The 243,793-nt window shown below is 44.9% G+C and overlaps 1 protein-coding gene and 1 long non-coding RNA gene across 5 annotated transcripts; both read right to left on the reverse strand.

Moving 5' to 3' along the window:
* Positions 1 to 13,167: 13,167 nt before the first annotated feature.
* On the reverse strand, positions 13,168 to 109,178 carry LOC135397289 (uncharacterized). 4 transcript variants are annotated; one of them, XM_064628747.1, is made up of 6 exons: positions 108,762 to 109,178; positions 100,219 to 100,287; positions 99,949 to 100,018; positions 66,455 to 66,754; positions 61,724 to 62,118; positions 13,168 to 13,699 (listed from the first exon to the last, which is right to left on the reverse strand). In XM_064628747.1, the coding sequence occupies exons 2-6, from the start codon at positions 100,237 to 100,239 to the stop codon at positions 13,679 to 13,681; spliced, it is 807 nt and encodes a 268-aa protein (XP_064484817.1). In that variant the 5' UTR covers positions 100,240 to 100,287; positions 108,762 to 109,178; the 3' UTR covers positions 13,168 to 13,678. The 4 variants fall into 4 exon arrangements, with proteins under 4 accessions (XP_064484817.1, XP_064484818.1, XP_064484816.1 ...); XM_064628748.1 differs by lacking the exon at positions 108,762 to 109,178 and adding an exon at positions 107,727 to 107,745; XM_064628746.1 differs by lacking the exon at positions 100,219 to 100,287.
* Positions 109,179 to 120,340: 11,162 nt separating this feature from the next.
* LOC135397290 (uncharacterized) lies at positions 120,341 to 242,818 on the reverse strand. Its single transcript, XR_010423628.1, has 3 exons — positions 242,755 to 242,818; positions 167,095 to 167,159; positions 120,341 to 120,448 (listed from the first exon to the last, which is right to left on the reverse strand). It is a non-coding gene; the product is annotated as an uncharacterized LOC135397290 (long non-coding RNA).
* Between the last annotated feature and the right edge of the window lie 975 nt (positions 242,819 to 243,793).

Genomic DNA, 243,793 nt, shown 5'->3' on the forward strand with positions numbered 1-243,793 from the left:
GTTCCGTGCTGAGTGGCGTGGTAATGAAAGTCGTACACTGGCCTCAATTTATATTCGCAGTTAGATGCGGCCGTAATTTGGTTATAGCTGTGATGGGCAAAGTTCTACTCAAAGTACCTGGAACCATTCGCGCTTGGAGTAAGAGTACGAAGCACATATTTCCTGTTGCATTCAGGAGACAATTTGCGAAGTTCAGTGACTATTTGGAGAACTGGGGAGTAAATTTCGGGACTAGGGGACTATAATGGGGAGTAAATGCAACCTAGGGGACTATAGAAGCTGCAATTACTCCGCCTTTCACTCCTTTTTTTAGATTGTGCGTGTGTTTGCCAAAGCTAAATTCTACTCTGACGTAACACGTCAAAAGCGAAGTAACCCCACGCACAACAAAACTTCGCAACTTCCCAGCTGTCTAATTCATCCGCTCCCCTCCAGCCATAAAAAGACGATACGGCCGTTAGTCGAACCACCATACTTCGCCTGGCATCGTGCCAGAAATAATAGCGGCCGCCTATTTTATGAGCCTGGCGCATATATAATATATGTACTATCTTTCTATGTGCACTCCAAAGCCTCCGTCGCAGCGACAGTGTGAGAGTTCGCCGAGTTGTTATTTTAGAGTGGCTCCACATGTTGCGGATTGGCAACGGTTCGTTGAGCCTTCTCTCGTTCTTTCTCGTGAAATACGAGATGTCATGGCCTCAGACGAGAGAAATGCTAGGGGGGGCTTAGTTTTCCGAAAGACGCGTAAGAGATTCGTGCTTTCGTCAGCAGTTAATTAATAATTCGAGGTTTCCATATCGCTAGGGATGTTAGTATCACGAGTGACACCAGGATGTTCGTTCCGTGCCCACCTGAGGGTTATCCCGCCATCGGCAAAAGCGCGTTTCGGGGTACCGATAACAGGGAAACTGTGCCGATGGAGGTTTTATTCGGAAGACGTCGCTCGCTGGCACGTCGAGAAGACGTCGCTACTAGAGCAGCAGAGTCCCTACAGCAGACTTGCGAAACGCACGTCCCGACCCTCATCGCATTCTCCGCTCATTTGGTATTCCTAAGTTCTTGCATTGTGCGGATTGGATTTATACGATATTCTCGTAATTTTCGAGTTTTCTTAAATGGGAGGACATCGATATTCCCGGTTGCGAAATCCCCGATCTCGAAATTCACGTTTTTGAAAAAAAAAAAAAGAAAGAAAAGGAAAATCAAGGAGAATGCTCGATTGCTTCGGAAGACGATATGCCGTGTTTAGAAACACGACGTCACTATTGAACCAATCAAATTCACGGGTTTTTGATGTCTGTCCAAGTAGTTTTAGCGAACGAAAGTCACATTTTTTAGCCGCCGTTTGGCTTAGCAGGGCGGACACGACGGAGCAGCATGTTGTGGTGAGTTTATTATTCGGTTAGTCCAAGTTCAATGTGTGCATTTTTAGTCCGATATGACATTTATTTACGATAGTTTATTTTGCAACTGGGATTTCGATCACTTTATTTTGAGGTACATTTTCCTATTAAATAGCATATGACAGCGAAGGGATCAGCTGCCGTGTGAGCTGTACTCTACACTGTAAACTTTTTCACACCTTTAAAGGTGTGCGCCATGCACATTAAACCTGGTTGCCTAACATTGTACCTCCAGGTTGATATTTTACAAAATTCAAAAACCATTACAAAAGATGAGGTGTCAGTTCAAATCTTGCTCTCATTATGTCTTGGATATAGTAGATACGGGCTAATGCACATATGCATCGCTAGCGATAATCGAGCACATGCAAGTGTCTACAGTACTGTTCAACAATGTTGAGACTTGAAAGACTGAATTTTTGGAGGGCAGACAGCATGCGCGTAAAGAAAATTAGTGCTAAACCGTACTCCATTATGATGTTACCAAAATTACACCCAAAAGGGCGTGCGCCATGCACATTATTACACCTTTAAAGGTGTGAAAGCGTTTACAGTGTACATATAGGGTGTTTACAGATTTTTAAAAAAAACTGTGTGATACCATTTTTGCGAGCGGGTCCTCATACCGCCTGGCAGACGTGCTGTGGGAAAGACCACGTATCTACTGGACGAGTAATTACCTTAAGTTTTTAATTAGTTGTTTTCGCAAAAATGCGAGACAGCAAACTTGGAGGTAACAAAACATTATTCGAATCCTCTCTCTTTCTCAAAAACCCTGAAACGGGCACGTATATTGAGATACAAATCGCCAAAATTTTGTATATGCAAATGAGGCGAAAAAGCTCTACTTTCACAGCTTTTTTAAAAAAATATCTAACTGATTGGAAATTTAAAAAAAAACACCCTGTGTAAGTGTACAGAGTATGTAAACAAACTTGGTTATTGGCAGAAAGAAAAGGTTAATGAGCATCCAGTGTCTAGCAGCCTCATCACCGAGATTATGAATCGTGGATGGTACTCGAGCACCGACTACTGAGAAATTAACAAAAATTAAAAAAGTAAAGCAAATAAAAGTAAATAAAAGCTTCAGTGCGATCGCCTTCCACGCCAAGTGTTAGAGATGACACGGCTTCGAATCCTGGTACAGGCTCTGCGCTAGCTGCGGGTGCTTTCCCTGGGTTTTCCTGAGACGCTGTTGGGCACGGTTTGCAGCAACTTAGTTTTTTTTTTTTCAGTAACTATACAGTTACTAAAAAAAGTAACTATAGATGAAGCGACAAGTCACTCGCTATTGCAACGAAAAACGGTAACTAACTGACTAAATACCTAGCATCTATACACTCACGAGTAACTTTGTTACCCGCCCAGATTGACACCAGAACCCTTTCAAGTACTTGTGTCTTCTACAGTTTAAAGCAGTCGTCGCAAGCAGCCCACAGTGCCAGTAGGAGAATGAACTAAGGGGGTGGGGGTGGGGGTATATCTTTATTAAGAAAAAAGAATGGAAAGGTTAGCCAGGCAAAGAGCCGGCTTGCTATTCCGAATAAACTAAGCATCACCTCTGTTCCTATACGTTCCACGCCGCTTAACCTCTAGCTGCCAGCTGCATTATTTTATGGCTGCCGATGATTTCACGATTTTATTTTTTACTTTGACTCTTTTTTTTTTTTTCGAACGACCCGGACAGCTGTTGCTGCCACAAGTGTCGTGACAGTACCCGCTGAACGCAACCATGCGTGAGCTCACAAAAGTGACACATTCGTCAGTTTTATTAAGCCTTTTCTATCGCTTAAATAGAATCGTGCCCCTGAAGGTGTTTAAAATCGTCAAGCTTTCTTTGCTGAGAACTGGCCCTTCGTATAAAACCTCCCTAATGACAGCAGCGTGTCTGGCAAGTGTCCAGGGAACAGTACAGAAAATAGTTATTATTCGACCTTGCCGATCAAAGTGGAGTGGTCGCTGAATCGCTCGCCAGATCAATCGTCACGTTTATGATCGATCTTAATAATTGAATATCGATCTTATCGATGCGCGCACACTTACAAGCAACTGCGTAGGATACCGGTTCGAATAAGTTATGCACGTATTTTTCATCCTCCTATCGACTTTGAAATGCATTACTAGGAAGGTTATAATAAGCAACATGCGCACGTTGTGAGATTTCCGCTGATGTTTCTCCAGCTGTCCGCCTGTATATACACGTTTGTTTAGTGGGGTGGGCCTCGATATTCCCGGTTGCGAAATCCCCGGTCTCGAAATTCACGTTCTCGAAACAAGGAAAATCAACGAGAATGCTATAGATTTTTTGTATATTTATAGATCTATATGTGTATAGATTTATAGATTTATTTATAGATAGGTAGATAGATAGATGTTTATAGATCGTTTTGTATATACTAATTGTGGCCGCGAGACTACGTTTTGGTGGGTGCGTGTGTTACGACGCGTTTCTGTTTTCTATATTTTTATATTTTATTTGTATTTCCCTTTTTTTTTTTTTTTTGAGTTGCAGAATTGATCGGGTGCCGAATTCAATTTCTGCATTCATTTAAATTTACTTGTCAACTTATCTTGTCAACTTATAGTCGGATAACATTTATTTATAGTAGTTTATTTTGAAACGGGAATTTCGATCACGTTACTTCGAAGTACACCTCTTTCGCGGTGTCAACTTAAGATTAAAGGAAAGTGGTTCCCCGTTCTTGCAAGAGAACTCTCACCGAGATCAAAGGAAATTACTAGCACACGCATAGAATTACAAAGTGTACTCTAGGACACTTGAAAGTTCACCCTCACTACTGCTTTCCTCCCCCTTACCCCTTTCTTTCGTGAATTTTGATTCATTCATTTATGGTGGCCTGTCACGTGACCCCCTTCCTTATCTCCCTCAATGATCCCACGATCTAACGTATCGTGACAAGTGTACCTTGAATAACGTTATCTGCAGCACCACAACAGTGGGATGTACTGCTCGCGACACGGTTGGTCTGAAATCGCCTGTCAGTAGTTCTGCAGCCCATATTTCCCTGATTGTCATCGAAAATGTTGTTTCAATATTGTATTTAAAGGTGGGCCATACGCTGCACGTGTTTCTTACTTGAAATAAATGACCTTGCAACACCCGAAGATTTGAGAAGGGATAAGCCACGGGGTGCTGATTTCGGACAACCGTGTCGCAAGTAGTACCTTGGGGTACTCTTTCCACGTGAAGAAGTTTGTATTTCTAATCCTGGAATATAATGCACTTCTAGGAAGAAAAAAAGAAAAGAAAAAACTGCTGACCTCTCCAACCAACATCGAACGAAGATGGAACAACCTATTTCACTCTCTCTCATCTCAACATCCATGGTGCCTCGGGCTTCTCTCCAGCCACACATACATCAACAAGCTGTAAGGAGCTGTGCTTTGATGCGGCCGAACTGACGACAGCTCCTCCAGACACTGTCCAGGGTGCCGGAAAAAGCCAGCCGCGAATAAACACAGAGCCGTACACAGGTTCAAAACATCCGGCCTTGTTGACGAAAACATTCCCTCCCTTTCGCATATACGTCACACTTCGTTCTACAGACTATGGACAGGGTTCGGAGTCACATCTAGAAACTCTGATATCTAAGAAAAAAACTTCGAGAAAAAAAAAAAAGCCTGTACGATAACATTCCTGAAAGATTCCTGTTTGGTATTGTAAGTGCACGAAATCTACTTTCTTAATATCTGTAGTCTTACCGTTATGTAACGAGCTAATTATTGTTTGGGTAACGGCAGACTTGTGCGCGTTACTCTAAAATAGTAATTGATTACCGTTACCGTTCTTCTTCTAGCAAAAGTAATTGATTACCGTTACAAATTACTCGACTCAAAATGTAACTGAGTAACGAGTATAACAGTAACGCGTTACTCGGGCCGTTACTTTCAATTCATGCAAAAATTTCAGCCTCTGTGTGCTTCGAAAAAAAAAAAAAAGTATATATATATATATATATATATATATAAGAAAAACCCCAACTCCTAAGTGATTGGGACAGCTGAAACAGCGCGAAAGACTTGCGCGTGAGAAGTAGCAATAATATTTTTTCCCGCTTACTACAGTAGAATAGCAAAACAAAAGCACAGGAAATTTGCCACAGAGCATTGTTATTTTGACACTCTACTTCAAAAGTAATTGATTCCTCAATATTGCAATTCAATTACTTGAAAAATTACTGGCTCAAAAACGTAATTGATTACTCGAAACATTATTCAAGAAAGTAATTGATTACAGGTAACGCAATCACTTGTAACGCGTTACGTACAAGTCTGGGTAACGGTGAGGATAAAGAAGCTTAAATGAGATAAATATATTCCTCTATCGCGTGTGTCGTCCACTAAGCAGGGTGGATACAGCATTCAACCCCTTGGTGATAAGCTCCCAAGTCGATCGTGCTGGACACTGGAAGGTGGTGGGTTCGAATCCACCCAACGACTGTGCATGCTCAGGTTTCCCTGAGTTTTCCGGTAAACGTTCAAGACAGTTCCCCTTGAAGTCGGCCCAGGACGCATATTAACCCGTTCTGTCTCCAAACCCCTTCTTGCAGTCTATCTGTTCACGGCCGAATGCCGCTTACAGACAGAGTTGCTTCGCGGCGCTAACGCAAAAACAGAAATAAGGCATACGCCCGTAGTTATACTGGCAGGACAACCGCCGCCGGTCGATTAGGAAGTCTCTATCTTTAAAATATAAAAGATTCTGCGAGACCCAGACAACTACTCTAAGTACCTAACTCGGTCTTAACAATCATAATAATAATAATAATAAAAAGAGATACAACACCCATAAAGCGATACTTTGAGCGGCGTATTTTAATCATCCCTACTACCTGCCCAAAGAAGAGGGAGAACTTCTCAATAAAATGGGAACTTCCAAGCGCGCAGTCGTCCTACGTGCGCTCGTAAAATGGGATATTAATACCAATAAAGCGGAGAGAGCGGCTGAAAAAAATATCACAGTCTGGCAACCCATTGCAGATGGACGCTTCGCGGGACGGCCTCAAATCATCCTGGCTGAAACGCAATTTGGCGACGCCTTCAGATATATGGACGGCTAGAAACGCACCGCCTACTTAAGTAAGGGGACATTGTTTTAAGCTTTTTAGAAAAATATATTTTAAAACGGGCAGTTCGCTCTCCAAGCGTCAATTCTGAGACATTTGTTTCCACGAATAGCGATTCCCTAATTCACCGAATTCCCGCATTACGTTTCGCCGACGTGACCAATACAATTTATTATGAACGTTGGAAATCACTGGAAGCGCACGGAGAGACGTATGCAATACGTCCGTTTGACGACATTGTGACGGCAAGAGGGCGTTCCCTTGGTCCCATTCTCATGTGACCTCATCTATGCGAGCGACTGGCTTCTTCGGTCAGTCCTGCCCAGACTTGTGCGTAACGCGTTACTAGTAATTGCGTTACTTGTAATCAATTACTTTTTTGAGTAATTTTTCGAGTAATCAGTTACTTTACTGTGAAAGTAATTTTTTCGAGTAATCAATTACATTTTAGAGTAATCGATTACTCAGTAATTGATTACTTTTCCGGCAGAGATTAACTTATTTTTCAGGTGTTCTGCCCCAAGTCAAGCCCCTCGTGCCGTCAGCCTTTGTTGGATCGTTCTACTATAGCAAGTCCAGGTCATTGTACTAACGTCCTGGAATTTCAGGGTCTGTCTCCATGATCTCTTCCTACACCAGTATGGTGGTACCTGGAGGTTTAGAGGTTTAGTGAGTCATGGGGAGGTTCCAGGCAATGTTCTTCCACAATCGGGTCAACGTCTTCCCGGGCGATAAATACAGTAGACGTACAGATCTACCTGTCCTAAGCGTTTTTGTTTTTCGTGTTATTTCAGCTGTTCCGCTATTTAACCTTTCTTTCTTTCCTTTCTTTTTTATTCTTTTTTTCTGGGGCACACAAAGACAGGTATAATTTGTGTGAATGCAGAGTAACGACCGGAGTAACGCGTTACTTTTTTACTCGTTACTCAATTACATTTGGAGTCGAGTAATTGGTAACGGTAATCAATTACTTTTTGCGTAGAAGTAACGGTAACGGTAATCAATTACTTTTTTCGAGTAACGGGCACAAGTCTGGACTCCTGCCGCAGAATTCTTGTGACCCGGCGCCGAGAATACGGACGCTGACAAGTGACCACCTTGACGAAAGGTCACGTGACGTAATGAGGAGGTTCTTCCTCTTGCACCTCTCCCCTTTGGTGCGGGCCTGCTGTGGGCTCCCACGACAAGATACGCAGAACTCTGAAAATACGTCGATTTCGGGCGAAAAAAGAGAGAGACATAGCCGACATAGCCTCGTCTTCCAGCTTCTGATCACGTTGAACAATTCAGACGCTCGGTTAACGATGCCTCAATTGTTATCCTACAGTCAAACTTTAGTTCAGAAGGAAGCCAAGGACAACGCGAATCCCATTTAATCAACAAATTCAAACTCAGCAATTAGCGGAGACCAGGGTGTGCTTTTAATGATAGGCAAAATGAGAACTTAGATCGTACAGTTTCTCAATTTTTTTTCTTTATTTCCAGATGTGCCACTGTGCTCCCCAACCGCTACACGCAATTATCCAGATAAGACAGCGGAAACCAAAAGCAGGATATTAGTTGTGTCTAGGTCATCCAGATAAGACAGCGGAAACCAAACGCAGGATGGTAGTTGTGACTAGATAAGATTCCACAACTGTTACGTGTTGTACCCTCAGTCTCTCAAACACATTTCGACCTCATCAACCTTCAAAAGCCCCTGCATCCGTTTGTCAACCATTTCAGCCCCCTTCCCCCGCAACATCAATACGCTCAAAATTTGTAATTATATGGTGTAATAAACAAACAGATTGAAAAATGTGTGTGGTAATTGAAAAGCCCTATGTTACTTTTGTTACTTCCCAACTCTTGCTGCCCTCGGCCCATTTGTTTTTACTCACTATTGCGCCCATATGTGTTGTTATGCGAAGTGTAATGATTGTACGACCTAAAACGTGCAAAAGCACGATATGTTCGCAGTGTATCAGGTGTTTTATAGTGCGCCGTGGATACTGGATATTAACAGACTAAAAAGTTCAATGAGTCGAAAGAGATATCGTGACGTGAATTGAACGCTAGTATGAGCCGTTGATGCAGGCTTACCTCGTAACGAAGGTCGACTCGATAGGGCTTCCGACTCTCCTTGGTATATCATTGAGCTGTTCACCAGTTCATTTTGGTTGTTGCCGAACATTAGTTCTCAGAAACACCAACGAGACACACGACACAATACAAATTTGAAACCAGTGGGTACTCCAGCCAAGGGAGACAGACGCAGAGACGCAGACGACACTTCCATCGCGCTACAAACAGACGCAGACGACAGTGCCACTCTAACGCAGACGACACAAACCTGCGCTTGCATACTCATCTGCTTTGAAATCTTTGCCTTTCCGGCCAAATAATTTGATTCTGAAATCCTCTGTGCACGGAAGATATGTTGCCACGGCATGGGGGGTGTCCTGTAACTATGTCTCGGCTTGGCTACCATGACTTCTCCCAATTTAATCGGAGCCACTACGCTGCGTTTTCTCGATCAACAACACTGGTTTTGGCCTCGGCGAGTGTGAAATATCGTTGTCTCCAGAGAGTACGTTCGCCAAAAATGGCTTTGAAGGTAGGCACAAAATCATATTATTTAAACACAGGATACTACATGAGCTAACCTCACTGAACCAGCCAGACGAGACTTCAGCTTAAACCTTTAAGTGTTTAGATCGCTTCGTTAGCTTTTTCGTTTTTTTGGATACGTACCTGCTGCTCACGAGTAAAGATGAACAACCTTCAACAGCCCTATGCTTTCCCTAAAAGTAGCTTGGCTTCCTTTCTTGAAGCAATAAAAAAAAGAAGAAATCGTCTTCTTGATAAATCTACATGCACTTTAGCGAGAAACAACATAAAGCCTGTCCCATAGCGAAGACAATAGCAAAAATGACATCAATGCTGCTCTCAGAGTTTTTTAATAAAAATTCTGTGAAGGCTAAAAAAAAAAAAAAAACCCTGTATAATCTATATACGCATTAGGTTTTCTACTATGGTCCTGTAACCGCAGTTGGCACTGAGGCTTTCTTTGCCTTAATTCATTCGGTTAACTCCTAGAGCAAAGCAGGAATATGAGGGAACACACAAGGACATGTACTGGAACTGCTTCAGAATGAGCCTTGCCCACAGCCACCTGGTGAAATACTTGATGACAGTAGAACATGCAGTGTGATTATATTTTGTGTCTGTCAGTCTACTGTGTGAGCCATAGAACTCATGATAGATGATAGCACATGAGGGGTACAATGGCACTAACGTGATACACAAGTTATCCGAATTTCTCCTACAGTATCCATGTGCCTCTTTTTAATCAATTATTTTTTCAATTATTTTTACTTTTATTCGTTCTTACAATCTTTCTCACTTATCATAGTAAAAGGCCACCCCTTGTTGCACAGGCACTTTCACCTCAACTAGAGTTGGGCGGTGTTACACTAATGTTTGCTAGAAACTCTGACTGGAACTCAGAGGGTGCGGGCTGGAATCCTACTGGTAGTCACTTTCCATCAACCGCCACCCTTTAATAATCGAAATATGCAACTGGGCGTTGTGAAGCGTAAGTGTTGTACTCATCCTGTGTTTCGTTTCTACGATGCTAAATAATGCCTGCTCAATACTAGACGTACCATGAGCCACGGCCCGCAATCACGTCTACACTTTTCGTCGCCCCAGTACGCATACCAACCCCCCTGTTCCCCACTCCTTCCTGCTGTCCTCTCTCCACCTGTCCACATCTCTACGTCACTCACAGCCACAGCTGCTTCCTGGCGCTAACACGTAATAATAACCTTTCGCAACAGCGTTCGCCTACTGATCCTAAATCCACGAATCAGCCCCTGCCTCCTTTTTAGCAACCGTACCTACAAGCCATTCGTGACTGTCTGAAATCGTGTGGAACAAGTATGTAGTTAAAGCAGACGACACTGGACTTCGTGACCTAGTAGCGAACGGGAGATAGTCGGCACCAAACTGTCATTTAGCAGTTAGTGTTACCGACCATAACCTCGTTGCAGGTCGTGCACCCTACCGATGCGACTCACTGACACCACCAGCACCACCACCAGGGGCACACGAGAGAGACACGCTTCCAGACAAAGAGAGCCCATGAAAGACACAACTCACAATTTCTTGCTCTGACATTTAATGCCTCACAAAAGAATGGGAGGAAGGGGGAGCGGTGGTTGGTGACGCAATACATGGGGATGATCCCATATATATACTGAAATATAGTACATGTCTCTTCATGTATATATAGTCATTCATTTATATCATAGACAAAATGGTAGTCTCACATCACCTCGAGAAATTGTGCTTGGTAGCGGCTTTTTTTTTTTTTTTTCTTCGCCTCCCACTTCTCAATCGTGTACTTTTTTTTTTCCTCAAAGCAAAACCCACAAGAGGTGTATTTTTTTTTGTTACACCTCTTCCTCTTATCTTTCTCACATTTTCAAAAAAAGAAAACGAAGAAACAGTTCATTTCCTTCTGACTACAAGCACAGAGCTCTGAACGTCAACCCTCATTCGTCGAATCGCCGCGCTGGCAGCGAATTGAAAGAAAAGAAAAAAAAAAAGGAAAAAACTATCATCCTTGCCTGGCTCTATGGACAAGGAATTGCAAAAATCTGTCCTGAGATGTTAAAGGCAACATAAAATATGTGGTTAAGCACTTCGTCGTGGCGGCACCTTACACAACCGAGTGTATTTTTTTTTCTTCCGTTGAAAGGCCAAAAAACGCATCACTGTGTGACAAGTCATGCAAAGTCGAAGAACGGAAATATATTCCTACAAAGGTGGTGCGAATAGTCAAGGTCGTGACTACAAATTGCGCATTTTTCTATCTAACGTAGAATTCTAATTCGGCGGTAAGCATTGAGAAGAAATTGTTGCGGCTTATTTTTTTTACGGGACAGCTTAAGGTGCGTATACGTGTGTGTATTTGAAGGTTGGCAACATACCAAGGCTGAAGTATGTACTGAAAAGAAGCTGCTTGTTTTTTTTTAAATTTCTGCAAGACCCTTTTGAAGAGTTTTTTTTTTCTTTGTAACCTTTCGCCATCATGCATTAGACTGTACGAGAAACCTTAACAAACTGCTGCTGCACTGTAACCAGCAGCGTTCCATTTCCTGTGGGATACAAGATCCAACTGAAACATTTGAGTTCGTAGTCAAGGTTCAGACTATGTGCGCACCACCCAAATTTGCTACACACCTTTTCTAAAGCTATCTCGAGACAGGCAGCAACTATGCCACAAACCGAAAGACGAGTGTCGGGACTATACGCTCCGGAATATCGAAGCAGAGCACAGAGGCACATGACGGGGGGACTTTCGGGGGACTTTGGGGAAGAGGGTCGTGTGTCAACTTTCAACAAAAGCTGTGAGGCTTCTTTTTTTTTTTTCTTCTTCTTCTTGTTATTTTCTACGGGACGTTCGAGGACGCCGTCGTATCGTGCCGAGGCGGGAGAGTCGATGGAAGATGTTCCGCACAATTTAGTTAAGACACTGTCTGCACTCCGTAGATCCGCGCGACGGCATTCGATGAAGAGTCGGCGAGTGCAGCTGAAGGGACGCCCCTTGTCAACATCGAGAGTGTGGTGATGTTGGCGTAGTTTAGTGGTAGCAGAGGGAGCTATGTGCTCAGCAATCGGAAAGTCACGGGTCCCATATCCGCAAGCGACACTCGTCGACTTTTCTTCTAGGGTCACTGCTTGTGCATTGGCGAGGCTTAAACGGTGAATTCTTTTTCTTCCAATTGTAGATTTCAGCCTTTGTAATTTACGTTTGTGTGCGCAGGGTCTTGCTTGCAAATACGAGACTCTGAAGGAGGTTTAGGAGGGGGTGGCAGGAGGCACCAACTTTTACCAGGATTTTTTTTTTTTGTCGCAATTACAGAAACGTTCTGAAAACAGAGGGGCTTCCACCTGCCCGTGCAGATTGTTATTTTCGTTTTGCGCGACTAATACAGCTTTATGGGGAAACATTTCTGCAGATATTCTACAGAATTCCACTTCCTTAGCTTCGTAGCCAGACCTTTTTCCATTTCAAGCCTTTAGAAATCCTAAATTTAGAAATTTTAGAAGTTCTTTCTAAAAATAACACACGACACAATTATCTTGGCTACAGCCTCCCTAGATTTCCACACGACAGAACCCTACGTCATTGGGGGACGTTCCCCCTCTTCCCCGGGAGTTCTCCTGGTCTTTAAAAATGTGTTACGAAATTTCGTCCCTCAATGACAACGACGACTCTCCAGCCTCGGTGCAGCACGACGACCACAACAACATCCACGGACCGCCGACGCAGCATTTCATCTCCTCCCCGTGATTCAAAGCCATTCTCTTCCTAGCCACCAAGATATCACCAGCAGACGCTCAACGTTGCCAAAAGAAAGAGCGCACTTCAGGCGGCGCAAAATTCAGCAGCGCATTTTTTTTTTTTAGCACAAGTAGCAGCAGCAGCAGCACAACGACTGTACATGCGCCTCGCGGCTTTAAGTGGTCGAAGGGTGCTGTCCCACCAGAATGTCTTCCTTTTTCAACCCTACAACAGTTTGTCTTTTTTTGTTTTGTTTTTTTTCCTGCTGCACATGGAGTTCGCAGCACGTTTTACTTCTTTTTTTTTTTTCGTTTACACTTCCTCACACTCTTAATCACCCTCTCACCTTTTTTTTTTTTATCGTGTGTGGACCTTTCGTTGCAACAAAAAAAAATAAAAATAAAGAAAAATTCAAAAAAAATTAAAAACACACATATGGCTCCGTTCCTTCCTCACTCCGGAAAACCGTACACGCACGAAAGGAAAAAAAAAAAAAGGAAAAACGTATGGGGGGGGGGGGGGGGTAGAGGCAGGGAGGGAAGTCTGTGAAAACAGGAACAGCAACAGTTTTCACTTTGTTTATGTCCATAGTAAAAAACTGTCCTAGAGTTTTGTATTTCAAGTCCACCAACACCACATCCACTTCTTTGCTGGTTGCTCTCACGTAAAGCTGAGGCTCCTGCCTTCTTCTTCTTCAATACAGCGACATGCACACACACACACACAGGTTACACCATAGACACATCCTTCGCAACTTCTTTTTTTTTTGTCTTGTTTTTTTTCTTCTTTGTTGTTTCGTTCCTTCTCTCACTTGAGTTAGCATCAACTTCTTCTCATCTGGTTGTAGTGGCTCACAACAGTTTCACCCTGATCTGGAAATAGAGGAGGAGAGAGAGAAGGAAAAAAAAATCAGTGACTGGAAGTGTACGACTGAGTCGCAGGGACAGTCTGTTCAGCAGTGCGGAGGAATATGAGAGGATATTGAGACTCGGAATTTGTAGGTGTCAAACAGATTTAAACCTCAAGATTCAGAAAATGAGCAAACACTGACAAGGCCAAATCCACAGTCCCGCACTCCTTCCTGCTGTCCATCTGTCGACATGTGTATGTCGCCCATAGACACAAGTTGCTTCGCGGCGCTAACGCTGACGTCATCAACGCTCTAGTAACACACTCTAATTATGCGTACTTTATTCGAATCCATATGAATTCTGCGGTGTCGGATATTATGGGCCTTCAGCCCCAGGGTACACTTTACAAGGCCCATGAAGATTTTCTCTCTCTCTCTTGTTTCTTTTCTTCGTTAGGCGCGAGCCCGTCACGGCTACAATGCCATGCTCAGTCCCTAACTCAGTGTTTCCCACTTCCCAGTGCGTCACCTGAGCAATGTGCACCGCGCCAGCAAAATTGCTGCTATCATCCATAGGATTGCCACCTTTCGTAGCGAAAAATACCGGCTGAGGGAGAGGAGGTGGAATAGAGGGAAAGGAGGAAATGTTCGCGGGAAAGGGAAAGTGGGTGAGGGGCGTAGAGTATACAGAGAGAGAGAAAGAGGAAACCAGTGTACTCGCTCAAGGCAACAATGATAATAATAATGAATAACTAAGAAAACGACTGTTGACTACGGAGTTGGGTCTGCGCTCCAGATTTATGCAAGCTGTAGTGGAATGTTCAAAGGAAAACCCTGTAAAAGCCCCTATGAAAGGTGTTGAGCCACAAATACCGGCAAAAGGCTGCCGGTATCATCTAACTACCGGCAACCGGCAGAGCGAGCAAATAACCGGCCGTGCCGGTATAATACCGGCCTGGTGGCAACCCTAATCATCCACCGAGGGTACCCCCACCGAGGGTACCTCCACCACACGCGTCTTTCGCGCCCTCTTTGGATGGCTAGAGGTGAAAATAACAAAGGCACGCTGGACGGCAGCTGCTGGACACTTGAACCTTCTCTCCCGTCACGCGAGGCACAAAATTAATTGTCACGCTTCCGAGCAGAAATCTCCCTCTCCGTGGGAATCGGGCTCTGTGTCCGCTTGACCGCCCCCCCGTGTGTGTCTACCCGGTCGACGCGCCCCACCGAACTGCCTTTTCTGCACTCATTATTATCATTAAGGCTACGCAGAAAACTGTTATTATCCCCGCATGCCTGCCTGCCTGCCAGCCTCCCTTCTTACGTTCACTGTCACACTCGGTTACTGTCACTGGCCGTGAACGAGAAACGCAGTAACGGGGATCACTGAGTAACGTGTCCGCTCACCGATCGCAAAGGTAGCGGGTTCGTGCCCGATCGGGGACGCCAGCAACGAGGTACACTCTAAGAAAAAAAAGGCGTAATTTTACTCCTTTTGGGGAGTAATTGCATTGCCACAAAAAATAGTCCCTTTCGGGAGTAAATGCACGGGAGTAAATGAATGTCACAGAGTGAAGACCGCATTTCACGCGATGTTGTAAGAGTCCCAGGTACATAATTGGTGCGCATGCATGAAGATACTTTGAAGCAAACCGTCAACCGTGATATATCGAGTGATATAAAATCTTGCGCCATACTAGGGCACAATTTGCGAAGAAAGATGCGCTAACTGTTTCTTACTCTGTGTGGCTGGAAAATTGCTACGTTGTGTGAGTTATACAGCCTTATGTCGTTCAAATTGACCAAGGGCACATATTTACGTAGACTTCTGCATTCAGGAGACCATTCGCGAAGTTTAGGGACAATTTGCAGCCGTGGGGAGTAAACGTCGGGACTAAATGTTGGGTTAGGGGACTAAAATGCGGAGTAATTGCAGACTAGGGGAGTAGAAGCTGCAATTACTCCCCGTTTTACTCCTTTTTTTCTTAGAGTGTAGCACGGTTACGAACCGCCCGATCTCCGTAGAGAAGCGTAACTAAATGGGTGTCGTGTTGCTGAGATTATTCCTAGAATTATTCCGCTTTTTAGAAAAGGGGCTGTCCGAAAAAAAAAAAAAAAAATACGGATTCGCCACCTAATGTAGACGTTAGTCCCCTTCCTGCATCGATTATGTCGCTTCGAAGCGCAATAGAAACGTAATAAGTACGGCAAACACTAGTCGTTCCTTCGTAAGAAATTAACGGGCAAAAATGGGAAAAGTCTAGCACTCGTATGTGAATAAGGTAAGTATTTAAAGAGATTGAAACATTCAAATAATTTATTTTACTAAAAAAAAAATAAAAACAAGTCCGTCCGAAAGCTTCTTTTTGAGTAAAATAAATTATTTGAATGTTTCAATCACTTTAAATACTTATCTTCGTACGAAATAACATCTAGCGAGACGCCCATTAAACTTTATTTACGGGCCTAAAAATTAGTGCTTTCCCCGGTCTTTTCCGTTTCTCCCACGACGAGCACTGTTGCCAGTGAGGACTTCTTTTTTTTTTTTTTTCCTTTTCTTCATTGATTATACCCCGGCCCAGCGCTGTTGTACTTTGTCATTACTGGAACGACCAGTTCGACCGGAGTGCTTAAGCACACACTGGAATGTCCGCTGAATTTGTTTTTTTTTTGTTTTTTTTTTTATCCCCATATACGTAAGGTAAAGGTCCAGTGTGAATGAGAGCGAACGACAGAAAGACAAATATCTGAAACAGGGTTGTTAGAAACTGTTTCGCATAAAAAGGGTTTGTAACGTACTGATTAAAGAACGCCGCCATTTTTTGTTCCAGCTGCTGAAGCGGTGACCCAAGCAGCACAATGTACTGAAAGTCGAGTGCAATAGGGGTGGACGGTATGTGTCTTATCAGTGTTCTTTAGTTTCAGGAGTCTGTTCAAGGCCTTCCACCTACCCGTCCACCCCTATTGCAGTCGACTTTCAGTACATTTTGCTGCTTGGGGACCTGCGTACTTTTTTTCTTTTAATTTCGTGTTTCCGCCGCGAAGCAAATGTGGTTACGAGCGGCGTACCTCGGCACTTCTGTGCTCTACAAACTTTTAATTGATGTTGTAACTCCGCGAAATAATGCGATGGTGCAGGGACTAATCCTAAAGCTACAATAAAATGCGCAAACAAGTTCGAAGGCTCAAACCACGATGACTAATGAAGGACGGATAAGCAGGCACAGTTAAGCACGAAGCAGTCTGGCGACGAAGAAAAGCTGGCGTTCATAGCGTGGGTGAGGTTGCATGATACACTTATGTGACGGTCAGAATTTTCGAAGGATGTTCGCGTATTTTTTATATATATATATAACTTGAAAAGTTGGAGTTGGATCGGATGGCTATGTCATTATAGTTGAAATAAATGGGAGACAGAAAACGAAAGAAAGAGCTAAAGCTCTTTCGTCCCGAAGAAGGCGGAGCTTCCGCGGTAACGTAGACGTCATCCCTAACTTTTATAATTTTTAAGTTTTAATAAGCCCCCTTTTTTTTGTTACTTCCCCTACTTTCGTCTCCTGTCTCCCATTTATTTCAACTATATATATATATATATATACATCTTTATATATATATATATATATATCTTTTTGTCCTGACGAAGACAGTGCCACAGTCGAAACGTCGACCATTCTTTTTTTAATCTATGTGTTAAATTGCCCATTAAATAAATTAGTTTTTGTTAACGTTCCTGTAATCTGTAGTCCAAGTCTTATTATTTCACTTTTATTCAACTTCGTAGCCGTCTGATATATTAACCTATTTGTTATATATATATATATATATATATATATTCTGTCACGTGATACGTTATGCATACATACTTTTTCCAGCGGCTTTCGTCCACCCACGCAATACTCGATTAAGGGAGTATTAAAAAAGTACAAGTAATACAATGTATATCGTGCAGAATGCATTCTCCTAACAGAAACAGCTCCAGCAAACGAACAGCTTGGAGGAAAGAAAAAGAGTCCATCGTTCTTTATATCCCCGAGCCCGAAAACTCTTTCTATACAGTGATAGTGAATGAAAAGTACACCTACACGAGGCAAAAATTACAACCCCCTCATTAACGACAGCACGGACAGGCAATAAATTAAGCCGGAACATTAAGTCAACAAAATATAAATGCAGCGAAAGCCCTCCTGACAGCAAAATCACTTTCAACCGTGCAGCGAATTCAAACCACGTTCGCCGGCTTTGCATCAAACAGTGCACTATACGATATAACGCAAAGTCTGACGCCCCTGGGGGCACACCCCTGATGATGACACGCCCCTTTTCCGTGACTGCTCCGTAATGGCCGCACGGAACGTCAAGGTCACCTGACGCGGAACGGTCGCAAACGATACGGTCGTTTAAGAAACGTGCTTCTCAGGGGTCACCAGCTGTGCTCACCAAAGGGGTGAGAGGGAAGGTGCCTTTTCCTTTAATTTTTTTTAAATATTTATATTCGGTGTTAGCGCCGCGAAGCAACTCTGGCTATGAGCGGCGTAGAGACGCGGACAGGTGGAGAGAGGGCAGCAATAAAGGAGCGGTGGACAGGGGGGGTTAGCATGCGTCTTGGGTAGGATTCGAACCCACCAGCTCGAAAATCTTCAGCACGACCCTGGCTACCAGAAACGAGCGGACTTACAAATTTCTTAAATTTAGAAATTACTTCGAAAGTTGTTGCATTCGTGAGTGACCCGTGTCTTCAGAATGCATAATCCTGGTGCCAGAAAGAAAGAAAAACTCTTTGTAATTTTTTTTACAGAAATACTACGCAAACTGATTTTTATTTTTTTGTCGCGTGTTGGTTGGTTATTCCCGAGCGAATTGCTTCCCGTGTGGTGACGTGCCGTTCCGGAAGGATTTTGCATTTTTGCATCCTGATGCAGACTTCGCAGCGTGCCGATATTTACAACCCGGACCTCCACCTCTACGAAGAAGGCACGGAGAAAGGGTGTCGCTCTCCAGCCTCAAACCTAGCCCAGATTTCTCGCTCGCCACGCCGGACGTGAATGCAGTACAGGCCTGCTGAGCATGGCCAACCTCTCTTCACCTCCCGTGAAGAGAGCCAACTCCTTAAACAAACAAACAAACAAACAATTTCTGCGCCGCAATCCGACGTATAAACAAATCCCCCGTCGCAGGCGAAGTCTACAAAACACGCTACGCACGCACGCACGCAGAGATGCATGGGTACAGCGGCTTCCAAAACCGGTCTGAAGACAAAGGCAGGTTCTCCTTGAACCAGAGAATGCTGAAAAACTTTATAAACACACACACACAACCTGGAGTCACCCGTGCGCGGCGACGCGGAAAGTATTCACGCCTGTGACACGTGCGATAGTACTTGGGAAACACCGGAAGAGATTCTTCCCCTCTCCCCCTACACTCTAAACCTTCAAAATCACACCTCCTTGGAATACAAGCAGATAAGGGAATGGGTTAGTGACTGAGTTACAACTACTTTTTTCAAAATGTAACTGCTTACAGCTACAGTCGCCACGTTAAAATAACTTGATTACTTTACAGTTACCTTCAAGAAAAACACGTTTTGTACAACGTCTAAGACGTTGACGTCTCTAAAAAAAACTTTTTTTTTTCACTTGTGCTCTCCTAGAATAGTAATGTTATAGCATGTTATAAACAGGATTTTCCACGGCAGCTGCAACAGGTCAAAAATGATCTACAACAGACGTTTCGAAACCTATACCGGTTCCAACCCCAGAGCGAAAAGAAATCTGGACGCGTCATTTCCCTCAAGACTGGGACACCCTCGACTCAGAAAGTGTAATATAATGGCATAGTATGATAGGGACGCTAATTGTGCCAAATGTAACGCAGTCGTATTTTGAACCCGCGGTGTGCAAATGGTGAAATAAAATTTTGCCAGAAGGCAAAGAAAACGAATTGTCGCATAGATTGTCGTACAGGCTTCTGCTGCTTTTTGGCGTACCACCTTGTTTTGTGTTTGACACAAACAGAAATAAATGAAATGAAAATGATTAGTTTACTATCACTAGAAAACTAAAACAGGATTAGTACTGTTGCGAACCTACGGATTTGGTAACGAGGCCGATCCCCAACACCCTGGGCAGGAACGTAGGCAGACACAAGGAGCACAACGAAACAAAAGTCGGTAAAATGGCTGGCAAAAAACGGATGGCAGGCGGACGAGTGAACGAAGGACAAGATGGCTGGGCAAATGAGTTCGCATAGCAGGACATAACAGTACGAACTGTAATACTTTTTTTTTTTTTCAATAAATGTTCGTGCGCAAACTTAGGGAAATTTTTTAAAAATAATTTATTATAGTTACGTATACATCCCTACTACATGCAGCAAAACGTTAAAACATGGGCATATGTGTACACTACCGTGCGCCGTACGACATATAGATGTCACACGGACATTGACACGATCACGTGTGCAAGTTACGTTTCCCACTGAAGAGTTATGCCCAGGAGTAATGAAATACTCAAGAACACCTTTAATAGTGGTTTATACGAAATTGCACAGGCAGGATTCGAACTCAGGACCTACAGGCTCGAAGTCAACAACACTATCCACAGTGCCACGAGAACACACACGTCAGCCCTCCGCACCGAGCAAACTTATAATATTTAGGCAACGAATAGTTTGCACGCAGCACTACTCTACCAATACATTGACCGTTGAGGTCATACAACAAACACCGCGACGCGACTGTTCGGAAAGGCTTAACTATCCAATAGGACTGTGTGTTGCCACCAATGGTGGAATATATACATAATTACACGTGCGGTATAAGTAAAATAACCAAAACGAAAATGTAGAAAAAAAGCAAGAAAATTCACTGCAAAAGAACGTTATCCGTACCCTACCACGGCCCTTGCCCTACTTTCTCTAGTAGCAGACGACGGAAAAGACGCGATCTCCAATAGTTGCAGTATCGCACGAGAGATGGCGCCACAGATGAAATCGCGCTCCGCTCTGGGGGAGCGCATGGTTTCGACTTCATCGCTTCCGGGTTTCGACTGAGCAAAAAACGAGAAGAAAGGGAGCAGAGGAGAAATGTAAACACACGAAGACGAAAGCAACCTTCCTCCGCTCCGTCGAATCGGATTCTTGCTTCTTTTCCAGATGCTAGTTTTATATCCCACACGCTTTCGTGTTCGCTTTACTGCTTCTGCCCTTTGCCGTTTTGCTGCGGTACTTCGCTTATTTGGTATCGCCATTAACAGTAATAAAGAAACAATAAAAAGCGTCCGTGTGAACAGCAACTGAATTTTTAATTAGACTGCGGCAGGAATATTTTCTTTTCCGGCAACCTCGGATACCTGTCGGCGCCCTTGAATTGATAAAAGAGCATACGTGGTGGAAGTGGAACACGATTTTAGTTGATAATCTCATTACGATGTTATTTTGACCGCATTATTGTATTTGGCCCTGCATTCTATTTCATACCGTAGCATTATAGAATCACTAACTATTTCAATCATTTAAACCGTTACAAGCCTTGCACTCAGATACCCCACTACGTAAAAAAAAGTTAAAATTTTAAAAAGTATTAAATCTGCAAAAGAAATATCGGTTTGATCATCTATTTGGAAGGAGGACCCACTTGTAACGTTGCACGGTTGCAAGAGAACTTGCGACAAAGTAATAATGGTAAAGAATATTCTACGAAACATCTTGTTGTACACACTGAATGATATAAAAATTACATCCATCATCAGGTAAGGTGTGACGGAGACAAAACAATTTTTTTATCCAAGTTTCGAAAATCGCCTTCCTGCCTATTCTAAATAAACGCACAAAGATGCGATACAATGCCCATCCTACCTACAACATAAAGGGCTATCAAGACAACAGAAACATACGTAAATCAAAGAGTGAAGAACACTGCATTTACACTACTCACACCCCTTGTACACCCTTTTTACCCTACTTGTACCCTTCATTTGCACTGCCTTGAATGACGGTGGAGCATTTCTAATGGCGTACGGAGTTACTTTCTGAATACTAACCAATTACTTTCCGAATACTAACTTGGCATTTGGATTAAAATACACTTCGACTGGATGAACACTGGATACAAATTGATAACCTGCACTCCATCAGCTTCAAAAAATAGGCGAGATAAACAGCGATATTGTCACACGCGAAGTGATAAGCTTTATCAGACTCCCTCAAATACAAATCCTGCTTTCTCCTAACACACTGATAAGCCAAGGCAGGGGAAACAGCCTTACGACTCTACTCATGTCAGTCGTGTTGGGAAACAACAAGAAAGAAAAAAAAAAGAGAGAGAGACCCGGAAGTGAAAGGAAAATGGAATCCTTCACCTGCCCTGTGATCGCATAGTAGCTTCCGCAAACATCGTCGTCATCATCAATCCCACCCAAATCTCATCAGCGGGAGACAAATTAATCAACTGCCACCAACTGATGCGCTGTCGACGGTAATGGATTTAAAAGTTGCACCCAGCGTCTTTGGATAAACATAGTCAACAGTAATTCTCGTGGCGTAAGCAGAGTTGAAGATCGACGCGGACGCCGCCTTGCGTCAACAGCGGCGATTAATGACCGATGTATTGATTGGAGTACGTAGATATAACGTAGGAGAGTTGCTTGTTACGAAAGTCACTTTCTCAGAAGATAGTGCTCCAAACCATATCGAAAATTGATGGCTAAAGCTATAGGAGATCGTGCTACAGAAAATGCTGATTAAAAGCTTAGAAAAATGAGTTGCCGCATAAGAGACACGCTGCAACATCCATTATCATACGCGCACGCATTAATTGTGATAAAAGCCGCTGGTGACAAGGCTCTTCAGCAATTTTGACTTTGATGCTGTACTGTGCTATAAATAGCGTCCTAGCAAAAACAGCACAAAGTTAACACTTCCGTTCGAGATACTTTTCCACAAAAGACCCGGAGAAACAAACTTTGCCCCATTCAGCAGAATCCCAGGAAGAACCCTTTTGTGACACATTTCAAAAAACCGCCTTCGGCTAGGCTACAAACAAAGTATCCCTCCATTTTAAGATCCGTCTTTCCTGCCTCAGTGAAGTCGCGACGCTCTAGTAAACATCGTCACAAACACTATACGCTGTGTTTGTGTCGGTCGCACAAACACACCTCAAAAGGGTAAGAAAAAGTTTGCGCTTCAACACCTTTCAAAAGACGACAGTTCTTCAAAAGGACGCGTCTTATCCGTCCAGCACAACATCGCCTTGTGTGTCAACCTTCCTCTACCACAGATACCTTACTATCTCACAAGCTAAAAGCACAAATATCTGCTAGTCAATCTTGTTTCGAGAAACAAAAAGGTCTCGCTAAGCCTAGCTCGACAAATGAAGCGATGTATTCTCGCGAGCTTCGAAATCAACTGTCCATAAAAGAGATCTCTTTTGTGTTTCCTCCCTTTTTTCCCTGTCCATTATTTTCATTTCCCCTCTTTTGAACAAGGCCCAACAGAAAAGAATCCACCGCACAACGAAAGCAGACGACGGTATAAACGCTAAGCCCTGAAAAGGGAGAGATACGAAACTATAACATGTTCGAACGCCGAAACAGAGAGGGCGCCTCGCTCAAAGACGAAGTTTCAAACGCCATTTGTCAAAGTCGAAGTTGAAGCTTGTTTTCATTGGCTCGCTTCGCGTTTGCTGGTCTTATTCGGTATTTTTCCTTCTTTCTTTTTCTCTTTTTACGGTCGAAGCATCTTCGTCGGAGTTTTAGAAGGCTTCACTCCGCACGGTGAAAAAACAAAGTTAAAAACGTTGAAACATAATCGCGAAGCAATCGACAGAAAATCGAAACTTAGCAGAAGACAACCGTGGCAGCAGACGACACGAGCACCAGACGACAAGAAGCGGGTTTCATATCTGTTTCTTTCGCAGCGTGCTGCATTACCGACGTTATGCACAGCTCGAACGAGCTCCAAACACGGCTTTTTATCGATAGCCGGCCGCTTCGCGAAATTACACTCCTCTCCCTCGCTTAGTAGCGTTCGATAATATGAAATTTGGATAGGAGTATGAAGTATGCATAAAAAATCTCTACTGCTCCTCGTAGCTTTCTTGCAGTTTCGCTGGATCAGGATCGTTGCAAGCGTGCAATCGTTGCTAGGCTCGTCACTTTGCATTTCTCCACAGTTGTGAAAATAATGTAAGCAGTTTTATAAATGGTGAATACCCCAACCGACAAAAAAAAAAAAAAAATCAAACCAGGCTATATTTTGGTCCTACAATCTCTCCAGCAATGTGTTCTTCATGCGAGTGTTGGGAGGTCTCGCATTTAAATATTTACATCACTACGACAAACCTCGTAAGGGGATTCTTTCTTATCTTATGAAACAATAGAAGAGGTGCTAACTGCGAGGACGTGAAAGGGGCCAAGCGGAAGCGGTGAACGGTTGGAATATATGCTTTATCTCAAGCAGATTACAAATCTCTCAAGAAGCGAATCAGCTATCTTACATGCTGTCCCCCTTTCTCTGTTTACTTTCCAGCGCGGACATATCTATTGTATATCTTTTTTTCTTTCTTTTTTTTTTTTTCTACATAGGGGTGGTCCTAGAGGCAAAAAAGCTCCACAGGAGTTTATATGTCTTGGCAATTTTATCTCTTTGCAAATTTCTCGGCACGGCACGTTTGGTCTGGCACATGCTGCCGCCGTACGCGACGATATATATATATATATATATATTATTCCGAGTTAGCACCTCGAAGCAACTGCGGCTATGAGCGCCGTACAGATGTGGACAGATGAAGAGAGGACAGCAGGAAGGAGTGGGGGACAGGACGTACGCCGTGAAAAGGGAGTTTTAGTCGTAACGTACGTATAGCCACTCTTCGTACGGAAAGAGATAGCGGGTGTACACGCCGCATGCACCGAACATGGCGTTCAGTTTAGCTTGTGCGCAGTATGAACAAGCTTTTACTTTGCGTGCGCTACAGCTCCAAACTCTGTTCTCTAAATTTCCACAGCCGACACGTACGTAACATTTCAGCAACGAAAAGGGACACCACGCCCTGATGTACTTTTTTTTTTGTGTGTGTGTGTAAACAAGACCCCACCTCCGTCGTCTCGCGCAACCACTCTTCAAAAGTACTTGCAGATTCTTACACAACCTTCCGGAGTTGACGCAAAAACCTTCCAAAGCGCAGTGATCAGCCATGTGTATCGCATCGCCAGGGTGTAACCGGCGAGCCCAAGAATGACAGCCCGCAAGGCCGACGATGAATCTCTAATCGGGAACGGAGCACGCAACGGGTCGGGACAAGAAATAACGGCACTGGTCGTTTTCGTGCAGCGTAGCGTGGCGTAGTGTGCCGGTGTGGGTTCAGACGTGGGGGTAAAACCGAACGGTATGTTGAACACTAGTGGTTTACAGCAGCGCGTGAATGGTATTTGCTTTCTGCTCACTTAGTTATTCGTAGAAACAGAATACTCAATACGTCAAGAAAACATATAGGAAGGCACTCAGAAAACGAGGTACAGTCAAACTCTTTTACAACGAAACTCAGGGGACAGCAAAAAAAATTCGCAGTAAAGGTTTTTTCGTTAAAAAGGATGTCTCTTATTGGACCTATAGGCTCCGGCGGGACCGCAAAAAAAAAAAAATTTGCTGTAGTGGTATTTTCGTTAAAAAGGTGTTCGCTATAAAGGAGTTTGACTGTAGTACTCGTTACGTGAAAAAAAAAAAAAGTACTTGGCTCACATTAAAAGGGAACTGGTTCATCGGTAAAAGGAACTTGGTAAACAGAAAGTACTTAATAAACAGAAAAATGAAAGGCTTCCCAATCTAAAGGCAATGTGCACACAAAACTCACCTTCAACAGTACGCAAGGACCTTGAGAAGACAAAAAAAAACAAGAAAAAAAAAAGATCCTCATCATTCTCCGCATAATTGCTGGGCACCCATCAAGACAACCCAGTAATCACACAGTCAGAAATAGGGTCCGTGTGCTACATACGCCCACATTTAGAGGATACGCAGAATGGCAACCTTGGTCTTGGCGGTTTTAATTCGAGCGATATGAGCGATCGCGTACTCGAGAGGGACCAAATTGATGGGCATGTTTTTTATTGACGCTTTTCGCCCAGGGGTGCAACTGGTGATGGCAATCAACGGGTGGCCGAGTACTATTGGCTCCGGGTCGATAGAGTCAAATATTCTATGGTGTCCGGAGAGCACAGGAGAGACAAAACACGTGACAGGAACACGGAACTCTGTTTTTATTGGGTGCGAACCAGATCATAATGAACCGGTGCGGTTATTTATGGCAAATATCGAAGGAATTACTATATTCCAACGGTTTTCAACGCTATCCCTGGACACTTGCTCCACGAAACCTCAAAACGCAGTGCAAGTAAATTAATTAAGAAATGGCCGTTCTACAAAAAAATGACCTTTGCATAATGTAAGTGTTGTATTTATAGGAACATCTGTTGAATGATATACTGTTCTACTGTACATAGAATTCCGATGCGTTTACATTAGTATGCTTCTTCAACTTGTTGTGTTTAGTCCGTGTGGTATGTAATGCTTTTTTTGTGTGTGTTTTGTTTATTATCTTCTATGTAAGTACATATAGATTGATGGCAACATAGCCACACTCTGCCAATGGTAAGGACGGCCCACACGCCATAAGGCATAGACCATCCTGTTGTAGACTTATGTATTCGTGCATGAAATAAATTTTTATTATTTACGAAATAATATGTGCCGTTCTCTCCAGTGACATATGAACTAAAAAAAAAGAAAAAAAGAAAGAAAGAGTCGCAACCTGGTACCCTGAAATTGGTCACCGTGCACTTTACCTGGGAACGGCGCATGTTGTCGTCAATAAAGTTTCCTACAACAACTGCATTCCAACAGCACAGAAACTTCGGCACATGTCAAATAACTCCCCGTGTTAGCTAATGTTAGTTCGCAGAACTACCGCAGTGTGCGCCAGGACAAGTTCCATGAACATGCGACTACATTAAACAAACCCTGAGGTGCACGGTCAAAATTGATCTACGGAACGACCGTTGTGGTGTCGCTTATGGCCGGAGTATTACCGTCGTGACTGCTACTTCGAGAAGTAAATGGTCACGTTTCCTCGCGCAAAGTAATCGGGGACAACTGCTCAGCCCGTCATGATGATACGGGCATCCATCTCAGTCGTATCACGTTTTCGAAAGCAGTAATTGGCACTTACTCCTCAAATAGGTACGTTCCCCGTACGTACAGCCTTTTCACGAACCTATCCTTTGGATGGCACGAGGAAAAATTCGCTACTTCCTCGAGAAAGTGCTATCTGGATCAACCGATCTAGATCGACTGTGTCAGCATGCACAGATTGAGGATAAACGCTCTGCTTTTCGCGTGCATCGTTACAAGGCGCTCGCATCTGCCGCGTTTTCCGCGTACAACGCGGAAACGAGGGAAGCCCTTCCTCGTCGTTCGCCGCGTCACAAATACGTCACGGCGCCCTTGGAATTTTCCTTTCTTTGCAGGCCGCTGACAATAATCGAAGTAACCGGAAACGGAAGTGCACATCTGACGCGATTGTTGCGCCACGTGGTGGTATGCGGGTGTTTCAGTGCGGTAAACAAGTTGTTTCGATTCATTCGATATATGGGGACGTGTGCACAGAAATTCCGTTCCAACGGAAAGAATACTAGGTTGCTTTCGTCTGGTCTATCGACGGGATTTTTCGATATCCGGGGTAAAAATCGGGTGTGTCTTATCTGCTTAGAGGGAGAGTTTAGAGCTGGCGACTGATTTTTTTTTTTTAGGTTAGAGATGTATTCCACAGTAAGCTACTGTTGACGAACGCTGTTCGTATACCCACTGTTGCTCCGCATTGTTAAAACGAAATCAAAATAAATGTTGAACCCACAGCTGTGCAACGAAAAAAAAAAAAAAGAAGCCGACCACTTGTGCTTCGCGGTAGCAAACTCCGAATGACCAATCCAGCGGAATTGCCATCGTCATCTCCACATGTACAAAATGGAAAGCAAGTTGCCCGTTACAGATATCGCTCGCAACAAACCAATCTGTTTGCCTCACCGAATCTCGTTCGCTAATTCGTACACACGGTTTCTCTTTGGATCGCTGCTAATTCGCTGTCGTTTCCGATTCGCATATCTTTTTTTTTTCTTTCCTCGTTTTTTCTACCGTCGTCGGTTGTCTGTTTGCGTTACATAATTTGGGCCGGGATAAATGAAACCTTCGCGAACAAACGTAGATTTCTGGTTTCAGTTAAATGATTGCTCCTATTTCTTTCTTGTGTGTGTGCGCGCGCCAATTATACATTAGGTCCTGCCGAAGGGACTTCTGGGATAGGATATGCGATGCGCCAACGGAAATGATGTTTGCGTTCGAGCGGAGATGTTTTGTGTATTTTGAACGACAATTTATTGTGGCGCATCGTTAATATCGGACTGTGTGGGGGTGCGGGCGTAATTATATTACTTTATATTATACTTGTTTTCGTAGAGGGTCTCGTCGAAGCGGAACGGTTGCATGTTATTCTCTAGCAGTGTTCTTCCCAAGAACAGGGTTGCACTCGGTTGCAATATCAGGGGGTGAAAGAAAGGACATGCAGAACGTTCTCATGTGGAACATCTGATCTGCGTGGGCACGCTCGCTTTTCATTTACGTTCTTTTTTTTTTTTTTTTGCGAATATTCGTCCAAACGACGTTTGATACTGTGCTACTTCCGAGTACGACTCCGCGCGCACATTTGAGACGCACAAGATACAAAACCACACATTACGTAACATCGTGTTTCTGCGGGCATAGTAGTAATAATAAAAAAGCGACGCTTCCTGAAACCGGAAGTCAAATCACGCTCACATCTTCCGCCTGCACTGAGGAAGCACGCTAGACATATAGGACTAATCTCTGTCTTGGTTCGCGCTTGATACTGCATGCGTGAGTCAATATTTTTTTTCAGTCCGATATACAGTATTCGGTACACAGACACTGCCACAAACAGAGGCTGTGGGTGCGACTCGCACCACCGGCTGTGCTGCATGAGATTTTTTTTTTCTTGTGACTTTCCAGGCGAATGCCGGCAGTGTTGGCCCCTGAAGTCGGCCCAGGACGCATATTAACTCCCCTCCCATATGTACCATGACCTCTCCACTTCTGCACGTCGCTCATAACCGTAGTGCTGACTTTCTCCCTTTTTTTAGTCAGTGTCAGCGACGCAAATTTGCGAAACAAAATATAATAGTGTCCCGAAAGAAAGAAAGAAAGAAAAAAAAAACAGTTTTGGCACAAACAAAGAATAAAGCGGCTGTCGTGTCGTAGTCTAAGTATACAATATTTTGCCACGCACCGAGTGCGTGTTAAGACGTTGCGAAAGTCAACGGGTAGGTGCTACCCGACACTTCCGCGTTGCGCAAGACATCCACTGCTCACATCCATCAGGCGCTTTACATACACTTGCATGAGAGTTCTCCACTCCTCGTATTTCGCCAGCCCAGGGTCGTAATTTAAAACACGAGTAGTTCATAAATGTAGCTCTTTCGGTTACAGTACATAACGAGCAGCGAGTAGCGATTAATCTCTCGTGGGAAATTATAACTTGTCAACAGTTACTACGTTCGGTGAAATTGTGCGCGAAATGTAACTGATTAAATTACGGTTACAGCTGAGCACATCGTTATAGTGACAGTTACTTTTACAATAACGTTTCTTTCTTTTTTAGTGTAGGCAGTTACGTTACAATTATGAATTTGGAGAAACCCGGTTACTTCAGTTGCGTTTCACCCTAAGGGGTTGAGGACCGAGCAAATGTAACTCTCAATGCAAAACCTTACATTAGCACTAGCACTGGCCTCCCGCCAATACACGACCTACTTGTTACACTGATGCGGTAGCATTACTTTTTTGCTTTGGGTCAAATACAACTGAAGTAAGCGAGTTTTTCCAACTTACTAACTGTAGCATAACTGGTTAACCAAATGAAGAAAAAAGAAACGTTACTGTAAGAGTAATTCATTCACTATAACTTGCAGTTTTTTGCACTGGGCCTCCCACATTGTACTTGCTACGATGTGAAATAAAGTTTCAATTCAATTCAATAACTATGTACCCAGCTGTAACTGTGACTTACGTTTTTTAGGTAACACAATATGGCTGCGTTTTAACTATAGCGAAAGTGACGAAAAATACCGGCGAAATTTCGACAATAATCGAGCACATTAGCACCGTGCTCCACGTATACAGAGTTTGTGCACTTGTCAGTAGTTGGTGCGTCAGCGGTAGTTCTTTAAATAGGATAGCGATAGTTCTTTAAATAGGCAACCGGAAAACCCGAGACGGAACAATAAGATACAAAACGTTAATGAACACCTGATTCACGTTCACGTATGAGGGGCAACCCGTTTCGTTCCGGCACGTGCAATTGTTTGTTTGGAACAACAGCTTCCATAGTAGATGGAGACTGCCACGACGATTGTCTGTTTACGGACGAAAAAAATAAAAATAAATAACATGTAGATGAAGGCGATAGGCGGATAATATACGACATCGTTTTACATCTCCATTAGAATGCGAGGAAGTATTGTAAGGGATGATGCTGTTGGAGGTGTCCGGTCGTTAGGGGCTTAAATTGCTCCAACAGCGGAAGCGATTAAAAATGAGAGAGTCGCTGAAGCCCCCCCCCCCCTCTCGCGTATTTTAACTTTATATCCCTCCCCCCCCACCCAAAAAAAAAAAAACGAAAAACGCATCGCAAGAATATTCCCTACACGTAACCCACACGAGGCCTAATAGACCTTTTTAGAAAAGCCAGCGCCACCTGTGGCACGCAAGGCCTCATGGGAACTTAGAGCGTCTTACAGCATTACGAGGCGTCAAACAACGACAACATTCCCGGTGTGCGCAGCAGCAGCGTCAGCCGGGGCACACCATAACCATCTTTGGGGTGCACCGTCACCTAGGCAGCTGCTGTTCATGGGCACCATAAAAATACCAATAAATAATAATAATAATAATAATAACCGAAGCAGACGACGGAGCAGTGTCCCTCAAAGTTCCCATGCTGCTTTGCGCCTCGCGATATCTTTTTAAAATCGTCTAAAGCATGAACGTCCGTTCCATAATTGACGTATGTACGCCTACAAGTACAATTTGGTGGTTAAATATATTATTAGCCGCACTTATTATCAAGGCACGGGAGTTAGTCTTCACTTTTTGTTTCAACGTAGATGAATAAAGAGAGGACAGTAGGAAGGTGTGGAAGACAAGGGAGGGGGGTTCCAGGGAAATCCAGGGAAAACCTGAACTCCTCCAGAAGCCGGCCCCCAAAATCGGCCGCATTACTCCCTCATTTATTTCTATCGTCTTTTATGTATGCACAGCCACAGCTGCCTCGCGGTTTCATAGGGCGCGTTTACATGGATACGACACAAGCGTACGGGCCAGCGGATGCGTCACAGTCTACATGGATGCGCATCGAGTCAAGGGCGCGAAGGCTGCGCCACGCCGTGCCATTTTTGGAAAGTTAGAGGGCCACTTCCACGAATAGTGACGTTTCCCCCTATTCCGCAACCGAAAACGTCGAAAACGTAGCGTCTACGTTGAAACTCCCTCGTGGCGCCATTTTGTCACCTCGACTGGCAGCAGCAGACGACGCAACTGACCCGCAGCGAACCGCACCCCCTTTCCATAATCCCCTCCTCTTCCCTTGCGCATCTTGTGCTTATATGTAGAGAGTGACTTTTTCGGGTTAAACCCGATTTCACCCGGTTATTCTCCCCCCCCCCCTCCCCCGAACTGACAATTCGGGTTAAACCCCGAATTTTTCTCCCCGAAGTCCAGGCAATATGAAATCCTCAAGTGACGTTTTTCCACTGAAGACGAACAAAGGTCGCCACGTGGAACACATGTAGGAATGGGTCACTTACTTTCCCAGCAATACACCCATGTGGGTCAACACTGTCTATCCCAGCAATACACCCATGTGGGTCAACACTGTCTATGCCTTAGGGGATTACCGCTGGAAGGCCACGATCCCGCAAAAAAAAAAAAAAAGAGAGAGATTAGGAAATAATTTAGTAGACAAGAGGAAAAACAAAACACCCGAAGGCACAATTATCGCCCGATTTCTCTCCGAATTACAGATTTAAAAAAAAAATAGCGGCCGATTTTTACCCCCCGAATCTGAGAAAGGCATTTAACCGAAAAAAAGTCACTCCCTAGTTACAGTGAACCCTCGTTATTATGACCATGGTCGTTCCCGAAAATTTTGGTCATAATGCGGAATTGTCATATTAACGGGGGTGATTTAGAGGGGTTTCACAGCATTGTTCCCCAAGAGTATGGTCGTAAAGCGCGTATGTCCGATTATCGGGGGTCATATTAACGAGGGTTTACTGTATATGCAATAACTAAATGTGCATCCACTGTCTCGATCCACCCCTGTTGTTTAGTGGATTGAACGCAACACGCTCTCCTTGCGAATCTACCCGTTTCCACGGGCGGATTCGATTCCACAACTGGATTCGATACACTTGCGTCGTGTTAATGCAAACGCGGTCCGTCTTCCTCACCCGTTGTCAGCCTATTGAGCACGACCGATAGCGTCATTCCATTCTCTCGTCGGTAGATAATCTACACACATACTAGACCTGAGTACCTGGTAGTAGAAAGAAAACGCGAACAATAGCGTCGCCGATGCACCTGTCATGTATTGTCTTCGTCGTCCCGACTGTTTTTTTTTCCCGATTCAACGGAACCTATATTGACCGGTAAGTCACACGTGCGGATCGGTACGGACCCCTTTTTTTATCTGGACTAGAAAAATATTAGCGACCACCATCAGACGAACCAATCGAAGCAGAACCCTCGTGCACATGATCGATAATTCATTCGTGTATAGAGGATCAGGAGAGGAGGTTTCTCCCTCCCACATATATACATGGTGCGCGTTTTTGTCGTTTTCTTTTAACCCTTTTCAGATTTTTAAAACAGCTGTGAGAGCAGCATTGATGCCATTTCCGCGGGCGGGTTATGCGCCCGAGTAGCACAACATCTTGGTCCAATATCTGACCTATATTGAACCAATATTGGCAATGTGGGTCCAATATTGAACCAAAATAGGCAATGTCAGCCCAATATTGAACCAACATCGGCCCAATATTGGCAATGTCAGCCGAATATTGGACCAAGATTTAACCAATATTGAACCAAGGCTGAACCAACGTTGGTCCAGTATTGCCAAGATGTTCTGCTGCTCGGGCGGCCACATGCTGTGGGAAAGCGCAAGTACGGCGACTGGACGAGTAATTACCTACAATTCAAATTTTATGTTTTCAAGAAAATCCGAGGCGACAGAATTGGAGCAAAACATTATTTAAATAAGCGCAGCAGAGTGGACGAACTGCAGCATGAACACTCTTCGTCAACGAATCTTCGCTCCTTCTAGCACAAGGGCCCACATCAACGTTTCCGGTTTCATTCGCACTTCCAATATACACACCACGTACGTACTTATAAAAGTTAGCGAAAACAAACCTAGCGCACAGCGCTGTCGTGCAAGCAGAGTTTGACCTTGATTTTCCCGGTGGAAGTCGCAGCGTCGCACTGCGACTGCAATCGCGTTGAGTCCTTCTGACGACGGCGCTGAACTTGTCCGTAAACCCTTTGAGTACTCCTAATGAACTCAACTGTATTCTTGTCTTCAACGAAAAAAGAAAGAAGAAAGAAAAGAAACACTATCTAAAAAAAAATGGCGGCAAGACGTTTCCTTTCCAGATGCTGTTGGAGAAAGGAAACAAAATGAAAAACCCCTGCCGCCTCCGAGCCAATTTTCCGAGCGGCTGAAATTCGCATCCGTCCGCAGATATGTGTGTAGCTTCTTTATAAGGGTGTGCTGAAAACGCCTTTCCCGTCTTTTATTTATTTTTTTCTTTCTTCTTCTCATCCTTTTTTGTTCGAAGAAGGAATCCTGGTCGGAAAACAAAAGATGAAGCCATCTATGAAAGGCGAGACGGATGTTTCGGAAACAAAAGGAGATCCCGTTTTCGCCGAGTTTAGAATTTCGCTAGCGAAAGTGCAAAATGCGGAATCACACAGATTCCTATCTCTCTCTCAAGGCCCTGAAACGAGAGAGCCCCGCTTTTAAAGCTTTCCTTTCGCCAGGATAGAAAGGCAAGGACGACATGCGCATATTTTGGGCCGAAACGAATTCGCCGGCACGCTGGCGAAAACTCGCGCGAAATTATTACGCCCGGAACTTTTCCTGACCGATGGAACTCTTTCTTTTTTTAAAGGAACGCGTTGGTCGAGTGTTCGTGAAAACAGTCTACTATTTTTGCGCATAAGACGGAACAAAGATAGTGAGGTCGATGTCATAATAATAGAGTTTTAGTACATCGCACGCTATCACCTTTGCGTACGTAAGGGATAGTGTTGATGGTTCTTGCGCAGGCCCATAACAGAAAGAGAGCTTCGCGCAGTGCGCATAGCCACCAACGCTATATGTTACGTACGCTATCGCCTTTGCGTACGATGTACTAAAACTCTCTAATAAAAAAGGAGAAAGATAGAAGAAAATTAAAAAAAGAAGAGAAAAATGTATCGAGGGGCGGTGGAAAGTGACAGACGAACACAAAGGAGGTGTGTGGTTCGATACCCGCCAATGTCTGTTTTTTTTTTGTTTGTTTTTCGACGACTGCCATGTTTCGGTTGCAATGTTTCAACTACAAAGTACTGTACTTTTTTTAGACCCTTCAGCGTGTAAAAGAGCGCCCTTTGTAAATGCTGTAAAAGTAGTAATCCTCGCGAATATTGCGGTCGTCATTTTAACGAGAAGTTGAAGACCCGTCATATACTGGGAGCTACGAGAGGAAAGTACAGAAGAACTAATTTGCAGCGAGTGTGGGTCAACAAGACGAACTAACACACCGCATCGATGAAGAGATAAGTTAAAACGAGAGCTGATTGAGGTCACGTTTATTCATATCAATCGTGGGGTGGGGTTTGGACACACGGTGAAAACACACCTTATCGGAATCCGCGCAAAGTTCGAAGGGGCTCCGTTCCCCATACAAACCGATTCCGGGAAAGGGATGTTCATGTTTCATTTATTGTGCGTATCATTGAATTTTCAAGGTGTCATGCAGTCTTCAGTTTTCTCGTGTGTTAGGTTTCAATAGCGCCATCTGTGGCACGCGACTGCTCATGGGAACTTAGAGCTTCTCAGAGCATTACGAGACAGCCAGGGGGCGGAGGTAGAAGAAGAACAACAACATTCCCGGTGTGCGCAGCTGCAGCGACAGCCGTGATAAACCATAACCGAAGCGGACGACGAAGCAGTATCCCTCAAAGTTCCTATGCTGCTTTGCGCCGCGCGCATCGTTTCAAAATCGTCCCATTATCCGCTGAATGGAATTTCTTGTACTGCTTTCTACTGCCGCGGTATACCATGAGAGTACGGAGGTACAGGGGACACCGAGTATGGCAGTAGTATCCAGGGGCACTGAGACCCTTGCTGAAAAAAAAAAAACAAAAAAAAACGTGCGGGCTGCGTCAACCACCGTCCTAGTGCATTCATGCATTCGTGATATCCAAAGTATTCTATATATAAAAAAAGGCGCTACAAAGGAATTCCTCCACAGAGTAACGCATAAAAAAAAGCGAACAAGATTTTTTTTTGTCTCCGTTAACGCACACGCATAGTTTCCATCACACGAGATCGATCACCCTCATCCACCGAACAAAAATATATGAAAAAAAAAAGAGAAAAGGGGAGATGGATATTAAGTGCAACTAAATCGATGAAGAAATGGAAAAGTAGGCTACGCATGCATCAAACAGGAGTGCAGAAGTTTTCCTGAAATGTAGCATTCATGCATGCATGCATAGATACATACACAGCGAAAGAGAAACGCTATGTCTCTCTCGTTTCCTTCATTTCCAAAGATGTATAGCGGATAATGACGCATCTTTCCATCACGCGCGTTTTAACATTATTAAAAGTAAACGGGAAGAGCGTTTCAATCGTTGCTACATTGTATTTTTTTTTTTCTCGCGAGTTTGTGCGTGTCTTCTCCTCCTTCCTTCTGTTTTAACTGCTAACAAAAATGTGATGCAGAAATTTAAAAGAAAATACGACTACAAGTGGAGTGAAAAGAGAAAAAACATTGAATAAGAAGAGTTCCCCGTTTTCTCTTTTTTAGCAGCTGAACAGTTTAGTATGTGTGTTTACAAATAAGCCTTCCCTTCAATAGTAGTGCTCAATACATGTGCAATGTGAACTAGCTGTGAAAGAGAGGCGAAAAACTGCGCGCACACTGTGTGCAACTAAAATGCATGCCCCCCCCCCCCCACACACACACACAGAGAGAGAGAGAGAGAGAGAAGAAATAGTAATCTGCGTTAGAGGTTAGACGCGTGCTCGAAGTCCTTCTAGATTAAAATTAATGAAATTACAGCGACTGAATTGGCGCGTGCAAGCATTTGGCGAGATATACGCGAGATTTCACGAGACAGATAAAAAGTACATACACGGCTTTCGGAGGCGAAGATGCAGAGCGGGTAATAGTGGTTATGCTGGCAAGGCCCTTTCGAAAGCCAAGAGGCACTATCTTCGATCCGCCGATTTCCGTGGAATTCGCGTATACACAGACAAACAGCGCGGAGAGTGTTATTCCAAAACAGTACCTGGTACAGCAGATCGCACCGTATCTGGACGTAGCGGATGATAGTAAATGCCTTGGCAACCTACGCAAAGACGGCCTTCTGCGCGGTTTCAAACATCGATGGAGGAATTTCGCGAGCGCGTGTTTTCATTTTATGGTCCGACTCGCGTTAAGCTGTGTTGAACTGCAAGCATTCGCTGTGCGGCAGTCGACACGCGAATAAGGCACCCTTTCGTCGAGTTTCAGGGAAGAGGGAGACACAGGATTCTGCTCCTATGTTCCGTAGTATGCGTATTTTCCCAACGGTCTGATTCCTGCGATTCAGGATGATGACAAGGATGCGAGCCATTTAAAGAGACCGCTGTGGGTAGCTTTTTCTTGTGTTTGAGGCACGCGGAGATGTTTGTACTGAGAAGAGAAATTTCGACGGAAGATGAACAGTGTCTGTGAAAGACATTTGCTGAAATGGTAAGCGAAAGTGGTCGTCCTGCAAGTCAGGAACCCGCGTTTCCTTCCTCATACAAGAGGAAACCCATGGCGGTTTACTTCGATTAAACATGATGAAACCGTTGTGCTGCCGTCATCTACTGTATCTGTATACTGTGCTAGCTCGGGCATACCGCTGGAACGACTGGTGGTGATGATGGTGATGGTGGTGGTGGTGGTGGTGGTGGTGGTGGTGATGATGATGACTGGTGTTTTTACGGCGCATGAGCAACTTAGGCCATAGAAGTGTATTCAACTGGGAGCTACATCTATCGCCATACACAAAACCGGCGGAGAATCATCGTTTTTCAGAAACATAAATTTATATATAAAAATGAAAGTTAGCAAACAGTTTCGATTTTACGGTTGCAAAAGCATGGCATACCGTATACTTTAGCCGCCCGTCATGAGCCTGGGTAGCGGACATAAAAGCGATTGAGGATTGTTTGGAGATCAGATAAAACTGAAGTTTCACCTCCAATCCGTGCCTTGATTGCTCGACACAACGAATACCGGAAGTGATAGCCAGTGACGTCACGGCGACAGGACATGAGACTCTTGTAAGTAATTGGCTGCGGAACTATTAAAAATCCTTGCAAGGTTAGTTCTAGCGCGATTTTTTTTTTTTCACACAAGCGGACGTTCCTCGCCGCTGGTTACGTTAGCGTTGACGTTAACGTTGACTGGTGACGTTACGTTAGCGTTCATTACGTTGAGTGTTGAGTATGCATGACGTCTACGCCCCCATAAAAGCACACGTGAACCGTACATTCGTGTAGATGTCGCATGGCATCCTGTTTGAATAGGGGGGTGTCCTCTTTGTGACGTCATAACATGTTTATTTATAAACTAACCTCCGCTGCGAACAGCTAATGAGCCAAAATAGACAATGGTAAATGAATTAGGAATGACGTCAATACTGTGTCTGCGCGGAAGTACCGTTTGTCATTGACAGCGTCGCCTACTATAGTCCATTCAGTACGGGTCTTTTTTTTGTCAGACAGCCAGGTTCAGCAGCTGGCCGGGTATTTATGTCGATGGATTACGCTAAGAGCTGGAAATGGAAAGTAAAAGACAGTATAAACGAGATACAGATAATAAAGTATGGGAAGTAATAGAAAACGCCCGTTTACTGAGGGTTAAACTATTTAAACGGGTGTTAACGAGAAGTTAACGACAATGTCATGGCTACTTTACGGCGGATGCAGAGATTTAGTGTTGATAAACAGCATTGATAACGCAGATAGATAGCATAAATAGACAGTAGCGTATACCGTGGATCAGGACAGACGATAGATAGTACATGTATATTAGTCCCTCACAAAAAAGAGGAGGAAACTAACAAAAATTAAGGACGTCTCTAATAATTGAGGAAGAATGCAGTATTAATTATGAAAGCCGACGCTGCCGCGGAGGCTCCACTTTCTTCGGGAAAAAGACAGCTATACGATACGAAAAGATACGATAAAGCAAGTTATCAGGCAGTTTTAGCACACCGTTTGTAGGGTTATCGTGCCTATCGGAGCCAATCGCTGTCGTGCGTGACTCAGACTCTCGTCCACTGATTGGTTCGCGTTGATAAGGCTCGAGGCAAGCCACGCTATCAACGGTTTCCTAAAACCCTCTATATCAAATCCAAGCTTAGCAATGTGATGTGTCGCCTGCTTCAAAGAAACACTGCGATTGGCTTATCACGTTTGCTTATCGTGAACACTTCCCAAGCAGCACAATGTACTGAAAGTCGAGTGCAATAGGGGTGGACGGTATGTGTATTATCAATGTTATTTAGTTTCAGGAGTCTGTTCAAGGCCTTCCGCCTACCCCTATTGCACTCGACTTTCAGTACATTTTGCTGCTTGGGTTTCCGATGTACTAAAGCTCGCTAATAACTCGTTTTACTACACCAGAATGTATTCACGACAAGAGTTCCGAAAACACGATAAGCCTATCGCCCTGTTTCTGTGGAGCGGGTGACGTCACATTGCTAATCTTGGATTTGATAACTTGCTTCATCGTATCGTTTTCGTAGCGTTCTTCCGATGCACTAAAACACCCTAATGCGACGGTGCCGGGTGATGCAATGCACGGGTCTTCTGGCAAGGTTCTACTGTTCCAGAATCGGGTGCACAAAGTGACGTGCAAAACCTTCTCGACCAAGAGGCGTCCGTGCACTGTGAAAGATGTTGAGTGATGAGGTGTAAAACTACGCAGCATGTTCGGACTAAATACTCATTTCCCACCTTCTCCGAGAAGGTTGAATGAGAGTAAAAATACAACCCCCCCACCCCACGAACTGGCTCTACCGAAAATAGTTGGCGCGGAGAAAGAAAAAAAAGTTTCTAAAGTGCGTGGTCATCGCGACGAGAGTGAAAATACAGAAATGAAAGTGCAATAAATTTAGAGGGGTTCTGGCACTTCGTCCCACGTGGCAGGCGCATCGGCCCGTCAGGCAGCCTCCGTCACCTGCTTACAACCAATAGGAACGGCCGAGGCTCTCTCACAGCTGACGTCATTATGACCATGTCACACCGAGACATGGGAGGTACCCGGGTTCGAACCTCGGTGCCGGTTGTGCTGTCTGGGAGTTTTTGCTGTGTTTTACTCGGACTCTTTCAGACATATATGTCGGCACAGTTCACTTAGAAGCCGGCCCAAGACGTACATTCCCCAGGGCGTCAGCTGTAACGTTGCTCACCTCTGTGAGGCTATTTTACCTTCAATACTCTGGCGTACAGTACAATGTCTGCATGATGCACGTGAGCCACGCATATCACAATCCACAATCACAATCCCTTGGGGTACGTCAGCGTAAAACCCAAGCGTACTACCGTATTTTCCGGTTGATAACGAGCGCACTATACAGTAAAAAAAAAGTGCTCCGAAGAGGTCCCGCGCGTTATACACGGAAATATTTTCCTGCAGAGCTCCTTTTGAGGTCGGTGAAGTCACTAACCATGGAAGAAGAAAGCCAGCTTCGCGACATTACCCTCGCAGTACAGTAGCAACACCATACCAACGCTTCAATACAGACCCTCATTCGGAACTCCTAGAAAACAACTAGCCCCTTCCATAAATCCCTGCACTACACGATGACCGCGGAAACATAAGACGCGCTCCAGAACGTGGGGGCAACATTGAACAGACGTGCGAGGAGGAAAAGGCTTCTCGCGAAACCCAGCAGGAGACTCCGCAAGAGCCTTGGCCCACAAACGCAAGGGCTCCCCACAGATAGCTGCCTGCCGCCTATACTACTATCAGGCTCGCTGCATGCGCTCTCACCGTTATTGGGAAACTCTTTCGCCAAATGTGCTAATGCATTCTGTGCGCCGAAATGACCGCCCCACCAGGAATGGTAGTTAGTATAGGAGGTCAAACACAAGAAGTGTGTTAAGGTTTCCGTTGTTGACTTTGAAAATATGGTTTCGCGGCACGGTGATACGTCGAAGGGAAGGGAAGCACTTCAAAGTTCAAGGTCCTTAGTGGCGTTTATTAGAGCAAGTGCTGTAAATGAAAAAGAGCAACAACAATAACCGTTACGAAAACGCTCAACACGATACTATGAGACAACGTAAGAGCTACAGTTACAGCGGTATGTCTCCGCCGCCGAATGATGTAGTCACAGTGAGCGATTCAGAGAGAGAGAGAGAGAGAAAGAAAAGATGACATCCCTTAAGAGGTTATGCATGCTCGTCACACTTAAGAAGTAGTTGAACACAAGCTCTTTCTCGCCATAACGTTTAAGATTTAATATAAAATAAATAAAATAAAAGTAAATTTTAATTTTTTAGAATATATTAATTAGTACCGGCACGACCCCTGGCACGTGCTAGCCGCGTCCCGCTCCGTTTGTCAAATATTGCTAAGTGACTATTTATCACTCATAACGAGCTGAGTCTATACGTCTGTCACTTCCCAGACACTTCCACTGTTTCCAATTGAAAGAATTAAAGAAAACAAAGTTTCGCAAGAAGAACAGGATGCTTTCCAGACGGTGGCTTTCGAAACAGCTAAGCGTGCAAAGTAATAACACGTAATGAGTCGAGGGGCAGGGCGAAAACAATTTTTTTTTTCTTCTCGTTTGTCGTAACGATAATAAACGCTGTGGATGATAGAAAAGTAATGAATAATAACGAGACTTGTCCGGTCCATTTGTTTCCATGATTTATGAGGGAGGATGGAAGGTTATTAAAAGCGTGGAAGGTTTGGAACGGTTCTTCTGTTGCTCAGGCAGATTCCTCGTCTTTGGCACCCTGGATCAGAGAGTCGAACCGAAGCGGAACCGGAACCGAAACCGAAAACCGGAATTAACCGTAATTTTTAGCTGGAAGTGAACCGGAAATGAACAGTAATTACTAGCGCCATCTTGGAGCCGAACCGGCTAATCGAACCGACATATGTGAACTCCGGAGCTGCACCGGAATCGAACCTTTATGGCCGAACCGGAACCCCAAACCAACCGAAAAGCGTTTGGGTTCGACGCTCTGGCCTGAATACTAGCTCCTATGTAGGGTGAAGTCACCCTTTGTAGAAGCGAATGCCGCCATGTTGACGCCCACGCTTACCATGCATGAATGCTGTGTATCGATTTCACCAACTTTTTCAAACCTTCTCTGCTACGCATTTACTCAACTCTAAAATGTCGCGTCTAAACTCTAAAAGCTATACGCGTAGCTACGCGTACAGCTTCACTTTTTTTAGCGGATCGGAAGCTGTGCGTGGGAGTCAAGATGGCGGAAATTCGTAGCAGACGACGCGGTTGTCTTCACCCTATGCAGAGGGAGCTAGTATTTAGGCACGCTACCTCGTCTCGTGCGCCTCGTCTGCACAACCAGCGCCACCTATAGACAAAGAAAGCCTGATCGCTTAAACAACGTCACGTGACAATTAAGAGTCCGCCGACAACGACTGTGCTTCGGCGGCGGTATCCATGGAGACTAGCCGACACCAGCCGTACGCGCAGCCACAGGTAGCCACAGCAAGCCTGTGCTTGAGACAGTCTGAGGCGATTGGCTGATGCAGACGACACCCCTACTTTATGTGTCTACGCAGTGAAGGAGTGAGAGGAGACATTAAGCAGATCTTCTACATCTATAGGTGGCGCGGGCGTAGCTGCTATGAAGAAAAGTTGCAGAAGGGCGATCAGTAATCCGAAAGCGAAGCCGGAAGTCAAGACAAGACATGGGAACCGTGCTTGTTTGCTGTCACGTTGTGTTGTCAGCGGTATCTTGCGTAGATATTCATTCACAATTAACGGGGTGTTAAAAGATAGTAAATTCCAGAGCGGTAATATAGTTCTGTTCGAAAGCAAGTTCCGACTGTCAGATTTAAAAAAAAATATAGTGGTCACAATAGACAAGCAGGGAAATGCTCAATACTTGCACGAAACCGCTGGTCGGCTCCGACTCGTTCGTCATTTAATCCCACGTTAGCACCGCGAAGCAAATGTGGTCATAAGCCGCGTAGAAATGTACGCAAATGGGAAAGGGGGAAAGAGGTGCAAAACAGAGGGGGGTTAATATCGGAGTAATGGCCAGACTTCTGGGGTGTGTCAAGATCCTTTCGGACAGTCTTCCGAAAAACAATGGGGTAAATCGTCGGACCGAAGCGCCGCCGATGGGGTTCGATCCCGTTACCTGAACGCGTATAGCACGAACTGGATTCAGTAGATTCGCGCTGATGTTGCATTATCTAAACAGACTCCTTTGAATGATGCACAGAATTCGACCGAAGCTTACGGTCAAAAAATCCCCAGAGCTACTTCAAGAGTTCTACTACGGACGTAGAAAATGTTACAAAGAAACTCCCAGGAGGCCCATCCATAACTGAGGAAAAAGAAGAGGGGGAGGGAAAACCGGCCATTACTCTAGCCAGTCCGCTCTCAAAGACGTGCTCTATCGCTTTAATCTGTCTCCAGGAAACAGCCCGGCCGTCAAATTATTTATTTACAAAATCTTGCTAGGCGATCCAAGAAAATTTCTCTCTGAAGTACACTCCTATCCTTCGCTGCAGCATCAACGCAGTCTTAAAGCCTTAGGCGAGTAGTATACCGTGTTTTCTCGAATTTAGACTGCGGCCGTACCCGAAAGAAAGTAGAGGTACTGTTCGTTGTAAGGTTCTCGAGAAATAACGATGGAGCTTCGTGCTTTCTTTTTGCGCTTTTTTTTTCTTACAAAAGAAAAAGTACAAGATAATGCAACAGTCCACTCGACAGTTATCAAAACTTTGAACGTCATACGTATAACAAAAAAGTTTGATATTTGAAAAAGAGCGCGCGTTTCGTGTACTTTAAAATAATTGTACAGCGATATTCACTGGCCATACTATACGATAGTTTTGACACGAGTGTTTTTGAGCCACGTATGTGTGTGTGTGCATTTGATAGTTCGACAGTTGATAATTCGATAGTTTATATAGTCTGATTGTTGATAATTTGATTGTTCAGCAAATCGATGTTTTTTTTGTTTTGTTTTTTTTCCTTCTCATACATATCCAGCATCAGGCTTGCTACTACTACCACTAAGCGACACGGAACAACAGAAATAAACTCTTAAGCTTTCGAATCCGCGATCCAGACATCCATCAAAAGCCAATCAACATGCGTTGCCCCCGCCCACCAATAAAAAAAAAAGAAAAGAGGAAAAGACATCGAGACACACACACACACAAAAAAAAAAATCTCGGTAAGGCAGTCACCTCATGACCTTCAACCTCGAAAAAAAACTGACAAAAAGAAAACATGAAGACACAGCAGGGTAAATTAGAAAAAAAAAAACTGGCCAGGACCAGCATGCGCACCTGGGCCGAAGAAGCGGTGGCTGAATAAAATATGTGACTGCTACGAAGAGGACTATAAAATTCCACCTTTACTAGCACGCACTGTATAAGCAAATTAGGGCAGTCGCCCTCCTCCCGAACAACGCTAGGGCTTCGGGGAAACATTTCCGAATCAATAGAGGCAATAATATTGCGGGGCATGCAATTCCTTTATGCCATGCGGGGCAACAAAGCACCATCTCCGGGACTGGCTCGGAGTCGATAAAACTGAATATTTCATGTTGGCATATACACGACGGCGAAGAAGACCGTTACTTGCGCGTGACGGAAAATGGCTACGGGTCGTCATTAGTGGCACGGCACTGCACCAGTTGCTCCATCGGGTGTTTTGCAGAGACGCGTGCATTGAAAGCGATCATTCGGGACTTTACACCGCGAGGCAGCTATGACCCACGGCGTGTTTTTCTGCACCCGAGAGTTTTTCTTACGTGCGCTTCAAATATGGTCGAAACTTGCGCCTAGGACGCATTTACAGTCTTTCTCTTATAGCAGAAATAAATTGTACAAAATTTTTCTCGATTATAAAATTCGGTGCATTTTTTTTTTAGTTGAGGGGTTAATATGTTTAAATCCGTCTGTAAGATACTAAGTTACTCCCAACGACATTTAAGTATTTGGAGCAGAGTATAGTTCAGTCATGCAAAACGCGTATACACGCATTGCGGGTGTACGATAAGCATAGACGACAGTAAACAATAACGATAGAACTCACGAGGCATTATCAGAGCTCTACGACCACGATAGTGCCAGAAAAGAAAAGAAAAAAAAGGAAAAAAAGGAAAAGAAAGAACTGGCCACAACGTAAAGGGGACGCCACCAACGGCTGGATCGCATCCAGACAGGTTTCCGACAGATAGAGGTTGCGCAAACATCCGATGATCGTCGCCCTCGCTGAAGCCCACGCTGTAGAGAACCTTCTTCCCCCCCCCCCCCCCTTAGCAAACACCTCGTAGATTTTACGCAGCCCCCCCTCCCACCGCGTGAGGACGAAAAATAAAGGACATCGTGTATCGTTGCTTCGAGTCAAGGTTTGTTTTGTCGGCCAACCTTGGGCAACGATACGAGGAGGTTCGCCTAATACACAATCAACTTCCTTACCTCTGCGAGTGTTTATGATCATGTACCATCGCTGGTGTGTACGAACGAGGAACGACTTGCATATGCGCGCGTATCTGCGTTGATGCGGCCTATTTACGTAGCACGCGTTATACGCAAGCACTATGCGCCAGTTTCACGATCAAGCGTCCCTTTTGAAATTACGACACAACCCTCTTTCTCTAACGTTATAGCTAGCGTTACTGGAATTCACCTTACGTAACTAGGTAACGTTATGGACAAAGAATTGACGGCTAACTTCGAGTTTAAGGGACGCTTGATCTTGGCTTAAAAGTTTAAATCGGCGTTGGTGAAAACCTATGAGAGCCTGAGCTAGTGCACAACGGACGGCCGCCACGACAGGAAGTTGTCAAAACGTGTTCCACGTCTCCACTCTTGCCAGACCGAATAACAACCGGAAATGTTTTATTTTTTTTTTAACACCTGGAGCCAAATTACTTTCCTTCACACATTACCTAGAGCGCCTTCGTCATCAGTTGTGTCGCGCGGGTTAATCACATACGACCTCTTCAAAAAGGGCCACACAAAAAAAAAAACTCACAGCCCGAGTAATTTACTCCTATCGCCGCCACTATCTTAGAGGAGCAGAGATAAAAACCGATCCCGCATCAATAACCCGACTTAATAATCAGTCTCAAAAATCATGCCGGGCAAAAAAAAAAAAAAAAAAACGACGGCATTCGCAGGATCACATAAACCCCTGCACGCAATAACCGATAGATTGGGGAGCAGCAGGGAGGAGATTAATTCAGGGTCCCCCCCCCCCCCCCCCCAAGCCCATACCCAAACAAGCCTTAACCTTCAGGGCAGACCCTTGCATGAATACTAAGTACGGGAAGCCTCGACCAACGTAATCGCTTCCTCCTCTGCTTCGGGCAGCGATAAGTGGACGCGATAAAAAGTAAAGATGACGGTAGTTAAGTAAACGCTTAGTCATACACGGTCAGCACGCAAGAAATGGGTGAGCTTCAACTTGCCCATAATCGGAAAACGGGATCACCGGCTGCCGCGAGAGTTCCACATCCCGCTCATCCGAGCTGCAGCGCCGAGGCCACGCTATAGGGCTGTTGCACTGTAGTTTGCACAGCGCCATTTCTGGCCCAAGCGGCCACGGATCCAAACAGTAAGGAGTTTCATCGGCGGGTTTTGCATGGTGTTTCAAACGGTATGGTGCCAAGGAAAGCTACAAAACCTGTACGAAATCCACAGAAAAAGCGGTGCTTCATGAAAACTGCGAACAACTCGGGACCGTGTATTTGAAAGTGCCGCGTCGTCTGCTAAACTAGGGAGTGTTGCATAATTTGGGGCGCTGATGTTCCTGCTCACTTGCGCCACCTGGCTCAGAGCAACAGGTCTATAAAGACAGAGGTGCTGGGTTCGAATCCTACCGCAAGGCTGCGCTGAAGTTTTCACCGTTTTTTTTTTTGTTGTTGTTGCGCGTCAAATGTAAAAAAAATTGAAGAGTCAAAAATCGAGAGTGTCATCGCCGCCAATCACCCGTCATCGCTTGTGCTGTCTGAGGTTTTCCCTGGCTTTTCCGAATACTTTCTACAGGTTTTCCCGGTGACTTTAATCCGAGTGCCATCGGAATTAATCCACGTGCCATGCAAACTTTATGGGGCATGGATTAATTTAGCTGGAGCTCGGATTAAAATCGCCGAAAAAACCTGTAGACGAATGTCGGCACAGTTCCCCCTGAAGTCGGCCCAGGACGCATACTAACCCCCCTGTCCCCCCCAATCCTTCCTGCTGTCCTCTCTCCATCTGTCAACGTCTGCGCGCCGCTCATAGCCCCAATTGCTTCGCGGCGCTAACTCGGAACATTAAAAAATAATAATAATATAGGGAGCAGGCTTCCAGAGACCATAGGAGAGCTAATCAAACGGGGGAAAACGAAAAAAAGAAAAGAACACGGGAAAGAGGGCCTCCATGTTGTTAAGCCTATACCCAAGATTGCTCAGCCGTAGTCGGTCAAACCTCCCTCGTCCCCTCCCCAACCGTCGCGCCACCTTTTTTTTTTTTTCTTGTCAGTAATTTTCCAGCCTGGAAGCCATACATCACAGCGAAGAGAATGTCAGCAATGAGCGATTAACTTATCAAGTGTGAAGGCATTAATAACGGGTTATCGCACGAGCCTAGCCAGCCTTTTTTTTTTTTTTTTCACCGCTGTCGTTTAACTTGACGGTTGAAGCTCCATATGGCGCAGAGGCAGATAGTCAGTCGTTAAGTACCGGTGACGTCATTAACAGTGCCCGCGTGAGGTCACCGTTTCTTCTTCGTTTTTTTTCAACGGTCTGACGCAAAAACAGTAACGGCCTGGCAAAAAAAAAAAAAAAAGAAGACGCAAGCGAGAGTGACGAGGCCATTATCCGCAGCTCGTAACGTTTTCTTTTTCGTTTTTTTGTTTTCTTCGTTAGTACCGCACAGTATCAAGGTGACAAAATGGGCAGTCAATGGACGTTGAGGCCAGGTCAAAAGCCAACGGAGACCTAACATGAAGCAATCGAAGCATGGGACACGCAGAACTTAACGTGGAACTCGTCCTTCAGAACGTTTCATCACATGGAAAACAATGCGCCTTTCCCAGTCCAAAGAACGTTCTTGACGACAAATCAAAATCAAGCAAAAAAGAAAAGAAAAAGCTCGAAGGAAACTTAAAAAAAAATAAAAATAAACTGACACTTAATCGCAAGATATCCAACATATAGGTTCTTCGACATTGCGCACGTCACCAATAAGCGCGATAAAACTTCGCCCAGATCCTCTTTTATCCCCCCCCCCCTCCCCCAACCCCACCTTCTAGTTCCGGATCGATGCCCGGAAGTATCCCCTCTCTCACATCGTTGCCTAGCAACCAGAGCAGCAGTACTGCACAGGAAGGGGAGGAACGACGAGCGGGAAGGGATGACACACACACACACACAAAGAACCCCCTCTCCCCCCACCCCCATCCAAAATTTCTCGGAACCGAAGTTCGCAAAGCGGCACGCATTTCGAGGAAAAAATACGCGTCCAGGACCGCTTCACCGCACGACATAGGAGGAATATGTAAAAAAATAAAAAATTAAAAAGAGGAGAAATTAAAAGAAATAATTTTGAATAGAACGGAAATCAAAGGTCTATTTCCTTTCCTCGTCCCCGAATTCGTAGCGGAGAGCACCAGAGAACGATTTATTAAATTGTAAGAACGTTCGGGCGGACGGTGATGCGAGAGAGAAATAGAAGGAGAGGGGGAGTGACAGGACTTTGCATGGATAAAAGTTTGACAGAATATGAATAAGAGAGAGAGAGAGAAAAAGGAGGAGAGCTAGAGAGGGAGAAATGGGCTCTGCAACTGTTCCAGTCAGATAACACAGAATGATTGAATGCTGCAAAGAGAAGGTATATGCTGCGGGGAAAAATTTTTTGTTCCCCCTTATTTTTGGCTCGTGTCGGATTCGGATTCCGTTGGATTCGACAGAAACAGTGTTTATCGCGGGAGGACTGAGCGAAATTAAGGCGTGGACGGCAGAGAACAATGAAATATGGTGGTGGTGGGGGGGGGGGGGTTATTGTTCGTCCTGGGCAGACTTCTGGGGGAGCTGCGAGTGGCTATTTGTCTGGAAAGAAAACCTCCACACAGTACAGTCGGCTGGTGGCATTCCATCTCACCGCCTCTAGTCTTCACTATAGTCATGGGCAAGTAACTTTAAAAAAATCAACGACGCAACCGTTACAGCTGGCTGGTGCGAATAGTAATTAAACTAAGTTACAGTGAGTGAGCGTTTTCTGGAAACGTATCCGGTTCTGATACGATACTGACATGTTCTTTTATTCATGCATACATAGATGAAATCACGTAGGACACGAAGAGGTCCCATAGTTAGAATCTAGTCTACTAGGAAACCATTAGAAACAAGGTTACAGCTACAATTGCCAAGTGGAGGTAACTTGGCAAGTTAGTTGCGTTACGGTTGCCTAAAACGGAAACGCCTAAAGTAAATGCCTAAATGCCTAAAAAGTAAATGCAACCCTCGATTGTAACTAATTGTAACTACTAGGAAACCATTAGAAACAAGGTTACAGCTACAATTGCCAAGTGGAGGTAACTTGGCATGTTAGTTGTGTTACGGTTGCCTAAAACGGAAACGCCTAAAGTAAATGCCTAAAAAGTAAATGCAACCCTCGATTGTAACTAATTACAGTTAACTTAGTTCCTATCTAAAACCGGTAACTGGTATGTCACACCTTGAAAGCCATATACCGTTTCTGGTAACAGCTGACTTGTCCATCGACCGCATCTTGGTCTCTGCAGCCCTCTTTGACATCGGTGTGTAGACCACGCCAATATCGCAATCCATATCAGATCGATATCACGTGTCCTACAGCGCCTCTTTAAAATGCTTCTCAATCACTTCTAAATCGATGAGAGCAAGGAGGACGTCCGTCAAAGCAGGACGGGCAGTCCTGGTGTAAGGTCACATAGCGGGAAGTGTTTGCTGGGGATACTCGGCACGATGACGTAGAGACAAGACGAAGCTCCGTAATATCAGCAAAGTGTACAGGAATGCAGCCAAGTGCGGCAGCCTTCGATGAAGTTTTCGATAGCTCTCGACGCAAGGTTCCCGATTTACCTCGTTTCGTGGGATGACTTCGTAGGCGACTATACAGCCTAATAAGGATTGATCGTCCAACCAAGGTCGAGACGGATGTTCAAACGAAGGTCAAGATGAGGTAGTCCCTCCTGATAAGCAGACAAGGCTGAAATGTGACAAGGCTACAGACGTTGGGTGCTGACAGGTTTCCACTCAAGCGTGGCACTTAAGAAAAAAAAGGCAATAATTGGTACTCTTCGTTGTTGCTTGTATGACAGTTGCCACTTAACTGAAACGTCACCGAAAAGGTTAGCCAGCTGTGGGACTCGAACCCCATATCTTCTGGATTACCGGTCCAGGGATTACCGGTCCAGCTAACACACCTCAGAACATCAATTGTCTCTTGTTCATCCGTTATCATCTTGGTGCAACCGTGGCCGTATATGCATGCCGTATACTAGCGGTCAATTCCAATACAGAGCGTTTACATGGAGCAATGGTCAGAGTCACAAACGCATGCTACAGAACTGGAAGCTCTCATAATCAGTCCTGGAGTAATATACTTCCGATCGGCCAACTACATTCCTTATAGTATATAGAGTAGCACGATTATATAGGTCGCATATAGGGGTACAAGCTTCAGGTCGGCAATCTAACCTCTGATGAAAGATGAAAGTTATGGAAAAGGTTAGCCAGCTGCAGGACTCGAACCCACACCTTCTGGATTGCCGGTCCAGGGCTCTACCAATTGAGTTAAGGCTAACACGCCTTTTCAGCGACTTCCAGGGTGCGTCATCTCAGCCTCAGAACATCAGTTCTTTCATGTAATCTAACTTCTAAAAAACTGCAACATGCTAAGCAGTAAAGACACGCTCCTTTTTTCCTTATTATAGACTCTGAAGAACGCATCGCAAACAGACTTTTACACGAACGTTTCTCCGTGTTTTTGACGGAGCCAAAACGGACCCATTGGAACCCACGGGGTCCGAATGCCCTCAGGTTCCGTTTTTGACGCAAACGGACGACAAACACGATCGTGCGGAAACGGGCCTTACACGAAGTATCAAATCCATTTGTCAAAAAGACAGTCACACCACGCTGCATATGAGTATCCGAAGCGCGCGCGAACCAGCCAGCTTGTATCCCGTAATTTGCATATTCATGCAGGGCCCGTATAAATATTCATCCGGACGCATATTTCTCAACAGAGTATATACACACAAGAAATCCCCGGTTCCCATGCAGAGACAAACTTGCTTCCCAAACTAATTCCGTCTACGACGAAATGCTCGAGTTGTACGAAAGCACTTTGTACCAGCCTATTCAGAAAATGACAAGTTCCAGTGCATTTCTCCCGTCGGGGTTACTTAAGCCTCTCTGCGAGGTCGCTAAGCCTGCACTGTCATTTGCCCGTAATCCTCCACCCTGTGAAGCAGACCCTATATACGAGGCAACCCGCTTACCGGAGAGGAGACAGTTAGATGACGTTGTTAGGGCGGAGTTTTAATTCCGCAGTGGCACGGACCGCGCAGCGACAGTGGTCGCGTGCGGAAAAAATGCGTCCTGGGCAGACTTCAGAGGGAACTGCGTCCACATCCGTCACACGCACAACTTCCGACAGCACAGCGCGTGATAAGATGCCAGGTTTCCCGCCTATACCATGAGTTTGGAGGTAATCCCCTGGCAACGTTGTTATAACTGTCGGACATAGATACAGTGAACCCTCGTTAATATGACCCCCGATAATCTGACATACGCGCTTTACGACCATACTCCTGGGGAACAATGCAGTGAAACCTCTGCAAATCCCCCCCGTTAATATGACAATTCCGCCTTATGACCAAAATTTTCGGCAACGACCATGGTCATAATAATGAGGGTTCACTGTATACAGTTCCGGCTATGTACACAAACACGTGCAGATCGAAACGAAATGCTGCGAAGATGATGCCTCGTATATTTTCGTATAGGGTTTATTCGCACGTCCCATCCGCAGGAGACCGCCACTGTCGCTAGCAGATTTGCCGCGCCACAATGTAGGTCCTCAAGTTTTGAGTATCCAAGCCTTCACCCACATCGCATTCGCCGTACATTTGACGTTTCAAAGTTACCCTACTGTGCTGTGTGGGTACTACTTGTACCACAATCCAAGCAATTTCCATGTTTTCTACGTTAATAGTCATCTAAATAGCACGTGGCAGCAAACGAAAACCGAAACGAAACTTCGAGGGACCTTCATGAAGGCGGCGATTTCGCCTTTTCGAAGCTAGTGCCCTCTGGAGGGGTGACGTCAGTGAGTAAACTCTATAGCCTACATTACATCTATATACAGTCAAACTCCTTTACAACGAAACTCAGGGGACAGCAAAAAACATTTGCAGTAAAGGTATTTTCGTTAAAAAGGATGTCCATTATTGGACCTATAGGGCTCCAGCGGGACCGCAAAAAAATTTGCTGTAGTGGTATTTTCGTTAAAAAGGTGTTCGCTATAAAGGAGTTTGACTGTACATACTTTACATACAAACTCATTTATAACTAAATGAATACATTTTATACCAGATAATTATGACATAGCCCAAGAAGAAGAAAAAAGTGAAATTAATTACCTCGCGTAAGCTTAAAAAAAAAAAAGTCACTTCCGCACCGTTCATAAAAGCCAGGACGTAACTGGGCCTTCGTTCTCGGAAAACACTGACGCTACAGGTTTTTTTTCGGCCGCTATACGAGAAACACGTACCGAGAACAATTTCCTATTTAAGCCGCTTAAGTTGTTCGCCACTATACGATGAAACATCACTCGGGCCTCGACATCAACAACAAAACGTGGACCATCGAGCTGACAGCACGAAGGAAGGAGATATCTACTACGCGGGGAAGAGGGAACATAAATCATTCCCCCAACGACCCAGAAATCATGCGAAGAATAAAGAGACAAGGAGGTGCGCACGGGAAGAGAAGTTTCTGCAACTCGTAAACTGCTTTTCGACGATACAAACAAGCATGTCCTTCTGCCATTTTGACGAAACGTGGCGCCGAATGAGGAATAAGATATTCAAGGAGAGTTTGAGGATGGGATGTCCTAAGGCCGCGTTCCCACATACCAACCCTGTAGCTCCACCCGCAAACAACTTTACGCCAATCGGGGGGGTGTGAGTTCGAATCCACCTGACGGTGCGTTTTTCTTCAACTGCCATTATTCGAACCCAAATCAATTTATTTCGCCAAAAGATCATCACTTATCTTTAAAAAAATGCTGCCTATTCCTGTTTGTGTGGTGTTTGTTAGAAAAAAAAGAAAGAAAGATGGACACATCAGGCAGTACGGCAAAGAACTAAATCACATGACGCCATCGGGAGTCACGTAGCAAAGCTCCTCCTCTCGTTGATTGGCTAGAACACCGCCAACTCTCCGAAGCTTTCGGCGGGTGACCGATTCGGAGCAACTCGAATTGTTCGTGGTGGTGTCGGCCGAGTCGGACCAACTGCAAAAGTTGGTCATAGTTGGTGGATAAAGTTGGAAAGTGTAGACGCAGCCTAACCCCTTTGGGGCTCCAAAGAAATAAGACGTTGTCACCGCGCATGCTGAGAACCCGGATGTTTTGCGTAATGCCGAGCGAGTTTTAAAGGTTTTAAACTCTCTAAACACGGAGTTTTAGAATAGAGGGCGCAATTTTAGCGCACCCCAATAAATGGGGTGTGCGGCGAACGCAAACGAAGGCAACGCGAGACAGTTTTAGAACAGGGTTTCACAAATTGCAGCCCAAGACGCAAGCACCTGGCGCTTGCGGCACCATCAAGTGGTAGTCAGCGTCCATTTTCGTGTACGAGGTTAAAATAGAAATTCAGGGCCTCATCTTGTACTTGTTATCTCGTAACGCGCGATATATACTATGGTGGTGGTGGTGGTGGTGGTGATGGTGGTGGTGGTGGTGGTGGTGGTGGTGCCTCTAGGCAAAACCAGGCCAACGAATCGTGCAAGTAATTCCCGAACGTTCTTCGATGCCTCAACGCGGAGAGAAGAGTTTTCATTCTACCCAACGTGGCGATCATCATCCAGCCACGAAAGATGTGAAGCGTCATCAGCGTTCCCAAAGGGTTCTTTTCACGTACCCTTTCTTTCCCTCCAAGCATTAGCGATGCCTTCGAGCGTACGTATGACTGCACTTCATACACACACACACACACAAAAAAAAAAAAAAAAAAACTGCCGTGGAAAGCCAGTTTTCACGAACGCATTGTCGTCGTCTTGAAGGCAAACTTCCATATGTCGCAAAATTTCGTAGCGTTATGGATGCGGTGGAATTTTGAACTCGAGCTTTTTCAAGTTTGGACATTCCCGTGCGGGACTAAGGACTAGTAAGGACTAATAGCGGGACTAATGAGGAACGAAGCAAAGTGTACGGTTTGCCAAGATAAAGTACCTTATTTTGTCCGCACGGTAGGCGCCGGAGCTAAAAAAAAAATAGTGTAAAAAATTTCCAGCTTCCAGATTTGTTCCAGCAAATTTCGAATAAAAAACCGTTCGTTCCTGTTCGTTCCGTTCGTTCCGATTCCAACTCCGTATCGTTTGTCACCCAATCAGATATCAGCAATGAACGGATATCAGCAATGGGACGTCGCCACCCCAAAGGAATCGGCCGATTGACTTACCACGTTTTCGGAAACGTTACCGTGAAACTTCTACGTTCTCCTAAAACTCGCTATTAAGGAGTTTTCGGCAATCGTAAGCGCTCTCCGACTCCGTATCGCTGTCAGTTCATCAGATATCAGCAACGTGACGTCAGCCACTCTGACATTACGCCTGCATGACGTCACGTTGCTGATATCTGACGAACTGACAGCGATACGGAGGGCCCTTACGATTCCCGAAAACTCCCTAATAGCGAGTTTTAGGAGAACGTAGAAGTTTCACGGTAACGTTTCCGAAAACGTTCGACGAAGGCATACCTTGAGCATGAGGGAACGATAACACACGAAGAAGTAGACAAGACGAGGCTCAAATGTCTACTTCTTCGTGTGTTATCGTTCCCTCAAGCTCAAGGTATGCCTTCGTCGAACCTTCACCAGCTCGCTTGCCTGCTCACCCTTATTTCACGGAAAACGTGATAGGTCAATCGCCCGATTCCTTTGGGTTGGTGACGTCCCATCGCTGATATCTGATTGGCTGACGGTGATACGGAGCCGGAATCGAAGGGCGCGCTTACGATTCTCCAAAACTCCCTATCGTCAATACCCTATTCCGCCATTTTCTTTAGCTGACGGGGATCTTCGGGGCTTTGCGATTACCTCTGGGAAGCATATCTACTATAGAAGTGATACAACAGAACTGCATATTATACTTGGGTGGAACTGCAAGTCGCAACAAAGTTTGGGCTACTACGAAACTAAGCAAGTGTGTCGTATATACGCGAGGCTTGGCCACTGGAAACGTTAAAGGGGCACTAAAATGCAAAAACAACTTGCTCTCAAACGAACGTCCGTGTTTCAATTAGTGTAATGCAAGCAAAACTAGTTCACACAGCGCTACCGTTTAGAAGAAAAACGCAATGAAAACAAAGCCGTCCTTTGCGGCAACGAATGGGATCCACAGATTGCAAGATGCAAAGATTGGCGGCATCCAATGAGACAGCAGGAGAAGCGCGCGCTTACCTATCGTACCTATCGTGGCCGTGTGGATTTGGAACGGGTCCGATCGTAGTGTTCCGTATATGCGCGCCATAATGCGTAAAAACTTATTTTTCAATACCCCTTCACTGAGCTGTAGCCTACAGCGGTTCTCGCGAATGTTCCGCTGACAACATTTATCTTCGTATTCTTCGGACAGCGACGCCAGTTCGTTTCACAACGCCCACTATGTTTTCCACCGGCGCTATCTGCATGGCGTGGCACGCGCGTGCACGCGCAGCATGAACTAAAAGCACCGATGGACGAGCTGAAACGACGTCCACTGCTCAGCGCCGAAGCAAGAAAGAGCCCGGTAGAATTTCTACTATAGTTCCGTAACGGAATCAAAGTTTTGAATTATGATAACAAGTTCGAAATTAACATGGCGTGTAACGTAATCTGAAGTAAACTTGTTTTTGCATTTTAGTGCCCCTTTAAGATGCCCTCTCAGCGTTCTTTAATTTCCACTGCTTTTTTTTCTTTTTTTACAAAGAACTGGACCAAGTTTCAATTACACAAAATTTTAGCGCATACTGTAGAAGTGGTTTTTTTCCGCGTGGAAAATATTTTCGCGTTTTCGACCAGACCTGCTTTGACGATTAATTCGCGAGAACTTAAATTCGCGACACAGGTTTCCGGGAGTGCTTTGCTCTTGCATATCGTGCCGCCGTCAATACTCGGGCATATTTTGGCACGTACTAAGACATCCGTTGTTCACGTGTATTGCGGCATTCTGGGTCTATTCCTTTCTTCTCCTGACAGCGATGGGAGGAAAGGCCCTGTAGGAGGCCATAGTACTGGTCGTGTGCAGGTCAGCCAGTTCATTTTAGCAGTTCTTATTAATTATCACTTTCGGCACTGAACAGTTCGGTTGAGATGTGGTACTATCATAAGATCTGGTTTTGATAATGCGGGGAAAGGCATGTTCCGGCTTCGTGGTATAGTGCAAAGCGTTTATAGGAGTAACAAAAGCATGATGAATTTTCTTTTCTTTGCATCTTGCCTGATGGGATAAGACAATCTTCTGCGCTTGCTTAAACTGCCTACGCTGCATGGAATAGAGGGGTCAGGTAGTCACGGTATAGCGTCGAACTCCGAACGCTTTTCACCCTCATATGACCAGAGTTATTCGCGGGAACTTAAATTCGCGACTTTGGAGGTGTGCGCGAAAAACGCGAAAAATAATTCCGCGCGAAAAAAACCGCTTCTACAGTAATACATCATTCAATGTATAACTCGGCTTCCAAACACACGTTTTATCTCTGCGAACCCTGTATATATTAAAACCAGCTTCCTTTATGCTCGGGCTTGCACCTGACCGTTCTTCTGACGCGACTTCTGGGAGCAATATATGCACACAGGGGGACTCAAGAGCCAAGCACTCTAATCCATTATGTAGTAGGAAAGGGAAACAAATAAACCACTCCCGAGTCGATCACGGGATCTACTTAGCAATCTCAGCACCTTCCAGGCTCCCTAAAGGGCCCTCGTTAGACCAGCGTTCCTTCCAGAGTGTTCCAGAGTAAAGAGACCCCCTAGAGAGACGTGCCCTTTGTATGCAAAGCCGCACAGATTGGCCAGAGCGCCGCAGACTTTAGGAGGATAGGTGCTATGCTGGAGAGAGCGCGTTACAGTGGGAAAGAGAGTGCGTAAGATACGGAGGATGAGAGAGAGAGTGAAAGAGAACTCGGGAATAACAGCAGGAATGAATGGAAGGAGGTTAACGGGAGGGTCAAGTACGCGAGGCAATAAATACAGTCAACCCTCGATTTATGAACACCCTCGGTTCCCCGAAAAACCGTTCATAAATCGAGGGATTCATAAATGGAAAATTCCGTTAACTGAGTACTATCGAGCAAATGGAACAGTATTTCCGAGTTGATATTGTGTTTATAATGCCATATATTGTGTAATTTTGCTTTTGACCATGCCTTCTGCTGTATCAATCTCACATAGAACAGACGTTAGCGCGTTCACACTGTTTATTATGCAATACTAAATTGTTTCATTGGAGAGGAGAGATGTAACCCGGAAAACCCGTTTGTTGTTCGGATTTGGAGGGGTTAAGAACCGATGGTGCAATACCTGGAAAACGTTTTGTCCGTTCAGGCGTCATTAATAAGACCACGGAATAATCCCTTTGAAGGTTTCTGTTGACCGTGGAACGACCCGTTCATGAGGGCAAAAACGCTGGGCAACTCCTAGTTGGTTCCCAGAAATTCCGTTCATTATTCGAATATCGAGGTTCATAAAACGAGGTAAAAATGAATGGAAAAAGTTTGGTTCCCTGTGCTCGTGTTCATAAAACGAGGGAATTCATAAATCGAAGGTTCATAAATCGAGGGTTGACTGTACACAGTTAGCAACAGTGAGCGAGCGCATATTCAAATACGCTTCATCCCATAAATATAAATAAACGCGCGTGTCTTACGCGACCTGTTCGACGCCTATACGAGTCGACCCTTTAAAGCAGAACGATTCAACTCCGAACGGTTCCGACGCATTCCATTTAAATACCGCTGCCTAGTTCTCCTCCCACACAAAACAAGACGACACGAGCGAACATTCCAATTCTCGCATTGCGCAACGCTCCCGAACGAAATGACCCCGGAGGAATGCACCTCGAGTTCTTATACTACGCAGACAAAAAAGCGCCATGGTTCGAACCCGGAAGAATAGAAAGAACAGAAACCTTCGCTTTCCCGTGCATTAGGGCCATTTGCCGCTGGTGCAACTTTGAGGCCCCCCCTCTGTTACTCCTTATATAGAACCCGGGATGGAAGGTCTAGGAAAGGAAGACGGGGAACCGAGAAAAGAAGCCAAAAAAAAAAAAAGAGAGGAGGGCGATACGGAAGCGAAAATCCAGCGTCGGAACCGGAAATCAAGCCCATTTGCCACATTCACCAAAGCGTGGCGCGCCTGCTCTTAGTAATATAAGGAAAACACATTGTGTCCCTTTCCCGAGGGTCTGTAGGATGCGGACATTCTGTCAATGAATGAGATGCCGGGGATGAAGCGCGTGATGACTGATTGCTAGGGAGTGGGGGGGCGGAGGAGGAGAGGGGAGTAGGAACGCGGTTAGGGAGAGAGGGATGTGATGGAAGAGGAGGAAGAGCGGTTGGAACGCGGATAGGAAGAGAGGGAGAAGGAGCGATGCGAGGGAATGACTGTCAGGTACGTGAGGGTTGATGGGTTTTGATGTAAAAGCGATACATGCGGACAAATGTGACGAAGCGTTCCCGTCTTCGTCCTGCGTTCGCAACAGCGACGCGGACGAGAATGGATAGGGAAGGGAAGTGAGGAAAAATGAAAGGAGGATAAGTATGCGTTCTTGCAGATCGCAACGCAAGCATTTTCTTTCGTACGTTTCGAACACGTCCTGCAAAATTTCATAGTTGTTCTTAAAGTTTCGCGTTAGCACTACGACGCGACTGTTGCTATAAGCGGTGCACAGATGGGAAAAAAGGACAGCATCCTGTGCAGACTTGAAAAACAACTGCGTCGACACGTATCCTGAATGTGTGCCAGGAAACCCATGAAAAACCTTCATGGCACAGTATAAATATTTGGTGCTGGGATCACTCTACCCCTTACCCTCAACTGGCGAATGTCCTCTACGTGACCTCTACCTCTCCGCCTTCAGCGTGGCGTTGGAGTCACCGCAACTGGCGAATGCTCGACAACGCTACAAATTTAACTTCGATGTCACAAAATTTGCGTCGATACCAGCTATAAAGTTCTCCGGATAGAACGCCCATATCTACTTCGTACTACATGTATCCATCATCCCTATCCATTCCCCTATATGCGTATAGCACCGGTATATCCCTCTCACATAATGCGAGTCAGACAGCACCCTGCAAATGGGAAACTCGTGTACACACGGATAACAACCACCCTTCTCAACAGTACACGACGTCGCTGTACTAGACACTTCGTCAGACTCACGCGATGTAGGCGACGACTTTTAAAAAGCTCTCCCGAGGGGTTTTAAATTTCGCGTCGTCAAAGGACTCGTCCAAATACACGTGGTGGCCACCTGCTCCCGACCCCCCCCCCCCCCCCCTCAAGTCCTTAAACGCCTGCGTTGAATACAAACAGTGCGTTCAAACGAGTCCTGCGGGCGGAGACTTCAAAAGAAAGTTGAAGGAAGTTTATGACGCCGGGGAGCAGTATTTTAAACAGCTCTGGCTAGTTCAACTTATGTTTCTGGATATTTTCAAAGGCAATTTTCTCCTCACAGCTTCCTTTTATTTTTCCATTTTCAGGATATTCGAAGAGACCTTCGAAGAAAACATTCACTGACAGTCTTAAAAGTTAGAGAGGTGATTTAGTCTTCACTGGCTGTATAGAACGGGAGAGGAGGTTCAGCGACGGATCAAAACGACAAGAAAATGAGTGCGCCACGAAACTGCTCTCTGTAGTCATAAAAGTTTTCAAAAACTGCTGAAGGCTTGTTTACTTTTTGTTGCCCGATTTGCTCGCATTTTCTCTCCTCAGTCATCTTAGTGAATAATTAAATTGATTGGTCAATAACCAACATTAAAGAAGATGCATCACACCGCGAAACATTGAGTTGTCCTGTTCGTGTCCTCTTTTCGTGCGCTTTCTCATCCTGGAGGAAATGTTCTCGTCAGCTTCAGGGAAAGACACCCGACCGTCGAAACCGAACTTCTTTTAGATACAATCCTGGCGTCTCTCAGTGCCTTTACCCCTCATCACAGCCCTCCCCCTCACCATAACTCTCCGGAGTTATCTCTCCCACGCAAACCGGAACGTTCTTTTATATAAATGACCACACAAAACTTCCTCCCGCCGTAGAACAGGCGCGCGCGCGCGCGGTTATCGGCGACCCATCTGGTCTCCCTTCGACCGTGGAGAAAACCGCGCGCGGCACACTAGCGAGCGGGGCCTAGACAAGCACGCAGCAGCAGCAGCAGCAGCAGCGGCGGCGCCAGGCGTCTCAAATCGCCGAGAATTCCGGTTCCGAGTACGAGCAGCTCTCAATTTCGTAGCGGTCATTTCGAGGTTAAAAACACGGTGGCCGCTTAGAATATCTCGCCACGGGGAGGTCAATTATCTCGGTCGTCTGCTAACGCTTCCTGTCGTCTGCAACTATATTTCCCGTTCCTTTGTTCGAGTTTCATTTTATTTTATTTATTTTTTTTTCCTTATCACTATTTTTCTCAAGCTGTTGCATCACGATTAACATTTTGCTATTGGGAAAGCTATCTCACATGGCGTCTTTCCCACGAGCATCTCATCTCGATGCAAAATGGCGACCTTCAAAGACACGGCCTACTGGACCTGCAAATATATGGCGCAGCTAAGTACCGAATACCGCATTCTCTTTTTATTAATGACGAGCGGTTTTATCGATTTTGTCAATTTCCAGACCACGTTTCGGGTTTCTTTTTTGTTCTTTCATGTTTATTTCTGCAATTAAAAAAAAACGTTATTCTGCACACACACAAAAAAAAAGAAAAGGAAACGCAGGATTGAGTACTATGTCTGGAAAAACACCAAAATCTCTAAAAGATTATTTCAGCCACTATTCAATAACGTCTACCTCACGAAATGTCCTCAAAATTCGTTCTTTTAACTTTCTGAAGCTCGGCGCCGCAAAAATAGCGTGTTTTATTCATTTTTCCAGCGCGCTATTTTGCCGGGCTGAGTTTCAGAACGTTCAAGAAAAGAACGAAGTTTGAAGAAATCTCGTGAGGTAGACGTTATTGAAAAGTCGCTAAAATAATCTGTTGCACAGTCGGTAACGCGTTGGGGCTCGCTGAGCTCAAGGTCGCGGGTTGAAACCCGGCCGAGGACGGTAGCGACGTTGGGGAGGTACACATTGTTTTCAGTACCGTGTGTTGTTCCATCACACGTCAAAAGAACCCACCCATATGGTCCAAATTAACCGCAGTCCTACCCTGCGGCACGTGCAGAATGTCACCACACAAATAGGCTGACTGACTTTACGCATACATCTACTCCTAGGCGATACTTACAATCTGGCGTGAATTCTGGCTACAACGACGTCGTCTATAACGAAGGCATCGGTTATTACGACGATCGCTATATAGCATGTTACTTGTAGGAACACGGCGGTTGGAGGTCGCTAACCTCGTGGTAACGCGTATCCCGCGTAGAGATGCGACGCCCCGGAAAAAAAAAACAAAAATGTTTGGGGAAAAAACAGTTTTTTTTCCTCTTCTCCAGAAAAATAGCTCAAAATTTCCACGCGACAAAATTCAAAAATGTAAATTTTCGTGCCTTCGCTGCGTTCCAACCCACCAACAGTGCCTTAGGTGCCTCTAAACCGCCAACAACCACCAACTTAGAGCTCCGTCTGGCTGCTCTAAGCGATCGCCATCGCGTTCACATAATGTCGTAGTTCTTTTCGGAGTGGGTGGGTTGTTCCAATTACCTATCGCTGAGTAAACAGCAGTATCATGCGATGCTCTGATCTGCATTTGTGCCTAGAGGGTGAACACTACTAAAGTCTCTAGCTCATTGTATGCTGTGGCTTGGCCGGCAATGCTTCGACTCAGCAGTAACCGCGTTTGTTTCTATTTTTGCGGAAAAAAACCAGAAAAAAACGAGTTTTTTCGAGCGATTCAAAATTTCCGGAAATTTTGCATTTCTAATCCCGCGACTTCACTGGATCTGCTCGCGTTTCAAGTCAAGCGGTGAACTGAAAGTGTCGTCGTCCTACCTGCTGCATCTTCTCGAAATCGAGGCAGGGCCGAGGCACAGGACCGCCGTCCCCAAGGGAGAAGACGGCAAACGACGAGGCTCCGCTGCGGGGACCCCCGTTGAAATCCTGCCGGTGCCGCTTACGAGGACTCACGGAACACACCTCAAAGGCGGGCAGGTGGGCAGCGTGGAAAACTTTCAGCGGCGGAGAACCGTTGTGCGGCCGGTGAACGTGCAACGGCGGTGAGGCTCGGAATTCCACGGGGGCCGCGTACACAGATAGCGCGGCAGCCGCTGCGGCCGCCGTCGAACATGCGGTCGACCGTCGAGTCAGGTCACGAACTTCTTCATCGTCCGACGACGTCGCGTCGCCGTCGCAGTGGGCGCCATCAGACCGGCTGCGGCGCAGGGAACCTGCGTCAACAGACAAGGGGGAAAACGATACTTACAATCTGGCCTGAATTCTGGTTATAACGACGTCGTCTATAACGAAGGTATCGGTTATTACGACGATCGCTATATAGCATGTTTCTTGTAGGAACACGAGTCGAAATGAAATCTGTATTGTCGTTATAAGCAGAATTCATAAGGGGAGAACGATACTTACAATCTAGCGTGAATTCTGGTTATAACAACGTCGTCTATAACGAAGGTATCGGTTATTACGACGTTCGTTATATTGCACTGTTACTTGTAGGAACACGAGCCGAAATGAAATCTGCATTGCAGCGACACCCACTATAAAGAATTGACATTTGTATCGAAATCGCTTATAATGGCATGGCTGGATTCTACAACGATCCGTCACTGTTCAAGCGTTAATTGGTGCATATTAAAAAAAAAAAAACACTGTAGCTACAACACTTTTCACCTTTGTCTCCCATTGTCACTTTTTATGCACGAGTTACCGCGAAGTACCGCCTTTCTTAGATTTGTGCGAAGTAAATTCAATCCAATCACTTTTGGCACGAAATGCAAATCTACCAAAAGCGTAAAATACACGAGGAGGTGATATTAGAGAAGAAAAAAAAAACTGCCTACTTAATATATAACCAATATATCAACAACAAGATAAAAGCGCTCAATTAAGAGAAGAATGGGATAATAGACGGCACACATCAAACCCTTGACGCATCTTACAATGCAGAACATGTGTTTCCTCATGGTAAATTCAAGGATGACTCATGTCGATATGGCCTGAAGCACACAAATAACGTAATATTGAACTGAATGATGACTAATCATGAGCGTAACTATACCATAATGAATTCCTCATGTTCCCCAGCGGACAATAACTTTTCAATCACACGTAATCCATCTCTGCTGGACAGCACAATCCTACATGCTTCTAGAGTAGCATGAGAAGTCTGTTCGTTAACATCAAACATTTTGCTCAACAATTTACGGACGTCTAAGCGCCTTGCCAGACGGATTTCCTGTGAACCTCACCGATGCAGAAACAGCTGCACGTCTATCACAAAGGGGTTCCACTATGCTGGGAGCAACGTTCCGAAATGTGTAACAATGACACCTTGTAATGCCGAACAGGTTGACGCACGTGTGTAACCTTACGATGTACACCTGCCACTGCGGCACATGCTAGTTGGAGGCACAATGTACACATACGTACAATATCGTCTAAAATGAAATTGTACTCCAGCGTAATTTACTCTAGACCCGATGCAGCTGTTCTCAAGGCTGAACTTGTTCAAAGAGACATCCATTTTAATGCAATTTTTTCCGGGTATCAAACTCTGGGATAACATTTCTGCATTTAACGACGGCTTCCACATTTTCTGTCGAAGCTCAAGGCAATTGGTAATTGCGTATCGTGTGTGCCATGCACTACGAAATGCATGTGTAGATTAATGTCATTTCTCACTCGACGCGAGACCGAATAAAATATGCTAGCGTGAGTGGCGCTCGGTGTGAATTTCGCTTTAGAAAAAGAAGAGGGGAAACTAAGAGAATTTGTGACAATTTCATGCGCGTCTGAAATGTTAGGTGTTCAATGAGATTGAAAATCAACATCCTATTTTAGCTTAAGTATTTTCAGCACATTTCACAGAGATTACAGAAAAACAGTGCTCACATATAAATTACCACGGTACAGTAGCGTTGTATCAATACTGCATGTTTGTAAAAAAATAAGAACGTAAAAATATCCACACACTTCCCTGTACACTCAAAGCCTTGCAGTGCAAACTGATGGAGACGACTTCGTATTTTACTGCACAATATTACGGCTACATTGCACGTCAAGAAGGTGATAAATGAACAGCTTATAAAAAATCCAGGGTGTACAGCAACAAAAGGTTAAAAAGGGTAAGGTACCACGCTGTGTTGTAGTCCATGATAATGTATTGCATTAAAATGTTGGGTTTGAACGCTTTTACAGCAACGAAACTTCACAAAAGCTGACTGAGTCGTGAAGCTACTATAGTGCAAGAACAAGATACCTCTTTTCTAAAACTCTCTGTCATGTTTACGCTCTGCTATCAGAAGGTCAGATATCCCCCATTGCTCTGTGTTTTTTTGCACACTTGTTGACTACGCTTGACTGCTCGTACTAAAATTGGACTACAACAACGCCCACTATCGGGTTTAACGAGGTGGTAAAAAAAAAAAAAACTTTTACGACCCGCCTGGCTTTATGCATGAGATGCTCCATTCTCATGCACTGTAATTGCGTAGTTGTAAAGTCCCAGCTTTCGAGAAGGTGTTACCTTGTAGCTAAGAGGCAACTCATGCATATTGCAAGGGCACCTAAGTGCTTTGGTAGCGACAACGTTTTCCGCGTGTGAATGCATTTTTGTTAATGAAAAAATGGCTAGGAAGCAAGCGAGCTGGTGAAGATGATGCATTTTTGTTGTCCAGGTGCGAACCCTACAATTTTGCGGGCCCCAATGTTTTCGGGAATCAGACGCGGGGCACACATTTGTGGCCACTAAATTTAGCACGCTAATCTCGATGCTAAAACTGAGTGACTTGGTTGGCTGACTTCACGGTAACTGCCCATACTTGGAGCTCCTAGCTTTCCGCGAATCCACGAAATTTCGCGGAACTGTCCACGTCTCGCGGAACGAGCTGTCTCCCTCGCGATCGTCCGTTTTCCGCGGAATGTTCGACGTCTTACAAAATTACGTAAGGATTTCAATGGATCTGCGGCGTCTCCACGGGTAAAACCCGATCAGTCGCAACAGCGATTCCTGACGCCACTGATAATGCTGGCCCTTCAGCAGCTGAACGCGCTGTGACGAAAGGAAATTTAACGACGGCGGCAACGCCCGGAGAGAGATCGACAGAGTTGAGGCTAGTTTCCTTTGCGCACTGAAAACTTACGAAAGGCTGGAGAAGCATGGGATGAGTCGGCATTGCAATCTTGAGAGAATGCTGCACTTTTTTTTTTTTTTTTTTTGCTCGTTTCCTCTTGCCCGTGGAATGCTGCGGATTTGTAAATCCCGCTTCGGGGGACAGTAAATTTTCCACCGCAGAAAGCTGGGGGTTTTACCCAACATTGCATTTGCTAAAAGCGACACTGCACGTGTGTGTGCTGTCAAGCAGCTCAAATGCTCTCTGCCACTGCCATCCCATAATCGGGTCACCCATATAACCCGATTCCAGCATATTCTTCTTCGTATCAAGTCCTGCTTGAAACTTAGGGGCTCTAAAGGAAAATAGAGGTTTTAAGGGTTTAAGAGAAATTTGAGGGCTTCACAGTATTGCTATGCTGAAAGTGTAATGATGTAGGACATTACGTTTCAATCGTATACGTTTCGGTCTTCTGCTGATTTGCTTGTTACTCTACTACGAACCCAAGGTTGCCATATCTAACAAAATATAGTATAGACAGCCTCTAGCTTACGTTTACTCACATCTGTGCTCCACACAAACGTACGGCTGCAGAGGAAGAAGGAGAGCACAGAGAAAAAAACATCTCTACGGATATGGCTACGGCTATGGCTACGGCTACTGAGGATGCGGATATACCTTGGCTGCGGGTTGTTTGCATGCAGATGAAACGCAGGTGCTAACGGTTAACTGAACATCCAGTCAAAGTATTAATGTGCCATTTTATAAGTTGAGCCACTGCTCACCCTGACGCACTGCTCAAAATGCTGCGTAGATGCTAACCAAGACATTAGCACTGAAATTTGAAACTTAAATGTGCTGCGCCACTTCATCCCATGTTATAATGGATAAACCTAAAAGACTGGCGTGTATTAACGTGCTCCCTTCCTCCCAAGTTTCATGGCCAAGGTGGTAATATATGCGTTAAAAAATTGGCACAATGAATATCGAAGCTAATCTGGACGTGATGTGACGGCAAGCACCTCCCCCAGTGAGACAGCATTGGGAGAGGTCATGTGCTTACGAGAGCCAATAGGAATGGCCCTCGCTGCTCCGACTTCAAAGCTGGACACTGATGTTTGTTCAAGTGTTTGGTACTACAACACCAGCTACAACACATAGAAAAATAATTCCTTTTTGTAATGATACCCCAAGCACACAACATCTTGGCCCAACGTTGGACCAATACTGGCAATACCGGCCCAATCTTGGTCCGATATTCCGCCAGTATTACCAGTATTGGCCCAATTTTTGACCAATATTGGTAATACCAGCTCAATACTGGTCCAATATTGGGCCAGTATTGGTCCGATATTTTGCCAAGATGTTGTGCTGCTTGGGTACGTACCTCAAATATCGAAGTCTCACCATTGCTCTAATAGCAAAATAAGAAACTGACCTCTCGCTCTACGTTGGTTGGCCTGTGACCATTTCCGCTTCTCAGCGGAACCCGCCCTGTTGTTGATCACCTCCAGTTCCTCTTCTGAACTGTGGTGATCGCAGTTGTGGTCGCTGTCACTGGGCAATGCTGAATCAAGCGTGGCCGGACTGTCAGCAACGACCCGCACCTCTTTGTGGGGGGCCAGCAAACCCCCCTGCTGCGCCCCCACCTGGTGGGGGTGGTTGTGGTGGCCGCCGTGCCGGCCCTTCCCATGATGCCTTGTGCCTCCGTCTTCCAGCTGTATACTGTGTTCCATGTCTGAAAGGACAAACAGACAACATTATGTCATTAGCGCCCCGCACGGTTCGAGGAATTGCAACAGTGGACCTTAATGACTGCAAAGCGGCCTAAAAGACAGAAAGAAAGTTTGGCAGCTGCAAAGATGCTTATGCAGCTTTAATGTCTTGCCCGGGACGTTTCACTCTGCCTCATTAGTAAACCAATCTCACGTTACTCTCTTCCTCGCCATCTGTCTTCATTCTTTGTAATGCGAGAGAACGCAAGATTTTTCGGTTGCAATCGGCAGTACAAGTACGCCTTACAAAGAAATAGATCTATCCGTATTAATCAAGCTACACAGCGATTGAGGTGTTACGATTATTTGCTGTGTGCAAGCTGTTAATGCGAGGACCTCCAAAGCATAACAAGCAATACGAGACATTCGAAGGAAAAATGGTGTAATAAATAGAGCTACCTTTCTAGCAAAAAAACTAGATTACCATATAGAAAGCCTTATCTTCAATATGCCTAAAACTATATCGGGCCTACAATGACAGTTTGTCGTACATTTGAGAGTTTTAAGATGTACATTTGCAGTATGATTTCACTATAATATCTGCATTCAGACTTTGTCCATTTTTGTTCGTTCTATTATACTCACATTAACACAATGTATGACTATGTACATCACCACTTGGGCTCAAGCTGTTAGTGCACACAGAAAATAAATACCACACTGTTTGACCGCGGCAATCAGTATCGCCTCGTCTCTAATACATATTCTGACTAACATATTCGTAGCACAGACAAAAAACCTCACTACCTGCTTGAATGTTAACCGTTAACAAGCAACAAAGAAATAGCTTGTGTGCTTTAAAAAAAAAATGTCTCACAAAGGCACAGTACCGTACTGTTCAACACCAGTGATCAATATTAGTTCATCTCCACTACTTCATTTAACGCAGCAAAGATAACGGTTGGGATGGAAAACCTCATTACCTAACATACATAGTAAGTCATTCTCAAACATATAGAGATGACAAAATATTACTGCTTTTTTTTTTCTTACACCCCCCCTCCCTTCCTGACCCTCCACGCACACATACACTAGCATTTCGCGGAATGAAATTGAGCCACAAGCAGCCCGGCTGCTACAGCAGCGCTAATAAACCCCGGGTCACTGAACTCGAAGCGCGGGAAGTTGTGAGCGGCCGCGAACGTGGATTTCGGGGAACCCGCTTTCGTTGTTAGTTAGGCGGCTGTCGTCATCGTTGGATGCGGAGATTATCCCCCCCCTCTCCCCTCCTCCTTCCTCGGGATAGAGCGCGGTGCTGTTAGGGGGGGGGGGGGGAGGGTATGCCAGTATTCTGCTCCGTTACGCAATTCCTGGGAAGGTCGGTAATTGACGGCAAAGTAGGCGACTTGGCTGTCCGGAACAAAGGATGGCAGCGACATTCTCGTCGTGAAAGATAAGCTCGGGAGGGCAGAGACACTTTAGGAGCAATTGAACGAAAATTAGCCCTGCTCGTATATACGTTGCGTATGCAGAGTGCTCTAGTACTTTACGTCGGAGAAGAGTAAAGGGAATGCATGCACTATACCGTGTCTACCTTCCGTACGACTCTCTTCGTTGCTTGGGAGAGGAGTACACTTCGGGACAATTTTTGCACGTCAGATCAGCCCACTAATCTAAAAGACATCTGTTGGGCGCGTGACGCCTCCGAGTCACAACGTAGTGCCGGAAACACTCGTCGGAGACCTCGTATACTTGGAGGAGCATATTTGCACGCTTTTAAAGCAAACACGTAAAATATTCGCGTCTACAAACTTCGGCTGATGTCTTTTGCACCTGTTTCCCCCATTTCCGTGTATGTGAAATGAATATATATATAAAAAAAACTAATCAAATCAAGTCAAAACAAAACATGTGAATCTGCTTCTACCACTGCCTGCTGCAGCCATCTTGTCATATGCCCCGCCCTCAATGCGCGGACTACATTCTCTGGTGGCGGAGATACACCTATGTAACTGTAGCTCTTATGTTGCCTCCGAGCATAGTTAGTACTTTAGATTTACCTGTGCACTGTAACTCGGTTCAATCGCCTCTACCAATTTTGGGCACCTGACATTACCCCACTGCGCACTGCGGCATGCCCTGGATGCTCAGATATCAGGATATCGTGACAGAAAGTACTTTTACGTTAGCTCAGTTCTTTGGCTCTTGGGTTATCCATTCCCCGAGTGACCTTTTGTCAGTCAGTTTGTCTTCACAGTCGCAGCACCCTTTCAGCGACTTCTCTGCTCTACGTAATTACCTTCATTATCATGCAGCTCCGAGTGCTATGGAGTAACCGTATAATCAGTGTTGATGGAGCGTACACTTGTATGTTTCCAATACAATTCAATGAAAGCTTGTACCCGTACCGTGCCGTTACTGCGACCACTACCCTGGTATGTTAAACCTATATATTAATAAACTACGTATTCGGCTTCGAAAAACCAATAACTGACACGAGCTCGCCTTTCAAATTACTACCTGTAATAAGACAGCCATCATCACTGATAGAAATCGTGCGCGTATCAGACGACCGCCATACAGGTTCGGCTCCTTTTATCTTGCAACTTTAAACGTGGCAGCACCGCAAAGTAACAGTGGCTACAAGCACACCGATGGAAAAGAGGATAGCAGAAGGAATTGGGCACAGAGGGGTTAGTATGCATACTGCGGACCGACTTCATACGGGGGGGGGAGGGGGGGCGTACATCCGTTTAAAAAGTGCGCCGGAAAACCCATGGAATACTAGACACGGCACAGCAGGTGGTAGGATTCGACCCTGATACTTCGCGCCCTTTAGCATGTAGCAGGTTTTTTTTCTCAAACGCTTTAAGGCAAACGTCGGAATAGCTCCCTACGAAGTCGACCCAGGACCAAGGATGGGCAGTATTTAAATACATTGTAATTAAAATACTATTTCAAATATAAATACATGCATTTATATTTTGTACTTAAATACAGACTCGAAAAATATATTTATAATTATACTTAAATACCAATTTTCGGGTATTTATTCTTCAAAATACTTTGTAAATACTCCTAGATACAGTATATACTGACTCATATCTTAAAGTTGCCCTGCATTTGACCTTTTGGCAAGAAGGGAGAGTTTGCGCTACCATGCGGATGCGACAAACCATTTTAGATGGCAAGTTTTTCACTGTTGTTGCGGACAACGTCGCGACTAGCCAAATACCGTGTTGTACGAAGCATCTTCCTCAAATTTAATACAAGCATTTGTTCTAACAAATATAATAACCTAACAAATAAATGTTATTGTTCGTTGCTGATTTGTTATGATTATCGTTATTTCTGTAATTCCAGATGACATTTTCCTCAAAGTATTTATGGTAGTAGTTATGGTATTTAAATACTGTATTTATATTTTGTATTTATATTTAAATACTCAGAAAATGTATTTATGCCCATCCCTGCCCAGGACGCACAACTTCTCCGAGCAGCGTGCCACTGCACAGCGGGCAGACAGCCACTTTAAGGCGATGCCGTACGCTGGTGCTGCGGCACCTTACCTTTGCAGGAGCCTCAAGTGGACTTTAACTACGTCACACTTATACACAGCTTATGCCGCACGCGGAAATCCGACGGCAAGAACCGCTCCACACCGTTACTACAGCCGTTACATTCCCATACATCGTGGCCAGACTGTGCACAGCTGCATTGAACGCGCCTCTGAGCTTACCGATAATTCCGGCTTCGGAATAAGAACGCATCTTCCTTCTAATGAAGCCCTCTGCACGCTTCAACGCTCCGCAGCGCGGAAAAGATACGAGAGTTCGAACTCGACCGTTGCAGGCTTATTAGGGACCGCAAATTTAGTTCCAAATTGCGCGGCGCTCAAACGAAAAAAAAAAAAGAAAAGAAAACCAGAAGAAGAGCGCATGAATGGCAGATTTCGGTTATGACCGTTCAGTTTAAGTTAAAAGGAGATGACGGCGTTTGTGGGGTTTCTTGTTTTGAAAGCAGGAATGGCACTAACTACCGTAAAACCCTTTTAATTTCGCGACACTAATTTTTCGCGAATCGGGCGCAGGGCACCCATTCGCGGTTATACTAGATTTCGCGGACTCTAGATGCTAAAGTTCGTGGCTCCGTTGCCTCACATTGTGATACGCGTTAATTTCTCTTTACTATATTTAATGAAAAAACGAAATGTTATACGGTTAGGAGACGTATCTACGTTTAATTTATGTGGTATATTGCGCACACTTGCGCTGTAAAGTAGTCCAAATGCTTACTAGCAACCAAGGTTGAAAATACAATTTCCGATTGTACCGCTATTTTGGAAGTGTTTAATTAAATTTCGCGAATTTTTCAATTCGCGAAAATTATGCGCGCGTGAACAATAAGGGTTTTTACAGTATATGGTGCTTTTTTTTAATTCCGTGCTAGCGCCGCGAAGCAACTGCGGCTGTGAGCGGCGTAGAGACGTGGACAGATGGAGAGAGGACGGCAGAAAGAAGAAGGGGACACGGGGCTTAGTGCACTTCCTGGGCCGACTTCAGAGGGAACTGCGCCGACATATACGTCCGGAAAGTCTGCCGGAAAAACAAATCTGGAAGCCGAAAACTGGCACGACTTTTAAGCGCTCATCAATCGTTCACGAAAGCCTTCGGTGTACGCCCTTCCTGCGGTGGCTTCTGCGGAGCGGAAAAATATCGTACTTTCGTAACGTATTTTCGCTGAAAACCTATCTTTCTCGGTTTCAGCAACGCAAGCAAAATGAAACGTTCGCAACGGAGAAAAAAAAGAAAACAGAAAGAGAACGATTTCCATGTTCTGTCCGTTGAAAACGTGCGTGCTCCCTTATCTGTTACGTCAATCACCGAAACAGAAGCTACAGAACGGATCTTTATCGTCCGTGCGATCTTCCCGGCAGAAAACGTGAAATCGTTTCGCAGTTGAAGGTTCAATCGTTTGTACAAATATCATTAACCCACACTTATCGTGCTCGTTAGAGACGGCAGAGGGCATCGGAATCGTTGGAGTAAAGTGCACGAATGTGAGTGACATTTCCACAAAATTACCATTAGTAGAGTTCATCCGGAACGGAGCCAGTAAATTAGCCCAAACTCGAGAAACGGGCTATTACTGCGTGCTATTACTTCGGTACATTGTGTTTCATCATCAGACAGTTTGCAGAGTCATCAACGCGGGTGGTGGTATTCGTAATTGTGCGCTGGATGACGATTATGGAAAGTTCCGGTAGGTGGAGTTGGTTGGTGGAAATGAAGCGATCTTGCCTCTGATGGGAAATTCAAATGCGCGTGTGTTCGAGACCAATTGCTAGTGCCGTCTCATCAACGGTCGTCCCTCAATCGAAATACGTAGTTTTGGGCTTCAAAGCAGGTGGGTGCAGTTGTTTATCGCTGTTGACAGTTAATAACGCTAATAATTACGATTTTATTTTTGCCGAGGCGCCCGTAAACAACCCCAGTGTCTGGGAAATTGTTACGCTCGGCGTTCTACGCAGATTTAAAAACGAACCAATCTAATCGTGTCAGCATTGAAAGATATCGGAGTTTCCAAGTTCACGCCCGATCTCCACGAAAAAAAAAAAAGAAGATGACGACGAAAATAGACAGGAGGATATTTATCGGGGAAAACGCTCGGAATGTACCGTATTTTCACGCGTATTATCCGCGGCTTATGCGAGATTTTTTGTTTTCACGGACGCTCTGCGGCTTATGCGCGGGTGCGGCTTATCTGATGACTATCTTTCCCTGGTATTTTCCCAATACCCTGGATGAAACGAAAGGGCAGACAGTGCGTCATGTTTTTCGAAACAGGACCGCCCTGCCAGTGCACGAACAATACCGAACAGGGACGAGTCCATATTCGAGTGGTCTGACCTTCCGGATACATTCCCCCACGCAGCTTTAACAAAAGGGGTGACAGTGAATCATGTCTTCTGGAACATGTCTTAGTGAGCCGCTCTGTAATATTTCTGATGTTAGCCTTTTTTCTGTCGAATAAATGATACCCGTTTTCATAGCGATAAAGTCTCTATTGATTTCGTATGTGCATCACTGGTTTAGCGCACAAAGCAGTCGCGTCGTATTATCCGCGGCTTATCTGCAAAAAAATTTTCAAAATGTATCTAAAAACGAGTCCTGCGGCTTATCTGCGGTGCGGCTAATACGCGTGAAAATACGGTAGTAGGAATCACAAATGCGACTGTTTCTCTCTGATGATAATTATCCAAATTTTGTTGCAATCAGACGAAAGGGGGCTGCTAGTCGTTTTTTTCTTTTTTTTTTCTTTCTTTCACGAAAGATCCAAGTTAAAACGAGATCAAACCGAAAACGAGACGGCGTGCGCTATGTACCCCAATGACAGGAAAAAACTTCCTCTAAAAAATGCCGCGTTTGTGACTCGACACACACGCCACGCACTGGTTAAAAATTACCACTTCCATCTTTGTCTCTCTACTGCCATTCTAATCACAGAGAAGAAAACTTCCTCGTGGTCTTTCCGCAGTGCTTAGCACGCGACGGCAACGCTGCAATGGTCATGCACCGAGTAATGCAAACAATGCACTGCTGAAACGCTATCGAGAGCACCGCACATTAAATGGACATAGGAAGGGGCTTATCCGACAGTGTCCTCCGTGATGCATGACCGAGGCCACGCGATCTTGCATAAGCAGTACCCGTGCACTGGCTTGATACGGTTAGATTTGCTTCAGTGGTCTAGCGAGACAGGCTGCAGCACCGAGGTCATGCTGAAGACGCTAAAGAAAAAAAAAAGTTAAGCCTTCCTTGGCTTTGCAGTTGCAGAATATATACGCTCTGCTAACCCTATAGGAGCAGGCACGCAACACCTCATTGTATGCCACCGGGTGAGGTGACGACGCATGAAATACAGGAGTTCGGATACCGTTCCGATTATCGTTGTATAGTGCAGAGAAAGTTACACTGGCTCGGGCGGGCGGGCGTGTTACGCTGGTCGTATCGGTACAACGTGCGTCGACTTTTCCGCACTGAACCCACACCGGTATAGTACACTGCGCAGTACGAAAAAAAAAAAAAAAAAAACAAAAAAACAGGGAATTCGCCATTGGAGTCAGCACGCTAAAGAATTAACCTCCTCTCCCTCTCGTTCAATCGCTATTCGCAGACGACGGTGCTTCATCTCCATGGCTACGACCGCCGAAAGCTCGTTCGTGATTAGCTACCGCCGTTGAAAACACGATCCCGATTGGCTGACTCTCAGTTGTTACGTCATGTCGACGAGTAAGCAGGCTTTCGCTATCTAGGTGGAGCTGCGTCAAACCCCCACTAATGCAGACGACAGGCAACTCCGATGCGCCTGCTACTGCAGCGCCATCTCATGCACATGGCATGAACACAAAACCACCTTCGAAATGAAATGTTATCACGTGACTTTTTCTACCCCCCTCATGCATGACGCAAAAACTCTCCAATCCAGAACAACCATACCGTGTCCATTACGATAGGAAAGCAATATTTCGCTCATCACTAAAACACGAAACAGCGAATCCAGGACGGGATGAAACGAAATCCCCCAAAATGTCCATTCGTCATCATTATCTCACGCATTAATCACGACACATGCGCCCCCCCCCCCCTTCTTTTTAGTCATCAACGGAGTAATGAGGGAAGCGCTTAACGTAGCAGACGACAGTTTGCGTCTCTCTCTCTCTCTCTCTTCTGTCCGTTTTTATTCCCGTTGAAACTCATTACGAACGAGAGCATACGGGAAGCAGCTGCAGTTGAAAATGGAACGCTTTTTCGTCGAACCGAGGTACAGAGCTAATGGGCGATGACACGAGGATAGTTCGGAGTTCGGGGTCCGGAACTGAAATATACATTGTCACAGTTAGGTTTCGAAGAAAGGGGGGCGCTTTAGGCGTGACGAATAGCCGGGTGTATTCGGCTTTGAGGAGCGACCGCGTTTAAAGCGCTGGCGTTCATTTCGCGAAGATGGGAATTTTGCAGAGCGCTGAGGCACTTCAGGCACCTGAGGCATGGTAGAGTGGATATCATACAAGCTTCAGACCTTTCTTTTTTTTTTTTTAGTTTTTTTTTTTTTTTTGTCACCCGTTGGTACCGCAAAATAACTGTGGCTATGGGCTGTGTTCACACGTTGACGGAAGACAACAGGAATGAGTGGAAGAGATGGGGAAGTCAGTATGCGTCCTGCGGGCAGAGTTCACGGGGGATTACAGCGACATTCTTCCGGAAATACTGCAGGGAAAAGCGTAGCAGGAGGTGGGATTCGAACGAGCTACCTGACGGTACTTAGCGTGACCGTGGAGTGCACGTTGTGTACCTGCCATGTCGGCTACAAAACAGTCACCCCCCTTTGTTACCTCGCCACCCACAGAGAGGTGATAACATCGCATTACATACATACGTCACACGGTATCTCCCCGCTCAATCTCCGACAAGGTAAGACCCCCTGTTCCCAAAGTCACTGCTTTTGGAAGCGATCGCCTCATTAGCCAACTGCTACGATGCCCTCTTCCGATTGGCGGAAAGGACCACACATAGTGCCGAGGCGATAGTCATCTGTATAGTCGCTCGAGGGGTTCCGGAAGTAGAGACGTTTCCTCATTACGATGTGAAAGACATTAGAGTTGTGAGTGTGTGTGTACAGTCGGCGCGTTGTCGCTGATCTGAAAGGCCTCTCCGTAAATACACACTGGTGATAATTGATAGCAAGCGTGTTGTTTGCTACGGTGTTCTTGTGCGTGAACTACGGAAAAGAACCAAGGGGTACTTCAAATGGCCAATCGGATGTTAAAAAAAGAATAGATAGTGGTATTTATCCGCTTTGTCCTGTTTGGGCGCCCAGTATGTAGACATAGAAGCTCTGGCAAAGATTCAACGAACCCGAGTATTCATATACATAGTCTCAATTATTAAGTACTTGCTGGTCCTATTTGGCGATTTGTTTTTAGGATTGTACAATACGTAACACACAAAAACAGAGCATGCTGTTATTTTATTGTTCGTACCTAAGATAGGAATCCATTACGCCGCAAGGTCGGCTACTAGCGGTAGAAGCGAACTTTTCTTTGTTGTTCACAGACTTCTCGATGAAGAAAGTCTACATCACCCGCTAGTAATAACGTTCCTCGAGCAATTCGAAGCAGAAACTACGTCATACGGCGTTCACAACGTTAAGAAACCCTTAACGTAAAAACGAGAACCTATCAACGACTAGCCTTGGACGTAACGTCCATTCGCTATCCATTCTTTACAACTTGTTGTCTGAGATACACCACAAAAACAACTCCAGACAGAGAGAGAAAGCACCTTGGGATCGACCCTCGGCAGTTACGGGCGCAATACTGATAAGAAATTTCCTTATCGTTTACGGGCGTATCGCCTGGACATATTCCAAGAGTAACCAGTGTCTGAGGCAAGTCCTCCAGTTGAGCATGATTCATTGCGGAAATGTTATCCCGGGATACGTGCGGGAGAGTGTACGATGCCGGCTACATCGCATTAACTGATAGGGGGACGGGCAAGCTCCGCGTTGTTGAATCGGATTTATCGGCGGATTACATTACAGCGATCGCGGAAGATTAGGCAACGATGAAATGTTTTAAAAGATCGCTACACTTGGACACTAGAGATATATTAGCAGGGGGGGGGGGGGGGGGGTATTTGACGCTGATATAAACAATTTTGAAATTAAACGTTGAAAAATAAATCTAAAAATTCAACTTCCCAAATAACCTTATAAATATAAATCGTGTAAGTAGCAACGCGCTCGAAACAAACTCTGAAAAATAACTTTCGCAAAATGCAACGCGTCGAAATAAATCTTTCGAAATCTATCCTCTCAAATTGGTGGACAGCGAAGCTTTCTATACGTCCACGTCGTGACGACGCCCACTTCTGTGTGGCCAGCAACGGGGAGCCGATCCTGCCATCACCCCCACCCCCACCCCCACGTCAGAAAATAGTACTCTTCAGTCTTGGAATGAGCATTCATCTGAGAACGACAATTTCGCTCTACTGGAAGTGGGTTTGTGTGCACATTCTCCGCGACTACATACTTCGTATATACAGGGTGTTTGCTCTAAAGCGAGCAATAAAAGAGAAACAGGTGCTACTAGTGAAGCAGTATCCGTTTCTTACTCATGTAGCAGAAAACTACCACTTGCGTTTCTTTTATCGCTCGCTTTACACATAACTTCTAGACACGTTAGAGCAAACACCCTGTATATTTGTATTTCTACTCTAACGGAGAACAGCAAAGAAGCGGACGGATTCGAAGCGTCAGCTAGCTTGAACCCACGTGCACCTGTCCATGCATCCACCACTTCCACTTGCCATGGCTACACTACGTAGGCAGTGTAGGGAGAAAACAAGGGAACGAACAAAGGAACGTACAACCCTTCCAGCGTATATAAGAATGGCATTGTTCCACTAGCTCAACTCAGGAATGTGCGTATTATTCTTGTATTCATAGGCGTCGTCGTCTAACTCTCAAGCTGGATTCTTCGATTTCCTCAACTATTATCGGAAGAAACATAATTAAGGAACAGATGCGAGTAGAGAACGTCAACATTGTGGATTTCTTTGAACAGAATAGTGTTGCCCATAGACAAGGTGTCCGCCCGTTTCACAGAACGCCATTTCGTCGAAACATCATTTCATCGAACGCCATTTCGCCGTAACGTCATTTCGTCGAAACGTCATTTCATCGACGCCTGACCAACGTTACGGCAGGGGAGCCTTTTACGTATTTGACACGTTGGGGAGACTGACCAAGGTTAGGTCAGGAGAGCCTTTTACGTATTTCACACATAGCCGCAAGAAAAAGCGGCGACTACCGATTCGATGAAATGTCACGGAACCCATAGACAAACGTACGGCAGAGTTCCCCGGTAGGCCTAACTAGGATCTATTTTGACAGTGCGGATTTCAAGAGCGTGGATTCTTAAAAGGGTTATTTCAGCAGACAGATATTGATGGGGGAAATTTTAGGCGGGGATTTTGTAATGGTTTTATTTTTAAGCGTTCATTTCAGCACACACCCTTAGCTGGTCCCGGATCACAAGTCAGATCCGGATCCGACGCGATTCCTGAAACTTGCAGTCAACAAGAAATCCACGAAAAAAAGCCAATGAGTGCCAGTTCCAGGGGTTGAAACTGGACACACCTGATTTACCGCTCAGGAATGCTACCTTTACAGCACATTACTGGTAGCAGGTACATTGGGATGCCTGCTACAAGGTACAGTGCCGGCTAAAAGTTTACGGAAGACGCTCCAGCGCATTCCTTCCTCAGTGTGACGCGCAAGCAGCGAATGGTATACCGTACGGACTCGCAAACACGTGACTGGGTTACCTGTTGTGTTTGTCCATAGATGGAGCTCGCCTCGGCTCGTTTGCCTATATCCGAACTTGGAGCCGTCCGCTACCGAATATTATCACAACCATTGTGGATTCGAATCACGATTCAAATAGCCTTTAGGAATAGCTGCTCGTACATGTAGTGGAGGTGGAGTGCATTCTCACATCGCCGTATTAGCCGTCGCAGATCTGGATCAGACGCGAATCTACAAACCCACAGCAGTCCGCTACACTCTTAAAAAAAAAGGGGGGGGGGGGGGAGTACTTTAACTCCTTTCCTTGCCACATATATCACTCCCTTCCGGATAGTACAATTACTTTCAAAAAGGGAGTCTCCTAAAAAGGTTACGCTCTAACCCCCTACTGGAGAGTAATATTCCTCTCCGACAGGGAGTAATGGAGTAATGTTACTCTCTTGAGGGAGTGAGGAGGCTCCTTTGTTGAGAGTAACTGTACTCTCCAAAAAGGGAGTTATGTATGTGGCAAGAAAAAGGAGTTAAAGTACACCCCTTTTTTAAGAGTTGATTGATTGATTGATTGATTATGTGTTTAAAGAGTGTACCGAACGTTTAGAGAGACTAGTACGGATCCGAAACAAAAACGCCCAGACGCCAATGAAAATGTCTGTCAATCTGATCCGGATTCCAATCGTGCAAGTAATGATTACGTACGCGTACCCGACATCACCGCGAGCATGGGTATATGTAAACACACGACCAACATTTTAACGATAAAAAAAAAAAACGTCAATATGTCAACACAAATCGACGCCGTGTTGCTCGCACAAACGCAACCTCCTATTTGTCTCAGTCGTCTCGTCGACCTCCTTTTCAGCTAATTGACGTTTCCCCAACAGCTCTCTCGCGCGTCAGGTTGAGATATTAATAGAAAGTCGATAATTAAACGTTCTAAAGTATTTTTAATATATATAAATACGGCCCATTAAAGTCGCGTTAAAGATAAAAAGTCACCCTGCAGTCAGTTTGGATCAATAAGGGCACGGAAGCGCATTTCGCAAATTCTAAAGTCGCCACGTCATTTCTTCTTTATGGCTGCCCTCTTTTATGAGAAAGACATTTAGGATAAATGCGTTTTCTCCTTTCTTTTCTTTCTTAAGTCTTCCCCAATTCCATTTCATCGGGACGGCCGGCACAAAATGAATTACTCCAACAACTAACAAAAAGACGCCCTTATACTTTTCATCTCTTAGATTGTAATACAGATCGAAAGCCAGATTGAAAAAAAAAAAGTAAGATACGGTTGAAGGACTCGTGCGTTCCTTCGGGTGTTTCGAGTACGAACGAACTGACACAACAGTATCGTGTCAATGTCAGATGAATGTCGTATTTGGGAGTACAGGACGAATATTAGAAACCCGTTTGTCCAGCACCGGCTTTCTTGGAATAATAGCGGAGCATTTAATGGGGCACCCAGGCGCTTTGCGCCCCCAATGAAATTGAGGGTCGTGTCTATAGTCTCAATCTTTTTTTCGAGCCGCACGCTACCGCAGGGTGAGGGCGCACGTTGTTTTTCTAACAAATATATTTATTTATATTTAATTTATATTCTAACAATATTTGGGAGCAATACGTGTATTTTTTAATGAAATCAATTTCGTAAACAAACTGACTATTCCACGGCTACCTAGCGCTTGCACGGAGCATGCATGCCCCTTGCGCTTGCATGATCCGTGCGAGCATCCATGCGAGCACAAGGCGTATGGCGGAAGCAAACTTTTCTCAAAGTTTAGACGGGTTCTCAACCATTGGAGAATTCCCCCTGGAGGTGGAATTTGGTAAGGGTGTAGCTCGAAATCAAGTGGAATCCCCGCTGCAAAATAAACTACTGGAAATAAACGTTATTTGACTACAAAGTGCACAGTCGCGTGCGGGAAACTGCCAACAGTGGACTGAGACTAACCTGGATTGAAAAATGCGAACACCAAACTTGGGCTAACCTAATAATAACCTGACCAAGCCCCCGCTAATAAACTATCTAACCAAATTACCCTGCTAAGCCTAACGGCCGCTAAAATGTGGCTTTCGTTCGCTAAAACGACTTAGACAGACATCGAAAACCAGTGAATTTAGGTGGTTAAATGGTGATACCGTGTTTTTAAAAACGGCATATACATCTTACATCTTGTTTTTCCTTGTTTCAAGAACGGGAAACCGTGTGTACCCTGGTGTGTTCCAACCTACGATAGAGAACCGACCACTACCGATACGATACGATACGAACTATCATTATGATAAAACACTGAAGCACGTTGTCTCGCACACAGTACAGAAGAGTTGCGAGTATTTCTTATCTCCATTCCATTCTACAAGTGCTCGAAACCCGCAGCTATCGATGCAGATAATTCTTGGCTTTAGGTGGCGGCAGTTATCGATAACCTCGTTTGATAATATCCTGTAAAGAATGGGAGGTTTTAGTGGTTTTACCAGGAAGGCTCCGCAACCAACCATCTTTAGCGACGCGACAAAGAGGGCGAAATATTTGCTGACAGCGCCCTCTTGGGGTGAGATGGATTTTAAACTTATCGGTCGATAAGCGTATCTGCTGAAAACTCTAAAATGTAAATGCACTGAGAGAGAAGACGCTTTGGATTCACCGTAATGTGCAGACATGCGTAAGCATGACGGAGGATAATGTCGACCATCGACTGATATTTACCGACTCAAACGCAAATGATCAAAAAAGCAACGTTTATGAACAGAAACTACTGTCTTGTCCTGAGATAGAAGGACGCAAGAAAATAGGAGAATAAAAAAGAACGGCGTAGAATAAATACTGAAAACAAGATCGAAGAACAAACAAAATCCGTGCAAATTCATAACGACAGATCACCGACATTCAACTTCCGTTCGCGGTTCAGAACACCGATCATTTTAAACGAACGAACTGCTGATGTCAACACCAGTCGAAATGGGGGAGAAAATCAATCAATCAATTCGTTTCGATATAAACACGAATCAGTCCCATTGGTGAGTTGAACAAAATATCTCCCGATATGCATTACAAAGGAAGTTGCGAAAAAGAAACGGTCGGAACCTCGACGGAGAGCGCTTACGGGAACAGGACAGCGGGCAGAACCGTTACGGTACATCTGGCGCCATCTTTCGTCAAAAATAGTAAAAAGTGGACGAAGTCTCCCCGAGCACTGTAACGATGTTTTCGACACGCAGTAATAAACGTGGTATTCGTGAATATTCCGCCGATGAGTTATTACAGGTTATGTCCACAATGCAAGAAAAAAAAAAAAGAATACTGCCGAGCAGTTACAGGTTCTTGGCCTCCTAGATTGCAATTACACCCCCATTTTAGTCCCTTGAATCGCAAAATTACACCCGAGCACTGCAAATGGTTCCTAAACTTTGCGTGGGCCTCGGTGCATTTAGGGCCGAAATGGATCAACGGTTGTGCATTAAATGCATCTGGTCCTCCCAATGACTACAACTCATCATTTTATTCCTAAAGAGTGTAGATTTTGCAAAATAAATTTTGTAGAAAAAGAGATAAAGTTTGTAAAATTTATCTATTCGATAGCCTGAGCCCTCAGTATACTCTCACGTCACAATTTTCGTCCCAATTGCACTCAGTTTTTTTTTTTCTTTTTGAGAAAATTCAAATTCAAAATTACAGGCAACACGGTGTCGAAGTTGCCACCAACTGCGCATCGCTCGTCAAGTACGGCGGCAAAACTACATTGCATGCGCATAACACTGTGCCTAAAACAAAAGAAGTCGGCTACGTAGCCGTCAGGAGCAGCAAGCCAGTCGGGAACATAGATCACTACTGCTTGACAAATTGGCGATTATTTCTTACCACAATGTCGACCCGAACAGTTTTACCGCAATTTTACTAGCAAATTAAAAGTATTTAGCTTTCCTCCTCACAAAAACAACTATATATATTTCGAGATTATGAATGGGGAGTTTCATCGCCAAGGGCGATACTCTACCCCATTGCTGGTGGTGATACGAGGAATGAAATGGTGAGCCCCCTAAGAATCGAGGTCCTATGGTGTCCAAGAAGGTCAAAGGAGCGTTGGTGGGCTGGCTCTGGCCAGGGATACTTGCCACATGCATAACTTGTGCTGGGTTCACAAACAACAAGCTGTTAACACTTTAAAAACGATTTTTAAAAAAACTGGTGCAAGGAGACAACAAAAAGGACAAAAACGAGACGACACAAGCCACCAGTTGTGTTGTCCACTTGCGCTGTTTTTTTTTTAAATCCTTTTTAGAATGGACCACCAACCCCGCCCGAATTTTAACTCGATTTCAAGCTGTTAAAAACTACGCGGGCAACGTAACGCGTCTGTCTGTGTGCTTAAAGTGCTGCTGGTGCTGAGTATACACAGAATGCCGATCCTGTCGGCCATGTTTCAGCCTCATTTGGGCAACTCAAGGAGAAGGCCCTCCCAGAGTTCAGGTGATGAGGACGGGGAGGGGAGGGGGGTGGGGTGCTCGCGCGAGTAGAGTAATCCGTAGGAGAAAAGCGCGCGCGCGCTGTGTCGCCCCCATCTCTCGCAACCGAACGTGCGGGGTTCTGTTCAATCGGCACCCGAAAGCTCTGTACAAACACCCGACGAACTTCCCCCGATATGATTAACACAGAAAAAGAAATAAAAAATTACCTTGGGCAACCTACTCTTCCTCGCTACGCGTAGTTTGCTTTGCATAACATTTCATATTCAAGCTCACCGCCAGAAGAAAAAAAAAAATATATATATAGAGAACAGTAAGCGTCCACATATCGCCTTGCAGCGTCCCCTGCTGTTTAATTCAGAAGCCAATCGAACTTCCCGGAAAAAAGAGAGGAGGCTGAAAATACGGACAAAAACTTGGGCGCAAGGTCATGATTAGAGTTCCTCAAAAGAGCTACCGCCTTCATGTCCGCAATCGTGGAATAAATTTTGGCAACAGTGTATAACGTCCTTGGTACAATAAAAGTTTGTTTTGACTTTTACGTAGTATTTATGCGTTCTCTAAATGTTAAAAAACGTATTAGTTCCAGGAAAAACTCGAGCAACGCGGAAGGGATTAGAATTGGTTGTGATTAAAATTCGGAACAGCACGTCCGAAAGCGAGAATCTAGATTTCCAGGGAAGTGAAGGTGGCAGCTGTTGATTTCGAAAAAGCCAGCCGGATTATCACGGTGTATACTGCATGCCAGGCACGGTACAATGAGAGTACACGGCCACGTGTGTTGGTTCGTTTAATCACGCCTCCGCTGTGTAAAACATATACCAAGCAATAAGAAAGAAAGAAAGAAAGAAAGAAAGAAAAAAAGAAAGAAAGAAAAAAAGAAAAAAAGAAAAAAAGAAAGAAAGAAAGAAAGAAAGAAAGAAAGAAAGAAAGAAAGAAAGAAAGCGATAAAATATGAGGTCACTGCTGGTCGGACGTGACTCAAAAATCAAGATGCGATTTTACAGTCAGATTGTACGATACGTTATCTCGATACGGTTCGTACAAGGTAAGTATGCGCGATTTCATTGTAGTCTTTAAAGCGATAAATCTCACATCGGTGTGATAGGCTTCCAGTAAGGAAATAACGGAGATAATAAAAATAATGGAACGGAACGAATAGCGGAAATAATAAAAAAAAACGGAGAAACTGTGGCACGAATTTAAGGGAATATGTTATCCGACAGAACGCGTTAGAGGTTAAGTACAGCTCCGGTCAGCCCTGATAACAACACTGAAAAAAATCTCATTTTCGAGCCTGATAACACTCACCCAGGGTGCACTGCGAGAATGTTAAATGAACGAAATCCTCGCGTCAAACTAGCCGAATAATTTTGTTAAAATAAGATTATGGCCCCAAAGGTTGCTGTAATCGCGCTCGAGAACGACACCATTTTTTTGCGGTGTTATAATTAAGGTTGACAGGAGCTGTACATTATACTTCCGTCGATGTAACCCCCATGGCATGCCTCCTGTAGGTATAGGTGCATATAGGTAGGTATATGGTGGGACAAACATCGTACGGGTTAGACGCCTTTCGGTAAAACGAACGCCCCAATATAACGAAGCTTCGAACACAGAAAAGACGAACGCGGAATTGAAAGCCATATATCACGCAGTAAACCTTGAAAACGAAACGCACTCAGCCGCAGCCAGCTCCCTCATATATAAAACCCGGGACGGCATTAAGGTCAAAAACAACCACCCCTTCTCGTCTGTATGTATATTCTTTGCTGAGCGAGACAAAAAAAAAAAGAAGAAAAAAAAAGCGAAGAGGCGGGGATGATAGCGGAAGTCCGTCAGAGCTCGAAACGAGGGCTTCACACTCGTTATTTTCTCTATGCCACGAAGGGCGAATAAGAACACAATAGCTCTTGGTATATAGTTGCGTTGCTGCTGGACGTTTCACCAGCGTGACATTAAAGCCAGAATGAATCATAGAAGTCTGCCTCTTTTTTTTTTTTTTTCCTCTCAAAATCTGCATGCATAAACCCTTCTGTTTTTGTTCTTTAATGACAGACACCTCGCAGCTGTCCGCCCCTTTTTGTGTTTGTCTCATTTCTTTACTTTTTTTTTTTTCTGTAAAATTGTAATACGGCAGCCAACCGCTGCGCACCGCTTTGGTCGCCGCTTCCGCGTTTTCCGTAATGGACGGGCTTGTGTCAATGTTGTCAACAGTTACGCTCCCGAGGCGTTCTTTGAGGGATGAAAAGACATTAATGATTGTCCCCCTCCTCTTATACTGCGGCTTTTGAGAAAAAAAGTGGATTCAAATAATAAAAAACGAAATAAATAATTTAAATAATGTGGTCGTGTCTTTCTTGCGCGACCGAAATTCTGATACTCCCTGTTTCTTTATAAATTCATTTTGCGGAGGGACGAAACACGTCAGAAGAAGGGGAAAAAAAGAAAAAGGAAAAAAAAAGAAACCCTATACACTGATAGTTAAGTCGGGTATTCGAACTGGTGTCCCTGGCCTGATGCACATTCGCCTTTAGTTCTCTCCTCTCTCTGCGGCCTTGCATAGGGTCCAAAAGCGTCGCTGAGGCGTCCGCCTTATACCGCTGCACGCGGGCATTTCAATTATCATTGAGGGCAATGGCCATTAGACATTTCCAGCACCGCTGACGCTGTATCGCTGCTACCGGAGCAGATTCAATTCATGTTCCTTGACAGCTTCGCACGCAACACGCCGAATGGCACTATACTAGACAAAAGAAGGAGTCTGTAGTAACGGAAAATGTATGGTAAAAAAAGAGATATATATATATATATATATATAGTTGGGGTAAAAGGTCAAACGGCCACAAAGTGTTACAGAAGTTAAAAAAAAAAAAAGACGCGGAAACAGATTTTAGGGAAGTTACAAACACTAGTTTATTACATAGGGAGACGTTAAAAAGTATAATGGGCAAGGGGTCGACGTTTCGACAGTGGCACTGTCTTCGTCGACGAAGACAGTGCCATGCACTGTCGAAACGTCGACCCCTTGGCCATTTTACTTTTTAACGTCTCCCTGTGTAATAAACTAGTGTTTGTAACTTCCCTAAAATCTGTTTTCGCGTCTTTTTTGATCTTACATATATATATAGATATATAATGCAGGGGGAAAAAAAGCCATTAAAAAACAAGTAGATGATGCTAGACGTGTTTGTTTGTTTGATACTAGACGTTTTGTAGTATCACCTACTTGTTTTTTTAATGTTTTTTTTTCTGCATTATAATTCACTGGCTTGCACTGTGGCATTGAGGAGTGCTCGGTCACTCTCCCAGGTGTAGATCGCGCGCTGAGTGACCCCTGGTTTGCCAATTCCGAACGATGCGCAGCTACCCAGAGCTGACGAGCCGCAAACACGGCGAAACACGTGTCCTCTGGTGCTGTCGCGTCGTTCCATGAGTGTGTGTTTCTCGGCGTGCAGCCGTAGAAGCCATATTAATCTGTAATTTTGAATTTCAAACACGTCTAGTGTCATTTACTTGTCCCTCATATATATATATATATATACTGCAATTTCTATAGGGTTTCAATTGTTCATTATACTAGCTTATTGCGCATTCTTGTACGATCGTGCTACGTGTCTAGAGTAGAAAAATAGCTCTGCGAATACAAGCCATGTGCAACGACCGTAACAACTGTTGACTTTTATTTTTATTTGTTGACTTTTCAAATCCCTTCTTGGAAGTTTAATGTGCGCGTTTATTTAGTTGCTCGCTGATGGTCACGAATCTGCCAGACAGAGTTTTCGAGGGCTCTTGACAGTATTTCGGGAACCTACATCCATGGCTCCCACTGAATTTTGGAACAAAAAATGCGAGGGCATTTCAAGGACCTTTTAAGGCTCAGCCATCATTTTGTCTGGGATGTAAAACGCAGTTTTGGACCAGCGCTCGAATATTTCGCGCAAAATATTTATAAGCTACAGGTATCACATGAGAGAATATACGGGGACTGTCCAATAGTGATCCGTTCACAAAAATGATGGGCAACACCTGAATGTTAAAGATCACAGGACAGAAAGGAAAAGGGATTAATAAATCGGAGGGTGCCGTTAATTTTTTTGCTGCTGACACCGACTGCAAAGAGTGTTAAGCACTGTAGTTTCCAAACTATGATTGCACTAGCAGCTGCGTGAGAACAAGAAGGAAAAAAAATTGCAAAAACCGTCGTTTTCAAAGACGGCGAAAATTCCAGGGTTGAAAATTCCACCTTGAAAATTGCATTTTCAAATTCCAGGCTATTCGAGGGTTTCAAGGACCAGCGGGAATCACGTACATCGAGTCAAGGACCATCATCAGAGTCGAGAGCAATTCAAAGCGATCGTGCGTTCAATTACCATTCAGGTCGAGAATGACTCAAAACGACGAACTTCAAAGATGAGTAAACAGCAGCGAGTGCGCCGTCCAAACAAACTAAAGATATCCCCAGTGGAGGATACGCGAAAAACAGCTTTCACAACCAAACTGCGGTCTCGCCCTACCGCCCTACTCGAGTGCGACAGTTGAAGAGATGGCGAGGAGGTTGTGAAAACATCGTTTACCCAACGGCTCGGGAGGAAGGAAAATATATAAAGGAGCGAAAAAAAGAAAGAAAAAAAAGCGTTGCTCAACAGGAGGCGACCCAGTTAATGGTTGCACCAGAAACCCTGGACAACATGCACACCCTTCTTTCCAGCTGGGAGATCTTTTTTGGCTATTTAAATCGGAGAGCCGTCCACCGGTTTTTCTCTCTCTCTCTCGTTCCCCAAATGCAATTGCTTCCTTTCAGTGCTTTCGTGCGGCAACGACATTTCGACAACGTGTTTCTTTTTTTTTTTTTTTCTATCTCTCTCGCGCGCGCCGTTCGTTGTGACTGTCGTGTTATGGAAGGTATACGGGAGATGCACAATTTACTCCGGCATAAACGTCGTAGACGTTCAAAATTGTTCCATTTCTGTCGACTAAGTGCTTTATTTTCCTCTCTCTCTCTTCTTATCGACCGTGTCTGTCACATGATCTCACACAGGGACCCGATATCATCAAATGACAATTCCTCGAGACTGTAGAGGTTGCACCCAATGTCGAAATTTCAAACATGCAAAATCGCTTAGACCCCCCGCCCCCCTCCGCAGAAGTGTCACATATCGCACTCTTCCCTCAAATCATATAACGGCGACACACACACACACACACTCTCAGTAAAATATCTACAGCGAAACGCACCTAATAATATTCTCCACAAACCGCGGCGCAATCCTGTATCCCCCTCCCCCCCCCCTCTTCCCCAAGACTCCTCCCCCGTATAACACACCCTCACTCTCGTTTAACGTAACCCCAGCGTAACTAGCGTCGACCGACTCACCCCGGTCGAGCCAGCAGAGAGCTATGAGGCGGCGGCCGCTCCACCGGCGTGACTCATCCTGGTCCGTGCAAAGCATTTGGCCACAGGAGAGAAGCTTCCCTAGACCGCGAACTTCCTCAACGGCAGCAGACTATCTGACGACGGAGCTGCACAAAAGGTCGACACACCGACGCCGCCAGCGCCGCCTCTCGGTCGCCTCGCGCATTACGCACGCGCGCCGGTTCACGGCTACACCTCGCTTTTTGTCTTTCGCGGTCACCGCTATAATCGACGCTTTGTCAACGTTTGAGGGAGAACGATGTATTCGTGTATGAAAGGAGATCGGTGGAAGTAGAGTAGATGTTCAAAACCCTGTCAAACAGAAAACACGCAAATTTGTTTGTTTGTTAATAGCAAATATATGATGTGAAAGAGCTCGTGCAGACCCGTAGCAAGAGATAAACTCATGTTCTGAGGCTGGAACGACTTAGAAGGGACAGATACAAACAACAGCCCGTAGCAAATTTTGTTTTAAAATATTTTTGAGCAAAAATTACGCCCAAGTGAAACATCGTGTATCGGAAATTACGCCCAAGTGAATCGGATATTCAAAAGATGCCGGACAACACATTTTCCATATACCGCTACAGGGAAAATCCGGACGAATTTCTTAACATTTTGTGATTATTGTGATACAAGATAATAAAAAAAATCCGTGTGAGACGGTGATCCATTCTAAAAACGATAGAACCCTCAGTGCAGGGGGAAAGCGAACACGAGACAAAAAATAGACGAAACAAGCACTGAAGCATAGAATAAAGTCTCGGTTGGCAGTTTAGTGCTTGATTTTGGTCTGGTTTTTGTCTTGTGTTCGTTTTTCTCCTGCGCTGAGGGTTTTATCGTTTTATTTTAAATATACCGTAATTGTTGTCGCATTACTCAATGCCCGAGTAAGATACGTACCTGCCAACAAAGAAAAAAAAATGACACCGGATTCCTCCTTCAGTCTTTTCCTTTATTTATTTATTTATTTATTTTTTTATTTTTTTCGTAGGAGCATGCCCCAGCTACCGCAACGAAGCAATACCCCGACAAGGCGACAACAAATCAATACCAAACCTAAACACAGTAGACTTCAGCCGCAAACCCAAATGAACCAGCATTCTTCCAGCTTTCGTCTTGAATGAATCAAACTCAATGAAGCCCGTATATCTACCATTCAATCGATGCGCAAAGGTACAAAATATCGAACTTCCCTGTAGTGACCCTTTCGTGTATAGAAATCGATCGGACCCGTCTAGACGTTCGTACCGATCCATGCATTCTTCATATTCTGAAAATCGCCGCAACGTCGTCAAACTACACTGTCACGGTAGACCCCACGGTACGTCTATTTCGGGTAAAGCCAGGTTGCACCGGATATCTATCTCATGAAGCGATATTCGTCAGGTTCGAATAAGAAGAAATAAGGGTGAGCAGGCAAGCGAGCTGGTGAAGGTTCGACGAAGGCATACCTTGAGCTTGAGGGAACGATAACACACGAAGAAGTAGACAAGACGAGGCTCAATTTGAGGCTCTATTTGAGCCTCGTCTTGTCTACTTCGTGTGTTATCGTTCCCTCAAGCTCAAGGTATGCCTTCGTCGAATAAGAACACGATTTTCGTCAAATGACAATTCAAATTCATAAACCAAATTCACAAGAGGCACACACAAGCACTATACAGAGAGTCTGCTACACAAGTGGATTTCCTATACGCTTAGAACACGTCCAACTCTCGCTGCGTAGTGTTACCGTTCTACATAGTTCTCATAGTCGGGTACACACGGTATGTATACACGGTTACTGCAGCGGGGTCTAGTACGTACTAGTCCGAAGTCTTGTCTCCAATCTAACGCGAAAGCAACACCCGAAACCATAGGTAACACCGGATCAGCAAGAGTAATAAAAGAAGGCATGTGCCCGAAAGCGGGAGTACCACGAAATAAAGTGATCGAAATCCCCTTTGCAAAATAAACTACTGCAAATGAATGCTGTCCGACTATAAAATGCACAGCAGCGCGCGGGAAGCTGCCAACGGTGAACCTAGACTAGCCTGGACATGGAATGCAAACACCGAGCTTGAACTAACCTAATAATAAACTAACCAACGTGCCGCTCCGTCGTGTCCGCCACGCTAAGCCTAACGGCCGCTAAAATGTGGCTTTCGTTCGCTAAAACGACTTGGACAGACATCGAAAACCCGTGAATTTGATTGGTTAAATAGCGATGTCGTGTTTTCAATACACGGCATATCATCTTACGAGGTAATCGAGCATTCTCCTAGATTTTCTTTGTTTCGGGAACGTGAATTTCGAGATCATGGATTTCGAAAGCATCTCTATAGCTAACATCCCGATGTCACATCGTACTGTATACATGCCACGCAGACAGTGAGAACATAACAAGACAGGATTGCTAGCAAACAATTTGTGAGGAGATATTAAATCACATACATCATCAACAACACGTACGGAGAACAGCTAAGAACGTTGATTACGACGACCAGCTCTGCGTATAGTGTAAGCGTTATTGTTTCCGCTTACGTCAGAAGGTCATTTAACAATGCGAAAGTCCAACCAAAAAAAAAAAATGGCGGAAGCTGTTGAAAAGCACTCATGTTTAAGTATCTGCACAGTGCGGACAAAGGATGCATAAACTCGCCTGCAGGGTAAACAGCATCCAGGAACAAAGGTGCTATCTTATCGCCGTCTAACCTAAACATGTCCGATATTACACTATCCCGCAAGAATCGACTCTTTTTAATAGGCTGCGCAAAAAACTGAATATGCATTAGGAGAGTGTACAGCTGCGCAAGTAAAGCGAACAACCATAACATAAAATGATATAAACATTTTGAGAACAATATGAACACTGCAACTGTGAACGATTCAATGTTGCTCTATACGATGCTCTGCACAGCACCGTTGCATAACCGTTGCTTTTTATCGTTCAGAATGTCCAGCTACCCGTCAATATATTTAATACAATTGTATATATTTCAAAATAGAAAAACTGGAAATCCTGCACATTTTACACAACTGCCATTAAACACCAAATATTACGCAAAAGAAACTACAGAAAATAATATGTCGATCTAGATGGAATATCTCCTTATGCTTCGGATAACTAATTAATCAGGACTGCGGATTGAAATCCGCAATCCGATCCGGTCTATTGCGGTCCGATTTCCAGCCTTTAGGGATGCCTTACTATGTTCTCTTCAAACTGATTTTCTTTAATAATTTTGTACATTCTTAAAAATTCTCATTTGGTACGCTCCCTCTGTTGCTTGCTGTTCAAATTGTGTTCATAATAGGAGGTCCTGAAACTGGTTTTTAACTAGTTTTTAATTGATGCGTATACGAAGAGGGGAGTCAAGTCCTGTAGATCACATAAACAAAATACAGAAGCCGACACTGAAGATTTTTGTTTAAGTTTAATTTGTACAAGCTTTCGCGTGGAGGTCCACGCTTCCTCAGGTAGGACCTCCATCTGTATATTAAATGTATGCATATTATTTGGTCAACAATAAACTCTATTTGATTGATTGATTGAAAATCCGAATGAGGATACAGCAACTTTGTGGCACGGTACATCTCTTCGTACGAAACAGATAATTAACAAACGCTACACTTTCGCTGCGCTTCCAGAAATCATCGATTAGCAAATCACACAAGCACCGTCTCGATCTAATCAAACCGGCACGTTCGACGACACCCTTATCAAACACGCAATAATGCGGGAGCGCTACAAAGGGAGCGCATATTTTGCGCACCACAATAGGTGACCCTCAGCTGGGCATACACCCGTTCCAAGGCCTCTCTGTGGTTTTTCATCGGAAAAAGTTCGCATGTGACGGGGTCCAAGTATAAATCACGGATTGAACACGAAAGTTCGCGGAAAGCAAGCGCAGCGATCTCTGCTCATACCCAGCTGTTCCAATAGAGTACTCTGCACAATGTACACTGTTTTCAGAAGAGCACGCGTACATGGGGAAGAGGTGGCTCGACCCTTCTCTCTTACCCTGACCATGTGTCGTTATCAAAAGAAAATGACGACGATAATTCGCGACTTTAGTGGTCGGTCTGTGGATTAATTATGCCCACCATATAGGGCTGTTTAACGGCCGCTGAGACCTGGGGACCGTGTTTAGCCCGTTTGCCTGGACTCTAAAAACCAGGGTTCGCCGAATGGACCCAGTTTAAAAAAACCCACCCGGGTTTTTTTGAGTCCACCCGGGCTGAAAAACCCAATAAAGCCCACACGCGGGTGAAATACAGAAACGAAGGAAAAAAAAGAAAAGAAGGAAAAGGGACGACTGCTTCGGAGATTCCTTTACCGTAAATTCTACACCGGCAAACAATTATTTCTTCCAGAAACATGAAAAATAGGTGGAGAACGGATGTTGCGTGTCATATGCAGCAGTTCGAAAAAAAAAATCCCAGCACCCGAAAAACCCACCCGAAAAACCCGAAAAAACCCACTGGGGCGGGCTTTTTTAAAAAAAACCCGGGTTTTTCCGAACCCTGCTAAAACGGACCTTCACCGCATAACACGGTCCCGACCAAAGATCATTCCAAAAGGAAGTCGTTCTCCGTCTCGACTCGTTGGAAATCGCAGGCGTACACCTTTTTGTGACAATCTGCATGGATGTCAATGGTCTCTCCGGAAATCCGGAATGATAAAGGCACTACCGTGCGAAATGCTCGGTGCTTAACGTGTTTAATATGTCTTCAGGGTGGAGTACGACGCAGGGCAAGTGAGTTACAACACCGTAGGATATGAAAGTCTACGTGACATGCACCCTGACTGCACATAAAGGGAAACAAACAAATAAAAAGCATTAATCTCACTCGTGTATACAATCGATAAATCAGACCGGCTGGACAAAACTACAAGGTGAGTTTTCAATGCCTACGCAATCACGATTTATTTAGTGGTACGTTAAGGACTCCCATAGGGAGTACAGTGAACCCTCGTTATTATGACCATGGTCGTTCCCGAAAATGTTGGTCATAATGCGGAATTGTCATATTAACGGGGGGGGGGATTTGCAGAGGTTTCACCGCATTGTTCCCCACAGGAGTATGGTCGTATAGCGCGTATGTCAGATTATCGGGGGTCATATTAACGAGGGTTCACTGTAATACATAACGGAATGGAACTCGTTCATCAACAATCATCCTCACACCGTAAACAAGACGCTGTCCTTGCCCGTTTTTTTTTTTTTTTTTCTCTCTCTTTTGACGGGGCTCGTGCGACGTTTTTTGTTCGTGACGATTGCATATACAGGCACCGAAACGTCCAACTCCTAATTCTGCTTCCTCATGTTATGATTATGGCGGATGATTTATCGATATACGGGAACCAGTCTCCTGGCTTTGCGAGAAAAAGCCCCCTCCGTATGTAGTACACATGAAACAACACTGACAGAAGTAAGAGCGGGGCGAAACAACACGTGTTTGCGATCTCACGGCAAAAGGAATCGTGCGTTTCGAGCCAGCCTTCAAAGACGAGACCGCTTTCCAATCAATCACCCGCGGCCACGATATCCCGCGCGTCATGGTTAGGCCACGGATCTCCTTTTTATTCTCTCTCAAGTTCTGGCGTGTGTCGGATGCGCAAGAAAGGTGTGTTCGTGCGGAAGACGCACCAAACTCTTTGTTTAAAAAAAAGACAAAAAAAAAAACCATGAAGAATAAGAAACATGTTGCGAAGCGAGCGTGCGAAATCGAAGACTGATCGGCGTGTTTTTTTTTTTCGAGATTTCCTTTTTATAGAGACTATGTTGAGCGTGTTGCTCCACCTGAGGGACGGACGGTATATGACTCTGCATTCACGCAAACGTGTGCTTTCGGGAATATTGAATGAGTGTACGGATGCGGAGTAGTCGGTATAGATTCGTAGTAAATATGCGGCACAGGAACGCGGACAACACAATGAAGACGGGACTGCTATTCTCATTCAGTATATTTCCTGCGCGTAGCAGTCATGTCGTCCTGTCTTCATTCTGTGTCTGCGTTCCTGCGCTGCATGTTCACTATTAATCTTTCAGGAATATTACTACGAAGGTTTAATAACTCTCTAGTAAGAGAAGTTCGAGCATTTGTTAATAAATATTACTATTATAGACTTATTATATTATTAGGTTATTATCGGGGTTATTAGGTTCCAAGATTGACTCCCTGGATCCTAGACAAAAATAAATAACTACGTATATCTCGTGATGCCTCTCCACACTTTTGTTAGCCATGGCTACCTCACATTTGACTGCCTGTAAATATTCTCCTTACTTTTTTTCACATTAGTTAACGTTAGTCAGTGACGCGATAAAATGATTCGGTAACAATAACGCCTTTTAGTGAAGCACAGTTAAGCGTTCGAGTCAAGTTAAAAGCCGTTGATCTCTGTTCAAATGTTAATCGGCGTTGGTGAAATTGGGTTCAAGTTCATCGTATACTAGCTGCGCGACTTAGGACGTTCCGCGAACGACGTTAAGCGACGTTAACAGACGAACCGACCGCTGCAGCGTCGATTATGGCCGTATATAGCTGTTCCGCGTCATGAGACCACATAATATCATTGCCACTTACCCCTTTAACAACTGGTATTGTCACTCTTCCGAACTACAGAAAAATAAGTGCCCGTCAACATTGTTAAATATTATCGAGTTAGCTAACGTAGCGTTAAAACAAGAGGAGGAAAATCGACGAGAAAAGGGTAGGGGAAGTCCACCCCGCCAGCCATGCGTGTAAAAAAGAAAGAGAAAAAAACACGGACGCGTCTAAGCTTTTTTTTTTTTTTACAGCCACATCACGTTCATAACTACCCAAGGTTGCCCGCTGAAGCACCAATATACGCGTCATTTGCATCCTGTAAAAGCAACGTCGTAAACAAAAATATAGCGTATAGAGAGGCCTTGGAAATACCTTCTACCAGCAGACTCTGCCCCACATAAATTATGGAGGCTAGAGTCATGCGCAAACCAGCCTTCCTTCAGCGTCTAGACGTGTTTTCGTGCGTTTACACGTACATAGTATCTCGCACACGTTTTGGCAGCCAATAGTGTGCGGGTAAACGAAGGTAGTGATTTATCCCGAACCGCAATCATGACGGTGAGGGGGGTGGTCATTATTACACTAATGTTGTAACAGATTTACGTCGCGTTGCAGACATATATACAGCAGGAAAGAAAGGGACGGGGTGTCGCCAAACATTCGGGGGCGTTAGGTGGCGGGGGGGGGGGGGGGGTAGATAAATTAGTGAACGGTCCTTCGCTATTCGCGCTGACGTTAAGTGAACGCGTGTCAAGTTAACGACCGAGCTTTCCTTCTTTTCAGCGGCCTGAGGGTGTCAAAAAATAAAGGAATGCGTTATCGTTCCCCTTTTTCTCTTTGTCTGAACGACAAACTCTCCCCCTCCCCCCATCCCAGACTGTCAAACACACGGTTGCCAGACCTTTCTACAGCCCAAAATCAAACGCTTCCGCCATAACCCCCCCGATACACGAACGCATCATCATCCATCAACAACAGCAACAAACGAACGGCATCAACAACAACAAACAACACACGGAATTCCATCCTGTCGTGGCCCCCCCTTACTTCGTTGCATGAGCCAATCCAAAAACGTGTTTATCGCGGACAATTGGACGCTGCTTGCTTCCCCCCCCCTCCCTATCGCATTTCGCAAAACGGTAACGAATTAGGCTTAATCGCAGACCCCCCTCTACCCTGTACACAAAAGCGACAGGGAGTGAGAAAGCAAGAAAAACAAAGAGTGGATGCAGAAAGCTCTAAGGTTGGTGGGATCCGACGACTTCCGGTCAGCGAGTCAATTACGTTATGGCGGCGGCCCCTTCCCCTCTATTTCACGAGGAAACGGGGGCTTCGCGGTCCTAATTGGAAATTAATTCAAGTAGATTCGGAACAATGTTGCCACGTTATCACATTTTGGACGAAACAGAACAGCGTGCCGTTCCGATATCCAGACGGGAAACCCTCCCGGACTGACTGGACGCAGTCACTTTCACTGGCCTGGCAGTTGATGATGATTCGATTTTTAGTAGCGCGCTTTATTCGCGAGGGAATGACAACAACAACAACGTGAGGAAGAGTGCGTGATTTTTCGTCGGAACGTGAGGCAGCAGTCATAGCAGACGACAGTCATAGCAGACGACAGCCCATGCACACGCATAAAACGGTACTCATTCCTGTTCGCAGACGACAGAGCCAGCGGGTGAAATTTAATTTCCTTCGCGGGATGGCGCAAATGCTTTGCATTCTACACTGTGTTTCAGGAGCAAATAAGGTTCATAATAGACACAAACACGCAGGCACGCAAGGGCTTACACCACATAAGGCCCCCCCTCCCCACCAAAAAGAAAGAAGACCGACAAGGAAAAAAAAAGACTTCGCAGGAGATTGCAATTTTCCACTCTGCCTTCCGTATCAATTCAAGGATGCGCAAACCAAAAGAATCCCGCATGGTTGCTGCTCGGTCGACCCACTCGCATTTTTTCGCAAGCCCTCCCCTGATTACTTTTTTTTTCTTCGTTCCTAATCTAGGCCAGGAATCGGCGCAACCATAGACGTCGACGCATTGCCCTTGCACGTGTGAACGTGATCTCCATACGTTGTCGACGGAAAGTAAAGAATCTTCCTCCTGCGTCGGATTTACTGCGTGCTGTGTACACCAATACCGCGTTCGCTTTCGCGGCTATCGCTGAGCTGCGAAAAACCAGGCCATCGCACATTCGACTCGGGTTCCGCTTCTTTTCTTTTCTTTTTTTTTTTTTTTTGACAATACTAAGTGTACATGTTTCGCGACGACGAAACACTCGGCTTATGGCTCGGTGTCCATCATCCAACGCTTTGTCTGTTGCGAATAGCCAGTTGTTCGCGATAACAGTTCCGACACAATGTAACCCAAGCGCGCTGTTTCTTTGAAGCGGATGACGTGACATTGCTAAACCTAAAACGTGGAGTATTCGCGGGGACATTGCACCAGCATTGTTCCTATCGGCTATCCGCCAGTCTCCCAAGCAGCACAATGTACTGAAAGTCGAGTGCAATAGGGGTGGACGGTATGTGTCTTATCAGTGTTCTGTACTTTCATGAATCTGTTCAAGGCCTTTCACCTACCCGTCCACTCCTATTGCACTCGACTTCCAGTGCATATTGCTGCTTGGGCTATTTCGAACGATCAGTGATAACTCGTAGCAGGCGAATCACAATCGCGAACCTGTCCTCAGTACCGCTTTCTATCCGAAACTTCGCATTTTTTTTAAAGCAATACGCTGCGAATTTAACAGTTCGTTATAGCCGTATTCGAGCATTGCGACGGCCCTTCCAGACAAGCAGATGAGCATAAAAGCACGCAAGGACACGCGGGTCAATGACGAGCGTTTACCCTCCTCTTTTGCAACGACGTTTGTACAGCGATGACATCCCAGAGCTATACGCGAGCTGCACAGAAATGTTGTATTGCGTACAATTTGCATGCAAGTTCGAGCATTACAGATTTGAAGCCAGCGACACTGTAACATTATTCCAAAGCCTACGTGCCTGGTGGTACCACATTCCCCGCATACAGCGAATTGCTACCGTTTTCCCCGTCTGGGGGCAGCACGGGAAACCAGATTCCATTTCGTGACAGGATGATGTTCAGCAATCATAACAATGCACGGAGATTCCCCGGATTTTTGGATGGTACGTCACAAATGAGCTAGGAGCTTGTCTAAGAGATATTTCGTAATAACGTCCGGGAGCCAATATGGGACAGGTTCGCCCCCCCCCCCCCCCCCCCCACTGGTCGCGTTCCTGCGGTAGCGCGGGAAAGTGCTCCGTGACGTGTACTGCAAAAGTACTCCACACCGAGAAGTTTCTTTCATAGTTCGTTCTCTGAACCAAGAGCCCTAAAACCCAACAAGCGTTCGTTACCTAGAGATCAAACAAGCCCTATAGACGAAACGATACAGCACGTCAAAAACCGCATCGTTATTCCAAATTCTACAGTGCCTGCAAGAAAGCCCGTGAGTCAATCCAAAAGACAGGTTACGCAAGCTGGTGGATCCGCATTAGCACCCGATCGCCTTCTTGCGCGAAACGCAACACAACTCAAATCCCGTTATCGATAATACAAAAAGGCGGTACGAACGAGCAGCCAGCAGGTTAAGTCGATATCAACCAGGCACCGGCGGCCCTTTAGTCTTGGGGGAATAAACTACTCGTACGCAAAATCCATTCATTCAATGTAGATTCTCCAACGCTGTCGACAAAAGGAATTTCGCAGTGAAATATAGAAAAGCGCGCACGACTAAATGAGCTCTCCGACCACGTGAGTTGCGACGTCCCTGAATATCTGACCAACCACCACCTCGGACCTACTGACACAGGCTCACAAGGGCAACGGGCCGTCCGTATCTTTGTAGTAAGACGTTTGGCAAAGAACTCTGTTTCGATCCTGCGCGGAAATTGTTTGTTGCTTTTTTTTTCCCCTCATGTCGTTTCTTTTTCTAAGCAAGGGAGAGGAGGAACAGAACAGAAAAATTCCGAGTTCACGCTTCCGTTAGAATGCATTCTGCACTAAAGAGATGGGTGGGGGCTTCCGCGGTCAATGTGACGACCACAGTGGGCCTGGACTGCACTGGTTCGGGCGACCGTGAACACTCAAACGACTACTGCCGGTCAACACAATGGACACTTTTTTTCATTCTCTTTTTCACCGGGCGACATCTAGCAGAGAGAGAGAGAGAGGAAAAAAAAAACTAAACAAAGTAGGCCGAACAAAAGGGTTTTTTGCTCGAGATAGAAGGTCAACGTCAAAATGACTCATTTGCTCAAAGGCGGTTCGCAAGTACGTTTCCAGGCTATGTAATGGTCAGGGCAGTGGCGGATCCAGGATTTTTCTGAGGGGGCGTCCTGCCTTGGACAGCATGCTATTACACCATCAAGGTCAATTGAAACTCTATGTAACGACCGAAATTTAGGGGGGGGGGGGGTCACGACATTCGCCCCCCACCCCTAAAGCCGCCCCTGGGTCTGTGTGTGCACAAGGCAGCGTGCGTGTACATATGGAATAGCGACACCCTTGCATTTAAAAAGAGGTGTCACGAAAAATTATGAATATATTCTTATTTACTAAAGGGCAAAAAGTGACTGGTATGGGTATATTAGCCACACCAATAACTTGCTCCCAAAATGTGAATAGGAAAAAAAAAAAAAAAATTGAGGCTATCACACGCGTATATACGGTAATATCTGCAGAATCATGTTGACATCAAAGGGGTGGTGACACGTGGTCACAAATTATGCAGGATGAATGTGAAAGACTGCCATACGTGCATCCGTGTGGGCCTGCATTCAAACTTGCGCAATAAAGCATCTATCACAATTGTGCATAAATATTGGTGGACGAACGAATGAATTATGTTGAAATTAGAATAATACGGCTAAAACAAGCTGATGAATGACCTAGAATGTTAAAGTCAATCCTCCCCCCCCCCCTAAACGATCCCTCAAACCGATTAATAACTGTACAAAATGTACACACGTTCAAAGGGAGTAGCGGATGCAGCGCTACCATTTCACCTCCGCTAGCCGACTGAACATGGTAACACCGTCATACCGGGGCATTCATTTTATTTTTATTTATTTATTTATTTAGGAAATACTGAAGACACCGTTGGAGTCCGAGCAGAAGTGGTCTCTGACATTACACCGAAAGGAATGCAAACGAGTATCTATCACAACAAGCAATTCCGAAGTTATCACATAATGCAAAAATTCAATAGCAAAAATTTAATTAAAAATTCAATGCAAAAATTTAATAGCACAAATTAAATTAAAAATTCAATGCAAAAATTCAATAACAAAAAATTAAATTAAAAATTAAATGCAAAAATTCAATAGCGTGTTTCAAGGCCTAAGCGGCGAAGCAATGTTTTAGATACTTGGCTTCCAACGTAAACAGCAACATTTACAACAAAAACTTACATTTCTGTAACTCCTCAATCTCCGCACTTTCATCGTCAGATTCTGTTCCGGAATCGTGGTCATCGTCAGTCTGTAACAACAAGGACAACAGTAGGCAGAAATGTTACAATTTGAATTACAATTTTACAGCTGACCACAAAAATTGCACAGTTATAAAGAATACTTTCCAAACCAACCATTCGCTCTCCCCCACATCGCACAAATTGTACCCGCATGCATGCAGAGAGCAAATCAATCAATCAATCAATCAACTAAAAAGGGAAGGGGTACCTGCTTCAAGGAGTCTGTCATGACTACACGAGATCTACCATAGCCGAGTCATAGCTGCGAATATGGAAGCTGGAAAACATGCAATGCCCAGTGAGCTCAAAAGGAGTCATGCACACATTCTTTGCTGCATACACAAGCATACATATCAATCACTTCTTTCTCTCAATCATCTCACGTCAATCAACTAACTGCTATGAGAGAAAGGTCACGCAACACTGAGCGGAAGTAAGGTGGCATGTTTGACATCCTGAAGCCTGCACCACAACACAACCTGCACTGTATCATGCCCATTATACCTGGCACCGACTCAGGAATGAAATTACAGGGATAATAACTTGCAACACAGTGCATACATAGAAGGCACATGTTCACCTTTACCAAACCACTTCATTGTCCCCCCAGATTGCTGTCTCAGTTAATAAAAAGTACCGCTAGGCAGGCATTAAGGTGTAAACGAAAATCGTGTGCATGTACTGACCCGTCAATTGTACTGTTGCTATCAAGAAAGCAAGCGCTAACCAAATTACCTGCCACACTGGCGCAATGTGCCTCATGGTACAAGCGCAATATATATCTTACAAATTCAATTTGGCGTCACATGGAAGGAGAAAGCATTCAAACTAAGCCGCCTAGTGTCTTATGCCCACAGTCTCTCGAGAACCAATCATGGAAAGCAAATTCCCAGAAGTTGTAATGGAACACCAGATCACAAAAAACTGGCTGTATTCAAAATCAAAAGCAGGGTTGGGAAGGGTATGTTTGTTTTGTTGGCAAAGTGACGTCAATACCTAGAAGGTAACCAGTGGTGTACTACATCATCATAGTCCAGATCTTACAGGCGCAGAGAAAATAAACACGTCTGTGCATCTCATAAGCACATATTTGCGGGGAAGTATTAACACTCATGCTTACATGAAATGACTACACATAGCACACACTTCGCCGAAAACACTGCACGCCCCTCCTTTTTTTTTTATCACAGTAATATAATAATATTTATTTCACACCCGGGGTGTGAGATGAGGCCACGACAAAAAAGCCAAAGGCTTGACGAGGCACTGGATCCCCTACAGCTCAAGTAACGATGCAAGTAATATATAGCAAAATTGTAACTAACTGTAATATAAATAAATAATAAATAAAATTATTGTACAGTCAAACTCCTTTATAGCAAACACCTTTTTAACGAAAATGCCACTACAGCAAATTTTTTTGCGGTCCCGCTGGAGCCCTGTATGTCCAATAATGGACATCCTTTTTAATGAAAATACCTTTACTGCAATTTTTTTTTTTTTTGTTGTTGTCCCCTGAGTTTTGTTGTAAAGGAGTTTGACTGTAATTTAAATAACATTGTAATATAATATAACGAAACAACCTCCTCCAAGCTAACCCCATTCCTTCGTGAATACTATTAACACTTTCGTGACCTAATGCGTAAAATATCTGTGTTGTTTCAAACTGACGTGAAGTCACAAATTCGTTGCAGTCAACTCAACAGTGACCGTTTGGCATCTCAAGACGCTGGCGAGTTTCCAATATAAATTGCGAACATGGCTTGTTCTGTTGAGAAGCCAACGCTAGCACATAGGGGGGCTACAAGTCGTGCCATTAGGCACGACCAAAACAAACGCATACACATGCATGGGCAACGCATGCAAATGCTTCACGCACGTGCGGCCACCACCGCACATACGTCAAGGGATGCCACTCGTGAGTGATAACCGAGGAAAATCACTCCCACGACGTACGAATCGCCAACAGGAAAAGAAATGTCCCTGCGTTTCTCTTTCCCGTAAGGCCTGTGTATCCATTATTGCAGATGCTATTTTTGGGTCTTTCACGCAACACAGCCAAGAAGTAGAGCCTATTTACGCGGAGGATTTTGACAGAGATTTCTTTTTTTTCTGCTGAGGAAGATGACGTTGGGAAGTGAGAATATGTTTGTCTGCGCCGTGGTGTGTTCCACTCCTGAACAAGACACACGTCCCAAACGCCGGATGCAGACACCCGTCTTTCTTACCAGATTTGGCGATTTTCGTGGCGGTGCCGACGACAGCGTGGGGCACAAACCTTATACGTTTAACTCCGGGTAAGCTCAGATTTTGTGACTAAGACGATATTTAGCGCGATGCATTTTCGTGTTTGTGCAACAGAAATCTGACAACTAAACAAAGATGTAATCAAGAATCTAGAATTATGCGCAGGCAAGTATGCTCGAGTATTGTACTACACAATCCGCAGTAAAGATAAAAGTTTCTGGCCACTAGCGCAGTCAAAAATATGCACTTGTACGGTGAAGACAATGTGTACCAACACGTAGCATTCGATAGATGCTGAACACAATTAAGAAGCAGCGAAATAGCTCCAACTACTGGATATCTCACTGGCAGCTCTGTCGTACACTGCTACTATACACAAACAAAAATTTAAGAGAGAATTTAGATTTATGCCCAATGCGGTACTCATGGAGACTACATATATACACAGTTTGCAGCCGTGTGACCAAATAGCTTACAACTTCAAAATATCAAATTTTAAAACGCATCAAGCTCATGTCAGAGTACGGAACCAATCATAATAATTTATGCCAAGCCAAGCCGCAAGACCACTACGATGCGTGCCAAGACCTGAGCACACTGCACATCAGGTCATTGGCGTCATCGGACGTTTTCAATTAATATGCAAACATTGCTTCGGTATTGACACATTAATAATAAACACCCCACATTCTAGCAAACACTTCAGGCGGTGCCTGCTAAAGTTGAAGAAAGAAAACTACGTTACCTTCCGAAGTTCATGCGAGAAATGTATGCAGCGAAACAAGTTTGACGAGAAGCTGCTACAGTTGCATCTTTTGCACAGTTGAGAATAAATGCTCGAAACAATGACAGCAAAATATGATCCATCAATATCTTGGACCTGTACAACTAGCAGGTGTAAGCCGCAGTGCAACAACACATTGTCTGATGAGGTAGCAGACCCATGAAACACAATGTGATTGTGCAAGACAGAGAAACTGCAGAGGTCGATGAACTCACAAGAAAGTGCAGGGATATGCAGCTCACTTTGAGGTTCGGGGATACAGCATGACTCATCCCCCTTTGATTTTTTTTCCTTTTTTCTCCTTGCATTATCACCTCGAAACAGCTGCAGCTACAGGATGGGGCTGATCACTTTAAATGGGATAGCTAAACTTTTTGGCATTGCAACTGGTTTCACTTACCATTTTCTTGGGCGTAAGGTTACGATGCTTTAAAAGTAGTTCACCAAAGTACGCCTTACAGCAACACTTTAAAGTGCACGATTGTGAAAGGTTGACAAATGATTACGAAGACAATGGCCATGTTATTTCATGCCTGTGATGCGGTAGTTGGTAATCATAGTGATCAATGCAGCAAGCAATGAGAACAGAAAGATAAGGTGGACAGGACAGATTGCTGCAGGACGCAGGCAGCAATCTGTCCCGTCTACCTTGTCTTTGTCGCCATCGCTTGCTGCACTGGTCATGTTAGTCAGTAGTTAGTCTCCATGCTCATGCTCAACAAAGTAGCCCGTGTGTGTCTTATGTTTCCTCCCGTGGTTGTTGTTTTCGCGCTCTTTGTTTCCTGTCTTCAACAAAGTAGTTGGCAGAAGGTATACAGTCTCTTACTGTAAACAAAAAAACTGTAACACTAGTCGAATAAAGCTATCATTATTATTACTATTATTGCGTAAGAGTTCTCTTATTACACTCATGCAAACCCTTCAAACGTAATCTGAAATAAATTCACAACCAAACTGAGAGCAACGCAGGATCTTGTTTTACTCTCTCTCCTATACGGTTTACGCCGCTGTTTATTTTGCAAGGAATGGAAATTTTCAGGCTAACATTCACAGACAAGCCACACCACCAGTCTCAACGAAATTACACCACAAGGATCCCACACATGCAGTCAGAATAGCACCATAATAGAGCACCACAAAGACAAACCTTGCAAATATCACACAAACCAATCGTTAGTTTGAACTAAGGCATCAGACCCCCCCCCCCCCCCCCTTGAAGACTAAGAAAAAAAAAATGCTATCATCGTGAAGGATGCCAGGAACGTAACAGGACACACCACACAGTTTCCTTCAACCAACCTGTCGGACCGCTTTCATTCTCTTTATATCGTACGGAGCACATGCACTGACCACTTCAGAGCCTGGTAAGTGGTGACCAAGGGTAGAGCATAAAAAGTGCATAGCCTCAGTTCTAAGATGTGCTCAAACACTGTAAGAAGTAGGGATACAGGTTGCAATTACGGGCGATTTTGGTGTAATGGTGATGTCAGAACAATAATTTCCTTTCTTTTTATTCATTCAGCTCTCACTAAATACACAACATTACATAGGCGGACCCGCCTAAGCCCCAAAGGCTTGTGGGCCGAGGGGCAATTAGTATTATTATTATTAATTAATAATTAGCTAATTAATAAAATTAACAATTAATATTAATTATTATTATTATTAATAATAATAACAATAATAATTTTAGTTTTGTTTAGGTGCCCCAAAACAACCACTAGGGTCTTCGTATTGGTGCACCACGAAGTGTAACTTTGAAGCAACCGAAAGAGCGATTGGACAGGACGTGAGAGAGAGTGTGCAAGACATTGTTGGTGTTACGGAGACTGCCATGTTTTGTGCACCACGGGGCATTCCTTGTGGACATGTAATGTATCTCTTAGAACAAATATTAGGTTGTGAGTGAGTTGGCTCATGACGGCATGGAAAACGAAAGCGATGCACAGTGTGTGTGCCGTATCTCTCCTGCTACTGCCCATGGAAAAAGTCCGCAGTTCTGAAATGCAGGTGTTCCACAAATACTGCCGCCCGGAGAGTCGAGGTCACCTTACACAGGTCTACATAAGTACATTTTTAACTGGTTAGTTTTTCCACATTAGTAGGTTACCCTGACAAGATCACAGGATTGGTGCTGGTGGTGATGATTTGGTGCTTACTAATGCAGGATCTGCACTGAGGACAGGTGGTGAGTTCAAAAAGATAGAACTTTGATGACCAAGATGAAAATGGGAGGTTTACTAAGATAAAATAATTGAATTCCTCAATACCCCCCACCCATAAATGGCCAGCATCACAAAAACACCACTACACATTCAAAAGGGTATGCATGGGATGGGGCTAATCACCCTGCAAGAGAGCTGGGTGAAGTGGTAAATTTTTTTTTAAGCTGATGTCTGATGTAATAGGCACATGTTATGGAAGGTAAGGGTGCGACGCAAATGACCTAAACAAAATACTAAGGTATACAGTTAGGGTTGCCACCAGGCCGGTATTATACCGGCACGGCCGGTTATTTGCTCGCTCTGCCGGTTGCCGGTAGTTAGATGATACCGGCAGCCTTTTGCCGGTATTTGTGGCTCAACACCTTTCATAGGGGCTTTTACGGGGTTTTCCTTTGAACATTCCACTACAGCTTGCATAAATCTGGAGCGCAGACCCAACTCCGTAGTCAACAGTCGTTTTCTTAGTTATTCATTATTATTATCATTGTTGTCTTGAGCGAGTACACTGGTTTCCTCTTTCTCTCTCTCTGTATACTCTCCGCCCCTCACCCACTTTCTCATGATGAAAGATGAAAGTCACTGAAAAGGTTAGCCAGCTGTAGGGATCGAACCCACATCTTCTGGATTGCCGTTGTTGTTCCAGCCTCAGAACATCAGTTTATCACTTTCTCATTCCCGCGAACATTTCCTCCTTTCCCTCTATTCCACCTCCTCTCCCTCAGCCGGTATTTTTCGCTACGAAAGGTGGCAACCCTATATACAGTGAACCCTCGTTATTATGACCATGGTCGTTCCCGAAAATTTTGGTCATAATGTGGAATTGTCATATTAACGGGGGGGATTTGCAGAGGTTTCACTGCATTGTTCCCCAGGAGTATGGTCGTAAACCGCGTATGTCAGATTATCGGGGGTCATATTAACGAGGGTTCACTGTACCTGGAATACGAGTTAGCACACGTACAACGTCCTGCTACCGAAACAATCTGAATGGACGAAACTGAGCTGTTTACAAGCTCCAATGACATTCCCACACACTTTTCACACAGTGTTGAATCCAAAAATAGCATTCCTTCATTGCCACCATACCCGTCAATTACAGCATCCATTCTCCTGACACAGCTGCAAGAAGAGAGTCCAGGCTTTTCCCCCCTCGAGATGCTAACAAAATTAAAAATAACACAAAGACCTTCTTCTTCTTCTCTGCATATCTAAAAGGTCTGCGGAGCTTGGCTCGCGTCCAAGTGCACACTGTGTGATAGATTCCACGTGCAGAGCTTAGGAGCAGAGAATGATAGCAAAATAAACTCCCATAGGTCTGCAGCTGTACGCTCGGAGGGGTTCACTCTGCGAGGCTTCCAGCAAACACAAGTAAACAGGGCATGGTGCCTGGTCAGAGCAGGAGGAGGCTGTGCTATGGATTCATAGAGCAGAATGCTGCTCGGTGGAGTTGCTTTCGGGACTTAAAACAGCTCCGTTGTGCGACCAGCCGTGTCGGTGTTGTGCCGCTTCACGATTTATGAAACGAGGGAGGCAATGAAAGAACATGAAAGAGCTGATGTTCTGAGGCTGGAACAACATAGAAGGGACAAATACGTACAAAGCCTCAATTCGCCTAAGAAATTAACGATGAAAGATGAAAGTCAATGAAAAGGCAAGTTTGCGACGTGCCACACTTATCGGAGAATGTTCGTGTGATGTTTCCCCATCCACGAGAGTGGTGAATAAAGTTTATTGTTATTATTATTATGTGCAGCGAATGACAGCGCAAAAAAATGAAAAGAGAGAGAGAGAGAACAGATTATATACGAGATAACTTGGGAAAAGTCTACAGGTCCGCGATCAATTTGGTTGCATTTTAATGAAAGGGCATGCTGAAACAGTAAACCAATATCACAGACGAAAAAACATGGTAGGTGGGCGAAGGTCTTCCTGTCCATTTCACTAAACTCCACCTTATTTTTTTTGTCAGCTGCGCAACAGTGACAGCTACGCCAGATACTCGGTAAACTGCAGCAGTGTCGAGTCAACTGTCTCGAGTGCAAATGCAAAACTCACAACACAACAAAGTATAAACAACGAGCAACACAGGGGACAATACCGCGTGCGCTGCACACCCACACCACGCAAAGCTTCACGCAATCGAAAGATATACACAATTAAAGCGCATACTGTCCTCACAGTTCGACTTAACAGCTGATTACCAACAAAAAAGAAAAACTAAACGCAAAATCCCATATCGACCTAAATCGCCATCTGGTTTCTGAATATCCACAACTGCTAAAAAATAAATAAATACATAAATAAAACATACACAATATCTATTCCTGAACACGACGCCAACTGCGCAAGGCCCAAACTGATAATGAGAAAACCACCTCAACGAAAATCAATAGAAGATCAGAAGCTCAAATGAACAAAAAAAATATCAATGCTATCAATAAATCAATGCTAACTAATTACCATAACTGAGTAGTACTCCGACCCGTAGCTCAAATCCAGCAAGGTCTTGACGTTCAGGGAGAGCATGTCTCTCGTACGCACACACGAACTCCGGGGTCCAAACTCCGGTGGGCCCAACCCACCTTCACAGTGTGGTGACTCGAGCTCAACTGAATCGACGAAGGGGATGCTAGAGTGTTATGAGACCCGCAAAAGGCTGGCCAAGTGGTCGGCGCCCTGACGAAGGGGGCGCCTTCACGCAAGGTACTGGTTCTACCCGGTCTCCGTGGAGTTTTCCGGGCGAAATGGGACAATTTCGCACGATATGACACCACGAAATAGTGTCAACTACATAGATTCGGTTTCTGTAACGTTAACTATATGGGAGAGGGCAGAGATCGTACGTGAAAATTTGCAAGCTATGCACCACTGCCACATCGACGCCATGGCTGGTCAAAGCTCGAAAACAAAGGAATATGGACTTGACAACAGATTTTACTGAGGCAATGCATGAGAAAGACAACCATAAGGCAGCACTGATATTGAGATTCCGTGTACAAGCATCAAGTACGGGAGGTAAAGGTGTAAAACTAGCAGATGATGACAACGTAACCGCCGCACACAAAGGAATCTAACAACAGCCCGTACAGTGCGATCGGCTCCTAACAAAGGAAGGCAACTCTCATCAAAGGTAGACACAACGCACATCTTTCACATTCACACTCGATCGCCGCGAAATAAGAGCGGAATTTCGCCAAATAACAGTGAAAATTGGCTCCCACCCACAAACGACCAAGTCATTTTAAAATAGACTCCGTACGCATATTCGGAGCGCCGGTGATCATGTGATCTAGATTACAAATCGAAGCTTATTCCTTCTGCTAACGCAAAACGTCGAAAACACAGGTCTAGCTTCGAGTCGTACCCAGTTGTGCGATACAAATCGTACCTGTCAGCCATGATAGCCAGCCACCTTAGTCGACCGGTTAGGCCTAGCCACTGCGGAGCCGGCGTCAACAGAGGTAGCTGCGCGTTTTGCAAATATTCGGGGCTCACCTTTGTGTGAAATGCACTGGTGCCATTCAGTTCCGGTGTCCGAAGCTTATGCGTCAGATAACTGAGCATTTCAAGCCGGCGTGTACGAAGCAGGCGCTGAGGGCACAGGAAACTTATTCGCCGGTGCAGTGCAGAAGAGAAATTGACAGCAGACGACAGAGATGAAAACCCTCGACAACAACCACTCTCAGACCACAACACTAGATCACGTGTGCTGAAATTCCACAAGATCACTGAAGAGTTGCGTTCCAGCGAGGAATTATTCACCAAGTACTCAGACAAAGGAAGCCAAAAAGCTTTTGATCCGCCGCCTATGAGAACTCCATACTTTTGTCATCCCTAGTCGCGTACTCCACTGCATTTGCGCACATCGCTTCAATATCAGCTGAAGCCGGTTCGACCAGTCCTACTCTCGCTCCGGGGGAGGCCATCTACCAGCGGCGCATCAAACAGCGCACTACCGCGGAATTTTCAAAAAGTATTCGCGTAATTTTTAAACTAGAATACTATTTAACATGCAAGATATTACTTGAAGCGAAAATGCTGGTATTTTACGAATAACTATTCCTACGTAAACACGTACGGCTAGTGCCGGTATTCTGCACAGACCCCTTCGCCTTCAAAGTGGTTGAGCCTCCTCCGATTGGATTGGAAGAGAGCTCGTGACGTCAGACGCTGTTCAGTGCCTCTGCGGTGAGCTGGGTGAGCGCAAATGAAACGTCCAGTCGGTTGGAGTGTTTCGTTTAGCTCGTCTAGGAAATCGAGCGCTCCCTCTCCCGTTACTAGTGATCAATGACAATTTTTCTCGCCGTCTCAGCTCTCTTCGCTTACGTGCTCAGAGTGCCGCAAGAGAAGAAATTATTTTGTGTTCGTTATTTATCGCTGTCTCGCTAGCTGCAGGGGAAATTTGATCGGCTGGTGTGCATTCGCTTTGTATCTCTGCGTGTATCCTTGGACTGCAGATAACTGCTTATCGTGCGGACCTATTTCTGCGTCTTTTTCTTTTCTTTTTTTCTCTCTCTCTCTCTCGCGTGTGTGTGTGTACTGCACTCGAACGCTGTCTGCGTTGTTCTTCCGATTTTTATTTTCTCTTCACGACCACCAAAAACAGGATAGCATAACTTATAAATTGCTCATTGAAGGCATATAACTGGTCGGCCAAAATATTTTTCGGTTTCATCAGGGAACGGTACATTGTTGCCCTATCCGTACGGGATAAGTAGCCCCCGATTTCTTGTTTGCTTTCACCAGCTGTCAACGAACTTTGCGGGATAAATGCCGATGCCAGCAAGATAACTGAATGTTCAGTATTCCCAAGATGAAAAAAATATGTTTATTTTTATGACAGTTGGCGCGATCTTAGTTAACGATGTCAATCGCTTCTTTGCAGACATTTTTAAACTTATGCCGCTGACGACATCGTATTTGTGGAAGCACTCTGAAAAATACAAAAATGCGTATGTATGATACATTTTTAAAATGAAATTTAATGTCGCACCATGGCGAAGGCTCAGCAGCAATAGCGACAACGCACAAAAGTGTGCTGAGTGAACCTTACTAGAGGTGTTAAACGCAGTAAAAGGCACAAGAGAGACAGACAGACGAGAAGACCACAAACCACACCTGCGTCAACACAGTACTGCACACAACACAAACGCAGTAGTGTAGTGTGGTCTTCTTGCCTCTCTGTCCCGTGTGCCTTTTGCTGCGTTTAACACCTCTAGTATGACATACCAACTACCCCGCTTCAAAACCCTAGTAGATGCCATACCTCCGAACATGGTGAACACCCGTTCAAAACGTATTCAAGAGTACGAAGTCTATTTAGTCTTGTTTTGGCGTCTCGAAACGTCCCTCGTCGATTTCTAGTACGCATAGTCACTGCATGTGTGACTCCGAAGAATTGTCTGCTAGTAGAAAGCAACGCAGACGACCCACTGCTGTTGCAGACGATAATGACAGAACACGATCCGACATTGCGACTCAAACAACGGAAATTGGCTGCCATTATTTATTAGATGTACTTTCATTTTGTTTTTAGAGGTGTGTCCTCTTTGTGTCACACGTTCGGCATTGTGCTGTTACGCATAATCGTCTGCGGAGCATCACACCGAACGCATCACTTAGCAGACGACACTGCTTTCGGCCGGCTCGCCCCCTGAGCAGACGATTTGACGACGTTGCCGAAGAGGGGGAAAATGGTCAGCAGAAGAAAGCAGGTTCTTCTGCAGGTTGCTCCTGGGCTGTTGTCAGTGGCGTAGGCAGAGGGGTGGAGGGGTTTAACCCCTCGAAACCGTACCTTGGTAGTGCATTTGCTCGCCTTCCCCCTTTTCATGCATGGAGAGTCGGACAGAGTGCCTGATATTACGTTAAAACGCATCTTTTTACGGGATTTGCATGTTCACCTCCACGAATTTTCATTACTCCAGGTAACGTCTTTTAAGACGAGTCCGTTACTTCGCATGGATATATACGTATTTACTAATAGCACCACTGCCTCTGCGACTCGGAACACATTCCAAACCTAAATATGTCTATATCTGATTCACATCGTGTGGATCAGACTTTGAGAAACACTGGCCATTGCCTTAGTACAACTGAATGCAATAAGGTGAGGGTGTTTTTCATAGCATAGAAAATCAATCAATCAATCATAGTATATATAAAGTAATTCTGCACTGCGTGTAGTACGCGTCAATTTACTATGTTTTGCGTGTTTGGTATTGTTTTCATTTTTGCTCATGCGAGGAAAAATTTATTTTTCCGTCTCCGTCTCTCTATGTGTGTGAACGACAGATCGGCATTATTTTGCAGACAACACCCCGTTGACCCATCTGCCAAACTAAAAAAGACAATCCTCTGCACTTTAATTATTCGCTTTGATCGACACGTAGTACACACACACACACACACGTATTTTCCTTCGATAGACAGCGTTCAAAAACATGTACTATACTACAAAAAACAATCACCGTCATTCCACCGCGGCTGACAGCCTTCGCTGGCCATCAACGATGAGTGTGACGTGAGCGTTAGCCAAAAGGAGAAGGAAGTATAAGAAGAAAGTTGTTGCGAAAGCAAAGTTAGATGGCCCCCCTCCTAAAAAAAGCTTTTAAAACATAACATAAAAATGAGTTCCAGGCCAACGAGAAACGTGACCGACTGGACCGGTTTCATATTTGCGCACCTTGTGCCTGGTGTGTGTGTGTGTGTGCCTCTTGAACACGCCCAAGATGCAAGCACAGAGGTCATAGCAGTGAAATTCTGACACTAAGCTTCCCTTTGCAGTATTTTCTGCTTCTGCTTTTGTTCAGTTTCTGTTTTTGGGTTTTTATGCCCTTCCTCTATGTGTGCAGCCTCCCTTGTAGTGCAAGGTCATTGAGGTAACAGTGAGTGAGAGAGAGAGAGAGAGAGAGAGAGCTTCGGAAGGATCTGTTGAGTCAAACAGGTCTGCAAACGTTAAAAGGAGAGACACAGGCCAAACAGCCGTGGAGTGAAGTGGCCATAGTGTCTGCTCGTTGGTGGTTAGCTTCAAGGTGGACTCTGGGAGGTGGTGGTTTCGAACCCAACCACAGTCTGCGTTGTCCGAGCTTTCTCCGTAGGTCCTGGCTTAAAAGAAGCAAAAGACAAGGACAAGAGTACAGTCACCGTGTATTCACACGAGCGACATTCCCCGAAGAAGCGGAAGATGCGGAAAACGTCATAGTTTTCTGAGCGCGAGCGCTAAACGTCCAGTGTTCACGTACACTGCTAACCGTGGGCAATATCCTGCGACACAGCAAGTGTCGTCTGCTAAGTGACGACACTTAGCAGACGACACCGTCAGCGTCTTTCCTGTCGTCTGTTACGGAATATCTTGTGGCTGTGTCTGCTAAGCGTCGTCTGCTAAGCGTCGTCTGCTAAGTGCGCAGTACGCCACTCCCGATATTCCGCACCGTGTGAATACTCAACATAACACGGGACGGAACTTCGTCTCCGTGATCAGTGTTTTCGCTTTTTCTTCCACCGGAATATTCCGTGAGCATGGCGCTCGTGTGAATACACAGTGATCAGTATGACACGAACGCGAACTGTGTTCTTGAACCCGAGAACACGTCCTTGAGAATGAGGAAGACAGCACAGACGACACAGAAGCACAAACTTATAAATTTCCGTACTGTGTAATTTGCTCCTCTTACGTTAGGAAACGTACCAACACACATCGCGTGATTTTCCCTGGGCTTTCTGGCAGACTATCCAGATTATAACACGTTCGCCTTGATGTCCGCGCAGGACGCATATTCATACCCTATCTCATTACTGCTGCGCTCTCTCCATCGGTCCGTGTCTGTACACCGCTTATAGCCGCAGTTGCTTCGCGGTGCTAACGCGGAAATAAATAAAAATGTACATCGAAATTAATAGACACGCGCAAAGACATGCTGCTACAGCGTTCTGAAACCCTGGTCAGCCAGCCACTGGCTACAAACGCGTAAAAATATTCTGTGAACTAATATCTCTAATAACTCTTATGTAAATAATAACTAACTAAATAAATAACCAATAACTCTTACGTGAACTAATAACGCTGCGGACTTCACTATGCAGGTTATCGCAAAATTTGGCAGAAGCAGAATTGGTTACTACCTAATTAACCCGAAAAAAAAAACGTGACCATAAAAAATTTGTGAAACCAGCCATGAATGACGGTGACGCTGCGGTATGAACAATTGAATGGCGAAAATCTTGGATTGCTGGTGACGTTTATCTTTGACACCAGGCTACAGCACCGTACAAAGAGTACAGTACAATGAACAGGGCGACAAACCGTTGTGAAGCAGCCATCGCGCCCCGCATCCTGTCTTCATCCCAATGCGATCGAGAAACCCTGTTCCACTTCATAAAGCATCTGCTATTTTGGGTTGAGAAAGACGGACGACCAGTATGAATAATAAAGAGTCTACGGGTCTTTCTGTCACGCGTCTGTATAATCCCGGCGTGTCATTTGGCGAACCGGAACCGACACGAACACGTGACCGAGACAATAGGCAAGCAGACGGGCAGAGCTTCTTAATAGTCGTCTGCTATAAATATGAGACGGCCACCGCATGCGGGCGGTGGCGCTGTTTGCATAATGAGCGCCCGCTCCATGAATGAGTGAGGGTGATGACTTTTGTTCAAGAGTTGGAACGGGTCCGCAGGGGTAGCGAGACAACGGCGAGTTTATTGGCGAAGGAAAACCCTGCAGGGTTTTCCTTCCTTAAAAAAAGGACTCTTCCACTCTCAAAAAAAAAAAAAAAAAAGAAAGGTTTTCTTTCACTTCTTTTTCTTGCCACATATATCACTCCCTTTTGGAGAGTACAATTACTCTCAATAAGGGGTCTCCTCACACCCACAAGGGAGTAACATTACTCCCTTACTCTCTACCGGAGAGTAATATTGCTCTGCAGCAGGGAGTCACGCTCTAACTCCTTTTCAGAGACTCCTTTTTCAGAGAAATTTTACTCTCCAAAAGGGAGTGATATATGTGGAAGGAGTTAAAATGCACTCTTTTTTTAAGAGTGTGCGGCTGCGTTACCATCCACAGTGAGATTTTGCGGACGAGGGTTTCCGGTCCCGCTAAGGTTGCAGGTTCGAACCCGATTGAGAAAGATGGCAACGTCATGTCGGTGGTTATTATTTTTTTTTTTTCAAATTCCGTGTTAGCGCCGCGAAGCAACTGCGGCTATGAGCGGCGTACAGACATGGACAGATGAAGAGAGGACAGCAGGTACGAGAGAGAGTGACAGGGTTGGTTAGTATATGCGTCCTGGGCCGACTTCAAGGGGAATTGTGCCGACATTCGTCTGGGAAGTGTGCCGGAAAACCTAGGGAAAACCCCAGGCAGCACAGCCGTGCGATGGGATTCGAACCCGCCTCACTTCTCTGCATTGGAAAGGTGTCATCCTAACCACTACCCTGCGTGGTGGCATATGGTACCAGTTGCCTATGGCAGGTTGGTGTCGTTCATGATCATGTAATCATTATCTATCACGCGTTTTTTTTTTTTACATACTAGAGGTACTAGGTGCCCCCATTTTATCGCGCTCCCAAAAGTGAACACCAGATCACTTGTATTTGTAAGTTGCGATCACTTTTCCCATTGGGTTAAATATCTTAACGAAAAATATGATTGCTACACATAATCCCGTTGATAACATAACCCGGGTTCGAATCCCGGAGCCTGGTGTGCTGTCTGGGTTTTTTTTTTCCTGGGTTTTCCTGAGACGCTTTCGGACATATGTCGGCACAGTTCCCTTAGAAGTCGGCCCAGGACGCACATTCCTTCAGGGCGTCAGTCGTGACGTTGCCCACCTCTGTGTGGCCGACAACGGCGCGACTTGTGCCCGTTACTCGAAAAAAGTAATTGGTTACCGGTACCGTTACTTCTGCGGAAAAAGTAACTGATTACCGTTACCAATTACTCGACTCCAAATGTAATTGAGTAACGAGTAGAAAAGCAACGCGTTACTCCAGTCGTTACTCTGCATTCACGCAAATTATAACCGTCTGTCTGTGCCTCAGAAAAAAAGAAAAGAAAAAAGGTTCAACAGTGGAACAGCTGAAATAAGAACAAAACCAAAAACGCCTATAGGACAAGGAGATCTGTACGTGTACTGTATTTATCGCCCGGGAAGACGTTGACCCGATTGTGGAAGAGCATTGCGTGGAACTTCCCTATGACTCACTAAACCTCCATAAACCTCCAGAGCTTCAGGTACCATCACACTGGTGTAGGAAGAGATTAGGGAGAGAGACCCTGAAATTCCAGAACGTCATTACAATGACCTCCGCTTACTATAGTAGAACAGCCCAACAAAGGCTGACGGCACCAGGGGCTTGACTTGGCGCAGAACATCTGAAAGATAAGCTAATCTCTGCCGGAAAAATAATCAATTACTGAGAAAAGTAAATGATTACAAGTAACGCAATTACTAGTAACGCGTTACGCACAAGTCTGGCCAATACCAAGGCTGTGGCTGTTCTTGGGCACGTTAATAAAGGTATTAGCATTATTATTACTAATAATGATATTATGATATTATTACTATTGTTATTATTGTGAGATCTGAGGGAGAGTGCGAAGACGCCTCTTTCGCAGCACACCTTCCCCCTTCAGTGATCAATAACGTCCAAACGCGGAATCGGCACATGACTTTATTCGGTGTTTTCAGGAACAAATCACTGCATCATCAACGCGATTATTCTAAAAGTAGGAGAATCGTTTCACAGCCCCTTTAAAGAGTGCGTACTAGGATTTTAAAATTACCGTAGAACAGCAGACAGACAGGTTATGGCGTATTTTAAGAGCTTGCTGCTTGTAAACCCAGCACAATAAGTTATATACATGCGGCAGTGAAAGCTAAATAGCTTCAATTTGCGAGTAAAATTGCGGTAAAACGGCTCGGGGCGACGTCTGGTGGAAAACAACCCCCAATTTGTCAAGCAACAGTGATCTATGTTCCCGACTGGCTCGTTGCTGTCATGATGACTACATAGCCGACACGTAGCCGACTTCTTTTGCTTTAGACCCAGTGTTATGCGCATGCAATGTAGTTTTCCCGCCATACTGCTTTATAGTGTCACGTCATCCGAGCTATATACTGCCTCGCCGCGTTCCTCTCTCATAGTCTCTACAATATATAGTGTCACAATAAGCTGGCGACGCAAAGGCCCGATCAGTCAATTCCTATTTATCTATACGCACGTAAAGATCGCATATATAGAACTCAATGACGAGGTTATGCCATCGGCACCCCTCATCCACCGCATTAATATCGGAGAGCGGCAAAGATCTACTATTTGTGCTCCTCTGCCATGTTTGCTGCTGCTTTCTACTTTGCGTGTCACTCGGGCGAGCCAACCGGGTGCAACGAGCAGTCCAGAAGAGGCTGGCCATCGATCGCTAAGAATGTATTTCTCGCTGACCGCTTCCCCTCCTTCCATATCACACGCAGCGGCTCCTTCTCTCTTGCTTATTTTTTTCGCAGGAGTCGTTGAAAGCACTGGCGTCGTATTGGGGGAGGGGGGGATTTGGTCCGGGATGTTATTAATAGCAACCGAAGGAGAAAGGATAATATCTTTTATATAGCTTCGTAACTTGGGTTTGGTAATAAGGGTGAGTTGCATAGATCGTGTATGTTGTGCGTGTATTGATGGGTATATACTTGTATTCACATTCCCCCTCTCTTTCAATAACGTTCTTTTTTGTAAATATTGCAGTGGCAGGGACCGGAAGCACCCCCTCCCCCCCCTCCCCTTTCCTCTCCCCGTGACGCAACGCAGATGTGAACGTAACCGTTTGAGGTCAGCAGCGACGGCAGCCTCTTCCAATCCCATTTCCGCACTCTTTCCACGCTCACCACAATGAACCAACTATATACCAGCATCTTTCTCGACCTGCTCCCGCTCCAGTGACGAAGGAAACTACCGCTGTGGGGCGCTGGGGTAATGACTCGAGCGCGTTCCTTCGAAGCCAGGTTGTTTATGGGGCCGCTAATGCCAATCGCCTGAAAGTCCTGCATACGGCGGTCATTGTGGCGTCAACTGACAAAAAAAAAATAAAAAATAAAGCGCGAGACAGAGAGAAAGGAAAAAAAAAACTGTAAAGTTTGGAATTCCGACAACGGCATCCGCCAACTCGTCTGCTATAGTAAATTACGGGAGGATGGGTATTTTAAAGGGGACGGTGGTAAACCAGCGTCGTCTGCTAGAAAATAAGATGCCGAGCAAGTCTTACAAAGCTGCAACACCTTCGTTTTACACGTTGCAAAACTGTAAAAAAAAATAACTAGACAAAATAACTAAAATTAAGCGAGCCAGGCAAAGTCACGAAACAAGCCGACAAACAGGGACTGGACGGTCTTGTCAAAACAGTAATTATTTCATGTAACTTCGAGCAACAACGTACGTAAATAACGCCCAAAAATTAGGTCATAACATTGTAAAAAACAAAAACGAGCCAAACATGAAATGAAAGCAGAAACAGACCAAGCAGACGACACACTCGAACGCAGACGACACTGTTGGGCGGCGTCGCCTCTTATAGCAAATACGAAGTTCCCAAGCAGATGGCAAAGATGCCATCGTCCCATATAGCAGCAGGGGTTGCGTCATGCAGCTTACGTGTGACCAACGGCACGGTGCCAGGTGAAAGTGGCGTGTGCACTTCACATGGCAGATAACGCGGAAATGGTCGTCTGCTTTCCGGGTTGCGATGTCAGTGGACTCTCGCTTGCGGAACAGACGACCGTTAGATTACGCCGCGCCTGTTGCGAAACTGGCCGGTTTGTAGGACTATTTTTTTCCGCGGCGTTTCGTGATCTGTGAGATTAATGAGGGGACATTAAAGGGACGCTCGCACCATTCGCAGTCCATTTTGAAACTGTGGTGTCATTTTATTCCTCGTTGACCCTTGATCACGCTATCGAAAATCCCACGCGAAATAGTGGTGAAACCGCTTGCTGCTAGTTTGACTGCTATTCGATGAAATACATGACAGGAGCAGACGCAGGATGTTGAGAGGACGCCGGAATTCACTCTCTGGAAAAAGACGAAAACGTCATCCCCTACACCACCAATCAGAGGAAAGGAAAGGGCCGTGCGGGCGTCCGGACGACGCCTTTCTCCCTTTCTTCTCTGAGCGCGGCCCTCTATCGGCGTGTTGCGAATGCACAGGGACGCATGGACACTCAAAACAGTTGAGGAACGCCACATTTAAAGCACAATAAATAGAATAAGACATTGCGACTGACAGCCAGCAGATACCCGATGTTAATGACGTCAAAACGATTGGTCCGACGGTATCTATAAACGCATCGCTGAAAAGCTACTTTCAGGCTTGAGCTTCGGAGTCATTCGTGGAAGAAATACAAAATACCCTGTTTGCCTTGCTGTAAACGCACGCGCTATCCAAGTCTCCGCGGAGAGGCTTGACTGTGAGCCACAGAAGCCCAAAATGTCCTTCAGCACAAAATACGCAGAAAAATCCGTCTCCGCCGCTGCGGAGAAGGTTTCCTCCGTGGAATATGTATGGCATATGTACAAAAAGTTCTCTTTTTAAAAGCACCAAGAAAAGGCTCTCGTTAAAAAGGAATGTTGTACTAAGTTCAAAGCTCCCCCCCCCCCCCCGAGTATTATACCGTGGGGGGCTTTGAGGGGCTTCTTTTTCATTCGGTATAAGGTTTCTACTGCAGACAAGACTTCGTCGTTAGTGAAAGATTTCTTCCCCTGTCGTCTTCTGAGTTCAAAGGTCTAAGATGTTCTATTTCTTTCCTTTTTATTCCCTGATGAACTCATTGAATTTCATATCGTCTGCTAAGATGCGCGTGCGCGTTAATTTCGGTTTTCGAAAGACGAGTGCATCGTCTTTATTCTTTCTTGCGGCTATGGACACGAGGCATGTCACCCGATATATGCAGTAATTTATTGGCGTCAAGGAACAGTCTGGAGTTGTCCAATGATTGATTTTGAAACTATAGGGTTGAAGTCGACTTTAAATTACTGCACCAACACAGCGTCGTAGCTTTCCGGGAAACTAAAAGAAAAATGAATTGCATGTTCACGTCCGCTTTCGGGTTTCTCTGACGTAACTTAGTAGTGTTGTACGTAACGCCATTACCGTAACCGATACCTTTTCCTTATCGAAGTGTGGATCGCGGTACCTTTTTAGAACGGTCGAGCGCAAATGGGGACAAGGACTGGCAGAGCTATAGGGACCGTTGTATCGCGCAGTACCAACAGGTCCAAAGAATTACTCTCTCGAGGTATACTTTTTTTTTTAATCGGTAACGGAAAAGTACTTCTCCTACAAATTTATAGTAACGCGATCTCCGTATATCGTTACCGATACTTTTGCAATGTCCCCGCCCTTGCTTCACCCGTCATATTCCTTACCTTTATTCAATGTCACTGTCCCGCCTACACTCTAAGAAAAAAAGGAGTACTTTTACTCCTTTTGGGGAGTAATTGCATTGCCACAAAAAATAGTCCCTTTCGGGAGTAAATGCACGGGAGTAAATGAATGTCACAGAGTGAAGACCGCATTTCACGCGCTGTCGTAAGAGTCCCAGGTACATAATTGGTGCGCATGCATGAAAATACTTTGAAGCAAACCGTCAACCGTGATATATCGAGTGATATAAAATCTTGCGCCATACTAGGGCACAATTTGCGAAGAAAGATGCGCTAACTGTTTCTTACTCTGTGTGGCTGGAAAATTGCAACGTTGTCTGAGTTATACAACCTTATGCCCTTCAAATTGACCAAGGGCACATATTTATGGTGACTGTTGCATTCAGGAGACCATTCGTGAAGTTTAGTGACAATTTGCAGCCCTGGGGAGTAAACGTCGGGACTAAATGTTGAGTTAGGGGAGTAAAATGGGGAGTAATTGCAGACTAGGGGAGTAGAAGCTGCAATTACTCCCCGTTTTACTCCTTTTTTTCTTAGAGTGTAGTGCGGGCAGTGAGGAAGATAGCTTTCCAAACGTTCGCGTTGTCTTCAAAGAAATGAACACAGCAGTTCCCTCTAGTGGTTCAGCGGAACGCCAGTGTCCGTGCAGACATACTTACAAGAACATGCATACAGCGCCGGTGTCGACGTGTGTGGTGGTCGTCGTCGTCGTCGTGGTGGGGAGTTGCCCCCACACGTAGACACCATGCTCTGACCTGCAATCAGAGGGTGTGGGTTTCAATCCCACTGCTGCTGCCTTTTTCTTCAAACTGTGATCATTCAAATCAATGCCACTGGGCGTTGTCAGGGGGGGGGGGGGGGATTTATTGGCAGAAAAAAAGAAAAAGGAAAAAGAAGCGTTGTGAGGCTCGTATTGTGTTTGTCCATCTTTGTTTAATTGCCTCGTGGCGATGACGATGATGATGATGGTGATAGGAGAAAAAAAATATTGAGATGTGAACCCGCTCATTGCGGGACAAGCTACTCCAGGTCTAGTAAAGAAAAAACAAAAAGAAAAAAAAAAAACGTCTGAAAAGACGAGAGCGCTACTATGCTCTTGCCTCGTCCACAACAACGTATTCAGCTGTTTCTGCATGATAGTTTTATTCACATTTGCGTCTATCCAATCCAAGCTACATTTTTCGCGTTGGTGCCCACGAACAAAAGCGTGTTCGTCATAATGGCGCACAAAGAAGACCGGGAAGAAAAAAAAAAGAAAACACAGAGGTGCCTAGTAAACAGCACCCGACTTTGAAAGCATATTGCACCAGAAAAAGCTTCATCTTTGTACGATGAAAGATGAAAGTCACTGAAAAGGTTAGCCAGCTGTAGGACTCGAACCCACATCTTCTGGATTGCCAAATCCTAGAGCTGGCTAACCTTTTCAGTGACTTCCATCGTTCATCGTTAATTTCTTAGGCAAATTGAGGCCTTGTACGTATTTGTCCCTTCTATGTTGTTCCAGCCTCAGAACATCAGTTCTTCCATCTTCATCTTCGTACTTACACACTGTAAACTGAAAAACACCCTTATGGGTGTAAATCGCGTGTCCTATAATTGACTCCTCTTTTTACACCGTATGGTCTGGAACACCCTTTTTAGAGGGTGTATCCCGTGTAAAACGCCCTTTGAAAGGGTGCTTTTCCTTGAAAATGCCGTCTTTTGCACCCTTTATACACCTTTTTAGGAGGGTGTTTAACGATCTTACACCCTCCTAAAAGGGTGTTTAAAGGGTGCAAAAGAGGGCATTTTCAAAGAAAAGCGCCCTTTCCAGGGGTGACTTACACGGAATACACCCTCTAAAAAGGGTGTTCCAGACCATGTACGGTGTAAAAAGAGGTGTCAGTTATAGGACAAGCCATTTACACCCATAAGGGTGTTTTCCAGTTTACAGTGCAGTATTTTTTAATGGCTCTCACCTTACTCCGTTCTCGGCACGTGGCGCGCAAATTAGAAATAATAAGCTCTTACAAAACGCTTCCGTCTTGCGAGTTGATACCAGCAAGAAAAAAGCGCAAAGTTCTAAAAACAGTTTTCTGTCCTGCTCTCAGGGTTTCGAATGACGCCCCATGTGGTGGCATTAAAGCGCACATAGCCCGCTATTAAAGAAAAACGACGAGACTAAAACAAACACATATCCACGAAGAACCTTCATGCGGAGCAAACATGCCCTTAGCACCAGGGTATGAACCGACTGGCAGACAGTCAGTAACCCGACACCTCGAATGCTCCCCCCTCCCCGATGTCAGTACAAGGCTAACATCAACCGTTCCACCCAGATCCATTTCATCTGAAACACATAAACACACTTCAGGAGGACATATCCGACCTGCTTCAAACCTCCCCTCCCCCGAGAACTGTCTGGAAGAGGAGGTAGTCCTCATCTTTTGGGGCTGAGAGCGTTTCGATAGATGCTTCTAGATACCTCCCCCCCCCCCTCAATCCAGTCGTTCTTTGTACACTTGACGTTTTTGCTGCAATGGTTCATATTACTAATTGGATTTTTTTTTATTAGTTTATAAGATGGGGATAGAAGAAAGAGAATGGGAAAGGGAAAAAAAAAGTTGTTAATTTTAGAACGTGACTGACGACGTTCGGAGGATGGGGCGTACGCCATCTGGTTGCAGGGTCGGCGGTTGAAAGTGATAGCGGCTGGAGGGGTAGTTTTTTTATTTTTATTTTTTAATGGGCTTTTGTTGGAGCTAAAACCGTTTTCATTGAGCAGACAGTGTGAGACGACAGTTCTAAGATTACGTGTCGCTCCACATATCGTCTTCTCAACAAATTAGAATAAATTAGAATGGTGCAAGCGAGCTGGTGTATACTGTAGTATAAGAGGTGATATTTCCTTGGTGTTTGAGGAACACACAGGAAGATCAAGACAACACAAGACTCAAGCCAGCAATGAAGCTTTAGTGCAAAAGGGGTATTAAGAAGTTCCTTTTTGGTGAAACGTATGAGATGGGATGAGATCTTGCGGAATACATTCCAGTTCGAACAATGTGTCTTTTTTTCTACTCGCAAGTTATTCGCTGCGGAGCCCTGCTGAGGCCAACTTTCATCTGGGCATGATGACCATGAAGCACCCTCCCCCGACCCCTCCCGGAACCACTCTCTAGAGACTGCATAGTAGCCAGAAAAAGAAAGAAAAAAAAAGAAAGAAAGAAAGACATTGAATTCAAACATGTGCACTCCATTTTTAACTGTATGCACAGATGAGAGGTAATTTATTCTGAAAACAGACTGTCTGTGCTTCAAAGAAATATTCCAACTGAAAAAAAAAAGTAAGTGAAGTGAACAGCAAAAAGTTCATTTCAAACTCTGCAGTGAAAATTCTCTGACAATTAGCTTTGTTACCCAACCTTATGAGGTGCCGGGGCCCCTGAGGTCCGGCATCCCATCTGAGGAAAGCGCCCGAGGCGGCTGCTCCTCTCACCTCAGAACGGCTATGGTTTGCTGCATCGTAGCAGTTTCAACTTTCAAGAAGGTCTTTTAAGGAACTTTCAACTTTCAGGCAGAACCTTTCAGGGTCTGTAGACGCTATCTTGCAGGTTCATTTTTGGCGGGTTATGTGCGTTATAAACCGCTATGTGGCCTTGGTGGTTCGTTATAAGTGTCGTATGTCATTTCCATTATGAGTGGATCATGGTACCACCGTTATAAGCGAGGTACCCACGTCATAAACTGTTTAATTAATTTTTTTTATTTATTGTGGTCATGAACAACAATGACGGTCTGGAGGCTTTGGGGGTTCCGTTGTAATTGCGTTGCTTCGTCTATAACAAAACGGGATTGTCATGATCGTTATAAGCGGGCTACGTAAGTTATAAGCTGTTATGCGGCCAGACTGCACAGTAAATCTACATTTATGTATAGACTAGGTTTCCAGGCAGTAATGCGTTCACTTTATACCAATAATTATACCTTTATTTCTATTCCATTTCATTTCTATATTTAGACAACTTCATACCGAACATTTCAAATACTTTCCGACTTTTGACCACTTTCTCCAAATTGTGTCCCCTTCGACAGCCCAAATCTATGTCGCGTATCTCGGAAAAGTACCAAGCTTGCAAAAAAAAACTGTTCGGAGCAACACGTCAAAGTGCATACGGAAAACATTCAAACTAACAACTTCCCGAAACGAAAAAAAAGAAATAAGAAAGAGCTTTTCTAAAAAAGAAACCACGAGTCCATACACCTGGCACAGTTTCATCATCACTCTCGAAACACTTTTTTTTTTCTTCTTCCTCTTCTTCTTCTGTGCCAATAATTGGCTCGCGCGAAAAACAAGCTCGCGTTACTCAGATGCCACTCGGCTGCTTTTGCGCATGCGCCGTGTCGCGCGCACAGCCACCATTTGCGCACGCAGGGAAAGGAAGGAAAATATTTTTCTCGTTTCGTGCTGGCTTCTCTCGCAAAAGAAGTGTTTATTATTATTGGTCGTTTATGGTACACCTCTCCGAGAGAACGCGTGCGGGCAGGCAGGCAGGCGCTCTGTCGACACAGGCGGAACGAAGTCCTGCAAAACAGACGTCATCGATAGGAACAAAAATGCCTGCTCTCAAAGCATTCTGTGCATTACGTCAGCGACAAAAAGCGGCTGCGGGTAAGATTTTCAGCGGGCGTTAAAGTAATCTGGCAACAACAACAACAACTAGATAATGATGATGATGATGATGATGATGATGATATAGGGTCACCGTGGCGTCCCTTATGGTCGCAGTTGTCTTTCGATGTAGCCCATTTATTTATTTGTTACGCTGCAACAGAGTTGTACACGTTACTCGAAAAAAGTAATTGATTACAATTACTGTTACTACTGCGCGAAAAGGAATTATTTACCGTTACAAATTACTTCATCCAAAATGTAATACGTTACCGATTAAAAATGTAACGCGTTACTTTTAAATTGTGGGCCATAGCAAAGCCAACAAGCCTGCAGTGAATGCAACCATGCAGCTCTTGTTGCAAATTCTAATATGAGACACCAGCATACATGATAAGTGAATTTCACAAATACATTTGAAAGCAACGTACAAAACACATACACGCGTTTGTTACAGATTTATATACAGATTTAAAACAACATCGAAACATCCGCTTGATTTTGTTACTATTGTTATGTTCAGCCAGCACAATTTATCAATACAGTCACCTATTTTACCGTTGCTCCAATTATGTCGCGGTTGTAAGGGATTATCATATCCCAAGCAGCACAATGTACTGAAAGTCGAGTGCAATAGGGGTGGACGGGGAGGTGGAAGGTCTTGAACAGACCATTGGTAAGACGCACCCCTATTGCACTCGACTTTCAGTACATTGTGCTGCTTGGGATTACTGTGGTGTGCATGGAACACGTGTGGACTAGAGACGGCCGTCACAGTGACCTCTGCGTCATTGCTTCAGTCGAACTCGCGGTGGAACAGAACAGATTGGCTTGCTGAAAAAGGTTGCCATTGTTGACAGAAGGTTAAAAAGGTAATCGATTACTCAGTAATTGATTACCGAAAATTGTAATCAGATTACTTGGAAAATTATTTGCTCACAAAATTAATTGATTACGTTAAAAATTACTGAAAAAGTAATTGATTACTAGTAACGCAATTCTAGTAACGCGTTACGTCCAACTCTGCGCTGCAACAACAGCAGCGACGAAACCGAGACAGAAAAGGCAAAGTAATTGCCTGACAAGGTCCTGAACTCCGTAACAACACACAATGAGTTAAACGCACTAAAAACACAAACACATATAAACATGTAGTAAAAATAAAATAAAAAGTACAGCCACTAGCTGAGGGGAAAACAAGGGCCAGTTTTGTTTTTCAAGCACTTTTATTTCATTTTTTGTTAAGTGCCGTTGCTTTCAACGCAGTTTCAGAGATACTGTAATAGGAAGGAATGAGGTAATGCAAACTCCGGGCACCATAGTCACTTCTTAGTAAAGGAACTACTAAATGTCCCGTAAATCTACAAAAGCTACAGTCATACAGAGTTAACGCTCGAGCTAGAGGATATTTAATGAGCGAATTTAGGTGATTGGTCATCTAATTATGCAATCTAATTTTTTCGACTAACCGATATGTGTAGATCTACTTCGCTTGAAAACACGACGGTCCGCGTCAGTATTCTCATTTTTTTCCTCACATTTTCCAGACCATTTTTCCCAGACCCAGTCATGAATGGGATCATTCTTTTTCCAGCGGCAACAACTTATGCCAGTTAGGATCGGACGTTGTGCCCCATGCCACATACACAAGCCACGAATCATCAACATCAGCAACAACGGTCGCGGAACATTCCAGATAAGCCACCACTTCAGAGCCAAAAAACATAGTTCAACGGTACTACGATCCGCGAAACCACATAGACAAACTTTTTCTGGAGTTATATAGAACATATCTGTTACAACCCCCTCATCGCAATTCATCATCATTAATTTATCTGTTATTGTTGTTACAACCAAAGTTAGCGCCATAGCGCAATTTGGCTATGAGCGGTGTATATAGGCGTGAACAGATAAACAGATGACATCAAAAAAAGAGTGCGATAGTATAGGCGGTAGATCTGTTTCTAAAACCTGAAGGAAAACCCAGCGGAAAAACCTCAGTAAGGACAACCAGCGGCAGGATTTCATTCCTGCCACCTTCACGGCTTTCTGCGTAACCTTGAAACTGCCGTGCCGCTTGGAGCACTGTAGTCGCATGATCTCTTATACGAAGTATTTCGATAAAATTCCCATCCAATTACTTGTAATTGAATTTTACTTCGTCTCTGTCGCGACATCAGCATGCGCCGCTTCAGCTTTTCGTCCTGTGAAGCTTCAGAGTCGCAGGTTCCAGATGAACGTCGTGAATTTTGCTGGAGCAGTTTACGTTCACGTATAGGTTGGTTGGTGGCATATTATTGCCGAGCATTCTGCCTGGCGGTGTGGCAGTATATCTTGTTCAAGGATGATCGTGCGTCCCGGGCCGACTTCGCAGGGGCCGACATTCGTTTGACTCCTTTGCTTCGGTCACACACGCCTGTGAAGCCGGATGTTCGTGTGCAGCTTATTTTACTTGTTTATAGCGAAAACTGCGAGGGTTTGCTCTGCGAAGCTTTGCGTATACAGCATCGGCATTACTATATACGACGTTGTAGCTATATGTTTCGCTTCGAGGGTGGCTGCTCTGGCGCGGTTCACATTGAAAAGACAGGGGGGAAAATATGGGGTCTTGGTGGCAATGGTTCTCCTGATGTCAAGTACGCGGCGCTCGTGCATTTCGTGTGTCCTTGTCTTCTCCAGAGCTAACGCCATGAGTTATTATAACCGAAACTAACTTGCTCGCATCCACAGAGGCACGTCCAGTACCTTTACAGACACATATCCGCTTCATATATGTTAGGAAAGATGCCGCACTTTTCCATTTTTTTAAAACCGGCGAGTGACCGTAACAGACGACAACCGAGCACACAGGCGCGATCTGACGTCTGCTATCGTTCGCAGACGACAAATTCTCGAGGGCGCCACTGGCAGATCGCCAAGTGCGTTTCTGCTTGAATTTGTTGAATTTGACTTCCACGAGCATTACTTTGACCGACGGTACATCGCTGGTTTTTGCGTCCACATATCGCCTTTGAAAAAGAAAAAAAAAAAAAAGGAGGGAGGGAGGATATGTAGAGTTAAAATACGCGGGGAGGTTGGTCACAGCTACGAGGACCTGCTACACCGCCTTCGAAAGGAAACACCGGCTCTGTTGCAAAACACATGCGGCAAAGAGGGCGAAATAACTTAGCAGACGACAGACCCCGTCCCGTTTTCAATCTGCCCAATATATCTTAGACCGACAGTGGGGCGATATATAGGGCCATGTCGGCGAAAACAAGTAGACGACACCGAAAAAAAAAAGAAAGAAAAAAGGAAGCAGGATCGTCTGTTTTCTTTTCGGCAAAAGGGGATCTTTTTGTATGCCCGAAGAAAAGTTGAAAGTCAGAAAAACAGGTAGCGTAATGTAAGGAGTGCTTCTTGCCGCTTCGGTGACAGATATACGACAGAGGCACATCCGGATTTCTGCTTTTATCCTCCCGTTTCTGTTTTTGTTGACGTTGCTCGCGGGGCTCTGACGTGTGTGTATGTGTGTGCGCATATACTTTGGAACTGCGGTGCGGCACGACGGCGCTGTTGTATATACTATCTATATTTAAATATTGATTCTCGCAGCTTTGACGACTGTCAGCTGCGCCGTAGCAGAGGGTATCAGGTTCCGACGTTCTCTTTATTTTGCAAGTTTTCGTCACACTAATTTTGTGTCACGTTACACGGAGTGAAGCCTACGTGGTTTGACATAAGCGCTCAAACTGAGTTCAACGGCAGGAAGGCGTTTCACGTTACTTGTCTGGACGTCTCTTGGCGCACCTACAACACCGGGAATTTCTTGGAATCCTGTACAGTCGGGAACTGTACTCCCGTTTGAATACGAAGTTGATTGATTGATTGATTTTAAAAGAAAAAAAATGGAGATGGTAGTCTCGAGCCACCTTCCTGTGTATTAGCAGGCTTCTTTCCCTTGTATGTTCGCCACCAAATTACGGGGTTCGAAGCCATCAGTGATTTATTCTCCAGAACCCCCCCCCCACCTACACTCCCCAGGGATATTCCTAGGCTTTTCGACTCGGGGGTGGGGGGGGGGGGACACCGACATTTGCAGCTTTTCTTTCTGGCTTTTTTTTACCTTTTTGATAGGCAATTTGGGGGGTGTTACAAGGTATTGGGGGTGCCTTAGGGGGTGCTGGGAAATCCCCCCCAAATTTTGGGGGACACTCCCTGACTTTCTGTCCTGGGCACCCCCTACAGGGGGACCTGTGTAATTTCTGCTTTAGATGCATGTCGGCAATGATATGTAAGGCGGCTACAATGTCACAATGTAACTCTGGATAAACCATTGGAAGCCATGCAAAATGTGCATATATTATACCTTGACAGGGCGGTTCAGGTATACGAAGAAAGAGAATCTGTTTATGATTATGCAAATGAAACAACGTACCAACGTACCGCTTTCCAATTTATTCAATTTCGACCGCAATGCAGTGGTCCTGTTGTATATTGGATGCTTCTTCATCCCAGTATCACACCGATTCACATCGACCATCATATTTAGGGGCCCAATAATATCGATCGAAATGATTGATACTGGACCAGTCATCTGGATCAGAGAAGCAATCGTTTCGATTGCTTCTTAAACCATCATCGTCATTATTGTTTACCCGCAACGAGCAAAAGTAACTTCATCTGAATAGCCATCCCAGGATAAACAGCGCGCACAAATGAAATGGAAAAGAGAGACGGCCCTGAGCTTTACTCTGACACCTCGTTTATCTTCATTTTTATCATGCAATACGCACCCCTCATACAGGTATTTTTATCTCGTGACACGTGACTTGGACTTGAAACCGTATATGCGGGGAGGAGGGGGGAATCTATTTATTTTGCAGGAAAAGCAGTATATGAGGTACAAGCGTACTATGATACATATGTATAGTACGCGGGTAACGGTGTTACATACGAACACAACAGTGCAGTACAGTGAACCCTCGTTAATATGACCCCCGATAATCTGACATACGCGCTATACGACCATACTCCTGGGGAACAATGCGGTGAAACCTCTGCAAATCCCCCCCGTTAATATGACAATTCCGCATTATGACCAACATTTTCGGGAACGACCATGGTCATAATAACGAGGGTTCACTGTAAAACTATAAGAGGCGAAACAGCAGGGATTGAAGGCACACACGTTCGCATTTCAAAATATTTTCCGTGCAATTAAGCTATTAGCACCGCGACGCATCTGTGGCTATTTAGCTGTTTACAGAGGTGAACTGACGGAGGCGGCACAGCAAGTAGCTGCGGGGAAACAGCTGGGCCAAAACGAAATCATAAAAATACATTTAATTCATTTTTATTGAATATTTAAAAATAAAAGATCAAAAAATAAAACTGCGAGCTGCATTTCTTCATTCGTATTGTCTCCGAGGCAGCGAGGCATGCGAGCTTTCACGGTGTTTATGTCTTTACAGTTACAGCGTATAATATCGGGTTATTCTTTGTTTTTGTTCGTGTCCTTCCTGTTTGTATTCGTTTTAATTTTTTTTTCTCTCTCCATAATGCAACGATTGTAAAGTAATAGTATTCTCATCTTGTCCGAGTTCAATGTCTTTCGAATCTAACTGTCGTGGGTACGGCGACCCGTTTCCTGTGGGAAATTGTAGCCGCTTCCCCTTCCTCCGCATGTTCATATCGCCGAGTTCGTTAAACTTTCTCCTCAAAGCTGCTGCTGCTGCTATCGCAATAACAACCAAAGTCACATTGTTTCTAAAAAGCTCGGAACTTATAAAGAGCTCCCTCCACACTGAAAAGCCGGGCGCTATATCCGCGGATCTAAGCGGATATCCGCAGAATACTTCCTGATAATTTTATGGCAGCAGCTTCGGATGCGGATGGGAAGAAGAGCTCATCCGTGCGGTGTGTGTGTGTGGGGGGGGGATATATATTTATTAGACGAAAGAAGAAAAAAAACGGGAGAAAGGTCAGCCAAACTGGACGTCGGCTTGCTATTCCGCAAAAAAATAAATAAAATAACTAAACAAAGAAAGCGAAAGGATTAGGAAATAAAGGACAAACTAACAAACGGTGAAATCAGGATGAGATAGATTAAAAACAAAGATGACGAAAAAAAAGATGACCAACAAACGCTGAAAGAATAATGATGATGATGATGATGATATTCCTACATACGTGCATATCCAGTTCCTGCATTAGTCATCACATGTCATATATGTCATAAGTTACTTGGATCCGACTTGGCCTTAGTCCCCATCATTACGCACAGACATAAACAAACATCTCACGCCCCTTTTGTCCTGGCCAATCTCCCTTAGTGGCTCACGGCCATTATCTCATTGGTAGAAGAAGAAGAAGAATGATGAGATGGATTACAGAATATGACTTTAAAAGGACAGCGTGGGGTTAATGCGTTGAGGGTGAGAGTGAGGCACGACTGGAGTTCACGGGCTGTTCACCAGACCTGTATCGCTCAAGAAAGTCAAAACCGCAGGGCTTTACCCGCTGATGTTCGCAGTGTTCGACTGCACAGAAAGAGAACTATACAGTCTGCTCTGTGCCCACACGCAGGGCGTTTTCGTATTATACATCTTTCGACGAAATGCATTTTTTTTTCTTTTTTGTCACGTGAGGCGATATGATGTCTTTATTAAGAAACGAGAGATAAAGATTACTCACTATTAAAAGGCAGGCTGGCTGTACCTCAAAACAAGCGAATGCAGTCTCTATTGTAGTTGAAAATCGTTCGTCACTCGCTGTTCAGTTCGACTTCGACTATACACGGAGGAAAACGTCCCCAGCCGTTTAACCGTTACAGAATTCGCCGTGTGAGGGGTGGAAGAGAGAGAGAGAGAAAGAGAGAGAGGGGATTAAAGGAACAAATAAATAAACGAAGGAAGAGCAGAAGTTCGTTTCGGACGACCCCTGTTTTGCGACAAGACGTTTCTTCGAAGAGCATTATTTTCCGAAGGCGTCGTCGGGAGACTTTCTTTCATTTTTTTTTTTTAATTTTTGATTAATATTATTTTGTTGTTGCTTAAGTCGTTATTTCCTGGACGGACAGGGTTGTGATGCTTCTGCCTCCACTGTCTGGTCTAACAACACATATGGACTGTTTAAGATTAAAAAAAAAAAAAAAGAGAGTAATTAGTCCAAATTTTGACCGGCCTCGGTGGGCCTCAGTGGACTCGTAACGTGTCCGTCGTGCGTTCTGCATGGCCACTCCGAGGACACCAGCAACTTTTGAGCTCATACGCGTAATCTCCGCGATTTATTTATCTATTTATTTGTTAGTGTCCACAAACGGAAATAATCCTCATGAGCGGTGTCCTCATCCTCATCCTAATCTTTAAACGAGAGAAAGAAAGAAAATAAGCGTAACGAGTAACAGATAACGCTATGGACGACACATACGCGTGCATATATAACATTTAAAATTCACGAAGTCGTCTCGTGACGTGTTGTCGATTATCCCTGATGTCTCCGACTAACGACACTCCTAAGAAACCTTTTTCTTCTACTTTTTTTTTTTTTTTCGCAAAGAGAATCCACTACGATGTGCACATGATGCTTCAAAGCCAGTGAGAGCAAACGCAAACAAGAAGATACTTCTCTGGTTTCGAGCAACTCGCATCCGTGTCGAGATCCACGCTTCAACTTCTCGTCCACCTTCCTTCCCGTGTGGCGCACTCTCGAAACGCTCGACGATCGCACAAAAGCGATGCTGCGCCAACTCAGATATTGGACACCGGCGCCGCGGTGACGTCACGGCCACCGAAGAAGGAAGGGATGGACTTGGGAGGTAAAATGTCGGACAGAACATTAGACTCAACACAGCAGTGATGACGACGTTTGCAGCCAAACATGCATGCACAAGCGCGTCGAATGACGTGGTTCAAATGGTGAGGTATGTATCTTCGGCCAAAATATGCATTTTAACTGCAAAAAAAGTAGCACCCTGACTTAGATTCGAAACTAGCATCTGACACACACACACACACACAAATTCAGGAAAGGCATTTAACCCGAAAGAGTCAGAATCTAAATATACATACACGTATGCGCCGGTTTAAAAGCTATCTTATCTTGTCTGTGTACGGAAATGCGCATGTTGTAATCAATGCAAATAAAGACGAACTTAGTCGGAAAAAAAAATTGAGGGCAGCAAGAATAGGGCATGCAGCAGATAGACTAAGTGATTCATGATCGAAAAGCCATTTGCGCGAACAATTTATTTCACAAATTAATCTTGCATAGTGCAGATAATTGCAGGCTAGTACCCACATAGTTTGGAGATGTTCAGGCTGCGTCGATGATGTAACATCAAATGTGCTTCGCACAGTTTATTGTTGCACTCAAATAATATTTACGTGAGACACGAATACAGAACTCCTTTATAGTGCGCAGGTGACACGTCATAGGAGTTCGGAGAGAAATCGGGTTTAACCCGAACCGGTCCCGAACTGATTCGGGAGGAATCCGGTTTAATTCGAAAAAGTCAGACCCTACAAACATTGTAGGATCGTAAACAAAGTAGGCCCCACGGTTGTTGCGAAACTGAAGGCACATAAAACGAAACTAAATCTGCGACGGGAGAAAAACGAGAGACAGAGAACGTGAAAGTGAGAAGGAGAGGCAAAAGTGGGATTCGTGCATCTCGAAGGCCGGTTGTTTTTCTGCCTCGCAAGCATCGGTCGATGGCAGGGAAGAAGGCGGTGGAAGAGCCGTTATTTATAGGGGTGACACCTATGGGACACGAACGCTACTCTGGGGAATTGTTTGTGAGACGCCAAACAACCCTCCTCGCCCTCTAAAAAAACTTCTGCCACCAAAGGGGCGAGCAAAAAAAAAAGTACATACATTTACTCTTCTTCTTTGAGTCGTTTTTTTTTTTTTCTTTATCAGCTGGTCCGCGTACACTGCTGCTGCGGGGCACTTTCAACAATATGATAAAAGTTTTCTTTGCTCGTTTTCACCGGGTGCCAAAACGGCATGAGAAAAAATCGGTTTTGTCCCAAGTGACGACAAAATTAAATTTTACGGGATATTCTGTACTTTCTTACTTGTTTTTTCTGTTCTTTATTTCTTTTTGATTGCTCGGAATTACGTAGGTCAGACGGAGAGGTTCTTAGGTGCTTAGAGATAAATATATTTTTTTATCTGTTTTTGACAGCTTTTTTTTTATTTCCGTGTTAGCGCCACGAAGCAACTGTGGCTATGAGCGACGTAGAGACGAGGACAGGTGGGGAGAGTACAGAAGGAACGAGCGGGGGGGGGGGGGCAGGGAGGGATATATTTATTATAAAAAAAGGAGGAAAAGGTTAGCCTGCGCAGGGGGTTAGTGTGCGTCCTGGACCGACTTCATGGGTACTGTGCAGACATTCGTTTGGAAAGTCTGACACAAACTGACAGCTTTCTGCGCTCACTTCCTTTGCATGATGAATATTTGTGAATAAATAAGTACATAAATATAATAATAATAATAATAATAATAATAATAATAATAATAATAATAATAATAATAATAATTATTATTATTATTATTATTATTATTATTATTATTATTATTATTATTATTATTATTATTATTATGTGTTAGCACCGGGAAGCAACTGGTGCATCTTTGTGGTGATGGACAGAAGGGGTTGTGTCCTGGGCCGACTTCGGGGGACGCGGCGCCAACATTCGGCAAAAAAAAAAAAAAAAACTGCCAGAATCCCCGGGAAGACAACAGACAGCTGAGGCGGTGGTGGGAACCGATCCCGAAACCTCCCAGTCTTCGGTATGACCTCGGAACCCAGCACGTCCCACGAGCAGCCCTGTCCAGACACTTACGGTGCTAAAATGCCCCGCGTAATCATACGGGGTTGGAGACGAGAGCGTATGTTTACCGCAGATGATACACACCGCTAGATAACACTTGCCAGTTCTCTCCCAGTCAGTGACCGCTCAGATAAAACTGCTACACAAAGTTACGCGCACACACGGCGGCGGTTGAACGCCGTATAACATGCACGACAAGCTGGCAGCAGACGAACAAGAAACAGCAGACGAACGCGTGCGCGGATGAGGCTCCACCTGCGGTACACCTGTTTGGCAGGTCCTCCTGTCTCCCAAAGACGACTCAGGTTACATTAAAACGAGAAATGTGCTTTTTGTTTTCGTCTTGTTGCCTGTTCCGCATTTTCAGGTTTGGCTTCTGCTGCATAGCTTGTTTTTTTGTTTTTTTTCGTGTCAGAGGTCGCGGAGAGTTTAGCAGACGACGCGAAGGGTTTAGCAGACGACGTTGCACGGTGGCTCGTTCTAACGCGTGTATTACGTACGGGGATGCCGGTTACCGCATTGCGTTGGCTCAGCTCGTCTGCTACGATGCGGGCGTTCGCATTAATTTGCAGATGGCTCGATGGAGGGGAAGTATGCTATTAAGGCACCGCAATTATTGTAGCAGTGGAAATTGAATGGACTTCTCAGGAACTGAGGAGAAAGCCCCTGTTGCGTAATTTGCTGTAATAGAATTCGGATAACTGTAACTAACGAAATTATGAATCGTTAGAAGTCGTGTTCAAGGTGATGCGAGAGGGGATATATTTCGTGTCCTTCGGGTGCGTATGCGTTCGCATATTCAAATCGTGTTCACTATTCAGTATGCGAAATCTCTGACCAGCAATCTAAGGTTGCGGGTTTATGTCCTACTGGTTTTTCGTCGATTGCCGTTCCTTAGTTGACGCAATTCATGTTAGAATTTTGTTGAAGAATCAACGTAATACAACATATATTGGGACATGTTCAGAAACTAGCTGAGAAGCTAAGGAACAGACGAATCAATAATACATAGCCTTGGGACAGAGACGTTTTGCAGGACTGGCGTTTTGTATTGGTAAAATGCACTGGCTTAACAAATGGTAAGAAGATGGTTGAAATTGCAACATTTTAATCTTCATCCTTGTCAAGCCAGCGTGTAAAACAAAAATAGAATGTAAAAACGGAGGGACGGTCCGTCCATTGTTGCTTTCTATTTTTGTTTAACGCACTAGTTTGACAAGGAAGAAGGTTAAAATGTTGCACTTTCAACCATCTTCAGACAGACAGACAGACAGACAGATTAAAAAATGCTGAAGAGCTCCGCGAGGTTCTGGGAGTAGAATTTATATTGGTGATTTTCGTAATGTTAATTTTGTCACTGAGTTTATGAATGTGACCGGTAAAAGTTGCAGCACTATAGTTGACAGTGAAGAACCTCTCGTAGTCGACGTTCACGGCCGTTGCTTGGTGATCGAACGCGTTTGACAGCGTTGGGGGGAAATCGGCGGAGGAGCCGTGGGAAGGTTGCTCTGGAGACTTTATGGCTCCATGCTCTCGGACACGTCGGACACGTAACGCCAAAACGTTGTTACATTAAATGAAGTATGAACTACGTAAACGACCGGAAAGACGTAATTCTACTTTAAAGAAAGAGCTTACATAAATGAAGCCTGCAATGTCTGGCAACCAACTATAACACCCGCAAAAGCCTCTCAAGACTGCATCCAAACTCTCCTTAAAGTGGGACTCCGCAACAAAATCACCTGAACGATTGTGTCATAGCAGTGACCCTTGGGGTGTCAGGAACATACATACGGAATATCGCGTTCCCAAAGTGCGCAGATTTTATTCCAACGAATTATTACGAAGTGAGCGCTTCGCCTCCGTGAAGCAAGAGGGCGCTGGAAGCAACACTGCCGACGTCATCCTGCATGAAAGAGTGCAAGCTTCGTAGCAGACGACAATGCTGGGTGACGTCACAGTATCTTCCTCCGGACGAACCGCTGTGCGCTTTGCACGTTGGTTTCGGTTTGGTATTGTTACGCTCCTACACTGTAGCAGAAAAGTGTACGTGTAACACGATATGCGCGAGTTTTCGTGGAAGACGTTTCGGCACCGGGACGGGCTGCAGATGGCCCTCAGTTCCACGAAGGTGTCGCCTTTCCTTGTTTTGGGGGACCCGTCCGAGAGACATTATTCGCTCCAAGACACTGCCACAGTTTCTCGCACCCAACAAAGGATTCGGGGAATGCTTCCTCATGCCGACCGAAGAGATATAAGCGGAGACCAGAGTGACCCAGGCGTCTTTCTCTCACCCCACGATGAGCAGGCTGGACGGATCGCCGACAGTTTCTCTGTATCATCCAACTCTTGTACTTATGTAAATAGTAAACTTCATTTGCTTGTACCCTGAATTGGCTCATGGTCCTTTCATTGGTGTGTTGCTACGCTACCAGAGACGACACACGCAACAGTATTGTCATCGGTTACGAATTAATTACTCGCACAAAATGAATGCGAATGCTATATTCGGTATCGAGGGAGCGGTTCGTGTTCGGTATGATGCTCACCTAATGTTTTCCTTTTCTTTTCTTTTTTTTCGAATCCTTGCGAAGTCTCCCTTTAAATACAATCTACATTTTCTGTCCTCGCCCCATACATGCACGCTTTACCAGGCCCTCAGCATGCAGGGTAGAAAGGAGAATCGTTCGATGTGTCTCTTGCAACAAAAGGTGTGATCGAAGCGTGCAAATTTACTCAGTCTGCTTTTATAAACACGCAGCTCAGGTCGATAAAGAGCGGGAACGCGTTCGGTATCATATAATTTTCATGGCCACTCAACGTTAAGAGCGCAGGAAAGAAACGAAGCTAGTCCAACACTTTCACCAGCCACGAGCAACAACAAGGAGAGGTTGTCGTAAATGAGCGTTTATGACGTCATCCCCTTCATTATCCTTTTATCCCACCCGCGAGAAGATTGGATGTGTTGTCCGCTTTGCGTGTTAAGAGAAAATAGGCAGACCTGCGACACCGAAGAAATGGTTATGCTGGGAAGCGTGGAATTCACAGGTAGAAGGAAGGTATATATGCTGGACCACCGCGGGTGTATTGACCCGATATTTTCGGTCGATCTGAGCGGGGATTTTATTAGTATGTCGGGGATTCGCGGAAGAGGGTTTTAATTTGTTTTCTTGGGGGGCGGGTAGGGTAGTATCGTTTACGGGTGAAATTTGAAGTATCAAAATCGTATAACACTATATATTAAGGTGTAGTTCGGGGTCGAGCGAAGTGTTCCATTCGGGTATTACAGAGCTGCAGAAAACACTTTTTTTTAAAGCTCTGTGCAAGACCGCACCTACAGCTCTGTATATGAAAAGAAAGAAAAAAGAAAGAAAGAAAAATGAACAATTTGTGTTGTGTACGGTCTTCGTGGTCTTCAGTCGTTATGCAGAAAGAGTTCTAGTGAATTGTCTACTTTTTCTGAACTGAGGTGGTTCGCGAACGCTTCGGCCGATTCCCAATCAGAGGATTAAATTCAGACCTATTAGGTCACCGGTAGGTTAGGTATTAGGTGACCTATTAGGTCACGGGTAATTTCGTGCGGAAGTGACGTCAGTGTCCCAGCTTCCGTGTCAAGCGCCTCACAGGTTCCCATAGGCAAGGTGCTTTGTTATCGCTGCGTGTTTAAAATTGGTTTCCGAGTCGCTTCTAAAGCAGTATGGGTGGCTGTTGTGAAGGGCTGACTATTCCCTTAGTGTGCGACGGTAATGCTGCGTACTTCTCCTACATGTGAATGTATGGAAGAATATGAAACCCACAACGTCCAAAACGAATTTTTGACATTTTGATTTTGATACTTTTTTTTTTAATTTTCGGCACGCGTGAAATTTGCTTGTCGCAGCCGTTATATACTGAATGTTACATTACGTGCGTGCTTACCGTCGGTAAATTAGTTTATGTACGCACACAGAAAAACACAGTCCATTTGTCAGGTTCTACCTCCTCCACAGCATCTACCTCCAGCATCTACACCTACCTCCAGCACAGCACCCATGGCGTGCGTCGTCTGCTAGTTTAGACACGGAAGTCGACCCTTTTCCCATGATTCTTAGAAAGTACCGGTCACCTATTCGGTGAGAGAAAAAATACGGACGCAAATTCATAAAAGTTATCTGACAACGCGGTACACTGTCGTGGTATAAGCTGGCCTTGGTGGTTCTGTTCATATACCGTGTATGGATTACGGACTGGACCACAGCATACGTATATAACCGGAGCCAACGCTACACCGCCTGCCTGCAGAATTCTGAATGCTATAGCAACGTGAACGATCACTCTGTGTCAGTTGCATCGTCGTTTCGAAGGCACCGACCTGCACAGCAGAGGGCGCATTTTGAAATGTGCGCTCCCTCGGGGACAATGTAAAATGCATGAGTTGAGGGGGAGATGCAATTAAGTTGATCGCCGGTTGTAACGTGCTATATCCGACCATCAAAGTGTGTGCATCAGTTGGAGCAGATTGGGTGCACACACCCCAGGGGACTGGATTTCCTTTCTTTTCTTTTTTTTTTTTTTTCCTGGTGGTGCTTTTGTTTCGAAAGCGAAAGATGCTTGCATGGCTGACCCTCGCGTGACGCTAAGTTGAAGGATTGGAGAAGTGCGGGCAATGTACTGCAGCGTCAGATCCGGTGCGAGTTGAAAGTAACAAAAGAAGTGAAGTTCACTGTATGTGTAATGGTAAGGAACGTCTGCACTGCGGACGCAACCTGTTTCCGTAGGTGTGTACTGATCGTTTGTGACGCAATATATGATCGTTCGTCGCAACATGATGAAAATCCTTTAAATCAGAAATGGAATCTTTGAAATGATGGGATTCAGAGAATTGATACGGAAAATGTTTAGGAATAGATTTCCTATGGGAAATGTATGCTGGTTTTTGAAGTGATTCGCCGGTTTTTTGACGCTCCACATCAGCTAGAAGTAGTAAGATATTACGGAGCAAATATTAGTAACATCTAAATATACTCTAGCGAAAGTATAAGCTAGCACTAAGTGCCAGTAACACATAAAGGTAAGTAAGATAATGGTCAACTTTAATTTTTGTTGTTTTTAGTGACAGGTGACAATTCAGCACCACGCTATGTTGCCTTATCTTTCGTTACGTGTTTACTTTCTACTAGTCACTCATAAAGATCGAATAAAAGAAAGTAATTCACAGTACTTTTAGTGACATCACATTTGGTCACATTTCTCGTACTACCTCGCTCATTTCACTGTTATAGTAATATATAGTGCTTTCATTGACAGCCCCGTCATAGTCGCATTTTTTTCCGGCCACACAGCAACAGTGACAATACTATATTTTATGACCTAGTCAAGAGCAAGTTCTGCGCGATGATGAGTGTGTGATGATGTTATGTTGATGCTACAATAAGCGACCGGCCTTCCTTTAAAGCTTCCTGTGTATATAAGAAAAAGAAAGCTAAAAGAGGTACTTGGACTTTGTCAGTGCACGCTCGCTCTTCCAGTTCACTTTTCTGTTGTGTTTGGAAAAAAGTACATAAAAAATGGAGGCTTCGGAATGATTGCGAATATGAAGTTGACACGCAATTCTCATGCGTTTTTTTTTTTTCTTTTTTGTGCCTCGAGTGGAAGAACTTCTCCATACTCGTGACAGTTGGGGGGCAGTAGGTCGAGAAAATTGCCATCTTTTTGGGAGATTACAGAGCAGATAATATGGTGTATTTCGTTTGTTTGTTTTTTTTATTCATCCACGATGCCGCGTACCTCTTTGTAATAAACATTTTCTGTTCCGTGTCGGCATTGCGAAGCAACTGTTGCTGTGAGGGATGTTGCACCAGTGGAACATAAGGACAAGACTATAATAGTCCGACAAAGACAAAAATAGTCCGAAGTTTTGTACGCAAAATGCTGGAAAACTGCCTCTTGCACCTCACTATCGTTTTGAAACCTCCGTCCTCTGAGATCCCTCTTTAGCAGGAAAGAGAGGGAGACGGCGAGAGGAGGGGGTGGTGTAACATGCGCGCCTTGGGCTGACTTCAGACGGAACAGCGCGATATTGCGTACGGAAAATGTGCAGAAAACAATGCGAAAACGTCAGACACAGTGCTGCACTCCTACACAGTCCTACACTCCATATATCATCGTCATCATGTATTTCTCTCTCTCTCTCTTACACTGTTGCTTTTGGTGCCAAGTTCTGTGGTGATGTTTTCATTCATCCCGTTTCAAAGTGCATAGATATGCGTTATAGTTTCCCTGTGGTGGTGGTGGTGGTGGTGGTGGTGATAGGGCTTGCCGTTGTCGGCCTCACGTATGTGGGCAACGTCACGACTCACGCCCTGGGGGAATGTGCGTCCTGGGCCGACTTCTAAGGGAACTGTGCCGACATATGTCTGAAAGCGTCTGAGGAAAACCCAGGAAAAACCCCAGACAGCACAGCCGGCACCGGGATTCGAACCCGGGTACCTCCCAGTCTCGACGTGACATGGTTTCCCTGTCTTTTCTGAATAACGGGTCCTGGGGTAGCCAGTCCCGAGTGGCTCGGGACTAACATCTCTTTTTTTTTTTCTTTTACAAATCAATCCATCAGTGGAAGATGTCGGACACCACAGCCCGTGGTGAGATTGGAATCCTTCACCTCCGGGACTTCGTCGTGACCTTTGAGCTAAGATTCCGTTCCCAGCGAACAGTGCTGATAGTCCTTCCTCCCCCTCTCCTTCCGTAGACGTTTGTAAACCGCTCATATTGCATGAGTTGCTTCGAGGTGCTACATGTATAGCAACAATATAAAAGAAAAAAAGTCTTTACGTGATTCACTCGTTGTATATGAAAACGGTTGTGTAGGGGCAAAAATCACTTTGCATATTTTACGCGCGGAACATTTTTCAGTCGCTTCGTATATTCAAGCAGTTGAAGCAAAGACTCAAAACAGCGTCGTCAAGAAAGAGAAGGAAGGAAGGAAGGAAAGAATATGGAAAATCCGTTCAGAGAAACGTTTTTCCGTAAAATCACCACAGACGGGCCCTACTATTTTGATCCCTCTTTTTTTTTTCCTTTTTTCTTTTTAAACATAGTTTCTTTTCAACATGCGGGAAACGTACAATATTAAAACATGTCACGCTTGAAAGATGATCATGCAAAAACATCATTTGCGCCTCTTGCGCTCCCATTCCGCGGTTTTCGCCGCTGCATGCCTCTCGTCTTTGCCTGCTCCGTCTTTTCCACATCCTCATTTCCCTTCAACTTCTTCTTCTTTCTTTCTTTCTTTTTTTTTTTCTGTATTGCATCGCGTGTTCGTGGAAACCATCCCGAGGAATTATTTCATTTTTTAAAACCGTCTTCTCGAAAGAAACGCCTCGCTTAGGTTGCGTAAGCGCATCGCGCGTATCGTTAGTGCAGTACAGACAACCAGAGCGTCGAACCGAACCGGAATCGAAACCGAAAACCGGAATTAACCGTAATTTTTTAGCTGAAACTGAACCGGAGAAATAAATACATTTTTTATGCAACTAAGAGAACCCGTATCATTTTTAGGTGCTACCTCTAACTTTGTAGCATATTAAAACCTCGAACCGGTTCTGAACCGGTTTACAGCCTCTGAACCAGTTAATCAAACCGATACATATATGAACCTCGGAGCTGAACCTTTAAGGACGAAACCGAAACAAACGGAAAAACGTTTCGGTTCGACGCTCTGCAGACAACCAGCCGCGCCACGTCACACCGATATATATACCACGTGATTGGGAAAGGGTGGCAAAACAAGCGCACACGTGGGTGTTGCCGTCGTGCAACTTGTGGTCGTTTTCGCGTTTCGTGAGGTGAGGTCAGAGTAGTATCTGCCTCGCACATGAAGTTTTCCTTCGTATCTCCTTCGCCCAATGGCATCCATCGTCAGAAACAACCATCAAAACAACGCATGTGCTCGGTGGCTGCCAACGCACGCGCCGTATTTGTTTTGTTTTGGCAACGACGAGTCGCGGCATCTGGCGGACATCTCGTCAAACACAAGCGGTGACGTAGAGCAAACAGCCAGGCGTCTGGGTTAGATTAGATACGCGCAAAAATATTCGCGGCTTTATCATCCAGATGCAAAAGGAAAGTGAAACTGATAAGTTGTGTACACATTTCCAAGCGATTCGGAAGTGCGGTCCTGCTTGGTCAGGTGGCATGAGATAATCATGAAGATATAAGGAGCAGCACCGAATGGTAGTTTTTACCCAGGCAGCACAATGTACTGAAAGTCGAGTGCAATGAGGGTGGACGGTATGTGTGTTATCAATGTTCTGTAGTTTCATATGGGTCTGTTCAAGGCCCTCCAGCTACCCGTCCACCCCCGTTGCACTCGACTTTCAGTACATTGTGCTGCTTAGGTATAGTCTGTTGGAAATTGAAATTATAGAAAATTGTACACGTGATATTCGATGTTAGAAACTTTGTATCTGACACTATCGATAGCAGTGTTCTGCCTCGACTTTAAAAATCGTAACTCAGTAGTAGTAGTAAAGGTAACTTACGGTTTCAAATCTACTAAGCAATCAAGCCTCCGCATCCCAAGACGGTGCTCAACGGCATTTATATCTGTCGCAGATCCTCGTCGTGATAACACAAACTTACGTCATCGTGAATCCGAAACCAGATCCGATCATCCAGTTCGTCTCTCTTGTGACGAGGCTCTGCTGGATGAAGTTTTGCATATGTACCACGACCTACTAGATTATCCCTATGGGGAGCCCGTCCGCACGATCCACTAGGGGCGCTCGCTACTCGTCGGCCCGCGCGACATCTACATCATGATTGGACAATGGAAATTTGAATTTTGAACGCGCAGAAGCGGACGTACGACTACCCTAGCAGACGACAGCAACAGCTCCCATGAAAACGCGTAGAATGATGATGATAATCAACTTTAGAATGAAACACCTTCCGTTGGACATCCACCGCTTGTACAAAAATACTAAGGTAAGCAGAAGCACAAACTTATTGCAGAAATTGTGGAAGCAATAACCGGGCCGATAGGTAGCGCCATCGCTAGCCTCCAGTGCGGCGCTGGGAAGGGGTGCCTATGACATGGTCGCTACAATGTAGTAGGCCGTGATATGTACACGTAGCCTATACATTCAAAAACAGCTCCAGACTGTCGCTGTACACGGCTGTGCGGACAACTGCGAAGCCAAAACCAGACAACTAGTGGTGACGTCACGTAGCTGTCAGCCGCACTTTCCCGTGCCGTCCTCCCAAATGCCTTCCTCCTGACCCTCGCCCAAACTAGTCAGACTAAAATTTTGTATGCTTGAGCGCGCTGCTCACTTCAGTCCGGTTGACAAGGTTGCCTCCGTCCAAGCTAACAACCAACCTGACAACCAGGTACAGTTCCTTTATTGCCGTGCACCGAGCACGGAGATAACGTACGAAAAGGTGGTACAAGCTGTCATCCTTTTGTTCTTGCGGGCAAAAAGAGGCCCAGACCACCATTCACCTGTCAATGCATCACCGGGTGAAACGTTTCCCAATGTACTCCAGCTACACTATACAGCCTAACTCCTATGTACGATAAAAGAGAAAAAGAAAAACATCTGGTTTTTCTGCTTAGCCAATGCAGGAATAAGTCGGCAACAGGTCTGCATTTCAACGACTGTAGTAGATTGATTGTGGGGATTGTCGAGCTTGTTATTAACGTTTGTGGACATGGGACTAAGGTTTTCTAGGAGGACTATGCACAAAAAAATTAATTTATTTACACCCTTCGGGTATAAACGACTTGTCCTGTGTATATGGTACAAACATTTTAGTGTAGTTTTCACATCATGCAGAAGAGAGATTATAAAAACACTCTTCTAAATGGCGTTGACTTTGAGTTTGAATATATATTTAAAAAAAAAATCGCGTATTCTGCGTACCAAATGGTACATTTTCGTTTGCAATGGTACATTCTACACAACACACCATTTCAGAGGATGTACTCTGCTTGAAACACTGTTCCAGATGAGTTTTTCGTAACACTTTTCCAACGTTGCTGTTACCTTTCAGATAAGTCAACGGAATGATAAGAAATTGTGTTTAAATGCGCACACACGCCCCCTTTACACGTTGAACATAGTAAAAAATTACTGTAAAGTGGAATGATTTTTAGGGTTGGTGAATATATTATAATGACTCACATGGGATCGGTGATATGCTAATACGGTTAATAGGACCTATCCTTATGATTAGCGGATAAAAAAACATAGTATGAACAGAATTTTCTCGTTTTTACCATCATCATCGTCATTACCAATTTAGTAATAGAATTTATTACGGATATTTCTAAATTTGTTTTCGTGATTCATAATTGGCAACAGTCGATTCAGCGTCAGCGTCGATAATGAGAATTGGCATTCATAATTGCGATTCGTGGACTCGTTATCAGAATCCGTAAGCAGAATTTTGCACAGTTCGGTTAACTGTGATGTATTATCAGAACTTTTCGGATTTCAAGGTGGTGTCCGGAGGAAAAACGCAGTTGAACTGAAGGTACGATCGGAATGGTGGGTGCCTGAAATCCATGTACCCGGAATATTTCGTTTAGAAACAGTCTCAAACGTTAGAAAACGAATTTAATCGGATTCTGCAGCCGGCTGCGTGCTCCCGGCTGAATTCAGGCAACACTGTGCGGACCGACGTCACTGGAGTCCGTTATGGAGTCCGTCACAAAATGCGGTCTTCCGACTCGCAATCTGCAGCTGAACAGTCGCTAGAAACATCTGCGTTCATGCTTTCGGTGGTATCGGATCGTAACCACCCTGGCGACGCCGTGAACTGAAGAAGCGAAGCGGGGAAAGGTCGTTTCAACCGAAAGCTGACAGTTGGTTTCGAATTCGATGTTTTTGATGTTTTATGAAAAAACGAACGAATTTTGCGACACGTTTTTGGTGTTTTGTTCTTTTAAGACATCTCCAAGTAGATATCACATTAACTTAAGAATTCCGGATTCCTCGCGGACGCCACCTTTAACCTTAGAACGTAGGGGCAGGATTAGCAGATTTACAGTTTATACTGTATTTGTTATTTCGGCCCAAGCAACTTTTCTCAGATTCGAAAGGTTCTCAAGAACCATAAGTTATTATTTTAAGCGTAAATCGTGACCAAAACTACTGATCCCAAGGTTGTGGGTTCAAACTAGGCCGAGGACGCCAGCGCAACTTTGTCAGACGGCTGCAAGTTACCGACGCAAGTCTTCCACGCGAAACGTGAAAAGTACCGTTCAGCAGGCGTAGGTTAACGTAGGTTAACGTTACGGCGTAGGTTAACAGCTTCTTGCTTGTAAACCCATCACAACAAGTTATACATGTGACAAGGGACGCTAAATATTTTCAATAGGCGATTTCAGATATTGCCCTTGTGCTCCGCAAGGGGGCCCTCCGTCGCCCAAGTCACGCGCATCGCGCAATGCGTTGTGGGAAATGGTTTGCATTCGTGCTCGTCTGCCTGTTGCTTGAAGGTGCGGGAGGTGAAGGAGAGAGAAAACCGAAACCGTTTGCGCTCTTCTTCTTCTCTCGGACTCATGAAAACTAAATCCCAAGGTGCAGCGGGGCTTTCGCAACACGGCGCTCTCTGGTGGGCCATCCATGCAATTTCTGAAATGGTCTATTTGCAAGTAAAATTACGGTAAAACGGTTCGGGGCGACGTCTGGTGGGAAATAATCCCAAATTCGTCGAGCAACAGTGATCTATGTTCCCGGCTGGCTAGCGGCTCATGATGACTACGTGGCCGACACGCAGCCGACTTCTCTTGTTTTAGACGCAGTATTACGCGCATGCAATGTAGTTTTGCCGCTGTACTTGTCGAGCAATGCGCCGTTTTTTTGGCGCCTTCGACACAGTGTTGCCCGTAATTTTGAATTCTACAATAAAATAAAAAAAAAACTGTGACGCAATAGTACTGAGGGCTCAGGCAATCGAAGAGATAAAATTTTCTGAGATTGCGGCTCTAGCGCTTTACAGTACCTTTAAATACGGCGTGTTACGTGCCGAGATTCCCTCAGGTACGTTGGCGAACTTAATCCAGGCCCCTTGCGTCGTTCAAGATCCTAGTTGAATCCTAGTTCAATCCTAGTTGTCCGGCGACGTTTAGACACGAATGATCCTTATCGAGAGACGAAATTGCGTGTTGCTTACGTAGCCCTTTGAGGAAGAGGGGGAGGTCAATTAAAAAGAGAAGCACGGGACAGATGCCGCGACGACTTCCAACCGTCAACTTCTGCGCGCTAACTTTCCCCACCATCCGAGTAAGAGCCTGAAATCACCCAATCAACGTCCGTACCAATCGTTCGTATTTAACCTCCTCTCCGTATAGGGGGGAAGCTCTTCCTAAGTGGAACGCAATCCACTAATGTTCTGCTGCACCCGGGCGACCACAGGGGAATCCCCTTTTTTTGATGCGTCCGCAGCTCGCTAAAGAGATTTGGCCGACTGTCTAAGTGGCCGCATGGTAGCGCCACTGCAGCAGACGCGGCCCGTGATGGAAGTAGATAGCCTTAATTCTTTTAATTGGAGCGAAGCTTTCCAGAATGTTCCAGTCTTATTTTCCTTTACATCACTCACGTCCTTTCTGCGTCGCGTTGGACGTTCTCGGGATCCCCGCTGTATTTTGACGGGACAATTACCACTGCAAAATTAATAACTCTTCTCTACCGTTGTAGGTAGCTGCGAGGACCACTACTGTTTTTGTTTTTATTATTCCTCGTTAGCACCGCGAAGCAAATGTGGCTATGAGCGGATCAGCTATGTGGCTATGGCTATGTGGCTGTGGCTATGGCTATGAAGCAAATGTGGCTATGGCTATGGACAGACGGGAAAGGGGATAGCAGGAAAGAGCGGGAGGCAGGGGATTCGTACGAGTCCTTGGGGGAATTGCGCAGACATTCGTCGGAAAGGCTGTCGTGAAACCTTAAGAGAACCTACAGAAAGCATAGCCGGTGGTAGGATTCGAACCCGCAACCTCCCGGTCTTGAGCACAGCGAGCGGACGCTTCGATCCTCTCGGCCATGTCCCGCTGATTTGTTGTTGAATGTGTACGTATTTATTCTGCAAAGACTGTGTGCACTATATACCTGCTCGGGTGCAGTCTCAGTACTAAAGCTCGTTAATAAAGCTAGATGCTCCTAACTGTATAATTTTCATTTCGAAATCCATTTGGGTAAGGCCCTTCCGGAAAAAGGCCTTCTATGCTATACGCCCAGTTTCTCGTTGACACGTTTTAGTATACGGCCAGTTATACGACGAAAATGCGGTATGTATTACTAATCAAGCCTTTACGGCTTAGGCGGGCCTTACAGCGGGTAATGTGTGGATAAAAATAAAGAGAGAAAGAAATATAACCACATTTTATCATACACGGACTAGTTTGGAGCCCAAAGTGGTCAAGGCGCAGAGAACGGCCTTGTTTTCATCGCCGCCGGGCAACATGCTTAACAACCAGATGATGATGTAGCTATCCATAGATGGGATCACCTTATTATGCAAATGTGCCAAACATTCACCAGCGCCGACACGATCACAACGACTGACGATAATGCATCGTTGTACGTGTAGCCCATAGACTGCAATTTGTCGATCTATAATGTGATAGCGTGGGGAGGTTCGCACGGCGTGGCACTCATCTCGCGGGTGTAATTGCCGCAGTGGACGCGGACGATTGCAGATGCAATATGATGCGATGCGATGCGATGCAATGCAATGCGGTGTGATGAGAGTCATTGCGAGATTATGAGCCAGCGTGAAATGTGACGACGTTCCGACTGCAATGGATGCGTTTCATTTGCGACACATTATAAAGTGACGCGATGCCTTGCGGTGTCATGCGATACTATGCGATACGGTAAAATGCATACGTTGTGAGAAAAGGTGGAGGATGCAACGCAACGATGTGTCGATTGTCGCAATGGGTGCATGGCATTTAGCGACGAGCTGCAAAGCGATGCGAGGCTACGCAATACGGTGTCATGTGATGCATTGCGAGATTATGCGGAGGGTGCAATGTGACGATGCTCCGGTTGCCGCAATGGATGCATAGAAGCGTACTAGTAGCTTTAAAGTCTTGCATGACCCGCGGGTATCCCGCACTTTCGTGTGGGTGCGGATTCCGACTTTCACACCCGCACCATTTGCCAAAAACAAAAATTGAAAAGATTTAATTGGTCGCCCAAGTTTCGTAATGGAACTCGGGTTGCGGGTCAAACAATTCCGACCCGCGCAGGACTCTAGTAGTGACTAAGGAAGTCGCATACGTCAGCAGGATACGAACACACACACACTTCAAACAGCTGGGCCCTTTTCATCAACAGCCGTTCTTTACTGGACGCCTAGCACTTGCGATACAATACGATGCGATACGATGCAATACAATACGATGCGATACGATGCGATACGATGCCATGCCACGCGATCCAAGGCAATACCATATGGTACGCGATGAAATTGAGATGTTACGTATAAAACACGACAAGGTGGGGAAGAGAAAAGTACTGAATGCACGTGAGGCTTCATATCTGGATTGATTCTGGTTCATTCATGTATGAACGACCGCGTAAATGATTTCTGTGTGTGTGTGTGTGTGTGTGTGTGTGTTAAATTCCGCGTTAGCAAAGTAAAGGAACTGTGGCTATATCAGCGGTGAACACACACTGTTCATGGAGTGACGGAGAGGGAACAGCAGGAGCGAGTAAGACACAGGGGGATTAGTATGCGTCCCGGGCAAACTTCTTTTTTGAACTGTGCCGAAATCTGGCCGGCAACTCTGCCGGAAAACCGAGGGAAAACATCCGGACAGTGGAGCCGGAAGTGAGATTCGACCCCGCCACCTCCCACTTTTTAACGTGGCCTTGGAGGCATGCAGACAACCAACGAGTGGGCGCTGTATCCTCTGGGCCAGGATCACGGCTGCCACTGAATTTTTGAATAAAAATTCAAAGGTCTTTCAAGGACCTTTTAAGGCACAGTTTATGACCAGGGCTTCAATATTTAAGAAAACTACAATTTATAAGCTTCAGGTATCACGTGAGAGAATACGCGAGGACTGCACAATAGTGATCCATCCACAAATTATGTGACCGACGATTGAACGTTAAAAATCTTAGAACAGAAAGGAAAATTGATTTATATATAGCGGACGGCGCCGTTAATTTGCTGCCGACTCCTACTGCAAAGACTCGTGTGGCTCCTGACTCCGGATAAGCGAAATTTTCACTGTCACCTCCATAAGAACAAGAAAAACATGCAAAAACAAGGATTTTCAAGGATTGTGGAAAATTTCAGGGTTACGTAGGCATTGAAAATGGCCTTTTCAAGATCCAGGATCTTCAATGGCTTCAAGGACCAGTGGTAACCACGCAGGATGCTGGGCTATGCATGTGTCGATATTAGAGAAAAGCTCCAGGGCTAAAAACTCAGCACGCATATCGACAAAGTGCAAGTAGGTGCAGGGCGTGCTACTTTGCTAGAAACGTGATGAAAAAAAAAAAAAAAGCAACAACATAAATCAACGAAGAGGAGAACGGAGTCCGTGTCCATGCACCTCTTCTGCGCTTTCTTCATCGTACGTAAATAAATATCCGACTCTTTCCGATATCCGATTCAAACAACGTATTTCTTTGGAACCCGAAGGCGCAGCGAAACGCCGCAACGGAAACCAGTTGGTTCCCGTGCAGTCCAAACGGTTGAATGCTCCTCACTCTAAACACGAACTTACGGGTCATAAACAGAGACAGCCACACGGGAGGGTAGAGGTCGCCACCACATCTGGCTGGCTGCCTCTTCTTCAACACATTCAACCCACAACGATAAAAAATGCCGAAAAAATAAGCGCCGTAAACTTGCACGTGCTACTTGGGAGTGTTCTTGCGAGAGGGTGTACAGGGAGACTCCCTCCCCCCACATACATACCCCTCTACCATACCCCCATTATTTTCTTTCGTGCTGGGTGGCGAAGATCTGTAAAGAAGAGGACATCCCCTTCTTAAAATGCGTGCGTCATCGAGCCAAAAGTTGGCTCTTTTTCTTCCATGTGCGGGCAACAATGGGAGATGCAGATATAGCGACGTGCAGAAATGCGAAGCGATGCTAGTCAAGAATAGAGGTGGAGGGGGAAGATGATTTGATGCGGGCGGTTGAGCTTCAAGGAGGCTGATTTTGTGATAAAGAAGTCTTCACGTTTTTCTTCTAGAATTTAAAGAGAGGATTCGTTATGTTTGCCATGGGCTGCGTGTTCAGTGTGTATTTGACGATGAAAGAAGTCATGCGTCATACTTTCATGATGATGATGATGATGGCTGGAAGTTTCTCCTCAGACGATAAACCCGGTGAGGACTGCAGTACACTGCCCTGTATCGTGGTGTGCCGACATTTCGACGCTACTTTAAGAACCCTGCAGTGCGCAAAATTAATTCGCGACTAACCACTGTGGAGCGGTTCATGATCGCAGTTGCCTCGCGACGTAAACACAAAATTATTTTTATATTACCATTAAATATTGTTGTATTGTTGTTGTATTAAATATTTATTTATTTATTTATTGTTATTATCAAATAACAACAAAGAGACAAAGAAGGATTAACTCATGCTGAAGATGTAATATTCATAAAAAAATAAATGTATGCAGTTATTTTATTTATTTATTTATTATCTGCAGTTATTCTCTCTCTCTCTCTCTTTTTAAAGTTGTGAGAGCAACATATATGCCGTTTTCGCAGCTGAGTTAATAGGCTCTCCAGGAGGGTATCTAATGATGATTAATTACCTATAATTTATTAACCCTTTAATTAGGGGCTCTCGGACAAAAGTGAGATAGCACAATGGGAGGCAATCGTATTTGGAAACAATTCTTTCTATTTTGTTTTAAATCCTGCAGCGAGCACGTACGTTCAAATATTCATTGCCGATTTTTGGTATATAAATCGAAACCGAGACTGCGCGCCTCAGGAGCCCATGACCTTCGCCGTAGGAGGCTTGTCTGGGCCGCAAAGCGGTTGCTCAGCCCCAGCAGATCAGAATCTACTCCAATCATCTCCGTCGCTCCAAAACACGTGGCCTCATGACGTGGGATGGAGGCTGCCCTCCCTACGCTCCTGATCTACGTGGTTTCGGTTTCGATTCATTTTCGTAACAAAATTCGGCGATGGATTTCTCAACGTACGACCTCGTTTCATGATTTTTTTTAAAACAGAAACGAGGATCATCGCCTGTTCTGCTGTCTCACTTTCGCCTGGGAGACCCTGATTAAAGAGTTAATTATAGGTAATTAGTCATCTTGTACTTACATTCTCTATTGCAGGCGATGTTGACTGAGCTAGACCATATAGTTCACGATCAGATCCACGATTGTGCGTGGTCCCGATTTGTATTTGTATTTTTATTTTTTTCCCTTTCATCTGCGTAAATTAATAACTAAAAGCAAAAACAAAAAGAGAACTGCCCGCCAGAGAAGTTTTCCAAACATCTTCAAGCGGGACGCAAAAATTGTAAAACAGAAATCAACCAAAGTCGTCGGGCTCTAATACCAATCTTTTCGCCTTAGGATGCAGACAGTTTCTGAATGAATTACGTATGCCCAATCAAAGATAGCATGATCCACAATCGAAGCTTAAATGGCGCTCACATTTACGGGGATTATTTAAACTGTGGTTTACATTATGCCTTCACATATCCTACTCAATATCATACTCCGAAATCATGTATATGTTCACGTTTTGGCAAATCCCGTCAAATCTGGCATGCAGCACCGTTTCGCGACACCTCACCATGGGGTGTTAAAGCTAGCAGACGACAATCTCTGGCGGAACGTTCCAGAGCGCTGCAGATCATCATGATGGGACACTACCCTGCTGGTCGCCTGTGCATAAACGCCTCCAGGGTCTGATGCAAAAGAAAAAGGGGGCGCTTTGTGCCTGTCTATAAATACCAGTTAGGCATGCTGGGAAGAAAAAAAAGTGTAGAAGGAAAGCAGAAGAGAGAAAAAACGCGCGTTGGATGCAATCTAAGCGCGGTGGTTGACGCGTTGTATGGGGAAAAATCCGCAGGGGGTCGCTAGTGAGGCTGTCACCGGGGCTTCTGCTGCATGCGTAGTTTCGTCTGCTTTGTATTTTTGGTCGTCTGCAACGCGGAAAGATGCCGAAAATTGAAAATAAAGCCTAAAACAAGTAAGAAGAGAGAGACGAAATTGTGGATTCACGCGGTTTTTTGCGCCGCAAGCGATTTTATTAGGTTATCCCGCGGTTGACGATTTTTATTTTTAACTTTTTTTTTCCCCCTCGATGTCGAGGTTGAATGCAAAATAGTTGGTCGAGGGACGAGGAGGTTTATGGCAACGTCTTTCGTTTTCTATTTTTTTTTTTTCGTGGTTCGCGGAGAATTTAATAAAGGCCTTGGCGTCTGTTTGACAATATTAAGTTTCAGTAGATGTGCCTCTGCCTCTAGTGCTCCTGCGAGGGGAAAAAAAAAATTTCCGGAAATAAAATTTGTGACACAAAGCGAGAAAGGAAGAGAGATTTCGTGACATTCTTGACAGCTCATTATTTGAATCGGAAACCGCACAATCTAACCGACGCAATCTTCGTGACGCCGCATTGTGGGTTCTTCGGTGTGCGTAGCATCTATACGTACTTGCGTCCAAAGTATAGAATATGTTTCAAGGAGAAGGTACAAAAATGTATTAAAGATGAGCTTAGCAACGCTAATACCGTCACGCTAGCGGTAACAACAATAGGAAGGGACAATATAATTCTTTCACGAGAAATTTTATATGTATGTCCATTTTGGAAAGTACTCCCCCCCCACCCCCCCACCCCACCCTCCTCTTGGAATGGATCGGACAATGGATAACACAATGGATTTTTCTATAGAGAACGAATAGCGGCAAATGCGCGTGCTTTCCCATTCCATGCTGGCACAGCGAAGCGACAGTGGCTGTATGCGGCATGGACAAATAGCTACGGGAAGTAGTGGGGGATACTGGTGTTAGCGCGCTTCCTGGGCCGACTTCACCTTGAACTGCGCAGACATCCGCCTGGAAACTATGCAGGTGATCCCACGGAAAACATCAGGCAGCACAGTCGCGGCGGTGGGACTCGCTCCCCCCACCTAGTATTTTGCTTGGCCGTGAAGTCACAACCAACAAGCGAATGCTGCGTCAACACGGCCACCCTGCTGCTGATTGAAGCAGACGACGCAATTCTCCTCCTAAAAAAGTCTGCAGCGTATCTCCATCTAAAGACACACTGAGTCTGCAATACATACATGTCATCATCGACTACACACGTCAGCACATGTCTGAATAGGATATGTCGACGGCCAAACACTTATATTGTGCCTTCACCACAAACAGGAAGGAACTCTGACAAAAAGAAGCAGCCACGCACGCATCGACATTACGCAAACATGGCGCCTCCCATTGACGACGAGGCGTCAACTCGCTTCCAAGCAGACACCGAGATGAAACCCGAAGCGGCTTCCCAATGGCCATCTAGCAAAGATGATATCCTTTCAGCTGTCAAACAGACTGACATATCAAACGCCAAGTTAGCGCCGGGAGAAGCCATTTTACTCCGCATAGGAAAACAGACCTTCTTTTCCTCCTATACACGAACTTATAACCTCCGAAACTTTTTGTTACCTCTATTTTTCAACGGCACATAGCAAAAAAGACATTTCGCTTCGCTGTAGATATATTACGAATGCCTTTCATATAACAGTCGCCGCGGAATACGTGTATGTGCCCTTTTGACTGTGAGACGTGGAAGAAGACATTTCAGCCGTATTGAAATGTGCGATTATGAGGGGAGGAGGAAGGAACGCCATTTCGCGATGACGATAGCGATGCGGCCGTGTCAGTAAAGTGTCAACCGATGACTCTCTCTCTCTCTCTCTTTTATTATTATTACAGCGAACTGTCCGATGGAGAGAGATTTCATGCTAATGGTATGCAGAATGTACCCATATATATAGTGTTCGCCGTCCAGCTTTATGTAAAGATGAGTTCTTGAGATGCGTTCGTTAAGAGGGAAATGATGTTTCGGGAGTAGGGTTGTCACTCATGTAGGATTTCGCTTGGAAGCACATTTCCAGTTCCCTGTGGGGGAGAGTCTTCAAAAACGAGTGAGTTTCGAACTAGAAGTGAAATGTTTTCGCGATGGTATCGTCTGTGGCAGCCGAGTATGACGGTATAGAATAGCTGGGTTAAACTATACGACCTGACACTATCAGAAGTTATAGCCTTATACGTTCGGTTTCCGGACGCATGCATGTTGGAAAGACTCCGTAAAAATTATTTTTCAGGAGCTACAGAATTACAATTATGTGCTCATAAAAGGAATTAAATGACTGTTTCAATTCAAATGCCACAGTTGTCACTTTCTTGCGGTTAGATAGTACTCTGAAAAGTAAGTGAGTTACACTGAGATACATTCGTTTCAATATATAATTTTGACGTGTAACTTTTTTTTTTCCCTGGGAACGCAGCACAAATACGAAAATATTTATTGAAAGGGAAAATGGAATTACTACTTGGAGTACGGTGACTAGAAATCTAACATAAGATGCATGAACTGTTATTGCGAAAGCGTCACAGAAATTTGGTAAATGCCTTAAAAGTGCTCCCCTAAAACTTTGGAAAAACAAAAAAACAAAAACAAAAAAGAGGCTTGTTTTAATACGCCAAGATATAAAATGAGGCTGAATCCCAAATCGCAAGCAAAGTAACTCTGAAAGTAGGTTCTAGTGCATTACAAAATTGTTTGCAAAAGATAGCTGCAGTTACAATTACATAATAGCGAATGTAATCCCGAAAGCAATTAGTTACAGAAATTGCATTTGACTATATATGGTAGCTGGGTTGCTTGTAACTCAAAGCTTACTCTCAAGGCTGTCTTCACCTTTCTGGATACCATAGGGCTTATTGGCCGACTAATATTGATGTTCACAATTAGTATATTCCGCTTGCTGTTGCTGCACTAAATCAGGGGGATGCGCCCTCGTCAAACAGCATGATGCTGTTTTTTGGCCACCCCTATGTAACTCTGACTTGTATTGAAATAAAGATGAATTGAATTGAAATTGAATTCCATCCTTATTGTGAAGGGGCTCATTATCTCATTCCCAACATCACCACCAGCAATGGGGTTGAGTATCGCCCCCTGGCGATGACATTCCCCATTCATCATCTCGCAATAAAGTTGTTGTTGTTGTAACTAACTACCTTACAGGCCTGAGTGTTGGACACACGTTCACGTATATCTTATTAGGCACCACTCTCGATCGTAACAGTAACCTCGGATAAAATACCTCCCTCGAAAACGTTCTGTACGGCGATCCCGAGATCTAACCGAACCCAGCACCAGAAGCACGTACGCCGTGACCTCAATCCGATACATACAACACTTCCAACTGCGAGGACAAAGTACGACCTCATCGCTCTTCGCAGCATCAACACTTGGAACTCAAACGGGCATAGACAAAACACAGAACCTATCTATCAACATCGCGTATAAAAATATATTGAGAAGAAACACGCGTTCCGTCTGAACCGGGCGACCTTCGAAGACCTATTCAACGGAACTTCCTCCAACCAGCACGTGCATAATGCAAAAAAAAAAAAAAAAAAAAAAATGATGGTGAACATATAATAATAAAAAAAAATAAAAAAAACGTCGACCGCACACTGGTAAAATATTCACGTGCACCTTTTAGACCCAACACAACAAGCTCACGAAGGAAAAGTGATGGCACGTCGGACGGGCCAAACGCGCACGTGACTTTGAATATGCCGCCCCCTAGGAGGGAACGGAGGCGAAGCCAGGTCGCTTTTGTGACAACGAAGCGCTTTTTTTTTTTTTTTCACCCCCACCCCCGTCCTCCCGAGCTTTTGTGGCAAGCCGATGTGGCAGAACCTTTGGCGGTAATAAAAGCGTATGGTGTAGACAATGGGGGAGAGAATGTTCCGGGAAGCTGACAGAAGATCCAACATGGTCGCACATTACGTGAAAGAGCGGAGGGGATGCCAGATAAAGGAAGCAACGACGTCATTTTTTTTTTTTATCTCTCCCTTCTAGCGAGTTTATGTACAGGATAATATGGAAGCAGTTGGATGTCTTTTAAGATAAGAGACAACTTTCCCAGTTTCTTTTTTATGTAGGGTACTTCCACTGCCCCGGGGGCTAGATCATTTTTTTTTATTTCTTGCTTCCTCTTTGCCACGTTTTTCAGCGGCAGAGTATAGCTTTGTTATTCACGTTTTTTTTTTAAGCCACCGAAGGTAGTTGAATATCTCGGAGTAGATAGAGCGTGGCATCGGTGCTCTGAAGGCGTTATCAAAATGTAACTCATTTACAGTTACCAAGTTAAAAGAACTTAGTCGTCTTGCAGTTACCGTTTGAGAAACGAAAGTCGGGTAAATCCAGCTCTCAGAGAGCACTTTTCAGCAAAGCACACAGTTTCAGCATTCGTACTGTCCAACCGCAATTACACGACATGCTTGTTATAAACTTTAGCACTATTTATTTATTTATTTATTTATTAGTTTCACGTGCCCGCCAACAGCGTGAGCCTACATAGAGGTGCATGGAAAGAAGATTAACTTACAAAACGATAAAAAGTTACAAAGAGGATAAAAATAAAGTAAAATTAGCATAAAAATGTCCACACTAGTGTTCTCAATGTCATTAAAGCAACACTGCATGCGCGCCAAAGGAGAAGACGGGTGACAAAAACGTGGATAAAAAGTACGATGAACTCTACAATGTCTAGATGGCGCATGAAAATCGACACTGGCTAACAATAAAGGAGCATCTATTTTACCATGCACGACATTGAACAAGAAAGTCATATCCCGAATATAACGACGTTGCTTCAATGATGTCATCTTAAGCTTCGCAAGGAGGTGATTGTATTCATAAAACCATTTTCTTTGTGAGTGATTTTCAGGCTATAGTTGTTCTTTCGTGAGCAAACGTCCAACGCTTCAGTCCGAACTGATCTCTTCCCACAGTAAAAGGATTTTCAACGTGACCGCTGGAGCATTCCCGCTATAATAACATTCTGCAGAACGACAAAAACGACGTTTGGAAAGTGATGTGTGTGGAAAGTATGGCACTACCCGAGTGACTTAATGGCAATTACATTTTGGAGCTACTTTTAAAGCGACTGTCGCACCCGTCCAGGTCGATTCCAAAACTATTGTGCCGTTTTACTTCTCGTTCATCACAGACAATAACGCCGAAAACCCGACACGAATTAGTGGAATAGTTTCTGTGCAATGGACACTCGCATCGTATCCTAGCGGCTGTCCAGCGGAACACGATCGGCGTGCGCCAAAGCACAGCCGGCGCCATATTGACGCCATCTATTGAATATGTGTGGAACCCTCTTCGGCGCCGTCAAGAGCATGCGCAAGAGCATGTGCAGAAGCGTCGTGAAAAAGGTCCATTTGATGTAATGCATGGAAACAGCAGAAGACGGATGTTGAGAGTATGCCGGAGTTCTCTCTCTGGAAATCAGAGAAAACGCCACTCGGACAAGGCCAATCAGCAAGCGCCCTTTGGCACGGACAAGACCAATGAGGGAGCTCAGGGAGGGCAGGGAGCGTCGGCAGGTCGCGAAGAGTCTGTGATTGGCTTGTGGAATGTCACTTCTGGGTTAGCGTGGAACGTGTTCGTATACAGCCAGGAGCGTGCGTAACACCGCGTTCCACGCGACATGGTCGCTTCAGAATAGACCTCTACCCGAGAAACGTCATCATGACGTTGGTAGATAGTCTGAAACCGAAACAAACCGGAAGGGGAGGGCTGGGTTCCACGAAATGGCACTCGTTCGCTGCCTCCTACTGAAATAAAAGTAGGACCGAAGGTCGCGTCCCTTTCAAGGGACCATCGTAATCCCCTCAAGACCGTGGCTTTCGGGCGCGACCTTATTCACCCCGTTGCTTCGAGCGTAGTTCAACTCTACCAAATTGGTGGCGCTGTCGAACACTATGACGTCATTTGTTTACAAAGTGAGAGGTATATTTCCACTGGTAAGCGAAAGGCGGGGTATTTACCGTTAACTTGGTTAGAGCCTGTAGTTGCATTTTTCAGCCACCTCCAACCAAGTCAAAGTTCACGTTTAACTCTTCTTGTCGCCACTGACTGCGTTAATCATTCACAGTCACAACTTATAGTTTAACAACACTCCCTGTTGGTGCATATCGAGTTACAGGAGGGTTAGAGGACACAACGGGAGTAGAGTAGACAGGATAAGTGCTACTGGCACCCTCTCCCTGAGCGGCGCAGGACGTCACTACAGGAGGATACACATACAGACTAAACAACTAGCCCAGATATACAACCAGTATACCTAAAGGCTGGGGTTCGTCGTCACACAGGTAGACCGAGATATCACTGCCACAAACCTTTTCCAATATTTTTGATGCGGCATACAGTAACAATTTCTCTCGCTGTCACGTCTGTGTTTCTACGCAATAACTTTCACATTTGGTGTGTGCCAAATAAATCAGTTGTCAGTACTCCTAACTCTGTCTCTATCATCCCCATCAGTTACGACGCACTCGCGTGTGTGATATCTCATTGGCGTGTGTCGTGTGTGTGTGTGCGAGTGTGTATATGGCTCATCTTTTTCATCGTTATTCCACCCATATTTTAACCCACATGCACTGAGGTATGGTACCGCAATTGTTGCGGTGAATAAATCTCACCCCATCATCATTCATGTAGTTGTTGTTGTTTTTGTTCTGTCCATATTCGCCTACCGCTCACCCTCCTGTAACACAACTTATACTCGTAGCTTAGTTACACTCAGACTTGTACGTAACGCGTTACAAGTAATGGCGTTACTTGTAATTAATTACTTTTTGAGTAACTTTTCGAGTAATTCGATGACAATTTTGAGTAACTAATTACTTTTGAAGTAGAGTCTGACTCAAAATAACAATGCGCTGTGACAAATTTCCTGCGTCATTATTGGGCTACCCTATACTGTAGTAAGCGGAAACAATATTATTGCTACGTCTCACGCGCGACGCTGTTTCAGGTGTCCAATCCACTTGGGAGCTGATTTACTTTGTTTTCTTTTTTTTTCTTTCAAACACACAGGAGCGGAAATTTTTGCATGAATTGAAAGTAACGGTCCGAGTAATTTGTAACGGTAATCAATTACTTTTCCTAGAAGAGTAACGGTAACCAATTACTTTTTGCGAGTAACGGGTACAAGTCTGGTTACATTGCCCACGACTACGTTATCTCGACCACCGAGTCCTATATACCAGGTCGTCTATAGCTTTCTGCCACAAAAACCCAACATGCACCTTTGGCTCCAACCGTTGTAGCTTTTCACTGCCCTCAACTGACTGGCCAGTGCAACCGGTACGTACCGCATAATAAGCCCTTCCTCCGTGCGCTATAGCGTGCACTGCCTCTACCCTGTACAAGTGGATGTTATGAATGAGTCCCGCTCGGTGAGGCGGTTAGGAAAAGCCCATCAACCCTTCGTGGCCAGCTTTCATCAGCGCCACTTTAGCAAGAACAATAGATGAAAAGTAGCCTCATAAATTAAAACGTCCAGCCATCCTTTCACAATGCAAACAAGCCACGCTAACGACGCTAGCGACCCACCGCGGACGAGCCAGTCATCTTTCAGAGCAAACACGCGATCGGACCACTACTGCCGTTATTATTATTATTATTATTATTATTAAGGAAGCAGATTGCAAAGTATAATGCCGCAATATTGCGAGTAGTCGTGCTCTTCGCCTCTGCAGATTGTAGCGGAGGCTGTTTTTGACGAAAGTTGATGCGATCGACGCTGTTTGCTCGTCGTGCACGACGTGGAGAGGGGAGCAGAAATTGTTGTTTATCTGGATGTTTTCTCGGGGCTTTATTTTTATCGTAGAACATTAGGGCTCGGTAACAAATGTCTTATACCCCTGTCACACGGGCATTTTCGATCCTGCTCGACCGGACCTGCTTGAACCCAATGCAGATCGGATGGTGCTACACGGCCGCTTCCAAGCAGGATCGAACTTTGATCCTGCTTGACTCAAGACAGTTCCCATAACAGGATTGAGAATTTCAAGACGGCTCGACGGACGCCATTTGCATCCTCGACCCCGGTGAACTGTCATAACTTAAGACGGACATGCGCGCGAAGCTACAAATGATGCTTACAACGGTATACGATAAATTACCACTAATATCGCTGTTATATAGGAAACGCGAAATTAATGAATTCCGTTTATTCATTTGCACAGGTCAACCATTCAATGCGCATTGAAAGTGGCCGTGTAGAAGCGTCAAAACTCGATCGTACTCGGGAAGTTCGATGCAGATCGGATTCGAGAAGGATCGAAATGCCCGTGTGACAAGGGTATTATACCGGCTCCCGTGGTATAGTGGTTAGGGTGATCGCTTTCCACGCCGAGACTGGGAGGTGACACGGGTTCGAATCCTGTCGCCGTCTGCGGTTTTCCCTGGGTTTTCCGAAGTCTTTCCGGACGAACGTCGGCACTCCTCACGTGAACAGTTGTGCATATCGCACGCGGAAGCAAGCAATCTTCTTTTCCCTTGATCTTTCGAACGTTGATACGCTGCTCAGATGTTTACTGGATGACCAGTTATATGGAATGTTACGTTATCGTCAGCCACGAGTATTTATCCCAATGGGAAGAGCGACTTTGGCAGTCCACCCCTGTTGTGTCGTCGCGGGGAACGAGGCTATAAGGAGTGCACGGAGGCTAGTGGTCCGAGGGTAACGCGACAAGGTCTATGGGGGGTTTACTCACTGACGTCACCCCTCCAGGTGGCGCTAGTTTCGGAAAGGCGAAATCGCAGCCATGATGCAGGTCCCTCCAACTTTAGTTCCGGTTTTCATTCACTGGGATATGCTATTTAGAAGGTTGTTAACGTTGAAGCTATGGGAGTAGACCTCTCCCTGTTTGTTAACAAATGACGTCATAGTGTTCGACAGCGCCACCAATTTGGTAGAGTTGAACTACGACCGAAGCTAGAGGGCGAACAAAGGTCGCGCCCGAAAGCCACGGTCTTGAGGGGATTACAATGGTCCCAGAAAGGGACGCGACCTTCGGTCCTACTTTTATTTGAATAGGAGGCAGCGAACAAGTGACCATGGGGTGGAACCCAGCCCTTCCTTCCGATTTGTTTCGGTTTCAGTCTGTCTACTCAGTAGGGTAGAGGCCTATTACTTGGATTGTGCTACAAATAATATTCACACAGTACAGCAACTTTGAAGCACCAAATGTACGGTGAATGCAATGTGGGTGGACAGTCAAAACCTGAGGACCTACATTATGGCGGCAAATCTGCTAGCGACAGTGGCGCTCTCCTGCGGATGACGTCATGTGAATAACGGTTAACTATTTTTTAAACTAAATGCCTATAGCCAACCACAAAGTGTTCAAGCCATTATTTCCCATAATGCCTCCGCAACGTGTTTTAGTTTCTTTTAAAGACAGAGAACGCCCAGCGAGGAAAAGAAAGAACGCGTCAGTGGCGCCTTCTTGCGGGCTACCGCTTAATCGCACTCTCACACGACGTAGCCTATACCTTCCGCAAAAAAAGCAACTGGCTCGTACAAAAACAATCTCCCATTTCTCACGCACATCCAGTCTCTGTGACAGGTCCACCTCCCTCCGTGCCTTTCATTTTTGTGGGTTTATCTTCCCCACGTTCCATTTATTTATTTTTGCTCACATAAAATGATGATGACGATGCAGTTACAGCTCCGACTTCCCGCCGTGAAAAATCTTTATCCTGTCGCTGCCGGACAAAAACGTTCGTTTAAACAACAATAAAACTGGTGTCCAAACAAAGATGGCGTGCAAGTCGTCCCCTCACCTGGTCATCAGTCAAAAGCTCGTCTTTCTCTCGGCCTTATCACCATCAGAGAGCTTGAATGATGGAAGGGATGCAGGGATTACAGATGGCCTTCCGCTTTGTAAGGCGTGCATTGTCTGCAGGGAGCTTCATTACTTTCTGATGGAAGGGGGACAGGACAGAGGAAAGCCCGGTTCCAGCTACCCTCTCCAGGTGGGGGTAAGCCGCTGCGTAAGATGATTTTTGTGCATTACGACGGCTAAGGGTCAGCTCATTGTCTCTGATGAGTTCTTGTTCGTCTTCTAATTGAAGAAAGATGAGTGGGCTGTCTCCTCGGGGTATATACGAGGGCGTGCTGAAACGTTCTTGGCCCGACTAGCTTCCATCCAGATATACGAACGCGGTCTCGTCATCCTAGATACAAAGGGCGAGACGAAGAAGAGAAATGGACCATTCCCATATTCGAGTCGCCCCTGGCGGCGGAATGTCGAACGTCGTGTCTTCCCCCCACCCCACCCCCCAAACGTAGTGACGCTTTTCGGACTAGCACGTTGCGTGGTAAAGTAGCAAGAGAAGATTGGAAGAAAAATGCGGAAGGAGTGAAAGCGCATTGTACTCATTACCAGTACAAAGAGTTGTCAAATGTAGACCTCAAACGTCCGCGTAACGTTGAAACCGATTATCTCCCCCCAATGAACATGACCCAGCCAGCACAATGTACTGAAAGTCGAGTGCAATGGGTGTGGACGGTATGTGTGTCATCAATGTTCTGTAGTTTCATGGGGCTGTTCAAGGCTTTCCACCTACCCGTCCACCCCCGTTGCACTCGACTTTCAGTACATTGTGCTGCTTGGGGACAGTCGCCCTCAGGTGGGTCCATAGTGATGTTTTCCACTCAAAGATGGCGGACGCAAGGGCTGGGCATGCGCATACGCGTTGTCGGAAATGGTCCACTGTAGGTTTGCAACGCGAAGCGTCCATTTTTGCTCGGGCTATCAACAGAACCATGTCTACTACAAGCGTGAAATTTTCAAAGTTATAACTTCGGGTTGTCATGAAGTTCCTCTTCATGCAGAAGAAAACTCGACTGGTACGTATACTATACTGTCTGTCTGTGTAGCAAGTTCGACAACACCGTTATTCAGCTGAAGGACTGTTTGTCCTCGATGGTGTCAAGAGAGCTCAAATAAATGTTCTGTGGTGATATATTTTTGTGGTTTCGTAGTGCAAACACTGTTGTATAATACTGCAGGAGCACGTCACGCACACACTACACGCACATCAGGTACCTATCAGAAATTCAGTGCCCAATTTTCAACAGAAACACGTCATAAATTCAATAGAAACTGTCAAGAAACACATTATAAACTCTACAGTAACTATCAAGAAACACGTCAGAAACTCAACAGAAATGTACTCATCAGATACTAATCAAAAACGCGGTGGCCAATTTTAAACAGAAATACACCAGAAACTCATTAAAAAAGTCATCAGAAATTCGGATGAGTGTGATGTCAAAAGTCAATTACTTTTCTTTAGAAACTCATTAAGATTTTTTGTAAGGGACTATAGTATAATGGAACTGCTCCAGGGGGCGGTGGGGATGAGGTGTTTTTAGCCGGTTTCGATCAGCCAGGAAAAGTGACTATGCGCGGTAACGCTAGTCCAGGTTGTGTCACTAGTTTTTCTCGCGATGACCGAGGGGAGGGGGGGGGGGGCGGTGTCGGGACTGTTCCGAGCCCTCGTACAGGTATCAAATTGCGTGTTTTTAGCAGAAGTTCGCATAGCTTGCGGTCATGTTATTTTGGTGTCTAACTTTTTGAAAAAAAAATGTCTTAAATATTTCTCATTTCGGTTCATTCGCGACACAGAATTCAAAGGACATTCGTACAAGTGCAATTTGCTGACTTTAGGCCTTGTTACTTCCAAAAAAATCCCCCTGTCACCCTGCTACAGTATATCCGAAAACTCCGAGGGAAATCTGTAAGTGCATGATGCAAACATTAAGTGACGAGTTCCCATCATACTCAACCATGAAGAAGTGACGCGACAACTTTCAGTCTGGGGATTTTGACGCCGAAGACGCCGGGAGATCATGAAGACCTCCGATGATGTCAAACACCCGGAATTGTTTATTGTATCCATGACCTCATTTTGGCAGCTTGACGAATATCGGCTGAAACACTTCCCGATAGCTTGGCTCAGGCATATCTAGGGACCGCATTTGGGTTTCTAATTCATGAAGAGCTTGGTATGCGGAACATGTCAGCCGAGTGGGTGCCGAAATCTTTGAATGACGATGAGAAGCAACGCCGAATGGATGCCTCCAGGTGGATTTTGAAACATAGTTAGCGTTCTAGAAACACCCTTCTTGAGCGGCTTGTTACAGTTGATAAAACATGACTGCATCACTGTGATCCTGAGAAACAACCCTTTAATAAAAGTATACCCCCCCCCCCCCCCCCCCCCCCGAGATAATACAACAGTCCAAGACAATGACGGCACTCGGGTTTTCCGAGGCTGAAAAAATTCAAGACTCAACAATCAGCGGGAAACGTCATGGCTACGATTTTCTGTTGCGAAGAAGGTGTTTGGATGGACTGACCATATACCCAGAAGGGCGAAACAGTTAATGCAGCATATTACTGTAGTTTGCCCTGCCGGTTGAAGGAGGCTTCGAAAGAAAAACGGCGCGGGAAGCCATGGAAAGGCGTTCTCCTGTTGCAGGACAATGTACCGGATCACAAAGCGGGCAAGACAATGCAGGTTCTGCAGGACTTGCGATTTGAATGCACTGAACATCCGCCGTACTCGCCGGATCCTACCCCATCGGACTGCTGTTTTGTTTTCGAACCCGAAAAAAAAAAGTTCGAAAGGAAAGGGAGTATCCGAGGTCTCAGAGGGTGATATAGGAGCAACCGAAGCATATTTATTTATTTATTTACTTATATATGTGTCTACTAACAGCCGAAAGCGTTACCAGTAGTACACATTTCGAAGAGTAGGCGTTGAAATTTTTTTCTTTTTATTTATTTATTTTTTCACGAACGTTATGTGCAAAGAAGAGCGTTGTACTTCGAGGTGAATATCTCGAATTTTAATGAAGGCTTATGATTCTAGAATGATTTCTTCCTTGTCGCGTCGAGAACTTTTCAGCACCCCCTCGTACGAGGACGTGCAGCATAAACCCGGCGTGATTGGCAAAACCGCCACGTAGCGACTTGCGATGAAGACATTCCTATATTTCGACGCTACGGCAGGCGTGTGTGTTCCGTGTTCATGTTCATTACTACAACGCATAGTGTTGTACAACGACAGTATAGGGTCCGTTGCAATGTATCAGGTGCACATACTTTGCAGGAGACCCCGCTGGTTACAACGCGTTTGCGCTTCTCAGAAACAAAACAAACAAACAGTTAACAGTAACGGTTAACGAACAGTAAAACAAACGGCTCGTTGACCACGTATCGAGTGTTGATCGAAAAAGCCTCCCTATCAATAAAGAAATGGCAACACGAGTTGACCCGTGCACGGGCTGAGATCGGGACCACAAAGCCCAAAACGGTCAGGTTGCGAGAGCACTCAAGCGGCCGCCAAGACCAAGTATCATCTTGCGCTGAATGGTTTCTTGCGAGTCAAGGCTTCGGCATAATATAAAAAAACAAAGGTGCAAGCTAATTGAGAAGTCTTTGACACAAAGCGTCCTTGATGCTAAGCTCCCTTTTTGATGCATCACCTTCCTTCTTCTACCGTTCTTAATTATACGACTGATAAAAAAAGTACGAACCATAGCACCTCGGCTAGTTTTTTTCTTTTTATATATATATGAGCAATTAATTTTTATATTACTTTCCGTATGCATAGCAAGCTTGACCGTAAGCTTAGAGGAAAAAAGACCGCCTCCCTGTTTCGATAATTAAGTGGGCAGGAACCCGGCTCCACGCGCTTTTGTAGCTGGAGAAAATTTCACGCCATCATCGGCGTGAGGCAGGTATTGCCTGACCTCGTAATTCGGTCACTTCAAAGAAGCTGATGATAATTTGAGGGAACAGCAACATTCGAGAGCACGAGAGGAGAGCAGAGCAGGCGGGGATTCGCTGCGATATCGGCAGGTAGGGGCGATACCGCTACCTTGCTGGTGTCGATGACACGCCGGCCGATGTTCGGAGTTTATAGTTCTTTTCCGTAGTTATTCTGTACATTCACCGGCAGATCACTTGTGCCGCGATGGTACGATATTGTTGGGTTCCCCAATAGAGTCACCTAGCTCCACCTACTGCAGTGAACGCAGAATAAACGTGTAAAAGCAGACGACGCGAGGAAGCTATCCACACTACGGCATAGTTCATCGTTTCTCCGCAGCGCGCAGACACTGTTCGATCTCGGAGCGAATACTAATCGTGGAAATGAAATGCTATGCGTGAATGAAGATGAATGAAGGGGGGAGAGGAGGTCGAAACAAAAGGGTGAAATGTTTTGGAGGGATTAGGAGACATCCTAACATTTTATGCACACTCTGATCGCTCAGGTTTTTGCACTGCACTAAAGAGACGTCTGTACGCCTTTTTTCTGGCACTGCCACAAGAGGGCGTAAGTCCCGTGCTCTCCTCAAATCAGAGGCGATAGCTGCATCATTCGGCGCAATGACTAGCAGAGAGCGTGTTTTGCTGTGGGTTACAAAGGCCTGTATTCATCTGCATAGAGGAAAGAAAACTTCCTGTTCTGTTCAAAATAAAACAAAATGTTACTGACTGTTCATTTTTTTTAATGTTCAAACGGTATTATAATCTAACGTTATAATAACAAAATAACAATATTGTCCTGTGCAACCTCTCCAACTGTACTGGCTTTGTAACTATTACAATAAAGAATGTCAAAAATGTTGAATATTTTTTGTTCGTGAGTTGCTAGAGGAAGATCTAATATGATGTGGCATTAACATGCACACAAGCATGACGACGACGACACAAAACCAGTATGAATAACACTATATACAGTTCAGTATGAATAGGACTATGTATGTTCGTGAGTTTACGACTAATGGATTTCGTGTTTTGAACTCTACTTTGTGAGATTCTCTTACCATTTCAAGCCGTGCCTCCGCTGCTTTGAAAATTCACTTCCCTTTGTGGATGTGCCATATCAATACTGTAATAAAAAACAAACCCACACGTTATCATGATGTTCTGCCGCATTCAAAAAGATAAGGGAAATACGTGCCATATTAACAGGAGAGCATTTTTGACTGTTTGATGCATTCTATCACCAGAAAATGTTTATGCTCTTTCAGTCAGGTTAACAGAATATATACAAAACAAAGAATGACCGTACTCTATGTGCTGTTGGTTAGTCTGCACGTTTGTATGAGTATGCAGTTATTTGGCTTTTACTCTGTCAGTTCAGTGATAAATGATTAGATTTTTTCTTACTTTGTTAGATCCCTGGTTAATGTGATAGTTTCGTTTTCATACTTTTTTTTAGTGAGTCGATCGCGTTCATTATTTTTCGTCGATAGGGGTCACAAGTTATCTCGACGAAACATCTCTACCAACACGTACACAAGCTACATAACACTGATAAAAAGCACGCGCAAAAACTTCGACAGAGATAACAACTGACAGCAAGGCCTAACCATCTGTACGTCGTACTCACCTCCAAACAAATTGTCCCGTACAAAAATTTCCCACACACGCCCGTCCCCTTCGCACTATTACAAACCCCCACTAAACACGCCCTCTCCTCCCCCAATCCTTGTCACGTGACGTAAGGGAGGGGGCTTTGGCTCTTCCGACAGTGATAAACGACCTCCCGTTCGGAAACGACCTCTTCTTCGGCTGTTCGACAAAAGGAAGGGGAGCTAAAACCCTCTCTGATTTATGAAGAGACTGCTCCGATCCGGCAGCGGGGCCCCTTTAAAATCAATCCTCTTTTTTTTTTCTTTTATCTTATCTCCCGATATTACATTAAAGGCAACAACTGGGACGCGGAAGGATTGCGTTTAACGGAGCGAGGATACGTCCCACGAGACGTTGCGTTGAAGGCATGCTGGCTCACTGGAAACACCTCTTGTAACCTCTTAATTCAGAGTTAATGAAGAAGCGCTGCTTCCTGGTGTCCGCGTTTTTTTTTTTTTTTTTTTTTTTTATCACACAGCACAAGCCCACGTTGCAAGACAACTTAGTCCGTATTCCTCTGTTCAGGAGCAGAGCCGAGACCTGTACACACGCATGGTCTGAAACATAACGTTTTCAGTCTCCGACGCTCAACAAACACATCCAAGGTCAGACGTCGCCACACGCTAATTCCGTTCTTATTCTTTTTTTCGTGCTTCGTTTCGTCTCGTCCTTTCGTGTCCCCTGCACTGGGCTTTTATCGCTTTTAAAATATTCTTTTTTGCCAGTCTTTGCCGTTTGCTTGTCATATTAAAGCAAACACAAAGCTAGTTTGGCCCTCTGTACCATTCTGTGCCGTCCATATGCGGATTGCTTCTTCATAGGGATTCAGAGTTTTCCCGCATGCACTCCCCCACCCTATGCACTCATTTCTCTGCCTCGTGCTACTATGTTTTCTGCGTTCGAAACGTATTCTTCACTCTCAACGACACATTATTTTTCCGTCCGACGAAAGAGCTAACGCAACTATACGTCGAGGCTGTTTCACGCCAAAATATAGACTTGCATTTTCACTATTATTTCTAGGTATATACGAGTACAATGGGTCAAATTACTACCCATGGTTGTCTCGCGTCGTACTAAAGCCACTAATTATTAATGTTAATCGAATTATACTATCCACGTTTACCCAACGCTGTCCAAATGGCACGTTTTTTTCCATCCCGTGTTATTTGTGAAGTTTGTCAAAATAAAGACAATACCATAGGATACTTGTCGTTGAGTGACAGACAGTGATGGCCAGTAGTTAACTACATGTAGTTAAACTACTAGTTAAACTACCAGACTGTAGTTAAAAAGTAGTTATCAACTACTTGCAGAAATGTAGTGGCAACTACTAGTTAAACTACTATTTTAAGTAGTTAACTACAGTAGTTAGGTTACTGAAGGCGCGAACTACTTCCGATTTGGCCGCAAGCTTTACGGCACGATTGTGCTTCCGACTTTTACCTTGAGCTACTTGTTTGATGAGAACGGTGTCGTGCATGTGTACTAAATCTTCACTTTTAATGCTTGTCCAGCAGTGTTGCGGATTTAACGAGTCAAATCGGATTTAAATCAAATTCATGTTTTTCGGAACACCGCAAATCAAATCCAAATCAAGTCTGGATTTAAACTTGAGGCGACAAATATCATTTTAAATTCGGATTTGTTTTTGGTGTGCTAAATCAAATCCGGTTTTAAATCAGGATTCATCAAATCCGTCAACGAATCCGGGGGCTAAAGTTCCCGAAATAACTGTAGCATGCAGCTGACCATGTCTACAAGATACAGTTACTGAATGCATTCGCTGGATAATACCCGTGACATGGTATAAACACATAAATCTCACCTGCAGCGAAGAGTATCAACAGCCAACATAGCGATGCGAAGGTTGACACTGACATTTTATTTATTTTCACGTGGATATCGGAGTAACATATTTGTCAAATACGCTTACTCGGCACATAAGATAAAGCCAACTGCCGGGAATTATGTTGTGTTAAATGTGACGGCTGCGTGCTGCACACCGCAGTTGTGTTATAACAAACGCAGTAGTGCATCCGCCCAACACGCGTAAGCAGTCTTATTCTCTCAAGTTCTTGTTTAGAAAGACCAGCTGCTCCAATGTAGCTTGGTGCAGCCTGTTTCTTTTCGCGGTCTTGATCAGGCTGGCTGCAGAGAGCACTCGTATGACTGCTCCAGAACTTGCAGGTACTGCAAATACATGTTTCGCTACTTCCGAAAGCAGCGGGTAGCGGGCCACTGCGGACATCCAATAGCAGAGAGGGGAAACAACATCATCCTTTACTGTACACTCGCTTAAATAGAGGATTTCGTCGTTCGTTTTTGCGGTAAGAGTTCTGCGGTGGCACCGAGTTGACCATAAGCAAGCCTCTATGAAAAAGGGCAACCAACATTCACATTCCTGTTCCTGGACACAATGACCTCATACGACTGGTTCTCATGTGGACATTTCGGGACTTATTTTAGCAATCTCTGGGACACCAGAACGCGACATCAGTCGCAGTTCAGAGCCAATAAAACAGGCAAAATACGTGTATGGTAGTCCTTTTCTCGAACGTACATTGTTTGAGCTCAGTGGACCAGTGGTGCGCTTTCTCCAATGCGTTCCATTTCTGAGAAATTATAGAAAGCTGTGATACTGTTGTGAATTAGACATCGAACTGCCCATGTGATTATATGTGAGAGTATTGCATGACGTACCTTTAGTGCTCGGAAGGGAAGATGGCTATATGCCTTAGAGGTGGTCTGTCTGACAGACAAACCACCTCTTAAACTTGAAGCAGTCTACAAACAGTATCCGTAGATTGCTTCACGCAATCAAAAAATCGTGGCATTTCTTTTTAAACGAAACACAACTTTTAGCGGGACATTGGGAACCGAGATGGCGGGATGCAAGGCAAGCCATCTCAAATCCAAACACTTTTTAGACCTTCTCCTCATTAAGAGTTGCATTGCATCATGTGCAAACATATGTGAAATGCAATTCAGTCAAATCTCTTGTAAAAACGTAATTACAGAGACGGCCTCAGATACGACTGACAAAGAATCTGCCCGCCCTTCAACGTCAAATTTCGTAGCAGTCAAAATCCAACCATTTCCCTTCAGAAGCTTGACCAAATACACATCCAATTCCGTCGAAAAAAAAAAAAAAAAAAAAACGTGATTCAATCCAAATCCAAATCATCTGCCAAAATTGTGATTCAATCCAAATCCAAATCATCTGTCAAAAATGTGATTCAATCCAAATCCAAATCGTCGTCATATTTTCCCCGTAAACCAAATCCCAAATCAAATCCACGAGCCCTTTGATGGATTTAAATCAAATCCCCGGATTTAAATCCGCAACACCGTTGTCCAGTGAAGCCTCATTTGCTGTGAAATAATTATGCAACTCAGTTTATCGCGGAAGCACAGAAAGAATCCCGCCGCAAGCTTTGTATTTCACGGTCGTAGCAGTGGCTTGAGCTAAAGTTTATCATTGCTTGTGATTTATATTTAGGAGTCCAAGAACACTACAAGGGATTGGTGTTGATGGACAACGTTAAGTAGTTATAGGTGTAGTTAAACTACATTGAAGTAGTTAAAGAAGTAGTTTTAACTACTCCCCTGAAAAGTAGTTGAACTACTAGTTAAACTACTCCATCACGAAGTAGTTAGTAGTTATAGTTAAACTACTGTAGAAGTAGTTAGCGGCCATCACTGGTGACAGACAATGTGAATTGAAACTGCGCACCCTAGCGGAGTCGTTTCGATGAGCGTATAGTGTAGACAAAGTATTCGAAACGCAGTATACGAACCATAGCCGCATGATGTTGTTAATTATGGATGTCCCGCTGGCTGTGGATTCGTCGAGTGCAATCTATTGTGAGTTGTCTCTATGAATGTCAGAAGGGAAGTTCAGTTAGATTGATGGTGGCTGTACTGGGGGGCGGAACTCGTATATCTAGTTGTAAAAAAGGACATAGGCAATTGTGTTCTAGCTTCTGAGTACGCGTCGGATTTCCGTTCTGCTTAAATGGTTTACGTGTACATTCGAGGAATAAAAATCGGATGCTCTCTGCTTAATTTGGAAACCGGGACGGTATTGGCAACTACTTATTCATTCAGGTGTCATATAGGGCAGAAGTAAAAAGTGGTCTGTCATCAACAGTGCATTAGATAGCACGAGTAAAGGCACATGTGGAAAATATTTCGCGCGTGTTCTCTTTTGCACGTTATACTGCGAGTTACACGCAGTGCTTTCAAGGTTTCGTAGAACCACCGCTACGCCCCTATAGGGCGTTAGTAGTGGGTCCGAGGTATTATTCGACCCCCCCCCCCCCCCCACCGCGCAAGAAAAATTTTAATTTGGGCATTCAAAAGTGTTAAAGAGTGCATTCGGGCCTCATCTATAGACATAGTCCAATTCTGTTAGTTTTTTTTCCCCTTTCGGGTACACTAGTCCCGGATTTTACTCTTGTGTTTTGCGTACCTGGCAGTCCTTTTTATCGTTCTGACTCTTAGTTCGGTAGCTACAAGTTAATGCACTTAGAGTACGTACATCGTATTTCTTGTATACTAGGACTGGAGAAGTTAAAACATCAGCGTAGGCGGATGACATCGTTTTATTTCTAAGGGACGGCAACCGCGTAACACACACGTTCGAGATTTTTCAGCAGTACCGGAAGCTGTCACGAGCCCATAGATATAGTTCATGTTCGGTCATGTTCGGTAATGTTATGCACATTTCGTGAACAAGTGAAATAAATATTCTATTCAGTATTGGGTGTGGGACTTCTACCTAAAATTCCTCTCTCCCTCCCTCATGGTCGTGGTGTTGTCGTGACGTCTGAATGCTTAGCCAATCACGGCACCCAGTGCCAACGCTCCCCACGTGTGCATTTTCTAGCGGAGCGGTCACGTGGGTCGTCGTCTCTTATTTTATTGGAGGCTCTGCAAGCGCTTTCATCCTCTTTTTTTTTTTTTCATCTTTTTTTGCGCGGCCTTTTACCTCCTGCTGTGGCGGATATAGTAAGAATATAGCGGAGATTTTTGATGCTGAGCTTGAGCTGCTTTAACTGCATTAATTACCAGCGCGTTCCTCATAGCGTGTGGTATAAATAATGCAGTCTAGCTAGCTTCTTTTCAGTTGGCGTTCTCAAACTGCCAGATGACACACTTCGAATGGAACAAATAGGCTAAATTGAGGTCATTGTAAGGCGAGGATCACAACGTACAATTGCAGCCTAATTTGTCATCCAAATGTGATTCAGATCCTCGTATTTATGGTCGTAACTCAGAAGCCAATTTGTGAAGTCGAAGCGAAAGTCGTAAACGTCAGGAACCAGTTCGGTGGATTCTGTTACCCGTAACAGAAGTTTGCGTCGTCAAACCTGCGTAAATGGAATGATGGATCTTTTATGTTTTTGTACGCGTACCATAGTTGCGTTGTAGAGGCTACGACGATGTCTTCTGACATCTCGCTATTGTGAGCTTGCAGGCGTAGTCGCTTATTGATAGCACGATTGAGACGTGACGCTCGAAGGTTCACTTTATGGTGGAAGACCTGAGATATAGAGATAATAAATTTGCAGAAGAAAACATTCGGTACACAGGGAAAATATGTAGAAAAAAAACCATAAGTATATTGGGCTGATATTGCTCGATGCGTTGATGTAATGCTAATACGGGGAAAGTCGGCGACAGTTCGTTTCCTTTTTTTTTTTCAGCAGTTAGTGCGCATTTACTTTCCGTTTTAGTAATTGTAATAATTGAGAACCCAAAAAGTCGCAGTAAAATACATAAGATGATAAATATATAATAATATAAAATATAAAGATGATTAGGAATTTATTGACGAAAAATTTGCGATTCTGTAATCACCACAGAAACTGAAATAATACATAAAGTATACTCTTGGAAGTACTCTACAGAAGATAAGAAAATTTATCAGATTCGGAAGCCAGAGATTTGCAGGTTGCCAGACATTATGTACACTCTGTAGCAGATGGTTCAGATCAAAATTCATCAATTTTTTTCGATGCACCCGTTAACTCGTTCTGACACTTATTTGCCAGTCTGTTGTGTTCAGTATTTTAGATTTAGTCGTTTAAAACACGTTCTAAGTGATCAGAACTTTCTTTGAGAATTTTCTTTCTTTGATATGAGGAGCGGCCTCTCATTGGTTTCCTCAAAGAACCTCCCGTGACGATTGATTTTATTTTTTTTTATTCCGTGTTAGCGGCCGCGAAACAACTGAGGCTATGAGCGGCGCACAGATGTGGACAGATGGAGAGAGTACAGCAGGAAAGGGGGGCAAGGGGTTAGTATGCGTCCTGGGCCGACTTCAGGGGGAACTGTGCCGACATTCGTCTGGAAAGTCTTCGGAAAATCCAAGGGAAAACCTAAGACAGCACAGCCGGTGGTAGGATTCGAACCCAACACCTCCCAGTGTCCAGCAAGACCTTGGTTACCGCCAAGAGCGGGACCATGTCACTGGTCCCTCCATGATTGAGCAAAGTGTCTGAGGAGAGAAACATTTGAGCACTTCGATGCCTCTCTAACGCTTATTGGGATCGTGTATAGCATTTTCCACGAGGTTTTCCTTTTTTTCATTTCCATTTTTAAACCAAACAGGGAGCAACACGCATTATACATACCTATACAGTCAAACTCCTTTACAACGAAGCTCAGGGGACAGCAAAAGAAATTCGCAGTAAAGGTATTTTCGTTAAAAAGGATGTCCATTATCGGACCTATTGGCTCCAGCGGGACCGCAAAAAAAAAAAAAAAAATTGTTGTAGTGGTATTTTCGTTAAAAAGGTGTTCGCTATAAAGGAGTTTGACTGTATACTCATAGCTGCGGCTTCATAAAATCTGCTACACGTGTCTCATTAGCATACATGACAAACGGTTCTTTCGTGCGCGTCCGCTGGGATCGCTCGTATCCCACGTACAAGCGAAATCGGCCGACTGCATGCTGTGATATACTGTCTCACAAACGCGTGCGTACGTCCTTGGACAGCTACTGCGCAGAGACATAAAAATGGACGCTATATTTGATCGAATTTGCGTGATTGAAACGATAATTCGAGTGGGTCTACCCTTTGACATTATATTATGATCCTACTAACTGTCTTCCATTGCTCCTTTTTTTTATTTCCTCAAACTCTTCAATGTTCAATAGACGCGGCGTGGCACCAGCGGCATGGCCGAGTGGGCTAAGGCGTCCGCTCGTTGGTGATAACCAAGGTCGTGCTGTAGACTGGGAGGTGATAGGTTCGAATCCTACCACCGGCTGTGCTGTCTGAGGTTTTCCCTGGGTTTTCCGAAGACTTTCCAGACGAATGTCGGCACAGTTCCCCCTGAAGTCGGCCCAGGACGCATACTAACCCCCCTGTTTCCCACTCCTTCCTGCTATCCTCTCTCCGTCTGTCCACATCTGTACGTCGCTCATAGCCACAGTTGCTTCGCGGCGCTAACACCCAATCAAAAAAAAAAAAGACCCGGCGTGGCAACGCTGGAAGTATTAAAGAAATGATGCTGCACATAATCCCCTGCACACTAAGCGGCACCGCTAAGCAGGTCGTTGAAATAGCCATCGCCGAATAGATCTCTACAGTCTTGGGTAAGTTACTTCTAAAAAGTAACTGAGTTGCAGTTATAGTTACTTTCTTGGTCAAGTAACTAGTTATAGTTACAGTGCCTGAGGGAAAGTAACTTAGTTACATTACAGTTACTTTTATAAAAATGACCACGAGAGGGTGATACAATCGTTAAAAACATACATTTATTTACATTTACTTATGTGCGATAAAAGTATTATTGCACGTAACCAGAAGCTGTATAAGTCAATATGTGGCTCTCCCACAGGGAAAAATACGACATGTGTACGTGCGTAAACAAGGATCGACATTTATTCGAGTTACTAGTCACATTTTGCAGTTACATTCACAGAAAAAGTAACTAGTTACAGTTAAAAGCAACTTTTCTGGAAATGTAACTAGTTACTGTAACTAGTTAACCCCCAAAGTAACTAGCTACAGTTACAAGTTAAAAGTAAATTAGTTACTACCCAAGTCTGGATCTCTACCCGAGCAACGTCATCATGACGTTGGTAGACAAACCGAAATCAAAACAGATCGGAAGGAAAAGGGCTGGGTTCCACGAATGGGCGCTTGTTCGCTGCCTCTTATTGAAAGAAAAGTAGGACCGAAGGTCGCGTCCCTTTCAGGGACCATCGTAATCCCTTCAAGACTGTGGCTTTCTTGCGCGACCTTGTTCGCGAGCGTATCTAGTTCAAGTCTACCAAATCGGTGGCGCTGTGGAACACCATGACGTCATTTGTTTACAAACAGGGAGAGGTCTATTTTGAAATGAAACGAAACCGAAACCGCGGCGACCGGGAGCACTATAGCCCTCATTCCACGTCAGAGGACCACGTGCTTTGCAGCGACGGAGATGATTGGAGTAGATTCTGATCTGCAGAAAAACCGCCTTCCGGCCCAGATAAGCCTCCGTCGGTGAAGATGATCTGCTCCTAAGGCGCGCTGTTTTGGTTTCGTCTCATTTGCATAAGCGAATTTCGGCGATCGATATTTCACGGCGCGCGCGCTCGTTTTCAACGGGGATCGTCTCCCGTATTTGCTGTCTCGCTTTTGAAATAAATTCGCAAATTAAATAGTTAATTAATGCATTTTAGGTAATTGGTTCACTTTGCAGTTACACAATCTTTTCGAGAGGATGTCAGCCTGGCCGTATAACTCAACTGTAAAAACGAGTTTGAGTTTGAATGTAAAAATATAGAAGAAATTGAACTGCACTTCACTTCACGAATTCTGCTACTTCCGTAAACGACATCTTCAACATTTATGCTGCTCTGGTAGCTTTTTTATAAAAATTCTGTAGAAGATTAAAAACAACAACAACAACGCCCTGTACATATTATACTGCGTAGTTCTACAATACCTGAGCTTTTATCCTCTATCCCGAATTATCTAGTCCCTTGGGCCTAACCATATGGAGCTTGAGTCCCAATCCTATAAACATTTAGTCCTACAGTCCTGTACCCCTTTGCTCCTGCTCCCGTTGTCCTTCTGTCGTACTCCTAATAAGTTAATCCTATAGTCCTACAAGCCATGCATGGAAAGAGAACCTACTAGTTAACCACGCCTCGCAGATTCGTATCTTGTGACCTTTGAACCAAATTCTCCGGCCGCCATAAAAACCTGCGAGTAATCCGGGTATTTCTGGTATCGGCCTTCGCGGAACACAGCCAGGAAAGCGAGCGAAGAAACCCAATCCGGTCTTCGATTTCATTTCCCACACGGGTGCTCTATGTCCAGACTTGCCGTGACCAAACGTAATTTCATCGGGTGAGGTTACAACCGTAGAGGAATAATAGCGGGAAGGCGAGGCATGAATCTGGTCAACCAGAAAGTCAACAGACCGTAACGGTTACAGTAACGAAGAAAACATTCCTGTCCGTAATTTAGCGCGAATCGATTGATTGATGATAACGGTCGGTAGATTGTATAGCTGCTTCGCTGCGAAATAGATCGATGCTCTATTCGGAGACTGTGTTTCCGTGGAAGCATTGTCTGAATAAAAATATGTCCGATATATACATATGTAGAGTTTTTCACATCGACCGCCAATGTGGATGCTGAGCATCCGCTTGTTCGAGGTCACGTTGAAGACCGAGAGGTAGTGCGTTCGAATCCTACACTGTAAACTGAAAAACACCCTTATGGGTGTAAATGGCTTGTCCTATAACTGACACCTCTTTTTATACCATATGGTCTTAGAACACCCTTTTCAGAGGGTGTATTCTGTGTAAGACACCCTTTGAAAGGGTGCTTTTCCTTAAAAATGCCTTCTTTTGCACCCTTTAAACACCCTTTTAGGAGGGTGTTTAACGACTTTACACCCTCCTAAAAGGGTGTTTAAAGGGTGCAAAAGATAGCATTTTCAAGGAAAAGCACCCTTTCAAAGGGTGTCTTACACAGAATACACCCTCTGAAAAGGGTGTTCTAAGACCATATGGTGTAAAAAGAGGTGTCAGTTATAGGACAAGCCATTTACACCCATAAGGGTGTTTTTCAGTTTACAGTGTACGAACCGTCCGCTGAGCTGTGTCCCGTGTTACTCGGGTTTTCCGGCAGGTGTTCCAAACGGATGACGGCGTAATACAAAAGTTCAGAAAATCCCAGAGTGCTTAGCGTCGCTTTGAACTGTGGGAGTTTACTAATACGAAAGAAACGGACGGCATCCAAACTGTTCCGATTTCTCCCCTACCGGTGCATTGTCCACGACGTGTCAAGGTCAGCGAAAGCGAAATGTGAAGGATTCTTCTTCGTTCCCCCGCTCAGCAAGCGCCCAGGATGCAATGCGTGCAAAAAGAGCACTGGGATTTTCTGGACTCGCCTATTCCATCCAAGAAGTCGCCCCAGGACGCACACTAACCGCATCCGTCTTCCCACGTCTTCTTGCTGTGCCCTCTCCCATCTCTCCGCGTTACCATACAGCCACAGTTCGCCACACTGCGGCCGGTCTCCAAAACCGAGATTAAAGCAGACGACAATCTAGAAAGGTGACTGCGATCGAAGGGCAGGCATACATCGATACGTCATAAACCATGCATGTCCAACAGCGTCTCTCGGGTCGATTTCCATTCGGCGTTCAGCCGCTGACGGTATCAGACACAGCACCAGCAACAGCACCAAAGGACACGTCCCATTCCATGACGGATGACATCGCAGATGCGCTACGTGCGTTGTGTGTAGGGGGCGCCGCGAGCAAAATGACGGAGGTTGTTTGACGAGGTTACAACTGTAAGCATGTAATACTATCCCGTATCACAGTTTCGGATGGCAACGAGGCGTGTTGGTTACGGACAGGTTGAGCGACGGTTCTGTTATGATCAGCTGGGCACGGCCGGACATAACTTGAAGAAATGTCGCGTTCTTTGGCTTTTGTGTTTACGGGTTCTATTTTGCAATCGGGGCAAAAGGTATAGCAACATGGAGCTGTAAAATAGGGCAAAATTTGTCGATATCGTGTGCGAAACAGCATATTTTCGGGCAGCCCAGAAAAAAAAAAGAAAAATATCGCAAAATTAACGCGAATCCTTCGCGCTATTTCAGCAACAGCCGTCGGGTCCACCTGGGACATTACCCGGTTGCGTCTGCGGAGAGGAAAGAATCCGCACGTCTGCGCATGCGCTGTGGATAGCGCTGGAGTTATAGGGAAGCGCCGTGGGATGCGGCTGTTTTCGCACGCGCACATTATGCGCGGATTCTTTTTATGATATTCGTTCCGTTTCTTTTTCATTTCGGCATTACGACCATTGTTTTTACGAACGCAATTGCGAAATTTGCTCAGTTAAGGTCACTTTTTGTTTTGTCACCATAAGAATCGTTTGTAAAGGAACGGGAGTTACAAGCGGTTGGACAATACAGCAAGGATGCAACGTTTCCTCGCGCCTTCCAGAATGATTCTACTCAAAAACACTTCCAAAGATGGCACGCTGCACGGTTGCATTTGCACGGTGAAGAACGTCACTCTGCGACTAGTAGAACTAATGTGACATTATTTTCCAATGAAGAAGTCGGCCCAGGACGCATACTAGCCCCCTCTCCCTCTGTCCACATCTGTACGCCGCTCGTAGCCACAGCTGTTTCGCGGCGCTAACACGCAATCAAACAACCGACATTACAACGTGAGACTGTGTCGCCCTCTGTGAGGCGCGCGGAAGCACTTTAGCGCCACAGGCTTATCCCAACGACGCAACGTCAGAGCCGTTTATAGGGAGAGTTTGGCCATTCTGTGATCTTTTGCCGCCTCGTGGGTGGAGCCTATTTTGACGTCAGAGTCGTCGTTGCGCCGCCCAAAAAGCCTGAATCCAAGCAGAATCCGCTTATCAGCCATCTAGTGCGCGCCATATTGATGCTGTCCGTCAGCTTTGTTGTCGCAATGAATGCAATCTACAGGAATAACCGGCTTATGACCCACAGCCGCCTGTGATAAGGGGGGCTTTGTTGCCAAGCTGAAAGAGTTCAAGGACGAAAGGCTTTCGAAGGACAATGTACGCACGTGTCTTCCCGCTTTGCTTTGTAAACAACGATCAGCATCAATATGGCGTCGGCAACCGGCTGACAACGAGACAACAATAGAGCATGGCGAGGGAGGTGGCTTAGCCGTGACGTCGCATGACGCGCGTCAAGTTAGGCTCCTCCTAATGGCCAAACTCTCCCTATAAATGGCTCTGCGCAACGTGACCCTGAGGCGCCCTCTGTGAGGTGAAGGCGGAAGCGCTGTACCGGATGCTTCAGACACTCTTCTTGGCCGTCTCCAGAATCTCCCCCCATTTACAACTCCACTTCACAGCCATCGTTGTAAAAAAAAAAAAAAAAAGAGAGAAGAAGAAAAGTGTGCATTTTGCATTTCAGGAGGGCACTCTCCACTGTCTGTGCTGGTGGCTGAATTTGAACTTTAGCAATTTGTTCGTTTTCGGGGATTTTAGGGTTTTCCCTTACGTGGTGACGATAATGGAAATCGGCGGCTCACCGCCAACAACTTCGTGGCATATGAGCGAACCCTCGTGTGGGCAAAATTATTCCGGGACCCAACCATGCTTTGCGTCGCTCACCGTGTATTCACACGCGCGACATTCCCCCCAGAATACTCCAGCGGAAGATGCGAAAAACGTCATAGCTTTCTGTTGTCACGTGAGCGCTCAACGTCGTGTCTTCACGTACACTGCTGACCTTGGGGAATATATCATTCGACACGGCCACAAGATATTCCGTAGCAGACGACAGGAAAACACGCCGACGGTGTCGTCTGCTAAGTGTGTAGTACGCCACACCCGATATCCCCCGCCGTGTGAATGCTCAACATAACACTGGACGGAACTTCGACTCTGTGAGCAGTGTTTTCGCTTTTTCTTCCACTAGAATATTCCGTGAGGATGTCGCTGGTGTGAATACACGGCCATGATCCTAGTTGCCTTCAGAAGAAGAAGAAAAAAGAAGAAACTGTAGTTGGTATCATTTCTCCTTCCCAGTATAGCGTGGACTCCCTGCATGCCAAAGGCTAATTTCCTCCGCACCATATTCGGCGCACACACGAGACCACCTGAACATTTCCTCTCGCGTGCGCCACAGAGCGGACGAAAAGCAAACCTCATCTTTCCCCCGTGACAAAAGAAGCGTATCGAAACCCGCCCATTTTACAACTTTATTCGCAGTACACACACACACCCATATGCAACGTGCACGCATATAGAAGCTCGTGCTACCTGCAACCATCTCTCACCGACCCCATTAAGACTGAAACAAACAAACATAGAAATGACTCTACTGACGTCGTAATGGATGTCTTCCGTGACACGATTGAAACTCTCACGCAGAGAATCAAAAATCACCCGCAACAACAACAGCGGATTCGTCGCCTCTGACTCGCAACCGAAGATGCGGATCCAACAAAAAGGCCCTCTTCTTCTTTCACGAGCGAATACCGCTTTTTGATTTTTCGGCCAAAGCAACAGCACTTGATGAATCGTTGCACGTCAAGCTTTGCTGTTCCTGTGCGAGTTTCATGTTGTTTAGAGGTGTGGTTTTTTTTTTTTTTTCAGCGAGGTTAGTCTCGACTCGGTGCGTTCTACGGAAACGTAGGTGTTATTTTTTTTATTAGATTTTAGATTTTTGTTTGGATGTGACACGGAACAAGCTAGGAGCCTCTCTCCCGTTTTGATTCGTTGATTGCTTTGTGTTTTGTTCGCGTGTACATCGTGTGGATTGGTGCGTGCGGTTTGTTGGTGAAGCAAATTTAGCCTAGCTCGCTGTTGACGCCAATGATTACGGGATGCGAAAAGCGTTACCCTCCGCAAAAGTTCATTTCAAGGAAATTTACCGGAAGTGCGTCAAAGCAAATTACCTGAAGCACTTTTAAGTGCTGGCACCTTCGGTACACGCAGCTAAGACTATAATTTTATGGACCTGAAGGCCCGTAAAATTAAGTAATTATCATTATTATTACCCGCTACATATTACCTTCGCAACTTGTAAACGAAGTATAGGGAAGGTAATACACCTTGATCATGTCCCGTCCGGTGCGCCTGTGTCAACAGCGCCAGACTCGCGGGGAAGAACTGTACTATTGGCGCGATGATCTTTTCTGCGAGCAGTGCGCCAACCCAACGTCAGCCCCCCACACACACACCTGACCACGCCACGTGACCATGCGTACACCAGGCATGAAGCGGTCCGGAGCCAAATTCAGCGGTGCGTGAATAAAAGAAGACACGCGACATGAGAGCATTTTTGGTGAGCGCGTTTCTCGATAGGAATAACCATTTTTAGCAAAATAAAAAATTAAAAAAATTCATGGCGTGTTCTGGAAATGTCACAGTCCCTTTAACTTGCACCATACCATGCCCATGAAGATGGCAGGGGCCTTCGGCCACGTTCGAAACCGTCCTTTATTTTTTCGCTTTGTTTTCTTTTTACTTATCACAAACATAGGAGCGAATGCGTCGCCATCTGCGAACGGGCTGGGTGCACCAGTTCATAAAGTACTATTAGGTTACGGATACTGTTCCTAAGGTTACGGGATCGAACCCGACTAAAGACGCAGGCAACCTGGTGGCGACTTGCTAAGATTTCCAACGCAGGGAAAAGAACCTTCCGGGTGGGGGCAGAAAAAAAACCCAGCGACCGACTGCTGTGTCGCCACTTATGATCCTAGCTGTCTCGCGGCGTAAAACTCTCAACCATCGAAGCCATAGTGTAACTGATTGCAGTGCTCTTCGTTTGTCCACGTCTGTACATAGGGTTGCCAGATTTCTTACTGTCGTGGTGCTGAAATTTGGGCATTTGGGCGACTCGGCTATTTTCTGGCTACTTTTGTGGATACTTCTCCGCGCTACATTTCAGACTCCTGTGCTATCCTAAATCGGAGTAGTTTTCATCGTGCACCACATAATGCCGAATTACGTACAGTGCGTCCATTCCTGTTTGCCTTGATGGATCTGTCACCTCACAGTCAGTACGATGTCCTTCTGACTGTTTTGTTGGGGTGTTGGGAGTTTTCGCTATCGTTTAGAGTTCTTCATTCCATATGATATGATGCCTGCGCACCACTGGCTACAAGAGAAAATGGCTACTTTCTCATGTCGTGTTGGTAACTTTTCAGGATTTTTACTTGGCAAACCCTGTCTGTACTAATATCCTGAATTCTTTCGCGGTACTAGCGCAGAATAAAAAAAAGAGCTGTCGCAACTTCATCGACACACGTGCGCGTTCAACGACCAACGGGGGTTTCACGGAAGGCAAACAAGCATGATCCCAACACAATGACAGCCAATCACAAGAGTCACACGTGTGAACAATACTTGGCTACCTCCTGACGGCTGTTATGCGTCTGAGTAATGTCCTCTCTCCCGTTGACGGGCGATCCCCGTTTGTTACTTGTCTAACTCCACTCCACGTGGCGAACGCGGAACGTCATGCATTAGCCAAGAATTCCCAGATGTTATTTCTGCCCCGGGGTCTTCTTTGTCTTCTCCTCCAGAAAGGGCTGCAAGAATGCCGTAACGGAGGTGGACATCCTTAGTCACCATTGACTTATTTTTACGTATAGAATAAATGCGTCACGTCGAGACTGGGAGGTACCCGGGTTCGAATCCTGGTGCCGGCTGTGCTGTCTGGGGTTTTTCCTGGGTTTTCCTCAGACGCTTTCAGACATATGTCGGCACAGTTCCCTTAGAAGTCGGCCCAGGACGCACATTCCCCCAGGGCGTGAGTCGTGACGTTGCCCACATACGTGAGGCCGACAACGGCAAGCCCTATCACCACCACCACCACCACCACCACCACGGCTGTTACCATTATACTGGAGGATGGTACTGTCCTGCTTGTCGCTCTGAAGGTTAAAAGTACACCGGCTATCATTATGTAGATTTATACTATCATGACTATACCACTCTGCAAGTTCGGTTTGTTCGAATTAATTATCCCAATTTATTATCCCAGTTGTCTCCACTGTTCGAATTATCCAAACTATCGCTCCGCAGGCTTACTCTACCCTGACTGTCATTCGGTCGGACCTAATTTCTTAGACTATCACATGGCAGGCTCTGGCTACTCAGACTACAGCACCGTCGGTTGGGGTTACTCTGACCTCCACTCTGGACTATCAAGACAATCACTCCGCAGCGGGTTCGAATTACCCAAACTACCATTCTGTTGCTCTAGGCTGTCCCGTCTATCCTCATTCTGCGGGACTACTCGGACTGTCATCCTGCCAACACACAGCCCTAACCACTCTTCTGCATGTTAGGCCAACCTCGACTATCATTGAACAGGTTCGGAACAAGGAACAGCTTATCGTCAAAATTAAATTACACCAGTACGCGTGATTTGGCCATTATTAATAATAACCATGTGGTTGTGTGCAACCTATATTAGCACCTACGGGTGCCAGTAGTATTATTCGAGAGTTTTCGTGCATCGAACGCCATGGCTTACATACGGGATAGCGCAGTGGTTATGCGCACTGCGCGAAGCTCTCATGTTTTGCGCGTGCGCAGAACCATCAACGCTATCCCTTAAGTACGCAAAGGTGATAGCGTATGATACACTAAAACTCTCGAATAAACAAATAAATATGCCCCTCCGCTATTAATAATAACTATGGTCGTGTCTAACCTAAGAACTGCGCCTTTAAACCCCGCCCACCGCTTGTTCCTATTGGCTGCAATGGCTAGCCGCGTCACTCTACGTCGCGACAAGTAGTGCGCTGAAACTATCGCAGCATGTCGCCTCTCAGCCACTCCCAATCATTATGATTATGACTATTATTATGACTATGATTACTATTATCGAAGCCCTATAGGCGGCACCTGGTGGCGCTGCAGGATTGACGCACTTATGTCTCCTTTTCTCTTTGTTTGTTTTTTTTTGCTTTTTTTCCTTTCAATTCAACTAATAAGTAATAATACACATTTAACCTGTTTCCTGTACATGTCATAAAGTTTTTTTTTTTTTTAATTTCGTTTTCCTCTGCACGAAAATAGCCCGTATTAACTTCGCATTAACCCCCTTCATATACGCCGGTCAAGAATGCGAGCCACTTGCAGTATGCTGCCATCCATCGGTGGTAAAACGCACCCAGGATACTCCCATCTCCCGCCTTGCAGAGCCAACTTCAGGGGGAATTCTGACGACAGCTGTCTGGCATGTCTGCCGAAAAGCCCAGAGGAAAACCTCAGACAGTATACGCAGCTTCGCCAACCCAAACCATGACATTGGAACTACCAGCAAAGAGCAGATATTGTATCCATTCAGCCAAAAAACGTATTAACCCCTCTCCCACTCCTTCCTTCTCCCTCTGCTCATAACATAGAACGCAAGACGCAGATGCTTGGCTGTACTAACAAGGATGTAACAAACGAGACCCTAGGCATGCTGTGCTATACGCTGTATAATCTCCCTAGCCCACGACATGACAGCACTTAGCAAAAAGAAGAAGAAGAAGAAGAAAAGGAAAGCATGCAGAGAACAAGCACCATTGCAGGTTTCGCTCACCAGAGGGCGAACGCAAAAGGATCCGTCTAAAGTCCCTGGATCATTGAGTAAAGAGGTAAGAGTGATCCAGGGACTTCAGATCCGTCCACCACCTTTCCCTGCTTGACTCATCAATGGGCATTGGGACGTGCATTTGTCACAGACAAGGAGGTTTCCCTCTCTCTCTTCCCGAAGCCTATACCTTCTCCCAGAAGTTCACCAAGGAGCATGAATGCGATAAGGGAGCCTGTTTCGTATGCGAAGGATACTTTGTATCGCCTGGATAGAGGTTTTCGGGCGCCGTTGTCGTTGATATGGGCGTGCTTCTTGGAATATGTTACAGGACAGGACTTAAAAGCTACTTAATATCGATTACTGACTTATCTGTTGGCACTTCTCGACACCTTCTGAGGTTAGGGTTTCTGGTCCTGGCTGTGTTTCAGCTTGGAGGTTCATTACTGACCGTGTCGCTGTGCTCTCATTTCCGACCCTCTTGGTCGTAAGCAGACGATGAAATATTCAGCTGATGTTGATGTTGATGAACAAAAATACTAGGGAGAGGTTGAAAAAAATTCATCTGTTTTTTGGGTGAGTGCTCGGTTTGACTTTTCAGCTCTGTGGATGTGCATGGTGTGCAGTCAGGGTGAGGCTTTTTAAGGGTCAATGGTATAAATTTTTTTAAAATAAACTTTAGAGGATCTGATCTTGGAACTTGTGGTGTTGAACTATCGAAGATCGTACATTAGAAGTAAAGAGGACCGTATAGCTCCTATAAATTGACTTTTTTTTTCGTCCTTGATGATGATGGTGCTGATAGGGATGGGGAAAAATGTTTCTACGGCTACATATATTTTTTAGTTAATATTATATATAATAACTAAAGTGTTAGTATAGTACTGTATAATATGTAACATATAGTATAGCAAAATATATAGTAATATAAAGTATAGTATAGTATTATATATAACTACTATAGTAGTTGCAATAGTACTCACGTGGACCTCGAGCAGCGCATTTCATATCGTCACGGCCCGACGATATCACACATACACAAAGATCATTTTACGTCACAAGGATGGTATAAGCATCCCGCTCATTGGTGGTAGCCAAGGTCGTGCTGAAGACGAAGAGGTGGTGAGTTCGAACCCTATACCACCAGCAGTGCTGTCCGAGGTTTTCCCTGGGGTTTTCCCGCTCATAGCCACAGTTGCCTCGCGGCGCTAACACGAAATAAAGAAATTAATTCGTCATATCAAAACCACTCGCAGCTTCTCCATTTCAAGTAAGAAACCAGAGTGATGCAACTTCCTCGAGCGTTGAAAGAACGCAATCCTGCAGCTTTCGACAACCTTTCCCTTCACACAACACCAGCTCCATCCCTACTTACATAAACACGCACCAGCAACAACAACAATCCGTAAAGAAACACAACACGAGCGCCATCTATCTGTAACATCCTTCCACCCGCCTCTCTAATCAGTATACAACGTGGAGCATTTCTAAACTTAGAGGGACATTCATTAGGTAGCCTGGCAACGACGATACCTCTTCCTGGGGCAACCATGTCATCGTCAGTTTTCGTCAAGGCTGCCAGAGTAGAATTAACCTGTCTTCACCCGTGCTCTTTTCTTTTTCTTTTTTTTTCGGGGGTCATTGCTCTAAAACGGATGATATAAGCATATGCGCCGGGTTCCAGGCGGGTTTCGTTATTCGTGCTAGTATAGCGCTTTTATGAAAAATGACTTCTTCGTTTTGTAGCGCCCGCGGTCGAGAGTTGGCGAACCATGCGACGTAGAGACTTCAGTTGGGAAAATTACTTTTATTTCGTAGTGGCGTCACCATGATTCATTACAGTTCTGTAAAGCAATGCGTTACTTTGCTCGCTACTACTCTTTTACGCTTAGTAATGCGTCACCAATGTGTCTGCTTCCAACAAGTAATGACATAACCTTGGTATTACATTTTTGCAGAAGTCTCTAACTGTCCTATGAGATGTTCGAAGCGCGTACTGTATAGAGACGTGATAAGTTGTTTGTTTTTTACTTTCTTACACATGACCTTTCATTTATTTCCTCTGAAATCGCCCTGTTGGGCTTTACATCAGGCAGGGGCATAGAAAACAGTATAGGATGTGTTAAGCAATGGTACATAAATACATTTATATTTATGTACCATTGTTTACCACATCCTTATATATATGCATATATCCTTACACCCTTATTACATCCTTAGACATCCTTATTAATATTTATATTCTCACCAGATAAGGCCTGTCAAAGCAGATTCAAACTCATCGCGTGCGATAGGGAAGGCTGTTCCAGTCTGTTGTGACTTTTTTTTTTCTACAAATCGCCACGTATATGAATGATTTCATCGGGATATGGGAGCAGTATACGTAATTTGAATGAGCTACCATAGATAAGATAAACCGCAGCGTAGAAGGAGTTGGTGCTGAATGACTCTGTCCTCTTCCTTGGCGACTTCGTCGGCGCAAAGGTGACTGGAAAAAACCAACTTGGGGATTTTTCTTGGCTGTAACAGGAATAATCCCAGTTGGCTTTAGACAATGCCTGAATTTTCAACCCAAGTAATGAGTAAATATCAGTACGCATTACCCGGCAAAAATGTAATGGCACTTGCTCCTCCACAAAAATCTAATTAATGTATTAGATTAGCTAGGCTTAAGAAACACGCTGTCAACGTCTGCTGTCCAAGAAGACGGGGCTCAATCAACGATGCTGCAAACCCCACAGGGGAAATCACACGATATGTTATTACGTTTCCATTTTGCGAAGCGGAAACCGAAAGTGGCGATTCGGAATCTCATTTTCATACACTGAGCATGCGCAAGTACTTAGCAAGCACTACAGCACGACGCAGACGATACATCTTGTTTTCACCTGCCTGTTAAAAACAATAAGAATGGAAAAAAAGGAGGAGGAGAAAATATGTATGAAGGATATCGCTATGTGATATACTCCCGCGCGCTAACACCCCAAGCAGCAAAATGTACTGAAAGTCGAGTGCAATACGGGTGGACGGGTAGGTGGAAGGCCTTGAACAGACTGATGAAACTAAAGAACATTGATAAGACACATACCGTCCACCCCTATTGCACTCGACTTTCAGTACATTGTGCTGCTTGGGACGGCACGCGCGGTAACGGTGACACATGGACGGTAACCTGACACATGGACACGTTTGAACTCCTTTACATTAGGGGTCCTTTTTACAGCTGCAAAGGACACCTTCGCGAAAGGTGTTCGTGCCGGTGACACACGGCAAGAGCGAACTCCTTTTTGTGTTTCGTTTGAAAAATGCACCCAAAGATGTCGCGCTAGATATTTCCATTATAACTAGCCTGCACGTACGACATAGGAACAGTAAACGTAACAATACGACTAATGAATTCAAAATACGTACTGCAACTGCAATATCTGCACGCAGACTTCGAGTAACTTGAAAAATGAAAACGCGGTCTAGCCTTCGTTCGAAAGTATTGTCGTCATATGGCCCTTCGCTCGCGGCTACGCCATACACCTTTACCGACGAAAAAGAGATAGCCGATCACAGCTTCCCAAAAGCACAGCTTCATAAAAGGAGATTCTCCTTTACCGTGTGTCACGTCACACAACGCCTTACCGCTAGGTGTCCCTATGCGTAAAGGAGTTCAAACGTGATCGTGTGTGTGTGTGTGTGTGTGTGTGTGTGTGCGTGTGTGTCAGTAACGTCTGCAACGGTACTATATGCACATCATGAGGAAGTACAGAGAGCACTATGCCGAACCGAAACTAAAGACACGAACAACATCACCTTACAGGATAGTGCCCGCACCAACCACGCATGCGCAGGAACTTGATCTAGCACACACCCCATTGACTGGCAGACAGTCCCCTCAGCAATACCACGCCACCAACCGAACACCCATGGATTGCAGACGACACTTTTGTCGTCGTTCGCAAAATCAAGAGCAGACTTGTACGTATTTGGAGTATTGTATTTAAAATACAATTTGCGGTATTTTGGTACTCTACTCAATACCTTTTGTTTTGTGTATTTGTACTCTATTTAAAATACATTTTATGGTATTTTCTACTCAATACTCTAATTACGTATTTTGGATCCCCCTCTCAAACTTTCTGTGTCTGGTCTTTCCATTATCTTGCTTGTTCAGTGGAAATATCCTGAGTCCCTCGGACTTGACCCGGACATTGGCCCTTCTTGGAAGTCTTCATTTAGAGATCTTGCCCCATGTGTACTAATCCTTGGCCAGTGAGAGTTCTATTATGTGTGCCCTGACGCGGTGACGCCGAATTCTGACCTCGCCAAGCAGTGACCTGCTAGAAGTTTGCTTTGTTCTGGGTCACATATAGTTAGTGGAGTCATGTGGTATCTTTTTGTCATCTTTTTGGGACTTGTGTTTAGATGACTCCTATCACACAGCGGCGGCTAGCGTAGTGCGCGGGGTTTAGGTGATTCATGTGGCATAGCGGCGATTTGCCGCATCGACCAGTGACTTTTTTGCGTTCAAGGATAAATAGTATCTTAATTGTATTTCAAATACTTTCTGAAGTATTTTGTACTCTATCTTAATCACATTCTAACGTTAGTATTTATCATCTTATCTTAAATACATTTTTGAGTATCTTGTACATGTCTGAGCAAGAGTAAAGCGACCAAAAGACCCCAATGTTGTGAGCATCAACCGGACATGCGCAGTAACGTCATCGGACCGTTAGCAGACGACAGCCTACGTTTTCCACTTCTCGGTCGCAAAGGCGAGACGAAGGTAAAACCCACAAACAACTGTCTGACAGTCCCGTATGTCATCCGCAATGTAAAATCTCTGGAAACGATTACGCAGTGTTGCAACAGAAGACAGCTACGAGAGACACGGAATGAAGGGGAAATAAATTTTCTTCACGAGTACAAAAACAAAAAGAACACGTTTTCCACGTTTAAGAAGAAGGAAAACGCCGTGGGATGGCGCTGCTTTTGTCTTTCTCTTTTCTGTTTTGCCGACTGCAAACGCTCCAATCTGAAACTTAATCAGCGCATACGTCGGGAAAAAGTCAGGTCTTGATACAAATGACTTTCAAATTCGCAGTCGGCCATTTCTCAATGTGGTTCCTCCGATAGAAGCTGAAATTTCTTTTCCTTGGTCGTTTAAGAAAAAAAAAAAAAAATGAAGATCCTCAAAGCCCCCATCCGTCTTGTTCATTGTGGCTAACAGTGCGACTCATTTATTCATTGGGGATGGAATAGGGAAAATGAGAGAGTGCAGAAATGGGGAAAGAAACGAGTTGAGGAGGAAGAAGCGTACCTGGACAGGATACATAGAGACAGATAATGCATCTTTCATTGTCGTTTTTTTTCTTCTTTCGTACTACGTGGGCAGAATCATTATGCTGTCTCTTGAAGACACATTGCAATGTTTGATATGAAACCGCATTTTTTTTAGTTCCGTGTAAGCGCCACGAAGCAACAGTGGCTATGAGCGGCGTACAGGTGGAGAGAGGACAGCAGGAAGAAGTGGAGGAGAGGGGGGTTAGTATGAGCCCTGGGACGACTTCATGGGGGAACTGTGCTGACATTCGTCTGGAAAGCCTTCTGAAAATCCAAAGAAAAAAACTCAGACAGCGCAGCCGGTGGTAGGATTAGAAGCCACCTTCTCCTGCTGAAACCGGTACAGCAGCTGCTCAGAGACTGCCATGCGCGCTCCCTGGTCACAAGTGAGGTGACGGGGGAACCCATCTTACAGAGACTTTGCGGAACAGTAAGTGCTTCACAATAAAGTTGTTGTTGTTGGCAGTTTGAATTAATGAAGAGTTTTATTGCATCGTACGCTATCGTCTTTGCGTACGTAAGGGATAGCGTTGGTGGTTCTGCGCACGCGCAAAACATAAAAAGAGAGCTTCGCACATTGCGACGCTATCGGTGCCACACTGCCGACAATGGGCTGCAATGTCCCGGACTGTTGACGGGCGCGTTTAATAAATTCCCTCAAACAACTGTTCCTCGACTGTTCCCGAGGATGCCTTCGATGTTCACCGGCGTGACTGCACTCGGAAGAACGTGTCCACGTGATTCATTCGGCGCCATATACCGCGTCCTTCGCCAAACTGTCTGCACCATTCGTCCAATCTTCCCCTCGACATCGTTTGTTTTGTGCCTGTAATCTTTGTAAAGTCTCAGCTGGTTTGACGTTCTCCTTCGCAAGGAACTTGGTTATGCATCGCTGTTCCACAGCTACAGACACACTGCTCGCAGCCATGATAGCTGCCTCTGCTGCACGCGCACTGCTCCACGTGCCGCTGACGCGAGAAGGATGTTTTTTTATTAAATTACGTCTACACAACTTACATCTGCATGTACTCATTGATTTTTGCTCGAGCAAAAGTCTGGGTGAACCTTGAACGATCCTCGTACTTCTCCGAAACCGGCGATAAAATCAGTGGTTCAGCAGCCCGTATACGGAGTTTTCATCTACGTCACACTGTGACGTGGCAGTGACGTGGCATGCTCGTAAGCTCCTCCCACTGGTGGTCATTTTTCGTGCTAACGGTATTGAAAGATGACAAACTGCGACAACCATAGTTTTCATAAAAGAAAATGTGAGAACGACAATGACGAAGTGTCTTCGGGATAAAACAAGGGTACGGACGCGACGGGATTTCAAAACACCATTCAAGGACATGAGAGAACTGATGTTCTGAGGCTGGAGCAACATAGAGAGGACAAACACACACAAAGCCTCAAATTGCCTAAGAGTAGCCAGTTCTGACTGGGTCGGGACTAACCTCTCCATATTTTTCTTTCTTTTCCAATCCAATCCAATCCAATCCTAAGAAATTAACGATGAAAGATGGAAGTCACTGAAAAGGTTAGCCAGCTGTAGGACTCGAACCCAGAAGGTAATCCAGAAGATGTGGGTTCGAGTCCTACAGCCTGGCTAACCTTGTCAGTGACTTCCATCTTTCACCATTCAAGGCTTCGTTTTCGAGCAAATGCAAGATAATGTCGGCAGCTGATAGCAGCAAGATAATCTCGGCGCCGAAAAAGTGACCACCACCACCACGGCGGCCAAACGCGTTCGTTTGACGTCATGTGAAGACACCCTATCTGTTCCGCCGCCTTCGAATTCATCTGGAGATTTCAGACAGGATAGACCACGAGCTGTCGTGGGCAGTACCTACTCTGTTACCTCCTTTATGTATCTGCATGGACACCGCGATCAATACTTTCATGCTTATCAATGCCATCTCTTCGACGATATGACGGTCTGGAGAGCGTCATTTACAACAACCAAGAGTACGCGTGTATCATTAAAATAATTGATCGGACTCTACTCAGGGCGGACAGGGAAAAAACTTGGAACCCCTGCCTGGAAACATTGTCGTTGGATTATTCCACACAGCGTTCCGCCAATTACCTATCGATTGCCGCGATACATGCCGTACCATCGCTAATTGTCAGACTTTGTGACAGTGAAAAGGGGACAAAGCGTGAAGTGACAAATGGTTTTCCAAAAATCGAAGCCGAGCGACAAGCTCCTGAGAAGAGGGCTTCGCCACACTGCGCGAGTGCGCTGAGGGAGAAGCAGCTACCTGCGTTAAGCCCGAATCCCATAACAAGCGACACGCAGCAGATACACGCGAGAAGCGACAAAATCGACGTCACTGCCGCCACACGAGCGTCAAAAAAGCTTTGTCGCGGCTCAATATTTCTGCATCTACTCCCAGTAGATATTTGTAGCATGTCGCTGAGTTCGTTGCCTGTTGTTTGACAAAACCAGCTAGATTTGGCGGCGTGAAACAAGAACTGAACGCGTGGGCAAGGGAGAGGGTGGAGAGGGCAACCGACAAAACTAGCAGACGAAGAAGTAGGCGGGGCGTTGGGTACTTCAACCGCAGCGCCACTGCGTAACGGCGAATATTACATAGCAACTTCATTACAATTTCTCCTCGTTTTGACGAATGAAATACTATTTTTGGTATATTTATGGCAATTTACAACTTAGCTCGAATAAAATAAGCATTGCTTCTCCAAAAACATCATTTCTGGGTGACGAAATGTCGCTGCTCAAATGGACCAGGAAGTCACGCCATGACCAGACGCGACAGCGACAAATACTGCAGCGCGTCGCGTGTCGCTTGTTATGGGGTCCGCGCTTTACAGAGGCCCGGCCGGTCTACGAACAGCGAAGTAAAATCTCGAGAATTTGCATAGAGGAAACTTTTATTTATTTATTTATTTATTTATTTTACCCCAGGGGCCCTTACGGGCATTACTCGTCCACCAGCCCTGTGCCATGTCAAGCTTGCATATGCAGCTTTTTGCACAGAGCCGGCCTACATTGTATTATACTCAATGTGAATAAATACAAAAAAAATGTTGCAAAGATAAAGTTATCTCCTGTGTCAGGAAGAGGACTCATTTCAGGATGTGTGTGCATCACGGGCAGACTTCAATGGGATCTGCTCCGACATCCGTCTATAGGAAGTCTGCCGGGAACCAACTCAGGAAAAAAAAAAAATACTTTTGTACCACATCCGGAGATGTGATTCGAGCCCAACACATCCCAGTCTCTAGCAGGGCCTTGCAGGGACCACTAGTGATGTGTCCGATCGTCCACGACTCTAGTATACGATACATACATAAAAATCTAGTTGTTGTTTTTTAAATTCCACGTTGGCGCCGCGAAGCAACCGTGGCTATGGCTGCGCACAGATGTGGATAGATGGAGAGAGGACAGCAGGTAGAAGTGGGGGACAGGGAGGGGGTGAGTTAGTATGCGTCCTGGGCAGACTTCGGGGGGAACTGTGCCGACGTTCGTCCGGAAAGTCTTGGGGAAAACCCAGGGAAAACCTCAGACAGCACAGCCTGTGGTATCCGCACAGGACTCGAACCCACCATCTCCCAGTCTTCAGCGCGACCTCGGCCATGTCGCGGGTAATCCAGTTCACGTGTATCAAGTTTTTCCTAGTACACCCTACAGCTATATTAATACCCCTGTCACACGGGCAGTCTTCAATGACCATTGAAACCAATCGTCATTGAAAATGCGTGTAGCGCCACCTTGCGTGTAACGTGTCTACCTGTCGGGGAACATTGAATCCAATACTCTTTGGGAAGTTGACACATCACACGCTTGGTGTCACTACACACATTTTCAATGGTCATTAGTTTCAATGATCATTGAAGACTGCGCGTGTGGCAGGGGTATAATACAGCTCGCGTGGCGTAGTGGATAGCATGATCGACGTCCACTCCACCCAGGAGGCTGGGAGGTGACACGGGTTCAATTACCGGCATCGGCTCTTCTGCCGGAGGTTTTTCCTGGGTTTTCCGGCAGGCTTTCCAAACGAATGTCGGCCCTGCCATCTGTCGCCTTCCTGCTGTCCTTTCTCCATGTGTCCACGTCTGTACGTCGCTCATAGACACAGTTGCTTCGCGGCGCCAACACGATAAAGAAAGAAAACACACACACACACACACATCGCTAAAGTAATCGCGGAATTGGAAGTATAAAACTTACTAATACTGCAATTCACATAATGACTGCTTTTAGTGGAAAAAACAAAAAAAAACAACCTTGGTAAGAATTAAACATCCACGCTACTTGGTTATTTTAGCATTTTGCAAAGCCCTTATCTGCCGGGCAGTGTATTGACCGTACGTACCAGCCACAACGAAGCAAGCTCCGAAGCCATATCTCCCTTAACCATCTATAGCACTAATCATATTCTCTAACTACAATTGTCGATCCGACTTGCCGTGCGACAACCCCTGGATTATCATACCTGAGAAACAATGTAATTTGGGGACCCTCGCGTGAGGAATGAACCCCTCCTGTCCCGGTGCATAATTCCGCACATCGACCGCTAAAATCGAGCCGGTTAATATCGACCGAGTTAGGCCTAACTAGTTGGAGGGGGAACATCTACAGTCTCTGGTACGAGGGGCTCCGTGCCGCGTGCCTCGCTTTTTAGGGGTAAAAAAATAGGAAAAGTTTTCGAAAGTTTCGAATGGAGCAGGCGAGGGAAATTAATTTTTTTTTTCCGTAATTTGCATTTCATCTTTGTTTCTTTCTTTTTTCTTTTTCTTTTTTAGAGTACGGAAGCGTGCTGCTGTACTACCGGTAGTGCTTTTGCCGGTCTGAACGATGTCATTGATTGAATTTGTATTTTTTTTTTTCGAGCGTAAGAGGGCGACAATGTTCCTATTTTGCTTTTGCGCTAGTGCTGCAGCGGCACGGATGCATATCTCAGCAGGCGGAACGTGCGTATCAGTACTCCGATATGCATATAGATATTGTGAGGCAGTGGACTACAGGAACAAGAGACTGCGTTTGTTTGCCGCTGCCCGAAATGGAATGTTCAGGCCCGGTACAAGAACATGATGAAGATTATTGTTATGATGATTATGATGATGATTATGATGATGATGATGATGATCCCATCTCGCGTTCTGTAGTAAACACACAGATAATCCCACATTTGAGCTGATATATAGTTACGCAACACAGGCTACGGTGGCGGTGGTGCTGGTGATGATGATGATGATGATGATGATGATGATGATGATGGAACTGCTTGCCGTTGTCGGCCACGTTTAGGCGGGCAACGTCACGACTGCCGTAGGGTTCCGCGTTTTCGGTTTTTATTTTTGGTCGGATTCGGCGTATGTTTTTCGGTGTTTATTGATTTGCACGAAATCGGCGTTTTACGACGTTTTTTTCTGGCGTGTACATGGTTTACCCGACATTTAACGGCGAATAGAAATCACTATATAAATTTCAGTGCTGTTCGTCTAACGCAGCCTTACCAACAACATAAACCAATACGAATTACCAGCTGTGTGACATCAAGTATAAAGTAATAGAAAAAGTAGAAAAGGAAGAGTAAGTAGAGAAGGGAGAGTAAGTAGAAAAAGTAAACGGACATTTTTAGCAAGCATCGTATTTCTGTATGGTTTTCTGTTCTGCATCAACAACTTGCTGGGCATGCGCAGCAGTTTATTCCTGTCATAGTTCCTGGAATGTCCCTCTGTATTCGGCGTTTTTCGATTAAAACCGAATGAGGGAAAATTTACCTGGCGTATGTTTTTCGGTGTTTTTCGGTTAAAACCGAAAACGCGGAACCTTACGTATGGGCAATGCCGTGTATGCCGAAGGAAGTCTGGCCATTATTAGTCTGGCCGGAGCCTAACAAAGAGGCTCGATCTGTCAGTCAAATTGAGCGCTTTTCATTGGCTTGGGTATGCCGGCCGCCATGACACTAAATTGTCCCGAAAATGGCGGCGTATAGCTTGGAACGGCGAAGCGAGGATTTCATAACTTTTTTTTTTCAAAAATTACTTCAATTTTATTCCGCAAGATGTTATCTTGCAAATCACCTTTAAATTACCGTAATTCCACGTGTATAAGCCGCACCGCAGATAAGCCGCAGGACGCGTTTTTAGGAACGTTTTGAAAATTTTCTGGCAGATAAGCCGCATTCGCAGATAAGCCGCGGGCAATACGAGACGACTGATTTGTGAGACAAAGAAGACCATAGAGAAGGCCATAAACCTTGTGGTCCATACTACAGGGTCGGCATAGTGTACAGCAAAGGAGGTCAGCTCTAGAGTTCTACCAAGATCGGATTGTGCCCTTGTTGGGAGTTTTTCGTGGATTGATGGGTCAGTGGTCTTCCAGAAGACGTGAATCACTGTCACCACTTTCGTTAAAGCTGCTTGGGGGAATGCACCAGGAAGACCAGTCTACTCTAATGTGGACCCGTCCCTGTTACGCACTGTTCGTGCATCGGCAGGACAGTGCTGTTCCAGAGACACTGTCGGTCCTTTCGTTAAAACCGGCATATGGGAAAAATACCAGGAAAAATAGTCATCAGATAAGCCGCACCGGTGGATAAGCCGCAGAGCGCCCGTGAGAAAAAAAAATCACGCATAAGCCGCGGCTAATACACGTGAAATTACGGTACGCTCCAGTGAAAAAAATCACGCTCCGCTTACGTGAAAAGAATATGTTTCATCGTCCTCGTTAGGCCTACTATAAAGTCACCGATCGCAAGCAAATAGCAAGAAAACCGCTACGGATGGCCAATTTTTTTATTTTATTTTATGACAGACATTCATTATTCATACACACACCTTTGCACGTCTTGGTATGTTTCATAGTTAAAATACGTATAGTACCCGCAGTCCGTTCCAACAAGCGATTCTGCTAGCAAGCAGTTCTGCGTCTTCCCGACATGCCCCTCTCCATCCAGATGGCGTCGGTAGAAGTGGCCGCAAAACCCATTATGTCGGTAGGTTGTCAGGGAATATCCTATTCAATCCAATCCAATCCAATCCGTTTTCCCGAAAATGTCGGCACCCAGTGAATATAGGTGATGCATAGCTTGGATAACCTGGGATTAATATCGAACTGTATTTTGGCTCGTGATTGGCCAGAGAGCTCAAAAAGTGGGTGGAGCTCCACGTATAGGCAGGTCCCATTAATGGCCAGACCCCCCTTTGGCGTACACGCACTGCGTATGGGGTTCCTTGCGTCCTAGGCAGACTTCACAGGGAACTGTGCCAACATTTGTCTTAAAGCGTCTGACGATAAACCCAGGGAAAACACACAGACAGCGGCTGAAATATCATCTCGGCGTGAAATATAATCACCATAACCACTGCGGGCCAAGGGAGCTGTTTTTCTTTTCTTTCTTTTTTTTTTTCAATAACGTTTTATTTCGCACAGTTCCAGTTACAGGAGCTGGTCTCGCGGTATCCATATGTACACATATGGTGAAATAGTTACACATCCACCACCGAATATCTAATCAGTTCTCATTTCCGTTCACTTACACTATGCCCACCATATACCTACATGAAAGATGCTACTTGAAACCCTTAATGATAACCAGGCCGACCAAATTGGAGTTGATTCCCGCATCCTCCATCGGTGAACGTTACACTAATGGTACCGCTGCATAGGCGCAACAGGGGCGTGTTTGCGAGCGAGATTTTAACGATGCACATTGGAGGGCGCTTTGAGCCGCCGCCATTTTGGTGCCATTGGCGTGTCGTTTTCGCGACAGCGATGGTCGTGGATTGTAAATGACGTTCGCGCTCGATTGGGTATCGGTAGATTAGATCGTTACGGAACACATTACGAAAGACCGCTCGACGTCATTGATTTCGTTGAAGTTTTAAGATGATTACGAAGTCCTGATGACAGAGCTGTGCATCTTAGGCAGGGTGTCGGAGCGAACCGAAAACCGGAACCGAAAAAAAAAAAAAACGCTATTTTGGTGCGAACCGGAACGGAATCGAAACCGTATACGTTTTTTTCGCTCAGGAGGGAAACCGAAAAATATATTTAACGGTTTTTGGTCCAAGAAAAAACTTCGCCGGTTTGGAGTACGGATAGGCGAATGAAACAGACGTCGTATGCTCTGAAGTCATGTCATGGATACTATACGAGGGTTGCGGTTACGGTGGAATGTATGTCGGTATACTATGACCCTTAGGCTCCCTTTGTAATGGTTTATCGTTCGCGCACGAACACAGACTTAGAGGTACATGTGACTCTCTAGCAATGTGCCGTAGTGTTCGTTTTAATTTGATCCCCGCAAACTCTCCTCAACTAAACAGCGACCCAAGGGAGCTGCATAACGGCTCTTTACCGGTAATGTCGCGCAACGCGTCCCTTGTTTGAGAACAGCTAAGTTGAATACATTTACGTATACGCGATGGCAAGCCCGTGCGAAGTGGCAACTCTTTTGTGGACAGGACACGAAGAAAATAAAACGGAACCGTCGAGCGCGTTTGTGAGTGAAGGTGTTCCTCGATTTGCGTCGTACTCGTGCGATTGTGCTTGCTGGCTAGACAGTAGGAACAGACATTCGGATGGGACGCGATCGCTCCAACCCAGCAAGAAAGTACTTTACTTACGAGATCACGCCAAACAAGTCAATTTGTAGCATGTGCTTCAAGAGGGAGAAAGCCCATTTGAACAGACAGTAACCTACAGGAACCAGGAGCTACCAAGTTCACAGCTGTCTATTAATATTAAATACCATGTATGCGAGTTTACATTTTGTAACATCGATTTTTTTTTGTGGGGATGAATATTCCCAGCAGAAGCGGAACCGGTTCAAAACCGGTATGAACCGTTATTTTTTTGCTCCGGAGCAGAACCGGTACCAGATCGTTTATGATGTAACCGGAACGAGAACCGGAACGAAAAACGTTTCGGTTCGACACCCTGATCTTAGGGGCGTGTGAAACACAAACACCTATGGCTGCTGTCGTGAATATTCATTCATTCATAGCATTCATTGATAACACATTGATAAAACAAATTGATTGATCTGTGTCTTGGTAGGGGTGCTGAGAGGGTCCTTAATGATGGAGTTGAGTTCAGTTTTCGGTGCAATCGATCTCGTGGTTGTTGTCGTGCGTGCATTTCGCATCCATTTGCATGTTTTATGATGTAAGAACTGTTCAGACAGCAAAACAGTTCGCGGAGCGGCAGCGATATCGATCACCTCCCTATATCGACCAACATCACCCGGGAAAACCTTTGTTGTTCAAAATGTCTTCTGCGAAGTCGGTAAACAGCAACACTGCATGTTCCACGATTAAAAACTGAAGCAACAGAAGCTGATGACAGTTTTGCGTTATGAAGCCCGCCACTGCACTCTCCCTACACGGGGGAGAGAAAGCTTGAAAGAGGAAGGACTAAAACTGACCAATCAGGAGTATGCTCTGTTCGACTGCTCTGTACTACTTCGAGTATGCTCCGTTCGACTTTTCAAAACAGAGGGGCTTCCCACGGCTTGACACGGCCCAGAATTGATGTGTTCAAGAACTTTCCTTAAAAAACACAAACAAAATTCATTTTGCAATTTTTAAATACATCGTGGCGTTACGTCACAAGCACATGATATCAGAGATATCGAGCGGTGAAAGGAAGTGAGTATACATACAATATATCCGTATCACAAAATTCGGGGGAGAAGGTGCTGTAAAATCATTGGGGGATGATAACGAAGGGTGTGGGAGGTACTTAATTGACACTGACCGTCTCAATACGAACCGCTGCGGGACAACAAATTCACGGGTGTACCTCGAAATAAAGTGATCGAAATACCCTTTGCAAAATAAACTAATGTAAATAAACGTTATCTGACTACAGGGTGTTTGCTCTAACGTGTCCAGAAATTATATTTAAAGCGAGGGATAAAAGAAAAGCAAGTGGTACTTTCCTGCTACTTGAGTAAGAAACAGGTACTGCTTCACTAGTAGCACCTGTTTCTTAGTCAAGTATAGTTGAAAAGTAGCGCTCGTTTCTCTGTTATCGCTCGCTTTAAGCAAAAATTTCTGGATACGTTAGAGCAAACACCCCGTATAAAATGCACAGTCGCGCGCGGGAAGCTGCCGGCGGCGAACTTAGACTAACCTGGACATACAAATGCAAACACCGAACTTGGATTAACCTAATAATAAACTAACCAACATGCTGCTCCATCGTATCCACCCTGCTAAGCCTAACGGCTGCTAAAATGTGGGTTTCGTTCGCTACAACGACTTGTACCTCTCCTTGATTTTCCTTGTTTCGAGAACGTGAATTTCGAGATCGGGGATTTCGCAACCGGGGATATCGAGGTCCTCCCCCAAATTCACCCTCTTAGCATCCCCACCACTCAGGTTTGACCTCTCCGTCATTGCGATAAGAAACTAATAGCCCGCATTAAAAAGAAAGAAAAGAAAAACAGAACCGAAAATCAGCTAGGCCTTATACACCGTGGAGAGGTTCTGTCCCGCAGTAAACAAGGCAAGCTGGGTGAACTTCGAGACGTTCGACCCTGCATGTACTGCCGGGCCAACATTTCCCTCTCGGAAGGCGTTATCTTAATTGCATCTTTCTCGAGAGCGATCGGTAACGAGCTGCAACCAGTCTGCGCATGCGCCAACAGAGAGATCACGCACTCCTTGTTTACTGCTCGCAAGGAAGGAAGGAAAGGAAAGGAAAATCTCTAAGTGGATTCTTCGCAGTCACGAATTCGCTCCTTTCTTTTTAGACGGTGATGTTTCTATTTCCTAAGCAGTCTATAGAGCAGTTGTTGCCAATATGCTGCAGGCAAGTGAAGGTAGGGAAAATAATTGTGCCTTATCTGAAGGAACATGTTGATACCAACGGATTTCCGAGTTTTCCCACCTCATTCTTACGTATCACTGTCTGATAACGATCTGTGCTTTTGTTCGTCTTGACGCTTTCGACTCTTCCAGAACAGACTGCCGAGTTTTTTGCCCTCCTTCTTTATATGCGATAAAAACGGGCTCATAGTTACATAAAGAGCAATACGATTTGGCGAGGCAGAAGTCCTACAACCGCCTTCCATTACTTCAGCCATTATCCTTCATTTTCATCTACAAACTCTTCCTGCCTCATTCCATATTCACCACCATCGCGAGCAAGCCACTTGCATCCCCCCCCAAAAAAAAAGAGTATAACGAAAAGACATGAACAACACAATGTCTCATTATCCTAGCAGCATCCACGCATCTCAATAATGTGTCTCATTCGCAAATTTCCTCCCCTCCTCATTCCCGCCACCCCCTTTAAGTACCCTTAAGTACCCCCGCACATACAATTCCCATCGCCTTCTTTCAGCGTTGCGAAACGCTGAAAACAATTAGAGAGAAGGAGTTAGGTGCAATCAAAGTCATGAAATTTAATCGCCGTCATTCTCGTCTGCAACGGAAAACGTTTCGTCGTCTTCAAAACTGCCACTCTTTTCTCGCTAGAAATTAAGGGAGCGAAAAAATAAAAGATTAAAAAGAGAAAGCTTAACTCGGAAAATGAAGAAAAAAAAAAACTCATTTTAATAATCGCTCCCTCAGCTCGTCGTCTGCTAGTATTTCATCTGCCATTCCAGTCCCACCCACCCACCCCGGACACTACGTTCCGTTCATTCTCTTAACATGTTTCTGCTCGAGAAATAAGAAGAAAGGAAAACTCGTCCAAATAGCAAGTTGATGAGGCAGGGAGCATTCACGCAGTGCTACCCGTATAATGAGAATATGCGGGAGAATGCAGAGGAAGCGCGCGTGCATAACAAACGGTTAGTTCGAAAAGAAGAAGAAGAAGGAGAGGAAAAAAAAAAATGTCCTGAGTATCGCTCCAAAGAGGGCGCTCTCACGGTCCGCGCCGCACCGCACTGCCAAAGCAGACGACACTCGGAGGTGGAAGCAAAAATCAAAAAGGAAACAGAGAGCGGAGGGGAAAAAAAAAAGTCTGATAATGACTACCTGCAGCCGGCCAAGGTAGATTCGCTTTCTTCTTCTTTTTTCGTGTTCCGAAAGGAGCGCGCGTGGTTAAAATCTCATACGGTCAGATAACGAAGCCGCTTTGTGTCGTCTGCAACTGAAAACGATCTCGCTAGCTCTGAATGCGGTGCCCTCTAGCGGACGAGGGACGCGTTTCGTTCTAAATGACGCTACTTTGCAGGGGACTGCATCTTTTTTTTTTCCTTTTTGGATCTCTCTCTCTTTTTTGTCATCTTCTATACTGTATCACGAGCAGAATGTTTGTTTGTGTGCTCGTTTCGGCCTCCATTCTGCATAGAAGAAGTCTCCTGCTAACGAGACGGTCCACTCGGCGAGTCGTTTACCTCGCATTCGTTTTATAATGAGAGACAGAACAGCAGGGTATGAACGTAGGGTTTCAGTAAAAACCCGGTATGAGATGAAAGGGAACGCAATACGTACTTTGAATGTGATATGGCATCTAATGGTGTGCTGCGTCACGAGAACTTCAGTCTTTCCGAGTCGGCGTTTTTCTTTTTTTCGTTAATATTTTTCTGTACAAGTACTGGAAACACGTTCTGTATCGGAAAGAGCCCCCGAACTGCACAGTTTGCAGATACCATACCAGGACGTTGCTGGTCTATAGGCGGCCGATACTAAAGAGGGATCAATATAGGATTTTTATGTGAAGGAGAAATTACAGAGAACTACAGAGACACGGGCTTCATTTCCAAAAACTGAGCACTATAGCTTTTCACGCCCATCGCAGAGTTACGAGGTCGAACCTTGCTTCAAGCTAGAAAACTAACGAGGCTAACATCCAAGCCGCACCCATAACGTACCATCAACTAAATGGCACCAACGCCCTTCGGAGTAAGACTATTTTCCAGCCTGATTCTCAACATCAGCAATGTAATGAATCTGACTGTTGCAGGTCCCAGCACCTCGTATACAATGCTGCTGCAATACGACAGGCCCCATGCAATATGTCAGCCAGCAACACCAGGGAAGAAAAGGGGACTTTCTAGACTGTTACAGTGGAAAAAGCTACAAGAATTGACTCGGTCTGCAACAGTTCTCATAAATGGCGAAGGAGCATAAACCAGCAGGGTGTCTGGACCGTTGTGTGTTGCAAAGGGATTGTGCGTTACATCAAATTGTTCCCGTAGCCCTTATAACATTTATCCACGTTTTAGTTAATACACCACAAAACCTTCGCGAAACAATAAAGAATTAAAGGATGACTGTTAAAGTTACATGGAAACACTGTTTCAAGGAAAGCGTTGCAGAATAAGGCGCACTGCGTTTGAACTTCGTCGTTGCCATGACTCTCTTTTGGTTTCGTTGCAACACGACAGAAGAAAGTGGCAGACGAGTTCTGCACAATTTTGGTTCGTTTTTTAAAGGTTGTCGTTTAGTTTGTGTTTCTGCTACAGGACTGGGGACTATTTTTTCTTTGATTCAGATGTTTTTCTCTCTCTCTTAATGGCTTAAATTCCTTCCCAACACGGGACAGGAGTTGAGAGTTAATGTGTTAAATAAATTGTAAATAAAGATGAAATGAAACCTAGGTATTGCAAGCAAGAAAAGGTCTCGGGGTTACGAGAAAACGCGAGAATGAGAAATTAGTTTGAGCTCTCCAAGGTTCCATTTTCTTTGTTTCTGTAATTTGTCGATTTTTGAAACAGAGGTTCCGTGCCGTCCTTGCGTGACGTCAGACTTCCGTTCCGCAGAGAGCCCTCTGCTGCTTATTTAATGAAACAGATCGTGTAGACAGAGTATGCAATGGACAGATTAAATGCAATCTTAGGAATCATACGCGTATATTAAAGGTACTCAGACAGATCATGTTGGAGGCATAGTTTAACAGCTTGTTGCTTGTAAACCCAGTACAACAAGTTATACGTGTGACAGGGAACATAAATAGTAGTAATTTGCTCGTAAAATTACGGTAAAACGGTTCTGGGCGACGTCTGGTGGCAAATAATCCCAAATGTGTCGAGCAACAGTGATCTAATGTTCCCGATTGGCTTGCCGCTTTTGACGACTACGTAGCCGACACATAGCCGGCTTCATTTGTTGTAGACACAGTGTTATGCGCATGTAATGTCGTTTTGCCGCCGTACTTGACGAGCAGTGCGCAGGTGGCATCAACTTCGACACAGTGTTGCCCATAATTTTCAATTTTAATGTGCTAAAAAAAAACTATGAGCGCAATCGGGATGAAAATTGGGACGTAAGAGTACAGACGGCTCAAGCTTCGAATAGATAAATTTTCTGAGATTGCAGATATACTGCTTCGCAGTACCTTTAAAATACAAAAATAATGTTTTCTAATTTATTAATTAGACACAATAAAAAAAATACTGGCGACTGCGATACACAATTGCTCACAACATTCGGTTGGTTTCGCTAGCGTAGAGCGAGCTACCCTCCTGAAAAACAAAAAAGAAAAGAAAATTAAAAGAATTTAAAAAAAAAACATTGTTGCATGTGAGTCGAGACCCCTTCTAGGACGAGGGTCGTGGTCTTTTTCAGATGCGCTTTAGAGCGAACAATCGGTCTAAATTCCGACTGATACGCTACCTTACTCGTAGTACAGGGTGTATGCTATAAAAGGTCAGTGACATTTTCGCGCGTGACACTATATCTATTTGAGAGACGGACTTGTGCTGCCATACAGTGAATCACTTATGCCAGAGAAACCTACGAAAAAATTGTGGTTACCATTCACTGCGTAATAAAGTAAACACGGCCACGGAAACTTTCGTCTTCATGTGTTTCCTATGCGCAATACCGATGGATGGAGGTGAAAGTTTGCATGGTCATATTTATTTTGTTACACAATGCTAGGTAACCACAATCGTTTGGTAGGTTCCTCTAGCATAAATGATTCACTTTGAGGCAGAGAAAGTCTTTTCGTGATAGAGGTATAGCATCAAGGAGGTATCACTTTTTGCACGAAAATGTGACTGACCTTTTATAGCATACACCCTGTACATTAATTGACGCTTTTATAATTACAAACCTAAGGAGAGAAGGCGTTCCAACGCCGGTCTTCGGGTCGAACGCAGCACACAGATTGTCTCCAGAAGGGAATCTCTTTCATTGTTGCGGAAGGGCGACCATATTACAGCCGGAGTAAGAGCCAGCTCGGTAATAAAGTGCCACGGCGCGTCCGATCGTAAAAGACGACGGGGAAATAAAGGACAGTAATAAATAAAAAGATTATCACGCAAAGAGCCTTTGTTGATCCCTCTTCAATGGGAGTAAACACAACACATGCGCTCTCGTTAAAGTCAGGACGGCGGCTGTTGCGGCACTTTCGTGCTTACAGTTCTATAGTTACAGCGCGCACCAATTGTAGTACACGTCGTAGTACTGAGTACGAAGTAAATATTCTTCCTTCCATGTGACGCGCAGTTGAGAGTCCTTGACCCCAAACGCAGCCTCGAATAAAGCAGAATAGGGACGGACGGCCAACCCGCTGCACAATGGCGGTAATTTCGTTATCTACCGTTACTGTTTGCCCGTCGATAGGGCAACGTTCCGCTCGAGGAGATATATGGGCGTCCTGGGGCGACTTCACGGGGAACTGCGCGCGGGTATCTCGGTTAGTCGCAGACTTTTCTGCGTTCGATACAGTTTGCGGCGACATCGATGAAGCGGATGACGCCGGGACATTTGTGTCACGACGCAAAATAGATAGAAAGAAATTGGGCCAACTTTCCTTTCTTTCTTTTTTCTTTTTTTTTTTGTCAAGAAGTGGTTGAGTTGGCTGTCGCCTCGAACGATGACGCCAAAGGTGTGACGTTTTCCAGGTTCGCTGCCCACACGAGAAAATGACAGCTTCGATGTTCGATGGAACGGCGTTACGTCACGACGGAAAGAACTGCACGTCATAACGTGATATCATACGACCAGGTTCAGGCAGCGTTCACACAAGGCAACTTTCCCAGAAACTATTTTCAATTTTGGAGTTGCTGGCAGTGGGCCGACACCGGCAACCTCCAGCAACTCGAGTTGCTCCGGAATCGCTCCCCGACCGAAATTTCGAGAAGTTGCTCGTGCCCCGGCCAATCAGGGAGGGGAGCATTGCCACGTGACTCCCGATGGCGTGATGTGATTTTGTTCGTGGGTTCTCAAATCCTGCAGGAGCAACTGAGAAATGACTTTTTTTTTTTTACTAATGCCACACAAACATATCAATAGCCATTTTTTGAAAACAATGATGACCTTTTGGCGTAATAAACTGACTAAGATTTGATAAACAGCAGCTAAAGAAAAGAAACCATCAGTTGGGTTCGAACCCACATAATCCGGTTGCTTGTGGGTGGAGCTACCGAGTTGCTACGTGTGGACGCAGTCTCGAAGTCGCTCGCAAGACGTTGGTTCCCGTTGCTTCGAGCTGCTGGAAAATGTTGTGAATGCAGCCTCAGGCAAGGTGTTCAGGCAAATGCTTCAGGCAAAATATTCAGGCAAAAGCTTCTGGGCGACAGTCGCCGATAGGATGAGGACGGTGCCCAGAAGGAGGACAGTCTCTGTTGGAAATATCTGTGGCACCTTTCTAAGACTACGTTACAAATTATTCGAAGGAGACTACTGCAAAGGAAGTACTACTGAAATCATACTGCTACTGAAATAAATACATTAGAGAGCTAATCCGGTTAAACGGGCCATTAAACGGGAACTCCGACCATGTTGATCAACTCCCACAAACCCACCCACAAACGCCGTTTTGGAGTAGCCAGTTCTGACTGGGTCGGGACTAACCTCTCCATATTTTTCTTTCTTTTTCCAATCCAATCCAATCCCACCACACAACGCGTTTGAAACGTTTCACCCAGAAAAAAAGTGTTTCGTTGTAACAGGCTCGGTGTTTTCTCTTAGTACAACAACAACGACGGGATTTTTAATTTAATATTCGGGTATTTGCCGCCTCTCCGAAGAAGATCCCGTCGTTGACACCTAGTGTCGTCACGGACACCGCTTTTGACGGGCCTGGCTTTCACGCGTGCTCCGCAGAGAAGCACGCAGTGCACTTCGTCGCGGTCGCTGATGTGATGACGTCACCAGTGTGGCGGGAACGGAAGCGCCGCCTGGCTGACCATGCTTCTGTTTCGACGTTGTCTTTCTCGAGCGACATTCCCAGGGGAAATGGCGGAGTACAGACACGATATTGCGACCAGAAAAGGTTTCTAGAATTATGATCGGAACGCCACTATATAACGCAACAAAGGCTAATGAACGAACTAACTAATTAACAAAAATGACTAATTCACAAAACTAACGAACAAACAAAACTAACTAAATAACGATAAGAACCCTCGCTCGACCTTGCCTCATCGTTTCCACGTTTTGATAAATCAAGTTCACGAGTGTCGACAGCCAAGTGATAAAGGAGGTTAAGTTTTACTCCGAGCGCGGGCTCAAAAGAAGTGCCTAAGAAAAAGCTCCTTAAGGGCGATTAATCCAGCGATGGACTTCAAAGTTCAGTCAAAGTTCAGAGGCCGAAGAAAGACACTCATTAAAACGGTGGCAAAAAACGAGTGAACAAAGATCACCATATATCATCATTAGCGTGATGACAATCATGAAACGAACTTCTTTTTAACAAGAAGCGAATCAATAACGAAGGAGGAGGTCGCCTAATTAACTGATTCGCTCGGTGATAATGCCCCTCCCCATCCCCCTGATTATAGCCATAGACCCTTATATACACAGCTCGCTATAACAAAGCAGGCTCTGTTAAGCTTCGGAGTTCGGACCGGATACAATGCTGTGCAAGATAGCAGTTTGACGTGATTAAGTTGAAGTTAGGGATAATCGGAGTAATGGTATTACGGGTACGGATGCATGAAAGCTAGCTTGTATATAGTAGTATAGTTAGGACAAATAGGTTAATATATCAGACGGCTACGAAGTTGAATAAAAGTGAAATAATAAGACGTGGACTACAGATTACAGGAACGTTATTAAAAACTTATTTAATGGGCAATTTAACACATAGATTAAAAAAAGAATGGCCGATGTTTCGACAGTGGCACTGTCTTCGTCAGAAGTAGTATAGTTAGTATATAGTTAGTACTAGTTAGTTTTCGTTCGTGTCGTCTATGGGGGTAGGTTTAGAAATCCTGTGTTTCCTTTTCTTTTTTTTCGAATCTACGGATTTCGGGATGTCAAAAACAGCAAGGATCCCGGATTTCATGCAAAACTGTGGTGTCCAACTCCACAATGGGCTGGCTACTCCAGTACGCTTATGGTAGCGAGGTGAGGCTACCAAGGGGTCTATAAAATGATGTTTGTTCCACAAACGTCCTAAGGAATGAGATCACAGTGGGTGAAACATGTCGATGTGCTGCTGGCCAGTCACCGAGTACTTCTTGAAAACTATAGTGTCTATATTATTTCCATGGATATATTCTATATTATTTATATCAATTAATTATAACTGGCGGCACTAGATACGTCACAAGTAGAACGCCAAAAAGCGAATGCTTATGTATATAAATTAATGCTTAGACGCATACATGAAAACAATATAATAATCTGAAAAAACATAATGATGTGATATATATAATAAATATAAAATATAATAATTAACTGATTAAACGAAAACGTTGCGTACACATTTTAGTCAATTATGTTATTACACTTACAAGTGCACGTAGAATAAATACATAAACATTAACTTTCCGGTGTCACTACCCTCCCCAGTTGCATACGCTTGAAACTATAGGGTAATTTTTCCTCCGAACTTTTCCTCTGAAAGTTTGGCTCGCGCATTCGGATAGAAATCCGTGCCACCTTTTCCTCGCAAAACGTGCACGATTCGCCAATTCGACGGAAATGGAGTCTCCGTCTGGCAACAAATCAAACTAATGTGGCAGTTAAAGGGGAGGCGAACCTAGGCAGGATGGTACTATACGCTCTGCTACTCCATTTCCCTACACACCCGAGGAAAAAAAAAAGAGGGGGGGGGAGGGTTGATGGGAATATGATATCCAACAACCACGTACGTTGCAAATTCAATTTGAGGCAGTTTTCCAAGCAGGAATCCACCGCGGTGTGGCGCTGCGTTAATGATAATGAGAGCATGACGGTACAACGTCTCCGTTCCTCCTGGGTTGTAGCGTATAGGTTTGAAATGGTTCAAAGGATTGCCAGTTGGTCTTCTAGATTAGCCTAATCTTGATTCATTCTGGCCCAGCGCTTACTATCTGATCAGGTTAAGGCTGTAACTGTGCTCTCATTAGATTATTGGATATATACCTTACGGAGTATACTGAAAGGCAGTTCTGTCCTGTCATAGCTCCTGTTTCTGTTCTACTTAATGTAATTCCTCGACGTTGGAAAGTGTGCCGATTCCAGTACAGCAAAAGAGAAATGTATTTCCATATAACTACATTGAACCCTCGTTAATATGACCGCTTACTGTTCCCGCTGATTTCGGTCATGTACAAAATTCGTACTAACCGTGGTCGCATAAACCGAATTGTCGTGCCAACAAGAAATGCACCCTCCGCAGACCGATACGCAGAAGAAAAGACAACGTCATCATAATTGATTTTCTGCAAAAGTCGGTCTGCTTGAGGCAACTGTCAGCAAGAAAGTTTCATACACGGACAATAGCACCATCAACTGCGTACGCACTAAAAGACAGCATTAGGAGTCACCCCAAACCTTCCCTCTGCCTGTGGTACCCTCTTCCTGGCGCTGCTCTGAGGGTCATGTGACGCGGTCATAATAACGAGAAGATAATACCCGTGTGTGACCCTACTTTATTTACAGCTCAGTGGCGTTATCGCTTGAGACAAGTTGACTCTCCCACCTGCTGCCACTGTGCTGTGCTTGAGCATCTGGAGCATATTCTTCTTCATTGCTCCCACTACGAACCTTCCCGAACCACACTCTCAGAGTCTCTTCGTCAGCTGGACTCTCGCCCCTTTCTCCCTATCGAAATTGCTTGGTCCCTGGCCCAATCCAGCCCAGCAACGCTCTGCGCTCAAAGCTCTTCTGACATTTCTGGACACCATCGGACTTCGATCGTTATTGTGAAGGGGCTCGTTATTTTATTCCCCCCATTCCCACCAGCAATGTGGTAGAGTATCGCCTGCGGCGATGAACCTCCCCACTCTCCAAAGCCAAAATAAAGTTGTTGTTGTTGTTGTACTTTATGACAAAAATCTAGGTCATTGTCGGATAATGCGAATTGTCGCATTAACGAGGTGGATTTACATGGCAGCGAAACGCTTCCCAAGAAAAACGGTCATAAATCCAGCATGTCAGATTATCGGACGTCATACGTATTAACGCAGCTTTCCCTAGCGGGTAGTACCGGAACACTGAACGCAGTACATGAAACAAATACCCCGTTCCCGTCTAGGATGGGTTACTTACCGATACTGGCGTCCACTTACGGTAGCCTTCCATATAGGAAGAGGTACAGGTTGGGACAAAAGTTTACGGAACACGCGAGCGGCGTACTTTTTCTTCGGTGCGACACCCTAGCGGCTGCAGGAAGCGGGTGAGTTCACTGTTTCGGAGGGGTGGAAGGGTACGCTGTTAGCGACACACAGCGGTAGCTTCCACTTCCCAAACACAACCAGGCGATATCGGAACTACCGCTGTGTCTCTGGCATCGCACGCTTGCACCCCTCCGAAGCAGTGAACTCACCCGCTTCCGCCAGCCGCTAGGGTGTCGTACCGACGAAAAAATGCGCCGCTCGCGTGTTCCGTAAACTTTTGTCCCAACCTGTACCTGTTCGAGGACAACGCAAGCGAAACATTACGACTCACTTTCGGTGCAGACAAATTGTAATGGTTGCGTTTGCCCTCTCTAATATCTCGATATGTGCAAGGTAAAGCTTTCGGTACACAGCCACGTCGAGATTCAAGAGAGCGCTGGTTCGAGCGAGTTGATTACTGTCAAGGGACGTCATGGCGCGAAACACAGACAAGCCGATGGCACCGTTGCCCGTTAAAATGCCTATAGTAGTTGCTATTGCTGATAACCGGTTTCTGCTTTTGATAACACAGCACGTGGGAAAGCATCAGTTGGAAACCGGTAAGCCCAAGTATACGTATTAGAATCCCGTTTCCGGTTTAACGACTGGTTTTAACGCGGGCAGCTCGTAAACATCCACGATGAAGGTGCGATAACGAGTAAACAACTATGATAAACGCACGAATACGCTCCCCGAACGTGTTGCGACGTCTCGCTGACACTTCATATCACGAGATAACCTCCCCCCTCCCTTTCCCGACGACGAATACCTTTCCGTTACAAAACCAACCGCTGCGCGAATACCGTTAGGTACTTCTTTCGTCTTTGTAGCGAAACGCGCAACGACAGACCAAAACCTCATCACACAATAGAGGCAATAAACCCATTATCTCCGCGTGCAAGCGTATCTATACCGCAATGCAGTTCTCATCCAGACAATACATTCCCTATAAACACAGCATCCATTATTTATTCACCGCTATTCTCGCAGAACCCAAACAGCTATTGAGCGAGGGGAGAAAACTGAATTCAGGCTACGCGCCCCCGAACAATCAATACGCAGCCCTACATGGACTGCCAAAGCGATATTGCAAAATTCTTATCCCTATACACATCTACGCTGTAGCCATGTAGATGTATACACATATATTACATTCGGCGCGTTCATAGTGTACTATTATATAAAAGATGTATTGCCACAATACGGGATGAAAGGGAAAATCGAATTTCTCCCAAGTCTGTTCACGGTTAACAAAGGGCATGAAGATAGGTGAGGGAAAACTTTTATGGGCTGGACTCCCGTATGAAACGGATCGAGTAGTACAATATGGAAAGGGAGTTTTTTACTTTAGCTGGTTGGATCATATGAACGTGTTGCTGCCGAGTGATCTGCTCCTCGGGAAGATCGTGCCTCCTGGGACGACTTCATGGGGAATGCTGGTGCTGACATTGGCCTCACAACGTGTGAGCTAAATCCCTAGGGAAGACACCCTGACAGAACAGTCTGTGCCGGGATTCGAACCGGGGTCACCTCCTCGTAATGGAAGCCGGTAATCTTAGCCACTTTTTTTCCTTCTAATTATAATAACTTTATTACATCGTATAATAACATCATACTGGTTTTTCTTCGCCGAGTGGTGGTGGTGGTGGTGGTGGTAGAAATATCGCGGAAGAGAAGTAAGCCAATGAAATGGTGAAGGTTTTGCAAACAGACACCGGTGACTATGAGTAGATGTACGTTAATTAGCTCGAAGCATGTTATCTTATTTTATGCTTTGAGGTGTCGTGACATGGCAGATGTGTGCACGTGCTCCGCGACTGCTCTTGGGCAAAGCAGCAGCGACTACGTGGCATACACCGCGACATGCCCGTTTGTATAGTATGGCGTCATGGGTATTCACGGAAATTATTAGCAACATTTTATAGCGTCGCGTGTACGCTCTATGCCGGCATAGTCTCAATGCTGAAAGCGCATCTCAGCGTATCGGTGACGCAGTCTAACAAGTACATATAATCATCTGGTCCCGCACACAAAAGCTGCATGTAATGTACTGAGAGAGCATTATTCCATTCTACGTATGCGAGCTATTTGTACAATGCGAGGCTCGAGAGGAAAAAGCTCCCTCGGAAGCCATTTGTGGCCAACAAAAGGGGGCTTGTTGGTTATAAAGACACGGAGGTAGTATTATACGCAGTTATGGCTTTCATAATGGAAGCCTGTCGGGTATTACGCTGCACTTGTTCCGTAACATCAGATTGGGTGGACTGTGTGGAGACAATGCCATAGTGTCGGAGTACGGCATTCGAGCTGCATTTTCGGTATACGGCAGGGTGGAGTCTTGGGTAAGTTACTTTCTAGAACGTATTTAAGTTACGGCTGCAGCTAGCTGGTGCCGAAATAGTAACTCAGTTACAGTTACAGCCACCATTTTACAGGTATACAGCTACAGGAATTATATAAGTTAAAGAAAATTTACAGTTACTTTTTAAGACACGAAATCTGAGTACACGCAACTCTAAAAATCCGCGGTAAGCGGGCTCACATCTCCATATGGTTTCTCCTACTATCATCATCATCATCATAATCATAATCACCATCATTATATAAAAAAAATATCGGGGACTCTCTTGGTTGGAAGGGCCCGCGAGGTTTCCGACGTAGAATTTACTTTGTTGACTATGAATTCAATTTCCCTTATTAAATTATTTAATTAAAATTTAATTAATTACGGTAGTTTAATTGCCAATAATGCTTGAGCTTTACGTGAAATTTTCTCACGTGTGACCCACCGGAAACACGTAAATTCTACGTCAAAATCCTTCAAACTAGTATAGGGCTGGAAGGATCGAATGCCTCCATCGAATAGCAAGGAAAGGAATAGCAAGTCGGTCTTTGCCTGACTAACCTTTCCTTGCTTTTTTTTCTCAATAAACATATCCCCCCCCCCCCCCCTCCATCGAATTCCGCAAACGTGACCTTCACGACGACAGAGACTTTCGGGGCATGCAAACAATTTTAAATATGTGCCACTACCTCAAAAACTTAATTACCGTTCCACTTGTTACAATTATACAGTTCTTCAGTTACATTTGCAAAAGTAACTCGGAACTGCCAGTTAGGTACTGGAAATACACCTTGTTGCAGTTGCAAGTTCATTTACAAGGTCATTTTGGAGGAGCATGTTCACTGGTCCAGTAAATTTAGGGAATGGGAGATATGCCATCAACTACTTCCGGTTGCTGCGCTCAAGATCACGATAGATCACGGGTTCGATCCCCGCCGATGAGTGTAGCAATGTGTGAGGGAAGGTAATTATTGCTTTGAGCACCGTGGGTGTCGGAAATTTCCGGCGGTCCTAGGTTGTCTAAATTATCCGCGGTCCAACCCTGCGGGACGAGAACACACAAGTGTGGGCGGACTAACCTTACATGTAACCGTGTATATTCACACGAGCGACATCCTCACGGAATATTCTAGTAGAAGAAAAAGCGAAAACACTGCTCACAGAGCCGAAGTTCGGACCCGTGTTATATTGAGCACTCACACGGTGCGGTATATCGGGAGTGGCGAACTGCGCATTTAAGCAGACGACACTTAGCAGACGACACAGTCAGCGTGTTTTCCTGTCGTCTGCTACGGAATGTATTGTGGCGTACTGCACATTTAGCAGACGACACTTAGCAGACGACATTTAGCAGACGACACCGTCAGCGTGTTTTCCTGTCGTCTGCTACGGAATATCTTGTGGCTGTGTAGCAGGATATTCCCCACGGTTAGCAGTGGACGTGAAGACACGACGTTGAGTGCTCGCGCTCACGTGACACAAGAAAGCTATGACGCTTTCCGCGTCTTCCGCTTCTGGGGGAATGTCGCTCGTGTGAATACACGGTAAGTCTGCTCCCAATTATTATTACCAGCTGCATGGCCGAGCGTGGTTAAGGCATCCCGCTCGTTGGTGATAGCCAAGGTCGTTGAACACTGTGAGGTGCTGGGTTCGAATCCTACCACCGGCTGTGCTGTCTGAGGTTTTTACCTGGATTTTCGAAAGACTTCCCAGTCGGCACGGTTCTCCCTGAAGTCGGCCCAGGACCCATACTACCCCTCCCACTCCTTCCTGCAGTCCACATCTGTATGCCACTCATAGCCACAGTTGCTTCGCGGCGCCAAGGTGGAAAAATATTATTATTCCTAACTAGTTCCGTATGTTTTGTTTGCATTTTCGGAAGCTGTTTTTCCGATCTTACTTCTTTTTTTTCTTCTTTTTTTTTGCACATACTTTTTCAATGACGTGTAGCCAAGCCTGTCCAGAATACCTAGCGTTCATCTGTCACGCTATATTATATTTTGTGAACGGATATCCGGTCACCTTGTGGGTATATAGAGGCCGTTGAAACTTTTACGAGGTCAGCGCTTTTCTCTCCCTTTCTTTTCTCTCCCTCTTTTTTTTTAGTAATTTGATCGAAAGAAAATCTGAACGGAAAGTCAATTTTCGTGCGAGTTAAGCACGCCCTGCGAGGTTGTGACGAACTCCGAGGTAGTATTTGTCGTGTACAGAGTTGCGAAGGGTAACGTAGTAGTATGGTAAAGTAGTAGTACGGTAGTAGGGTAAAGTAGCAGTAGTAGTAAGGTAGTACGGTAAAGTCGTAGTAGTAGCGTAAATAATTTATCGAGGCTTTTTGCTCTTCCTTCCACCGCTCAGGAAAATAAATTGAAATTGAAAGTACAGTATTTCTTCCGCTTTGTAAAAAACACCGCAGGAACGGCGGACACCATCTACGTCGCCGAAGTATGCAGTAGAGCCCTGCACGGGCCTGGGCCCTCGACCCAGCAGGCGGGCCGAGCTTGTTATTGGCTGTGTGCTCCGGGCCCTGCCGGTCACGGGCCGACAAAATACGCCAACACCGCGGGCCGGGCCGACAAGCATGTTTCCGAGAGTCGGGCTCGACCGGGTCACGCAGCTAATTCCACGCAGTGGAGAACTATTAGTTCATATCATCACGTGCTTGCATCACTTCTGTGAATATATTTGAAAAAACGAGCAAAGGACACTGCATTATGCGTATGATTCGACTATAACATTGTCAAAGCCAGCTTATAATGCTCCTGACTCCTCACGTATTTCACAAACACGTTCGCAAAGCTTGGTGAGAGGGGTAACGATTGGGAGAAGGAGTTTGTCGACAGTATCATCTACCTCCACAAAAACTTGGTAGTGTAACGGTAACGCGCTTGCCCGCGTAAGTTCTAGATTTAATTTGGCCTCGTGCTGTTGCGGTAATTTACCTAAATTTACCTAAATTTACTCGACAGTTCTTGTATGTTTGTGGCCGTGTCTTCTCTTCTTATAAATTTACGTTTGATAAGCGCTAGGAACTCGTACGTCACGGCTGGAAATACTAGGCCGTGATCTACTCGCTGAGACACCGGGCCGGACCGGGCTCTATTCACTGGGCTTCGATCCAGGCCGGGCCGGGCCGCATAAAAACATTAAGGTCCGGGCCCGGGCCATTTTTCGATAAGCCCGTGCCGGGTCGGGCCCGGAAAAGTCGGCCCGTGCAGGGCTCTAGTATGCAGTGCTTCAAAATCGTGTAAAAAATTTTCAGCTTCCAGGTTGGTTTAGATAAACTATGAAAAACGAAAACATAGATTTTTCCTATACATTGCCATTCCGCTATCGGCGATTTTTTTTAGAAGTGCGTGTTATGCTTTGAAATTGCAAACACGCGGCAAAAGAAATATCGTAACAGAGTTTCTACTGCTACGAAACTATGCGAACCTACACACACGAGGCTTAGCAGGTGGTCCTTTTTTGGGCTTTCACAATTTATACAGAACGAACTAGACCAAATGAACATTTTCATTTCAGCTTTCATTGCATAACATGCCCACCAACGTATAGTTTAGCTCCCACCCACTCTATTTTTATTCATTATATCGTCATTACAAACCCCGTATGTTATCCTCGCCAGTAGCGCACACAGAAAAATATTTGGAGAGATCGTTATATGGGAAATTTACATGTGGAGGAAAAAAAAATCCACTCTCCCTTTCCGAAATGGACTACCACAGGTAAGAGTGCAGGGGGGAGGGGTCGCACACCCGACACCTCTCGCTAACTACGCCACCGACCTTGGGTGCCCCTGGTAATTTATTTCATTCCAAATGTTGCGCCCCAACGCCATCCTACCCACTACACTGTGGCAATATTTCCAAACCACGAAGCGTATAGTCGTGAGATCCGTCAAAAAAAGTGTGAAAGGTCTCAAAGTGAGGAACTGCGTCGCCTAATATCACGACCTAAGCTCGCATTGCATAATAGAGGCATTTCACGGTTTGCTGACTAGCGGCCGGTTAGTCAGGCCTTCGGACACACAACCTGCCGGGGCTCCGGTCTCATTAAAAGTTGCCAAAATGCGCTCGAACCACGTCGACCGTTACAGGTTGTACGCTTCGAGGCGCACGCGGCCAAATTACACCGCGCACGTGCGCTGGCCCTATACTCTGGCCCTCTGGCCGCGAACAACCTGTCGACGGAAATTCCGGCTCCTTTCAGGGAATCCGCTGACGAGGGAAACTCGAGGATAAACTTTCTAACGCATTAAGCATATAACGCAGTATGTAAGAGTACGCGAGTAATATGTGTACACACATACTTCATGTTGAGCATAAAAGGATTATTCGACCGTGCGGATGTCAACATGACATGGCAGCATATCGCTCGAGTTTGGGGCGAAGACAACGGACGAACAAAGAAACTCTGGGACTTATCCTGCTTACGTCATATTTAATTCGGCTTATTTCTTTCCGCGTATAACTACTTGCTAGCTTAGCAATGCTGCCTGCGCAGGTAGTGCTGCCACCGAGAAACCCTAATGTCACGCGCGGGACGATGAATTATCCGTCGTCTTTATCATTGATTTTTCGTGCGAATGCGCCTGCCTTAATTAGACTTTTTTTTTTCAGACGAACACCCTACAAGCACCTGGCAAAGAAGCCGTTCATAAATGGACAGACCGGTCATACAGAGTTGTACCTAATGATAATAATAATAATAATAATAATAATAATAATAATAATAATAATAATAATAATAATAATAATAATAATAATAATAATAATAATAATAATAATAATAATAATAATAATAATAATAATAATACTTTATTTTGTACGGTGCCCATAAACAACCGTGAGGTGTACCGGATGGTGCACCAACAAGGTACATGTCAGAAGCAATACAAAATGCAAAACAAAAATAGCGAAACAAAACATCAAGAATACAAAACAAACATCGGGAAAGTGTAGGAATGTGAAAGAAGTGAAAAGTGCTAATATGACTGCACATTAATGTTAAGAAGGCACGATGTCAAAGAGGAATAAGGCGAGAAATACCTAGTCTAACAACTTCCGAAAATTGCCTTTATTGCAAACAGTTCCGACTCCAGAAAAAAAAAAAAAAAAAGAACAGGAAACACCGACGATGGTCATTTATGTGCACAACGAATGTTCACTGGCTGAAAAATTAACGCGGCAGAAAAATCGTCTCTAATACCTCCGCAACACCCCAAAGCGTATATACATGAATATAACCTTCTTAACGTACCATTCCTGTCCGTCCATTATCGTTCTAATTATAATCTTCCGTGGCATTATTTTGAGCCGTTGAACGTTGAAGCTTCCCCTTTAATAAAAGGCAGCTTTTCGACTGGCGCATCTGTTGTTTCGTGGGGCTTCCGCTTCCGAGACCCGAATAGAGATGAAGGTGCGAACGGACAGCGCTTGCGACATCCTCGCGAACGCTTCGTTAGGCACATGTGCTTTCAACGGTTTCTTTCTCCTCTTTCTTTTATTCTTTTTTTAAACTCTAAAATAGCCTACGAAATTACGGTTAATGGTATCGTGAAACGTGACGTCCTCTCTTATCCGTTTCCATGAAGATATACGTGTACGACGTATTTACGTGATAGGTATAATATAGGTTTAAAAAAAAAATGCAATGGCGAGAGAAATGGACGGCTTACTAGTTGGTATTGTGGTAGTCACTATACGACCCTAATTTTTAGGCACTAAAACGGCTCGAAATAGGCAGGTATTTTGGCCCCCAAAAGCACCCAAAATAGGCACAAAAAAATAAATAGAAAATAAGCACGTTGATTGAGATTGATCGATTATTTAAAAGAAAACCAGGGAGAAATTGAACTTGTCTCCTGACTAGTCCTGCTACTACCAAAACAAAACAACAAACAAACAAACAAACAAACAACCAAAAACAAACAAAGTACATTCCCCATCCCCAACAATTAGTGTGTTAGTACACTAGGTGCAAGTGAATAAATATCACTAGAACATGCAGAGAAACAGATACACACTAATGCAAAGATACACACTACAAATACACACTAATACACACTACAAAGACACACTGATACGAGAGGCACTCACACAAAATCCTAAAATATAGGCACGTTCTCCAGAGGATGTATAGTGACTTTATTGTAAAGCTTTTCGTGATATGCGACGCTCGTGCATGCGCTCGTTTAAGTAACATTGCCACGAACCATCTTCGAGAAACTTCCAGGGCAGGCACGAAACGGTACATCTCATCCCGGCGCGTGCTGAAGAAGAAGCAAGAAGCTTCCAGACACATCGCCTGCTCTCTGGCAAACGCACGTGCTGTTTCTAGACTTTTCGGCGCGACGCTTAAATGCTTGTGCGCTCCAGACTGGAGCATTCATTCTTTGGACTCAGTTGTGTTCAGAGAGCTATAACTCTTGTGTTTTGCTACCAAGTAGTCTAATAAACCGTTCGCTGTTTATTCGACGTCTCGCCGGCCCATTTCGCTTCGTGACAATATGCTAATATACAACATCCTCATTATCAAGAATACTTCTATGGCACGGGGCCGATCCCAGGACGGCTCCACCACTTTTACGCTGATATTTTATCCGCTCACTGTCCCGAAAGTACACTATAATGAATCATGCTTTCAGTGTCCCAGCCAGCCTTGAAGGTTTGGAAACGCCAAGAAATGCTGGGTGTCTTAAGTCTGCGTAAATCCCTTCTTCTAGATTCTATTTGAATATCGCCCAGCTAACTAAAGCACCAAACAAAACCAAAGTGCCTCCAGCTACCGTAATCAAAGCAACCCATGGTCGTGAATAAAAAGAAAAAAAAAGAAGAGAAAGTATATCATTGCGCACGGACCTAATACGGCGCACGTGCACGACGCCTCTGTCGTGCTCCACACCGTGGTCGTCGGAGGCCAAAATCGGGCTTTGCTGCACGAGCAGCGTAGAGCCTGTCGTCGCACCACGAAAAATTCAGCATAGTTAGCATTCGCGTTCTGAGTTTTTGTGCGTAAATATACATTTACAAGCGCAAAAGGCGGACAAAGAGGGCCTGGCAAGGTTTTAAAAAAGGCAATTGTTATGGAATGAGATCGAGAAAAAGGCAGGCAAACTGGAATATGCCGCGTTTAGGATCGTTTAGGCACTTATAGGCAAATGCCTAAAGATCCGATCACTGTTCCTCCTTGTGCGGCACAATTTCTTGCCGCGAGAAGCCGGTGCGTCCGCAACTGCTGTGCACTGGACTTGGGTCAAGACAGCCACAGCCAGGGGGGGGGGGGGGGGGGGGGGGGGGGGGCTAGTAACGCGCGATGCCAAGCAATCCCAACACAGAAGAAAATGAACCCCCAGCCATCAGGCCATGGCTTTTCGTGCCGAGCTCTCAGCTACTGCAACCCACAGAATCGGAGTTTTTCGAATAAATCCGAATTGCTTTAAATTTTACCGGCGTATGTTTTCCAGACTATTTCGAAAAAAAGAAACACACACACACACACACACACACACACGAAACTCTACTTATAAGTTCAGAGGGACGTTGAAGTCAATCCTCCTTTTCCTCAGGAGTAAAAGGAAGGAGATTCTCCCGAAACGTCAACTCCATTTGCCCCGAACTTTATATCCCTAGCATTGTGCATCGAAAGTATAGTACTAGAGTAGAATAACAAAAGTGCAACATTAGATTGGATAGTCTTCATCTCCAACTCGATCCCCCTCCTCGTCGATGCACAGCGCAACGGACTGGCTTCACAAGCTTAACAACGGAAAAAAGCTCTGCTTCTTTTCAGCAATATATTTCGCTTCTTTCTTTTCTTTTTTTTCTTTTTTTCTTCTGTCATTTCTTCCGCGGAAAAAGATGAGATATATGGAAGAGCGTGATCAGAAAGCGAGTTATTCCACTGGCGTGCACTCGTCTATGCTGCCTAATGAAGCTTCGAGCTGCGGAAGTAATGCCCATCTGTTACAATACGGGCTACACACAGAGACTCGGAAATTGTGTCGGCCAGCTTATCTGTATTCTAGAGTTGCGCACATACATATTTTGTTCGCTCTGTCCATTCTGCACACTTTGTAAGAGTTAACTGCGACATATATAGGTTGGTTTACAATGTAAAAGCCGGTTAAAACGTGTATCTTTCATTTCGTTTTCGCAGCACCGTTCAGTGGATAGGCCCTTTCCAGCTATCCACATAGCTGGATGGGCCTATCCACGTACCCATTTAGGATGGTGGACAGGATGGAGGTTAAAGTTGTGACCGACCACGAGGCGAGGTGTACAGGTACTGTAAGTAGAAGCTGATGAACAAATGAAAGTGGTGCAAAGGAGCTGATGTACTGTAAAAAGAGGTTATAGCATTTCCTTCAGTTTGAGGAGTTTGACAAAGTCCCAATGTGAGATGTGCTCGGGTACAACGTTGACAGCACACTTCTTTTCACTGGAACCTGTAACGGGCTGATGCATAAACACGGTTCGATTTTACCCCGAATTATGGATAACGAAGTAACGATTGGTTTTACCCTCTCTTCACGACCCCATTATTTAAAGGACATTGAACCCTAAAAAGAAAAAGAGAAAAGAAATAGATGCCAGTATACAAATTCGACTGCTCACGTTACGTAACAGTGGGCACGCGTAAAGCCTCGCCGACCAACTATCCGAGCAGACGCCCCGGTTGTAAGAAGGACACCGGGTAAGATAAACACGCAACGCCAACATCGTTATGCACGGATTCAGTATAGGAGCGGCGGATGCAGAGGGGATTACGATAATCCGTTGCGGATTAAACGTGACAGAGATGGCCGGAAGATGAAGCGGAGCTGTTGCTCGATATAATCGGACTCATCACACTTCTTGATGGAAGGCGTCTTTTCGTAGAAGGAGGCGAATACAGGACACTGCAGGATAACGCAAACGGTTGCCGCCTTTGCCAGCTTCTTGCTCCTAATTGAAGTTCCCTCTTATTCGGGTGACACCTTGATATGGTGTTACTCTGATACTGTGATATGTATTTGTCCTGACATGGTCTTCGGAGTTCCTCTTCTTATTCAATTTTGTATTTTTGCTGTGCATCGTACCTGCTTTGCTGTCGGTTAGATTACATTGTTCTGTCGCTCTATCATATCAACAACTACTTTATTTTTGAGATGAGGAATGGGGAGTGTCATCGCCAGGGGCGATACTATCATATTTATCATATTTATCATCATTTTCATATTTAATTTTAGGTTGTGTGTTGTATATGCTTTATCTCTGTATCTATACCTCAGGTACTGCGCCAACGCAAAGGCCCTGGGCCGTTCTTGGGCACTAAATAAAACCATTATTATTATTATTGTCCTAAATCACTTTTGGGAATCTTTCTTCAAAATACCTGTCGCGGTGAACCGTTCAATGAGAACAAAATCATTTAATTTTGTCGTACCATTCTCTTTCACTAGGTATGGGCTTTTTCGTAGAGTATGTTATGTCCCTCGTGTTTTTAACGATCCAGTCAAAGTCAGATTTGAAAAGGTCACTGCGTCAATTATATTATTGTGCTTAATGAATGTACCATGTAGTTATATTTGATTTGTTTTTTCTAGCTAAGTTGTGCGTTTAGTTGCCTTGCTGTTGACTGCTTCCAGGCCCAACGTCACAAGCCCTTCGGCTTAGGCGGGCCTGCTTTGTATCTTGATCTGAATGACAAGGAATAAAAAAATATTATTATTATTATTATTATTATTATTATTATTATTATTATTATTATTACTTACTTGGAATGTAAACACCAGTCAGTTCCCATTACGTGCCATGCTCTTGTTAAGTTAATCTTATTAGGCATTACGTACTATGTATTAGATAATGCTTCCAATGTACGTTTAACCTTATAAACACAAGTAGTGTTTGTCGCTGCTGCCGGGTCCCGCGTAACAAGCCTTCGGGCTTAGGCGGACCCGCCTGATATGTACCGACCACTTTCAGTTAATAAAGATTTGATTTGATTTGATTTGATTTGATTTGATTATTATTATTATTATTATTATTATTATTATTATCACTCCATGCACGCACTGCACTGCATGTCAGATGATTAGTGAAGAAATAACTATCTTTCTACGCGGCGTAGCTGGCAAGATAACATGCGTATAGGCATCGAGCTCCGACGTCGGAGAAGCGATAGCCTCGGCCGCTTCTATTAGGTTCCCCGTAAGTACGACACTTCACCCGCGGTCACCCAACGCCGCATAGATAAAGGAAACCTGATCGCCTCAACGACGTTTTTTTATATATATATATATTCCGTGTAAGGGCCGCGAAACAACTGGTGCTATGAGCTACGTGCAGACGTGGACAGCAGGAAGGAGTGGGGGACAGGGGGTTTAGTATGCATCCCGGGCGCATCATTGCCGGGCTTTTCGCTCCCTTTTCGCTCTCGTGCAAGCTATACTGACCTCCTCGAAGAGTTCTAAACAGAACTTCGACCTGTGTTCGCCTTCGGGCTCACCATTAATTATCCTTTCATATTAAGTTCTTCGAAGTGGGGTAGGGTCCTGTGGCTACCACACAGAGAAACATCCCATGTCATCATCATTTTTCCATCATTTGTTGTTGTTGGGCGACTTGAGGGGGAACTGTGCTGTCTGGGTTTTCCCTGGGTTTTCCTCAGATGCTTTCAAACAAATGTCGACACAGGACGCTCTATATCACTTCCTGCGATAATCGTGAAGTTGCCTGCTTGATCGATTGATTGATTGATTGAAATAGAAAAAAGATTGCAGGACGGTTACGATTGTGTAACGCGAATTTCAGCGGTGGCTGTTGTGTGTGGATGTTGACACTTTTATATATGACACTGATATATGCACAGGTACTTTTAGAGTGACCAGTACTGCCTCGTAATCTGTGAAGTGAGTGGTGATGTGTAGAGCTGGGACTAGCGGGACAAAAATATTACTAAAATCGGGACAAAAGCGGGACACTTCCCGGGACAACGTACCCATCTCTGGGTATGTCAAAACTGCTTTTATCAGCTTTAGATTATTTTAACTCGTTTTGCGTCACCGAGAACGACAGTCAACAGACAGAAGAAGAAGACAGAAGGAGACAGAGAAGAAGAAGGGAGAAGAAGCGGAGGGTTTTGTGATATAACCACAGCGATTTCCCGGGAACTTCGCGTTAACAGCTACTGCTGTAAAATGTGGGAATTCAGGCTACTCCATCACACAGAAAAATAACCGTTCTTCAAGAGTTCTTCATTGTGCTAGAACCTTTCTCTGAACTATCTTCGAGAACGAAAGAATGGTTAAGGATATCCTGGCGTCCTACTGCTGAAGAACGTTTCCACGTTGAAAAATACGGAAAAGCCGAAGAACTTTAAAAAGTTCTTTCTCGAACGGTTATTTTTCTGTGTGTGCAGTACTCGTGCATAGAAAAGAAAATAGAAACACCAACCTCAAGATGACCAAGAGGCGTTAAAAAGAAAAATGAGAGGAAAAAACACACAAAAAAAAACAAAACAAACCAAGCAGGGTCTACCAGATGAACCAGTCCAGTAAATGAAATAAGAGTTGAAATGAACGTAGAGTCACGTCGATGGAAATCGTCGTCTTTTACATTCATAACATATATAACTTGGGACGAAATGAGACAGCACCTCGGCCGTTCGCCATCGGACCTTTGTGCATCATGCAATATGCGTGCTGACCTGCACCACCTATACTTATGGACTGCCCTGACTACCAGGGGGTGCGCGAGATCTTGCAGCACCGAATCCATGCAATCGACCAGCGCACCTTTACCATATCGGCAAAGTGCTGGGCCCATGGTCCAGTAGCGTTCATATGCAAAAAGGGAATAATAATAACGGCGGAAGATCGCTCGGAAGTCAGAACCGAAGTGTCCAGTGTCCCGCGCACAGTTGTTCATTTTGCGACGTGTGCAGGACGACGGAACACGACAGCGAACAAGAACAATATAATGAAACCGAAACCAAACTTTGAGTCATTTTTTACTGCCCCGTCGCGCTCGACTAGAGTCACTAAATAAGCTACGCTTCAGCGTAGCTTATTTAGTGACTCTACGCTCGACGCCTTTCGTTTTTCTATTTTTTATTTTATTTTTATTCTGTGTTGGCGTCGCGAAGCAACTGTAGCTATAACACACGTGGCGTACAGACGTGGATAGAGGCAGGGGAGGAGAGGAGGAAGGGATGGGGGTTAGTGTGCGTGCTGGACCGACTTCAGGGGGAAGTGTGCCGACATTCGTCTCGAAAGTCTCCGGGAAAACGCCGGGGAAAACCTCAGACAGCACAGCTGGTGATATAGGCTTCGAACCCACCACCTCGCAGTCTTGAGCACGGCCTTGGTTAGCACCAACGAGTGAGATGGTTTTGTGGACGGAAGAAATATTTAAGAATCTAATTTAACACCCGTCTCTCGCACACACACACACTGCTAATAACACCTCCATGAAAATGGCCTCCGCGGGTCGTTGCACCACAGCGCCACACCACGGTTGCTCTATGGTTCAACGACTGATTAGTATTACCGTCCCATAATAAGAGCGCCAACTGCACGCCAATGGCACATTAACACGTAGCTGTAGAGCACTCTACCACTACGCGTCGCCACTAACCAAACAATGCATAGCGTCCACTGTGTTGCCATGCCAACCCATTACAGGCTAAAACTCTTTTCTGTTCCTTTTTTTTTCTTTTTCCTAATCACGTGACGAGTGATTTGCAGCCCCTGTCGAGTTGGAGCTGCGTGTGTATGTATTTAATGTAGCACGTTTTTCATTGCTTTTTTCTTTTTTTGCTGCTTCCTCGTACATGCTGGTAGTCGTTGAGACGAGCGAATTGTGTGTTACGATTATAAAGTATGCATTACGACGTTAACGAGAAAAATAAAGAGTCCGGGAACGCGATGTACGCGTTAATAAGGTACGAAACAGAAACTTAAGCGACAAGCTGCAGGCTGTTGAATTACGAGCCAGTTGAATATGAAGCACAAATGTACACGTATAGGATGAATGGTTTTGGTATTCCAATTTTTGCGCGAACTTGTCAGGATGTTGTGGGGAAAATAAAATAAAAGGGAACTTATTTATGCGTGACTGAGAGATGTGCCATATGCCGGAGTATGTCATAGGTGTAGGCCAGCTGGTGGTCAAACTAGAGATGCAAAATTTCCGGAAATTCTGAATCGCTCGAAAAAAAAAACGTTCTGTTTTCGGGTTTTTTTCCGAAAAAATGGAAACAAATGTGGTTACTGCTGAGTCGAAGCATTGCCGGGCAAACCACAGCATACAATGATCTAGAAGCTTTAGTAGTGCTCATCCTCTAGGCATAAATGCAGAGCAGAGCATATCATGAGACTGCTGTCTACTCAGCGATATGTAATCAGAACAAACTGTCCATTCCGACCAGAACTCCGACATTATGTGAATGCGATGGCGATCGCTTGGAACGGCCAGACGGAGCACTAAGTTGGTGGTTGTTGGCGGATTAGAGGCACCTAAGCATGCACCCTAAGGCACGAAAATTTAATTTTTGAATTTTGTCGCCTGGAAATTTTGGGCTATTTTTCTGAAGAGGAGGAAAAAACAAAAGATACTGTTTTTTATTTTCAAAAAATTCCGTTTTTTTTTCCGGAGCTTCGCATCTCTATAGGTCAAACTACATAATGTGAAAAGCCTGGATTTCGGCACAACTACGGGGGCAGATTCAGGCTTTTTTTTACACTATATGGAGCTTGTTTATGCGCGCAAGATACACTATATGCCTCACAGTTAAGCAGTTAATGAGAAAGAAAAAAGCAGACTATTATAAAAGAGGCGCAATATGAAGTGTCGATACAAGCGGCACAGGAAAACTCGTCTGATAAGCAGCTGTCTGCTGAAACGGCAGCAAAAGTAAATAAATAGCACGTCCGAATACAAATGTATAAATATTATATCCCCAATCATAATCACAAAATAAAGTTGTTGTTATATATAATATTCAAAATAGTGTGGGTCTGTGTTCGAAATTCGAAATACGGTGAGTCTGTGTATCTGGAGTAAGGTATATGTTAAAGCTGAATCGAGACCAAAGTACGGGTCAGTCAAGGTCAGTCAAGGTCAATCAAGGCCAAAATGTTAAACTCGGAATAAATGGAGAAGAACGAAGCACCAATAAAGCATTTAATTACGAGCTTTCGTGCGCTTGGACGCACTTGTAGGAAAGTTCGTAATTAAACGTTTTATTGGTGCTCACTTCTTGTTCATTTACTATTTGTTTCTCTCTCTCTCTCTCTCTCTCTGTGTGTGTGCGGAAAGAAAAGAACGTCTAATTTCGACAAACTATAAATAGTTGCTATAAGTAACTATTTTGCATTGTCGCCCGTCCGTGTGGTCATGAACAACTTTTTTTTGCGCAACCTTCCTCTCATCTCTGACTACAAACCGGCCATATGTTATAGTGTTTGTGTGTGTATTCGTACGATTAATAGGCTTAATTAGTATTAACAAAACCGCAATAAAACGCACGTGGTCTTTGTTAACGCCCCCTCCGTACGGGTCACACGTTCACCGACGCTGTATAGCTATACGTGATTCTTGAAATGGCCTTCGAAGCAATCTTGCCGCGCCTTCATCTCCCACACGACCTCACGAGCAACACTTGTTGAAATGAAACCCAGCAGCCGTTTTCGATAAACCGAAATGGCGCCCAATTTTATCGTTTAATCCGTCTAGCGTCGGAGGCCATCGCAGGACGAATACCTTTTGAGCTGGTCTAAGCCAGATGGCGCTCCGTAATTCCAGCGAGCTCATGTATTCAGCCGTCGTCGTCGGACGGCCACTTGCCACGGTTCGACTTTAGTCACGGTCCAATTAACTATGAACTATATAGTATAGTTCATAATCATTAATTATTAAACTACGTACTACGAATGAACGGCTTGTCCCTATATGCGTGCCACATACGAAACATATATCTTATCGAAAATGGGCCGCTAAACATGGCTTCTATTATCCCTCTCTCGACCCCCCGAAATCTTGAAAAACAAGAACAAAAAAATAAAAAAGAAAGGAAGAAACGAACAGAAAACCAGTACCATCCAAATACACATAGATATCAGTGGCGTCAGAAGGTATGGGCCTTTGAAGTTGCTCACTAACAACGTTGCTCAACCAGGATATACGGCACCAACGAGGAAACGCCCTCTGTTCGAGCGGTTAATCCCGAGCTAATCAGGCTTCTTTCTTTTTGGATCGAAATAAAATATATCAAACGCACACAATCGTGTCTTCCTGCCTCAACCAACGAGACAGTCATCGGAACTGGCCACACAGAAAATATATCTGAGGCCGACATTTAAGGACAGTCGGAACGCATGCAACGCGTAATTCGTATACTTACGAAACCTCAGTTTCGTCAATGGCTCGATTAAAACCTTAAACTTTAGGCCTAGCGAACGACGACGACGATAACAACAACAATACCATTGGAGATGGGACGGCTAGATGTGAGCGGCTTAGGCATCGAACCTATAGTCGTAGTGGGTTCAGAAAGAAAGAAAGAAAAAAAAGAAACCGTGCGTGTTTTACGGAACATGACGTTTGAATCGGTAGTATCTCGATCCGCTTGAAAAACGATCAGCTCAAACTGAAAACGTCCTGTGTATAGAGCTTTACCGCTATCGTTGATGCATCTATTTTTACGCCGTTTTATTTTATACAGCCCAGCCACTTTGCGTACAGTTGTCATTAATCGTTCGGTGACTGCGGCAATTTTCAACTGCGCCCGAGAGCAGTGGTATCGATAGCGATATGACGTTCAATACTTATGCACGGTGGTCTGGTTCCAAGGTTCACTGCGCTATACTCATCATTCAGACATTCATGTCACCAAACAACTATGATCACATAAGCGATGCCGTGGTGGTCGGTTTATGGATGCATTTGTCCCCGTCTGAGACGGCATATACACTCTTAGAAATTAACTTCACCGCATAGCACGCTACTAGCCAACCATAATTTCGAATGTTATCGTTATCTGTCCTGATATGTTGAAAACAGGAGGCGTATACGCCTTGTTTGTGACAGTTATAAGTGTGACGCTGAGGCACTGCAGGATCTACCCCTGCCAAGCTACAGCAACATCCCAAGCAGCAAAATGTACTGAAAGTCGACTGCAATAGGGGTGGGCGGTATGTGTCTTATCAATGTTCTTCAGTGTCACGAGTGTGTTCAAGGCCTTCCATGTACCCGTCCACCCCTATTGCACTCGACTTACAGTACATTGTGCTGCTTGGGCAACTACACCCCTACCCCCTTCCAACCCCCTACCCCCTCTCCCTGTTAACCCTTGCCTAGAGGGACGTGGACGTCCCGAATATCTCAGACGCTAAAGCATATGTACTACAGTGAACCCCCGTTAATATGACCCCCGATAATCTGACATACGCGCTTTACGACCATATACTCCTGAGGAACAATGCAGTGAAACCTCCGCAAATCCCCCCCGTTAATATGACAATTCCGCATTGTTACCAAAATTTTCTGAAACGACCATGGTCATAATGCGGAATTGTCATATTAACGGGAGGATTTGCAGAGGTTTCACTGCATTGTTCCCTAGCAGTATGGTCGTAAAGCGCTTATGTCAGATTATCGGGGGTCATATTAAGCTCACTGTACAGCACAAAGCTCACTGCCGAGACAAAAAAGCGAATCTATCGCTCGACCTTGTATCACACACGGGAAAGTAAAGTATCTTCGAGGTAACTTGCAAAATACTAGCGGCTGATTGGCGGTAGCCGAGGTCGTTTTGAAAAGTGGGAGGTGGTGGGTTCGAATCCTACCTCCGGCTGTGCTGTCTCAGGTTTCCCCTAGGTTTTCCGGAGACTTTCCAAACGAATGTCGGCACAGTTCCCCCCTGAAGTCGGCCCAGGACGCATACTAACCCCCACTGTCCCCCCACTCCTTCCCGCTGTCCTGTCTCCACACCTGTACGCCACCCATAGCCCCAGTTGCTTCGCGGTGCTAAACACGGAATCGAAGCGAAAAGCCTCGCAAAATGAGTAAGAAGTTATTAAAAAAGTATTTAAGTTAGCTTACTAAATACTGACATTGAAAGTGTTTGCATGATACCACCCAAGCAACACAACATGAAAGATGAAAGTCACTGAAAAGGTTAGCCAGCTTAGCCAGTTAGCCAGAACATCAGTTCTTTCATGTTCAACACAACATGTTGGCCCAATATTGGACCACTACTGGTAATATTGGCCCAATATTGGTCCAATATTGGTAATACTGGCCCAATATTAGTCCTATATTGGGCCAAGATATCGTGCTGCTTGGCCAAGTTACGTAGATACTCTACTCAAGTTACTGTGTTACTGCAAACCAATGAAACCACCGTATAGTTCCATCTAACAGGAATAGCAAGTCATGTATTGGCTGACCTCTCTCTTAAAAAGAAGAAGAAGGAGTCTTTCGCCGTGGGATCTCCAGACCGCAGAGTCAGACACACGAGCGAGCATGTAAGAGAGAGAGAGAGAGATAGACATCATTCCTGGCCGCTCTTTGTTCAACAAACACCCCGTTCGATGCAGGTAAAAGAAATACTCGGCCGACAACACGATTGCTATTTGCCAGCGTGTACAACGACACAGCCCTAGCAATATTGTAGCACTCCCCCTTTCCCCTTTACTTTCTGCCAGACTCAAGTTCATTTTCTGGAAATGGACCAAAGGTAACAAAAAAAGGATGTTCCAAAAGCAAATATAGTGCGTAATAAAAGCGGTTGTTTGCACCCGGGGCGATACCCTCATCTTCAACCATTCAACCTGAGGATTCAATTTTTTTTCGGCTCCCACGAGAGGGCGTTAGGATGAAAGGACGTACAAGGATGTAGACGGGCCCGGCTGCTGCTGCCGCGCCCAGTTTTTCGACCAATCTAGTCAAGAGGATTTGTGCGCGAGAATTCAATATACTTTTGCAGGTAAGCCTTCCGCGGCAGGGGAATATGTTATCCCATTGCAGCCTTATACATATTGAACTCGATATCCGTACTTTCTTTTCCGCTACTGATCTGGTATACTAATCACGGACACTCATAGCTTACCCTGACGCTGATCTTATACGTTGACCCTAATGTTAATATATTGCCTTAACATTCGTGTCAGAAAAAAAAAAAAAGAGAAAAAAGAAAACGAAGACGCAGTGCTCTATACGCAAATTAAATGAAGTGAATGTTGTTAGCCCCCAAGTCGCGGAGTATCGTAGTCACCAGTACTTTCATTTAACGGCGTGTGCTGTTGGCATGCTTTTCTCTTTTTTTTTCTTTCTTTTTCTTTTTCTTTAAGCTTGTGATCGAGCCTTCTTTTTAAACCCCGGAAACATGAGCCACAGAAAGCGTAGCTTACCGGACACATCTCGATAAAGGTGTTTCTCGATGTGCTTTCTAACGGACACATCGACTCCTGAATCACTAATATTTTAAGAGCTACCGAATTAGCCTTAATCAATTAATTAGGCGAAATAAAAAAAATACTGGCGATTACGACACACAACTGCTGACAGCATTCAGTTGGTTTCGTTCAAGTGCTAAGCACTGGAATTTAAGGGTTCTCAATTTTTACGCTCGCAGTCATTTGTGAAACCAGATAAAAAAAGATGAACTTTACGATTGCGTTAAAATCATGATCAGGAACATTGAAATGTGTAGATACAAGAGTAACTGCTTACGAACAATGTCTTTTCTTTCTTCTTTTTTTTTTTTTTTTTTTTTGCATGTAAACTCTTTCACACGTGGAATTACAAGATTCGCGAATATATTGAGCACCGCCCGTTTGACAAAAGTCGACATAGCACACATTGAATGAGTTGCGCATCAAAGAACGTCTGATTTTAAACCTGAAATTAGTAGCATGACATAAATTTACACCTTGAGCATCGCGTCTTACTATACAAGGGAAGGCCAGCCTGGGAACTTTCATTTCCTCTTCCGCACCTTGTGTAAACAATGGGTAAAAATTACGTGTAAAATCATGCGTAATACTCTGCGTAAACCGTGTCTAAGCAGCGTGTAGCGCTATGCGCAGCAACATGTGCGTATATAACTACAACCACTAATACCCCTGTCACACTGGCAGTCTTCAATGCTCATTGAAATCAATGACCCTTGAAATTGCGTGTAGTGACACCAAGTGTGTGACGTGTCAACTTCCCAAAGAGTATTGGATTCAATGTTCCCCGACAGGTTGACACGTTACACGCTAGGTGGCGCTACACGCACTTTTAATGACGATTGATTTCAATGATCATTGAAGACTGCCCGTGTGACAGGGTATTAGCGCTGCGAAGCAGCTGTGGCTGTGAGTGGCAACGGAACGCCGTGATTCCCTGTTTCCACTCCTTTAATTCCTGCGTCACTTAGATGCTATCACTTCGGCTATACTTTAAAAAGTAATTCGGCACACAGAAAGTCCTTCTGATTGTAACTGGGGCTCAACATGAGCTTTCTCAATCGCTTCAAACGCAGTTGAGCCGCGGACCGGAAACGGAAATGAGCGGCTCTCAACTGTCGTACTTCCGGTCGGCAACACACCATTGCAATAGACGTGGTTAGCTCTTCTCCTCCCTCTGGGAAACTCGGGGAAAAGGGCTTCCAATTTAAGCACTTATACGAGCACGGAACGATCAAGGAAGTTGTCTAATAAAAATCCGGCAACGTGCGCACTTGAAAAGAATAAAAGGCGATTGGCTTATCGAGTCTTCGGGACCGTTATCGTGAATACCTTCCCCACTCGCTTTTATCTCCTCCGCTCCAAACAAGGGGTGCAACATTTCTACTTTGATCCGTTCCATGGGGTATTCATTCCGCTCGGGCAATACCGGAAGTTGGAAGAACGAGATCCCTTCTGGACAATATCAGCGGCAGGAGGCGAAACAAGACGTTATGTGTTCTCGATGGCGCTCAACGTGGGCAATTTCTTGGGTTTAAAGTGGTTCGCGCGATGCAGTTATCCTGTGCAGCATGACTGCATATCGTCGCTTATGTTTTACGATGCGTTTTTGAAGAAGCGGAAGAAACACCGTACTTTGTCTCGGGGGAATCCGACAGATAGTGTGATGACTCTGACGTCATTCAGATCACGCGAAGCTCCGTTACAAGCATTTACGCATTGGTCTATTTTCCCGTCTTGAATAGAAACAAGATAATAAGAAGATTTCCCCCAGGGCGTGAGTCGTGACGTTGCCCACATACGTGAGGCCGACAACGGCAAGCCCTATCACCTATCACCACCACCGATAATAAGAAGAGAAAGGTTATCGCCCTGCACACAGTGGCTTTCTTTGTGGCCACTGCGTTTTGTATTGTCTTTGTTTGTAATTATTTTGTATTGTAAATGTTACCCGTCTCAACTGTTCAGCTCATAGCCACAGTTGCTTCCCGGCGCTAACACCAAAGTAAAAAAAAAAAAGTTCAGTCTTTCCTTCATGACGTCACAGTGGATAGAGGAAGACGATCTCACGCGTGGTTTTCGTTTTCTGAGTAAATAATCTTTACTTCGGGGCAAGTTAACTCCCACAGGTAAAAATGCGCCCACAGGTCTAAAGAGGGTCTGTGATTGGCTGAGGCGGGCACATGACGCTTCCGAGTCACAACGTAGTGCGCCTGCGTGCTTTAAACCGTCACGTGTATGCTGATTATGCTGCGAAAACACTCCTCGGAGACGACGCACATGGAGCATATTTACACGCGTAACATATTGGCGTCAGCAAAATATATGTGAATCGGCTACCCCGGTCTACTTTGCGTCCGCCATATTCATTCTCAATGCGCGGACTACATTCTCTGCTGGCGGAGATATACCTCTGTGACTATAGCTCTAATGTTGTCTCGCATAGTATAGGCGAAAAGTGATGAGTAAAACAACTTGCGTGCGCAAAAATTATGTCGGCTAGGAAAGCCTCCATACCCAAGTTGCGAAATTCCCGATTTCGAAGTGCCCGGTCTCAAAATATATAAAATTTCCAATTGCTTCATAAGTTTACATACTTCTCTGCCTGTCGCTGAAATTCATGGTCGTTACGTGGGGCGCGTCCATTAATATTATGTCGGAATAAGTCGGAACAGTTTCGCGCTGGGAATATCATCAATTCTCCCGTTTCACACAACGTGTAAACGTGGCTGGGATATTCTTGCTTCGTTTCCCTCTTATTTTTGTTTGTTTGTATGTCTATTTATTTCAAAGGTTTCTCAAATGTTTATTTCCAAGAATTTTTTTTTATATTTATACGAAAGGTACACTAGGTGTCGTGCTGACTCATGTGTTCACCAAACTGACGAAATATAGAAATACTACAAATTAAAACGTGCGCGAATCACAATATTTTCTGGTGGATCGCTCTCTTCAAAGCCTTCGCTTTCAATTCCCAAAAAATGGCGGCGGCTACAGAGTGCATGAGTGTCAACGAATAACTGGTGTCTCCCTGATCCTGCCTTCTTTCTTTATTTACTTTATTTTATATATTTTTATTATGTTCTTTTTTAGGCACAGTTCTGTCGCTCGCAGGTGCGATCGAATAGACCTCTACCTGCTTGTAAACAAATGACGTCATAATGTTCGACAGCGCCACCAATTTGGTAGAGTTGAACTACGTTCAAAGCTAGTGGCGAACAAGGTCGCGTCCGAAAGCCTCGGTCTTGAGGGGATTACGATGGTCTCTGAAAAGGACGCGACCTTCGGTCCTAGTTTTCTTTCAATAGGAGGCAGCGAACAATTGCCCATTCGTGGAATCCAGCTCTCCCCTTCCGATCTGTTTTGGTTTCGGTTTGTCTACCAACGTCATGATGACGTTTGTCGGGTAGACGTTTATTCACATTCAAATATTCCGAGGCTGTCGCATGCCGTTACCCAAGCAGCACAATGTACTGAAAGTCGAGTGCAACGGGGGTGGACGGGTAGGTGGAAGGCCTTGAAGAGACCCATGAAACTACAGAACATTGATAACACACATACCGTCCACCCTCATTGCACTCGACTTTCAGTACATTGTGCTGCCTGGGTAATCAGGAACTGAGAGACACAGGAACCACATTTTACGGCAGTTACGAACGCTTCCGACGTCTCCACCCAACGGTGAACCTGCGATGACGTCATACTGACTGGCGTCAAGTCAGAATGCCTGAATAACGCGACTAGAGATTTAAAGATATTTCGTTTATTTGAAACGAACCATTTATTTGGAACAGTTTATTTTGGCACTCGCGTTTCGATCAGTCTATGTACAGAGGTACACCCCGTGAAGCCGGTGTGCGAAAATCAGCCACCTCTTTCGTCTCCTCTTATATATTGCTCCTCTCGTATTCCTTATACGGGTAATTATATTTTCACGCACATAAATACGCATACTCTTTTTTCTACGCATGATTTTTCTTCTCAGTGCGAGCTATGCAGCAAGAGACAAATATGCGTCGCATTTCGAAAAGTGTGGGGAAAGGGGGGAGGGCGAGAAAATCTGACGTTTGGCTGATACACAATCTAAATCTGAAGGTGGCTTCCCTGCATACAAAAAAAGGGACACCATAAGGACAGTGGAAGAAAGAAGACATCTAGAATGCAATAATAACGTCTAGGGAAAACAAGGAAGTCGGGAACGCCCGCTCCCGCCTGTTTGTATACGTTGTCGCTGCCTGCGTAAATGGGGCTGCTTTCTGTTTGTAGTGGGGGGGGGGGGGATGTAGAAAGAGAAAGCAGAGAAGAGACGAAGAGAATGTACTGGAACGGAAGGGAAGATTGAAGACAAGAGCAAAAAAGAGAAAAAGGAAAAAGAAATATCTCGAGCCAGCATTCGCATAATACGGTTTGCATTTCTTTAAATATTTTCTTTTTCTAAAATCTAGTTCGTCGAATGGTGCAAAACCTGGGAATAACTTTCCAGACACTTCTTTCTCTCTCTCTCTCTTTCCTCCTTTTTTGGGGGGAGGGGAGAGGGAGGTGAGAATGAGACGAGGGCCCGATTCGTAGCGTTTCCTCCACAGTTCCAGTAAGAGAGAAGCGATAAAGGTAAAGTAAAATAACATAATGAAAAACACACTCCGTATAATTTAGTTTTCAACGCGCAACCCGTTGGTATTTTCTTTAGGAAGTTCGTTATCGAGAATCGGATCCTTGCGCGCGTTCCGACGGGAGAGAAGCAAGTACGGGAAAATCATTTAGATTGGTTACTGCTCCATAAAAAGAAGAGAAAAAAAAAGAACACGGAAAGAAACAAGTCAAACGGAAATATACTAAGTTTCAGACTATAGTATTAAAATCTTAACCAGAAGAACCCACATAAGGAGATTAAGAATAGACTGTGAACAGACAGAGGCGTATAGAGACATGTGTTAAAGACGTACGGACACTTTGTGCTTCATTGCATCACGCAAGCATTGCGCTACATGCCTGAGCACTGAGGAGAAAAGAATTATTCTCCGACGTGTCGTGCTTTGCGAGATAGAAACCCTTGAACAAACATCTGCAGCAGGATATGACGTCTAAAGAGCGGGAGCCTCGGTCTCATTCCCATTGGTTTTCGAAAGCACGTGACCTTGTCCGCAGATGTATGGTTTCAGAACCGGTTAAGTTTTACACACGGCACAAATCCGGCGTAGCGAAAAAGTAAGCGAGTCTGTATTTTTATATTTTTTCACGATATCATTATTCTACCGGAATTTTCTTTTCATTTTCCCCAAATGCAGTACATTTTACCCACGAAAAGAAAATCACGCAACAAGTTAGCTGAAGCGATGATGAACGCATGTACTGTAAAGGTGGTTTTCATCTCTTCCGCAGTGCACGAGTGTGCTCCGCAAAAGAGACGAAGCCAACTTCAAGGAGCTCTCATGCGGGTTTTTCCGATGCTGTCCAAGTACATATTGAACGCGATAAACAGTGCACTCTGCAACTTGTTCGGGACATGTGATGCTCAGTATGATGAAGATACTGTGAGAGCAAACATCAAGTACATCAGGGAAGGCTAGCGGCGTGGCCGAGGAGCCTTTGCTATTTGATGGCCGTTTCATGGTCATTCCAAAATCTCGGACATGGTGGGTCCGGACACTACTATCGACCTTGTTGTCTGAGCTTTTATTGCATATCTTTCTAAGCGGGTGCAGCAAGGTGAACTGGAAGCGAACCAATGGCATCTTGTCACATCGCGAGTAGAATTTGCCCCAGTCAAGTTCATGCATAGTATTGTAAACAGATTTGCATCATAGTTGTAAGTCGTGTCTCGTTAATATGGACCCCGTTAATATGGGGAACTGGAATTACGGACGATTTTTCTGAGACCAAACTTTTTGGACGCATTTTCGTCTCGTTAATATCGAAACTAACTTTTCGGACAATGGACGGTACAGCAAGGTACAAACCATATGTAGTACATGTATTTTCGTCTGGTTATTATGTACCGTATCGGTATAGAGGGCAGGCCTCTTCGCACATTCTACAGGAAAACTTTTGAAAGTAGGACGTTCCGTTGTACAAAGGGAGTATATAAGGCACCGCACCTCGTGTCAAACTAGCCTGGGCTCCAGTCAGTGGTCGGTACGTTGATCAGCACCTCCTGGCCCGGGAACGATGACGGGGACAACACCACCTAGATATAGAGAAAGCCTGCTCACTCGTCGCCATGACGTAACACTTAAGAGTCAGCCTATGAGGATCGTGTTTTCAACGGCCGTAGCCAATCACGAACGTGCTATCAGCGGTCGTGCCCATGAAGACGAACCACCGTCGTCTGCGAGTTGTGACTGAACGTCCTCGCGTACTAAATCTGAAAACTTGGAAATAAAGCGCAAAAAGGTGTCAATCTTTCTCAAAACTGAATCGCGGTAGCAGACGAATTCTGACTCTTAACAGAAGGAGGGAAAGGAGGCAATGAGTAGGCCTTGTGTATCTAGGTGGCGTTGACAGGGACGCAGCAAACATCACCATCCCCCCCTCCCCGTAATGCCTCACTCTTTCCTGTTGTCCTCTCTCCCTCTGTCCTCGTCTGTGCACTTTTCAAAGCCACGGTCTGCTTCGCTGTGGGATCAAAAATACCACGGAAGATTTGAAGGCTGTCGGCCCTTATACTTCCAGCTCTTTGTACATTCCAATCAGCCTTCGCAATACCAAAGTTTTCGTGACTCTATAGCTCTCATCCTAGCCAAGACGAGTCGTGTATTTTGAATTTTCGCGCTCACAAGCCTCTGTAAACATTACAGCCACCGCACGATTCACAGCTTCTACACCTTGATCGTACTTTTTTTGTTGTATCGTACGCCGTCTCGTATATGGGCTCACAACCTGGCATATTCTTAAGACCTCACAATGGCTGGCAGAACAAAGGTCCACTTAGTCTACATCTTCCAACCCCTTCGCTTTCACCGGCTCATGTTATCGTACCATTATATATCACCATGCAGCGCCGGAGGCACAACCTCCTCGACGGCACAATCCGAGTACGGTACGTTGGCCACAATGTGCAGTACGCGCGCTCAGTAAACGAGTAAGTAAACACAACGCGGTCTCTTCTCGCGCGCGTCTATACGGAGTCCGCGTGCTCTTCAAACTCGATGGCGCGGTCACGTGATTATGGGTGTCGTGTCATTCCGCTTTGCTTCCCCTCTTTTCATGAAAGTCAAAGAAGTTTCGCAGGAGGTGTGCCGAGTATGAAAGGGAAACATACAATATGGTACGTTAAAGATTTGTGCCGCGAGAAGAGTTTTCGAGCTTTGAGGAAAGTTTTGTGCGAGAAACGGCAACTCAGCCGTCATGCTGTCACCAAAGGCAACGAAGGAAACACAAATATTAGATGTAGACTTCCTTCTAATCCTTGACTTCGGTACGAGTTAGTTTGAAGACGGAAATATGAATTATACGGCACAACACTTGGTGAACAAAGCATTCAAACGCTAGCAAGCTCGTGTAACGATGTTGATGGTATCATTTGCTTGAGCATGAGCTGGTGGTAGGGACAGGAACACAAAACACTAGCAGACAGAACTAGACTCAAAGTCTAGTCTTGTCCTAGTCTCAGTACTATCTACTTGTGTTTTGTGTTCCTGTCCCTACTACCACACCTCAAGCTCAGTGAAATGATACAATAATTGGGTTGATGACGCGGGACATGCATTGATAGATTTATTTAGTTGGTTTACGATCGCGGTCAAATACACGAACACTGTCGCGGGCAGTAGCCTCCCCTCGAGGACTGAAGGGACAGCGGCTTGGCGATGCTTTTTGATTCCTCGTCCCACGTAGCATTGTCCAAGATACACTCAAGCTATGTCTGGAGGCCCGTGACATGGACGGGACAGGACCGCACTCCTTATCGCTGTTGCATCGTGTGAGCCCCTACACGTGGCCGGAGTCAGCCGCGCAGTTAGCCAGTACGAACAGCCCCATCGGCCAACGAGAGATGCTGAGATGCTCCTCGCTGCGTCGCTAAATGAATGGATCCACCTTCGGACAAGGTTACCTAAAGCCGTCGACCTTTCTCGTACTCGAAATACAATTTCACGGCTGAGGTCCAAACGGGTGTGTAAACCCTGTGAACCTATTTACTGTCCTACGGGCAATAAAGCCAAGCTGCGTGAGATGGATATCGTCATATGCCTGCTGGTGTGCGCTACCAACGTAATTTTCGGCTTTCTATTCACCCGCTCAGTCACGTTTGCCTGATGGGAACGTCTTTTTGTGTCGAATACCCTGTGCTGAGCAAGAATCGACAAACACGTTATACCCCTGTCGCACGGCATTTTCAATGCGGATTGAAACCGATCCGCATTGATCCGCATTGACCTAGATTGAGAAACTCGATGCATCGAGTTTCTCAAGAGCGTTCTGTGCGCGATGCTGCTACATGGTCCAACTCAATGCGTATTGAAAGGTTGGCTCGTCGACAGGCGGCGCTAACAGTCCCGAGACAGTACGCTGGGATTGACAAATACTATACTCCTAAAAAGTTGAGAATAACCGCATTCACTTCCGCATTGTGGTGTTTACTAAGCCTTTACGGAGGGCGCGGTGTCGGGAGTGGTCGAGATTAAACAAATGAGCAAACGCAATCGCCCACAGACTAAAACCGTAACCGTGAAATTCGATGGGCTCGTATAGGAACATTTGCAAATTAATGTAATGTTTTTGTTCACTACTACCAATTCGCTGGGTTCGAGGTTGCAAATGACGGTCTTCAATCCGTCTCGAGAATTTCAATACCCGTTTAGCAAACTGGATCGGGTTAAGCAGGATCGGAGTTCGATCCTACTCGAACGTGTCCGTGTAGCAGCGCCGGATCCGCATTCAGCTCGATGAGCATTGGCTCAATGCGGATCGAAAGAGTCCGTGTGACAGGCGTATTACTTGTGAAGTAAAACGCGTCATTGAAGATAACGCTGATCGAGAAACCCGCATCGGCTGAATGAAATGATGGAGCGTTTTGAAGCGACGTCGCGTTTAAGAAGGCAAACGTCAGTATGCAGTTTCAGCCCACATTTCGTCAGGGACAAACCTATCTTCGATCAAAACACGATAACCGGTCAATCAAATATACTGCAGCATCAGACAGTGTAGGTTTCTAATTTCTATGTTTCCTGCGAACTCCCCCCCCCCCTCCCTCCGGTCCCAGAGGGTATAGACGGTGACACTTGTGTTCCACAATCTTCCGGGCACATTTTTCCAGCTTTTCAACAGCGTCCTCTAATGTGAGGTGTCAGGTTTTCGAAAGACTTCATGAATATTCAACGGGGGCTTAAAGTTTCGACCCGCAAGCGGCTTATCACTCCCGCAAATAGCATCTACTTTACTTTACTTATGTTTGACTTTATTTTCACAAGTGTGCGAAAACTTACATCACACTGACTTTTCCAAGGCATCCCACCCCGATGCTGTTTTTCGGTACTGTTCCTCTTACAATGCACTTTGTTTAGTGATGGACAGCGAATTCTTGTTGATATTTGCGACACGTCCTTTTTCGTCTACGAGTTTTATCAACGCTAAGCCTAACATGCGTTGACAGTAAATTACGCTGTATGATAATTATCTCACGGTGGTAGTTCAACTTGAGCTTGACTTTCTACCCCCCCCCCCTCCCTCAATTCGGGAAAACATTTTTACCACGAACGATATGAGTCTGTTATGACAAGTCATATATGACGTTATGGGTCACATATGGGTATGTTTATAGGATAATAATAAGTCTAATGCGCGACAAAGATGTCTTCTCCATTCCCCACATTTAAAATTGTATTTAGCGGTACGGCGACCCTCCCTTTTCTCTTGCCCATATACTCTCTCCTATCACGTACTCCGTATCGAAGAAATAGGGGTGGTGGTGGTGGTGATGGCGAAAGGGCTTGCCGTTGTCGGCCTCACGTATGTGGGCAACGTCACGACTGACGCCCTGGGGAAATACGCGTCCTGGGCCGACTTCTAGGGGAACTGTGCCGACATATGTCTGAAAGCGTCTGAGGAAAACCCAGAAATAGGGGTAACACCGCTCGGTAATCGAACGTCGCCAGCCAACCAAGGGAAAGCGATTGAGGAAGAGTAATTTAAGTGCCGCAAACGTAGGTAAATGATAGGGATTTACCGGAGCTTATCGGCGCCCAGTGTTTCCAGACGGGCATTTATATTGCACGCTAGATTTGGACAGCGTTATCTCGGTACAGCAGGCGCACTCGAAGCCCTCTGGCACGCGTAACGATACGTAAACGTATGCATCAGTTCATGACGTAATATATATCAGTAGGTAGCCGATATCTATGAACAGCTACAAGATCTACCGGACGAGCAGTTTGGACACGGAACGATGCCCCTCTTATTTCGCACTGATATCGGGAAAGAAACTGACGTGTTTTGAAGCGATTCAGTCAGGCACTCGAGGTGCTAAGTAGACCACAAGGCCTCGAGCAGTTCTTTCTGAATTCTGAAAATGTTGGTAGGACTGTTTTTACATTTAAAGAGAGTTTTAAATTAACTTACTCGATCATATCTTATTACCGTAATTGTTATATGTACTTTAAATGCATTATATTTATAAATATAATGCATTTAACGTGCATATAAAGTAAAGTTCGAATTATCGGGTTAACGCGAAAATTCGAACTTCGACGTTGCGACGGTTCGCGAAATAATGTTGCGCACCTATAGGGTTTCTTTGAAACGTCCATCCCGTCGTGCCTAAGCTACTTGTAGCGTGCCCTGCAGTCATCGACAGGGTTCGAACACACAACCTTGACATGAGTACGCGGATAGTTGCCAACTGGTCCCGTCGATCCGGTTACTTATAACGTTACGTCAATGTATGTATTTTCGACAGGAAATACACGAAAAAAAAAAAAAGAACGAATACTTACGAATGCGTGACGTCCCAACGTAAGTGATGCCATCACCTGCTGCAGCCAGCCAATTGTCGTAACCTGTAGAGATAACAAAAGATAAATAAGCGCATCCACTACATCCTTTAAGAAAATAAATAGAATAACAGTTATGCCACACAAAAGCATTTTAAAGGAGTAATGAAGTGACATTTAACGTGGCTCGAAACCTGCCTCATCTGTCAAGCTGTCCACCAGGTGTCACCTTGCAATATATTTTCGCGCTGCGGTGTATTATAACTGCGTAATCAAATTTACAAAAACCGTAGAAGAAAACAGACGCGGACGGCCGACACGATCCTCGTCTGACGTAGGGAGGTCCCCGTGCCTTTTTGCCAGAGTTGTACACGTTACTCAAAAAAGGTAATTGATTACAATTACTGTTATTACTGCGCGAAAAGTAATTCTTTACTGTTACAAATTACTTCATCAAAAATGTAATACGTTACCGATTAAAAATGTAACGCGTTACTTTTCCCTTTACTTTTAAATTGTGGGCCATAGCAAAGCCAACAAGCCTGCAGTGTGCAAACATGCAACTCTTGTTGCAAATTCTAATGACATCAACATACATGATAAGTGAAATTCACAAATACATTTGAAAGCAACATACGAAACACATACACAGATTTATATAAACATTTAAAACAACATCCAAACATCCGCTTCGTTTTGTTACTATTATTATGTTCAGCTCGCACAATTTATCAATACAGTCACCTATTTTACTGTTGCTCCAGTAGGTCGCGGTTGTAAGGGATTATTATATTACTGTGGCGTGCATGGAACACGTGTGGACTAGAGGCGGCCGACTTCTGCGTCATTGCTTCAGTCGAACTCGTGGTAGAACAGAAGAACGAATTGGCTTGCTGAAAATGGTTGCCATTGTTGACAGAAGGTTAAAAAAGTAATCGATTACTCAGTAATTGATTACCGAAAATTGTAATCAGATTACTTGGAAAATTACTTGCTCACAAAATTAATTGATTAGATTAAAAAATTACTGAAAAAGTAATTG

This window comes from Ornithodoros turicata, chromosome 6 (genome assembly GCF_037126465.1).
Source record: "Ornithodoros turicata isolate Travis chromosome 6, ASM3712646v1, whole genome shotgun sequence".
NCBI lineage: Eukaryota > Metazoa > Arthropoda > Arachnida > Ixodida > Argasidae > Ornithodoros > Ornithodoros turicata.

Bases quoted from the DNA above. Each gene is read 5' to 3' on its own strand.
- LOC135397289 (XM_064628746.1), bottom strand. From the start codon at position 108,830: ATGCTCAGTTATCTGACGCATAAGCTTCGGACACCGGAACTGAATGGC. The intron at 100,019-108,761 runs GTGAGCCCCGAA...TTGTTGTTACAG, and splicing joins CCAGTGCATTTCACACAAAG to ACTGACGATGACCACGATTC. The intron at 66,755-99,948 runs GTAAGTTTTTGT...TTGTCCTTTCAG, and splicing joins GATTGAGGAGTTACAGAAAT to ACATGGAACACAGTATACAG.